A 253,629-nucleotide genomic window follows, 5' to 3' on the forward strand; every position below is an offset into this window, starting at 1 on the left:
TTAGCAGGATGAAGGGAAAGGATGATCTGCAACAGACATGGTCATCCATAGTGATCGGCAGATCTAACACACATGAACAGTTCAAATGTGTGCTAAGTTACCATATTGGGCAGAGCATACTAGAAATAGAGTTGGGTGAATGGTTCGACCCGAGCATAAGTTCGGACCAAACATTGGCTGTTCACCCGTTCGATGAACACCCGAATTGTCGGGGAGTTTGACCGTTTGTTCAGCCAGCCGAATAACCTAAATGCACTGCACTGCCGCACAGTGCATTGGAAGCCCTGATTGGCTGAAGCAGTAAAAGCTTTGCCCAATCAGGGCACAGCACACTGTCAGAGCAGAGATTGGAGAAAGTAATGATAACTGTGCCCAATCATAGCTCATTGCTCTTAGTCCCACCCAACACTATATAAATATTCTCCCCAAAGTGGCCATTTCCAGTGTGATATTGGTGTGACGAGTGATAGACCAGGGCTCTGTTAAGTGCTATAAGCGAGATAGTGTGCTATGTTGCGCTATTGTCCACCAGGAGCCCATCGTGACTGTTATAGCTGCATGGATTTCAGCTTGGAAAACTATATTCAAAAATTCCCTTGTAAAGCCACGTATGTCCCTCACATCACATCACACAGATAAACTATCTGGGGTCGCTTTGTATTCTTTCCAATCACATATAGTGGACGTACTATAGCAGTCAATAGGCAATTTACATTTAAAAGCAGAGTCAGTTGGGTTGAGTCACCTCTTGGCTTCTGATATGTCTTGGGAAACTTAGTAGAGCTATCTTTGCTATAGTTCTTGGATCTGCTCCCAGTCATCTTGAAGTTCTAGCTGTTTCCACTCATATTGGCCATGTCAGGTGTGCAGACCTGGAAATTAAATTGCATAGCTCTAACCACAGGAAAATAATACATTTATAAGAAACCTTCCAGCGTTCGAGCAATAAAAGTCCCTTCAAATTATCCAGTGGAACTGTCAATAACATTTTCAATGGTCTCAGCCTTGCAGCTCCCTTGACTGGGAAATCTTAAAACAACATTAAAAACGCAAAGTGAGTGCAATGGCCTTGTGCAAATTTTCATCAAAAACTTTAAATCGTTTTTCCTGACCACTCCATGTCAGCCTATCACTGGATATGCCTCACTCATTCTCCCACCTACAGGACCTAACTCATAAATTTGACTCCCATCCCCAGGCTGGCTCTTGGCTGCTCCTTTTTTGACATGGGTACAGCCTTCGTTTTGGATTATTGGGCTCTTAGGGCAAAAACTTAAAGTGATTGTAAAGTCTTGTTTTATTTACTATAAAAATAATGAACATGCTATACTTACCTGCTCTGTTTCAGAGGTTTTACACAGAGCAGCCCAGATCCTCCTCTTCTCGGGTCCCTCTTCTGTGATCCTGGCCCCTCCCTCCTGTTCAGTGCCTCCACAGCAAGCAGCTTGCTATGAGGGGACCTGAGCCGAGTTACAGTTCCCTGTGTTCATTCAGACACGGAGCCCCGACCTGGCCCCGCTCCTCTCTCTCCCGATTGGCTAGCTGACTTTGATTGACAGCAGCGGCAGCCAATGGCGCTGCTGCGTCTCAGCCAATCAGGCAGGAGAATCTTGGACGGCTGGGACAGCTAAGCAGAGGTACTCTCAATACACCGGATACAAATGAACAACTATAAGACCTGTTCAGCATTACCCTGTGGCTTCTTTAATTGTTGATATCGATGACATTTTTTGAGGGAAAGAACTTTTTCCTCTGGGCTTTCAGGAAAACACCAGATTGTGACGTAGTCTACAGTTTCCCATGTAACTTGTTTGATCCTCTTTAACATTCCTTTTTCCTAGGCTGCATCTTTTTAAATAGGAAGCAGATAAGTACATATAAAGAAAAGTTTTTAACTGCCATAGAATGTACATTTCTGTCTATCCATCCCTGTTTTTTTTATAGCCCTGCCAGAAAGCTGAGCCACCATGTTGACCTACCTTTTCACTAATGCAAGTCTCTGATTGGATAATAAAGGCCTGATAAGCTCATTTCTCTGCACTCTTCTCCATGTGAATGCAGCTCACATATATAGGTCATATATATATATATACATATATATACAGTATATATACTGTATATATATAGTATATACATGTATTAAAGGCTGTTAGGGTGTGTCTGTACCACATCCAGCAAAGCAAATCAGTCAACCATTTAGATCCATTTGTAACTAGCAAAGGTGCACCTTTACTTTTGCTACTTATATCCACTCACTCGCACTTTATTAGGCACACCTGTTCAATTGCTTGGTAACACAAATTGCTAATCAGCCAATTACATGGCAGCAACTCCATGCATTTAGGCATCTAGATGTGGTCAAGACAGCTTGCTGAAGTTCAAACAGAGCATCAGAATGGGGAAGAAAGGGAATTTAAGTGAATTTGAACGTGGCATGGTTGTTGGTGCCAGATGGGCTGGTCTGAGTGTTTCAAAAACTGCTGATCCACTGGGATTTTCACACACAACCATCTCTCGGGTTTACAAAGAATGGTCCGAAAAAGAGAAAATATCCAGTTAGCGGCAGTTGTGTGGAAGAAAATGCCTTGTTGATGCCAGAGGTCAGAGGAGAATGGGCAGACTGGTTTGAGATGATAGAAAGGCAACAGAAACTCAAAAAAACACTTGTTACAACCAAGGTATGCAGAATACCATCTCTGAATGCACAATTCATCAAACCTTGAAGTGGATGGACTACAGCAACAGAAGACCACACTGTCAGCTAAGAACAGAAAACTGAGGCTACAATTCGCACAGGCTCACCAAAATTGGACAATAGAAAATTGGAAAAACGTTGCCTGGTCTGATGAGTCTCGATTTCAGCCTGCGACATTCAGATGGTAGGGTCAGAATTTGGTGTAAACAACATGAAAGCATGGATCCATCCTGCCTTGTATCAAAGGTTCAGGCTGGTGGTGGTGATGTAATGGTGCGGGGGATATTTTCTTGGTACACTTTGGGCCCCCTAGTACAGTTTACTAGCATCGTTTTACAGAGCATCGTTTAAACACCACAGCCCCCCCCCCCCCCTGATGACGCAGTTGCCTGCGAAACATGTAGGCGGAGTATCAGCGAGCGTCGACGTCACAAGCTGGAACGAATTTACCACTGCAGAGCGGTTTCTATATATGAAGTTTTATCAAAGGTCCTTTATGCATATATACTCGGTGAGTGTATTCTATTCTTAATAAACTTACACATGTTGAAACGTACTTCACTATGGCCTTCCCCCGTTTTTATATCCTAATACTCGGGAGTGGTGTTGCCTGACTGTTGTTGGATTCGATACCTGGATCCCTGGGGAGTTCCTATTGGCGTTTTCCTGGGTTGATTGTCCAGATTTGAGACATAAGGCATTTGATGACCATTGTGAGAGCGGTGGTCATATCTATCCGGTAAGAGGCCAATCGGCTATTCTGTGTGTGGTGGAGGTTTCTCACTGGTCTAGTCACCAAATTTGCGGACTTTCACACATCAAGGTGTTGCTGGTGGATTGGACAACTCCATATATCATCTTGAAGTGGACTTTACTTATTGTTACATATACACATGTAAGTTAATTTTAGCGCTGCATTTTTATTATATATCTTTTGAAACACCACGGCCTACCTGAGTATTGTTGCTGACCATGTCCATCCCTTTATGACTACAGTGTACCCATCTTCTGATGGCTCCTTCCAGCAGGATAATGCACCATGTCACAAAGCTCCAATCATCTCACCACTGGTTTCTTCACCATGACAATGAGGTCACTGTACTCCAATGGCCTCCACAGTCACCAGATCTCAATCCAGAAAAGCACCTTTGGGATGTGGAGGAATGGGAGATTCACGTCATGGATGTGCAGCCGACAAATCTGCAGCAACTGTGTGATGCCATCATGTCACTATGGACCAAAATCTCTGAGGAATGTTTCCAACACCTTGTTGAATCTATGCCACAAAGAATTAAGGCAGTTCTGAAGGCAAAAGGGGGTCCAACCCGGTACTAGCAAGGTGTACCTAGTAAAGGGGCCAGTGAGTGTATTTACAGTATCTGAGCAGTTGCCATATTTGCTTCTGGATCTGCATGCCTGAGTCGAGAAAAAAAGGCTCAGTTCCCATGATACAATAGGAGCGTTCCCTATTCTGCTCTAAATTAGCTTTGCTTTCAATAGACATGATGTGCGGAGGTGGTGGCCAAAGACAAACATTTTAAGTGTTTCAGGATGAAGCATTGGTTACATTTCCATTTCAAGAAGCATAAAAACTAGTGTAAATTTGATATCATTCAGTGATTTTACCATCTCCTTATCTTAAAACAATATCCTGCTTTAGCATTAGATAGGATAACTACTTTACAGGAAACATTTTGTTTACTCAGTGAGATCTTTATTCACGTGGAAAGGCTTCAATTGCCATTGACCGTGATTTTTCCATGTTTAAGGTGCCTTCCACCTTAAAGAAATGCGTAGTGTTTTCCATATTTTTTTTATTCATGTATTATGTCCTGATGTTATAAATATACTTTTTGAAAATATATGTTATTTCTTTAAAAACAGGTGACTATAGAACTATGTAGTTATGACTATAAAACAGTGGCGGCTGGTGCATTGGGGGCGCAGGAGCGCCGCCCCCCCCCCCTATCAAAGCGTCCGACCCCCTAATCTACATGCAGGGCGCCGGATGCATGGATTCCAATGGGTTTTTTTTTTTTTGAAGCACGTGATTAGAGCCAGAGGCACTAATAGGCTTCAAAAAAGGGTGGGCCCACTCAGTTGTGTGACAATAATGAATGAATATTCGCTATTGCCACACTGATTCTCCTCTTGGCCAATCAGGAAGCGGATTCTGAGACCCGTTTCCCAATTTGCCGAAAGGAAAAGGCATGCTTTTGGCCAAGGAGTGGAGGAGGAGGAGGAGGGAGGAGACTGAGGGGGAAGCCGTCGCCGCTGTCTGCCCCGGGTGAGTGAGCCAGCGATTGGGGGGTGGGCAGTGCGGGCTGGAGCTAGTGGGGGACAGTGCGGGCTGGAGCTGGTGGGGGACCGGCGACCGGGGAGGGGTGACAGTGCGGGCTGGAGCTTGCCTGGTCAGGGGGGGTATGGTGTGGTCCGTCTTTCGCCCCCCCCCCCCCCGGCCCATAGAGCACCAGCCGCCACTGCTATAAAATATAACAAAATGCTTCATATTTACCACTTTCAGCCAGCTGGGGGTGGGTGTTAGACTGATACTCCAGGATTTAGGATAGCTGTCTTACTTCTGTGTTCTGTTTAATAGCAGTATCTCAGATTACACACATACAGTAGCTGAATGGTCAGAAGAGGGACTATTCTTTTAGTAGGCTCAGCACCCCCTAGATCAGGGATGTCCAACCTTTTGACCTTCCTGGGCCACACTGGAAGAAGAGGAATTGTCTTGGGCCACACGTAAAATACACTAACAATAAGAAGCATTTTAGAGAATGCATTAAGAGCATAAAGAGTCGGGTAGATGGCAAGTTAACAATCGCCGATATAGGTAATGAACCTATCTGAGTAATAAAACGTGATCTGTTTTGTAATATTTTTTATTATAAAAGTCAAAGATGGCAACAGAAAACATGAGTGATATTTGACAATGTTTATGATAAACTAATACATCAATATCTGGTTGGATGGATGAAGTAGCAATTCTCAATGAATTCTCAGGGTGCTCATCACATATTTTGGTTCTAATTTTGCCCTTGGTGTGCTTCGTCCCTGAAAATAGTTGCTCACAAATATAGGTGCCAGATGACATGAATAAGGCGTGATTGTAAAGAGTGGGAGATTTTTCACTGGGAAGATACAACTTAAAAAGTCCAGTAAAGAGGTACTGCCAAATTTTTATTCGGCCGCATGAGTTTGCTAAGTGTAAACGCATTTTACAAAGAAATTCTCCCCAAAAAATGTAAATTATTAAGTAAGTTTCCAATTTTATGTTGGGCCACATTCATAGCTGTCTTGGGCTTTGGGCCACAGGTTGTAAATCCCTGCTCTAGATCTTCAGACAGCAGAAGTTAGTCATTATGACGGACTGTCCGGCGCTTAGCTTGGATGCTCCTGTCAGTAAACAGCTTCCTCCAAGTTTGGAAGAAGGAACCAGGTATTATAGCTGAATATTGCACCCAAGAGCTAGAGGACACTAGCTTAGGTGCAAACTGGAACTGACTTTATTTTAAATCACAGAGAATATATACCACAAAAAAATCAGGTAAGAGCTTGCTCACATTATGCAAACTGTAATCAGTAAGATAATTAACAAAGCTAGGGAACAGCCAACTACCATTTTTCTTTATACATTATAAATAGTGAGGAATAAGTAAAAATAGTTTTTAAAAATGTGTTAAAAAGAATTTAAATTTACATAAGAACATTGGAGGTTGTAAATCCCTGCTCTAGATCTTCAGACAGCAGAAGTTAGTCATTATGACGGACTGTCCGGCGCTTAGCTTGGATGCTCCTGTCAGTAAACAGCTTCCTCCAAGTTTGGAAGAAGGAACCAGGTATTATAGCTGAATATTGCACCCAAGAGCTAGAGGACACTAGCTTAGGTGCAAACTGGAACTGACTTTATTTTAAATCACAGAGAATATATACCACAAAAAAATCAGGTAAGAGCTTGCTCACATTATGCAAACTGTAATCAGTAAGATAATTAACAAAGCTAGGGAACAGCCAACTACCATTTTTCTTTATACATTATAAATAGTGAGGAATAAGTAAAAATAGTTTTTAAAAATGTGTTAAAAAGAATTTAAATTTACATAAGAACATTGGAGTTCAGATAGAAGTGATAGAAGGTATAGATATATAGGGCAGCAGCACCCCCTTACCCTATTACATCCCCTTGAGAGAGTTTCTTAAGCTCAATTCCAGGTCCATCCTCCAGGTCCCCAGTTAAGCCCCCTGCCCTTTTCCCCCTGAAGTATTCATGCATATATTTTCCTTTTTCTTTGGTGTAGATATGCAGGATCCTCTTCTCCTTTGGGTCATCTCTCAGCGGTGGCTGATCCTCAAAGATGGGAGAATGACGCTAATTTAAATTATGTCAATAACACACCCTTTATTGCAATTGTATACAGGGCACCGTGGTGAGGGCACATCAGTGGATGAGTCCATGATACCCTACACTCAGAGGATGCCCTCTGTCTTCTGGGTTGAATGAAGCTGAGGGACGTTCCACCTGGAAGACTGGCGACATCTATTGATGGAAAGCAGTTACTGTAGGAGACAGTGCCAGTGAAGAGGTGAATATTGCAGGCAGAACTTCTTTTTTATTTTTACACCTCCAGGGGAACTTTTAAAAAAAATGAAATTTGTCCCAGAGTTAGGATTTTAACCACTTGCCGACCGCCGCACGACTATTTATGGCCAGCCGCTCCTGGGCAAACCGACGTAGGACTACGTCGCTCGCCCAGGAGCCTGCAGGAGGCGAACGCGCCCGCCCCGCCCGCTCGTTCACAGGGATCCCCGCGCGTGTGACTGGCGGCTCCGATGTCCGCCGGCCACTCGCGATCTCCCGCAGGAGAGGGAGAAAGGCAGGCGGCTGATGTAAACACAGCCGTCTGTCATTCTCCCTGAAGTAACTGCAGAGACTATACGATCCCGCTATGTAGGATCGTATGTCTCTGTGGTTACATCACAAGCCACGCCACCCCACAGCTAGAATCACGCCCCTAGGGATACATTTAACCCACTGATCACCAATAAAGTTAACCCCTTCCCTGCCAGTGTCATTATTACAGTAACAGTGCATATTTATAGCACTCATTACTGTAGTAATGTCACTGGTACTCCCAAAAGTGTCAAAAATGTCAGTCAGGGGTCCAATATTTCCGCCGCAATGTCGCAGTCCCGCAAAAAAAATCACAGATCGCCGCTATTACTAGTTAAAAAAAAAAACAATAAAAATGACATAAATCTTTCCCGTAGTTACTAAACGCTATAACTTTTGCGCAAACCAATCAAAATACGCTTATTGTGATTTTTTTTACCAAAAATATGTAGCAGAAAACAAATTGGCCTAAAATGTTAAAAAATTTAGATTTTTACATTTTTTTTTAGAATTTTATATAAAAAAATGTGAAAAATATTGTTATTTTTTCAAAATTGTCGCTCTTTTTTTCTTTATAGCGCAAAAAATAAAAATCGCACAGGTGGTCAAATACCACCAAAAGAAAGCTCTGTTTGTGGGAAAAAAAGGATGTCAATTTCATTTGGGTACAGTGTCGCACGACTGCGCAATTGTCCGTTAAAGTCATGCAGTGCCGAATCACAAAATAGGGCCTCGTCTTTGAGCAGCCAAATCCTCCAGGGCTTAAGTGGTTAAGGCTTATAATCATGTGAGGAGGAAAGAGGGACAGAGGGACATTGTTCCAAATCTGGGACAGTCCCTCAAACTCAGGAACAGTTGGGAGCTATGCTTAAAACCCTTGTCAGTTGTTTAGTTTTTTTTGCTATCTGTGTCCCATTGGGGATATTTATCTTCACTTCCTGTCCCAAAACCAAAATAGAAATTCAGAGGAAATCCCTCCAAAGTGAGAGAATTCCTGGAAAAGTGTCCCCCATCGTCAAGTTTCTATTGTACTCCTGTTTTGGTGACAACCCAAAATCTGGGGTGACAACTGTCAACAAGAGCTTTCTGATTCTTGCTGGTGGCCACTGCTAAACCGCCATGTCACTGTAGTCTAAAGCTTACTCCAAGCATTTTTTTAGGCAGATTTTAATTTCTGTGTATGACTTCACTGGAGATTTTCCCTCACTTCCTGTCTCAGCGATATCTGGACAAAAAATCCAGGGGCTTTAAACATATTGTCAGGCGTTGCATTAAAAGAGTGTCACTCACATATACAGTACATATACTATACATAAATATAGTATATATATATATATATATATATATATATATATATATATATATATATCTCCTATTAGGTGGATTTGTGTAGAAATGTATCACAAACAGATTCTTCTTCTGGAAAAACCTCAGCTTCCCTATGATCTCTGTAATGATTCTATAATAAATCCATCCATTGCATGTAAAATGATTGCTCTCATTACATCGGCCCTTCTGGTATAATTTGATTTCCAAATCAGAAAACCTCTGAGAATTACATTGCAGCAGAGGCTCATTAATTAGAAGAAATGGAATGAATCTGTAATATAAGACACTCACCACTTAATTATTATTGTATGTAGTTAATTACTGATGTTCAAATTTAGACTGGGCTTCTAAATCAATAAAAAAATCTCCCCCACTCTCACAGTAAAAGAAATAGCCCCAAAATGGTAATTTCTCCACTCAAACAATAGAGGGGGGCATTTTCTTAACCCACCATTTACAAATATGCACAGTACAGCAAAAGGAACCTAGGCTCAAATCCCACCAAGGACAAGATCTGCATGGAGTTTGTTCTTCCTGCATTTGCTTAGGTTTGTTCAAGTCTCCTCCCACTGTCACCAAACATGCTGCACTGGTGTTGGCTTCAGCGGTACTGGACTACGGAGGATGAGAGCAGCTCTTGTTAACCTTCATTTTTCAAAATGCATTGCTATCCTTTATGGTCAGTGTGACAAACTCACTCAGGACAGGGGCTTTTGGAGGGGACTGCAGGCAAGCCTCCTGTCTACTGACTATTGGCACTGGCTTGTGAGGGAACACTGCTCTTTGTGGGGTGTATGCTGGGCGGACGTTACTTTGGATTCAAGTTCTCATCTCCCTAAGACTCACAGACTCTGGGATTCTGGGCTTAGGATCCATGTTAAAGGCCTAGCTGCCTATTGCAAATAGGGGACTGCTCCGCACAGTCAGACTCATGGCAGATGCTAATGTCATCAGCCCAACCAACTGTCTTCCACACATTGTTGATTGTTGTGATTAACTCACCTATTGTCTACTGTGAGGATGTGCTTACACTTATAATAATGTGTATTGTACTTCATGAGCTCGTCTGCTAGTTAATTAGCTCAAGTTAATTAAATCACTGTCATCTATTAGTTGCTAGTGGGAAAGTAGAATACTGTTTGTGTTGGTTGTTCCTTAGATATGTTAATTATATTTCTGTATACAATTTCATCTGCATATGATAATGTAATCAGGCACCTGACCTGGTGTGGTGTATATTCGGTGTGAGTTTGTTTAATAAATGTTCCAGATCTTATACAAGCTTTCTCGGCTAGTTTTGTATGGGGCAGCTAGAATATCTGATATCTATGTTCAAAACTGAAGGAAGCAGTATTCTGATGGAAGCACACAAGCGCATTGTGGGGTTGTGGTTTATTACAACCAGTTCACACAAGAATTGCACAGGAACGCGGTTGCGCATTCCTGTGCAATTCCCGTGCATTCCTTGCAGTGCAATTTTCAGGCCATTCATTTGAATGTGCTGAAATGGCACCGGATTGCTCAAAAAGTAGTGCATGCACTACTTTTGAAAAACACACCGCACCAAATCGCTTGGTACTGTGGTACCATGCAATCTAGTGCCCGCAAATGCACTGCATTTGTGATCTGTGTTTGGGTGCCAATAACAATGTATTGGTACCCACAGCAGATTGCAAAGACAGTACATTTTAAAAGCAGTATGGGAAACCGCACAAAATGAACCTTTCCTGCACAGCGTTCTTGTGTGAACCAGCCCTTAAAAACAAAGCTTAAATTATATTTAAAGCTTTTCCTGTAAAAATCCAGCTTAGCTTTCCACTTGTAAAGTCTTCCTATTGGTCAAAGAAGGATGTTATCACATTCAATAACCAATGAAAAGACTTGGGTGGGCCAGAGCCAAACTTGAATTTTACAGGAAAAAAGGGTATTTACATTTAAAGCAACCCAGTCACTAAAGGGTCTAAGCAGAAGTAATGATTACGTGCAAAAGAAGAGACTCTATACTTTCCTTTCCAGCGGCCGTGTGTTGAAATGCCGCCACAATGCTCCTTCTCGGCTACAGCAAATATTCAACTGTTTGTGTGGGTTTTAAAGATTATTTACTGCTTGCTGAGAACATAAACATGTTTAAAGCTGAAGATTTGTGCCATACCAGTGGCACTGCTATGTATGTGTCCCATGGAAGCTGGAAATCACTGTAGTAGGCACTGCTACTACACTCCCAGTCCCCACTAGCTACCAGGTCCTGTGCCCAGCGGCTGCCCTGCGACATTGTGTGGAGGTTTTTCATTTGGCATGGGACCATTCAGGAAATACGTTGCATTTTCTCAATGAATGCAAAGCATTCTCTGATTAGATGAGGTCTCTCCCTCTCCCTCTCTCTCTCCCCCTCTCTCTCTCTCCCCCCTCTCGCTCTCTCCCCCCTCTCTCTCCCCCTCTCTCTCTCCCCCCCTCTCTCTCCCCCTCTCTCTCTCTCCCCCTCTCTCGCTCTCTCCCCCCTCTCTCTCTCCCCCTCTCTCTCTCCCTCTCTCTCTCCCCCCTCTCTCTCTCTCCCCCTCTCTCTCTCTCTCCCCCCCTCTCTCTCCCCCTCTCTCTCTCTCCCCCTCTCTCGCTCTCTCCCCCCCTCTCTCTCTCCCCCCCTCTCTCTCCCCCTCTCTCTCTCCCCCCTCTCTCTCTCTCCCCCTCCTCTCTCTCTCTCTCCCCCTCTCTCACTCTCCCTCTCTCTCTCCCCTCTCTCTCTCCCTCTCCCTCTCTCTCTCTCCCTCTCTCCCCACGAGTCGCCGTACCTGTACAGCTGTACAGTGGTTTGCGGGAGCGATTCTGGGGGCGCGTGCCCACTTGCAATTGGGGAAGCTGATCCACGGGCCTGGAGGCCACGATTGTCGCCGGGCACCTGCGATTGCTCCCCGTGAAGAGAGAACAGCGGTCTGCTGTTATAAACACGGCGGTCCATTGTTCTCTCAGGAATCAATGCAGAGCTCCTGTGATCCCCCTATTTAGGAACACAGGTCTCTGTATTGATTTCACAAGCCCACCCCCCCCCCCACACAGTTAGAAAACACCTCCTCACATTTCACTCTTTAATCGCCCCTGGGTTAATCCCTTCCTTGCCAGTGTCATAAGTACAGTGAATATTTTTAGCACTGATTACTGTAGTAATGTCACTGGTCCCCCCAAAAGTGTCAAAAAAGTCAGTTAGGGGTCCAATCTGTCTGCCGCAATGTCGCAGTCCCGCTGAAAATCCCAGATAGCCGCCATTACTAGTAAAAAAAATAAATAAAATAAAAATGATATAAATCTTTCCCCTAGTTTGTAGACGCGATAACTTTTGCGCAAACCAATCAAAATACGCTTATTGAGATTTTTTTTACCAAAATATGTGGCAGAAATTGGCCTAAAATGATGAAAAATTTTGATTTTTAAATTGTTTTTTTTTTGGGAATGTTATATAGCAGAATGTGAATAATATTGTTTTTTTTTTTTTTTTCAGAATTGTCGCTCTTTTTTTGTTTATAGCACAAAAAATAAAAATGAGAGGTGATGAAATACCACCAAAAGAAAGCTCTATTTGTGGGGGAAATAAAGGACATAAATGTTATTTAGGTACAGCGCTGCACAACCGCGCAATTGTCCGTTAAAGTAACGCAGTGCCGAATTGCAGAAAATGGCCTGGTCATTAAAGCGGTGTTCTGGCCTCGGGGGTGAAATTTAGATAAAAATACCCCCGGGACAGTCAGGGCTAGTACATTCCACAATGGATAGCCTCTGTACTGTCCCGGGTCGCACTTACCTTTTAGAAGAAATACTTACCTTGAAAATTTCTTCTCCAGCGCTGCCATCTCAGGTGTGGGCAGCTGAAGCCAGCGCGTCCTCTTCTGCGTCCTCTTCCGTGTCATCGTCTCCCAGAATGCACCTGCACCGGCCCCATTCGTCACTTCCGGTGCAGGCGCGTCATCCCTGTACAGCTTCTGGGCATGCCCAGAAGCTGTTTAGCAGGGAATGACGCGCCCGTACCGGAACTGATGAGCGAGGCTGGTGCAGGCGCATTGACTCCTGGGAGCGATGACGTTCAGCTCCCAGGAATCAATGCAAGGAGGAAGTGACGGCGCGGGCCGCGGCTGCAGAGGGAGGAAGTAGAAGAAAGGTGAGTATATTTTTTTTCAATATCAAGGTAAGTTGATGTTCTAGTGCTATACCTTCTAGCTTTTATGATCTAACAATGTTCTCTGTTTTTGAGTATATCTCAGTTTATCTCTCCTGTTCTGGTAGTCTTGCACGCGACACCAATGTTGTATGCTCATGTGATCACTCCTTGTTTATTCTGTTAAAACCAATAAACACATTGAAACAATAAAAAAAAAAAAAATATCAGGGTAAGTAAACAAAAAAAAATCGTAAATATCCATTTTTTTTTTTTCAGGTGACCCATAGCAAGCAGATGGCCCAAAATCGATTTTGAGGCCGGAACTTGGCTTTAAGGGGGAAAATCCTTCCGATCCAGAAGTGGTAAATCCTTGAAATGCACAGTAGATCACCCAGGAGGGAATGTTTTTTTTCTCAACAAAAGTGGAGTTACCCTTTAAGTTCTAACCAACATGGCTGCCAGGTGCAGATGGACATCAGGAGAAATATTGGAAGATCAAGCTGGTCTTTAAATGTACCATGGTTGAGTGTGAAATACCTTTAAATGAAGTCTTGAAGCTGACACTGGTCACATCCCGGAACGGCTGGGCACAGTACTGACTTGAAAGTTCTATTCAGCATGAATTAGTGAAATGTGCAGTGACGCCTGGTATGACTTTGATCTTAATTATTCTGGCTGCAAAGTACCAAAGCCCCGAGAATCCTAAGTGTGCTCGCTAATTGTGACTTAATCTTATTTGTGGAGAAGGCCAGAAGCTTGCCAGATTCTGCCCGAGAGCTCACAGCAGGGTGAAACTGCAATCACAGATACAATGTCCTTTTTTCGCCGCTACAGGAATCTGTAGGCATTCCCCAGTCATCATCTTCCTGGTGACTCCAAATTTGTTATATTTCTTGAAGATCGGATAATGTCTAACAATGTGCATCTTTAGAAATATTGACCTGGCCAATCAAAGTTGACACATAATGATTAACCACTTAAGGACCACCCCACGTATATTTACTGCGCCCCTACTACATTTACATTTACATACAAACACTGTAGCTGCTGACATTTAATATAAGGACACTTACCTGTCCAGGGATCCAGCTATGTTGGCACCCTGAGCTGATTTCTTTATGGGCTTCAGGTGCAGGCGCTGGCATCTTCACTAAGGGAAACCAGCAGTTTCCTACTGCACATGCGCGAGTCACGCTGCACTTTCTGAATAGTCCTGCCATCTTCTGCGACCTGTGTGTGCCCCAGAGGGCTGTGGGGGGGGGGTGGGGAGGGGTGGAGGGGCCGCACATACTTAAAGATCGCTGCAGAAATCTTACCTGGAAGTGGGAGCTGTCAAAACCAAATACCTGCTCCCCCCTGCTCCCAAAAAGTACCAAACGTGGCAGTGGAGGGTGCAGACAAGCAGGGCTTCCCCTGTTGGGTGGAGCTCCGCTTTAAGGAAACTTTGAGTACTTACCCTAGCTGCATCATAAAATATTTTTTTTAATATTTAATACTTGATGTTTTAGCTGGTGATATTGATGTATGGAGCCCATATAAAATATTATGTGTAGCTAAAGCCCTGTAGTGTTGGGCCTGTGATTAATTAACTTTTAGGGGTCTATCATAAAAAAATCTATTGGATTTAGGTCAGAGGAGCATGGGGGCCATTCAATGGTATCAATTCCTTCATCCTCCAGGAACTGGCTGCATACTCTCGTCACATAAGGCTGGGCATTGTCGTGCACCAGGAGGAACTCAGGACCCCCTGCACCAGTGTAGGGTCTGACAATCGGTCCAAGGATTTCATCCCAATACCTAGTGGCAGTCAGGGTGCCATTGTCTAGCCTGTAGAGGTCTGTGCGTCCCTCCATGGATATGCCTTCCCAGACCATCACTGACCCACCACCAAACCGGTCATGCTGAACGATGTTACAGGCAGTATAACATTCTCCACCCCTTCTCCTGACCCTTTCACGTCTGTCACATGCTCAGGGTGAACCTGCTCTCATCTGTGAAAAGCACAGGGCCTCAGTGGCGGACCTCAAAATTGTGGTGTTCAATGGCAAATGCCAATCAAGCTCCATGGTGTTGGGCAGTGAGCACAGGGCCCATTAGAGGTCGTCAGGCCACCCTCATGAAGTCTGTTTCTGATTGTTTGGTCAAAAACATTTACACCAGTGGCAGGGCCGTCTTTAATATTGATTGGGCCCTGGGCAAACCTCCACCTCCGTTCTTGGGACATACATAAAAATAGCAGGTAGACTCAAAATCAGTTTACTGCAGCAGATAATGCAGTGATTACATTTGGTTGCCAGAGGTTACAGTCTATCCTTACTGCTCACAGACTGGTTGCTAGAGGTTACAATACATAATTTCTGCTTGCCAATTGGTTGCTAAAGATTACTGCACATTATTGCTGCTCACTGATTGGTTGCTAGAGATTACAGCAGATCACTACTGTCCACTGATTATTGATTGCTACAGCTAATTGCACAATATAACCACTGACTGAGCAGTGGAGCAATCCCAAATAATTGCGCAAGTAAAGCGGCACATTAATACACATATTACAGGAGAAGGTCAGAGATTGCAAACGTACTATAGGAGAGCCTCAGAGACTGCAGACATACTACAGAAGATGGTCAGAGACTGCAGACATAATACAGAAGATGGTCAGAGACTGCAGATATGGTTAAAGCGACGGTCAGAGACTGCGGACATGGTATAGGAGAGGGTCGGAGGCTGCGGACATGGTACAGGAGAGGGTCAGAGACTGCGGACATGGTACAGGAGAGGGTCAGAGGCTGCGGACATGGTACAGGAGAGGGTCAGAGACTGCGGACATGGTACAGGAGAGGGTCAGAGGCTGCGGACATGGTACAGGAGGGGGGTCAGGGGCTGCGGACATGGTACAAGAGGGGGGTCAGAGGCTGCGGACATGGTACAGGAGGGGGGTCAGAGGCTGCGGACATGGTACAGGAGGGGGTCAGAGGCTGCGGACATGGTACAGGAGGGGGGTCAGAGGCTATGGACATGATACAGAAGATGGTCAAAGATTGCAGACATGGTTGATTCAAGAGATGGTCAGGGACTGTGTTTACAGCTGAACCCGGTGTAAAAGTGTATAGTATCGCTGGGCTGCTCCACTCTATTTAAACCAGCTGTGCAGGATCAAGTCAGTAAAAGTGACAGAAGACAGCAGCACATCCAATTTCCAAAATAAAAATTGTCTTACAAACAGTTACCTGCTCAAGATTAGTGGAGTTCAGTAAACATGTAATGGGTTTGTGAAGCTTCTGAACCAACAGTAAATGCTCCAAAAATAAAATAAAAACCCATGCAGCACACACACAGCTCAAACTAGCTGAATGGAAGCTGAAATGGTTAACAGCCATGTGTTCCTGGTGTTTCTGCAGCATCTTCTTATCAGTGTATCAGGCAATGTACAGCTCAGGGAGATAAAACATAAGGAGTGAGGGGAGAGGAGGCTGATCGATAACCTGCACAATGCCTGAATACACAGATATCCGGAACACACTGCAGCCCACCAGCATTACATGTCACATTGCTCTAACTGTAGCCATACCTTCTTGTTCTTGCATCTATCTCCCTGGTGCTCCCAGTCAAATGTGGCAGGCTGGAGAGGGGCGGGGGAGGAGTGTGATACTGCCTGCTGACTGGCTGTGGATGGAAGGGAGGAGGAGCTCCACATCTAGCCCGCCCATCCCCAACATCAGAGCTCTGATCTGACAGCTCTGCTCTCTCACTCTCACTGACACTGTGCTGGAGGCTGGTCACACTGAATGTAGAGCTAGACTGTCAGTACACTGCCCCTGAATCCGGAGACATGCAGGGAGGTTCTGAAGGAGCAGCGCCCTGTCACTTGTGCTTCTGTGCTACAAGTGACAGAAAATAGCGGTGATAGTGGACCTGCTTTGGGCCCCTCAATAAAGATTGGGCCCTGGGCAGTTGCCCCGGTTTGCCCCTTGGTAAAGACGGCCCTGACCAGTGGCCTGCTGGAGGTCATTTTGTAGGGTTCTGGCAGTGCTCATCATGTACCTCCTTCTACAAAAGAGCAGATACCGGTCCTGCTGATGGGTTAATGACCTTCTACGGCCCTTTCCAGCTCTCCTAGAGTAACTGCCTGTCTCCTGGAATCTCCTCCATGCTCTTGAGAACCTTCTAGCAATGGTATGTATTGATGTGCCATCCTGGAGGAGTTGGACTGCCTGTGCAAGCTCTATATGGTCCAGGTATCACCTCATGCTACCAGTAGTGACACTGACCCTAGCCTAATGCAAAACTAGTAAAAAAAAAAGTCAGAAAAGATGAGTAGAGAAAAAAGTGTCAGTGCCCCCCACCTGTAAAATCATTCCTTGCCCATCTTGTGCACCTGTTGTTAAATTCATTAACACCAAAGCAGCTGAAACTGATTAACAACCCCCTCTGCTACTTAACTGACCAGATCAATATCCCTGGAGTTTCATTGACTTGATGCTATACTCTGATTAAATAGTGTTCCTTTCATTTTTTGAGCAGTGTTTATAGACCCCCTAACCCAATCTGCCAAAGAATGAATACGCAGCATACAGATACGGGTCAAAGACACCTCACATTTAAGAAAAAAAAAATCACTGGGGGTCATATATGACATTTATTAACCATCAGCAAACTACCAAAGCGCACAGGATGACATGGTGCCAATCCAATTATATGGAGCAGGCTGCTCAGGGCACAGAAAGCCGCATTGTGGGATGGCAATGTGTAATTGTGCCCCGTACCCAGAAGATTTTCAGCGATCTGGATGGATAGGACCAGGAGCAGTGAGTATAGGCACCGATGGGTACTCACTGTACAGAGGGGCACACGGGTATTGTTTTGGTACAGGTGGGTACATTGTAAGTATAAATGTACAGATTTTTATCTTCTTACACCATGGGCCATTTTCCTTTCGAGCTTCTCACACTTTCCATGACCCAGGATAGCACCCTGGATCACAACCAGAGTGCAGAGGTAGGTAGTCACAGATAGGTCATTGCATTGTTGTGGCGAGCAGCTCTGGCAGTTTTTGTCTCAGCAGTAACGTCACTTCTATAGTTCATCCAGAAGAGTAGCGCAGCTGCAACACATGTGCATCCAGTGCAGCCAGCAGCCAACCAGTAAGAGTATCCCAGTTCATATGTGATCCCAGGAACTGTCAGCACCACCTGGAAACCAAAATATCATATTAGGAGGGAGATGTAAATCCTATCACTAAAATCTCATATAAGCATCAACAAGTCATCTTCAATAGTTTTAAATGTGTAACTTTTATTAAAATGATATGTGGTGATCCTGCCATGAAGATTTGTTTTAAGGCACTTCCTGTTATAAGGTGACAACGCTTTGTCCCTATCTCCTAATTCTACTCCTCTGTTGTCACCCTGTCACACAGACGTCTGATAATGACTACAAGCAACTTTGCTGCATATTTACTACAGTCACTATCAGGAAACCCGCCCCAGGAAATGTCAAATATTTAAAGCAGTTTGGATCATCAATCCCAAGCCTGGCTTCACGGGAAGCAATTGAATACAAAGCCAAAACTTTTTTTTATTTTTTATTTTGTTTCGGATAGAGGTTGGAATGGTTTTAACCCCCTTCAGATTTCATGACTCTCTTTATCCTGTTAAGCATTATTTTCAGTAAGGAGAATAAAGGAAGTCAAAAATATTACATCTTTTACCAAAACTAGAGGTGGGGATAATTGTCCAATGAGGACCTTTGTTCCAGTGAAAAGTGTCCAAGAGAGGAATCTCTTCACTTTATGGAGATTTCCTTTTACTTCTTATTTTGTCTCCAGGACCGGAAGTGAAGGAAATCCCCCTATTTGGACACAAACAGCAAATAATAGACTGGCAGGGGTTTATTTATCCTCCCCTACTACTGAGGGAAAATCTTCCCAAGTGGACACTTTTTTGGTGACAACTGTCTAAAGTTGACGTATAAACTGTTTATATTCCCCCTTTACTGACACCATTCATGGGGCACCATTCCCCCCATTGACACCAATGGTGGGGCACTATTCCTCCCACTGACACCAAAGGTGGGGCACTATTTCTCCCACTGACACCAATGGTGGGGCACTATTTCTCCCACTGACACCAATGGTGGGGCACTATTCCTCCCTCTGACACCATCAATGGGGCACTATTCCTCCTACTGACACCAATGATGGGGCACTATTCCTCCTACTGACACCAATGATGGGGCACTATTCCTCCTACTGACACCAATGATGGGGCACTATTCCTCCCACTGATACCAATGATGGGGCACTATTCCTTCCGCTAACACAATCAATGGGGCACTATTCCTCCTACTGACACCAATGATGGGGCACTATTCCTTCCGCTAACACAATCAATGGGGCACTATTCCTCCTACTGACACCAATGATGGGGCACTATTCCTTCCACTGACACCAATGATGGGGCACTATTCCTTCTGCTAACACAATCAATGGGGTACCATTCCTCCCACTGACACCACTAAGGGGGCACTATTCCTCCCATTGATACCATCAATGGGGCACCATTCCTCCAACTGACATCAATAGTGGGGCACTATTCCACCCACTGGCACCATCAATGGAGCACTATTCCTTCCACTGACACCAATGATAGGCACTATACCTCCCACTGGCACCATCAATGGGGCACCATTCCTCCCACAGACACCAATGATGGGGCACTTTTCCTTCCATTGATACAATGCATAGGGCACCATTCCTCCCACTGACACCAATGAGGGGGCTCTATTCCTCCCATTGATACCCTCAAAGGGGCACCATTCCTCCCACTGGCACCAATGAGGGGGCACTATTCTTCCCATTGATACCATCAATAGGGCACCATTCCTCCCATTGATAACATCAATGGGGCACCATTCCTTTCACTAACACCATCAATGGGACACCATTTCTCCCATTGACTCCAGCAATGGAGTATGATTCCTCCCAATAAAACAATGATGGGACATTGTTTACTGCAACTGGCAACTCTCTGGCCCCCCTAAAGTCTGAAGAAAAGTAAACTGCCCCTTTGTTTAGAACACTTGAAGACCCCTGCCTTAAAGGAAACCTACACTGAGAGTCTGGAGATGTCCATTGCTGACCTCTCCTTGTGAAAATGTCTTTTGCCTAGTCATCATGGTGATCCGATGTCTTCAATGTTTCCTGGTCCCACAGGACTTACAGAAGTATTTAGGTAATGAGTTGATTTTCTAATCTGCATGTTTGTTCTGGGAAAGTACTTAATGACCTATATCAATGTGACAGCCAGGCACCTAGCATTTTCAGAAGGGTCTCATTAATAGCAACCTCCATATTTTTCTCTTGACAGCTTTTATGATTCAGGTAAGCCCATACACAAACCTATCACAATATTCCTTTAGAACCAGCATGTCCATATAAGGTAGTGTGGCCGAGCGGTCTAAGGCGCTGGATTTAGGCTCCAGTCTCTCTGGAGGCGTGGGTTCGAATCCCACCACTGCCAACTTTTTAAAGCCTAAATTCAGCAGTTCCTTTTTTATCATTAACATTTCTGCACAATTTTATTTCTGTCTGTGACCCCCTAGGAAGGATTTCCCCTCACTTCCTGCCCTTGTAACACCGGTTCGGTCTTCAACATAAGAATGCACAGACAGCAAACAATTTATCATTGTGAGTCCTTTTCCTTCTCCACTCTACTAAAATGTGTTTTATTCTGCATCCCCATTGGAGAGATTCCTCATCACTTCCTGTCTTGGCAAGTTTCCTTATAAGAGTGGCAGATTAGGATGAATACAATGTACTTACCTCCATCCTGTATTTCAGTACTGTATCAACAGCATACCAGAACAATGCGACACCTCCACATACACCTGCCAAGAGAGAGAACAACAAGGCATGGCTTTTAAAATTGTTTTTAAAATTGACATTCATGTTATGTATTAAGTTGCAACTGAGCAGGAGTTGATATTTTCTCAATTTATTAAAGTGTCTCAAAGCTTGGGGCTCAAAACTTTCATTTAAATAAACACAGTACCTTAATAGCCACAAATGATATAAATTCACTTTCCGTGCACCAAATTTTGTTTACAACTCCAGATATTACCTCGTAAAAGTAGCAGTGACATTATCACCGAGCTGTATGGTGAGGAGAGCGGTGGGAGGGGCCTAGCAGCTCTACCCACAACAGGTGCCTGCAGAAAACTACAGGAGGGGGCGGAGACAAGACCAGTCATCCTGCACAATGAGAGAGCAGCAGTGAGTGGTCTGTATTACAGGAAGCTCCTGTACAGGGAAAGTCTCACACTGGATTACTGCACAGATCTGGAAGAAATGCACAAAGCACATATACAGTGCATTGCGAAAGTATTTGGCCCCCTTGAACTTTTCGACCTTTTGCCACATTTCAGGCTTCAAACATAAAGATATAAAACTGTAATTTTTTGTGAAGAATCAACAACATGTGGGACACAATCATGAAGTGGAATGAAATTTATTGGATATTTCAAACTTTGTTAACAAATAAAAAACTGAAAAAGTGGGCGTGCAAAATTATTCAGCCCCTTTACTTTCAGTGCAGCAAACTCTCTCCAGAAGTTCAGTGAGGATCTCTGAATGATCCAATGTTGACCTAAATGACTAATGATGATAAATAGAATCCACCTGTGTGTAATCAAGTCTCCGTATAAATGCACCTGCACTGTGATAGTCTCAGAGGTCCGTTTAAAGTGCAGAGAGCATCATGAAGAACAAGGAACACACCAGGCAAGTCCGAGATACTGTTGTGAAAGTTTAAAGCCGGATTTGGATACAAAAAGATTTCCCAAGCTTTAAACATCCCAAGGAGCACTGTGAAAAGCGATAATATTGAAATGGAAGGAGTATCAGACCACTGCAAATCTACGAAGACCTGGCCGTCCCTCTAAACTTTCAGCTCATACAAGGAGAAGACTGATCAGAGATGCAGCCAAGAGGCCCATGATCACTCTGGATGAACTGCAGAGATCTACAGCTGAGGTGGGAGACTCTGTCCATAGGACAACAATCAGTGGTATACTGCACAAATCTGGCCTTTATGGAAGAGTGGCAAGAAGAAAGCCATTTCTTAAAGATATCCATAAAAAGTGTAGTTTAAAGTTTGCCACAAGCCACCTGGGAGACACCAAACATGTGGAAGAAGGTGCTCTGGTCAGATGAAACCAAAATCAAACTTTTTGGCAACAATGCAAAACGTTATGTTTGACGTAAAAGCAACACAGCTCATCACCCTGAACACACCATCCCCACTGTCAAACATGGTGGTGGCAGCATCATGGTTTGGGCCTGCTTTTCTTCAGCCGGGACAGGGAAGATGGTTAAAATTGATGGGAAGGTGGATGGAGCCAAATACAGGACCATTCTGGAAGAAAACCTGATGGAGTCTGCAAAAGACCTGAGACTGGGACGGAGATTTGTCTTCCAACAAGACAATTATTCAAAACAAAGCAAAATCTTCAATGGAATGGTTCACAAATAAACATATCCAGGTGTTAGAATGGCCAAGTCAAAGTCCAGACCTGAATCCAATCGAGAATCTGTGGAAAGAACTGAAAACTGCTGTTCACAAACGCTCTCCATCCAACCTCACTGAGCTCGAGCTGTTTTGCAAGGAGGAATGGGCAAAAATTTCAGTCTCTCGATGTGCAAAACTGATAGAGACATACCCCAAGCGACTTACAGCTGTAATCGCAGCTAAAGGTGGTGCTACAAAGTATTAACTTAACCACTTAAGCCCCGGAGGATTTGGCTGCTAAACGACCAGGGGGTATTTTGCGATTCGGCACTGCGTGACTTTAACGGACAATTGCGCGGTTGTGCGACGCTGTACCTAAACGAATTTGGCGTCCTTTTTTTCCCACAAACAGAGCTTTCTTTTGGCGGTATTTGATCACCTGTGCGATTTTTTGATCACGCGCTATAAACAAAAAAAGAGCGTCAATTTTGCAAAAATAGCAATATTTTTCCCTTTTTTTTATATGAAATTCCCCCCCCAAAAAAGTGTAAAAATCAAAATTTTTTAACATTTTCAGCCAATTTGTTTTATGCTACCTATGTTTGGTAAAAAAAAATCGCAAAAAGCGTATTTTGATTGGTTTGCGCAAAAGTTATTGCGTTTACTGACTAAGGGAAAGATTTTTGTCATTTTTGTTGTTTTTTTTTTTAACGCGTAATGGCGGCGATCTTCGATTTTTTTTGCGGTACTGCGACATTGGGGCGGACAGATCGGACCCTTGACTGACATTTTTGACACTTTTGGGGTTACCAGTGACATTTCTACAGTAATCAGTGCTATATATATGCACTGTTACTGTAAAAATACACTGGTAGTGAAGGGGTTAACTTTATTTGAGAGGGAGGGGCTGTGTGTGTCCCTAGGGGCGTGATTCTTACTGTGATTGGCTGTGGCTTCAGCTGTATGCAGAGTGATCAACGGATCTACATAGTAGATCCATATGATCAGCTCTCATACAGAGGGGAGAATGACAGGCAGCTTGTTTACACAAGCTGCCTGACTTTCTCCCTCTACCCCGCCGATCGAAGAGTGGCCGGCGGACATCGGGTCCGCCGGTCACACGCGCGGGGGGCTCCGTGACCACGCGGGAGCGGGAGCACGCCTCCGGCGGCGCGCGCTCGCTCCCTAGACCCTCACAAGCTAGTGACAAAGTAGCCCTACGTCACTTTGCCTGTGAGGGGCTGACCGCCGACGTAGATCGGCGTGCGGCGGTCGGCAAGTGGTTAAGGGGGCTGAATAATATTGCACGCCCAATTTTACAGTTTTTTATTTGTTAAAAAAGTTTGAAATATCCAATAAATTTCCTTCCACTTCATGATTGTGTCCCACTTGTTGTTGATTCTTCACAAAAAATTACAGTTATATATCTTTATGTTTGAAGCCTGAAATGTGGCAAAAGGTCGTAAAGTTCAAGGGGGCCGAATACTTTCGCAATGAACTGTAGATACAAGGAAGAACACACATGATGAATGTATTTGGATAATATTTGCAAACAAAGAAATGGAATGCAAAGCAAGTGAATGCAGCCCCTGAACGGTAATCTGTACTACTTCAGTGAAGTCAAAGGGAATCTGCTGACTTTTTTTTTTTTATATGAATTTCAAATGCAGAAAAACACGGGTGTACATGAGCTTTAGGCTCTGTTCACATCTAGGTGTTCTGGATCGCGGGCAGAATCACATCCTAAATCACGGCAATTCGCTGGACGCCTGTCACCGAAAAGAAGGACAATCTCAGTATTTGCGGATGATACTAAACTAAGCATGCCAATATCTTCTATACAGGATGTGGAAACCTTACAAGCGGACCTGAACAAAATAACGGGGTGGGCAACTACATGGCAGATGAGGTTTAATGTTGAAAAATGTAAAGTAATGCACTTGGGGGCCAGAAACCAGAAAGCAAGCTACTCACTAGGGGGGGAACCTCTGGGTGAGTCTAGGATGGAAAAGGACTTGGGGGTACTGGTAGACAACAGGCTTGGCAGTGGCATGCAATGCCAAGCCGCTGCAAGGAAAGCCAACAGAATACTGGGTTGTATAAAAAAGGGGATTCACTCCAGAAATAAAGAGATTATTCTCCCGCTCTACAAGACTCTGGTCTGGCCACATCTGGAGTATGCTGTCCAGTTCTGGGCACCGGTCCTCAGGAAGGATGTGCTGGAACTGGAGAGAGTCCAGAGAAGGGCAACAAAAATAATTAGGGGAATGGAGGACATCAGCTATGAGGAAAGACTACAAGCACTGAACCTATTCTCTCTGGAGAAGAGACGATTGAGGGGGGATATGATATCAATGTACAAATACTGTACTGGTGACCCTAGCATAAGGAACAAACTATTCAGAGAAAGGAGATACAATAAGACACGTGGCCACTCAATAAACTAGAGGAAAGGCGGTTTAACCTTAAAGTACATAGGGGGTTCTTCACTGTAAGAGCAGTAAGGATGTGGAATTCTCTTCCGCAAACAGTGGTATCAGCAGGGAGCATCGATAGTTTCAAAAAACTATTAGATGGGCACCTTAAAGACCACAACATACAGGGGTATACAATGTACAACATACAGGGGTAGGTTGAACTGGATGGATGGATGTCTTTTTTCAACCTCACTAACTATGCAACTATGTAACTATGACAAGAACTTATTTTGGGCAACAGACATCCCACGATTCTGTTTACACTATTTTACCGCGATTTGTTGGGCGACAATCACGTCAAAATCGCGCCGTGATCAGGGTGCCATTGGAAGTGATGGGGATCACACAGGCGTCCCGCAATTTGCCATGATTTGGGATCATGGGCAGAATCACAGTGATTCTGCCCATGACCTGGGACGCCTAGATGTGAACGGAACCTTAAACCAGTGTAGAGCGTTTGGCAAACAAAGCCAAAAATACACAGCCACCATAAAAACCAAAGACTGTGTGGCTGCTGGAGTCACCGCAACCAATTATGTAGTTGATTGCTAGGATGCAGGCAGCCATTGTCTTTGATTGCTAGGACGCAGGCAGCCATTGTCTTTGATTGCTAGGACGCAGGCAGCCATTGTCTTTGATTGCTAGGACGCAGGCAGCCATTGTCTTTGATTGCTAGGACGCAGGCAGCCATTGTCTTTGATTGCTAGGACGCAGGCAGCCATTGTCTTTGATTGCTAGAATGCAAGAGGCCAATGGTGAGTTGGGGGAAAGAAGGATGGATGCCTGGCCCCCAGGGGAAAGCTGTAACATTCACTGGAGGTAGTGATATCACCACTAAATGATGCATTTCCTTCATCAAACGTTGGTTTGCTTAGGCAGGCTGGCTATCGTTTGATGGGTGTTTAAAGCATACGTAAAAGCAGGTCTTTAAATTCCCATTTAGATTACTGATGTGGTGTGGATGATAGATCTGAGGCTGCATTAGACTTTCTTTTTGTTTTTGTGGACAAAGCAGACCTTATCGAGATGGGTTTGCATTGACGGCCGAAAACAGTTTTCTAATGCACTTTGTGTTTGATCACGCGTTTGAGTAAGGCAGTGTTGGAATGCAAATGGTAGCATTTGACAAGAGCACCTGTCTACATGAGTCCTTCCACAGCAGGGATCTCCAAACTACGGCCCTACAGCTGTTGCAGAACTACAAGTCCCTTTCGGCAATGTAAAACTCTGACATTCACAGACATGACTAGGCATGGTGAGAATTGTAGTTTCTGAACAACTGGAGGGCCACAGTTTGGAGACCCCTGTTCTAGAGGGACAGTCCCAGCAGAGGGGCGCTGCTTTGGGTACCAAACTTTGTGTGTTCACATGCTTCAACGCTGTAAATCTATGAATTATACCTCCTAGAAGCAGCATTAGGCCAGCAGCTCGTGAAAGATTCATCTTGAGATCTCCTCCGTTGACGATTTTGGTATATTTCATTCCAAGAACCAGAAGTGGTGTTGCAACGAGGCTGAGAATGCCATTCACGATGACCAAGGCCCGTGTGGCCACCATGGGCACTAGCACAGAAGAGGAAAATAAATCACAGCATTGGCAACTGGACTTCCAGCCAAAAATATCTAAGCATCATTATTGGCTCTGTACCCACCTTGATGCTCGCTGAGATAAGAGATAGGGATGTCACAAGTCCAGATATTGGCCATGTGGTCATATATGCACTCACTCCACAGCCCTCGACATCTAGAACTCAAGCCTACGGAGGAGTACGGATCCTTTGCATCTTGCTGGGTCACAAATTAAGCAATGCAGCAAGAGGTTAGAAAGAGATACATATCTGCATATTATCTTTATTTCAGTATAGTAATTTGTTATTGTAGCACTACTCCCATGGGAGCTGCTGTGTGTGGGTTCCCTTGGGTTACCATGAGCAACAGTAGAACATTCAGACATGTTTCCAAGTGATTTTACAAGGACCAGTCCAGTTTCTTTGGGTTTTGTGTTTTTATTTGTAACTTGGATAGGAGAAGGGATGAGTGGGATACTCCAATAACTGAGCTATGCACAAAAAGGCAGGGACTGTATAAAAAATGCTGACTGATGCTGGATAACGCTGACTGACGCTGGTTAACGGTGATTGAGCTAGTCACGGCTAGGCCGCTTACTGTATTTCACTTTTGACTGTGAAAGAGTCCTATTAGCTTCCTAAGGCACTCCTGTCCTGAGGTAACTGTCCTTTATAGAAGACTGCACTGATGAGCAACTTCAGGGCCCTTCCTGGCGCCCCCTTTACCCTCTAATCTTAAGGGTTTAACAACTTGGCACCCCCTTTACTCTGGGTTAGCTGATTTCTGGATCCCCTTGACCCCACTGGAGTGGTCCCCTCTCCATGGCAGACCCCTGGGCAGATGCTTGAGTACTCACGATACTGTTTTTCCAGAAGTATTCTGCCCAGCAGCTCCACTTGGTCAGCAACTGGATCCCTCTGCAGCACAGCTCAACCCCTGGTCCCTAGGCTGACTGCCTGGACCACCTTCCTCAGCAACAGGAGGAGAGACAGCCATCACCCTCCTCCTGGAACCTGGCTTCCCGCCCAAAGACACCCTGCTACATGCTCCCCTCTTATTTATGTCCAATCCCAGGATGCATTGCAGGCATGCCCTCCCACTGGAACTGACATAAAACAGAGTGTGCTACTGGCAAGGTTTCCTCCACTGTCCAATGAGCTCCCTCATTGGCTGCAGTGGGGACACTCCCACAGACCCAGTGAATCACACTTGGAAACATGTGACAGGCTAAACTAACAGATCAGACCCTCCTGATAAGAAGAACAGGGTCACAGAAATGTTTTACCTAGCACCTACCTTGGAGGGTGCTACATTATTATTATTAATATATTACAATATTATTTATTTATGGGGGCCAGCTCTGGAATCCCAGCCCTGTCCTCACAACTCCTTGCCCAAACTCCTCAGTATTCTCTAATGTAACCCACTAGATAGATAGATAGATAGATAGATAGATAGATAGATAGATAGATAGATAGATAGATAGATAGATAGATAGATAGATAGATAGATAGATAGATAGATATATGGGGAGGCCACCACCTAGTGGCCAATGAAGAAATTATACCAACACTCCCTTACATGCAGGCTCCCCGGAAACTTGAATGGGGCTATACTCCCTAGGATTTTAGTTCAGGATACTGGTGGAGACTGCCACTATCAAGGAGGAGTAAGTAAGGTCCTAGGTAGGTGGGTTTGTTCTAGGTTAAATAAGGTTAGGTAGCTAGGTAGGGTGAGGTAACGAGCATTACACTAAAACTGAACTTTTCCTTTCAATATGAGATTATATGTGCACCTAACACAAAGAGGTGGGAATACAGCCTAAGGCCGGCCATAGACGGTTCGAATCTTGGCTGGTTCCTAGTGAATTCAGCTTGATTCAAGTCGTGTATGGGCAAGCTGAATGTACCAAGTTGATTGATTAACTTGGGTACAACCAGCCTGCTGGATTTAGTTTCAAATATCGCTACCAGCTGCTATAGCCACTCCCGGCAGGTGCCATTCACAGGACACCATGCATTTTTCTTGATGAATGCATGCAAAACGTTCTCTGATTGGATGGGGCGGAGATTGTGACATCACCACCTTGCTTCTCCACTTCGTCCAATCAGAGAATGCCTTGTATTCACTGAGAAAAATTAGTTCTGTAAATGGTGCCTGTGCTGAGTGAGCAACCCCTTATGTCCAACTTGCAGCAGCACAGCTGCTCAGCAGAGACCTGTAAGATAGCTGAAATCACTGTAGTAGCAGTGACTACTACAGTGATTCCTTGTATCCCACAGGTATGGCATATGCAAACTTACATTGGCCCGAGTCATACCAGGATTTCAGCTTTAAAGGGTAACTCCACTTTCATAAGGAAAAAAAAATCAGCAAATAACGAAAAAACAATATAGCGTATGTCAAGTCATATTGTAATTGAATATTATTAAAAATGACCTTTCCTTTTTAATCTGCAGCTTTTGTCATATTCTGAAAATGCAATGCAATATGGCTACCTGGAGCTGTTCTGTACACAGAATGTATACTGACCACACCCCCAGAAACATAATTTCCTGCTTGTGTGATTGGCTCACCAATTTTCCCAGAAGTCTGCACTAAGATACAAGTCAGATTTCTGGCATCTCCTGCAACAAAAATGTCATTTTTGGTGAGATATTCCCAATAAGAAAAACGTCTAAAGGGATGCAGACCCAGCAGCTTTCCTCATTAGAGCTCTGCAGCTGCCACAGCTGATAGATAATTATGAAGCCACTCCCATTTGACTCACTCGACACAGAGGAACAAACAATGATTTCTTCAGAATGACAAAAGGTAGGAATCTGCAACAAAGTTTGTTAAAATCCTTGTAATGTACAGAGATCACCCAGAGGGGAATGCTTTTTTCTCAACACTTTAAAGTGCTTCTGTCCTTTTCAGAAATATATAGAATGCCATTGCTGCCCATGTTATAAAAATGCTAGTTGCCTGGCTGTGTTTGCCCATATTGCTTTTGAGTCACAACCCGGAAAAAGCATGAAGCAAATGAAAGTCAGAAAAAAGTCGGAATCATTTATCAGAATACTTGTTCAGGTTAAGTGACAAAGAAAATAAAAGTTATAGCGTCACTAGTATTCTCAGGAGAGGTCAGCAATGGCACCCATAATTTCTCCCATAACAGGTTTCCTTGAACCTGTATCTAACCTCCACCTTGTAGGGGTCCGGGAGACATGGGAAGTGCCGTATTGCTGAAACCACCTTCAGAAAGTGCCCCCTCCTGCCCCCTGCACTTCACTACCAGCAATCTGACCATTACTAGCATCATAGAGCAACAATGTCTTGCACTGATCACTGCAGAGGCTACCTACAAAGCCTGATGCTCCATTTAAATATGTGTTTGCATCATCAATGCATTATTGACACATATGTACCTCAAAATCCCATTCCTCTACCATCATCAAGAGATGATGCCTGATGAAGACAGCAAACAAGCAAACAAAATCATATGTGATTTAACCACAAGGTGGCAGCAAAACTCCACAAAAATTCCTTAAAGTGACTCTTTCCATTCCATGAGCACACTGATGCAGATTATTTATCAGATACTCATATCTGGAAGTGGTTTCTGTAAGTACATTTAAGGGTATGTAAAGGGAAGGTATATTCTATTGTCAGCAAAAGCATATTTAGAGTTGTAATCTTTATCTTAAAGCCAACCTGTGGCTTATCACTGCAGAAATTATTCAATGAGCCAAGAAAAAGAGGGGAACCAGTGGACTGGTCTGGACATATGGGCAGCTGAGCCTGAAGTCAGTTTTTGACTTTGATCAATTAAAAGAGAACTCCAGCCTTTCACCCATCTCCTCCCACCTCCATTCCCTGTAACTGTTTTTGGTAGCTTGAGGAAGGGTTAGATCCTCTGTCAAGTTTTAATTGTTGTCTGTGTCCCCATTAGGGAGAACCCTTTAATTTGTATTGGGGACCATTGTCACCAAGAAGAAAGCAAAAGAGATATCCAAAATACGGGGACACCTGCTTAAGGGATACAGTGAGGGAAAAAAGTATTTTGTACATTTGCCTACTGACAAAGAAATTATCAATCCATAATTTTAATGGTAGGTTTGATTTAACATTGAGAGACAGAATAACAACAGAAATAACCAGAAAAATGCATTTCAAAAAAGTTATAAATTGATTTGCATTTTAGGGAGTGAAATAAGTATTTGACCCCTTTGCAAAACATGACTTAGTACTTGGTGGAAAAACCCTTGTTGGCAATCACAGAGTTCAGACGTTTCTTTTAGTTTGCAACCAGGTTTGCAGACATCTCAGGAGGGATTTTGTCCCACTTCTCTTTGCAGATCCTCTCCAAGTCATTAAGATTCCGAGGCTGAGGTTTGGTAACTCGAACCTTCGGCTCCCTCCACGTATTTTCTATGGGATTAAGGTCTGGAGACTGGCTAGGCCACTCCAGGATCTTAATGTGCTTCTTCTTGAGTCACTCATTTGTTGCCTTGGCCATGTGTTTTGGGTCATTGTCATGCTGGAATATCCATCCACGACCCATTTTCAATGCCCTGGCTAAGGGAAAGAGATTCTCGCCCAAGATTTGACAGTACATGGCCCCCTCCATCATCCTATTGATGTGGTGAAGTTGTCCTGTCCCCTTAGCAAAAAAACAAACACCCCCAAAGCATATTGTTTCCACCTCCATGCTTGACGGCGGGGATGGTGTTCTTGGTGTCATAAAGAGCTTGATTTTGGTCTCATCTTCCCCCAACACTTTCACCCAGTTCTCCTCTGAATTGATCAGAGGATCAGATTCTTCTGTGTAGTTCTGGGCTGATTACTCACCATTCTCATGATCATTGAAACTCCACAAGGTGAGAATTTGCATGGAGCCCCAGACCAAGGGAGACTGACAGTTATTTTGTGTTTCTTCCATTTGCAAATAATCACACCACCTGTTGTCACCCTATCACTAAGCTGCTTGGTAATGGTCTTGTAGCCCCATTCCAGCCTTGTTTAGGTCTACAATCTTGTCACTGACATCATTGGACAGCACTTTGGTGTTGGCCATGGTGGAGAGATTGGAATCTGATTGACTGATTGCTTGGTCAGGTGTCTTTTATACAGGTAACAAGCTGAGATTAGGAGCATTCCCTTTAAGAGAGTGCTCCTAATCTCAGCTCGTTACCTGTATAGAAGACACCTGGGAGCCAGAAACCTTGCTGATTGATAGAGGAACTAATACTTATTTCACTCAATTTATAACTTTTTTGAAATGTGTTTTCTGGATATTTTTGTTGTAATTCTGTCTCTCACTGTTAAAATAAACCCACCATTAAAATTATAGATTGATCATTTCTTTGTCAGTGGGCAAATGTACAACATCAGCAGATGATCAAATACTACTTTCCCTCACTGTAACTGTTCAAAGTGGCAGAAAACTAACGTCGTTTATTGTTCCCTATGGGTAAGCCTATAATAAGGCTTAAATATAGGTATAGTAAATATCTTCTAAACGTGCACCATTTAGGAGATATTTACTTTAGCAGCAGCCAGTAACCTCACTAGTACATGCGCCCTGGGCTCTGAATGGACTGTGCCATCCATTCAGAACTCTGTGCCGTGGGAGTAACGTCATCGTGGCTCGTCATTTGTAGTTGCGTAGTTACATAATTAGTCAGGTTGAAAAAAGACACAAGTGCATCTGACTCAACCAATAAAAAACAAAACAACAAAAAAGAAAACACAACCATACAATCCCATATACACAATCATCATACCAAAGCATGATTCAATTTGCTACAGCAGTTAAAAAACTTTCTTCCTGATCTCCCGAGAGGCAATCGAATATTCCCTGGATCAACTTTACCTATAAATATTAGTACCCAGTTATATTATGTAGACCTAGGAAATAATCCAGGCCTTTTTTTAAAGCAGTCTACTTAGCTGGCCAGAACCACCTCTGGAGGGCCGAAGGTTGCGAACCCGTAAGGAAGACCAGATGAAGATGGAAGCGCCTACAGCAGGGACACTGTGCCACTGGAGGGCTTTGTTTCCAGGTAAGTCTTTTATAATGTGCTAGTATGCACATCATGACTTAAACCAGGGCTCAACAATTCCCGGGCGCCAGGTCGCATTGGCGACTAGAAACTGAGTCCGGGCGCCTAGGATTTCAGCCATCTGCTGTCAGGCATCGGGACGCCGCTCTGTGATGCAGACTTGCAGAGATTTGAAATCCCCGTGGCTCCTATCCATAATTCTCTGTGTCCCTGACAAGGCATTTTAATTGGTCAGCACCGTCACATGGACGGCGCTGACCAATCAGAACCGGCTGCCTCTTCTCCACTTTCAGCACATCCATAGGACGCACTGCTCGACTTCACAGCACAGCAAGCTTCGGCCCCGCCTTTGAGGGCGGGCCCGGGACTGTCTTCACTCGGCAATTGGCCAAAGTGGAGGAGAGGTGGAACGCACGCCTGCCTCCTAGATTGTGCGTTCCACCCGATAGCAACATACAGCACGCTGACTTCCTTATCGTGCACCCCCCACATCCACCCTCAGATGTGGCCCCCCTCGCTGAAAACTGCAATGAATATCTGCAATCTGCTAATTGCCAGGGACTTAAGACAAGGTACTGGATTCTCCTCTGAAACAAATACTGGGTAGTCTCTCCAAACCCCCCCCCTATGATCTGTGACAAGACTCTATAGGGGGGGGGGGGGGAATGTCACTAGCACACATGCATGTGTCCATAAAAATACTGGATTATGGCTAACATATCTGTTCTCTCTGTGTGGTATCCAGGCAGCAAGTACACTGTATACTGGTTAGCCACTCAGGTACAATGTCCATGTTTGGCAACTTTGATCTATGGACCTAGAAACAGCCTGCCTGTGTGTCACTGCTTCCTCAGCCCCTGGGGGAGGTGGGAATGGAGACTGAGCCCATCCTGCCGTGGCTAAGGGAAGGGAACCACCTACAATTAGTTGGGGGGCACAGTTTACCTTTTATTGGCCAGGTGTGGGAGCCCCCCCCCCCCATAGACACATGTGTGGGGGAGCAGAGCAGGCCATTTTCTGAGTGTATAGGAGGAAGGTGGAGGTGTGGGATTTCCACACTTCTGGAGAATTCTTCTGTACACACCATAGAGCTGAGGGGACCTCACTGTACATATACACATCTGCCTGAGACTTTCATTCTCTCCCACCCTCTATCTCCCTCCCTCTCTCCCCCTCCCCCTCCCCTCTTTCATTCTCTCTCTCTCACCCCAACCCCCCTCCGCTTCCCCTAACCCCCCCCCCCACATTTTCCCTTCTCTACCTCCCTCTCCTCTTTTTTTCTTTTCTCTTCTTTCCATTTCTTTCTTTCTTTTTATTTTTTTTTCTGGGGGCGGGGCAGCTTTTTTTAAAAACTGGCTCCTAACTTTTTTAGCTGGCTCCTAGATTCAAAGAAAATTTGTCAACCCCTGACTTAAACTGTCTAAAGCCCAATTTGTTTTTGGTGCGGTTTATACCGCTTTAAGAGGGGAATTCCCTAAGTTTTCCTATAGCAGAGTCTTTGGCCCTTCAGAAATGTGACTATCAGTAACCTTGTTTATTTTGAATGCGAAACGAGAGCTCCAGCCGCCAAATTCTACAGCTTTTTTGAGCATGGAGAGGGAGATGTAGAATTACCTCCACCCAATCAAAGAGTTTAAGGGGTGTGATAAAGGTATGCTGGAGTATTTTAATATTTTCACACACCCTTAATGTCCACTATCTGGACACTTCTATATTTCAACATGACAAGGTTTGACAAATGTGACAAGCAGCATATTATTGAGCAGAATGAAATAACAATTTGTTAGATATCAAATATGATATACAGTACATAGATCTGCTGTAAACTTCTCTTAGGAGGTTGAATGTGTCTTTTTAGTGTTCTGGTGTGTTTGGTGTCTAACTGATTGATATCTTCTATTATATTAGGGCAGGCACTTTTTAAAAAGGTAATGTCATTGCAGTAAGAATTTTGGAGATTGTACGAAGCTTATCTGCAGTTTTGGGGTACGTCAGTATAAAAATTCTTTCCTCTAACTTTTCTGCTTTTTGTCAGTCTGTCTTAAGCATGACTTTTTAAACACAGTATGAGTTTTAACTCTGACCGAGAAAGAAAATGTGGACTAGATAAATCAGGTCCAATAAAAAGACAACTAGATTTTACTGGCTAAGCATGGGAGACAAAACATATTTATAAAATTTAACCAACTTTATTATACATAATAAAAAAAAAAAACAGATAAAAAGGGATAAAAGGAAATACCCTAAATGACCAAAAGGCCTCACAGGGTTAAGGGTACAATACTCTGCTGGAAAATAACCAGGAGACCAAGATATATCACATATGCTCAAATATATCCATAATGATGACAATAAATGTAAATACAGTATTGTAGATTTCCAGTAGGAAGGTCAAGGTCAATGCGTTTCACCAACTATAGGCTTCTTCAGGACCCAATAGGAAAAGGTAGTAGCAATGAATGCAACAGGTCAAGAGGTATCCAAAAATAGGGACAGGCACAGGGGCATCAGAGCCACAAAACCATCAAACATTACATGCGTAGGATGGCATAGCAGTAGAAATAATTAGGTTAGTAGAGCGGGTGAAAGAGCTTAGAATACAAGGAGACCAAAAAGGGCAGTCTGGCGGCATGGTATGACATCAGGATGATACTCCTAGTTTAATGATTTCTTGACTCAGTGTGGGAAGATCCCTAAAATTTTTGGTATTCGAGTACCTTTCCTCTTTGGGTTGAATGTCGTGGTACTGGTAGATGCTGGGCATAAATATGTGCTCCATATATTGTGTGAATCTGGCAACACTGGTACTTCTTGGCTACCTTTTTGGTCTCCATATATGCCAAGCCCTTTCACCTGCTCTAGTTGGCGAAACACGTTGACCTTGACCATCTTACCAGAGATCTACAATACTGTATTCAGATTTATTGTCATCATTATGGATATATTTAAGCATATGTGATATATCTTGGTCTCCTGGTTATTTTGCAGCAGGACATTGTACCCTTTACCCTGAGAGGCCTTTTGGTCAATGGGGTTAGTCCCCTTTTATCCCTTTTTATCTTTTTTTGTAATAAGTATAATAAAGTTGGTTATATTTTATAATTGTGTGTTGTCTTCTGTGCTGAGCTAGTAAAGTCCGGTTGTTTTTTTGCTGGACCTGATTTATCTAGTCCACATTTTCTTTCTAAGTATTTTGGATGTGGCTTGTGAGAGTCAAACTCATTTTTTTTGATCTGACTATTTTTGTTACGAAAGTTTGGGGGAAAATGAGGGTGGCACAGTCTTCAGTACTGCTCCACCATTCTTTCCATAAAGTTTGTGCCTCGTCAGACCTCATTATAGCATAAGATGCTGAGCAGAGCTGGGTAACCTTTGCCTGTTAGCAGCAACAGGCCCCTTTCAACCCCCTGGACCTAAACAGTGCATTGTAAAGTGGCATGTGCTTTCTTTCAAACAGTGGCATTACTTTACACTTCGAAAATCAGTGGTTCTGTCTTAACGCAGATTGTGACGGTGTTCACCATCACTGGAGTGCATCCGTCAATGGAGGTACCCAGTCAGGGTGCCGGTTGATCCGTTACACAGATGTTCCATCACCAAGACACATCTGGGTGCCAGCAGCCAGGGAGATCCTGGAGTTTATAACAGTTACGTGCTACACAACTTTTTTTAGCAGTTTAACCACTTAAGCCCCGGAGGATTTGGCTGCTCAAAGACCAGGGCCTATTTTGCGATTCGGCACTGCGTGATTTTAACGGACAATTGCGCGGTCGTGCGACGCTGTACCCAAATGAAATTAACATCCTTTTTTCCCCATAAACAGAGCTTTCTTTTGGTGGTATTTGATCACCTGTGCGATTTTTACTTTATGCGCTATAAACAAAAAAAAGCGACAATTTTGAAAAAATAACAATATTTTTATCATTTTTTTTTTTATGAAATCCCCCCCCCCAAAAAAATGTAAAAATCAAACTTTTTTAACATTTTAGGCCAATTTGTTTTCCGCTACATATTTTTGATGAAAAAAATCAGAATAAGCATATTTTGATTGGTTTGTGCAAAAATGATTGCGTTTACTAACTACGGGAAAGATTTATGTCATTTTTATTGTTTTTTTTTTTTAACTAGTAATGGCGGCGATCTGCGATTTTTTTTTGCAGGAATGCGACTTTGCGGCGGACAGGTCGGACCCTTGACTGACATTTTTTACACTTTTGGGGGGGACCAGTGACATTACTACAGTAATCAGTTCTATACATATGCACTGTTACTGTAAAAATTACACTGGCAGGGAAGGGGGTTAACTTTATTAGAGAGAAAGGGGTTAAGTGTGTCCCTAGGGGCGTGCTTCTAACTGTAAAGGGGCGTGGCTTTTGATGTAACCACAGAGACATACGATCCTACATAGCAGGATCGTATGATCTCTGCTGTTACATCAGGGAGAATGACAGGCGGCTTTGTTTACATCAGCTGCCTGCCTTTTTCCCTCTCCAGCGGGAGATCGCGAGTGACCGGCGGACATTGGAGCCGCCGGTCACTCGCGCGGGGATGCCCGTGAACGAGCGGGGGTGGGAGCGCGCCTCAGGCGGCGCACGCTCGCCCCCTATTGGCTCGCGGGCGAGTGACGTACCCATACGTCACTTTGCCTGCACGGGGGGCTGACCGCCGCAGTATATGTACTTGCGGCGGTCGGCAAGTGGTTAAGGTATAATACAATGAAGAACGGGTTAGCCACAGAACATGGTTTAGGTCCACTTTAAACAGCATGAACTCAGAGACAGAGAAATAGCAGCTTGGAAGACTAAAGGGACAAGATGGATGACTCATACTTGGCCTTTTCCCACACTAGACCCAAGTAAAAGATGAATAATGTGCACTTAGAACCAGTAGACGCATAGTATAGATGTGATCACTGGACAGTAGGCCAAGTTACACATCCCCCTATGATATGTTGATCTAATAAACTCTTCTTTGCAACCAGACTCATATATTTGTATAAATAGATCAGTTTTTAACATTGCCAGACATTTCTCCAGCTACGTATGTAGGAAATTTAAAAAGTGTCATAGATGCTGAAAATAAAACTAGAGCATTGGGGTCATAAATTCCCATTTCAACAAACAGATATCATCCAGAGAGAAACATTCCATGTAACTATCAATATAATCTTTAGTATAAGATATAGACGACTCCAATTGTATTATAAGCTAGGTAAGTACGTGAACTGTCCTTTTCATAGGTCTTTCTGCAGCAGACAGCTCCAACCCTTCCTCTGTATATACAGTTGTGCACATGCGATTGGGTTACCCCAGATTTCTCCTTCCTGGTGATGGCCAGCCCAACTTGTAATAAATTTGAGCATCCATTGCAAAGGACAAATCTTATACAAGTACATATGGGTTGTTCAGGTGGGTCCAAGCAACTAAATACTACATGTACACTATATTGTCAAAAGTATTGGGACGCCTGCCTTTAAAAACACATGAACTTTAATGGCATCCCATTCTTAGTCCGTAGGGTTCAATATTGAGTTGGCCCACCCTTTGCAGCTATAACAGCTTCAACTCTTCTGGGAAGGCTGTCCACAAGGTTTATAAGTGGGAATGTTTGACCGTTCTTCCAGAAGTGCATTTGTGAGGTCAGGCACTGATGTTGGACAAGAAGGCCTGGCTCGAAGTCTCCACTCTAATTCATCTCAAATGTGTTCTATCAGGTTGAGGTCAGGACTCTGTGCAGGTCAGTCAAGTTCCCCCCCCCCCCCCAAACTCGTTAATCCATGGATCTTGCTTTGTGCACTGGTGCGCAGTCATGTTGGAAGAACAGGAAGGGGCCACTCCCCCCAAAACTGTTCTCACAAAGTTGGGAGCATGAAATTGTCCAAAATGTTTTGGTATGCTGACGCCTTAAAAGTTCCCTTCACTGGAACTAAGCGGCCAAGTCCAACCCCTGAAAAACAACCCCACACCATGATTCCCCCTCCACCAAAAAATTTGGTCCAGTGCACATAGCCAGGTCCATAAAGACATGGATGAGCAAGTTTGGGGTGGAGGAACTTGACTGGTCTGCATAGAGTCCTGACCCCAACCTGATAGAACACCTTTGGAATGAATTTGAGTGCAGACTGCGAGCCAGGCCTTCTCTCCAACATCAGTGCTTGACCTTACAAATGCACTTCTGGAAGAATGGTCAAACATTCCCATAGACACACTCCTAAACTTTGTGGACAGCCTTCCCAGAAGAGTTGAAGCTGTTATAGCTACAAAGGGTGGGCCAACTCAATATTGAACCCTACGAACTAAGACTGGGATGCCATTAAAGTTCACGTGCGTGTAAAGGCAGGCGTCCCAATACTTTTGACAATATAGTGTTTGCGAACTGTTCCACCTGCCAAAGGCTTTGTAGTTCCCGTCAGTAAATCTTCTTTTTATGCCCCCTAGGTTTAACCGCTTGCCTGCGGCGGTCAGCCCCTCACAGGCAAAGCAACGTAGGTCTACGTCGCTAGCCTGTGAGGCTCTAGGGAGCGAGCGCGCGCCGCCGGAGGCGCGCTCCTGCTCCCGCGCGGTCACGGACCCCGCCCCCCCGCGCGCGTGTACCCGGGGGACCCAATGTCCGCCGGGCACTCACGATCGCCCATTACACCGGAAGAAAGGCTGGCGGCTAATGTAAACAAAGCCGCCTGTCATTCTTCCCTGTGTAAGAATGGAGATCACACGGTTCTACTATGTAGGACCGTTGATCTCTGTTCTTACACATGTAGCCACATCCAATCACAGTTAGAAACACGCCCCTAGGGACACACTTAACCCCTCCCTCTCCAATAAAGTTAACCCCTTCCCTGCCAGTGTCATTTTTACAGTAACAGTGCATATGTATAGCACTGATTACTGCAGTAATGTCACTGGTACCCCCAAAAGTGTCAAAAATGTCAGTCAAGGGTCCGATCTGTCCGCCGCAATATCGCAGTCCCGCAAAAAAAATCGCAGATCGCCGCCATTACGCGTTAAAAAAAAAAACAACAAAAATGACAAAAATCTTTCCCTTAGTTAGTAAACGCAAAAACTTTTGCGCAAACAAATCAAAATATACTTTTTGAGATTTTTTTTACCAAAAATATGTAGCATAAAACAAATTGGCCTCTAATGTTAAAAAATTTTGATTTTTAAATTTTTTTGGGGGGAATTTCATATAAAAAAATGTGAAAAATATTGTTATTTTTGCAAAATTGACGCTCTTTTTTTGTTTATAGCGCATGATCAAAAAAATCGCACAGGTGATCAAATACCACCAAAAGAAAGCTCTGTTTGTGGGGAAAAAAAGGACGTCAAATTCGTTAAGGTGCAGCGTCGCACGACCGCGCAATTGTCTGTTAAAGTCACGCAGTGCCGAATCGCAAAATAGGCCCTGGTCAGGAAGGGGGTAAAATCTTCCAGGGCTTAAGTGGTTAAAAGACAAGTACAGGCTCAGCCCCACTGCAAGGGACATTCAAATTTCCCTGAGATCAGCTTTAAGAAACGGAAATAAAATGTTTAATAGATTATATTTGGAAATCTTAACAACTCTGACTCCAGAAGCTAAGAAACATACTGATTATGCTCCAGTTCCTTGTTATTTCTATGTTGCACCAACAGTTGTAGGAAAAGAATTAGCCGCACATCCAAGGATTCCAATAGGTTTCAAATACCTTTATTTCCAAAAAGTTGCAAGTGATGACACCAAAGACACCAGCATAAAGTCTCGTAGACGCGTTTCACACATACATCTTGTGCTTAATCATTACGATCATTAATCACCAACAGCATTTAATATGCACCAAGAAGTCTTAGAAGTGGACCAGAACCTTTCCATCTATTCCTACAAATGTTGCTTTTGTATGAAATGTAAAGTGATTTTACTACTCGCACTTACAACTATTTTTATAATAATTCACCACTGAACCTGCTGTGTATATTTCAGTTTTCAGAACTTTGTTCAAACAAGAGATTAGTGCCCCGCTGGAAGCCTGACATTTACATTGCACCAAGAAAACCATTTCCAATGCAGAATGTGACACTACAGTCCAAGTTCAGCTTACAGAACAGGGCGGCACGGTGACAAATACAAGACAATGACAAAAAAAAAAGTCCATCAAGATTGATTATTAATAGAAAAAAGCAATGAGCAAAATGCAAAAGCCCCCAACCATCATTGGTCTGATGCAAAACCGATTGCCAAGTGTTGGTGAATTATCACATTATTAAAGACATGACTTGATAATATTTAACACATATTTATGTAGTAGATTGTATAAGTGAGCTTTTACATTTCCAGGAAGAGTGACAAGGGTTTCTTACCCTCCAGCAGTCTGTTGTGTTAGAGGCAATGAAGAACAGAAAAGATAGGATCCCTAAGACAAGACTCGTGACCTCCACCAATGCGCTGCCCATCCTACATCGACCGCGTCAGTCTCAGCAAAAACCCTTTTTTTGGAAATGACGTGGAAGGACTGGAGAATGGAGCTCGGTGGCAGGGGCTGCATGCTGTGCCTGGCTGCAATCATTAGAACTTCACAGAAAATGATTTTAGAATTGAGCCTCAGACATGCTGAGGACCTGCTGCGATACTGGAGTTCATTGGGGAATTAGAACTATCACTGAGCGAAGAAATGTTTTATATTTACAATAACCGCCATGGTCCCAGGGAATGAAGTACAGAAAAAAAAAAGCACGGATTTCTAAAAAAAAAAAAAAAATGATATAACACAGAAAATGGGGCATGACCTAGTCTTTTTATGGAGATGCCATAATTAAATTGGAACTCCAGCTGCACAGTTTTAGCAGTTAGGGGGGGGGGTCTGTTTTTTAACCACTTTACCACCGGAGGATTTTGCTGTCTTACGTCCAGGCCACTTTTTGCGATTCGGCACTGTGCAATTTTAACTGACAATTGCGCGGTCATGCAACGCCATACCCAAACGAAATTTACGTTCTTTTTTTCCCACAAACAGAGCTTTCTTTTGGTGGTATTTGATCACCTGTGCGATTTTTATTTTTTGCGATAGTAATAAAAAAATGCGGCAATTTTGAAAAAAATAACAATATTTTTCTACTTTGACAGTTAAAAAATATCCAATATATTCAATTTTTGTCATATATTTAGGCCAAAATGTATTTAGCTACATGTCTTTGACAAAAAAATTCTCAATGAGCGTATTTTTAACCGCTTTAAGACCGGAAGATTTTACCCCATTCCTGACCAGGCCATATTTTGCGATTCGGCACTGCATTATTTTAACAGACAATTGCACGTTTGTGCGATGCTGTACCCAAATTAAATTGATGTCCTTTTTTTCCCCACAAACAGAGCTTTCTTTTGGTGGTATTTGATCACCTGTGCGATTTTTACTTTTTGCGCTATAAACAAAAAAAAGAGCGACAATTTTGAAAAAATAACAATATTTCTCACATTTTTTTTATATGAAATTCCCCCCCCAAAAAAAATTTAAAAATCAAATTTTTTTATCATTTTTGGCCAATTTGTTTTCTGCTACATATTTTTGGTAAAAAAAATTGCAATAAGCGTATTTTGATTGGTTTGCGCAAAAGTTATTGCGTTTACTAACTAAGGGAAAGATTTCTGTCATTTTTGGTGTTTTTTTTTTTTTACGAGTAATGGCGGCGATCTGCAATTTTTTTTGCGGGACTGCGACATTGCGGCGGACAGATCGGACCCTTGACTGACATTTTTGACACTTTTGGGGGTACCAGTGACATTACTACAGTAATCAGTGCTATAAATATGCACTGTTAATGTAAAAATGACACTGGCGGGGAAGGGGATCATTTTTATTGGAGAGGGAGGGGTTAATGTATGCCTGGTGCTTACTGACGTGTGTGGGGGGAGGGGACTGAGTGACACAGGCACAGATCGCAGGTTCAGCTATGCTGAATCCTGTAATCTGACCCTGCCTGTCACTTAGGAGATCCGGCCGCTTTGTTTACACAAGCGGGCGGATTTCCACACTAGATCCCCGACGATCGGGGAAGAGCAGCGGCGATCGCCGAGAGAGGGGAATGTCTGGTGACGTAGGTCTACGTCGCCAGACGATAACGAGCCACTGTGCCGCAGTAGCAGCACAGTGAGCAGTGGCCAAGTAGTTAAAAAAACAATTGACTTTGCAATCGTCTTAAGCATTCACACAGCCGTCACAAATAATCACCATTTTGTTTACAGTATGTTTATTTCATAAGTACGTCAGCTTCTTCTAGTAGCCCTAATACAGCACTTTCCTGAATTACAGTGCCTTGAAGAAGTATTCATACCCCTTGAAATTCTCCACATTTTGTCAATGGCCCTGTATTTAGCTCCATCCATCTTCCCATCAACTCTGACCAGCTTCCTTGTCCCAGTTGAAGAAAAGCCTCCCTACATGATGCGGCCACCACCATGTTTCACAGTTGGGATGGTGTGTTCAGGGTAATGTGCAATGTTAGTTTTCCGCCACACACAGTGTTTTGTTTTTAGGCCAAAGAGTTCAATTTTGGTCTCATCTGACCAGAACGCCTTCTTCCACATGTTTGCTGTGTCCCCACATAGCTTCTTGCAAACCGCAAATGGGGCTTCTTATGGCTTTCTTCCAACAATGGCTTTTTTTTTGCCACTCTTACATAAAGACCAGATTTGTGGAGTGCACGACTAATAGTTGTCCTGTGGACAGATTCTCCCACCTGAGCTGTGGATCTCTGCAGCTCCTCCAGAGTTACCATGGGCCTCTTGGCTGCTTCCCTGATTAATGCTCTCCTTGCCCGGCCTGGCAGTTTAGGTGGACGGCCATGTCTTGGTAGGTTTGCAGCTGTGTCATACTCTTTGCATTTTCGGATAATTGATTGAACAGCACTCGTGATATGTTCAAAGCTTGGGATATTTTTATATAACCTAACCCTGCTTTATACTTCTCCACAACGTTATCCCTGACCTGTCTGGTGGGTTCCTTGGCATTCATGATGCTGTTTGTTCACTAAGGTTCTCTAACAAACCTCAGAATGCTTCACAGAACAGCTGTATTTATACTGAGATTGAGTTTCACACAGGTAGACTCTATTTACAAATTAAGTGACTTCTGAGGGCAATTAGTTAGGGGTATCAGAGTAAAGGGGGCTGAATACAAATGCACGCCACACTTTTCAGATTTTTATTTGTAAAAAAATTTGAAAACCATTTATCATTTTCCTTCCACTTCACAATTATGTGCCACTTTGTGTTGGTCTATCACATAAAACCCCAATAAAATATATTTACATTTTTGGTTGTAACATGACAAAATGTGGAAAATGTCAAGGGGTACGAATACTTTTTCAAGGCACTGTGACTCAATCAGGAAAATAACCCATTACATCCACTAGATGGAGCTGTCGATCATAGGAAATACACATGCACAATAAAGTGATTTTTGTGATAGCTGTGCAAATGCTTGATACAATTTTTCTATAAGGTGGCTCTAAAGCTAAAACATTGTTTTGCCTAATGTGTTCTCTGCATTAAGATAAAAAACATTTTGCCACTTGCTGTGCTCCCACACCCCAAAAACTTACCTGAGTCCTGTATCAGTCGAGTGCTGTGCCTGGCTGCTGTTCTTTTCCTCTCTATTTCTCTTTTCACGGCAGGATCAGGCAGCTGGGGTGGGTGGGGTTGGCCCACGTCGTGTGGGTCTATTGAAACACACATAGCCCACCTTGCGAATAAGCATGTCTGCCCCTATAGAAAGCCAACTGATATGGGGGCAGACATGTATGCTCTCCTCCTCTTCTGAGTCCCCCCCCCCCCCCATAGAGGATGGCTTGCTGTGGGGGCAGATAAAGAAGAAGAGGAGCAGGGGACCCCAGAAGAGGAAGTTAAGGACCGCTTCATGCAATACCATTGCACAGTTCAGGTGAGTATAACATCTTTATTATTTTACCTTTAAAAAATTGCCTTCAGAGACATGTGCCCAAAGACAATACTTTAGACAAAACACTATTCAATACAGAGAATGCATTAAGGTTTACTGGTAGCACTTGAGGGGTCCCGGTGTGTCTGGGGGTGGGGGAGGGGCACAGGGTTGGGTCCACTTCTTTTTTCTCTTACTCCTACTCTCTCTTTTACTTGCCTTCTTGGTGAGTGTCTTCGTAAGGTACTCCTAGTGGTCGCACATTGGTGCACATAAATTTTCACAATTGTGGCACGGAACTTTCGCAGAAGGCTATACGGCTAATTGTCTGCCGCCGGCCTTAGCAATCGCAACAGGGCCACGTTCAGCCCCATCTCATTTTTTTTTCCTTAGTTACTTATTGCATTTTACTCTCTTTCTTAATTGCAGTTTTCTACTGGCTGCTGCCCTCCATTGTATGGAGGCCTTCAGTCATGAGCACTTTGTGATCTATCCTATGATATGCTGTACTTTGGTGTATTGTTTTTTAATTTTATGCTATTATGACAGACTATTGGGATTGTTGTACCACTGTTTAATGTCTTTGTTACTTACTTTTGTACTTTACTGTAATTTTTTTCCAATAAAAACCATTAAAAAGAGAATGCATTAAGGTAAAAAAACCTTCTGCCTTTAGAGCCACTTTAATACAAACATTTTTGAACGAAAATCTACTAGTGTATACCCAGCTTTAGGATGCATGTGGCCTGTTGGGAAATCCAGTCCTGAGTGACCTACTGAGGCACTTGTATATCTAAGGCAGTGGTTCCCAACTCCGGTCCTCATGACCCACGAACAGGCCAGATTTTAAGTATTAACTTGGGAAGATGCAGACTAGAATACTGCAATCACTAAGAAGCAACCTCATGCACACTGCTGCTGTTAAACTCACGTTTTTATGAGTTTAGGCGTTTGTTTTTTTTTTTTTTTTCTGCCCTTAAAGCTTAACTCCACTTTTGTTGGAAAAAACATTCCCCTCTGGGTGATCTCTGTACATTACAAGGATTTTAACAAACTTTGTTGCAGATTCCTACCTTTTGTTATTCTGAAGAAATCCCTGTTTGCTCCTCTGTGCTGAGTGGGTCTAATGGGAGTGGTTTAATAGTTATCTATCAGCTGTGGCAGCTAATGAGGAAATCTGCTGGGTCTGCATCCCTTTAGAGGTGTTCCCATTGGGAGTATCTCACCAAAAATAACATTTTTGTTGCAGGGGATGCCAAAAATCTGACTTGTATCTTAGTGCAGACTTCTGGGAAAATTGGTGAGCCAATCACACAAGCAGGAAATGATGTTTCTGGGGTGTGGTTTGTATAAATTCTGTGTACAGAACAACTCCAGGTAGCCATATTGCATTGTATTTTCAGAAAATTACAATAGCTGCAGATTGAAAAGGAAAGGTAATTTTTAATAACATTCAAATACAATATGATTTTTGTCACAATTGTATACGCTGTATTGTTTTTTCTTTTTCTTGCTATTTTCTTTCCCCACAAAAGTGGAGTTACCCTTTAAAGTGGTTGTAACCCTTAAAGAAAAAACTAAGATCCTGTTCCTTTAAGGCATGCTGTATAGCACAGTGTTTGTGGTATGTAATCTTTCCCTTCCGATCTTGTAAAAAATTTGTGTCCCCTTGTCTGTGCTGACCACGGTAATCATGGCTGCTGATCCATGATTCCTGTGGTTGGTTTATGTTCTCCCAGCTCTGTTCTCGCAGTCTCTCCCCCTCCCTCCCTGTCAGCATGAGAGCGGCTCTCCTCCCTGCCCCTCTCGCTGCTATTCTCGCTGCATTCAGCTGCATAATGTCCTGCCATTAACTGCTGTGTATTTATTTTTTGTTAAATGAAAAGGCTAAATACCTTTTCTCACACCGTTGCTGTGCAGTCACATGATCCTTCTCTGCTGGCTAGCCCCAATCTATAGAAAAAAGCGGTAGGGGCTGAGAGTGGTGGCTGGCTGAAGTCACAGGGCAATCTTGGCCTTTCCCGCAGCCCCGCTTCTCTCCATAGATCGGGGCCGGCCACCAGAGGGGGATCACGTGACCGCACAGCAGCAGTGTGAGAAAAGGTATTTAGCCTTTTCATTTTAAAAAACAAATACACTGTGGTTAATGGCAGGATAGCCGGAGGGGATACATGTAAAATCAACTAGTGACTTTACAACCACTTTAACCTCCCCTCTATGTTACCCTATGTGTCCATGCACACATTGACGTTTTTATCAGTTTAGTAGCAGGGGAGTTTAGAGTATGTTTTCTGAACACTCTAAAATCATGTTCAGGAAAAGCAATTTTGACCACAAAAAAATGCTGAGCGCTGTTAAACACGCATAAACGCTAAATGCTAGGCTTGTTTAGTACTTCAGAGTTTTATTTAAATAAAATAAAATAAATAAATGCCCAAATTCCAAACTCTGTTAAACTCTGCTGGTGGAGTATATAACGCTGATTTTCTCCTGCCAGAATAGCACATGAGGCCTTACAATGGGAACACAAATAAGTATAATTTCAAATTATAATGGAAAAGCTTTGGGCACGGCCATACACTATACAGCATATATTAACCCACACGCATGCATAGTACTTGAACAATAATGTTTTGTTCTCCCATATGGTACATCAACTGTCCTAGATAATAATGTAATTGTTCACATTCCTAAAGACATCAACAAAGACAGGGGAGGACCTAACCATATTCAGCATTCATTGGCACAACATGGGTACAGATTATACATGTGTATGAAATGGTAATAGTCAGAAAAATATACAATCCTTATCTTCCAGTCTACTTTAACCTTTAAAGGTCATCAAAAGAGAGATGCCAAGACAAAATTCAGCAGCGCCAGTATGTGCCAGCTGACTTTTGTTTGACATGAAGGTAGCATTGATAGCATCCCACCATTTTCATTAGACTTGTGGTTGGACACAAATAGCTTTATACATCCTTTTTTTTTTTTTTAAAAGCAAATCCGTGTTTTGTCTATTTAAGGCAAAAACAACAGGTATGTTTGATGCCCCTGAAAGATCTCAGCGATAGATACCTAGTGACTCATTCTATCAAGAGTTTATTGGCTCTACCACATAGATGATGTGTTCATGATTTGGCAAGGACCTCCTCAATACGTGCCACTCATCTGCTCACCAAACCTATGAACTATGGGCTACTACTATATTGTTATCTTATTCAAAATTATGTCAAACAGTTGATAATTGCCCTAATAGAGTTGGTGCCACACGCCTTAAAGATATAGAACAATTACATTGTTGGTGGGATTTTTTTAGGCACCAAGACAAATAAAATAACCATTTAAAATATGAAAAGTTTATTGTACATTAGGTAAAAAAAGAGATAAAGACTTAAAATCATATATCTCTTGTACAATTTCAATCACATATGTGAATACAGAATACCCCAAGAATCACATAACAGATGCTGGATGGGGGAATGTGTGTGTACCCCAGAACGTTCTATGACGCATTTCAACATTCATTGTCTTCTTCAGGGAGTGATACAAAGGGAGCAGATTCTACAAGAGATCAATGTGTTAACACAATGATATACAAATATAATTACAAAACTGTACAAAAAATGTGTGTGTGTGTATATATATATATATATATTTATATATTCTTATGTATCAGTTTAGTGTGAATCTAGTGATAGTTGGGTCAGTGTGAGTGTAGTGATCATATTTATTGTAGTGTCACTTTAGTGTTAATCTAGTGATAGTTTAGTCAGTGAGAGTGTAGTCAAACCATTCATTTTTACTTTAGTGTCAGTTTAACATGAATCTAGTGATGGTGCAGTGTGAGTGTAGTGCCACCATTCATTTTTACTTTAGTGTCAGTTTATTTTGTCAGGGCAGGTCTCCTGCAGTATATTTTAGTTCGTTACTGCACGTTTAAAGCAGTATATTTCAGAGCGTTAGTGTAAGTTTAATGCCAAATAATTCAGTGCGTTAGTATAATTTTAACGCCATATATTGCAGTGCGTATTTAACGCAGTATATTTAAGTGCGTAAGTGCACGTTTAACGCAGTATATTTTACGGCGTTATTGCACTTTTACTGCAGTATATTGCAGTGCATTAGTACATGTTTAAAGCAGGACATTTCAGTGCATTGGTGCGCGTTAACTGCAGTATATTGCAGTGTGTTAGTGCACGTTTAACGCAGTATCTTTCAGTGCGCTAGTGCACGTTTAACGCAGTATCTTTCAGTGCGTTATTGTAAGTTTAATGCAGCATATTTCAGTGTGTAGGTGTACGTTTACCGCAGTATATTTCAGTGCGTTAGTGCATGTGTGTCTGTGTAGTGAGTACTGAAGTTAAAGTGTACCAAACACCATTTTCCATTGATTGAAGTGCATCAATGTACACATTTTCCCATCTTTATTGCATTTTGTTATTAAGCCCCCCTCTCCCCATTTTATCTGGGAGGCTAACAAGGGGAGACAGACGTTCCCATGGCACTGTGAGGGGGCCAGCAGCGTATGTGCCCACAGGCGAAGGTGGGATTGGTCCATCCTCAGGCAGGGCATAATTTCTGCTGTTTAGTGATGTTGCCCGTGCTATCCAGCCACAGCATACAGAGGAGATGGTGGACTGGCTTACTAAGCCATCCTCATCGCCCATCACCCAAGCAGAGACTAGTGTGCCGTCCCCCGCAGCTGCCAGAGTGGCTTATTCTACCGCCTTGTTCACAGCTACTCCTGCCATAGCCTCAGCATCAGGCATGAAGAAGTCAGCTGAGTTATTTTAACAGAGCGTCAGCCACTTGCTCCTTGCTCAATCATTACTTGATTCAGATCTTGGTTCTGAGGTTGAGGAAGGTAGGAACATGAGCCTACAGAGAGGGGAGAACAATGGTAAACAACAAATTAGAAGTGATGTTCCCCTAGCTGCAGCCTATTGACAAGTTGTCTCCACTGATGATGAGGATGAAGGGGATGATGATGATGATGAGGTTACTGATGTGACTTGGGAGCCGGATAGAGCAAAGGAGGAAAGTGAGGGTAAGGCAGAATCCCAAAAGTGAGGGTGAGGCAGAATCCCAAAAGTGAGGGTGAGGCAGAATCCCAAAGAGGAAGTCATCATAGAAGAGTAGAGAGCAGCCACCCTATTCCACCAGATTGTGGAGCTGTTATCTCTTGGCCCACTTCCCACAGCTCAGCTGTTTGGGCCTTTTTTAGCAAATGTGCAGCTGATCGCACTGTTGCAATTTGCAAACTTTGCCTCGAGCATATCAAGTGTGGTAAAAACACCAGCCATTTGGGTACCACATGCTTAACAAGGAATTTAATCTCCCAGCACCCGTTGGCAAGAGCACCTGAAAGCCACACAAAAGGGATGCAATTTTGCCCCTCCTCATTCCTCACCTTTCCAGTTCACCCCCGCTATACCTCATGACCTCTCAGCAGCCTCCCCTGACAGGGATGATGGTATAGTGAAGGATATCCCTGTTCCCTGCAGTAGCACACCACCAGCTGTAGTCAATAGCAGGCAAATTTCTCTGCCCCATCTGCTGCAGCGAAAAAAAAAATACAGTTACTGCCACCCACATGCCCAGCGTCTAAATTCAAGCTTGTCAAAGCTGCTGGCTTTACAACTCTTTCCTTTCTGTCTGGTGGATTTTGCCCTCTTCTGCAAATTTGCAGAATGTGCTGTACCCACAATGGCAGGTTCCAAGTCACTATTTCTTTTCACGTAAGGCCCTTTCAGCTCTGTACTATCACCTGGAAGCGGTGAGGTCCACGTTACTGTTGACACGTGGTCTAGCAAGCATGGTTAGGGACGATATATTTATTTCACAGCACACTGGGTAACCCTGCTTGCAACTCGGAAGTATGCAGAACAGGGCTCAGTGCTGCAGCTTGTTGTGCCGCCATGTCTCCATACAGCTAGTACTAATGATGCAATATTTGTCAGCTCCATTCCCTCCTCTTTCATGTCCTCCTCTGCTGAATTGTCCTATGAACCACTTGTACCCCCTAAGCGTTCAAGGGGCTATTCAATGAGTCAGGGTAAAAGGTGCCATGCAGTACTTCAGCTGGTCTGTCTAGGGGACAGGAGCAAAGATTCAGTGGGAATTCCACCTGCCCATAAACTGCCTGATTTTTGACATGCCCACCATGTAGAACTCAACTTTGGCAATGCTGCAAAAGCTACACATGCAGCAGAGGACCATCAACGAGAACCTGTGTGAGTATGGCACAAGAGGCTTAGGCTGGCTATGATTTTTTTTTTCCCCCACGCTAATGGCTGCTGATATGCACTGTGCTGTCACCATTTGAGGAGGCAACAAGGATGGTGAGCCATGACAATGCATGCATCAGTGACACAATCCATGTTGTGTTCCTACAGTAGCAGAAGAGGAGGAATTTTCAAGGTCCACTTTATGCAGATACCATTCTTGCCACGCCACAAAACACACAAGAGGGGAGGGAGGAGGAAGACTCTGGCAGTCTTGAAGGCATTGAAGCAGAGCAAGATGTCAACCCTTAACAGATGGTTTTCCATTCCCAGAACCCTTGGGATTAGTACGTGGCTGGAAGGAGGCAGTTCCAGATACTGTACTCCATAGTGACGCCGAAGAATCTGCTTCTCAAGCCTCCGCAAACTTGGGATGCATGGGCTCCCTCATCCTTTAAAGCCTGCGAAAGGACCTGAAAATTTGTGGCATCAAGGAGAAGGATCACTATTGGTTGGCAACCCTCCTTGACCACCATTACAAGGGGAAAGTCTCGGAACTCATCCCGTCCTGTCTTTTGAGGACACCTTAAAGAGGAGTTTATGTAACACCTTTCCCAACTCTGTTAGGTTACAGTCTGGTGGAAAATATAGTTTTGAGGCTTCTGTTGGTGAAGAGAGGAGCAGTGGAGAAGGGGGCCGATGAACACCATTCAGTGATGCATTTCAAATTTTTTTTAGCCCTCCACACCCAGGGCTGTCAGCTTCCACATCCCATTGGCAGCATCTGCATCATACGGTGGGAGATTATCTAGAGGCGTAAAACAGACATGGAGAACTTGCCCAGTATGCAATTGAGCTGCTGGTCTGCCCTGCATCCAGCGTGCTTTCCGAATGGGCATTCGGTGCTGCCGGAGGTTTTGTGACAAGAGGGTTTGTCTGTCCACAGATTTCGTGGACGGGCTGACATTTATCAAAATTAATCAGTCCTGGATTAGCAGCAGCTATCAATCCCCTGATGCTGATGTCACAGATTAGGTACTTTCTGGATTTCAAATCTTTGGAAGACTATCTAGGCTGCCTAGCTTTGTGGGTGTTGATTAGATATGGAAGACCTTTTTTGGTGTAGGTTTTATGGGCACAATTAACACACAAAGACCAATTATTCCACCCCTGTTTGCCAGGTTTATATCATTTAAACTTTTGACAGCAAGGCCAATTTTTGCTTTCATCAAGAGTACCTCTATAGGGTTATGGTGTGAAGGCACCACTGACACCCAAAGATCCATTTTTCAGCACCTGTTTGCCAGGTTTATATCATTTCAATTTTGGACAGCATAGCCAGTTCTTGCTTTTATCAAGAGTACCTCTATAGGGTTACAGTGCGAAGGCACCACCCAGACCCAAAGGCTAATGGTTCTGCACCTGTTACTTCTATCTAAAGCCACTTTACAGGAAGACTAAGGGGACCCCCCTGGCACTATATTTAAAGGAATTTTTCATTTTTATTGTAATTCCCCAATTTTTATGGTTTCACTTTAGGCATCAATAAATCACTGCTCATTTAAAAATTATGTTTTTTACTAACTTTTTTTCATTGATACATGTCCCCCAGGGCAGTACCCAAACTATTGTATGCCCAATTACTTGCATATGAGCCTTCAAATGGGCACTTTTGATTTTTCCAGTTCGGGTCCCATTGACTTCAATAAGGTTTATTATTCAGTTCTGAACTTTTGCGATGTTCTGCCGTGAACTGAACAGGGGGTCGTTCGGCCCATCTCTACTGTTGACAAGAGGATAAAGATTGTAAGGCTTAGTCAAATACTGTACCTAACTCATTGTTTGATGTCCTCCTGTAGCCCCTGTGGTTCTCCCCTTGGCCCAGGATGCATGGGCCGGCTTGCACAGGAATGGCACAATTGATGATATTTTGTGTGTGGCGGATTCCAATAGTATTGGTTTTACATACGTTTTCTAAAACTGTGTTTACACTTAGCGGACGCATGCGGCCAAAGAAAAATTTGACAGTGTTTTTTTACTGGACTTTTATAAGTTTTATCTTCCCAAAGAAAAATCTCCCATTCTCCACAATCACTGCTTATTCTTGTCACCTGTTTTCGACAGCATCAAAATCTGTGAGCAAATATTTTCAAGGCTGAAACATACAAAGGGCAAAATTAGAGCCAAAATATCTGATGAGCACCTTGAGAATTCATTGAGAATTGTTACTCCATCCAACCAGATATCGATGTGTTCGTTTATCATAAACAGTGTCAAATATCGCACCAGTTTGTGTCACCCTCTTTTACTTTTATAATAAAAAATATTACAAAAAATAAAGTTTTATTACTCAGATAGGTACATTATTTACATCAGCGATCATTAACTTGTGATCTGCTCAACTTTTTCTGCTCATCAGCTATTCTAACTGTTAGTGTATTTTATGTGTGGCCCAAGACAGTTCCTCTTCTCCTTATGTGGCCCAGAAAGTGTTCTACATGCTTATTGTAAGTCAATGACTTGATATGTAAGGAAGGCAGAAGCAGGATGGCAGTCCTGGGGCCTTCACCCATTAAGCAGCTCCCATATTTGTCTTCTCAGGTCCCCTTTTAATAGGCCACCAGATGACCTTTTATAGAGGTTTGTGTACCCCGTACTGATAGCCATAACTTTGTAAGAATTTGTATTGATTTCTTATAATCTGGTGCATACATCGTTGTCTGAATACGTCCTGATGAAAGGGGATTTCTCTGCTGAAAGTGCTCAATCATCACCTTGCTTCAAAATTACAGATGATGTTTTTTCTATAAATTCCAGATGTGTGCCATTAGCCTGGATACGCACGTTATTAGACAGAAATCAGCGAACCTATTATAGGGACAGCTGTTGGTTTTTATCAAGCCAAACCGTACTTACATTTCAGTTTACATCGGCTGCATGGAGAAACAATGCCACCTTGAGGTTCCCTTGGGAGATACAGACCTGACCCCTCCTGTTATGATACATTGTGATTCACAGTCTCTACTTGGGTATCAACATTACCTATAGCAATTCTCTGGGAAATAAAACATTGCCACCATGCTAATTGCCAAATTTTACCTTTAATTAAACCTTTCACTAAAATTGTGCCCACGTACAAGTAGAGGAGTTACAAATATTGCACCTGTCGGCAGCACCATCTTTGCTTCTTCCTGATTGCACAAAAGGCAGGGGTCTACTCCTTTGGATACCCTACTCATGTTCCTTATATTTCAATCAGCTGTTCTGATCAATAGTATGAGTGAAAGTTGTAACACAGCACAGGCAAAGGAAAGCACTACATTCTCAGCTTGCATATTAGTAGCGTGAACATCTTCTATAGATGCACGAAGTGGATATTACATTAAAAGGGGATCTGGACCTTAAAAGAGGAGTATGGGCTTCTTCAAAACAAAAAAAATGTTATACTCACATAGGTGGATGCAGCATCAATATGATGCTGCATCTGTCCCCCCGCACACTGAGAACTGAGCAATCAAACACTGCTGATCGCTCTGTTTTTCCTTTTACTCTGAGCAGAGAGCCCTGCCTGTCAGCTCTCTGCTCTGCCTTCCCTGCCCCTCATTGGCGCACTGGGCTGTGGAAGGGGCGGGAGTGGCTGGCTTAGTCTCCCAGCTCGCTGGGTGGATCCCGACTGCAGTAAGGATCGATCCAGCACGTGGACCGACTGAGTCATATCAGCCGACAGCAGCCTTTAGCCTGCTGCCGGCAAAAAATGGGTCACAGGAGTGCAGAAGGGTCTGCACTCCTGTGATCCATAAGTGAAGATTTGGCCCTACTTCTCCTTCAAATATTACCCCACCAACCAACAGGGATCAGCTCTAACATGAGGAAGCAAAGCTCTGGCCGTACCAAGATGTTTACCTCCACACAGAGACACACTGCAGAACAAGGCATGGTAGGTCTGTAATAAGGAATAGATCATCTGCTAAAAGCCATATGGTAGACTAGTCATTTGTTCTTTGCCTGACATTTTTTGGCACAACTTTTGCAGTTCAGTTCCTCTTTAACCACTTTAGCCCCGCCTAGCGTAGATTTACTGTGGCACTCTGCCGCTTACAGGCAATGTGACGTAGACCTACGTCGCTTGCCAACGAGATTGTAGGGGTCGAGCGCGCGCCACCGCGCTCCCGCACGTTTCTTTGGGGAGCCAGCGTGTGTGACCGGCGGCTCCGATAGCCCCCGGCCACTCGCGATCTCCCGCAGGAGAGGGAGAAAGACAGACGGCTGATGTAAATTGAGCAGCCAAATCCTCCGGAGCTAAAGTGGTTAATGTAACACCCCAGGGCTCCAGGGCTGCAATCCACAACCCAACTAGTAAAGTATAATTCAGGGAAAGCAACTGTAATGAGCAGCTATGTCTGTTACATGCACACACAATATCAGAAATGTATTCAGAAGCTTTTTTTAGACATTAGCTCATGGTAGAATATATATCAAGCTGTCAAGGGCAGAAAACATGGTATGGAGTAGTTTTTGGGGGTAAAAAGCCTGTGTTAACACCAGGCGAAATATAGTTTCTAGGTACGGTAGAAAATATTTAGCTTTTTCTGGCTCTAAGTAGGGTGGGAATGAGAGAAACAGAGATACCCTTATCTTTCAAGAATATAGTTCCCCATGTGGTTTCTATCACACCCCTGAAGAAGTATAAGAGAAATTGTTCTCGAAACACGCTGGGTGTTGACCTTTTTGGCAGTACCCAAATGGTGATACATATTTTATGGGAATAGCCTGCATCTATCATGCTGCAATATAAGGAATATACATGAGTAGCCTTCACACAATCTCTGTAAAATGTTTTTACTCTGTCTCTCTGTGTTATAAATAATGTTTTGTATACATTTTGTATACTATTTGGCATTTTCGAAGAGTGATTTTATTGCATCGATTTGTGTTGCCACTAAAGTCCCATTATTGTGAGTTACTCTATCTCCATATGTAAAAGGATAAACGGTAACCCAGGTGTCTACCATGTTGTAGTAAAGTCCTTGTGGCAAAAGGGAAGGAGAAAGTGCCTGAGTACCTTAAGTACTCAGTGGTGGTAACACAGGATCAGTGTGTGAAGAGGAGATTGTGGTAACAGCTAGTTACCAATCACAGTGCACCCCAAAACACAATGATTTCCCCCCCCCCCCAATAAAGAGTACCTGTCACTAGCCCATCAAGGTACCTGTCACCAGCCCATCAGGTACTCTGATGGGCTGGTGATAGGTACTCTGATGGGCTGGTGACAGGTACTTGGGTACTTTGAGTACCTGTCTTTAGAGTACCCGAGTACCTGTCATTCGAGTACCCGAGTACCCGTCATCAGAGTACCCGAGTACCTGTCACCAGCCCATCAGAGTACCTGAGTACCTGTTTCCAGCCCATCAGAGTACCCGAGTACCTGTCTCCAGCCCAGAGTACCCGAGTACCTGTCTCCAGCCCAGAGTACCCGAGTACCTCTCTGCAGCCCATCAGAGTACCCAAGTACCTCTCTGCAGCCCATCAGAGTACCCGAGAACATGTCATCAGCGTACCCAAGTACCTGTCACCATCCCATCAGAGTACCTGTCATCAGAGTGCCCGAGTACCTGTCTCCAGCCCTTCAGAGTACCTATCTGCAGCCCATCAGAATATTTGTATTGCAGATACCTATACTTTTGCTGGGGCTCATATGAAATATTTAGAAGTTTTGCCCTACTTTACAATGACCTTCTCCCCCAATGGCTCAGATATGCTAAATACTTTTAAATGCCACCAGCCGACAAGGCTTTCCAAAGAGATGACTCTTTTACAACCTCCTCTTTCTTTGGAGCACTTGAAATTGTATTCCATTTAAAATCCAACCCCACCTTTGCCAGCCTTTCCCCCACCACTACTAGCCCCTGTTTACACCTAATTTGGAAAAATTTACAGCCCACAAACCTTAACGCCGATGACATTATGAGCAGGGAGCTACTACCCCTCCAACAGTGGCACTGAGTGGTCCTGCATGCTGTAGTGAACAATATTTTTTCCCAACAAACAGGTGAGTAGCCAAGGTGGAGTAGACTTCAAAGTGTAACCAAACCCCAAAAAATGCAATATATTTTAGCTTACCAACCAGTGAATGCAGTGGCTGCATTTTTTTTTCTTCTTTTTTCAAACTTGTATTCCTTTTTTTTTTTTTTTTTACATGGTGATCAACAAGTAACACTTCCTGTCTTAGGGAGGCTACAAACATTTTATCCCTTGGGTAGCAGCACTGTCAATCAGTGTAGAGGGTAGTGTTAGACGGACTGTACATATGTAACTAACAACTGAAAGCCTAATTGTGGGCCAACTTTTCAAAGGTAAAGAAGCTGGAGGTTTATTCAATTTAAAGTGTTTTTTTTAAGGTACCCAGGTTTGGCATAAGAAAAATTAAAGGATAAGTGCACTTTCAAAGATAGTGTGCTTATCCTTCCTATCTAGCACATCTCTTCCTTAACCCCTTCAGGACCAAGCCTGTTTCTGACACATGTTGTTTACAATTTAAAATCAGTATTTTTTGCTAGAAAATGACTTAGAACCCCCTCCCCCAAACACTATATATATATTTTTTTTTTTTTTAGCAAAGACCCTGCAGAATAAAATGGCGATCGTTGCAATATTTTTTTGTCACGCAGTATTTGGGTATGCGTCTTTCAAATGCATTTTTTTTTTTTAAATTGGATTTATGACTTGATTCTAGGACAATATCCCCCCGGACAATATGCCCCCTGGACAATATCCCCTAGACAATATCCCCCCTCTAACCCTATGTCCAGGGGGATGTTTTCCGGGGGGATATTGCCCGGGGGGATATTATCCGGGGGATGTTGTCCCGGGGGGATTATGTCCAGGGGGATGTTTTCCGGGGGGATTATGTCCAGGGGGATGTTTTCCGGGGGGATTATGTCCAGGGGGATGTTTTCCGGGGGGATATTGCCCAGGGGGGTGTTGTCCGGGGGGAATATTGTCCTGATACCTTATGACTTATCGTAAAATCCATTTCTCTGATGTTCATTGTTGGACACAGCTGCTGGTATTCATAATCGTTGGGTTATACTTTGCCCTACAGGAGGACACTAGGCAGAAAGAAATTTTTGCTACACCCATGGGCAGTCCCAGGGGGTATACTCCCTCTCTCTGCTATAGCCACTTAGTTTTGTAACAAGCAGTGTCAGGAGAATAATAACTTCACATAGGAGTGGGTGCTGTGTCCGCCAATGAACATCAGAGAAATGGATTTTACGGTAAGTCAAAAATCCCATTTTCTCTTTCGTTCATTGACGGACACAGTTCCTGGTATTCATAACCATTGGCACGTCACAAAGCAGTGTTAAACATGAGGGGTGGGAACAACCAAAAAATTCCCAAGACTAAACATTAGCCAACCAGGCAACTGGGGCTTAACCACTTAAGCCCCGGAGGATTTTCCTGCTCAAAGACAAGGGCCTATTTTGCGATTCGGCACTGGGTGACTTTAACAGACAATTGTGCGGTCGTGCGACGCTGTACCCAAATGAAATTGACGTCCTTTTTTTCCCACCAACAGAGCTTTCTTTTGGTGGTATTTGATCACCTGTGCGATTTTTACTTTTTGCGCTATAAATAAAAAAAGAGCGACAATTTTGAAAAAAATAACAATATTTTTCACATTTTTTATATGAAATTCCCCCAAAAAAATATGTAAAAATCAACATTTTTTAACATTTTAGGCCAATTTGTTTTCTGCTACATATGTTTGGTAAAAAAAAAATCACAATAAGCGTATTTTGATTGGTTTGCGCAAAAGTTATTGCATTTACTAAGGGAAAGATTTATGTCATTTTTAGTTTTTTTTTAACTAGTAATGGCAACGATCTGCGATTTTTTTTTGCGGGACTGCGACATTGCGGCGGACAGATCGGACCCCTGACTAACATTTTTGACACTTTTGGGGGTACCAGTGACATTACTACAGTAATCAGTGCTATACATATGCACTGTTACTGTAAAAATGACACTGGCAGGGAAGGGGTTAACTTTATTAGTGATCAAGGGGTTAAGTGTATCCCTAGGGGCGTGATTCTAACTGTAAAGGGGCGTAGCTAGTGATGTAACCACAGAGACATACGATCCTACATAGCAGGAGCGTGTAGTCTCTGCAGTTAGATCAGGGAGAATGCCTTTCTCCCTCTCCACCTTTTTCGCGCGGACATGTCAGGGAATGAGCGGGAGCGGGAGCTCGCTCCCTAGAGGCTCGTAGGCGACCGACGTAGCCCTACGTCAGTTTGCCTGTATGGGGCTGATTGCCGCAGTAAATAGTCATGCGGCGGTCGGCAAGTGGTTAACCAAACAACTGGAGCCCACCTGAAAAAAACAATACACCCTCAAAGAGGATCAGGTCCTCTTAAACAGCAGCCTGCAAAAGCTTGCGGGCAAAGGAAGCATCCGCAGATGCCAACACATCCACTTTACAAAACTTTGTAAAAGTGTGCACTGACGACCAGGTAGTCGCCTTACAAACCTGCATCACTGACACCTGATAGCCCGGAAGGCCCAGGAGGCACTAAGCACCCTAGTAGTAGAGTGTGCCTTGACAGGGAAAGGAGGAACCTGACCGCTGATGGAATAGGCCTGAACCACCATCTGTCTGATCCATGAAATGGTCACAGCAGAAGCAGACAACCCCTTTCGAGGTCCATCCATGAGCACAAATAGAGACTCTGACTTCCTGAAAGACTCCGTAGCTGCCAGGTACACCCTAATTGCCTGGACCACATCCAAGGCATGCAAGGCAATTTCCTTCGGATGTTTAAGCATGGGACACAGGGAAGGCAACACAATGTCTTAATTCAAATGAAAATCAGAGACAACCTTAGGAAGGAACAACAGACAGGGGCGAAGAACCACCTTATCCCTGTGAATCACCAGGTAACGTGAATGACAGGATAACGCTGCCAGTTTCCGACACCCTGAACGCAGAAGTGATAGCCACTGAAAAGGTCACCTTCTGGGACAACGTAGGCAGGGGAATCTCCTGAATGCTTTCAAAAGGAGGCTTCTGCAGAGCTGAAAGCATCAAATTAAGATCCTATGGCGGCAATGGAGCCCGCACTGGGGGAACCAAATTTTGGACACCCTGAAGAAAGGTACACACCAGGGAGTGTGTGGCCAAAGGTCATTGGAAAAAGACTGCCAAGGCTGACACCTGACCCTTGATGATACTCAAGGCCAAACTCTGTTCAACCCACCCATTAAAGGAAGGTTAAGATCCAAGCCACCGAGAAGAAGCGAGGAGGAACCCCAAGAGACTCACACCACGCAATGTACGTCTTCCTCTTACGATGGTAGATCTTCCTAGAAGTAGATTTCCTAGCTTTCAACAAGGTAGGAATCACAGACTCAGATAAACCCCTATCCTTCAGCACCTGGCGTTCAACAGCCAAGCCCTCAAAGCCAGCGACTGTAAAGCAGGATGGTAGATCGGCCCTCGGCACATAAGATCCTCCCTGAGGGGAAGCTTCTAAGGAACGTCGGCAACCAGCCGCACCAGATAGGCGTATCAAGCCCGGCGAGGCCAGTCCGGAGCCACTAAGCTGACCAGAATCCCTTCTGCCTTGATCCTGCGTGGAAGTCTGGGCAGAAGCTTGAGAGGAGGGATGGTGTAAATCAGCCAATACTGACCCCATAGGGCCACTAGTGCGTCTGTGGCGTCCACCAGAGGATCCCTTGACCAAGCTACAAACCTTTGCACCGTTCTGTTGAGCCGAAACGCGAACAGATCAACCTTGGGGGTGCCCCAATGGAGACACAGCTGAGAAAAACACCTCCAGATGAAGGGATCACTCCCCGTGGTCCAACGCCTGTCGACTGAGATAATTTGCCTACCAATTTTCCACCCCGGGAATGTGTACAGCAGGAAGGGCTGGAACAAACTGTTCTGCCCAACTTAGAATGCCGGCTACCTCCAGAGCCACCAGGACACTTCTTGTGCCCCCTTGATGATTGACATAAGCCACGGCCATGGAATTGTCCAATTGAATGCGCACTGGAGCACCCTGAAGATGATCTGTCCAGTGATCCAGACACAGTCTGATCGTTGGGAGTTCCAAGACATTGATCAATAGTCTGGACTCTTCCAGCGTCCAGATCAGCTGAGCAGAATGCTTGCCAAGGACGCCTCCCCAGCCGGATCTGATTTTCCAGAGACTGGGAAATCTTTTCCCATTTGGTCAGAATCTCCCTTTGCAGGGACCTCGTATGGAACTGTGCAAACGGAACCACCTCAAAGATAGACACCATCAGGCCCAGCACCCGCAGGAAAGTCTGGAGAAAGGACCATCTGTTGGACAGCAGGAGGCGAATTGCAGCCTGCAATTTTTGGAGTTTGTCCAGGGGAAGGAGCACTCTAGCTAAGGCCGAGTCCACAGTCAGACACAGATAGTCCAGCTTCGTGGAGGGAACCAGAGCAGACTTCTGAAAGTTCAGAATCCAGCATAACTCCTGCAGAGTTCGTATTTAGATCTCCGGGTTGTCCACCAGAGCAGAGAGAGACTCCACTCGCAGAAGGAGATCGTTCCAAGTAGCCCAGTACCGCAATCCATTGGCGTAGCAAGGCTAGTACCGGGGCTAACACTTTTGTGAAGACCCGAGGAGCAGAGGCGAGACCAAAGGGTAACGTCACAAACTGATAATATTCCTCTCCCACAGCAAAGCGGAGAAAAATGCTGGTGACTGGCACATATTGGAATGTGAAGGTAGGCATCCTTGATATTGATAGAGGCGATGAAATCCCCCTGACGCAGGGATGCCACCACCATTCTAATGGACTCCATTCTGAACTTCTGTACCCACACAAAGCAGTTTAGCGCCTTGAGGTCCAGGGATTGGACGCACTTTGCCTTCCTTCCTGGGGACTGTGAACAGGTTTGAGTAAAAACCCTGAAAACATTCCGAAAGTCAGAAACCGGGACAATCACCCCTTGAAGGAACAGGTCTTGTACTGCCCCAAATAGGCCCTGTAAGCGGTCTGGGGACAGGCGCAAGTTCGAAGCAAACAACCTTGCCGGGGGACAAGAGCGAAACTCGACAGAATGACTTTGTGGACCTACTTGTCTTGCACTAGGGAAGTTCACGGGTCCGGAAACCAGGAATATGTCCCCTCACCCCCCAATATGGTTGAGGGCGCACCTTCATGCTGAAGTAGCCTTGTCCATGGGTCTGGAGAAGCCCGATCTTGGCTTGCCAGACCAGGTTCATTTGAATCCTCCTGAAGAGGCCCTGAAAGGCTTTGAGCCCTTGTCAGTCGACCCTGAGGGATGAAAAAACTGGATTTTTGACTTACCGTAAAATCCTTTTCTCTTAAGTTCATTGATGGACGCAGTTCTCTCTGATCCATATCAGTAGGGTTATACTGCCTCCTACAGGAGTAGGACACTAGGCAGAAAAAAGTTCTGGCTACGCCTATGGGCAGGGTACACCCTCTCTATTCCTGCATAGGATGTCAGTTTTGTATCAAAGCAGTGTCAGAAAGTAACACCAACCCAACTCAAAATAGAGGGGCGGGTACTGCATCAGTCAATGATCTAAAGAGAAAAGTATTTTACGGTAAATCAAAAATCCAGTTTTATCTATCGTTCAATATCAGTAGGGACGTCCTAAAGCAGTGCCATAAAATGAGAGGTGGGAACAGCAGAAAATAACAAGTCCCCAAGGCTAAACATAGCCAACCAGGCAACATAGGACTCAGCAGAACAAAAGATGAGACGCACCTGAAACAAACAGTAAACACCCTCAAGGAAAGCCAAAACCCTCCAGACAGCAGCCAGCAAAAAAACTTTGCGGCCAAAAGAGGCATCTGCAGATGCCAGCACATCCACCTTAAAACATTTGGCAAAGGTGTGAACAGACTACCAGGTAGCCGTCTTGCAACCTGGAGCACAGATGCCTACAAGGCGAAAAGCCCAGAAAGCACTAGCCAACCGAGTAGAACGTACCGAAACAGGGAAAGGTAGGACCTGACCCTTAATTGAATAAACCTGCACCACCGTCTGTCCGATCCATCCGGGAATAGACACAGCAGACGCAGGCAGTCCCGTTCACGGGAAATCTGTAAGTACAGAAAGTGAGCCTGACTTACGAAAAGACTCAGTAGGCGCCAAGTACACCTTGAGTGCCCGCACTGTAAACAGTGCACATTCCTTAGGATGTGAGGGCTCAGGACACAAGATGGGAATACAATTTCTCTGTGCAAGTCAACACCAGGAACCACCTTCGGAGGTAAGGATGGGTCCGGATGAAGTACAACTTGACCCCATGATTAACATATAGGGAGAACGACAGGACAATGTTGCCAGTGCCAACACCTGCGTGCAGAGTGACAGCAACCAAGAAGGCCACCTTCTGTAATAAGGTAGACAGGGGATACCCTCGAAAACTCACAAACAGAGGTTCTTGAAGAACCGACTGCACCAAAATCAAGGTCCCCAGTTGGTGACTGAGGTCACACCGGAAGTACCAAGTGTCGCACCCCCTGGAAGAAGTCACGCACCAGGGCATAGGCGGCTAACGGCCTGTGGAAGAAATTTGCCAAGGCTGAAACCTGTACTCAAGGCCAACTTTAGATCAAGTTGGCGGAAGCCAAAGTTGAAGGAAGACAAGATCCGGGCCACCAAGTAAGAGCGAAGGGAAGCCCGTTCAATATACGACTGTCTCGTATGATGAACAAAAATCACCCTAGAAGTCGCTTCCTACGCTTCAAGCAGGGTGGGAACCACTGAAGCAGCCAAACCCCTGTCCTTCAGCACCTGGCTTTCAACAGCCAAGTCGTCAAAGTCAGCGACCGTAAAGTCGGATGGGAGATGGGCCTGGAGACAATAACTCCTCCCTGAGAGGAATTCTCCAAGGAGCGTCTGCGACTAGCCTGACCATGCCAGCGTACCAAGCTCGGCGAGGCCAATTCGGAGCCACGAGAAAAACCAAAATCCCTTCCGCCTTAATCCTGCGAAAAATTCTTGGCAGCAACTTGGGAGGAGGAAAGGCAGACTGCAGCTGATACTGACCTTGACCTATACATGAGCACGCACACATGACCATGCCGGCGGCAGCCGTGCGCAGGTGACCATGCTAAACTCCACGGCATCATTCAAGTTGAACTTAGCGAATGTTCTTGCCCATGACAGAACCCATGGTGCCACCATCGCACCCGCCAGAGGGTCCCGGGAGCGGGCCACAAACCGCAGCATTATCCTGTAGATGCAACGCCAACAGGTCCACGTCTGGAGTGCCCCCAATGAAGGAACAACTGCTGAAACATCTCCGGCTGAAGGGACCATTCCCCTGCATCCAAGGCCTGTCGACTGAGGCAATCCGCCCGCCAAGGTTTCCACACCTGGAAAGGGAACAGCGGAAGAGCTGGAACAAGGCGTACTGCCCAACGAAGAATTGACACTTCCAAGGCCGCAAGGACACCCTTGGTGCCCCCTTGGTGAATGACATAAGCCACGGTCGAGGCGTAGTCGACTGAACTTGCACCGGCCAGCTGCAGGTGCCCGATCCAGTGAATCATGCAAAGCCGGATCGCTCTCAGCCCCAGTACATTGATCGGTAACCTGGATCCTCCAGGGACCAGACTCCCGAAGCAGAAAACCTGCCGTGGACTCCTACCCACCAGGACAGGCTTGCATCCGCAGTGATAATTGTTCAGGAAAAAGGGGAGGAAGGATTCCAGATCAAGACTCCCTGGTCAGCCAGCTCAGCCGGATCTGAAAGTCCAGAGAGTTTGGATTCTAGTCCCATTTGAGGATACCCTTCTGGGGGATCCCCGAGAGGGATTGAGCGAAAGGGACCGTCTTAAAAGACGGCACCATCAGTCCCAGAACTCCCATGCAGGTCCGAAGGGACAACCATGTGCGGGACAGTAACAGTTGAACTGCAGCCTGAAGTTCCAAGAATTTTTTCCCCGTGGGAGAAAACACCCCGAGGGGGAGTCCAAAGTCAGGCCCAGATAGTCCAGTCTTATGGAAGGGACCAGGGATGACTTCTGAAGGTTCAGATCCCCCCTGAACTCCTCCAGAGTTCTCGTGGCGACTTCAAAATTCATTTGTCAGCACCGTAGAGGACTACACACGGAGAAGCAGATTGGCAAGGAACCTCGGACCAATACGCCCTGCTGCCACAACAGCGCCAGAGCTAACACTATTGTTAAGACCCGAGTAGCAGAAGCGAGAACAAAGGAAACGCCACAAACCGATAGAGATTCTTCCCCACGGTAAAAACCTGTTGGTGTCCTGAACACAACGGATGAGAAGATAGGCATCTAGATGGCTATGGAGGCCAGGAATCCCCCTGATGCAGGGAAGCCACCATTGTGCGAACCGATACCACCTTGAATGTGTGATCCGCACAGAACCATCAAGGGCCAGAAGGTCCAGCTTGTTGAACCAGAGCCTGAACTGTCCCACAGAGTGCCTGCAAGCGATACGGGGGCAGCCGTACATTGAAAGAGAAAAACTCACCGGAACAAACGGATCGAAACCCGATCTTGCAACTGGAATGCATGACCCCCTGAACCCAGCTGCCTGGGATCCGGGCAAGCCGTAGGTCGGAGAACCGGGAAGGGCGACCCCCCACCCCATAGGTGGGTGAGGACGCACCTTCAGGCCAAGTTTTAATGGAGGTGGTGAGGTAATTGGCGCTGCCTAATGTGTGTATGGTGTATTGAATGTTAAATATCAAATAATACACTTATATGCAGAAATATTAGACCATATATAAAATGAATATATATAAATAGTATAAATATAAAGTGCAATAGTGTAAACCGTAAATAAATAAATAAATAAATATATATAAAGTGCTAGGTGAACTAGGTGACCAAATAAGGTGAAAGCGGTGTCCAATGGACTATATGATGGTCACAAGGAAGTAACGGCTAGATAATAGTGAAGGAAGATACAACTGTATCAACAAGAGCTGGTGAAGTAAACTAGGAAGTGATTCCAATATAAATATGGAATATATGACAAAGAAAAGTGATCAAGTGTAGAGAGGTCCTAAATGGACCAGTGAAACGAAAAGGTGATTAGGTGCAATAGGTCCTTCCCAACATGACTCGTTAGGGGGACCCGTGAACGAATGTGGCAAACTGGGCCAAAGATTAATTGTATACATAAATCATAAAAAAATATATAGAAAAATATAAACAAGGGAGTCCATAAAGTTCATAATTAATTGAAGTGCCAAAAACAATAGGTGACTCTTGGGGTGATCCAGGTGCTTGGGTGACAGGTGAGGAAACAGTGCTCCCCCTTACAATCTCTCCCGCACTCACCAGAAGTCAGCACCCCTACAGGGGTAACCAGCGTATCTGTAGCCAGGTATGCCCTCAATAGGGAGCAATCCTACGTGCCGATTCTTTCAATGGTGAATCCTGAATCCTCTTTCCCATGTATATCATATATTCAAATGGGTCTCAAATACAATGCATATCCATTAGCAATAATTCCGGGGTCATATGTAGGAGAAAAGGAGCCTCATATAGTGAAGTACTATTAAAATATATTCCTTTATTAAGCAATAGAAACAGTACTCACATTTCATATGGGTAAACAAACGGCATAGATGCTAGGGACCGCAAGACCCTCTTTCGCGGTGACTTCCGGGATGCTATGCGAGCCAACTGCCGGATCTGCGTTCCAGTAATGCGGAAATTATGTAGTTACGCTTGACGCGTTTCGTCATCAATTACGTCTTCTGAGGTAGGCTGCAGCCATCCCACCCCCTTTTTTTCCTCCATAAGCGCAGATACCACCACACACACACTTTCAGGCCGAGTTTGCCTCGTCCACAGGTCTCGAGAAAAACCGAACTCTTGTCCAGACTAGGGTAGTTTGGAACCACCAGAAGAAGTCTTAAAGGACTTCACCACATCAACTGTCCCAGAGGGACGAAAAAACTTTGGTGAGCCAAAAGGGAGGGACCTCGTCCCCGATGAAGGCCCTTACCCTTGGTAGCCTGTGGGAGAAAGCACTCTTCCCCCCGCAAGACCCTTGTATAATGACCCCCAGGGCAGCGCCAAACAGGCGATCCCCCTGAAAGGGGAGATTCGTTAAGGTTTTCCTAGAAGTTTGATCCGCAGACCAACACTTCAGTCAAGTATACGCCGGATAACCACCCAAGAAAAGGAGTCCAGCATGGCATCGCAAACAAATCGCAGCCCCTGCGCCAGCTGGTCCAATAGCTTCCCCAGGGCAGGAGGGACTTGCCCCTCACCAGGTCACGGCGTTGGACCTCCCCCCATCAGGCAGAGTCTGCGTGGCAGGGACAACCATGAACACTGTGCCCAGTGCAGACCCGCCAGGGAGTACAGATCGCGAGCCACAGCCCGCGCCATGCTATCCCCCCCAAGTCCTGAAAGGACGGGGATTCCTTCACCGGAACAACGGTAGGCCAATGCACCCTAAAGACCGCACGTCCACCATAGGTGGAACAGCCCACAGTCTCCACAAAGGGATAACGTCTAGCAGGCGCTTAGACACCCCAGGGGAACGTCTCAGACGGTCCCATCCTACATGAGCCTGCTAGCAAAACAAGCTGCTCCGGATGGCATGTGAGTTCCAGACGCTACCTGCGCCCCAGGCGCAGCCGCCACTGCGTCCTTCAAATCGCAGGGTGTCACGCACCGAAACAACCAGTGCAGCCACCAACGCCTGTATCATGCGAGGCAGGGGAGGTGAAATGTCGTCCTCATCACCCAAGGAGACAGGGTGTGAGGTACCAGATCCGCCAGGGAGGCCCGCGTCTGCGGCGGCAGAATCAGACTCAGAATCCGAGACATCGGAGGAGGCAGGGGTAGGAGGGGAAATGTTTCAGCGCACCTCCAACCTCCACCCGGGCCCAAAAGCTTCCCGAACCACCGAAAATGCATTGATGGACAGTGGAGATCCGGAAGGCCCTCCAGGTCCGTGAGGGGGTCAGGTGGGAATACATAGCCTGCAGGGTCCATACGGAACCTGCCAGCAAAATTTGCAAAAAAAATGACAAAATTTTTTTTTTTTAATTTTAAAGATGCGGCCCCACATCGCTACAGTGCCCCCTGAAAGTCAGGCATGCGCTAACTAACCCCCCCAAAGAGAGAGAGAGACTACCCTCAGTAACTCACTGTACCCAGATAGCAATCGGATTCGGAGGGTCTCAGCCATGGCTCAGATAAAATAATGAGCCAGGAAGCAGTCTGGGATGAAGGGAGGGGTTCCTTCCAGCAAAAGAATGCCTCCAGGCACTCCCACCGGCTTTTAGAGTAGAAAATCCACCGCAAAATGGCTGAAAACCACCCCCCTCCAAGATGGCCACCGCCATAACTGCAGACAAGGCTACAATAAAATGGCAGCCCCGCGCTGCATTAGGACCCCCTGCCAGCCCTACCTCATCCACCATCGACCGAGCGCAGAGCCCCCCATGTGGCCTGCACACCAGGCCCCAGCCTCAGGTAGGCCCAAAACAGTCCCCCCTGCGGGAGGGGGGTAACAACAGGACAGAGGGAAATCCAGGAGTGTGAGGGTTCAACTATCCCAGCGAGGGCCTGCGTCCACCCCAAAATCCGCCAGGGAAGGGGAGGGACTTTTACTCACCATACCGGGAACACAGGCGGGTGCCATCTCATGAAAGGACCCTACGCCACCGGAGTAGGGGGGCTGTAGGCCAAATAGGAACGCTGCGACATAAGCCTAGACCCTGTCATGTGCGTCCTGGCAAGACATTTAACTCACGGGGCCAGTCCCCTGTCCAATGGGACTATGTCGTGGCCAACCCATTGAGGAGCTAAGGCCTGCACACGCTCGCTGGCCAGACTGGGGTGACCACTGGATATGGGGTCCAGTCTATCTCCCAGCCCGGCATAATTGCTTGAAGATCTCACAGGAAAAACGTTCCGGAGAAAAAAGACCAACTAAAAAAAAATCTATATAAAAAAAATGACTTCCATGCCAGGACCAACGATCCCAGCAAGGAACTAGGTCCTTACTCCTGACTAGGCAGATTAAAACTGACATCCTATGCAGGAAGAGAGAGGGTGTACCCTCCGGGACTGCCCATAGGCGTAGCCAGAACTTTTTTCTGCCTAGTGTCCTACTCCTGTAGGGGGCAGTATAACCCTACTGATAGGGATCAGAGAGAACTGCGTCCGTCAATGAACGATAGAGAAAACTTTTTATGAGCTGAGGAGCACCCACCTCTACGACGAGGTTCCTTGCCCTTAGCAGCCTGCGGAAGAAAAGTACTCTCCCCCAGGGTAGCTCCAAACAGGCAATCTCCTTGGAAAGGAAGATCCAATGCTTCAAGGCTTTATTGAAGTCTGATCCACAGACCAGCACTTAAGCCAAAAGGATTGAAGCCAAAACAGAGAGGCGAGCCACATCCAAAGAGGCATCACAGATAACCTGCAGACCCTGAACCAGCTGGTCTGCCAGCTCAGCAAAGGCAGGGGGGAGCTGCTCCTCCTCCAGGTCACGGCATAAGAGCTGAGCACACTCGGTCAGAGTTTGCGACACTAGGGTAATGGTGAATACTGGCCTCCTTGCCGAACCAGCCAGAGTGTACATATGGCGGGCCACAGCCTCTGACTTCCGTTCAGCCCGGATCCTTAAAGGTCTGAGACTCTTCAACCGGAATCATGGTTGCCTTGTTTAATCTGGAAACCAGAGGGTTCACCACCGGCGGCACAGTCCACTTCTTAAGAAGGGACTCCTCATAAGGGTAACTCCTAGTAAAGTGCTTAAGGACCCCACAGGGACGCTTTAGTCATCCCCACTCTTTAGCGGCAATTCTGTCAAAATAGTCAGGGAAAAGAAACACCTTTGCCGCTCTGGATGGCTTGTGAGTGCCAAAGGGTACCTGCGCCTCCGTCGCAGCTTCAGCCGCATCCTCCATCTTCAGGGTCCCACGCACAAATACAATCAGTGCATCCACCAGTGCTTTCTCATGCGAGGTCGCAGACGTGGAGGAATCATCCTCACTATCAGAGGATTCCAGGCACGTGGTTGCAGCGTCCAAATCACATGAGAACCTGATGAGACAGGGGAAGGCGGGGGCGCTTTTTGCTAGCCCGTCGTCTGTAAGCCACCTCCACCCGGGACACTGAAGAAAGGAAATACACTGCTCCAGGTGTATAGTGTGTGGTGATTGCCAGGAGATAGGATATCCAGTAGAGTGCTGGCCCTGGCCCGCCTCCGTGGAACACTTGTAGGAAAAGAATTAGCCGCACATCCAGGGATTCCAATAGGTTTCAAATACCTTTATTTCCAAAAGTTGCAAATGATGACACCAAAGACACCAGCATGAAGTCTTGTAGACGCGTTTCACACATACATCTTGTGCTTAATCATTACCATCCATCATTAATCATTATCCACCCGGGACACAAGGGACTCCATGAGCGCATTCAGTGCATGGATGGATAGTGGAGACCCGGAGGGCCCCGTAGCCACAGAGAGGGGACCAGGTGGAGGAAACGTGCTCCAAAAACTCCATGAGTAACCAAGTAGACCCCACAAAAAAGTGTAAAACATTGCTAAGGGACAACCCCCACGGTGCTGGCAGCACCACCAGGTCGCCATGCACAAAGCATCAGCGATCCTCAGCAGATGGGAAGAGGACCCCCACCAGACTCACCACCCGCAGAGACAAGCACCTGCAGCCACCAGGATAATCTGCACTATACATGCGGCGTTCAGGAAGTAAAATGATCCAGGAGTCAGCACCAGGGGATGAGGGGGGGCTCCCACAACCTATAAATAGCCTCCCACAGGGCTCCACTGTCATGGCCGCCACTATTTTCAATAGCAAATCACAGCAAAATGGCCACTGGACTACACAAACATGGCTGCCGTGTTTAGAACACACAAGCTACAACAAAAAGGTGGCACCACGAGGCATACAGGACCAGGCCTCAAGGACAGATCCAGGCAGGCCAGGGGGCCTGAGCAGGAGCCCCCACCAGGTACCCCCCCTGCACAGTTGTCTGGTCGCCGGCTGCGCACCACCCCCCCAGGCCCCCACCCCAGGAAAGTGGCAATGGGGGGTGCCTGCAGGAAAGAGGGGAACCCGGGGGTCCGACTGTCCAAAGGAGGGGCCCATGTCCACACCAAAACCTTCCAGTGGGAGAGGGGGACAGCTACTCACCATACTAGAAACCAGGCTGGCATCGCTCCAGGCAGAATCATTCTCGCCATCGAAATGGGAGGGCTGTCGCACCCAGGAGGAAAGCTGCAACTCGGGCCAAGACCCAGTCACATGCGAACTCGCAAGGCGTTTAACTCGCAAGCCAGGCCCTGTCCAATAGGGCTATGTAGCGGCTGACCTAGAGCGGAGCTAAGGTCTGCGCGTGCTCCCTGGACAGACAGGGGTGACCACTGGATCTAGATTATCCATCCCATCACCCAATCCTGCAGTTGATTCTAGATCTCACATGAAAAATTCAGGAGAAAAAATTCTAAAAAGAAAAAGATTTCCCAGGACCGAAGATCCCAGCGAGGAACTAGGTCCTTACTCCTGACTAGGCACCTTGGGACTGCCCATGGGTGTAGCCAGGATTTTTTTCTGCCTAGTGTCCTACTCCTTTGGGGGCAGTATAAACCAATGGTTATGAATACCAGGAGCTGTGTCTGTCAATGAACGAAAGAGAAAAAACATTTCAATGAATTAAAAAAAAAAAACTAAACAGTAAAGTTAGCCCAATTTTTTTTGTATGTTGTAAAAGATAATGTAACGTCGAGTAAATAGATACCTAACATTTTACGGTTTAAAATTGCGCACACTAGTGGAATGGCAACAAACTACGGTACTTAGATAATCTCCAAAGGCAACGCTTTAAAAAAATGTAATGGAGTTACAGAGGTGGTCTTTTTCTAGAATTATTGCTCTCACTCTGACAATCGCGATAACCACCACATGTGATTTAAACACCATTTTCATTTGGGGGAGCGACTTACGTATGCGTTTTCTTTTGCGCGCGAACTCACAGGGATGCTTTAAAAAAATATTTTTCTATTTATTTAATTTTTTTTTAAAAATCTCATCAAATAAACATCCCTTGTGACAGTAATAGGCAGTGACAGGACCCAAACCCCTCCACTGCACTTCAAAGTATTCAAAACGCCGAAATCTGTATTTTTCAATACTGACACTTTTTTTTTTAAATTGGCCACATTGGCAGCCAAGTAAACAGGGTTACATCAGCTGGGGGACGTGCCGGCTGGTTGCTCGGGTCTCCCGGTGGAACAGGAGACCTGGCCAGAGCCGCGGAGGGCGACAAGGGGTGAACGTCCCCTTCCGCTCGAAGGGATAACAGCTGAGCGGCTAACTGAACCGCATCAGTTGTTATATCCTGAAAGCCGACCGCTGGCTCTAAAAAATGGTATCGGTTTAATGCCTGCAGCTGCAGGCATCATCCCGGTACAACCACTTCTTCAAGCCGACGTACAGGTACGTCAGTTTGCGGGAAGTGGTTAAAGTAAAACTATGCTACCCTGCTCGGCATGTATACTTTCCTTAAAGTGTTTGTTACCCCCACATTTTATATTCCTGATATATGCCTGCTGTATCATGTACGTGTATGAAAAAAATATCCTGTTGTCTTTGTATTGCTTGTGTAGAATCCCTGGTGTTCCTGCAAGTCCCTCTGCTTTCCTATTAATAACTGACCACACTAAGCAGGAGAGCACAGCATGGTCAGTTCTTTAGCTGTGCTGGGAACACAGTGTCCCCTCCCCCCCCCCCCCCCACCCCCACTGTTGAGCCTTTCACTGAGAAGATCAGTGTGCTGCTGCTTCTCCTCCCCCCAGCTCTTAAGCAGTTGAGAACAGAAGGAATGTGATAACTTATATAAAAGGGGAAAACATGTATTTATGTTTTTTTTTTTTATATCTATACACAAATGTTTTGCCTTTCATTTCTGTTTTAAAAATGAATAGATTGTTTTACAATGTGATCATTTACAATTACTTGTAAAAGGCAGTAGATCTCGTCAATACATGCACATTACCCCATGTTTTACCACTTTTAAAGATTCTTCAAGTACAGAAAACACCTGTGATCTACCAAAATTGTACCCCACTTCTCTTTTCTGTTTTAGGCTGAAAACACATTGAATTTTTGTGGACTTACTGGTGTCATCCCTGCCCAGTGTATTTTGCTAGACTACTTAACTGCTCTCCATTCTCTACAACATGAAGGCTAATCATTCTCAAGTCCAAGAAAAGAACTAGAAAAGGGGCTCTTTGAGGCAACACAGGAAGAGTGCAAAGGACACAAGGCAGCTCTGAATTTATCAGGTTTTTTTGCACTTCTGGAAAAAAAAAAAAAAAAAAAAAAAAAAAGCTTCCAGCTGTTTAACAGACCAAAAGAGAACACAAAAATGTTACATTAGCTACCATTTGTGGGAAGATATATTTTAGGGTTCAGAGAACATTTGTAATCCCCCGTAGACTATTTAATTTGGTATTAAGTTCCATAGTTCATTTAAACTCTGGTGTGCTTGCTGCAAAATTTTGAGTTCCAAGACATTGAAGATGTCCCCTCCATGAGAAAGGATCTGTAAAATTGCAGTATTGTTGAGATGGAAAAACAAATTTACATCTCCCGAGAAAAACTCTAGATTTACAGCTCCTTGGGCATGCTAGTAGACCTACTTCCAGACAACCAGGGCCTATCAAACCCCTTTTGTCTCACTATTGACTTGATTCCTGTACCTTGTATGCAATATCTAGATGACTGATTTCCGTCCTTCTAAACATCACTACTACTGGAAGGAGAGTATGGGGATGTGGATGCCTATTTGGAGTCCTATGTATAAGCTTGTTGTCCCAGCAGATCAGGGCATCCTTCCCCTGGGGGTTTCTTCAGTCCCCCAACTCTTTTTTTTTTTTTTTTAATAATCTTTGCATGTTTAGATCATGCCTATTGTAATGATCTTTTTTTTTTTGCAAGGCCTTCACATCCTATCAAGTCCCTTGGTGATTTAAAGCATCAGGATCATCATAACTCTCCAAACTGCTTCTTTATCATTTTCCTGTATTTTCTTTTATTTGATGGCCCATTCATTTTCAGGGACGGGTGTTTCTTCATCTTCTTTATAGCTTCTATGATCTCCTGTGTACTAAATTTCTCTTACATCTTTCCATTCGTGTGTACAATTACTATAATAGAAAAACTTTGACTGGACATATACATAGAGTCATACCATTCTTAAGAGGGAGCAGAAGTTTATGCATTTGTAAGGAAGGACTAATATGTATCGGAGTAATGTGATTATCTTCTTTGAGAACGTAAGCAGGGATCCAAGATCAGCATAATACAGCACATGCTTCAGACTGTCTATTGACAGCTATTCGTGGACCAATTTAAGCAGATTTTAAATGGGAACTTGTGTCTAGCACCACAGATTTTACAGCTAACAAGCCAGTAAGAATTTTGCAATGATACACCAGATTCAGTCTAATATGATTTTGCAGACATGTTTTTGATAAGAATCAAAACATAAAGTACACATATTTGAAAACCAGGAGAGAGAAAGGCAATTTGCTTCTCACTACTTTTGCTCTTTTCACCTAAAGTGAAAAAAAAAAAATTCAAAATTTGTGGTTAGCCGCAAACATAGGAACAGTAGGGATATCTTCCAATGGGGACACATTATGGCGACAACCAGGAATTAAATCACTTTAGAGGGTTTTTCCCCCCTTGCTTCCTATTTTGGTTACTGGACAAAGTGAAGGGAAATCCCCCTTATAGGACACAGATGGCAAAAGTAAACTTTACAGGGGTTATAACCCTCCCTTATTCTAATCAAAATAAAAAAAATAAAAGTTTTGCCTTTAGTTGAAGCAAAGAACTACTGGCCAAACCAGGGACCATACTGTTCCATGTCCATTACAAAGAGCAGTGTACTTACTGCGATCACAAAAGATCTTAAAGCAGAGTTCCACCCAAAAGTGGAACTTCTGCTCTTTTTTGTTCATATCCCCCCCCCCGGTGCCACATTTAGCGCCTTTTGGGGAGGGGGAATACCCGTTTTTGACATGTACCCTTCCCAACTTCTGGGATAAGGCGCCGTCCCTCGGAAGCTCGGCCCCCTCCTCCAAGCCAGTAGGAATGCGCAGCGCACTTCGCGCAGTAAGGACCTGCCCATAAAGCCGCAAGGCTTCACTGCCGGGTTCCCTTACCGGCAAAGGTGGCGGCAGCAGCACCCGACAGCCGATGGAAACATCGCCTGCGGTGCCGACATCGCTGGACTCCAGGACAGATAAGTGTCCTAATATTAAGTCAGCAGCTACAGTATGTATAGCTGCTGACTTAATTTTTGGAGGGGGAGGCGGAACTCCGCTTTAAGTCCTCAAGGAACAGCTCAGTTTACCCATTCCTAACAAGGTTGAATAAAGACAACGATCGACCCAGTTCAACCTGAGAATGTGTGCACGGCCACTGTTTTCCACACCCCTGTACATTGTGCTTGTTAAGAAGTTGTTTTGAACCTATCTCCACTCTTTGCTGACACCACCAACTGTGGAAGGGAATTCCACATCCTCACCGCTCTAAGTGTAAAGAGCCCATTATGCAGTTTAACCATTTAAAGACTAAGCCTATTTCTAACACATGTTGTTTACAAGTTAAAATCAGTACTTTTTGCTAGAAAATTATTTTAGAACCCCCAAGCAGAGAACTTAGAGAATAAAACGGAGATTGTTGCAATACTTTATCTCACACCGTATTTACGCAGCAGTCTTACAAATGCAATTTTTTTGGAAAAAATACACTTTTTTGAATGAAAAAATAAGAAAACTGTAAAGTTAGCCCAATTTTTTCTAAAATGTGAAAGAATGTTACGCAGAGTAAATAGATACCCAACATGTCATGCTTCAAAATTGTGCACGCTCGTGGAATGCCGACAAACATTGGTACTTACAAATCTCCATAGGCGAAGCTTTAAGAATTTCTACAGGTTACTAGTTTAGAGTTAGAGAAGATCTAGGCCTATAATGATTGCTCTCGCTCTAATGATCGCAGCGATACCCCACATGTGTGATTTGAACAGCGTTTTCATATGTGGGCGCTACTTGCGTATGCGTTCGCTTCTGCACGCGAGCTCGGAGGGACGGGAGCGCTTTAAATTTTTATTTTTTTTTCCACCTTTTATTTTTAGACTGTCCCTTAAAAAAAAAAAAAAAAAAATGTGGTCACTTTTATTCCTATTACAAGGAATGTAAAAATCCCTTGTAATAGAAATAAGCATGACAGGACCATAAAAGTGATCCCACAGCAAATCCGCCGCTGGGACCACTTTTATGTGAAAGAGGACCACCGCCTGCGTATAGAAGTACCGGGGTTATGGCAGCTAACTGCTGCCATAACCCCGGTATCTACCGTCAAAGTAGCGACGTAAATACACGACGGCGGTCCGGAAGTGGTTTGTTGTGTGTGTAAAATAAAAAATGGCTACACAAGATTAAACAGTTTCCTCCCAATGCTACCATTAATTCACTATTTAAGGATTTGTATGTCACTGTCACATCCCCTTTTAAAAAGGGAAGTGCAGATTTAACCCATTTATCCCTAAGCCTTTTTCTGACATTTGTTGCTTATAAGTTAAAATCAGTATTTTCTTGCTAGAAAATTACTTAGAACCCACAAACATTATATATTTTTTTTTTAACAGCAACCCTAGAGATTAAAAAGGCGAGCGGTGCAATATTTTGTCACACGGTACTTGCGGGAAGGGCCACCGGCCGGCAATCAAATCTACCATCCCTCCCTCCTGCTCCTTCCACGAGCGGCTGCGAGTCTCCTCCCTCTTCCTGGCCAGTAAAATCGCTTCTTTTCAGCCAATCAGGAAAGGAGTCTCACGACCCCCTTCCTGATTGGCTGGGAGGAGAATTAGTGTGATAATGGCGAATATTCATTCGCTATTGTCAAACAACTGGGTGGGCTCAGTGCCCCAAGCCCCCCCTTTTTTGAAGCCTATTAGAGACTCTGACTCTAATCACGTGCTTCAATAAAAAAAAAAAAATCCCCTATTGGAATCCATTAGCTCAGCCCTCTGCATGTAGATTAGGGGCCCGAACGCATGGATGGGGGGGGGGGGGAACGGCACCCCTGTGCCCCCAATGGACGGGCCGCCACTGATGTGAAAGATGTTATGCCGAGCAAATAGATAATCAACATGTTACGCTTTAAAAATGCGCACACTCGTGAAATTATGACAAACTACAGCACTTAAAAATCTCCATAGGCAACTCTTTAAAAATTTTAATTGTTACTGATTTAGAGATAGAGGAGGTCTTGTCTAAGGATCACAGTGATACCTTGTGTGCTTTGAACACCATTTTCATATGCGGCCACAATTTATGTATGCATTCACTTCTGCGCACGAGCACGGAGGGACGGGGCGCTTTAAATTCCCCTCCCCCGTTTTATTTTTACACTGTCCCTTTAAATTTTTTTGGGATCATTTTTGCTGTCAAAAGGAATGTAAACATCCCTTGTGACAGGTACTCTTTATGGAGGGATCTGGGTTTTTTTTTTTTTTTTTTAATCTGGCGCCTTAAAGGCTCCAATAAACGGAAGTGATGTCATGACATCGCTTTTGGATTTCTACATCGGAGAGCCGATCTAAGCCAAATCCAGTTTTAGAGGGGGGACACGTCCCCTTCTGCCGCCTGTAATAGCCTGAGTGTCTGCTTACCTACATCAGTTGGTAAAATAAGAAATCCTACCATGGGCTCTAAAAAAAAAAAAAAAAAACTGTACCGGGTGATGCATCTTAGCTGCAGGCATCATTCCGGTAAAACCCCTTGCGTTGTCAGCAGGAAGGGGTTAAAAAAACCCAGACCTTGACAGGTTGTAGCATTGTTCTGATGTCCCTCATCGGCTCTACACCCCAGGACTGAGCAATCAATGACCGCTGATCGCTCAGTTCAAGGGTCTGCTCTGCGTCCTGCCCTTCATAGTATTGAGTCTGATCTACTAGGACCCCCTGATCCTTTTCCCATCCTTGATTGCCCCAAAAGTTTCATCCTCTCCCAAGTAATTTGCACTCATATGTTTAGCTTGCAAGTGCATTACTTTACATTTTTCTACATAAAACCTCATCTGCCCATCTCTATTTTACTAGGTCTACTTGTAAAGTTGCCATTTCCTCTTGTGAAGTTATTGCCATGCTTTGTTTTGTATCATCAAAATACTGATATTCCAACTTCCTAATTTTTTTTATTAACAAGTTAAAACTGGTTGCAGGGTAGCGCCCTGGTCACAACTCAAGACATACATACACACTTTATATATATATATATATATATATATATATATATATATATATATATATATATATATATAGCCATTAAAAGAGTAACTTCACTTTCGTGGGGAAAAAAAAAATAGCAAAGAAAGTTTTTGTAAGAACTTACTGTAAAACTATTTTCTGAGGGACAGTCACAGCCTCTCATACAGCCTTCACGAGTGGGTAATGGCACCCTCTGCAGGAGCAAGCTAGGCAGTTTTAAATGTTAATAAAAAAAACTTTCTACACTTAAGCACACCTCCAGGGGGGCATCCTTCAGCCATTATCCTGATCCAGTTACGGCTGTCCTTCAGTTTTGTAGCAAGCAGTACAGAAAGGCAATAACCCCAATATCCAAAAAACCAGAGGGGTGGGGGGCTGCGACTGTCAGAGGACTCAGAGAAGAGTTTTACGGTAAGTTCTTGCACTCTTTCTCTCTCTCACACACTATTTTCTCTTATGTCCTCCGACAGTCACAGCCCCTCATACAGCCTTCAGGAGTGGGACGTCCCAAAGCAGTGCGGGTGGGAAGATGCAACCTACCGAAAAGGCAATTATATAGGCCAGCAAAAACAACTAAGCCAACAAAGCTCAAACAGGACCTAACCCAGAACAAGAAAAACACCCTAGGAAGAGACAGAAAAAACACGTCTCTTCAAACAACCGCCGTACTCAAAACCTTGCGGCCAAAGGAAGCATCCAAGGATGCCATCACATCAATTTTGTGAAAGTGTGCACGGATGACCAGGTCGCCGCTTTGCACACCTGAGCCACAGAAGCCTAACGAAACGCCCAAGAGGCACTGACAGCTCTAGTAGAATGTGCCTTTACAGAAAAAAAAGGAACCTGACCCTCGTTCGAATAGGCCTGAACAATCTGTCTGATCCATTTAGAAATGGTTGCCGCGGATGCAGCCGAACCCTTCCGAGGTCCCTCAGGAAAGACAAACAGGGAACCAGACTTTCTAAAAGACTCCGTGGCAGATAGGTAAACCCTTACCGCCCGAACCATATCCAAGGAATGCAATGCAAATTCCTTGGGATGCTTGGGCTTCGCACAAAGCGAAGGCAACACATCTTCATTGAGGTGGATGCTGCACCCCTTGAATAAAAGGTGCGAATCAAGGAATTAGTCGCCAAGGGACACTAGAAAATGGCTAAGGCCAACAACTAAACTTTTATCGTGGTCAGCGCCAAACGCTGATCCACACCTTCCTCCAGGAAGACCAAAATCCTCGTCACCGAAAAGGAGCGGGGAGGAAACCCTTGCGACTCACACCAGGCAAAATACACCTTCCAGGTGCAATGATAAATTTTTCAAGAGGTAGCTTTCAGAGCCTTGAGTAAGGTAGGAGTGACAGCATTCGGGAGACCCTTGTCTCTCAAGACTTCGCTTTTAACAATTTCCTTAGGATGTTTAGGCCTGGGACATGAACGGCAACACATGGATTTCCATTTGAATGAAGATAGACGACAATTGGAAGGAACCACTGACAGGGACCAAGAGCCACCTTATTAGCTCTGCAAACCAAGAGTTAAGGTGATCTAGACAAAGCTACCAGCTCCGACACCCTGCACGCAGAAGTAATCGCAATCAAAAAGACCATCTTCTGGGAACGTAAGCAGGAGAACCTTTCAGATATTTTCAAAGGGAGATTCATGGATAACTGACACCAATTGAAGGACCCACAGCGGTAATGGGAGACCACACTGGAGGAACCAAGTGTCTAGCTCCCTGGATAAAGGCACGCACCAAGGAAAGTGTGGTGTGGCAAATGGACGATGAAATAACCACCAGGACCAAAACCTAGTCCTTGATGGTACTCAAGGCCAGGCGCTGCACCACCAACAATTAGAGGAACCGAAAAGGAGTGAGGGAGAACCCCAAAAGACTCACCACGCAACATACGTCTTCTAAATACAATGGTAGATTTTCTTTAACAGCGTAGGAATCACCGATTTAGACAAACCTCTTTCCTTCAGCACCTGGCTTTCAACAGCCAAGCCGTTAAAACCAGCGACTGCAAGGCAGGATGGAAGATTGGTCATTGAGACCGCAGATCTTTAGTCTCCAAGGAGCATCGGTGACCAGTCGTACCAGATCGGCGTGGCCAGTCTGGAGCCACCAGAAAGACCAAAATCCCTTTGCTGCCTTGATCCTGCACAGAGTATTCTGTTGAAGTGCCAGGGAATGAAGCCACCTCTAGACTGGATTCTTGTCCCATTTCACCAGAATCTTTGCAGAGATCTCATGTGGAACTGTGTAAACGGAAATGTCTTGAAGGTAGACACCTTTAGGCCCAATACCCGCATGCAAGCCCGGAGGGATAACCATCTGCTGGCCAACAGAAGTTGAATTGCCTCCTGCAATTTCTGGAGTTTTTCCCAGAGGAAGCAACACTGGCTAAGGCCGAATCCACCCAGATTTTGTGAACCAGAGCAGACTTCTGAAGGTTCAGAATCCAACTGAACTCCCTCAAAGATCATAGACTCTGCTTGCAGAAGATCGTGCAGGTACCTCAGTACCACAATCCTCCGGCTGACACAACAATGCTAGCACCGGGACCAACACTTTGTGAAGACCCGAGGAGCAGAAAAAGGTAAACGCCACAAACTGATAATGGTCCTCGCCCATGGCAAAGCAGAGGAAGCGCTAGTGACCGGCGCATATTGGAATGTAAAGGTAAGCTTCCTTAAAGGCCATAGAAGCGAGAAAAACCCCCAGATGTAGGGACACCACTACCGTGCAGAATGGACTCCCATTCGGAACTTCTGTACCCGCACAAAGCAGTTTAGCATCTTGAGGTCTAGAATTGAAAATAAAACAGTTCCCTGGAAGGAAGAAAAGGTAAAAGGTTTGAGTAAAACCCCTGAAAACACTCCAAAACCAGGATGCTCACCCCATGAAGTAACAAGTCTTGCACTGCCCCAAAGTGACCCCTAAGAGATCTGGGCACAAGTGCAGGTTACAAGGGAAGAACCTTTCCGGAGGAAAAGATCAAAACTCGACCTTGTAGCCAGACCAAAATTACTTTGAGGACCCACTTAACCAGCGAGAGGTCAAAGAAATCAGGGAAGATTACCCCCCACCCCAGATACAGATGTGGGAGCCCCTTTATGCAGAGAAAGCTTTGTCCGCAGCCTAACCCCTCGTGGCTTGCCAGACCAGGTCCTCTTGGGAGGCCCTGAAGGACTTTTATCTCTTGGGGAACAAAAAAAGCCTCTGGAGCCAAGAATTGCCCACATCTATGCGGCTTTGATCGGGTCTTCTCTACAGCGGCCATGCAGAACGTCCCCTCCTGCTCCTTGTAATGACAGCCGAGCAGCTTCTCAGCTGCATCGGTTGTCTTTAAAAGATGCCAACCGTTGATTATGAACGCCGGTACTGGGGTGGTGATGCCTCTAGCTGCAGGCATCACTACAGCACTTTCCCGAAATAAAAAAGTTGATCCCTAATACTAAGGTCACCCAGAAAACATCAGGGGAGAGCCTCAGACTGCGATCTGCAAAAAAAAAAACGAACAAAACAAACTTCTTAAGAGGGTCACCCGCAGGCAAGGGTATCCCGATTGTCTTGCAGCACTAAAAGGGGTAGGTGCCCTCCATAATGGCACCATGGTTGCCATCAAAAATAAAACCGCCCCCACGCCAACCCTCCAAGGGAGATGCAAAGCTGGCCGGGGGCCTCCATTTGTGTGGACATCCAGCCGCAAGTGCACTCATCCCAGCCAGGCTCACTGGGGCTGCCCGCCCTGATGACCCACAGTGACCACTAAATTTTTTAAGGGTGGGAGACTTGGGGGGGGGGGGGGTCCCACATCCACCCCAAAAACCCTCCAGGGGTAGAGGGGGGACAGCTACTTACCAGAACAGGGTGGGCACCACTCCCATCAGGATGTGGGTGGTTGTCGGCCAGGAGGAATGCTGTAACTAAGGCCGTATGTGCCCTCGCCAGACGTTTGACTCAGACCAGCCCCCGTTCAGTGGGGCTAGGTCACAGTTGACCTAGCACAGAACGGAAGCCTGTGCATGCTCAATAGCCAGACAGGGGGGACCCTCGGGATCTGAATAATCCAGTCCATCGCCTAGCAGTTGATTGTTTTGTTCCCGTGAGGATCTACAAAGATAGGAAAACCCCATTTAATTTAAAAAATTGAAAAATTGCCAGGACCAGGGATCCCAGCAACACTTGGCTGCCTATAGCTGTGTGGATGTATACCCCCAGGGACTGCCCACAGGTGTACAAGCTTTTTCCTGCCGTGTCCTACCTGTAGGGGGCAGTATAACTCAATGGTTAAGAATCAGGAGTTGAGTCAATCATTGAACAAAAGAAAAACTACAGCTAATCAGTGCAGCCCAAACCGTGTCAACCAGGGCTGCCTCAGTGCAGCAGCATCGTAAGCCAAGGAGATTACCTTTGTAAAAAAAAAAAAAAAAAAAGTTCAACAGCCCTGAGAATTGGCCTGGGCAGGAAGAGGGGTGAGTGCCCAGTAAGCAAGTGGTTAACCACCCGACACTTCTGCAACCATTTACTATCCAGTTACATACCATGTCATCAATGCCAAAGGGCCTTAATTTGTAGATCGTGGGGTACGGTATTAAAAGCCTTAACAAAATCCACACACACATCCCTCTAGCCAAACTACAGCTCACCTCAGAAGGGTTTCTCACCAAGTAGAGAACATTCCCATTTGTCAACACATGTATTTGCAAATGTGTGCAACCAGACCCCTGTTTTTAAAACGCATACTGTTAGACAGGTCAATTCGGTTGGTCACTGGCTGGTTGGTAAGTTGTGACTGGAAATCTCTGCATTTGTTTGATTTGTCAACACATGCAGCAGGGAAGTGGCTGTTTGCTGTGGTACACTGTTCCCCCACCAGCCCCTCCTGTCCATTCAAGGTGCTTGTATGATAACCTAGGATGGACTGTCAGGGAACACTGATAGAAGTGTACCATCACAGCTGCTTCCCTGCCATGTACTGAATATGAAGGAACCCTCTGCTAATGTAATGTGCCCACCTGAACCCCTTGTACCTTGTTTTGCTGACCCACTATACACTGCTCATCTCAAGTTGGACACAGAATTTAGCATCTGTACAGAAGATATAAAAAAAAAAAAAAAAAAAGGTTTGCGGGTCTTATTTTAAACAGGTAGGTTTTAATATTGGTTCAATTTGGTTTGCAATAAAGTTAGAACAGCTTGCTGATCACATCAATGTTTGGCAGGCTGTAGGTGTGAACATTTTAGAGTTCCCCAATATCTAAATCTTTGCCATTGGGTTCCGCCAAAGATCTGAGGGGGAAAAACCCCCCACACAAATGACTGGATATGGAAGTTTTCCCCCCTTTGCAATGGTTTAAAATTGTATTAATTAGGCCGACTGATCTGTAGCTTCAAGAATACACAAACACCTTGGCTTTGTGACTATTGATGTCACTTGATTATTGCCAACCTAAGGCTACCATTCAATAGGCTGTCCTTAAAATTCAGACTAATACAGCCAGCCGCCCCCCGGGCAGATAAATTTACTTCTGTTTTACCCCCCACCTCTCCAAGCCCCTTTTTCACGAGAAGAGATCGTGACCACCACAAACTCAATTCTCTCCACATACATTGTCTTTCATTTAAATTTTAAACTGAGCGGGTTATACAAGGTAATGTTTCATATACTTTAAAGCAGCCAAAAGCAGAATTTATGCCTTAAGCTGGATACACACTATCCAACTTTTGTGGTTAGATTTCCTTCAGATTTACCTTTTCTATGTAGTGCAAAGGGCCTGCCAGATTGCATACAAATTGAAAGTGTTTAGGTTTGACCTCATATATGGTTTTGGTAAGTCTAAAGGAAAAAGTCTTCAGAAAATCTTATAGTGTGTATGGCCCATTAGGCTGTAACCTTGTAATAAGTCTTAATACTCATGACTACTCCTGTTTAGCATTGCAACAGGTTTGATAAGGTCCCCCCTACCGTTTCGTCTTTTCAGGTGAGCTGAGCAGTTTTGCAGGTATAATGTGTGAAAACTAGAATGCTGCCAGAGGATTAGCACTTTGAATTTAACAAAACAAAGTTTTAGCCGATGTATAAAACTGTGCTCAATTAGAAACGCCTACACAAACAACCAGTGACACAAGGCTATGTTCAGACCTTTATTAACAGATGCTTGCAATTTGTTGACGTTTGAAAAAAATCAGGTGTACGTTTATTACAAATTAAAAATGAGGTTCTTAAAAATCCTTGGTTTGACCAGATAAGAAACAATTTAAAAACCTTTTACAGGTAGATTGCGAAAAAATATGTTTTTAAAAAATTCTCATTCCCAAAAGGAGACTTTAGATAAAAAATAAAACCCCGTCCCTGCAAGAAATCATGCAGGAGGACATTATCTGGTCAACAGCAAAAAGCAAGCACTTAAGGTCTTCAGTTCCGATTCTTTGTTCAATTTCTTATTGCTGGAATTTTCAATCTTGACTTTATGATGACAAAACTGCAAGAAAAACACAAGTTGCTTAAAATCCAAGCAAATTTTAAAAAAGTGTAACCTTAAAAACTTTCAAGAGGTTGGAAAAAATTAAAATGGCATGGAACATTTGTGATAAGTTCAAGTTTTACCAAGCATTTGTCAAATAGCCCTGAAAACAAGCTAGGTTTATCACCACCTGCCATGCTAAGCTCTGAAAAAGAAAAAAAGTCCCTATTCAACAATTTAATTTATTAAAGTCTTAAAAACTCTAGTTTCCTGTATACAAAGTGGCAACTGCATTCATCTGGACACTAACCCGGATGGTGGTAGAGGTGGTAAGCCGGTATTTTACTCAGCCCCGCCCTGCTCAGCCTCGGGAGCGGACGTGTTTTCTGCTGATGTTTCGGCTGCCTTGGTCTCTTTACCATCTTGTGGTTTATTAGGGTTTTCTGGGCGTCTGCGTCTGTAGTTGAAATTACGGCGGTACCGGCGTTGAGGTGGTTGCTGACTCTGGGTTCCTTCACCCTGATTTTCTTTGTCTTCCTCATTTTCATCTTCCCTGGGCTGTCGCTGACGAGGTGGTCCCCTGAACAAGATAGTAAACTCAAGAATCAAAACTAGCTCACCAACAGTCTTTCTGCAATGGAAAATGTGCTCTGTGGGGCCATTAAAGCTGTGCCCCCCCCCCCCCCCCAAAAAATGCAACACTTTGTACATTAAATTAAACATGCTACAAAAACTAGACACCAAGTCAACATAAAACAAGTTAGTTACCACATGTGATCTATGGAAGATAGAACAAGGTAACTGCATAGAATTACCTGCGGAATCTTGGTCTAAATCCTCTGTACATATTATTCTGCTGTCGCACTGGTCTGGCTTGGTCCCCATTACCTTGGTCTGATCCCTGTGGGGGTAAATAAGAAAATGGGTTTAGGTCTACAGAAACCAATGCCACACTACATATAGCCAGAATGACAGCGCTCTCCATTAGTTTTGCATCCAATGTTAAAGGCGATATTCATTCTTCTGTAAGCCTGTCTCTGATTTACAGACATTACTATGAAGTTCATTGAGCCAAATTGCTAAGCCTGCTGTCTTTCTAACTACTGTGCAGCAGATTACAGAAAGCGAAGTCCATTTCTGCCACAAATATTTTCACTTCGTCAGATAGCAAAACCATAATGAAAGTCTGCTAGCGACACCATAAAAGTGTGAAAACTGCACCTAGTAGGTGAAGTACAAATCTTACCTCTGCACCTTCCCCCTGCGGTGGTGGGGGGTTTGAATACTGTGGTCTTCGCCCATACGGTCTCCTGTAGTAGTATGGTGGGTATCGACGCCTCCGGAAAGGGCGTTGTTGATTAGCACCCTCTCCCTCTGGTGCTCCTTCAGTTACTTCTGGCTTTTCTCCTCCCTCATTTTGGTAGTTTTGCTGGTAATTGCGTGGAGGACCTCTACGACGTGGAAAGCGCCTGTAATTGCGATCTGCTGCATATTTGCTGCCTTGGACTGGAACTCCACCAGGACCAGTTACATTAGCTGCCTCTGCACCCTGTAGAGAAAAAAAAAGCCCATATGCATTTACAGGAATACAATATTCCATCTAAAAAGCATGTCTAGGTTTCGCAAGAAACAATTCTCATTTCGAGCAACCTGGATACACAAAGCATAATCTTGTGTCATACAGTGTGCTGACTGTATTCTTAGTAAAGGCTCATTTTCTCCAACATACATGTTACTTACCTGCTCTATGCATTGTTTTGCACAAAGCAGCCCTGATCCTCCCTCTTCAGCAAGTGCCCCCATGGAAAGCCGCTTTCCACTGGTGCACCTGTGCGTGCTTGCTCCCAAGCCATCCTGTCTGCATCAGTTGACGGAGCAAGCAGCTTGGCCCTCTGCAAATGATAATCTTGTGAAACCATGTGCATAACTGGGTGGGAGAGGCAGCAACACTGAGCATGGCAGTGAAAGGCTGTACAAAGGGGAGGGGGCATGCCAGGACAAGACTGATCATTGGAAGAGTAGCATAGCTAGAGAACAGACTACGCTGGAAGCATGCGTTTCTAGTGGTGGTCAAATAAAGGAAAGCGGGGGGCCTTGGCAGTACACAAGGGATTTCACACACAAAGAAGCAATACACATACAAGTACATTGTTCAGCAGCAACATCAGGAATATGAAATGTTTGTTACCCTAACGCTTTAAAACCCAACTACATCTAAATGCTTAGATGGGTACAAACTTGACAGTATATAAACATATCTGATCCGCACTTTGATCATTAAAAAAAAAAAAAAAAAAAAAAAAAAATTATATTGTTTCTAAAATCAGATAGCCCTCAAATCTTAGTTTTCAGGTACAGATTTACAAGCCTAGAAGAAATCTGACAAACAAAACCATCTCATTACTTTTACCAAAGATTGAAAAAAATTTAAATGGTTGGAAATATCTGCTCATTCGACATAGAGAAGGGAGGGGAAACAGCAGTCACTAAAAAAAGAAGGGAGACAAGATGCTTCCAAGTGCAGTATTGCATAAAACTGGTAAACTTACACTATTGATCAAACAAGCATGCTGATAGTATCCCGATATATATCCTACACCTCTAGGGTAGAGCCAACCAGCAAGATGGCCACCCCGGCTTCAAGAACCACACTGGTTGTAATAGTTTCACAGCATGTGCAGATCCCACCTTTGTCAGACTGGGTCTGACTAATGCTGGCCATACACTAAACGAAAAAACGAATACAGAGAGCAAATGATCGAGCCATAATGTAATGATGAATAAGTGTTCAATGGACATAAATCCCGTTTTTTCGTTTCTTTAACATACCTAGTGCCAAGTTTGGATGAAAAAAGCATTAACCTTTCAATTTATCGTTGGGCAGAAAGTTTCCAAACGTGTCGTTTTTTTTGGCTCAAAAACCTCGCAACCGATTAGTCATGCCCATTAACTGGCTGAAAAACAAAGCCTGTCCAAGTGACCGAATTTTAGCCGATTTTTTGTATCGTGTATGGCCACCAAACAGAGCAATCCACGCATTCTCCGAAATGCATTAATCCCCACTTCTGGTCCAGCGTGGTTCCAGAAGCCAGGTGGCATCTTGCCCCCTCACTTCTGTCACAGCTGCTGGTCAGCTCTACCCCTAGAGGTGTAGGACAGAATATCACCATGCCGGTTTCAAAGATCTTGGAAGTATTAACCGAATACATACTGCACTTAGAAGCACCTTCTGGAACAGGGAAAACACAGTTCCAACCTCTCCAAAAAACAAATAAAAACCACCACAGCGCAAGATAGTAGCTTAGAATGCCCATATATACTTTCGAGGTCAGCAAAAAAACTACTGGTTGACGTGACGGTCAGGCAACAAGCACTTAGAAAAAAAGTCAGCAATGACTGTGCAAGCTTTCTAGAGTGCTCCAGTTCTCTTTTGCAGACATATGGGCATTACCCGTGGCCATGCCATAGCTACCGGCACATATAAATCAGTGTTGAGCTATAAAATGTGCTATACTGCTCACTTCAGGATTCCAAAGTGAGGCCCAGTCTAACAATTGCAGGGAGGAGAAAATGAGCGAAAATGGCAAAGGTCATGCGACAGGGCTTTATTCAGAGAAGACTTCATAGGACACTGCAAGTCTACACCTCGCAATTTATAAATTTATAGCAATACACTCACATGCGGTAAATACTGGATCCTCTGTACAGAGCAGCATCGACTGTTTTAAGCCTCATGGAGGCTGCCAGTCAACCTGATTGCCATACTTTGATGAAAAGGTTTAAAGTTGTGGGACCCAATTAGAAAAATTATACAATACTAGTATTGCAGCAAAACAAGTTTGAAGACTAACCTTTTCTCCCTCCACTACATCAAATTCTACTGTTTCTCCATCTCCCACACTGCGAAGATACTTCCTTGGATTGTTCTTCTTAATGGCAGTCTGAAAAGACACAAATTAGTCAACACACACACTTGCTTGTTAAGAGTTAAGGCATTTGTATGGTTAAAGTGCTGACGTGGTAGCCAAATGGCACTCGTACAGCTCTTGGGTGAAATAAGACAAACACTAATGCCCCGTACACACGTGCAGATTGTCGGCCGACGACCGATTGTAGGCTTGTTAGTATGATGCTTCCAACAGCGCACTTTCGGCCGAACAGAATCTGTCGTGCAAGCATTAAAATTTTTGTATGCCGACACCAGAACGGCCGATTGTTCCTCAGTCAGTACAGAATTCGGCCGACAGACAGCAGATTTGCAAGACTGGGCATGCTCAGAAAAGAAAAAAAAAAAAAAAGACAAGGAAAGTTAACCATCACATGACATCACTTCTGCAGTCGGCTGTTGGCCAACAATATTCGTGTGCAGTCTGGCAGTTTTCAACAGACACGACAGCACTGGACAAAAGACGGCCAATCGTTCGGCCGACAATCTGCACGTGTTTACGAGGCATAACCCTAAAAGTTTAATACTGCTGTGTATGCATCTGGTTTAAACATTTGTGTGCAGGTTCTGAAAGCTCAGACAGATTGGGGGAGGGGGGGGGGGGGGGAGTTAGAAGAGGGAAAAACCCCCACACCACACATTTCTACCAACACCTGCAAATATTTGCCAGTTTTGTAATGTTTAAACGCAAGCTAGTTTTTTTTTTTTTTTTTTTTTTTTTTTTTTTTTAAGTAGTGACAACTACAGTACCAACCACTAACCTACAGGCACTAAGACTGTCATGAATAATGGCACATATGATGATATTCTCTTTTCAACACATCCTATTAATGCTGGCAATGTTACCTTACATACCCAGTCGAAGTGCAAAACAAACAAAAACCCACACAACTAGAGGCATGTATATTTTAGTATAATCAGATCACCAATTTAAAATTTTGGCAGCAGGCAAGGAAAACATACTAAGCAAAGTCATCTTACCTGGTGTACAAAGACATCTTCCTTGGTGTCATTCCTAGAATGTAAAGATTCACAGATCAGTTTTACAGACAGTTAATTTATGGTTTTATCCTAGTGTTACCCAATTTGTTAGATTAAGAAAATGCTGCAGCAAATATCAAACTTTAGAATAAAATGTAAATCTTAACATTAAATCTACTCATTCACAGCAGGGTTTGTTTACTAAAACTGGAATGCACAAAATCTGATGCAGTTCGGCACAGAAACCAGCCAGCTTGTAGGGTGTATGTATTCAATAAGCTAAAATTGGAAACAGATCTGGTGCAGTTGTGTATGGTAGCCAATCAGTTTTCAACTTAGCTTGTTGAAATTTAAGTTCTGACAAACGTATACCTGGAATCTGATTGGTTTCTGCGCAGAGCTGCACCAGATTTTACCCATGCCAGTTTTAGCAAATCAACCCCAGTGAAAAAACCTGGTGCAGTTATGCAAGGCAACCAAACAGCTTCTTTCATATTTAAAGTAGTAGTAAACTGCCAGAAACAATGGCTCTACCTGCAGGTTTAGGTCAGAATTTACTAGTATGCACCACTTACTAGCACATTATAACAGACTAACCTGTACCCCAAACAATCCAGTGCTGCACTGTCACAGCTTTCCAGGCTCCAAATGTATGAATGGTCGGGCTACGTTATGTCATACATGCAGGAGCCCTCTGCTCCAGCGCAGTATACTGTCTCTTCAGAGCGTATGCACCAGTGACGTCACTGTGTCAATATCTCCTAATCAGTGCAAGTTTTAAGGGATATTCACTACCTACAGGTAAACCTTATAGGAATACCTGTAGATACAAGTTCAAAAGTTGGAGTTTATTACAACTTTAAAGGTTTAAACAAGCTGAAAATAGAAAGGGATTGGCTGACATTTGAGTTTTAATACTCAAAAATGTTAGAAGGCCTTGCCTTTCTACATTCTCAGGCCATGTGTTTCTTGGTGATCACATGCCCAGCCATTTCCAGAACAGAGACATACTAACAGCAAACCATACTACAGTGAGAAGAGATACTAACCCCAATACACTCAACTTCCCTGGAACAAAGTCCTCATGTAACATTTTGGTGCCACTCCTTATTTGTAACATTTCTCAGCAACATGAAAATGAAAAAAGCTTCCATGTGTCTAATCCCACTTCCATAGAGGAAAACTTGAAGCCATTCCAAAACATTTACAAACTGTTAGAGTGAAATTAAAGCATCCCCACTGCAGTACTAACAGCTTTGTTTCAAAGTGCATGTCCACTTCTGCAGACAACTGGGCCACCACCTACGTTTTATTGGTTACATGCACTTATTCACAAAGCAAAATTTAAAAAATATTGTTGCCTATTTTTTTTTAAACTTTAGTGATGTTTTTCTCTGCTATGAAAAGTGTAAGAAAGGGCTGGAGAGTTCTGCGTACCACAATTAAGCCTCTGCATGGTGCTGGCACATCTCTGTCAGTTGTAGACTAGAACAGTCTGTCCTTACAAACAATTTGTTACAGAGGGAAGCTCAGTGCACCCCCCATATTATTACTGTACTCATTTGTTCAGAGTAGTCTGCAGTCCACCCAAAGGCCTGCTCTATGCTCTAAAGACAGAGGTAAAAGCTTTTGTAGACTGAAATTGAACATTAGTGGGTTTTTTTTTTTTAAAGAAAATGTGACCAAAATCCAGGAATTGAACAGACCCCCCCCCAACAGTTTACCATATTTATACAAGACACTGAGCAGTATAAAGCAGCTACATCACTCAGTAACAGATTAGATTTTGGACACCAGCCATCACTCAATATAAATCTTTACCTTTAAAGCAGTATTATTAACCTATTGCAGCTTACCAATTCTTAGATGTGATGGCTGCATTGGTTCTCTTTAGACCAATTTTCTTCTGATCTAGCCATTATTTTCCCCATCCCAAACTGCTCTGCAGCTGTAGCAGTTAGGCCTCATTCACACTTATGCATCTTGTCCTGCGACTTGGGACTGTTAAGTCACATGACAAGATTTCCAATGAGTACCATTCATATCTGTGCGACCGATGCGTTTTGAGGTCCATAGACCAAGACTATACAAGCATTGCTTCAAGTCCAGACAAAATTGTGCGACTTGGGTTGCACCAGTGTGAAAGGGGTCTGAGAGGATTGAAATACCCCAGAGTGCCCATTGATAGTGGTACTTACAATGGTCAGCTTTTGTCATGAATAATCTTCATACCAAAATGTAGAGTTTGCTGTAACTGCAGGGCGAGTTAGCATAACTAAATCTGCTAGTCCATATACCACCCCCCCCCCCCCCCCCCCGATTGATTGGCACACTTCCACTCTGGATAAAGGAGCACAGATTTGGACAGCAGTTGTCCAAAGCTGCCCCCTGTGGTCCTCCATCCAGAGTGAAGGTGTGCCAGATCACACGGAAAAATAAAAGCCTAAGCAGTTCACACTATGAACTGCATGTAGTTCATTGTACAGGAACCAGAACACATTCCTGTGCAACGCACGTGATTCAAGGTGGCGAGATTTGAGCCCATCCATTTTGAAAGGGCTCAAATCGCACCAAAGGTATGCATGTACTTTTTTTTTTAGGGGACACCCAGCAACTATTGCGTTGTTGCACACTGTGCAATGCAGACACCGTTTGAGGTGTTTAATATGTATTGAGACCTGCAAAGGAACGCAAGGGCAGGGCGACTGGAACAAGAGGGGGGGGGGACATGCAGCAGATTCCCACACATTAAAACAGGGGGGAGCAAGGGCAGTGCGATTGGAACAAGAGATGGGGGGAGAAATCCAGATTCCCACACCACATTAAAATGAAAGGGGGAGCAGCCACATCTAAATGATTAAGACGCAACATGTTGCATCCAAAAATTTTGATTTTTACATTTTTTTTTTTGGGGGGGGGGGGGGGGGATTTCATATAAAAAAATTGAAAAATATTTTTTCAAAATTGACACTTTTTTTTGTTTATAGCGCAAAAAGTAAAAAATATCGCACAGGTGATCAAATACCACCAAAAGAAAGCTTTGTTTGTGGGAAAGAAAAAAAAAAAAAAGACGTAAATTTAGTTTGGGTACGGCGTCGCACGACCGTGCAATTGTCAGTTAAAGTCGCACAGTGCCGAATCACAAAAAGTGGCCTGGACGTAAGACAGCAAAATCCTCCGGTGGTAAAGTGGTTAGTATCGCTTTCTAAAACCTGGTAGTCAGAAATTGTACATCAGAACAGACAAGAGATGGAGGGGACATGCAGATTCCCACACCACATTAAAACGAACAGGGGGGGGAGCAAGGGCAGTGTGATTGGAACAAGAGATGGGGGAAGACATGCAGATTCCCACACCACATTAAAATGAACAGGGGGGGGGGGGCAGCCACCACATCTAAATGATTAAGATACAACACGTTGCATCCAGGATTTTGGATTTAATATCACTTTCTAAAACCTGGTAGCCAGACATTGTACATCAGAACAGAGCTCTATGTAAGGCACTCACCTGTTAATAAACCCATATCCGTTACGCACATTAAACCATTTGACTGTGCCCAAAACCTTGGTTGCTGAAAAGAAAAAAACAAATATAAACAAACTCAGCCACTACATCCGGGTATATTTCCGATCAGCCCATGTGGCCCCGTGACCTTGTGTTTATCGAATCAGGGCTAAAGTCCACCGAGTAAAGCCTTGATTAAATAAGGGAGAGGCAACAAATAAGAGCATGCAGGCGGGTTGAATCGGGGCCTATGGGAGAGGGATGAGCCGATCCCTTCACTAGAAAGCACTACGGAGGCACCACGTGGCTGGAGCCGGTGTTCCGTGAGAATTACCTACCCCGTGAGAATTACCTACCCCTCGTCACTTCCGGCCAGGAACAGCTGAGCAGCGCAGCAGTGCGCATGCTCACAGGGCCGGATACCTAAAGGGACGACAGAGGAGCTGACTAGTGCGCATGCGCACTAGTATGGAAATAGGACGGTGTACCGTGGAAAAAACCTACCCACGCGTCGGTTAAATAAAACAGCGGGGTTGCAATACGAATCATCTCCGCTCATGTGGCTGTCACTTCCCTGCTCTCGGCAAGTAAATATAAAAGCGGCTGGCGTCTCCGTGATTTATGTTTACATACACCCGCCGCCGCTTTTATATTTACTTGCCGAGAGCAGGGAAGTGACAGCCACAGGAGCGGAGATGATTCGTATTGCAGCCCAGTTGTTTTAATGTAACGGCTGCATTCCATACAGTGCCGTGAACCGGAAGTGACGAGGGGTAGGTTTTTCTCACGGGTAGGTAATTCTCACGCTACACCGGGCCAACTACTAGGCTGCTCCTCCGCTCCGCCATCATCCAAGCGGGGCCCTGCAATGAGACGTGCACCCCCCAGACTGCCTCCACGTGTGCGGGCAGAGGACGGCGGCTGGGGGGGGGGGGGGGGGGTGGTGAGCGAGGCGGGGTCTGGGAGGGGACGGGTAGGCCGCGAGGAACGGGCGGACATTTTGAGAGCCCCGATGCTGCGAGGACACAGGAAGCGATGACGTCACGGCCGCGAGGAGGAAAGAAGAGGGGGGGGCGCGCGCCGCTCACTCACAGCGTGCGGCACTCGTAACGGGCCCCGCCATTAACCCCTTCCCTCCCGCCCCGACACACTTACCGATGACCTTCTTCTCCCCCACAGTGGCCGCCGGTTCCGGGCCGGACTTGTCTTCCAAGGCGGCTGGCTGCTGCTGTGTTTCCACGTCGCTGCTCATGGTGGCTTTTAAGGGATTTTGGTTTTATTTTTCTGGTTGCCTATCAGAGATGGTGACTTCGGGCCGGCGGTGTGGCTCGCTGTTCCTTCCCCGGGTGTTGATGGTAACTCAGGCCGGCGGTGGGGGGCTGCTGCCTTCGAGCTCCCTGCTGTCCGCTCTCCGCTCCCGCTACCGATCGAACTGCCCAAGATGACGTGACAGACAGGTTAATCCTCGTAGACTGCCCGCCTCGCGCGCCCGCCCATTGGCTCGCCGTTCAGTCAGTCCGGAAACTCGGCGTCTCATTGGTCGGCGCGCGCCCGGGTGCCGCAGGATTGGCGGGAGGGTTTTCGCGGACGGACGCGATTGGCCGGGACGGGTGTCAGTCAGGAGGATTGGCGGGCATTAGTCTCGACCATGGCCTCAGACGGCTCCAGAGCTGCTCTGAATACTAAAAGGGTGAAGAGAGAGGGGGGCAGGGAGAAGACAACGTGATAAGTTCAAATCCACACTCACCATTTTTATTCCCCTCTATTCCTCAATGGCATGTATTAAATACACCAATAAAAGACACAAATAATAAAGAGAATGACACCATTTTTTATTTTTGATATCTTGTGTTAGTGACGGTCATTATCGTGAGGTGATAACACGATAAGGGGGCGATGCAAGGCATGCGTTTCAGACACGTTGCCAATGAATGGCGTTGGCTTGATTGGCTAACTGCGTCAACGAATGCAAAATGCAGCATGGTGGCATTAACAGACCCCACAGCAAACAAAGGATTTTCTCTTCTCCATGAATCGCGCCTGTGCTAGAAAATACACAGCACCGCAGCCAATGAGAGGCTGGGCTCACACCGCGTTCCTTGCTTTTAGCGCACGGTAAACACACTTGAGTTGATGTGCGCTGACATGCATCTTATCGTGTCGCATCAATACGCAACGTTTTCCACAGCAGAAGGCGAAATACTTTATGTTCTGCTTCAAGCACGCTGCGACACATTCAGGGCCCAGTCACACCGCGTTCCTGGCTTTTAGCGCACGGTAAACGCACTTGAGTTGATGTGCGCTGACATGCATCTTATCGTGTCGCATCAATACGCAACGTTTTCCACAGCAGAAGGCAAAATACTTTTATGTTCTGCTTGAAGCACGCTGCAACACATTCAGGGCCCAGTCACACCGCGTTCCTGGCTTTTAGCGCACGGTAAACGCACTTGAGTTGATGTGCGTTGACATGCATCTTATCGTGTCGCATCCATATGCAACGTTTTCCACAGCAGAAGGCAAAATACTTTTTGTTCTGCTTAACGCACGCTGCAACACATTTGGGGCCCGGTCACACCGCGTGTGTTGCATTTAACGCTCAATAAACACACTTGGGTTGAAATGCGCGGACATGCATCTTCCTATTGAGCCATATCAATGCGCAACTTTTTCCACAGCAAAAGGCAAAATACTATACGTTTTGCTTGACGCACGCTGCAACACATTCAGGGCCCGGTCACACTGCGTGTGTTGCATTTTTAACGCTCATTAAACACACTTGAGTTGACGTGCGCTGACATGCATCTTCCTATTAAGCCACGTCAGTTGATAAATTCAAATCCGCACTCACCATTTTTATTCCCCTCTATTCCTCAATGGCATGTATTAATTACACCAACAAAAGACAGAAATAAAAAAGAGAATGACACCATTTTTTATATTTGATATCTTGTGTTAGTGACGGTCATTATCGTGAGGTGATAACACGATAAGGGGTGACGCAAGGCATGCGTTTCTGATGCGTTGCCAACGAATGGCTTTGGCTTGATTGGCTAACTGCGTCAATGAATGCAAAATGCAGCATGGTGGCATTAACAGACCCCACAGCAAACAAAGTATTTTATGTTCTGCTTCAAGCATGCTGCAACACATTCAGGGCCCAGTCACACCGCGTTCCTGGCTTTTAGCGCACGGTAAACGCACTTGAGTTGATGTGCGTTGACATGCATCTTATCATGTTGCATCAATACTTTTTGTTCTGCTTAACGCACGCTGCGACACATTTGGGGCCCAGTCACAACGGGTGTGTTGCATTTAACGCTCATTAAACACACAAGTTGAAATGCGTGGATATGCATCTTCCTATTGAGCAACATCAATGCGCAACTTTTTCCACAGCAAAAGGCAAAATACTATACGTTTTGCTTAACGCACGCTGCAACACATTCAGGGCCCAGTCACACCGTGTGTGTTGCATTTAAAGCACGTTAAACACATTTGAGTTGGCGTGCGCTGACATGCATCTTCCTATTGAGCCACATCAATGCGCTTATTTTTCCACAGCAGAAGGAAAAATACTATACCTTCTGCTTAATGCACGCTGCAACACATTCAGGGCCCAGTCACACTGCATGTGTTGTATTTAACACACGGTAAACACACTTGAGTTGACGTGCGCTGACATGCATCTTCCTATTGAGCCACATCAATGCGCATCTTTTTCCACAGCAGAAGGCAAAATACTTTATGTTCTGCTTAACGCACACTGCAACACATTCAGGGCCCAGTCACAACGCGTGTGTAGTATTTAGCTCACATTAAACACACTTGAGTTGATGTGCACTGGCATGCATCTTCCTATCCTGTCACATCAATGTGCATCTTTTTCCACGGCAGAAGGCATAATATTTTTTGTTTGGCTTTCCGCACGCTGCAACATATTCAGGGTCCATTCACAGCACATGCATTGGGCTGCATTGTTTAAAGCTGAAATCGTTTGTTTCCAATAGGCCTAGTTTACACCAAAATGCCGCGTTGATGTGCATTAGGTGAAAATGGAATATGCGCCAAGTAAAAGCAGCGCTGCAGGACGTGTTAGGAAAAAATGAAATAAGGCCCATTTCACAGGGACAATCTGATCAGATGTCCCTGTCAATTTTTCAGGTGGATCTGAACTGAAGCACCATGTTATTGTATGCGCAGACAGATGTAAACACAAATATGCAAAAACGCTTTAAATAAGCCAGAAAAACGCCAGTAAATTGCTACGCTCAGGTATGACTGGAGCCTAAACACTGTCACTGTACTTATGACACTGGCTGGGAAGGGGTTTACATCTTGGGGTGATCAAGGGGTTAAATGTGTGCCTAACTCTGTGTAATGTGTGTGTTATGTGGTGCTTTTAGTAAGCAATCTTGCTGTTTTTTTCTCTGCTTTGCGGGGAATAAAAAAAAAAACAGCAAGATCGCCTGTCAGTGTTCAGAGCTCTGTGTTGTTTACAACACAGAGTTTCCTTCCCTGAATGACAAAGCCGATCAGTGGGCGCCGGCGATCATTCCTTGGCTGGCACACGCTGATCAGCTTGTGCTGTGACAAATCACAGCACAGCCGGGGCAACGGCCGCGCGAGCACACCCCCAACTGGAAGTGCTGGATCATGTATCAGATACATGATCCAGCACAGAGCAACCACCCTGATGCAGTATATATGCGTGGGCGGTCGTCAAGTGGTTAAAGCGATTACATTTAAGGCACGGCTCTGGTGATAATGGTCAGGGTACTAGTCTGTTTACATCAGCTCTAATCGGAAATTTCAAGCACTAAATCGGCTGGTTTCATGGCTGGTCATGTGTGCAGCGTCATGGAAACTGCAGATGTAAACAAAGGCCCAAGATGGTGCTCTCCTCAGCTGTAAAGGATAGTGTAGCTTAGTTCCGTTTAAGGCTCAGTTTACATATATGCGAATCGGATGCTTTTGGAACCACATCCAGTTTGCATAACGTGTGAACCGGTGTTTTGCCGAAAATTCCAACTCGCCAAAATCTCCAACCATGTCACTTCCGGTCACTCTACAGGAGGAATAATCAGAGATTTCAACGAGTTGCAGATTTCACAGACCACCGGCAGCCTGTAGACTCCGGTACATGCTATAATGACTGCACATTGTTAGTAACAGCCGCTACTAATCAACAACATGGCTGTCTTCAAGGTGGTGACAACTTTTTTCACCATTACCCGGTGTTCTGTGAAAAGAGGCAACTGCTCGTGTACCGGAATGTTAGTGGGGCAGAATAAATGCCCAACGCCATGGGAATGTGGCTGCTTTAACATGCATTAGGCATAGAGTTAAATTTGCTAATTTATTGTTTCTTTAAGCGGCGGTATTTTGAATTTAGGCTCCATTCACACCTGGGCGTTTTTGAGTGTTTTTCAGCTCCAAAAACGCTAAAAAAAACGTTCCAAAACGCCCAACAAGTAAAACCCCATTCATTTAAATGGCCCCTGTTCACATCTGAGCGTTTTAACGCCTGAAGCAAAACGCCTGTAGCTGAAAAAAGTACATTCTTCTTTTTCTGCTTCTTTTTGGGCTGATTACCAGCGTTTTTGATAGATGTCAAAGCCTGCCTCCAAAAACGCCTGAAAAAAACGCCTGAAAATCGCGGTAAAATACGCGGTTAAAAACTGCTATGCTCAAGTGTGAATGCAGCCTTAAAGTTTAGGCGGGAACTGTAGGAGGTGTTTTGGGCGGGTAGTTTCATAAGGATTCAGGCGGGAAAGTCACGCGGCGGCTGGGCGGGAAACACGTGAGCCGCGTGCGGCTACGTCACGGTCATAGGCCTATATAAAGGGCTGTGTGGCTTCAGTCTCCTCAGTGTCTCGGAGCGGCTTGGCGAGCTCCCCACCCCCCTCCCCTGTCGTGGCACCATTATATGATTTGTCACCCTTGTATCAAGGGGGGACTTATTTAAAAGATTTTATTGGTCATCACTCGAGTTATATGACTAAGTGATATTTGGTTTGCTGGAGTTGAATTCATTATTTATTATTATTTATTGATTATTTATTATATATTTATATTTATACTTATTTATTTGAATGATTAATAAAGTTTGTTTACAACATCTTAAACCAATAAAGGTGCCGCGGCCAATTTTTATCCATCCATGAGTGGTGTATTTTGTTATTTATTTATATTATTACAAATTTTAATTTTGGTTAATTACTAAATAATGCAGTCTACAGTCCCATGTATTGGCTTCCAGTGGTCTGTGAAAACAGCAACTCCTCGAATTCGCCAATTATTCCTGCTGTAGTCACTGGAAGTGAGGTTGTTGGAGATTTTGGCGAGTTGGAGTTTTCGGCAGAACACATGTGCAGTTTTAAAAAAGGGGTCCTGTGCGATTTTGGGTCTGGTTCAGGCGCGATTTCAGGTAAAAATGTTCACCAGAACCGGTGAACAAAACTGCACCGGACTCCAGCACTGAAACAGCAGCCGCATATGTGTGAACCCAGCCTTAAGGCCTCACGGTTGTGTATGAATTTATGCTAAAATTTTTCTGTCAGAAAAAATTCCTCAAATGTGGCCTACGTACGCTCGTTTATGTGCGCATGGCTTTGACCGCAAACACATGGGATTGTAGACTGCACCTCAGCTCAGACTATTCATATATATAAATATAGTAAATAAATACACAAGCAAAAAAGATGGTGTTGAAATGGCCGCGGCACCTTTATTGGTATAAATGAATCCATAAAACTTTATTAAACCATAAATATATATAATAAACTTTAAAAATCCAAGTATTAAAATTCACTCAGTCATAGAAATCGAGTGATGACCAAGAAATCATTCAACAAAGTCCCCCCTTGATACAAGGGTGACAGAACCACATAATGGTGCCACGACAGGGTGAGGGGGAGGGGAGCTCGCCGAGCCGATCCAAGACACTGAGGAGAATTCAGTCACGCAGGGCTTTATAGCCCACAACACGTGACGAACCTTCTAGTGGCTCACGTTTTCCCGCTCTAAATCTACACGTTTTTCCCGCTCTGACTCCTCGTGACCCTCTCCTCAGCCATTAAAGCTACACTTACCACCAAATGAATTCTAATTATGTTAAATGAATTTTAATGAAATTAACTTATGGGGCAGCCACACTCCCATGCCATAAGCGCGCCCCCTTATCATTCTACTAGCCAAAATAATAAGTTATTCTGGCCACTGGAATACATTTACGTGCATACACGCGCGTTTATATGTATAAATGATGCTCATAAGTTGCTCTCTGATTGCAGCTTTGGTGTGCTTTTCGTTTTTGTCCCTAAACGCTGTTCCTAAAATACTGATCTAAACGCCTGATGTGCATGGCCACATAGGCTAACATACAACTGTGTTTAGAGGCATAAAAAAAAAAAAAAAAATATATGCTGTAGGGCTGTATAAGCAGCGTTTTTTTATGCACGTATGCAGGAGGCCTACTGCATGGTTCACGTGTGCATTACGGCGCTCCGAAACAAAAGTATGTTCCAGTGTATTACCTAGGTGAGGCATTTAAAATGAACGTCAACACCTCGGACATAACTCTGTAATGTGTCAGTATGTATGGCCCCTTAGGCTGAATCCACACCTTTCTGTGCACCTATTCACGCTCTGCCATTGCTATTAACCACTTTCCGACCAGCCGCTGTAGTTTTATGGTGGCAGGTCGGCTCTGTCCCGTGAAACGAGATATCTGTACGTCGCTTTGTATGACCACTAGTGGGGACGTGCGCACGCCGATCAGCTACAGGGGGAGCCAATGAGCAGGTCCGGTGGCCACGATGTCCACTGGGCATCCCCCCTCGTGAAGACAGAACGGCGGTCTGCCGTTGTAAACACGGCAGACTGCTGTTCTGTCAGTAAAGAACACAGGGCTCCTGTGTTCCTCCTATTTAGGAACACAGGTCTCTGTGTTCATGCAGCAAGCCCATCCCCACACAGTTAGAAATCACCCCCTAGCGACACATTTAACCCTTTGCTAGCCCCTGATGTTAGCCCTTTCCCTGCCAGTGTCATTAGTACAGTAACAGTGCATATTTTTAGCACTGATTACTGTAGTAATGGCACTGGTCCCCCCCAAAAATGTCAAAAAAGTCAGTTAGGGGTCCGATCTGTTTGCCGCAATGTCACAGTCCCGCTAAAAATCGATGATCCCCGTCATTACTAGTAAATAAATTTTAAAAAAATGACTTAAATCTTTCCCCTAGTTCGTAGACGTAAAAACCTTTGCGCAAACCAATCAATATATACTTGGGATTTATTTTACCAAAAATATGTAGCAGAATACAAATTGGCCTAAAATGATGAAAAAAATTAGATTTTTTTATTTTTTAATTATGAGTGTTATATGGAAGAAAGTGAAAAATATTGTTTTTTTCAGAATTGTCACTTTTTTTTGTTTATAGCGCAAAAAATCGCAGAGGTGATCAAATACCACCAAAAGAAATCTCTATTTGTGTGAAAAAAGGACATCAATTTTCTTTGGGTACAGCATCGCATGACCACGCAATTGTCAGGTAAAGTAACGCAATGCCGTATCAAAACAAATGGCCTGGTAACTAAGGGGGTAAAACCTTCCGGCCCAGAAGTGGTTAATAAACCTGTATTAAGCAGCAACGCATCAAAAAATACAGATAGCCCACGGTAACCGATGCTAGGTAGGAACCTGCCTTAAATATAAAAAATATATATATATTTATATAATAGTGTAATAAATCCCACCACTCAAACTCAATCAAAATAAAAAGTTTTATACATCCGGGATCACCTTCTATTTTTGGAATATGGCGCTGTTAGGGCTCTTTCACACAGTCCGTTCGTCAGGCGGACTCCGTTTATCTCAGCGGGGGATCGATCCGCCGATCCCCCGCTGAGCAGGAGGATGACAGCTGTTTTCCGTGCTGTGTGCGGAGACAGAGCTATCAGTTCCCCATGCATCTCTATGGGGGAATCGGATGAGAACGGATCGTCTGTCCGTTCTCATCCGATCCCATCCGATCCGCTGGATGGATGGAAAATAGGGTTTCCATCCGTCCAGATTTGACGGATCGGATGTCAGCGGACATGTCTCCGCTGACATACAATGCCCCATAGAGATGCATAGGGTGACCGTTCAGATCCGCCAAAAAAACCGACAGGTGAATTTGAACGGTCCGCCTGTGTGAAAGGGGCCTTATGGTGAAAACATGGTGAAACAGAGAGTGCAAAACGTGGTGCAGCTGTGCATGGTAGCCAATCAGCTTCAAACTTCACCTTGTTCAATGAGCCCTGGTTCACATTGATGCTACTTTTTCAATCATTCAATATTTCACATGAAGTAGCACGATTTCAAAGTAGCTTGAAAGACATCTGTACAGCTTTATGTACAGATGTCTATTAAAGTCGCACCTGAAATCGGCAAAAGTAGTGCAGTAACTACTGTTCCAAATCGATGCGGCACCGCAAAGTCGGCATCCCACCGATTGGAATGGTGCCATAATAGGCTGCGACTTGTCATGGATTTGACCTGTCAAATCGCATGACAAATCACTCCAAATGTGAACGAGGACTGAAGGTTTAAAAATAAAACCTGGAAGCTGATTGGTTTCTCTGCAGAGCTGCACCAGATTTTGCACCCTCCAGCTTTAGTAAATCAACCCTACGGCGACTGACAGAAGTGCATTCAAAAGAAAAAATTATTTTGATGGGTCAAGCCAATGAATGGGCAGCAATGTGGTGGTGGTGTCCACAGTCACCCAAAAATGGCAGCTGCCGCTGTTTTGGGCACATTTGCTGAAGCCAACATCAGTGGTTGCTATGGGTTACCGCAAAGATTGTGTTCACTTGTACTAAAGACTGGATTGTGTTATTGATTGCATTCATGGGGGCAATACATGCTTCAATTAGCCCCCGTTTACACTAAATGCAACTTTGAAATTGTGCTACTTCACTTGAAGTAGCACGATTTCAAAGCCACAAGTCCGAGCAATTTCAGGTGCATCTTGCATGACATCTGTGTGACTGTACTGAAAAGATGGCAATTATTGTGATGGGTCAAGCCAATGAATGGGCAGCATTGAGTAGTCGGAGTCCACAGTCACCTAAAACGGCAACTGGCACTGTTTTGGGTAGATTTGCTGAAGATAACATCAGTGGTTGCTATGGGTTACTGCAATGATTGTGTTCACTTGCACTAAAGACTAGATCGTGTTATTGATTGCATTAATGGGGGCAATACATGCTTCCATAAAACGACTGACTTTATTTCGATAGGACTACTGTAGTTGATCAGCAACCATTCAAACAATATGTCACACACAAGGAGATGGATTTATGATCACACATTTCTGTTTCCATCATGTAATCTCATAGTCTGATTGATCGCAAGACGATCGCATTCATAACCAAAGTATTTCAGTGCTGCTGATTGATGCCAAGCAATTGATAATATTCTCCCCTGGCCGATTGACTCAGTTTGATCAGATCCGATCGAATGTGAAAGTTATGGCTCTACAGTTGTTTGCACATTTCATTCTTTTGATAGAATCACACATTGGTCAATTTTAAAAAATAAAAAATGTGTGGCCACCATTAGTGCCGGTTCACCCTGAAGCGGCACGACTTCGGGGGTGACCTGTGAAGTCGCGTGCACCGCGACTTCGGTGCGACTTGCACGGACTTCATATAATGAATGTCTATGCAAGTTGCTCCAGGTCGCCCCGAAGTAGTACAGGAACCTTTTTCTAAGTCGGAGCGACTTGTGTCGCTCCTATTAGAACACAATGGATCGCGACGGACCGCGACTTGTCAGGCTGACAAGTCGTCTGACAAGTCGCGGTAGTGTGAATGGACACTAAGGATTGGATTGTGATAACATTCGACAACCTTGTTTGGGTACATTTGCACAAATATTTTCTATATTTGTATATAGTAGACAGTCATATAGTGAGCACTGTGAAAATCCGCGAAATAGAAATACCCTATTAAAATATACTGTAGGCATGTTTTTATAACTTTCACTGTACTTTTCAAAGCATTTTAAGTTTTTTAAACACACTTTTAAAACAATAGAAACACATTTAGCCCCCATTCACACTGGGGCGACGCTACTTCGCACCGCGACCTCCGAGGTCGCGGTGCGAGCAGCGCGCCGCGACCTCGGAGCGGCCGCCACGGACTTCGTAACATTGAAGTCTATGGCGGTCGCCTCCTGGTCGCCCCAAAGAAGCTCCGGACCCTTTTTCTGAGTCGGAGCGACTTGTGTCGCTCCTATCAGAACGGGTCCGCAGCTTCCCTATGGGAGGAATGTGTGAACCAGTGTGAACGGGGGCTTAAACACATAAAAGATACTGAGAGACAAAAGCAAGAGCTATGGAAAACACAAAAATATTTAATTAACAATGATTTAATTAGTAAAATAATATAAATAGGTCTTACAGAAAAAAACGCAATATAACGGGACCGCAAAAACTGAATTACTGTATAGTAGAAGTAGACAGTCATATAGTGAGCACTGTGTTACAGTACAGAAGTTAACATCCGTGATGTATTGAGAGTGGTGACGAATGATTACATTACAATGTCAGTTTTCTTTTTATTTACCAGAAAAGAAACAGAAATTAAACAAAATGGCAAAAAAATTGTATTTATTTATTTATGTATATTTATTTTTTATTTATTTTTGTATATAGTAGACAGTCATATAGTGAGCACTGTGTTACAGTACAGAAGTTAACATCCGTGATGTATTGACAGTGGTGACGAATGATTACATTACAATGTCAGTTTTTTTTTCTTTATTTACAATAAAAGAAACAAGAATGAAACAAAATGGCAAAACAATTTTTTTTTTTATTTATTCATTTACGTATATTTATTTTTTATTTATTTTTGTATATAGTAAACCCCCCTCCATCGCGAGGGTTACGTTCCGGACCCACCCGCGAAAAGAGAAAATCCGTGAAATAGAAATACCCTATTAAAATACACTGTAGGCATGTTTTTATAACTGTCACTGTACTTTTCAAAGCATTTTAAGGTTTTTAAACACACTTTTAAAACAATAGAAACACATTTAAACACATAAAAGATACAGAGAGACAAAGCAAGAGCAATGGAAAACACAAAAATATTTAATTAACAATGATTTAATTAGTAAAATAATATGAATAGGTCTTACAGAAAAAAACGCAATATACAGAGACCGCAAAAACTGAACCGCGATGGAGCGGGGGTTTACTGTATAGTAGAAGTAGACAGTCATATAGTGAGCACTGTATTACAGTACAGAAGTTAACATCCGCAATGTATTGAGAGTGGTGAGGAATGATTAACATTGCAATGTCAGCTTTTTTATTTACCAGAAAAGAAACAAAAATTAAACAAAATGGCAAAACTATTTTTTTTTATTTATTTATTTATGTATACTTATTTTTTATTTATTTTTGTATATAGTAGAAGTAGACAGTCATATAGTGAGCACTGTGTTACAGTACAGAAGTTAACATCCGTGATGTATTGACAGTGGTGACGAATGATTACATTACAATGTCAGTTTTTTTTTATTTACCATAAAAGAAACAAAAATGAAACAAAATGTCAAAACAATTTATTTGTAAAACTTCGAGGCATAGGAAACGCAAAACCTCTGAATTTAGGTCCCTTGCCGATGGGAAACAGTATACCATAGACAAGTTTATCACGTGTTCATCTACCCATGTAACGTATCTGTTGACGTGCCCATGTGGGCTACAGTACGTGGGTAGAACAACGAGAGAACTCAGAGTAAGATTACGGGAGCATGTGACTAACATCAAAAAGGGATTTCGTCACCACAGCGTATCCAATCATTTCAGATTGGTCCACAATAGTGATCCCAGAGGGCTAGCATTTTGTGGTATAGATAGGGTTGAACCACATTGGAGGGGGGGTAATCTAAAGAGAGCAATCTCAAAAAATGAAACTCAATGGATTCATCGCCTCGGGACCTTACAGCCCCGGGGTCTCAATATAGAATTGGATCTGAACTGTTTTCTGTCTAATTGGTAAAAAAACTTTTCCTCCCCTTCCCCCTTCTCTGTTTTTTTCTTCTAAGGCTGAGGCATAATTTTGATTATTTTGAATCCCATATTGTTGAAGTAAAAATTTTTTATTTTTATTTTTATTTTTATTTTTATTATTTATATTTATTTTTATTTTTATTTTTATTTTTATTTTTATTTTCATTTTTATTTTTATCTTTATTTTTATCTTTATTTTTATTTATTTTTATTTTTATTTTTATTTATTTTTATTTTTATTATTATTTTCACTTTTATTTTATTTTATTTTATTTTATTTTTTATTATTTTTTCTTATTATCATATTTATATTTATTTCTATTTTTATTTTTATTTTTATTTTTATTTTTATTTTTATTTTTATTTTCATTTATATTTATTATTTTTTATTAAATTTTTATTTATTATTATTTTCATTTCTATAATTTTTTTACATTTTTTTAATATATAATTTATATATTTTTTATATTTTTTATATATTTTTTTCGTTTTTTATTCTTTCTCGGGATTTTGTAAATAATAGATATTAATATATATTCTTGTTACAAATATCGACCTTCTCATTTGAATTGTTTTATTTAACAAATAAGATTGTTTGAATAACGCTGATATGTATGATTTGTATTTATGAATTTTATGAAGTGTAATAAATTTTAAAGTTTTTTAACAATATAATAAGTTATCGGCAACAGGAAATGAGGTGGTGATTTTAATATTCGATAGATTTGCATATATTCATCAATTTATTTTATTCACCCAAATAAATATTGCGGATCGAGTTGCTATTTGCACCGTGGGGACACGCTTAATAGTAGACTGTCAACAGGAAGTTGATAGATAGAGTATATGCCACCCCCCTTTTCTCCTTCGATTGGCTGCGAGTAGAGTCAATTAAGTATAAAAACACAAGCCGCCTTACCGGAAGTGATGTCTTTGATAACGCCCATTAAGGCGGGCGAAACGCGTCGACGCACTTCCGGGCAGCGGAGCTTTTGCAGCGTCATTTCCTGTTAACCACCGTGGAACGCACGCCGGCAGCGACACGGAAATTGGAGGATTGACTGTGCTAGGCTGTTTAATGCTGTTCATTGCCGATTTTTTAAAGATACATTGTGAGTACTATTCTTACCATTCTGTTTTAAATAAATATTACGGGCTTCACTATGTACGGCTTCTCTCTTTATATTTGAAACACACATGGGAGAGAGAGAGGAGACGAATTATTAAGGAGCCAGTCTATGAGGTGCTTGTCATCCATCCATCCGTTTGAGGGATATCTCATATGCCAGGGTAGCTGCATTGATCCTGTGATCCGATCAAGGAACATTATACATGTTCAAGGCTCATTTTTACCCAAAATCTGGTGAGTGCATCCCCATTGGGGGCCTTTTTCCTGAAGAGCACTTGGGCACTTTTATGGATTCGAGCACCTGTTTGGCACTTTAGTTTTGTGTTGAAGAAGCATTTTTTGGACTGCACCTTAACAAATCACTTTGCACTTTAATGGTTATATTATGGACACTTAATCTTAGCACTTTAGTATTTATTATATATGTATTGTTTATATATACACTTTTTGGTTGTACCAATTTTTTAGAGCATCAATGTTTTAGGGCACCAATTAATTATTGTAGCACATTTATATATATTTATAATTCATTTACATTTTGTCACCTGTTAGCGCTGTCTATTTATGCTTTTAGTTTTTTCTGGTATTTCACCTAGTGAGCAGCAGCTTCAGGTTTTATACATTGTTTATATTTTATTTTTTCACCAAAATATACATCACAGCGCGGAAAATAAGTTATTGTTTTACACGTTTTATTCCCTCGGGAATTGTACTCTGCGGCTATGGATGTTTTTAATTTTATGAGCCAAAGAAAGCTGGATGCGGATGAATTTTTTTCACAATCTAATGTTGGTTTTAATCTTAACCAAGATTTCAAACATTTGCGAGGTTTTATTGATAAACAAATAAGAGCGTGGTGGGATATTTTTACCCTCAGTAAATACATCAAAGATGGGATGACACCCAGACGTCTAAGATGGGATGTAGCCCCCAATGATGGTCTAACTGATAAGGCGCTGGAAGATGAGTGGTTTGATTTCTTTCGGTATACCGAAAAGAAATTACTTGAACTGCTCATCTCCAGGAAAGAGAAAAAATTAAAAAACCTAGAGGCCAACATTAATGCTATTAAGGCAAAATTTGTAGATCTTGATGACAATGCTGAATATAAAGAAAAAATGAAGCAGTTGCAAGATTTTGCAGATAAAGTAGATAGGGATACACAAAAGAAAAAGATGAAAAAATTCCTTAGAGATACAAATGATTATAAAACAAATAAGGTTTATAAATGGCAAGAGGAAACTATAATACAAGAAGACAACTCCAGAGCATCCTCCATTGAGAGGGAACACCCCTTCCCTAATTTTACCCCATTCCAGACACCCATGAATAATGTGACCCCTGGAAATAATGGGAGAAATAACGGGGGGGATTCCAGATCTGCCCCTCGGGGAAGATCAAGGGGTAGATCACAATCCTATACTCCCCAATACGAGATCCCCACATCCAATAGATTTGAGCCCCTGAGAAACGAACAGGTGCAACAATACCACCAACCTGGATACAACCAGGGATACCATCCCAGGGGCCCACGAGGAGGTGCACGGGGGTATCAAAATGGTGGATACAGAGGTGGAAGAGGACAATATCAAGGCCCACACCAAAATAATTATCCAAGAGGGGATTTTCACAGGAGGGGATCAGGGAGACCCCCTTGGAGAGGAAGAGGAGGATTCAACCCCAGAGGAAGGGGGAATTCCAACAACTATTACCAACAGGAACAGAGGGAAGATTGGAGACCTTGGTTCCCCACCGAACCCCCGTATGCACAAGAGAGAGGGGTTCAAAACGAAAGACCAGAGGATGCAGAGGAGGGAAGAGGAAAAAGGAAAAGAGAAAATTAACAGAAGGAATTTTTAACTTAAGCGATGTCACTTTTACCAACGAGGAATTACAGGTTTTAGCATTAGGTCTTAAATTTGCGCCAGATAAAAATATCAACAAGTTCGACACTTTTATTGACCTCCAAAAATTTATTCGTAAGATCAACATTAAAAAGCATTATGCAAAGAATCCTCCTAAGGGAGACACAAGATCGGAAGAATATGCGCACACGCAATTAAGAAATAATTCTGTTTTTAACCCCAAGCCCAAAAATAATCAGTTTTTAGATGTTTTTAAAGTTTTAGTAGAAAACGACTTGGATAAATTAAAAGCCCGCCCCTCCAGAAGAAAGAGAGATGTAGAGAAAGACCTGAAATTACTTGAGAACAAGAAAAATATAGTAATCAGGCCTGCTGACAAAGGAGGAGGTTTGGTGGTTTTAAATAAACAAGATTATCTAGACGAACTAGATAGGTTGGTTAATGATACAGAAACATATGAAGAGTTAAGAAGGAATCCTAGTAACCTCTACAAAGCCAAATTAACAAAACTGATCAAGAAAGCCACTAAAGATGAGATTTTAAACAAGAGAGAAAGTAGATATTTAATACCAGACGCACCGAGGGTTCCGGTTATTTACCAGCTCCCAAAAATTCACAAAAACAACAAAAAACCCCCTGGGAGACCTATAGTAAGCGGAGTTGACTCCTTGTTCTCCCGGGTAGGTGAATATCTGGATTGTTTTTTCCAACCGTTGGCCCAGCAAGGGAAGGCCTACTTGAGGGACAGCAAACACCTAATGGGGATCCTTAATGGGTTGGAAATTGAAGAAGATGATTTGCTTGTGAGTGTAGACGTGAACTCACTGTACACGAATATACAGCAAACACATGCATTGGAGGCTGCTAAATGGGTCCTTGATACAACCCAGATAAAGAAAAAACAGAAAGAATTCTTGCTTCAGGCCCTTGATTTAGCCATGAGCCACAACTTCTTCTGGCACAATAAGAAATTCTACAGGCAAAAAAGGGGTGTGGCTATGGGGGCAAAGTATGCGCCATCCATAGCCAACATCTTTATGAGGAAGTGGGAAGAAGAGACCATCCTTAAAAGTCAATCAGCTCATCTGAAACTCTACTACAGATATATAGACGATATAATTATGGTGTGGAATGGGAACCATGACTCTCTCAGGGCTTTCTTGGAGTCCATGGGAAGAAATAAATATGGCATTTCCTTCTCTGAAAATATAGGAAACCAATCCATCCACTTTTTAGATCTGGAGATTTTTAAATTTGAAGGAAAACTTTTTACACGGACCTATTTCAAAGATGTTGATAGAAATGGTTATATTCCAACGGGGAGTTGCCATCACCCCAAGTGGCTTAGCTCTGTGCCTAAGAGCCAACTGCTCAGAGTAAGACGGAACTGTGACCGGGAAGAAGACTACGATCAGCAAGCCAATTTGTTAATAAAAAGATTTGAAGAAAAAGGTTACAACTCCAAGGAACTTATCAACACCAAAGAAAGCATCAGGAGGATTGATAGGAAAGAGCTGTTGAAGGATAAAACAAAAGATTCAAATCATTCTAACAACTATGGTTTGGCTTTTATGACAGGTTTCACTAGGCAATATAAACAAGTAGAACACATTATAAAAAAACATTGGCCATTGCTTTTAAAGGACGACATTTTAAAAACGATTTTACCTTCAAGGCCTAAATTCGTCTATACTAAACCAAGCACTTTAAGATTGAAACTGGCGCATAATGTGGTAAACCCTCCAGTTAAAACATGTACATTTTTAGATCAAGTCGGTTATTTTAGCTGTGGAAGATGTGCAATATGTAAAACTTCGAGGCATAGGAAACGCAAAACCTCTGAATTTAGGTCCCTTGCCGATGGGAAACAGTATACCATAGACAAGTTTATCACGTGTTCATCTACCCATGTAACGTATCTGTTGACGTGCCCATGTGGGCTACAGTACGTGGGTAGAACAACGAGAGAACTCAGAGTAAGATTACGGGAGCATGTGACTAACATCAAAAAGGGATTTCGTCACCACAGCGTATCCAATCATTTCAGATTGGTCCACAATAGTGATCCCAGAGGGCTAGCATTTTGTGGTATAGATAGGGTTGAACCACATTGGAGGGGGGGTAATCTAAAGAGAGCAATCTCAAAAAATGAAACTCAATGGATTCATCGCCTCGGGACCTTACAGCCCCGGGGTCTCAATATAGAATTGGATCTGAACTGTTTTCTGTCTAATTGGTAAAAAAACTTTTCCTCCCCTTCCCCCTTCTCTGTTTTTTTTTTTTTCTTCTAAGGCTGAGGCATAATTTTGATTATTTTGAATCCCATATTGTTGAAGTAAAAAATTTTTTATTTTTATTTTTATTTTTATTTTTATTATTTATATTTATTTTTATTTTTATTTTTATTTTTATTTTCATTTTTATTTTTATCTTTATTTTTATCTTTATTTTTATTTATTTTTATTTTTATTTTTATTTATTTTTATTTTTATTATTATTTTCACTTTTATTTTATTTTATTTTATTTTATTTTTTATTATTTTTTCTTATTATCATATTTATATTTATTTCTATTTTTATTTTTATTTTTATTTTTATTTTTATTTTTATTTTTATTTTTATTTTCATTTATATTTATTATTTTTTATTAAATTTTTATTTATTATTATTTTCATTTCTATAATTTTTTTACATTTTTTTAATATATAATTTATATATTTTTTATATTTTTTATATATTTTTTTCGTTTTTTATTCTTTCTCGGGATTTTGTAAATAATAGATATTAATATATATTCTTGTTACAAATATCGACCTTCTCATTTGAATTGTTTTATTTAACAAATAAGATTGTTTGAATAACGCTGATATGTATGATTTGTATTTATGAATTTTATGAAGTGTAATAAATTTTAAAGTTTTTTAACAATATAATAAGTTATCGGCAACAGGAAATGAGGTGGTGATTTTAATATTCGATAGATTTGCATATATTCATCAATTTATTTTATTCACCCAAATAAATATTGCGGATCGAGTTGCTATTTGCACCGTGGGGACACGCTTAATAGTAGACTGTCAACAGGAAGTTGATAGATAGAGTATATGCCACCCCCCTTTTCTCCTTCGATTGGCTGCGAGTAGAGTCAATTAAGTATAAAAACACAAGCCGCCTTACCGGAAGTGATGTCTTTGATAACGCCCATTAAGGCGGGCGAAACGCGTCGACGCACTTCCGGGCAGCGGAGCTTTTGCAGCGTCATTTCCTGTTAACCACCGTGGAACGCACGCCGGCAGCGACACGGAAATTGGAGGATTGACTGTGCTAGGCTGTTTAATGCTGTTCATTGCCGATTTTTTAAAGATACATTGTGAGTACTATTCTTACCATTCTGTTTTAAATAAATATTACGGGCTTCACTATGTACGGCTTCTCTCTTTATATTTGAAACACACATGGGAGAGAGAGAGGAGACGAATTATTAAGGAGCCAGTCTATGAGGTGCTTGTCATCCATCCATCCGTTTGAGGGATATCTCATATGCCAGGGTAGCTGCATTGATCCTGTGATCCGATCAAGGAACATTATACATGTTCAAGGCTCATTTTTACCCAAAATCTGGTGAGTGCATCCCCATTGGGGGCCTTTTTCCTGAAGAGCACTTGGGCACTTTTATGGATTCGAGCACCTGTTTGGCACTTTAGTTTTGTGTTGAAGAAGCATTTTTTGGACTGCACCTTAACAAATCACTTTGCACTTTAATGGTTATATTATGGACACTTAATCTTAGCACTTTAGTATTTATTATATATGTATTGTTTATATATACACTTTTTGGTTGTACCAATTTTTTAGAGCATCAATGTTTTAGGGCACCAATTAATTATTGTAGCACATTTATATATATTTATAATTCATTTACATTTTGTCACCTGTTAGCGCTGTCTATTTATGCTTTTAGTTTTTTCTGGTATTTCACCTAGTGAGCAGCAGCTTCAGGTTTTATACATTGTTTATATTTTATTTTTTCACCAAAATATACATCACAGCGCGGAAAATAAGTTATTGTTTTACACATTATTTTTTTTAATTTGTTTACGTTTGCTCTGAAGGGCTGGAAACAGCAAACAGTGCCAGAGCTGTAACACTGGTGCTGATCTCTGCACTTTCTTATGTTATTGCAGTTTTAGTTGCCTATCATCAAAATAAAAGGTTTGTCATGATCTAGGTTCTAGGATGTCCTTCTGTTTTTAGAATATGGCACTCTTATGGTGAAAAACATGGTGAAACTGAGGCATTTGAAGACTGGTGCTCCGTAGGTTTAAAAAAAAAAAAAAAAAACACATTTACAATATATGGTTCCGGTTCTTTAGATGGGTCAACTCAGAGGGGGGCACAGAACGGGCACAGCTCAGAGTCGCCTAAAATGGCAGCTGGCGCTGTTTTGGGTACATTTGCAGAAGATATCATCAGTGGTTACTATGGGTTACCACAAACATTGTGTTCACATGCACCATAGACTGGATTTTGTGATTGATTGCATTAATTGCGGCAATACATGCTTCAATTTTCTTTCCAATCAACCTCCTCTGATAGCAATATTCATTCTATAGTAGTTCAATTAATATGCCACACCTAGGGAAGTAGATTTTGATCGATAGTAAAGATATGATTGTAAGGCATTGATTTCCACTATGTAATCTCATAATCTGATCTATTGAAATACCATTGTATTCATGAGAAATGGTATCTCAGGGCTGCTGACTGATGCAAAACAATCAATAATATTTCACCCTGGCCAGTCAGCTCAGTTACTGATTGAATTTTAGTCTAATGCCTCAGACACACGATCAGATAATCTGAGGACTTCTCGTTCGCATTTTGTTGAATGATACCAATATCGAATTCAACATTGCGTACTAAACGTAGGATTTATTTTGTACGATTCTGGAAAAGCTTCCTGGTCGCGTAGTTACGTATCGGATAGTGCAAAACAAAAATAATGGCAGCCAGGCTTTTTCCGGGTTATTTTCGTGTTTCTGATCATGCATGATCTTTGTCTATCGATTTTTAGTGAACGCATACTGTACTGATTAAACGATTGTCGCTCGCTAGGCTATCGTACGAAAAAAGTTTTCGTGTTTTGTCCCCTTCGGATTTTGTTGGACGAAATGTGGAGGACATCCATGTACACCCTCCCGGCATTGGAAGCCCGCGTTGTAGCCATCTTTTGGCTATAGCGCGGGCGGCAATTGGTTAAAAGGCATAGTTTACCTTTACCAAAGCTCCTAACTGTCCCTGATTTTGAGGGACTGTCCCTGATTTGGAACACAGTCCCTCTGTTCCTCTTTCTACCCCATTTGTCCCTCATTTTGGTCTGATCTATATGGTTGTATATAAAATGCACTTTTTATCTTTCAAAAAGTGTTTTCCAGTGCTAAACCTTTCATCCAATTTCTAAATTGCTGCATTTGTAGATTTCAAAAGCCAATATAAAAGAATAGTAGTGGTTAAAAAAATGCACTTGTGGGTTTAACTAATCTTTTTTTTGTGCATAATTCTCTTTAAGGCCCCTTTCACACTTGTATGACTCCAAAAATGCACCGACTTTGGAGTGCAACTTTGGAGCAACTTTGGTGCAACTTTGATGCAACTTTGGTGCAACTTTGATGCAACTTTGACGCAACTTTGGACGGGTGCAACATGGATGCAACTTTGGCTTTGACCAGTTTTAATGGACAACTGTTGCACACAAGTTGCATAGTATAACAATTTGGTATGACTTTCATGCAACTTCTGAGGGTTAACATTGAAGTCTATGGCCCTGAAGTTGCATGAGAGTCAGACCAAAGTAGTGCGTGAACTACTTTGAAGTTGCTGCAACTTTAAATTGCGCATATATGAATGGTTATCATTGGAAAACATGGGGAACGACATGTCGTGCAACTCTGATGTCCAAAGTTGCATGACAAGTTGCACAAGTGTGAAAGGGGCCTAAAGGGGGTGTGGCAGGGGGTGTGTCCTATGGATACATAGTTTTGCTAATAGGTGTCCCTCGTTCCCATCTCAAAGAAGTTGGGAGGTAAGCCAACTTTTCATGTGCGCAGAATCATGTTTATCTATGTAATCCTGCGTACAGCTGCCTCCCTGTAGCAGTAAAAAGTAAGGAAAATGGCAAAGAGACCCTCAATGCTAAAACGCAATATATGCACTGCTTCCCCATCTGTTCGGTGAGTGGGGACACAGGTGGGGAGCACGGAGAGATCTGCACAAAATGTGATTTATAGCACGAGCACCTTATCCATTTTTACAAGGACTATCTATTTATTAATTTATTGATTACCATAATATTTGATTTACAGCACTGGCACTCTATTATCACAAGGACTTCATAATAGTTTGCTGATCATTACAAGGGCAATTCTATTTCATTTATTTATTTATCAGGGTCATGAATTGTTTGTTTATTTATTATTGTTGATTGTGAAGAGCCCATTCACATTAGCGCGACTTGTCAGGCGACTTGTCAGCCTGACAAGTCGCGGTATGTCGCGGTCCATTGAGTAGCACAGGACCCGTTCTAATAGGAGTGACACAAGTCGCTCCGACTTAGAAAAAGGGTCCTGTACTACTTTGGGGTGACCTCAGAGCGACTTGCATAAACTTCCATTATGTGAAGTCTCTGCAAGTCACGCCGAAGTCGCGGTGCATGCGACTTCACAGGTCGCCCCCCGAAGTTGTGTCGCCTCAATGTGAATGGGCTCTAACACTTGGCACTTTATCATTATTTTTGTTATCTAGAGCAGCACTGATACATACATTATTCACATAGTTCACCATTACCAAAAAACTGACTATGCAGGTAAGGGGTGTCTGTAAATAAAAATAAGCTGTGACCAAAGTTGAATAATGCCCTTGCTATAGGTGTAGGCCATTTCCGTAACTCATGAAGCCTGCCCAGAAAACTCCTAGAACATTGCTAAGGCATTGTTAAGAGAGGCCTAGCTGTTACTGTTCATCACTCCTGTGATGGTGGAGGTGAACAGTAAGGCTGGGTTCACATATATGCGAATCGGATGCAATTTAAACTGCATCCAATTCGCATAAAAATGCGACACTCCATGGAATGTGACCGGCTTTCAACGGAGGCAGTTCACACATGTGTGGGGCAGCAGCAGTGCAGTTTTGAAAAGAGTCCTGTGCGTTTTTGGGTCCGGTACAGGTGCGAATTCAGGTAAAAATTGCACCTGAATCGCACCTGAAGCAGTGAACAGAAATGCACAGGAGTCTGCAAACCGCAGACGCATATGTGTGAACCCAGCCTGAAAGCTGGGCCTCTCTTTGCAACTAAAAACTTCTGCTTACCTCCACCATCACAGGAGTGAGCTCTTTCTCTGATTCAAACCCCCCCTCACATGCTTTCTCTCCCATGATGCAGTAGCTCTGAGCTCAGCGTTTAAGAGCTCACTCCTGTGATGGTAAAGGTGAGTATTTCATAATGAGCATACTAGCTCATTATGCCTTTCTCCTGCAGGTTTTTTTTTTTTTTTTTTTTTTTACTGAGTATACAACTGCTCTCAGATGGCACTGGCAGGGACAGGTCAAGATTCAATCCATCTATGGGAAGGCTGATTGTACCCAAGTCAATCCATAGATTGTCAGATTTTTTACATGTGATGACTGCTGGTGGCTATAGCCGATAGAAGCAATCATTGTGTTCTACCGGCTGGGAAGGCTATCCTCACTCCTCACCCATAGAACACAATAGCGCTGTGGGTGGGATTTCCTTATCACTGACTGTGTTCTGATGGGGGAATCGAGCTTGGTGGAAGGAAAGAAAATGGAGTCATCTATGGGCTGCTTACGGCTGATGGTGAGGCAGATATTTTAGGATGGGTGCTAAGAGAGAAGAATGAGGAAATAATATCTCTGGCCAGTCCAGCGGTGGACTGTCAGTAAACATTCATTCTACAAGGCAACGTGATGGAGCACAAAGAGAGACCGTGCAAGCTGAGAAAGGAAAATGTAAACATAATGGTTACCCCGAGGGCATCACAAATTGAATTTAAAAAGCTTTATTCAGTTACAGGAGGTGTAAAAGAACCCCCGCTAAGTTCATGCTTGTGTGCTTTGTTCCACCTCAGCCATTGTTCATTGTGTGCCAAATTCTTTACAAAGTTCAGTGAAAAAAACAAAATATATGTGTTCAGACGTAAATATCCCCATTGCAAGAACCCGCATTTAACAAGTGAACGGGTGAAAGTAAGTCTATAATCAAATCCAAGACACTGAATGTATGTATTATGTCCTCATATTTATATAAAAACAGTTGTTTGGTTACCAGTACGGAGATATGTAAGTACATACCGCCTATGCAAAGTACATTTTGTATTAAAAAAAAAACCTGCAATTTTTTTCTTTCAACAGATTAACCACTTCAGCTCCGGAAAGGTTTTACCCTTAAAGCGGAGTTCCAGCCTAACACACTCACCTGCCCAACGGTCCAGCGATGCGGCCGCCCGAAGCCTCGCTTTTCTCCCTCTCTGCTCTCCAGCACAGGCATCACTGATGTGGGCACCCGGCTGTGACAGTTTGCGGCTTCACAGCCGGGTAAGCACTGCGCATGCGCGAGTTGCGCTACGTGTCGTGATTGGCCGGCAATCTTCTGGGACCTCTGACATGTCCCAGAAGATTGCAGGGAGGGAGGGCGAGAGGAGAACTTCCGCTCAGGGCACCGCGGCACTCCGAGCAGAAGTGGGAGCGGGTACCTGTCAAAACTAGGTACCCGCTCCCCCCCCCCCCCCCCCAAAAATGACATGCCAAATGTGGCATGTCAGGGGGTTAGCACTACCTAAAGCGGAAGTTCCACTTTAATGACCAGGGCATTTTTTTTGCGATTTGGGACTGCGTTATTTTAACTAACAATTGCGTGGTCGTGCGACAGCATAACCAAATACAATTGATGTCCTTTTTTTCCCCCCCACAAATAGAGCTTTCTTTTGGTGGTATTTGATCACCTCTGCAGTTTTTAGAGTTTGCGCTTTAAACAAAAAAAGAGCGACAATTTTAAAAAAAAACAATATATTTTACTTTCTGCTATAAAACATTCCCAATTAAAAAATTGAAAAAAATCATTTTTTTTTTTTTTTTTATCAGTTTAGGCCAATTTGTATTCTGCTACATATTTTTGGTAAAAAAAAAAAAAAAAAAAACCCCAAAAAGCGTATTTGAATTGGTTTGCGCAAAAGTTATAGTGTTTACAAACTACGAGATAGATTTTTGGTCTTTTTTAATTTTTTTTTAGCAAAGGCGGCAATCAGCAATTTTTAGCGGGACTGCTACATTGCGACGAACAGATCGGACCCCTAACTGACATTTTTTACACTTTTTGGGGACCAGTGACATTAATATAGTAGTCAGTGAAAAATATTATGTACTGTTACTGTATAAATTACACTGGCAGGGAAGGGGTTAACACTGGGGGTGATCAAGGGGTTAAATGTATGGCTAAAGTGCTTGCCAACTGTGAGGGGGGGGGGGTTCTGTGACAGGCACACAGAGATCGGTGTTTCAGCTAAGCCGGAACACACAATCTCACTGTGCCTGTCTGACAGGAGAGCCGCTTGCTTTGTTTACATAGGCAGGCGGCTCTTCTGTCAGTTTCCCCGAAGATTATGGGAGGCCGGCCGCGATCAAGCCCGCTCCTCCCGCGGTCTGGCTCCAGCTGTGTCTAATCACTGCTTGGTGCGGTCAGCAAGCGGTTAAAGTGTATCTAAAAAAATGCAATATGTTGCAGGGTAAAGCCTCGTAGAATATGGGACGAATGATCATCCATTTTTATTTTTTTTGCATGGTAGTCCCCAGAGGAGTAACTAGAACCTTCAGGGCCCCGGTGCAAGAAACCACAAAGGGCTCCCCGGACCCCTGGCCGGGGCCCTTGCCTTCAAGCCTGGGGCTCTTCCCACTGATCCTGGGGCCCTTTACTCTCGTTGCGGGGCCCTTTATTACGGTCCCGCAGCGAGACCCTTTCACAAGTTCTGCAGTGGGCCCCCCTCCTGTCATCTTGGGGCCTCCCCACAGTGGTGGAATGCCAGGGCCCGGTTGCAAGTGTGACCTTTGCGACCCTGGAAGTTCACCCACTGGTGTCAGTAGTTTTTATTTTTTGTTATTTTAATTGTATTATTTTTTTATCATTTTATTTTCTTTTTTTACAATGTCACTGACTATGACTCTGTCCATTCAGAAAAGAAAGGAGCTGGTAAATTACATATTTACCGACCCCTTCCTGGTTCTCTATTGTGACACATCCCCTACAGCAGCCGGCAGTAGAGGGGAGGGAACACAGTGGGGCGGAGGGAGGACCGGGGGAGCACACAGGGGCCCAGAGACAGCAGAACACAAGTGAACTGGATAGGAGGAGCGGTGGGGGCAGCATATAGAGGAACCAATCTCCTCCATTTTCCTCCTGCAGCTACAGGAGGAGAAAGGAGGACAGTGATTTCTCTACATGCTGCCCCCCCCCCCTCCTATCCAGGTGTACAGGGGAGCTGCACAGGCCCCCTGCAGCATGGAGCCCGGTTGCAATTTCAACCTCTGCAACCCCTGTAGTTACACCCCTGGTATTCTCATATCGAAAACAAAGAGGTTACTCAACTTACGAAAGTTCTGGTATATAACTTCGGAAGTGATGTAATGTATTGTATTGTACTGTAATGTATTCTTTCATTTCTGAGCATGCGTAGTCTTGCTCTTAAGATTTGTTTGTGGTGCGAATGCTGTACTGAATAAATGAAAATCATATGATCTGGCAGGACAACTGGTAGTTTACCATAGATAGCTAGGAAGGAAGTACATGGACATAGCATTTCTGGCAAGATCAACAAGTATTTTTTTTTTTGCTAAAAACATTCTTAGCATAAAAAAGACTGCAGGCTGCAATATACGACTTTTGATTCTTGGGGTTAGTTACTTTTTTATCCTGAATTCACACTATGTGCAATGACCACCGTTTTATTGAGGTGTAAAATGCCGGTCACTGCAAGGAAACGCAGAAAACAATTATTTTCTGTTTGTCCCATTCACACTACAACCGAGCCCGGAACTAGCTGCTGCAGCAGGCTGTAATAAGCAGAGTTGTATAAAGTACTCGAAACCCATACTTGAGTAAAAGTACAAGTGCTCGATCAAAAAGGGACTTGAGTAGAAGTACTAAAGTATTCAACATTTTTTGTACTTAAGTATTGCATTTGCAAGTAGTTTTTTAAAACATTTTGCTACTCAAGTACTGAAAGTAAAAGTACAAGTACTGTGTTATGTAGTTATTAAAGAAAGAAGTCAAAAGTTTGAACATCATATTGTTTTTTATTATTTCAAATGCAGCTTTTATTTATACATACAGTAGCTTTTATTTTCGTATGCGCTGATAATACACATGTTTTGAGCTTCATGAAACCTGCCATCTACTGTTCTGGCAGTGGTCATTTTTATAATAGTAACGAGTAACTATGCAGCACAAAAAAAAAATATCGGAGTAGAAGTATTGAAATCATTGAAAAAATGTAGTGAAGTAAAAGTGGAGTAAGAGAAAAAAATTCTACTCTAGGAAAGTACAGATACCGCCTTTCCGTACTTAAGTACAGTAGTGAAGTAGTTCTACTTAGTTACTATACATCTCTGGCAATAAGATGCAGACATGCTGCATTTTATCACAGCGCAGTGTACATGATCGCATGTCACTGTACAGCAGAATATTGTGCTGCTGTACAGTGACGTGAATTAAAGCGGAGTTCCAGCCATTCACTCACCTGTCCAACGGTCCAGCGATGCGGCCGCCCAAAGCCTCGATCCTCTCCCTCGGCGCCGGCATCACTGCTGTGGGCACCCGGCTGTGACAGTTTGCGGCTTCACAGCCGGGTACCCACTGCGCATTGCGTGAGTCGCGCTGCGCGTCTTGATTGGCCGGCAATCTTCTGGGACCTCTGACGTGTCCCAGAAGATTGCAGGGAGGGAGGGGGAGAGGAGAACTTCCGTTCAGGGCGCCGCGGCGCTCCGAGCGGAAGTGGGAGCGGGTACCTGTCAAAACTAGGTACCTGCTCCCCCCCAAAAAAAATTACATGCCAAATGTGGCATGTCAGGGGGTCAGGACTCCCTAAAGCGGAAGTTCCAATTTTGGGTGGAACTCAGCTTTAAGTGTTCTTTTGTACAGGCATACCCCGTTTTACGTACACTCACTTTACGTACACTCGCGAGCTTGGTCAGCTTGGCATCGCACTACTCATGCTTTTTAACATTGGCATCTATGGGAAATCTTGGTCAGCTTGACATGGCACTACTCCCAAACCATAAGTGACAAGGATACCTTAGGGAGCATTGAGGGGGGACCCAGGACTACAACATATCCTATTTTGTGGTTAGCCAGCTTGCCTAGGTAATCTATCACGTCATAGTCCTAGTTCCCCTTAACATGCTCCCCAAGTTTGGTGTCCTTGTCACTTATGGTTTGGGAGCAGTGCCATGTCAAGCTGACCAATATTTCCAATAGAGCTAGTGTATTTACATGCATTGAGCAGTGATAAAAAGGTATTGCTTCACTTTAAGTACATTTTCGTTTTGCATACATGCTCTGGTCCTATTGTGTACTTAAAAGTGCGGTATGCCTGTACACTTCAAATAAGGTTGAGTGAGGAAAAAAAAAAAAAGGGGGAACCATGTGATGTGCTGAATCGTGCACCATGCCGCCCTCTACCACAGCCAGAACGGACATTTGCTGCAGAGGAAGCCGGAGAGGTAGCCTAAAGCCTACTATACACAATCAGTACACACCACCAGCGAACTAATAAAAAAAAAAACTTAAGAGCTCAGGAGGAGATCCTGTACTAACATTTCAATGTTAGTACAGTAATCTCCCCCACTGAGCTATTGTATTCTGACAGGGGGACGCGGGACTAGTGATCGACCGATATCGGTTTTTCGTTGCCGATACCAATATTTTGGCCATTGCATATCGATATTGGCCAATATTTTCGTACATTTAAAAAAAAATTTTTTTTCATTTTTATCACTTGACAGGTACTCTTGTGGAGGGATCTGGGGGTCTAAAGGACCCCAAACCCCTCCTCTGCACTTAAAAGCATTCAAAATGCCAAGTTTGGCTGTTTTGAATGCTGTCATTTTTTTTAATTTGGCGCCGAGTACCCGGAAGTGATGTCACTTCCGGGTTTTTACATGGAGACCCGATCAGAGCCAAATGCGGCTTTGATTGGGTCTTCGGCGGCCGTGCAGGCTGGTTGTCTGGGTCTCCCAGTGGGACGGGAGACCCTGGCGAGCCGCGGAAGGCAGTGGGAGGGGGGGACGTCCCCTCCTTCTCCTTGTAATAAAAGCTGAGCGTCTTCTCAGCCACATCGGTTGTCATTACAGGACAGCCGACCGTCGGCTTTGGACGCCGGTACCGGGGTGATGCCTCTAGCTGCAGACATCACTCCGGTACAGTACTTTCCCGAAATATTGGCAATATCGGTAACCTTGGGGGCCGAATCCGATATATCAGGGAAAGTGCAGATCGGCCCTCGATATATCGGCTTTGCCGATAATCGGTCGATCACTACGTGGGATGCCCCCCCCCAACCCGCCAGAACACACCGGTCAGCACTCTCAGTCGTCGGATGCCGATCAGCAGACCTTTTTCGGTCATGCCACTTCGACAAAAGCCGGACATTTGGCTGGCTTCTGCGACCCTGGACTGCTTTGGGTGCCGCTCAAGCTTGTGGGAACAGAGTGTGAATCCCAAAAATCCGCCGATGGGAGTACCGACAGGGGAGCAAGCTTGTCCCAGCTCCTACAATCACTGGCAGTAAAGAAAGGACTCCCTGGAGCCGCACATCCGTAATGCCCCTATGCTGGGTGTATGAATTGCAGCTTAAGCCTGGACTCTGACCAGACTATGCCTCCAACGTGTTTCACTCTGCCCCTTGGAGCTTAGTCATGGGGATCCAGGCCAGGCCCAGGTCCTATCAGTTCAAAAGGGGGGCCTGGGCACTTTGCTGAGCAGGAGGACCAAATGTACTGCCCTTTTTCAGACACCGATCCTCTTGTTCCTCCCATTGCAGCACTGCCAGCTTTCCCTCATCTTTCTCCCTCCAGCTGCGCTGCAGGGGGATCAGGGTGAAGGGGGCTTGTAAATGTCACCTACCATCCTCTTCCTTTTGTGAACACCGTGATTGGTACTGATAACCCCTGTGTCCATTCATCACTGAAACATAATAAACTGTGTTTACTATGCTTCAGATTGTGAATGAATAGGAAGCCTGTAAGTGCTTCCTATTTACTGATGGCTTCTCCTCATCTTCCTCCCTCCAGCTGCACTGCAGGGGGATCAGGGGGCAAGGGGCTGGCAAATATGTATTTACTGTCCCCTTTCTGTTCTGAATAACACAGTGAGCGAACGGCACTGATCGCTCCTGTATCCATTCACCACAACTGTGTTTACTATGCTTCACTTTGTAAATTAATAGGAAGTCTGTAAGTGCTTCTTATTCAATCATCTGTGCAGGCTACCGCCTGCTGTGCAGATTATTGCTTTGCTTGAAAGTAGACATACACACTAGAATCCAATACAGTAGAGTCGAATATACAAATCATTGTTGGAAAGTGAGACCTTTTATTTTTATTCGATAAGGCCAAGCATTATCTGTCTATCTACATTCACTTTATGGCCATAGTGGACATCCTATCATGGGCCCATCCAACCATGAGCATTATTATAGAGTTGTTTCGTGCCTATAAAAGCCTCCACCCTTCTGGGAAGGCTTCCCATGAGATTTTGGAGTCTGTCTGTGGGGATGTGCGTCCATTTAGCCAAAATAGCATTGGTCAGGTCAGGTCCTGATGTTGGATGAGAAGGTCTAGATCGCAATCAGTGTTCCAATTCATCTCAAAAGGTGTTCAATAGGGTTAAGGATAGGGCTCTGTGCAGACCACTTGTGCTCCTCTACACAAAACCCGTCAAACCATGTCTTCATGAACTAGCTTTGTAAAAAAGGGCACAGTCACACTGGAACATTGAACATCCTTCAATCTACTACAGCATCTATTGAAGAATGCGGTCTTTGTATGTTTCAGCATTAACAGTACCCTTAACTGGAAATACTTTAACTCAATAATTTAGAGGGTTTTCACATATAAATGGCCATATATGTAGAGGTGTCCATATACATTTGACCATATAGTGTAGGTGTTATGGGGAGGTCCACAAACCCTTGCCCATATAGGTATTCCTATTTTTTTTTTTATACAGTATTGGCAATGTTTTTGAGTCCACCCATTGCCTTCTACATGTACGCCACCCCTATGTTAAAGCAGTTGTATACCGCTGGATGCTTTTTTTTTTCCCTACAAGGTAAAGTCATAATTTGCTAGTATGCATACTAGCACATTGTGTGAAACTTTCCTTAAAATGAAGCTGTTCCAGCGCCACGATGTCAGCGCTGCAGGGGCTTCCATCTTCACCCGTCTTGCTTCCGGGTCGGATTCCCGCTCTGTGGCTGGCCGGAGCGGCGATGACGTCACTCCCGTGCATGCGTGCGGGAGCCGCCGTTCACGGCACAGTGCTGTGAAGGAACGGCACGGGTGGCCATTCCTTCAGAATGCATGTGCCAGTGATATCACGGGCTGCATGTAATGTAAATATCTCCCAAACGGTACAAAGTTAGGAGATATTTACACTACCTATACTATAGGTAAGCCTTATTATAAGCTTACCTAGAGGTAAAAATCATGCATGGAAGTTTACTTCCTCTTTAAGGTATATATTGTTATTATTATCACACAGGATTTATATAGCACCAACAGTTTGCGCAGAGCTTTACAACATAAGAGCAGACAGTACAGTTAAGCCCCGTACACACGTACCGAATGTCGGCCGAACGATCGGCCGTCTTTTGTCCAGGGCTGTCCTGTCGGTTGAAAAGTGCTAAAGACTGCACACGAATTTTGTCGGCCAACAACAGCCGACTGCAGAAGTGATGTCATGTGATGGTTAACTTTCCGTGTGTTTTTTCTTCTCTGAGCATGCCCAGTCTTGCTTATCTCCTGTTAGTCGGCCGAATTCTGTACTGACTGGCGAACAATCGGCCGTTCTGGTGACGGCCAACAAAAATTTTATAGCCTGCACACCCGATTCTGTTCGGCCGAAAAGTCACAGTCGGTTGTCGGAAGCATCATACTAACAAGCCGACAATCGGCCAATCGTTCGGCGGCTGAATATTTACGGCCGACAATCGCTACGCGTGTACGGGCCTTTACACATTCTATTTTGTTTCAATACCGAAGGAGCTTACAATCTAAAAAGGAGGGTCAAGTGATACACAAGGTAATACCTGTGCGGGATGGGCTGATGAAGAAAAAAAAAAAATACAGTTGTTAGGTGAAGGCAGAATAGGCTTTTCCAAACAGAAGGGTTTTAAGGCATTGCCTAAAAGTGGACAGAGTAGGAGATAGTTGGCAGAGATGTATAGTAACGAAGTAGAACTACTTAAGTACTGTACTTAAGTACCGAAATGCGGTATCTGTACTTTCCTAGAGTAGAATTTTTTCTCCTACTTCTACTTTTACTTCACTACATTTTTTCGATGATTTCGATACTTCTACTCCGATATTTTTTTTTTGTGCTGCATAGTTACTCGTTACAATTATAAAAAATTACCACTGCCAGAACAGTAGATGGCAGGTTTCATGAAGCTCATAACATGTGTATTATCAGCGCATACGAAAATAAATGCTACTGTATGTATAAATAAAAGCTGCATTTGAAATAATAAAAAACAATATGATGTTCAAACTTTTGACTTCTTTCTTTAATAACTACATAACACAGTACTTCTACTTCTACTTTCAGTACTTGAGTAGAATTTTTTTTTCAAAACTACTGGTACTTTTTACTTTTAGTACTTAAGTAGCAATTTTTTTAAAAAAACTACTTGCAATACTTAAGTAAAAAAAATGTTGAATACTTTAGTACTTCCACTTAAAGCGGAGTTCCACCCTGGATTTTTTTTTTTTTCTTTAATACCCCCGGGACAGTCAGGGCTAGTGCATTCCACAATGGCTAGCCTCTGATCTGTCCCGGGTTGCACTTACCTGTTAGGACAAATACTTACCTTGCAAACGTCTTGTCCAGCGCTGCCATCTCAGGTGTGGGCAGCTTGAAGCCAGCGCGTCCTCTTCGGCGTCTTCTTCCGCCTTCTTTGGTCCCACGATGCTCTGCGCCGGCCCCGACGTCACTTCCGGGTCGCGCGCGTCATCCCTCCACAGCTTCTGGGCATGCCCAGAAGCTGTTTAGAAGGGGATGACGCGCGCGACCCGGAACTGACGTCGGGGCCGGTGCAGGCGCAATGATTCCTGGGAGCTATGACGTCCAGCTCCCAGGAATCATTGCAGAGCCAGGAAGTGACGACGGGCCGCGGCCGAGGAAGGAGGAAGAAGGAAGTAAGGTAAGTATATTTTCTTCGCTACAAGGTAAGTAAAAAAAAAAAAAATATGCGATTATCCATTTCTTTTTCAGGTGACCCGGAGCGAGAAGGTGGAGGTAAGTATAAAAATAGGGTGGAACTCCACTTTAAGTAACTTTTTCTGCGAGCACTTCCACTTCTACTTAAGTCACTTTTTGATTGAGCACTTGTACTTTTACTCAAGTAGAAATTTCGAGTACTTTATACAAGTCTGATAGTTGGACTGATTGGGGTAGGGAGTTCAAGAGGATAGGAAAGGCTTTGGAGAAGTCCTGGAGGCGAGCATGAGAGGAGGTGACAAGGGAGCTAGAGAGCAGGAGTTCTTGGGAGGAACAAAGAGAACGATTTGGTTGGTATTTTGAAACTGGGTTGATTTACTAAAACTGGAGAGCGCAAAATCTGGTGCAGCTGTGCATGGTAACTAAGCATGGTGCATGCCTCTAACGTCATATTGTTCAATTAAGCTTTGACATTAAAAAATGGAAGCTGATTGGTTTCTATGCAGAGATGCACCAGATTTTGCCCTCTACAATTTTAGTAAATCAACCCCTAGGTTAGTGATGTAGTTGGGGGCCCAAGTTGTGGGTGGCTTTGTAAGTTGTCATTGGTATTTAAATTTAAGTCCTTGGGTAAGTATATGTATATCTATATCCATATATATATATACACATAGATATTCACACACACCTAAAATGCTCTGTATTTCCTTGTCTTTTGTAGGTTTTCTTAGTTTGCATTTGAACCATAAAAGTTTCACCTAATTTACATGATCCTATTGGTTATCTGTTGCCACTACAGAAACACACCCTGAAACTGGACACCATTTTTCCTTTGCTGGACAGGCTTTAAATACACATATACTATAGACTGTATAAACATAAATGGGTCACACACATGAATGTATTTGTATGGACCAGTCTGTAGCCCCAAGAAGGCAATCATTTCCTATTATGTTCTCTTTTACACATAAAACATAAAAAGCAATTTGGTTGCAATAGGCTGGACCAACCCTTCTTGCAGGTTTCAGGGAAAGCCTGCTAAATGTCATATCTACAACTCAGCGTGAACAAAAAGTTGAAATACACGAATGAATAAATGAAAAAGGAATGTGGCATGCCTTGGGTATCACACCTATTCTATATGACAAATAATTTAAGTAATAGTAATCAAATTAAATAAACGATAATAAAGGCTCAAAAGAAATTTAAACATTGAAATAGTGGTGTTTATATAAATGGTCAGTAAAGAGCCCTCTTATACTGATGGTCAGTAAGATATTTCTTTAGATTGGTGGTGAGTGGAGAAAGCCCCCCTTAGATTGGTGGCCAGTAAGAGAAGGACCACCTTTCATTGGTGGTCATTGAAATATAAGCCCCTTAGATTGATGGTCAGTAAAAGAAGGACCACTTTTCATTGGTGGCCAGTGAAGTACAGCCCCCTTAGATTGATGGTCAGTAAGAGAAGGACCACTTTTCAGTGGTGGTCAGTGAAGTACGGGTACCCTTAGAGTTATAGTCAGTAAGAGCACCACCTTTTATTGGTGGTCAGGGAAGTACAGGCCCCCTTAGATTGATGGTCAGTAAGAGAAGGACCACTTTTAATTGTTGGTGAGTGAGGTATGGCCCCCTTAGATTGGTTGTCAGTAAGAGAAGGACCAATTTTCATTGGTGATCAGGGAAGTACAGGATCCTTAGATTGATCGTCAGTAAGAGGACCACTTTTCATTGGTGGTCAGTGAAGTATGGGCCCCCTTAGATTGATGGTCAGTAAGAAAAGGACTACTTTTCATTGTTGGTCATTGAAGTACAGCCCCTTAGATTAATTGTCAGTAAGAGAAGAACCACTTTTCATTGGTGGTCAGTGAAGTACGGGCCCCCTTAGATTGATGGTCAGTAAGAAAAGGACTACTTTTCATTGGTGGTCAGTTAAGTACGGGCCCCTTAGATTGATTGTCAGTAAGAGAAGGACCACTTTTCATTGGTGGTCATTGAAGTACGGGCCCCCTTAGATTGATCGTCAGTAAGAGGACTACTTTTTATTTGTGGTCAGTGAAGAAGGGCCCCCTTAGATTGATGCTCAGTAAGAGGAGCACTTTTGATTGGTGATCAGTGAAGTACGGGCCCCTTTAGATTGATGGTCAGTAAAAGGACCACTTTTCATTGGTGGTCAGTGAGGTACGGGCCCCCTTAGACTGATGGTCAGTAAGAGGACCACTTTTCATTGGTGGTCAGTGAAGTACGGGCCCCCTTAGACTGATGGTCAGTAAAAGGACCACTTTTCATTGGTGGTCAGTGAGGTATGGGCCCCCTTAGATTGATGGTCAGTAAGAAAAGGACTACTTTTCATTGGTGGTCAGTGAAGTATGGGCCCCCTTAGATTGATGGTCAGTAAGAGAAGGACCACTTTTCATTGGTGGTCAGTGAGGTATGGGCCCCCTTAGATTGATGGTCAGTAAGAAAAGGACTACTTTTCATTGGTGGTCAGTGAAGTACGTGCCCCCTTAGACTGATGGTCAGTAAAAGGACCACTTTTCATTGGTGGTCAGTGAGGTACAGGCCCCCTTAGATTGATCATTAGTAAGAGAAGGACTACTTTTTATTTGTGGTCAGTGAAGAAGGGCCCCCTTAGATTGATGCTCAGTAGGAGGAGCACTTTTCATTGGTGGTCAGTAAAGAAGGGCCCCCCTTATATTGGTTGTCAGTAGAAGGGCCTAATGGCCATATTAATCTATATGCGTTCTTATAATCACATTTTCTGTTTAGACCAGGGTTTTCCAACCTTTCTGGGCCACATTGGAAGAAGAGGGATTGTCTTGGGCCACACATAAAGTACACTAACAATAAGGAAAGTTGAGCAAAAAGTCAGGCAGAGGACAATCACTGATATAGATAATGAACTGGAGTAATAAAACTTTTTTTTTTTGTGATATTTTTTATTATAAAAATAAGAAGAGGGCAGCATAAAACTAGTTGGATATTTGACAATGTTTTTAATTAAAATAATAGATCAATATCCGGTATCGTAATATTTAACTCAAATCTATACAATCACATTGGCAAAATCTATACAATCACATTGGCAAAATCTATACAATCCCATTGGTACCTATGGTGATCCTCGAGAATTGCCATAGGTCCCAATCTGTCCTATTAAAATGATAATGTAATAAAAGGTGTCCTGAATGGCCGAGGCTTATGAGTATTGCTCTATATAGAGTCCCCCCCTGCTTAACCCCCCTTTTTGTATGCATTGCTAATCCATACATATATGGCCTTACATTGGGGGCTATGTGCTAACATTCTGATGAGACATGCATTGGGGACTGTAATCGCATATCTCTGCAATTTCTGGATCTATCAGTACTGAAGTGAGTATATAGCAACGATTTTGCCAATGTGATTGTATAGATTTGAGTTAAATATTACGATTGATGATGTATGTATTGATACTCATACTTTATATTCTATAGACACAAGTACCTTGCTCTTATTCATCCCTTGAAGAAGGAATTTTGTATGTTCCTAAACATGTTGGATATGGATATGTCTATGGATACTCTATCCCAGATACCAGTTTGTTCACTCTGATTTAACCCATGGTACATTGTACTCTAACAGCTGACCCCATGTTTTTAGAATTTTACCTTATCTAGCGATATTGTCACTTTTACTATGTGGAATAAACAAATGTTTTTACTATATTGATACTTTATTCTCTGTCTGCCTACAAAGTCCCACCTGGGGATTTTCTGTCCTTCTTCTTGTGTCATTGTTCTAATGACACTGACTGGAAAGGGGTTAAACATCTAGGGCAATCAAAAGGGTTAAATGTGTGCCTAACCAGTGTTTTTGTGTACTATGTGTGCTGCTTTCACTAAGGGATGTGATGGATTTTATTCCCTGCTTTGCAGGAAAAGAGTATCCATCACATCCCTGCTGTCAGGACGGAGCTATGCATTGTTTACATATGTAGAGCACTGTCCTGTGTCTCCCCTCGACAATCAGCAAGTGCCAATGGACATCCATTGGCCGGTGTTCCGTGAGAATTACCTACACCGTGAGAAATGCCTACCCTCGTCACTTCCTGCCAGGAACAGCTGAGCAGCGCAGCAGTGCGCATGCTCACAGCCCCGGTGACGTAATTGAACAGCTGAGGAGCTGAGAAGTGCGCATGCTCGGACGATATGACATTTTGATGGTAGTGTGTGTAAAGTTAGACGGCATGAGCTGTTGCGGTGGTTACATTAAAACAGCTCGGCCGCAACATGAGTCATCTCCGCTCCTACCACTGTCACTTCCCTGATCACGGCTAATAAATGTAAAAGCGGCGGCGGATGTATGACATGTAAATCACGGAGATCTCGGCTCCGTGATCCACTTTTACATTTAGTAGCCGACATCAGGGAAGTGACAAGGATAGGAGCGGAGATGACTCATATTGCAGCCGAGCTGTTTTACTGTAAACGCCGCAACAGCTGAGGCGGTGTAACGTTAGACACACTGCCGTGAAAAATCCATACCCTCCGAGCATGCGCACTAGTCAGCTCCTCAGCTGTTCAATGACGTAGTGCTGACGTAGGTGCACCGGAAGTGACGAGGGTAGGCATTTCTCACGGGTAGGTTTTTCTACCGGAACCCCGGCGACTGCTGATCGGCTTCTGCTGTGACAAACCAGGAAATGCAGAACCCCATATATATACGGGATCCTGCACAGAACAGCCGCCCTGTAGCAGTAAATCTGCTATTGGGTGGTCGTTAAATGGTTAATACCGCTTTAGGATGCAAAGACAGCTAGATGGGGTTGTGCACATGCCACGGCTGCCATACTTCGCCTCTCTGACGCATCATTACCACGCTCAACCATGGATTGTTTTTCAGAGAGGAATGCAGGGGTAAACTTAGGGCTCATTCAGATGGGCAAGGAAGCCTGTCCTTCGCTGGCAGAGGCACTGCGATCAAATCTGTGCTCCGGCTCCTGCCCGCATTTCAAACTTTGACAGGCAATTGTATCCATGACGGCGCTGAGTGTGCATCCACTTCTATGGGCTGCCTACACACAACTCCGAGGTGAAGGCGCACACATCTGCCAGCCGCTCTGCACAGACAACGGACTTAATTGCCTGTCTGAATGAGCCCTTAGAGGAGAAAAAGCACCAGTTGTAGGTTTCAGTAGAGGTATATGTACTGTCACACAACCCTAGAAAAGAAGCAATACCAGTTCATTTTTCTGGAAGCAGTATATGTACATACTGTCATAATACTACAGAAATAACAAAGTGATTAGTTGAGCAGCAGCTGTATATAGTACAGGATGGGTATCTCAGTTTATGAATCACCACCACGCCTCTTGCAATCACGCAGAGACAGCTCCCACTCCTGACTTACCCCGTATCTTCTCATGGAGTCACCAAACCGGTATTATTGTATGAGAAGAGAGGTGGCACCTGGGAACTATGAGCTCCCCCCTGGAAAACAGACAGTCTGTGCACAGCTTGTCGCACACATACTGTTCCTGCAATAATCGTGGTGGAAGCGTGCAAAGCCGAGAACAGACATGAACAATACATACAGATTAAGCATCTTGACATCTTGCAGGATATCAAACTGTGTGTTAAAAGGATTGAAGAGGCACTTCAGGCCACACAACAAAAAAAAAGTAGAGACAACCGAAACTGTTAGCACATAACATTTTGTCTTTTCTTTGTAACCAGTATTTGAGTGTATCCCACATCCTGCTGATTGCTCCTAGAGGAGAAATCTTTTATGCAGCGATCACAGGTCCACTTCACAGTGATGATTTTCTTGCTTTGTATGGGTTAATTGCCTGAGGTCTAAATTGCAGTACATTGAAAATGTCCTGATGGCTTCTAACCCTTTCTGTCCTCTCATCCATTTCTAAAAGTCCTTGTATTGTTTTCACAAAATTCAACAGGTTCTGTGAACGGGGAAGGGGGCGAATGAATGACAGGATCCTATCCATACATTGCATTCAAGTAAAACAATGCAAATGGGCGTGCGGCGTCCATCAGGACATCTTCAATGTACTCGTTATACAATGTACTCGTTATGTGCAATGTTACAGATGTAGAATTAGCAAGCGGGGAGCAAGGTAAACGGGGACATTAGCGGTAGGATGTCCAGAGATCCTAAACCCAGGGTGGGTAGGCGGACAAATCGCAAGTGCAGCCTCAAAACATCGAACGAGGATGTAGTATGCAACTAAAAACTAAGAGGGTTGTATGCCAATGCTAAAAGCCTGGCCAACAAGATGGGAGAACTGGAGCTGCTAATGTATGAGGAGGATTTTGATTTTTGTGGGAATTTCAGAGACTTGGTTTGACAGCTCTTATAATTGGCTTCCTCTGAGGAAGGGGGGACACCCCCGAAACGTGTAAGCTTATTTAGAGGTTTACTATCCCATCACGGTCTGTATCAGGGAACTATGCTCAGTGGACCTCCTTGGTGGACTTATCACTGTACTTTGTGCCTATTCTTTATCCATTTTTGTGAGTATGATGTTTATACGATTTTATACAATAAACAGTTTTAAAAGGTAATGCGCTAGGCTGGTGCACCATCTGCATTTTTTCTTTTCAGTTTCCTTTGAGGTTTACCCGACCCTTTATGAGTGGCAGCACAGCGGAGCGACGACAACGCCAGCTAAGGTCGTTCTCCAGCTATCTTATGCCCCGTACACACGCAACGATTATCGGCCGACCGATCGTCCGAATTTTGTCCAGAGGGGTGTTTTGTTGGTTGGAATGTGCCTAGACTGCGCACGATTTTTCTTGGCCAACAAAAATCTACTTCAGAAGTGATGTCATGTGATGGTTTACTTTCCGTGTGTTTTTTCATCTCTGAGCATGCCCAGTCTTGCTGATCATATTTTTGTCTGGCGAAATCTGTACTGACTGACGGAAAATCGGCCGTTGTGGTGACGGCCAACACAAATTTTATAGTCTGCACACCAGATTTTTTTCGGCCGAAAAGTCAGAGTCGGTTGTCGGAAGCATCATACTAACAAGCCGAAAAACGGCCGATCGGATGTTGGCCGAAAATTCACGGCCAATAATCGTTGCGTGTGTACGAGGCATTAGTCGCATAAATAACCCCGCAAGCGCAGGAGCATTTGTTTTCTTTTATATACACACACATCATAGATTGAACTGGATGGACTGACGTCTGTTTTCAACCTCACTAACTATGTAACTATGTAATGTTAGACCTGAGACTAATAACCTATACAGCTCTAGAAGTTCAGTGCTATGAAGAGGACCTGTCATCACTGGATACATTTTTACACTAAGAAGTAGACATGTGCAAAATATTTGTTTAGTTTCATTTTGATTCGTTAGGGCTCTTTCACACGGAGCGGACCGCATTGCGATCCGCTCCGACACTTTTTTTTTTTTTTCACGGAGCGGATGACACTTGTGTCATCCGCTCCGTATGTCCGCATATCATCCCATCCGTTTGCGGATGATATACGGACATAATGTAAGTCTATGGGCATTGCGGATGTCAGCGGATGACACCGCTGACATCCGATTTTCCTTCCTTTCCTTTTTTTGAACGGAGGAAAAATAGGGTTCTGTTCCATTCCAAAAAACGGAACAGAACTGAAAGGAAGAAAATCGGGTTTGTCAGCGGATGGTATTCCGCTGACATCCGCAATGCCATTGACATACATTATGTCCGTAAATCATCCGCAAAAAAATAGGATGATTTGCAGACATACGGAGCGCCCGTGTGAAAGGGCCCTTAATCTGCAAGGGGTGGCCAATAAATTCTTAGCCTCTCCATGATCTGGATGCACTAGGGGTCTGAAATGTAGGTTTATAGGTGGATATCTTAGTAATATGCATGACAATTTTTGTTTCTGTAGGTCGTGGTGAATTATAGTTAGAGCCAAGAGAAATGGGTTCCCAGGTTACTGACACCTTTCCAAAAACCGCAACGAGTAGAATGTGCACAAAGCATTTTGAAACTGTACAACAAAGATGAGGCAGACTTTTTAAACAGATTAGTGACCATGGATGAAAGCTGGGTATATATATTTGATCCTGAGACTAAAGTAATTAATAAACATGAAAAAATGCTTCCTCACCCACCCCCCAAAAAGGCTAAGGTGCAACATTAATCCAGCAAGGTCATGTTGTCAACTGGTTTTCCTCCAAATCTGCATACTTCTAGGCAGATGGTATTAAAGGTCTGTTCCACAGATGTGAGAAGTGTGTAACCATAGGAGGTGGATATGTAGAGAAGGAAGAGTCAGTGGAGTAAATTTCAGATCCCTAGCACATCTGGATCTTGGTGAGGGTAAGAACCTATTGGTCTCCCCTTATAGTTATTGAGTTTTGTTAAATTTGGTTAATTCGTTCGATTCGTATTCCGGATTCGTATTCGGAATTCGTTTCTATGTATTTTTCGAATTTTCTTCAAATTTAGCGATTTCTTTTCTCGATTCGAAACATTCAAATCGATAAACTTCGAATCGGTCATATTGAAAATGTAAAAAAAAAATTGATTTGAATGCGGCAGCTCAGTAACCAAACATCTAATTTTTATTTATACACATTGACCTTGTTTGTATTAATAATACGTTTATTCAAAATATGCAGTGTTCTAAGTATCTTACTTTCAACATTTAATGTACAATACTACTCATAAGTTTTAGACCCCGTTCACACAGGGGAGACGCTACTTGCTGGGGCGACCTGTGAAGTCGCGGTGCACAGCGTGCACCGCAACCTCGGCACGACATGCACGGACTTCATATCATTGAAGTCAATGCAGGTCGCCTCCAGGTCGCCCCAAAGTAGTACAGGACCCTTTTTCTAAGTCGGAGCGACTTGTGTGGCTCCTATTAGAACGGGTCCTGTACTATTCAATGGCAGGCGACTTGTGTCGCTCCTATTAGAACGGGTCCTGTGCTAATCAATGGCAGGCGACCCACCGCGACTTGTCAGGCGACCAAGTCGCCTGACAAGTCGCGCTAGTGTGAATGGGGACTTAGCCAACTGAGAAAAAAAAATCAAGTACAAATGCTTTTATTTATATTCTACTGGTTTATTTTTATGAATTTTACACTTGCAAAGTGTACGAACAAAAGAAAAATCTTCAAATGAGAACAATGACTCTTTAACCACCTCCCACCCGGCCACTGTACATATAAAAGGCCGGGTGGGAGTCTCGTCCTTCTGATCGGACGTTCCGGAACGTCCTTCAGAAGGAACGATATCGCGCCGCGATCTCAATGTGCCTGTGTCCCTCGGACACAGAGCAACAAATTTTGGCAGGAGGGCCCTGTGATTGGCCCTCCTGATCACATGATGGCTGTGTCCAATCACAGCCATCATGTAATGTTAATACAGCCGTTGTACTGGCTTTGATCTCTTCTTCTCCTCACACAGATCCTGTCAGTGAGGAGAAGAAGACGATCTGTGCTTGCAGCCAGGGGATCAGTGAGTTTTACTAATTACTCACTGATCACAGGGGGGGTCTGTGCTGGTAATCAGAACATTGATTACCAGTGCAGCCCTGGGGGGGGGGGGTGCCACTAGAGCCACCGGGGATGCCCACCCATGACCACAAGGGATGCCCACCATGGCCACCAGGGATGGCAATCAGGGCTCAGAGAGCCTGCCAGTGGTGCCCTCCCTATCAGTGCCGCCGACCAGTGCCCATTATTGCCCACCAGTGCTGCCCATCAGTGCCACCTATAAGTGCCCATCAGTGCCGCCGATCAGTGCCCATCAGTGCTGCCTATCAGTGCCCATCAGCGCTGCCTATCAGTGCCCACCAATGCTGCATATCAGTGCTACCTATCAGTGCTGCATATCAGTGCCACCCCATCAGTGCCTCCTCATCAGTGCTCATCAGTGCAGGAAAAAACGTATCTATTTACAAAATTGTATAACTTTTTTTCAAACTTTTCTGTCTTTTTTTATTTGTGCACCAAAACAGAAAAAACCTTGTGGTGATCAAATACCACCAAAAGAAAGCTCTATTTGTGGGGAAAAAATGACACAAATTTGGTTTAGGTACAGTGTTGCATGACCGCGCAATTGTCATTTAAAATGCAACAGTGCTAAAAGCTGAAAATTGTTCTGGGAAGGAAGGGGGTTTAAGTGCCCACTATTGAGGTAGTTAAATCACCTTTGACTTAACAGAAACAGCATTATTTCGAAATGGTACACTAATAACACGCACAGTCTTTGATTTCAGCAATATGTTTACAGTTCGAATTCAAATAGATTTAGATGTAAAATTTGAGTCTAATTTAAATTCGAATTTTGTTTCGTTATTCCGAGAGGTCAGTAAAATTAGTCTTCAAGGATTCGGATATATCTGAATAATGAAAAATTAGTCTGAATATTTTTTCAGAACAAAATGAACCGCGCATGTCCACTAAGAAGCACTCAGCAAGACGTGGGACACTTCAATACAGGTACGTTTTTTATGGTTGCTAAAGCTATTGTCAAATAAATAAACTTCAGCTTTAATGAAACTCAGCTTAACCACTCCAATACCGGGCACTTTCCCCCTCTTCCTGCCCAGACCAATCTTCAGCTTTCAGCGCTGTCACACTTTGAATGACAATTACTCAGTCATGCAACGCTGTACCCAATCAAATTTTTTATTATTTTTTAACACAAATAGAGCTTTCTTTTGGTGGTATTAAATCACCACTGGGTTTTTTATTTTTTGGCGATGAAAAAAGAGCGAACACTTTTTTTTAGTTTCTATTATAAAATTTTGCAAATAAGTAATTTCTTTCCATAAATTTGGGCCAAAATTTACACAGCTACATATCTTTGGTTAAAATAACCCAAATTAGTGTATATTATTTAGTCTGTGTAAAAGTTATAGAGTCTTCAAGCTATGGTGCCAATCATTGAAAATGTATCACACCTGATGTACCGACGGCCTATCTCATTTCTTGAGGCCCTGAAATGTCAGGACAGTACAAATACCCCCCAAATGACCCCTTTTTGGAAAGTAGATATTCCAGGGTATTTATTAAGAGGCATGGTGAGTTTTTTTACGTCATTTTTTCCCAAAATTCTTGGGAAAAATTAAGAAACACATTATCTTTTTTTTTTTTTTTTTTACACAAAATTGTCATAATAACAAGTTATTTCTCACACACAGTATATGCATACTTGCAATTACACCCCAAAATACATTCTGCTACTCCTGAGTATGGCAATACCACATGTGTGAGACTTTTACACAGCCTGGCCACATACAGAGGCCCAAAATCCAAGTAGCACCTTCAGGCTTTCTAGGAGAATAAATTACGCATCTAATTTCATTACAACCTATCACAATTTTGAAGGCTCTGGAGCACCAGGACATTGGAAACGACCACAAAATGACCCCATTTTGGAAAGCAAACACCATAATGTATAATCTATGAGGCATGGGCTGCAGATAAGTACTCTGGTGCTCTGATGGGCTTCAGATAGGTACTGGGGTACACTGACGGGTCTGCAGACAGGTACTTAGGTCCACTGATCGGCTGCCGACAGGTACATGGGTACTCTGATGGGCTTCAGAAAGGTAGTCAGGTACTCTGATGGGCTGCAAAGAGGTACTCTGATGGGCTGCAAAGAGGTACTCTGATGGGCTGGAGACAGGTACTTAGGTACCCTAATGGGCTGCAGATAGGTACTCTGGCAGGTACTCGGGTACTCTGATGGGCTACGTGACCGGTACTCGGGTACTCTGATGGGCTGGTGATAGGTACTCGGGTACTCTGATGGGCTGGTGAAAGGTACTCCAATGACAGGTACTCGGATACCCTGATGGGCCGATGACAGGTACTCTGATGGGCTGATGACAGGTACTCGGGTAATTTGATGGGCTGGTGACAGGTACTTTGATGGGTTGGTGACAGGTCCTCTTTATTAGTGGGAAATCAGTGTGATTTACTTTGTACTGTAGGTGGTAACTAGCTGTTACCGCATTCTCCTCTTCACACAGGATCAGTGTGTGAGGAGGAGAGCCCGGTAACAGCTAGTTACCGCGGTTAGTTTACATTCTGTGACCGGCTGTGATTGTACAGTCGGTCACGTGGTAAAGAGCCGATTCACTCTGATCGGGGATGGGCTGTGTCAGAGTGCCACTCTCCATCCCCGATCGCCGCTCTGCGCGCCCCTGGGAGCGCGCACGAGCGGTGTGCACAAGGACAGTGCATGTGCCTGGCCGTGACTGGACACAGCCAGTCACATGGTAAAGAGCCATTTTTATTAGCTGTTTACACTGATCGGGATGGGCTGTGTCCCGGGGGACACGCCTCATCCTCGATCACCGCTCTGCCCGCCCCATGGGGGCGCGAAAGTGCGACGAGAATGGGCGGACGTCATATGATATCCGCCTGGAGGGAGGGAGCATTCCTGCTGGCTTCATTTTACAATGCGCAGGAAGGGAAGTGGTTAAACACACAACTTTTTATAGTCTCTAACGGCAAAGCCCATCATATCTCCAGATAGAATCCATTTACAGCCCTATTGCAATTTCTGCAGCTGGCAGTAGGAATGACCTCATAAACCAAACTCTCATTACATTATTAATATCATTAGAAGCAGAGCTGTATTTATATACCATGCTGCCTTAGGCAAACGTAACACCCTTTTGCCTTTGCTCCACCCCATTTTGCAAAAAACAAGAATGTCCTGTTAGAGGAAGCATGCTGTTTTGTTTATATGTCAAATTACTATTTACATGCACAGACCACAATACATGCACAGACTTTTCCATATTGCCTGAGCTGCAGAAAGTCTTTCAACTCCTCTAGACTAAACACCCACCACTTCTGTGTTTTCCCCTTTTAAAATTTAATTTAATGAGCATAATACTAGTTAAAAAAATAAAAAAACAAAGGAATATTGCACTTGTGTAAAAAAAACTAGATGTGAAAAAAGCTGAAAACACAATAGTGAGATATTTACCACCAAAAACCAATAATGTGTATAAACGTGTTGTGCTTCAAAAAGTAATCAGTGAATAATTAACAAAAATAAGAATGTCCAACAGTTCCATATAAATGATGATGAAAGTTAAGTGGATTCAACAGCCAAGATTGAAGATAGATGGAACTCCTTCCCTCCTTTTTCTTTCCTGGTGGTGCAAAATCCTGAAACTAAAAAAAAAAAACTCTTAAGTTAACACAAAAAATGTGCATGTGAACACACACACACACAAAAAGTGCACTTAGGGATGTGCTTTGTAAACCGCCCCCCCCGAAAGGGTAGTACCTCTAGCCCAGTGATGGCGAACCTTGGCACCCCAGATGTTTTGGAACTACAATTGCCATGATGCTCATGCACTCTACAGTATAGTTGAGCATTATGGGAAATGTAGTTCCAAAACATCTGGGGTGCCAAGGTTCGCCATCACTGCTCTAGCCTGATCCCCCTGAAGCGTAAGGCTCCTGACAGGGACAAAGGGTTTCCAATGGTCTGCTTAGCCAGAAGGCCTGGCAGACCCCATTCTTCTAGGTCAGCCGAATACTTGGTTGAGGGGCTCTCCCGAAGAAAGACCTCCCAGGAGCAGAGGAGGAAGGAGTTTGAGGGCCACACATCCTCCCCCCAGACTTCAGGACAAGCCCGAGGACTCACACCCTCTATCTTAGTGAGTAAAAAACATACACATAAGTGAAAGTGACAAAATGAGGGAGAGAAAATAAATGTCTGTGCATGGTGCACTGAAAGGCGCCCTGAGGCCTGGTAACAAAAACTGCCCCGGACTTTAGCCAAAGGGCCCAGCCCTAAAAGGTGCAGTGCAGAAAATTGTTTGGAGCTGTGACCATGTGGCGGTTCACACACTGGGATCCCAGAAACACGTGTTACTAAGAGCACCTCTGGGTGACCACTCCCAGAAGGCACGGATACCCCGGACTCTCTGCCTTCCTAGCCCATGGCCAGACAAGGTAGACTTTTCAAACCAGGAGGTAATGGATGCTTCCAGCTTTCTCCGGGAGAATTTACTCCCCGCCCTCAATTACCTATGGGCACTCCAGTTTTAATTTCTGCCAGTACTAACCTTTCAGGTCCCCATCACTCCAGTGGGTTTGCATAGCCACCACCCAACCTAGGTCAGGTCAGATGATAGCATAGCGCCCCCACTGGATCACTGATAAGAACAGGGGCAGACTGGGCTCTCTCCTTGTCTTCAACCCGCATTCAGTAGGTCAGCGGCAGGGACTTTTTACTTCTCTTCACCAGGAATCCTTTAGGCATGTCTGTAGCAGAAGCGGTTTAGCCTTTTTACAGGGCATCAGAGCAGCCCAGGGGCAATTGCCCCCCTGCCCCCTGGCCCAGTCCTCCCCTGGATAAGAACAGATACTACACTTGATGTTAGCAAATCTTATCAGAACTTAAAGACCCCTGAGACTAGGTAGGTCAAACAGGCTTTTGGAGACCTTCCCCCTGTAACAATGCTCCAGTTGAATTTCAGCAGCCATGGGAACAATGCATCAGCAAGATCCCAGTATGGATACGACCAACTTCCACAAGTGTAGTACATATATAGACAGAAAGACACTAAATAGTGTAAAACCTTAAAACAGATCCTTTATTTAAAACAAGTGCTACTCACAATGTATAAAAAAAATCCTGTGCATATCTCAGTTAAACAATCCCGGGCAAGAAAGATAGAGTCCACTTTCACTTCCAGCTGACATGATGAGGTGACCAAGCCACTCTGTGGCTAATACTAGCTGCCTGTCTTTCCTGACCTGATATAAGCATGCAGATTAGAAGATTAGCACCCCTAAATCTTTTTCTTTTTCATTGGATGAGCATGGAGTGCTGAACCAAGGAAGGCAAAATGTTAGCAGATAAAAACTTCAAAAGCAACATTAACAATGTCTCCATAAAGTGACTCTAAAATTGCTAAAATGGAAAACAATGAAAGATGTGCCCACTGTAAGGAAGAAATGTAATACTCACCTCTTCTGCTGCCTGCACCATCAAAATGTACTTTAAAAATTCATTAGAATCTTATGCTTACGGGAGCGTCAAACTCTTGGTCACAACACTGTGGTTCCTCCCGCCGACCCCTAATATTTCCTGATTTCCTGGCGTGTGCTGTTCCTTCCATTGACCCCCATGTTTCTACAAGACACGGTAATGACATAATGCTCAGTGGGAACTAAAGTGTGTGGCAGGGGACCAATAGATCATGACTCCTGAAATTGCCAGTTTCTGAAGAATCTGAAAAGGGATATAGCAGAGATCAGCAGCACAGGCAGAAGGCGAGGTGAGTTTTAAATTTCTTTATTAGATTGAGCCCACTTTTCATTGTTTTTGTTTTAGCGACAGATTTACTTTTAAGCTGCCCATAAACTTTAGACGGGGAAAACAAAATCTAATGGGTGTTGCCATATGACAGGGAGGTGAGCGCCAAAAGCAGGTGCTGCTGGTACTATTTAGCACACAGAGAACAGATGTAATGGGGATGTGTTTTCCAGCTGATTCATTATCTTCAAACAAACAGTGCTGGTGTCTAAATAAAGAAGAATATAACTTACCTGTAAATTCCATATCTTGGGGTACAGTACAAGACACAGGCAAGGTATGCATAAACCTTGGGATAAAAACTTGCACCCTAATGTGAATGGACATTGGCAAAGCTTTGAGGGCATGCCCACTAGACGCCTCTCCTATAAGCCTACCCCACTCCCGTAAATCCTCTGTTTTGTAGTCAGCAATGCAGAGTAACCAAGGAATGGAAGAGAGGGTGATTTGTGTCCTGTAGTGTACTGCAAGATATGGAATTTATAAGTAGGTCAAAATTTATTTTCTCTCAGTCGTACAGTAAAGGACACAGGCAAAATATTCAAAGACCCTGGGACCTCCCGAAACAATGAATGAGACAGGTGGGCAACAACTAGGCAAACAGAACTCTGCAAACAGGCCCAACAACAATAGTGAAAATGACTCAATTTCAGGGGGCCACTATAAGAACTTCTACAGCCAAAAGCTTCATTTGCAGAAGATTGGAAGTTCAGCTGGTAGGACTTTGAAAAAGTGTCCAGAGAGGACCGGTGGCAGCCTTACATAGCTGGGCTCCAGAGGTCTGGTGCCAAATGCCCAGGATACACCCACCGTTCTGGTGGAATCGGGTTGTAAAAGCAGAAGTGGAGATTAGTCCTTGAGAGTGTAAGCTCTAGCAATCAGATTTCTTGCTCATCAGGCAATGGTTGACTTGGAAGCATTGTGTCCCTTGCAAGGTCTTGAAGACAGGACAAATAGGGAATACAGCTATCTGATCAAAGCTGTAGCATTGAGATAGACTCTAATGGCTCTGACTGCATCCAGGCAATGAAGGAAGATTTCTTTCAGATAACTTGGAACAAAGCATAAGGATGGTAGGACTATTTCCTTATTGAGGTGTAAGACAATATTGTCTTTGTGATGTATGAGGAATAGCTGCTTACAAGAAAAATACACCAATTCAAACACGTCTGATAAATGTGATAGCAACCAAATGGGTTAGTTTGTAGGGGAGGTCATCTACAGAAATATCCCTGAGAGGTTTCAAGGGTGGTTTCTGTGGGGCAAAGAGAACCAAGTTAAGATCCCAAAGAAGCACAGGCTGCTGCAATGGAGGCTTAATCGGAGACAACTTTTCATTTGTCGACAAACATCCACAGGACAATTCATATGCTCCAGGCTTTTGGATAGCTTTTGAACTCTATTCTGTACCTTCTTGAGGCAACTAATTGAACCCATAGTTTTGGGACATCTGTGACCCAGAGAGAGGCAAACCATAAACTGATCACTATACTGGCCAGCTACCAGTACCATGTGATCACTGTGACCAATCACAGCAGATCACATGACAATTGTGCACAGACGACCAGATGGTCGCTTTGCAAACCTGCATTACGGATACCTGATGACAGAAGGCTCAGGAGGCACTAAGTGCCTGAGTAGCGTGCGCCTTAACAGGAAAAGGAGGAACCTGACCCCTAACTGAATAGGCCTGAATGACTGTCTGATCCATCTGGAAATGGTCGCAGCAGAAGCGGCCAACCCTTTTCAAGGCTTAACCGTGAGTACAAATAGTGAGTCTGATTCCCTAAAAGAATCCGTAGTTGCTAGGTACACCCTGATTGCCTGAATCACATCCAAAGAATGCAGAGCATTGTTGTTTAGGTTGTTTAGGGCTGAGACATAGGGAAAGCAACACAATGAATGTCTTCATCCAAAATCCACGTCTATCAGTCCATGATGCTTGTCATTTTGGAATAATCTTCATTAAAATAAATCGATTGATTTTTTTCATGTTGGAGTGCGGTCTAATTTCTTTTGTGAATGGTCCTTGCTCGGACCGCGGACCGGACGTGCACCCATCTCGGATGGTTTAATCATTTACACCTGAGTGGTTATCTCTCCATTGTATTCAAGCGGACCTGTAGATGCCAAACCATCCGCTCCCCCAGCCCAACAACTGCAGCAGGGAGCCCAGAGGACATCCCTGCACTAGTCACCAACTCCCAGGGTAGCAGGGGAACCTTGCTCAACCCCCCATTGTGCACCAGGAAAAACCCAGTCTGCAGCAACTCCAAACAAGCCTCCCTTAGGAGCATGTGGCAAAAGCCAGCTTATAAACTCACCCAGGGAGGGGGGCCTGAAGACCCACAGTGACCACCAAATTTTTAGAGGGCTGGAGGGGGGAGGGAGGGGAACTTGGGGGTCCCACCATCCCAGGGAGGGGCCCACATCCCCCTCAAAACCTTCCAGGAACAGGGTGGCTGCTCCTGACAGACCACCGCTCCATCAGGATGTGGGTGGCTGTCAGCCAGGAGGAACGCTGCGACTCAGGCCGAGGTCGTATCTGCCCTCGTGAGACTTTTAACTCGCAGGCCAGCCCCTGTCCAGTGGGGCCATGTCGCAGGCAGCCTAGCGCGGAGCTGAGGCCTGTGCGCGCTGGCTGGCCAGACTGAGGGACCATCTGGATTTAGATTATCCAGTCCACCACCCAGTCCGGCAGTTGATAGTAGATTCTCACAGGAACAATATAACAAAGATAGGAAAAAATCTATTTTAAAAGGAAAAAAATTGCCACCACCAGAGATCCCAGCAAGGAACTAGGTCCTTACTCCTGACTAGGCAGAAAAAAGTGCCTATAGCGGAGTGTGGGTGTATACCCTCTGGGAATGCCCCATAGGCGTCATCATGCTTTTTCCTGACTAGAGTCCTACTCCTGTACGGGGCAGTATAACCCAATGGTTAAGAAGATTTGGGAGCTGTGTCCGTCAATGAACGAAAGAGAAAAAGCATTTTTAATTGCACATGACTGGATGATAGAAATCAGAAGACCTTTACCACATTTAATAAGCTCTGGGGGAAAAAATTGGAAGTGTACTTTTAAAGTGTAGTATATTTACAGTCTATCCTTTAGTAAATCAACCCTACAGTCTCTTCGTAGGAAATATTTGGGGGCTACCATTGCGCCCCCCCTACTGAAGATGCTACCTATCTAGCTGTGTCTGAAGTACTTTAAAGTCAAAAACTCTGAACAACATGATGTAATGAGTGTCAGAAAACCTTATGCCTATACTGGTTTCAGGTCAGCTACTAATACATACCTCCCAACTTTTTTTTTTTTAACCTTCCCTTACTTCATCCAAAATGAAAAAATAAACATTTTGCCTTTAGTGCTCATGCATACAGATACAATAGAGTATATAGTACCTGTATTAATCTAGGCCACATTCCTCCACCACTCTGATGACTCTTCTGCTGGGAGAAGTCAGGTAATTTTATGGCCCGGGGCTATTCAGCTTGGTGCAATCTTTCAAACCCAGTGTTTAGTGGTGATGGTTGCTGGGTGGGTATCAGAAATGTTCACCAAGCGCCCCCTTTAGTCTGTACTTTCTTGTACTGGTGACAGCCGACTCTCCCTTTTCAGGTATGGGTGTCACAGGGACATGAAGCAAGGGAAACTCTCACTTTATAGTCTGCATGAATGAGGCCTTGATATTCAATAAGAGAAAATACACAATGATTGTACTGTTCCATTACATAGATCTTTTAGTAACACACAGTGAGGATTTCTTTTCTTGTTTTATTAGAAAATAAAATGTAAAAACAAAAGTTTCACATGTTGTCAAGAAAATTCCATTTGTCAGGAGAGGAAACCTGCACTGAGAAACTATGGCAGGCCGACACTGCTGAATGCTGCGTCTGAAAATGGTAGATGTCTGGCTGTTCTACCAATCCACTGGTTTCAATGTTTTCTGAGTCTCTGATCAAGAATGATAGAGTTCTGTCAGTAGGAATTCTGATTTTACAGGCTGCATGCTTATCCTGGTCAGCAACATAGAAGGTATCAAAGGCAAACAGGTTTTTGACTTTTGCCTTTTTTAGGCTGCGTCTTAGCCTGCACATTCTTCTTTGCTTCTATAGCATAAGGTATTGAGGCTGCCAGGCAATTAGCATTTTCAGCAAGAGGGCAGCCAGAGTTTCTCACAATACAGGTTTCCTTACCTAGAACGCTCATTTCTAACAGTCTGCTGGTCCTGCTCCTTAATCCATAGTCCAATTTACAATGTCTCTGCAGAAAATAGGACCCCATTATGTACAACTGCATCATACATGTGAACGTACACCGGCTCTCCCCATCTTTCTGCAAAGGTGGTATGTGGAATACTTGGTGAAGGACATCTGTAAAACAAAATGACATGGTGAACAATTGCTGCGATTAAACTTGTGATAGAGCATGAATCATTTTAATAAAGTGAGCCTGTAACCTAACCTCCAGGTGATGTATAACCAAATTTCAGTATGTATAATGCACAGCAAGTGAGGGTTTTAGTAACAAGTTACAATCACAACTGGAAGGTTTAAAGTTGAACTCTGGGCAGCTATAAAAATTTCATTGGGGTAATCTCCCTCCACTGTGTATATATGATTTACTAACACCAGCTTGCACGCATTTAGGCATTGTGATTCCATTTATTTTACATAGGCTGCTTAACGCATTGGGTTGCGAGTGTGCCCTGCTGCCAATGGGCTCTTTATGCATGTATGGTCTAGGAAGGATGTAATGCATTAGTCCCCATCAACTGCCTTTGTATTACGCCATGTCCTCGTCACCCAACTGCATTTCCTTTTTTTTTTTTAATATATATATATATATATATATATATATATATTTTTTTTTTTTTTTAATTAATTTTAAACTGCTGTTAACAATAAAAAAAGAAGAGAAAAGCAAACATCTCACATAACATTGCCAGTACAAATTAGACCCTTAAACCTAGCTCCCAACTCTCCCCCTTCTGCCTCTATCCCACCCCTAATCATCCAACTCAACAATCAATTTCCAAATTTGATGTTATTCTCTATTCTCAAACCTTAACAGTGTTTTAAATTCTATTATAAGTTCACTATCAAAATTTCAAGATATTTACAGAATTTTTAAAGTCTTCCCATTTTCCCAACAAATGATTTTGTTGTTCCTCTTCCCTACTGCCTAAATACTCTATATTATAGATATGGTCTACTCTGTTACACCATTCCTTCAGGGTAGGGCTCTTTACTTCTAAACATTTTTTCGGAATAACTCCTTTAGCTGCATTCAATAAAATTGGAACCAATGTGATTTTGTATTGTTTTAATGGTATTATTGTTCTATGAAATAGACACCACCAAGGGTCATCTGAGATATCTACTCCTGTAATCTCCATAGTAATTTGCCGAACTTTCGACCAGTTATCTCGGATCTTGGCACAGTCCCATCAAATGTGGAACATCGTCCCCTTATCCCCACAACCTCTCCAACATCAGTCCGTTTTTTTCTGGTTGGTACTTATGTCTTATTACTGGTGTTATGTCATAAGTCACAACTGCATTTCTGACATCTTCCATATGAGCAGTGTAAACTTGAAATGTTAATTTCCTAGCTGTGTTTTTTTAAAGGTGCATTTTTTCTCCTTTTTACTGGCTCCCACCAGCTCTTTACAGAGTTCTTTATGCTGGAGGCAGGTAGGTGGCCTCCCGACGAGACCACTGTGGTTGACTGCCACAATGGTCACCTGATCAGGAGCCCATCCCACTGGCTTCCAATTGAAAACAATGACCGAGAGCTGTCAGCAACAGCCCGGTCACCTTGCTAGGTACACCAGGTGACTTCACTCCCCAGCACAGAACAAATTACACCAGCTGTATGCATATATGTGGCAGCACATTGTTAAAGCCCACTGCATTGCTGTCACATACACTATATTACCAAAAGTATTGGGACCCCTGCCTTTACACACACACATGAATTGAATGGCATCCCAGTCTTAGTCCATAGGGTTCAATAGAGTTGGCCCACCCTTTGCAGTTATAACAGCTTCAACTCTTCTGGGAAGGCTGTTCACAAGGTTTAGGAGTGTGTCTATGGGAATGTTTGACCATTCTTCCAAAAGCGCATTTGTGAAGTCAGGCACTGATGTTGGACGAGAAGGCCTGGCTCGCAGTCTCCGCTCTAATTCATCCCAAAGGTGTTCTATCAGGTAGAGGTCAGGACTCTGTGCAGGCCAAAGTCAAGTTCCTCCTCCCCAAACTCGCTCATCCATGTCTTTATGAACCTTGCTTTGTGCACTGGTCCAAATCATTTGGTGGAGAGGGATTATGGCGTGGGGTTGTTTTTCAGGGGTTGGGCTTGGCCCCTTAGTTCCAGTGAAAGGAACTTTTAAGGCGTCAGCATACCAAGACATTTTGGACAATTTCATGCTCCCAAAATTGTGGGAACAGTTTGGGGATGGCCCCTTCCTGTTCCAACATGACTGCGCACCAGTGCACAAAGCAAGGTCCATAAAGACATGGATGAGCAAGTTTGGGGTGGTTTGCGGCAACAGGTTTAAGGACACAAGCTCACATTAAAATGATTTTTCTAACAAATAGGTTTATACTTACCTGCTCTGTGCAAACCGATTGCAGAGAGCGACCCCGAGCCTCCTTTTCTCCCCCACCAGCACTCCTGGCTCCCTCTCTCCATCGAGTGTCTCCATAGGAAGCTGCTTCCTATGGGGGCACTCGTGCGGGCTTGCTCCTGAACCCAGCTTCCTGCCTCTATAGACACAGACGGTGGGACTCAACCCCACCCCAAATCCCTCGTCACCGGCTTTGATCAACAGGAACGGGAGCCAATGACTAGATGGGCACAGCTCTGGATCAAATAAGGGCTCAGTGGGGAAGAGGGGGATGCTGATGCCTAAACATTTTTTTACCTTAATGCAAGGAATGCATTAAGGTAAAAAATGTTTCGGCTTTATAACAATTGTAAAGTTGAACTCCAGCCTTCCCTCCAGTCTTGCATGGTTGTACAGGCTCCTCTCCTGTACTGAAAGTGCTTACTCTGATTTCACTGCACACTGTAAGCTCCTCAAAGTGTGCATTAGAATCAGCAACAAGTCAGATAGAGCTCACTTGTCCAGCACTATCTACCCCTTTTCACTCACTAGACTTCAGATTTTTCTATAAATAAGGGTTAGCATCACACATGGGCTTTACCTAGGACAGTGTACCTATGAATACCCACTCCTTTAGACTGACATTCACCCATCAAAGCATATTAATATCTCCACAACTCTTCTCAAGATCCAGCCCACTGCTTGCACCAGGACTAGGGGCTATAGAGGAGGACTGAGGCAGGGTGCTGGGAAGTTTTCAGGAAGCACCCTGCCAAACCCACCAACCAGTCAGTTTGCCCGTGTTGCGTAGAGAAGCGCACTGACCCAGTGATGATATCACTGGGTGTAAATTAAAGTATGTAATAATAACAGAAAGATCGGTTTTAAAAAAGTTATTAGCATGATGTTGAGGGGGTGGGGAGGAAGAACCAGAGATGGCAAAGTATAAACAGATTAAACTTCAGCTTTAATGCTTTGGTGGGTCAGGGGGCTGGCAGATGTCTTGCTGCCTGGCACTTCTGGTGGGAAGTCTGTCCATCTACTGCTGGCCTGGGAGTGATGCTTAATAAAGGCTTATGAGGGTGGGCAGCTGCTAGTATAACAAAACAGAGCCCTTAACCACTTTAAGACCGGAAGGATTTGCCCCCTTAATGACCAGGCCCTATTCTGCGATTCCACACTGCGTTACTTTAACGGACAATTGCGACGCTGTATCCAAATATAATTGACATCCTTTTTTTTCCACAAACAGAGCTTTCTTTTGGTGGTATTTGATCACCTGTGCGATTGTTATTTTTTGCGCTATAAACAAAAAAAGATCAACAATTTTGAAAAAAAAAAAACAATATTTTTCACACTCTGCTATATGACATTCTCAAAAACAAAAATTAAAAATCTAAAATTTTTAACATTTTAGGTCAATTTGTTTTCTGCTACATATTTTTGGTTAAAAAAAAAAAAAAAATCGCAATAGGCGTATTTTGATTGGTTTGTGCAAAGTTATCATGTCTACTAACTACGGGAAAGATTTGTCATTTTTGTTTTTTTACCAGTAATGGCAGCGATCTGCGATTTTTTGCGGGACTGCGACATTGCGACGGACAGATCGGACCCCTAACTGATATTTTTTACACTTTTGGGGGTACCAGTGGCATTACTACAGTAATCAGTGCTAAAAATATGCACTGCTATTATAATAATGACACTGGCAGGGAAGGGGTAAACAGTATAGGTGATCAAGGGGTTAAATGTGACCCTAGGGGAGTGATTCTAACTGTGGGGGGTGTGGCTTCTGAGATGACCACAGAGACATGTGATCCTATATAGAAGGATCATATGAGCTCTGATCATTTCAGGGAGAAGGACGGTCAGCTGTGTTTACAACAGCTGACCGGCCTTCTCTCTCTGCGGGTAACGATCGCGGGTGTCAGGTGGAAATCGGATCCGCCTGACACCCGCATCAGCTTCCCAGCTGACGCCCCCTAGCTCCTCCCAGGCAAGCAACGTAGATCTATGTTATTTTGCCTGTACGAGCCAGCCTGCCGCAGTAAATATACAGGAGCTGGTCGGCAACTGGTTAAAATGTATCCGAATCCAAGAACAAATATTTGCATATAGTGCAGCATACCAGTCAATAGATCTGATGGTGCACCGAATGGAAATTTCGGTGCCAAAACTGAAAATGCAAGATGCATTTGTCCGAAAACCGAAAGTTTTTAAAAATATATACATAATTGTATTATATTTGACTTTTTAATTAATATAATGAATTTAAATTAATATGAATTTCTTGTCAGCCATTATTTGCACCTTTAGAGCAAGAAAAATGCATCCCTTTAAATGCTATGTATGAATTCACACTGGTCTATTGCGCTTCTGTTGTTGTGTTAAAAATCCTGTTTGCTGAATTTTTGGTCAGTAAAAAAAACGCATAAAACGCATAAAAAATACTGCTGGTATTCCTGGGGTGATGTAGTATTGCCTCTGTAAATATTACTTTTTTCCTTTTCTGTACTGGGAGCTGCATTGTTCACTGGTGCGGATGCGTTGTAATGCTGAATGTTGAAATCTGTCTTTATTTTTGTAACTTTATTGTGAAAATTTAAATAAAGCGTTTTTATAAAAACAAACAATTAAATGCACCAAAAACGCACCTTCCTATTGAAATGAATTGAAAACGCAGCAAAAACGCATCAATAGCGCACCAGTGTTACATTTTTGCTGCAGTTTTTGAGTCTCATGACCTAAAATCATGGTAAAATCGTAGAAAAATCGTGTGCGTTTTTGGTGCCATTATAGCCACCCTTTTCAAGCAAGATAACACTATTTTTAGCTAATATGTTTCAGCACATCTCTACTTTAACCCTTTTATTTTCATTTAGTAATTCTGACAGTTACACCTTTCCTGTCCTAGGGTGGCATCACTGTTCTGCATTTATTGAGAAGCAGCGTTGCCACCCTCGGAAAGAAAGGGTGTATGGAATACAGAACACCTATTCCTCTCCTAATTGCCATAACATAGAAGGAGGTGTTCTGTAGTCCACAAAGTGAATTGCAAAGAGTGCAATGTTATAAGAACACAGTAAGTTATCAGTTCACAACCTTTCTGGCAGGATCACCAGGCATTATTGGACTTCCAAAAAACAAAACCTATACCACATTTTTTAAAAATATTTAACAGACCGAAAAGGGTTCAAATAAGAGATGTTCTTTGTTAGGGCTTACATATTCCAGCACTCACCTGTAATTACATCTCTCCACACTGTGCGATAACCACTGGTAGTTTGGGTTTATTGTTGGGGCCGGTTGGTACATTCTAGAAAGGAAGAGGAGACGATTACAGGTGAACTATAGTCCGATGTATACACTCAGCTGACTCATACACCTCCACCAGTCTCATTCTTCACATGTCCATAAAAGAGAGTTCCTTATCACTCTTAGTGTTCATAGGTGGTAAGGAAGTGCTGAATCCTCAACACTTCTATGAATCAAAGTCTACAAACTGACAACACAAATGATCTACAGGAATTTAACTCCAAACATTCTTATGCTAAAAAATGGGATTTTTGATTCATAGTAAAATCCATTTCTCAGATGTTCATTGACACACACAGGTCCTGATATTCTTAACCATTGGGTTATACTGCCCCTTACAGGAGTAGGACACTAGGCAGAAAAAAAGTCTGGCTATGCCCATGGGCAGTACCAGAGAGTATACTCCCTCTCTCTGTTATAGGCATCCAGTTTAGTTATAAGCAGTGTCAGGAGAATTACAACTCCACAGAGGGGTGGGTGCTGTGTCCGTCAATGAAAATCAGAGAAATTGATTTTTCGGTAAGTCGAAAATCCCATTTCCTCTTTCCTTCTTTGAAGGACACAGCTCCTGATATTCTTAACCATTGGGACGTCCCAAAGCAGTGTAAAACATGAGGGGTGGGAACAGCAAAAAAAAAAAATTCCCAAGGCTAAACATTAGCCAACAAGGCAACAGGAGCTCAACCAAAACAACTGGAGCTCACCTGAAAAAAACAATACACCCTCAAAGAAGATCAAGTCCTCTTAAACAGCAGCCTGACAAACCTTGTGGCCAAAAAAAAAAAAATCCGCAGATGCCAACACATCCACTTAATAGAACTTTGTGAAGGTGTGCACCGACGACCAGGTGGCCGCCTTGCAAACCTGCGTCACTGATGCCTGATGACGGAAAGCCCAGGAGGCACTAAGCGCCCGAGTAGAGTGCGCCTTGACAGGGAAAGGAGGAACCTGACCCCTGATGGAATAGGCCTGAATCTCAGTCTATCTGATCTATCTGGAAATGGTCAAAGAAAAAGCGGACAACCCTTTACGAGGTCCATCTGTGAGCACAAATAGAGTCTGACTTCCTCCTTTCCTTCCAGTTACACCCGAATTTCCCAGACCACATCCAAGGCAATTTCCTTCGGATGTTTAGGCCTGGGCGACAGGGAAGGCAACAAAATGTCTTCATTCAAATGAAAATCAGAGACAACCTTTGGAAGAAACGAATGATAGGGGCGAAGAACCACCTTATCCCTGTGAATCACCAGGTAAGGTGAACGACAGGATAACGCCGCCCGTTCCAACACCCTAGAAGCAGAGGTGATAGCCACCAAAAAGGCCACCTTCTGGGACAGCGAAAGCAGGGGAATCTCCCAAAGATTCTCAAAGGGAGGTGTCTGGAGAACCGAAAGCACCAAATTGAGATCCCAAGGCGGCAACGGAACCCGCACTGGAGGAACCAAATATCCGACACCCTGAAGAAAGGTATGCACCAAGGAGTGGCCAAAAGGTCAATTTTTTATTTGTCAGTGACTGTAAAGCAGGATGAAAGATCGGTCCTTGGGACAGGAGATCTTCCCTGAGAGGAAGCTTCGAAGGACGTCAGCGACCAGCCGCACCAGATCGGCATACCAAACTTGGCAAGGCCAGTCCGGAGCCACTGAGATAACCGGAATGACTTCTGCTTCGTACCTGCGGAGAAGACTTGGCAGAAGCTTTAGAGGAGAGAAGGCGTAAATCAGGCGATACTGACCCCACGGGGCTACCAACGCGTCTGTGGCATCCGCCAGAGAATCCCTTGACCAAGCCACCTCTGCACCTTTCTGTTGAGCCAAGATGCCAACAGATCCACCTAGAGGGTGCCCCACCGGAGACAGCTGATGAAATCCTTCCAGTGAAGGGACCACTCCCTTGGTCCAACACCTGCCAACTGAGGTAATCCGCCTGTCAATTTTCTACCCCGGGAATGTGTACGGAGGAGAGGGCTGGAACGAACCGATCTGCCCACCTTAGAATGCCGGCTACCTGCAGAGCCGCCAGGACACTTGTGCCTCCCTGGTAACTGACATAAACCACGCCTGTGGCATTGTCCGACTGAATACGCACTGGAAATCCCTGAAGACGATCCATCCAATGGTCCAGACACAGTCTGATCACTTTGTAGACCCACTTGGCTTGTACCAGGGAAGTCCACGGGTCCGGAAACCAACGAAGACGTCCCCCCACCCCCAATACGAGTGAGAGCACACCTTTATGCTGAATGAGCCTCGTCCACGGGTCTGGAGAAGCACACTCTTGGCATGCCAGACCAGGTTCATCAGAGGAGGCCCTGAAAGGCTTCGAGCCCTTGTCAGTAAACCCTGAGGAACAAAAAAATGTATGAGCCGAGAAGGAGGGCCCACGTCTATGACGAGGTTCCTTGCCTTTAGCAGCCTGTGTAAGAAAAGTACTCTTTCCCCATGTGAGACCCTTAATGATGTTATCCAGGGTAGCCTCAAACAGACAATCTACTTGAAAGGGAAGATCAGTCAAGGCCTTTTTTAGAAGTCTGGTCCGCAGACCAGCATTTGAGCCAAAAAACATGCTGAAGGACTACTGCCAAAACAGAAACCAGAGCCACTAGGGGAGCCGCATCCAAAGAGGCATCACAGATAAACTGCAGCCCCTGGACCAGCTGTTCTCCCTCCAGGTCACGGCGTAAAAGCTTAGCCCACTTGGTCAGAGTTTGCGACACCAGGGCAATGGTGAATGTAGATATTGCGGGCCCCAGCCTCTGCCTTCCTGTCAGCCGGATCCTTAAAGTCCGGGAACTCTTCAACCGGAATCATGGGTGTCTTGTTAAATCTGGAAGCCCAAGGGTCCACCACCGGTGGAACAGTCCACTTCTTAATAAGGGACTCCTCATAGGGGTAACGCCTAGAAAATAGCTTAGGGACCCCAAGGGGGCACTTTGGTCATCCCCACTCATTAGCAACAATTTTGTCAAAATATGCGGGGAAAGGAAACACCTTTGCCGCTCTGGATGGCTTGAGTGCCAAACAGAATCTGCCCCTTCATCGTAGCTGCATTCTCCATCTTCAAGGTCTCATGCACAGATACAATCAGTGCTTCCACCAGCGCCTTTTTCGTGTGCAGTTGTGGAAGGATTTATCCACACTATCAGAGGAATCCGGGCGGGTGGTTGCAGACCCAGCAGGCTGACCCATGTCCGCGGTGGCCGAATCAGATTCAGAATCTGATGAGACAGATGGGACAGGGGAAGGTGGGGGGCGCTTTTTGCTAGCCCATCGTCCGAAAGACACCTCCACCTGGGACCCTAAGGACTGCCGTCGTCAGTGCATCAATGGATGGATGGAACCCGGAGGGCCCCGCAGCCTCAGAGAGGGGATCAGGTGGGGAGATGTGCTCCAAAGACTCCATGAGTCACCAGGAGGACCCCAAAAAAGTGTACAACACTGCAGAGGGACAACCCCACAGCGCCACCCGTTCGCCAGGCACAAAGCACCAAGTGATCCCCAGCAGCGAGGGAGAGAACAGCACCAGACTCACCACCCAGCAGAAACAGGCATCTGCAGTCACCAGCATAATCTGCACCCCACGTGCGGCGTTTAGGAAGTGAAAGGATCCAAGAGTCAGCACCAGGGGATGAGGAGGGGCTCCCACCACTGAAATTGCCTCCCACAGGGCTCCACTGTCATGGCCGCCTCTATTTTCAATGGCAAACCACCGCAAAATGGCTGCCAGACTACACAAATATGGCCACCGTGCATAGAAACTCACGCTACAGCATAATGGCGGCACCATAAGGCTTCCAGGAACCCAGGAGGGATCCCTAGGCCACAAGGACAGGCTCAGGCAGGACAGGGGGCCCTGGCAGGAGCCCCCACCAGGTAAAAAACCCCTCTGCCCCGCCGATCATCCAGTCACCGGCGGCGCACCCCCGACCCCAGCTACTCACCATATCAGGAAGCAGGCAGGCAGTGCTCCAGACAGAACCCCTCTCCATCGAAATGGGGGGCTGTCGGCCAGGAGGAACGGTGCTGAGACCCGGTCGCATGCAACCTCGCGAGGCGTTTTTATCTCGCAGGCCAGCCCCGCATCCAGTGGGGCTATGTCGCAGTCAACCTAGCGCGGAGCTGAGGTCTGTGCGCGCTCGCTGGCCAGACTGGGGTGTCCACTTGACCTAGATTATCCAGCCCGTGGCCGGCAGTTGATTGTAGATCTCACCGGAAAAACCAGGAGAAAGAAAAAAGAAAACATTTTTTGCCAGGACCAAAGATCCCAGCAAGGAGGTAGGTCCTTACTTCTGACAAGGCAAAAACTGAATACCTATAGCAGAGAGAGGGAGTATACACCCTGGGACTGCCCATAGGCAAAGCCAGATTCTTTTTCTGTCTAGTCTCCTACTCCTATAGAGGGCAGTATAACCCAATGGTTATGAAGATCAGGAGCTGTGTCCATCTATTAACGAAAGAGAAAATTACATTTCACTGAATTTTAAAAAACGAAACAGTTAAGTTAGCCTAATTTTTGTATATTGTAAAAGATGATATCAAGCCAAGTAAATAGATACCTAATATGTTACGGTTTAAAATTGCGTACACTCGTGGACTGACGATAAACTTCGGTACCTTAAAATCTCCATAGGCAAGGCTTTAAACATTTTTAATGGTTACCAGTTTAGAGTTACAGAGGAGGTCTTTTCCTAGAATTATTGCTTTCACTGGGAGGATCACGGCGATACTTCACATGTGTGATTTGAACGCAGTTTTCATTTTTTGGGGGCGTGACTTATGCATTTTCTTTCGTGCGCGAGCTCACAGAAACGGGGGTGCTTTAATTTTTTTTTTTTTTACCCCTTTATATTTTATAATTTTTTTGTAACTGGTTTTTATTTTTTAAATCTGATCACTTTTATTGTGGTCACAAGGAATGTAAACATCCCTTGTGAGAGTAATAGGCAGTGACAGGTACTCTTTATGGAGTGTCCTGGGGTCTAAAAGACCCCAGACCCCTCCACTGCACCTAAAAGTATTCAAAACGCCAAAATCTGCATTTTTTAATATTGATACTTTTTTGAAAATGGTGCCATTGGCAGCCGAGTAAACCGGAAGGGATGTCACTTCCAGGTTACATGATTGGAGACCCGATCGAAGCCGATTCCGGCTTCCAACCGGACGCCAACCAGCTGGCGGACCTGCCGGCTGGTTGCTCGAGTCTCCCGGTGGGACAAGAGACCCTGCAGAGCCGCGGAAGGTGGCAGGAGGGGGGGCGCCCCCTCCTGCTCGCTGGAAAAGCGGCCAAGTGGCTGCATCGGCTGTTGTCTCCTGAAAGCCGACCGCCAGCTCTAAAAAACGATACTGGTACAATCACTTCTTCAAGCCAACATATAGGTACGTCGGTTTGCAGGAAGTGCTTAAAGTGGTTGTAAAGGCTGAAGGTTTTTTTTGCATTAAGGTAAGAAACCTTCTATTGTCAGCCCCCCCCCCCCCATTCCTAAATACTTCCCGGAGCCTGATTTCAATTATGTGCTGCTCTCTCCTCTACCGCCTTACTGGACTCCGTGAGCGCAGCAGGAGCCATTGGCTCCTGCTGCTGTCAATGGACTCCAGTAATGAAGAAGCGGGGGACAGGGCTGAGCCACAGTGCATGTGTCTGTAGGCACACACACACCTGCTCAGGACCAAGCCCACATGTGTGCCATCATAGTGGAAGCAGAAGAGACAGAGGAAGAGGAGGAGCCAGGAGTGCTGGCGGGGGACCCGAAAATAGGACAATCAGGGCTGCTCTGTGCAAAGAGCAGGCAAATATGACGTTTCTTATTTAAAAAAAAGAAAAAAGAATAACTTTACAATCACTTTAAGGGCTGGTTCAAAGTAGAACATGTGTTCTGGTTTTGACAGCCCCGTTCATTTCAATGGTGTGCCAAACGTAGCAGAACATGGAAAAAAAATGGCACTACTTTTGCAAACCATGCTGCACCCAACAGCATGGTACTGCATTTGTGAGATGTATTTCAGGTGCCATTACTGATTAATAGCCACCATCAGCGTCTTGCAAGGGCAGCGCATTTGTGTGCAAGACATGTGCATTGAATCTGGCCCCATAGCTGAACTCTGGCCATTGCACAAGAACTATCCTTGAGGTGGGCCACCCAGTAATTCTGTCCAGCCAGTCTTTTGATTCCTCCCCCCTCCTGCCAAGCTGCATAGACAGGAGTGTGGAACTATTCACTACTGCAGCTCTGCAACATTCTGTGTCATATACCAGCTCTATGAACTATGGAGGAGCATCACACCCAGTTGAGCTTGTCCCTTCCTTTTCTAGATGCACACAGGTCACGTGAATCGACAGAGCACATGCCATGATTGATAACTCACAGTATTTTTTACATAAACAAGTACAATAAAAAATACACAAAAAACAAAACTACCTGCCCTAAAGTCCCCTTAGGTGTCTTAAAACCTAGGCAAAAAAATTACATGGTCTCTGGCTGCCAGCAGCATTGCACATCCCTGCAGACTCATTTTTTCAGGCAGACTTAAGGCTCATTTTATTAAGCTATAACAATCCTTATTTGCTATAACAACATTTATTTTTTAGCAATGAAAGCCAATAAACACTGAAAAGAACACTCATTTGCCCTTAGCGGAAAAAAAACAAAACCAGAATTACAGAAAATAACACATACTTTGCAGCGTAATGAAATAAGCCTCCTGTCAGGGCAGTAAGAGAAAAGGGTCTACAAGGCACAACCATTGTGCAACACTACTAAGTATACTAAAGCAGTGGTCCTTAACTCCGGTCCTCAGGGTCATCTAACAGGCCAGATTTGAAGTATTACCTTGGGGTGATGCAGACTAGAGTACTGCAATCACTGAGCAGCAAATTATATCACCTGGGATGTATTTCAGTTATCTTGAAAACCTGGCCTGTTAGTGGGCCCTGAGGACCAGGGTTGAGGACCACTGCACCAAAGTGTCTGCATACCTTACAAACAAATATGGTCATTTTCTGTTCAGATAAAAATACAAATTTTGCACAAAAAACAATGTTGGTAATGCATTCACTCACACCAACAGCAGGCATGGCTGTCAGAATACAATGTCCAGGTGGGGGGGATTCCTCCATCCACCTTGTTTGTATGTATGGCCAGCTGTATGTCTGACATGTATTAGATGCTAGAATTGTACACTGCGCTGTGAATGTGAGTGCCTGTGTAGTGTACTAATCGTAGGAAAAAGAAAAGAAAAAACGCTAAGACCCCGTTCACACTGGGTCGACCTGTCAGGCGACCTGGTCGCCTGACAGGTCGCCTGCCATAGAGTAGCTGTGGATCCGTTCTAATAGGAGCGACACAAGACGCTCCGACGTAGAAAAAGGGTCCGGAGCTTCTTTGGGGCGACCTGGAGCGACCTGCATTGACTTCAATGATATGAAGTCCGTGCCGGCCGCTCCGAGGTCGCGGTGCGAGCTGCGCACCGCGACTTCACAGGTCGCCACCGAAAGTCGGGTCGCCCCAGTGTGAACGGGGTCTTACAGTAAGGGGAGAAAACTTTTATTGCAGAAGAGACATAGGGGTTGATTTACTAAAGGCAAATAGACTGTGCATTCTGCAAGTGCAGTTGCTTCAGGGCTTAGGAAATTTAAAGATTCACTTTGTAAAGAATACCCAATCATGGGCAAGGAAAATAAAAAAAAAACAGCATTTTTGCTTGCACATAATTGGATGATGGAAGTCAGCAGAGCGTCTGCTCATTTAGTAAGCACTGGAGCAACTCCTCTTAAAGAGTGCAACTGCACTTTGCAAAGTGCACCGTCTATTTGCCTTCAGTAAATCAATCCCATAGATTCTTCTCTACCATAAATATGTTTTTACAATTCAGATCTAATTTTGCTTTAGGCTTAGCCTCTAAACGTACCTAAAAATTTTTTTTACGAAGCTGCCCTTTAATAAATTCCTAATTTAATAAGGGGTGTTTTCCAATTTTTGCATGCAATTCTGCTTTAATTCATCTATCCATCCTTAGCCATTATCTTTGTCAGTTACAGATACCCAACAAGCATATTCCAATGTGCCGGTTACCATGATACAAGGACGAAGCAAGATGCATGCACTCGCCACTTAAGCTAAATCTATCGCTCTTTTACAGCTAAGCTATCATTAGTGAGGGAGATGGATGCTTGCCAGAGAGCAGGTGACCTGTACGTTCACAAAAACATGTTGATAATTTTTAAAGCCCAGTGGAAATGGATTATGTGCTGCACATTGCACTGTATTTTCGCATTAAAAGAAAACCTAAACGCATTAAAGGTGGCTTAAACAAAAAATAATGGGGGATAAGACCTTGCCACCATTAGCCCATTCCTCAGCTGCCAATTTTGCTGAAAAACCAACCCTTCCACAGGTCCACCAAATACATTGCAAGGATTTTTGCAAACTTTACGGCACATTACTGCCAGTTTCAGGTTTGTAGATACTACAACAGCTTGATGCCGAACGGCTAAGTGATAAGTGGGGTGCTGTGGTTTTTATTATGATCAGAGGATGACCTCAGTGCTGGGATCAAACCCTGTGTTCGCCCAGTATGTCTTTTGTTGTGTAGCACCCCTGCCTAGTGTCTAAAGTGGGGTACACACTAGTAGAAAATCTGCTGAAAATTCCCGTCCGAGGTAAAATCGTATGATTTTCGGCTAGTGGGTACACAACTTTCAGCAGCCGATGCCGACATTTTCAACGAAAAAAAAAGGAGGGACAAATATCAAAATTTTTATCGTCCGTCCCCAGAAGACCAATTTTCGTTTAATGTGTATGCAGTAAGTCCGTGAAAAATTGGATACGAAAGACCACACATGATCTGAAGTTACTGGCGACCCGAAAGTCTAGGAACAAATGTCCTAAAAAAAAAATAAATAAATAAATCGGACGAGAAATTTTGTGAACATTATGCACTGTTAACTAAAAACGGCTATGACCGCTGAGAATGAGAGAGAAAAATCTGAGGATATTTAGTCCGATTTCCATCAAGTGTGTACGGGCCTTAACCAAAGATGAAAGGGACACCCCAGGAAACTGAAAAATGGTGCTACTAATGGGCAGAGGTTTAACTCTTCTGGCTTCTGGGAAATACAGTGAGCAAATTACACAAACAAGGGGAAGAGACTTCTGTGATGTTTCATCCACAGAATACCATGGTTACACAGAAGTAAAAACATTATGGCAATATTTAACCGCTTGCCGACCGCCGCATGACTATTTACTGCGGCGGTCAGCCCCTCTCAGGCAACGCGACGTAGGGCTACGTCGCTAGCCTGTGAGGCTCTAGGGAGCGAGCGCGCCTGCCAGAGGCGCGCTTCCGCGCGGTCACAGACCCCCCCCCGCGCATGTGGGTCCACCGGGCACTCGAGATTGTCCGTTACACCGGAAGAAAGGCAGGCGGCTAATGTAAACAAAGCCGCCTGTCATTCTTCCCTGTGTAAGAATGGAGATCACATGGTTCTACTATGTAGGACCGTTGATCTCTGTTCTTACACTAGTAGCCACAGCCAATCACAGTTAGAAACACGCCCCTAGGGACACACTTAACCCCTCCCTCTCCAATAAAGTTAACTCCTTCACTGCCAGTGTCATTTTTACAGTAACAGTGCATATGTATAGCACTGATTACTGTAGTAATGTCACTGGTAACCCCAAAAGTGTCAAAAATGTCAGTTAAGGGTCCGATCTGTCCGCCACAATGTCGCAGTCCTGCAAAAAAAAAAAAATAGCAGATCGCCGCCATTACGCGTTAAAAAAAAAAAAAACAACAAAAATCTTTCCCTTTGTTAGTAAACGCAATAACTTTTGCGCAAACCAATCAAAATACGCTTTTTGCGATTTTTTTTACCAAACATATGGTAAAAAAAAAATTGGCCTAAAATGTTAAAAAATTTTGATCTTTACATTTTGTTTTTTGGAATTTCATATAAAAAATGTGAAAAATATTATTTTTGCAAAATTGACGCTCTTTTTTTGTTTATAGCGCATGATCAAAAAAATCGCACAGGTGATCAAATACCACCAAAAGAAAGCTCTGTTTGTGAGAAAAAAAGGACGTCAAATTCGTTTAGGTACAGCGTCGCACGACCGTGCAATTGTCCGTTAAAGTCACGCAGTGCCGAATCGCAAAATAGGCCCTGGTCAGGAAGAGGGTAAAATCTTCCGGGGTTTAAGTGGTTAAAAAAAAAAAATTATAGTTGGCTACAAAATAAAAAGGGACATTAAAAAAAAAAAAATCACATCACCATTTTTATAAAACTGGAATTTTTATTGCGAAATTCTGGGCAACAAGTGAAAACGTATAGTGAGCTATTAAACTGTGCTAAAGTCTGTAAGTGCATCCTACTGACCTTAATCTGAGTTCTTTGTAATTCCTTGCAGAATCGGCATGCACAGCTCCACACAGCGTCAGTCGGAGAGTATTTCCAGGAGCTTGTGCTATGAAATTCCCCTCCCCCTCCCTTCCTCTCTCTCTCTCTCTCTCTGCTTCCTGTATCAACAACCAGATTCAATCCTCCCTTGGAAGCTTCTGCTTTTTCTGATCCTTTGCGCTGTGTTGGCAGCCCACTTATAATCAATGGGCTGCCTTAATATTAATGCACAGCAAGAGACTGCAAAAAAGTAAGGCCTCATTCACAACGGCGCACTATAGGGCTTGCCCATGAGAGGACCAGGTTGTTAAAGGAGTGGGATCCAAGACAAACAGCTGAAATGTGCAGGATCTCAAAGAGCCCATTTAGGGCCCATTTACACGGGTACACGGAACACAGAAAGTGTACTACACACGTGTAAATGGGCCCTAAATTGGCTCTTTGAGATCCCTGCACATTTCAGCAGTTTGTCTTGGATCCCACTCCTCTAACATCTTCCGAATCACCAGCTGATTTAACTAGACTATGCCATTCCCATAGTATAGGATGCAGGCAAACTCCCCTTGTAAAGTTGGAGGAAGAGCTAGAAACTCAGAAGCAGATGTCTTGTCTTCAGACTGGCTGAGATATATGAGAAGCTATAAGGTGGTCCCACTGCAATATTAGAAGATCAGCTTTGGGTAGAGTAAACCTGGCCATATTGGCTTGAAAAAAAAAAACAAGCATATTCCTCAATCCACACAAGGAAGGTGGATGAAGGAATCCCCCCCCACTGAGACATGGTATTCTGACAACGGGACTCTCCACTGTCAGAATACACTGCTTAGCGGCTGCAACCACGGATCATGAAAAGTTTTCTAACATTCCCGTTTGACAAAGCTCAATCTAACAATCGACTTCTGTCAAACATAGGTGCCCACGGACCATCTGATACAATTTAAAATTCTCCATAGAATTTATTACTCTAGCTAAACTTTTCCCACATACTCTTTGAACTGTTGGAGGTGTGCTGCCCCTGGAGTGGATTTTATGCACATTTTCTGCCACTGCATACACATTCAGCTGTTCTGGTCGGAGGTTATGGATTTTTGTAAAGTCGATCATGATGATTACCATTAGACCTTCTATAGAAGTTTGTTTATTGGGCCTGGTAAATCTGGAAGCACCCAAAAAGGTAATCCATACACTACTTACCCTGATTCTGTTCTATGCATGAAAAATAATAATTCGGTCATGGAAGAAACCAGTGGCCCCTACCATCATGGCCTGGAAGGCATCAGTAGCCTTACTGTTGTACAAAGCTACAGTACATATCTCAGTAGAGGGGTACCGTCTAAATTTGAAAATGTGTTGCGTGGTTGGATTAATGACAATTCTAAGGCTTTAGATTGAGTGATTGTAGGTTAAGGCCCCTTTCACACATGGAGTCCGTTCAGATCCGCCTGTTAGTTTTTTTGGCGGGTCTGAACGGACGCCCCATGCATCCCTATGGGGCATCGGATGTCAGCGGAGACATCCGATCCGTCAAAACCGGACAGATGGAAACCCTATTTTCCATCGTCTGGCGGATCGGATGAGAACGGACAGACAGTCCGTTCCCATCTGATTCCCCCATAGAGATGAATGGGGACCCGACAGCTGTGCCTCCGCACGCAGCGCGGAGACACAGCTGTCATCTGCCTGCTCAGCGGGGGATTGGCGAATTGATCCCCCGCTGAGAAAAACGGAGTCCGCCTGGCGGACTTCGTGTGTGAAAGAGCCCTAGGGGTATATGTAGTGGGCTGGGCCTTGGTGAACACCTGGTACAATCACTATTGGTATTCTTGGGGTGTTAAGATTTGAAACGTTAAGTTCTTGATTATGTGACTTATGTTCACTTCTTTAGATGAAACTGGTCACAAATTATTGTATGTTGCATTGTTCACTGGTGCTGATGCATTGTAGTGCTGAATGTTTATACATCTGTAACTTTACTATAAAAAAAAAAAAATAGGATATAGGTGCCCACATATACTGTAGGTCAAAACTCAGCCAGTCCCCACTGAGCCAAATTTTAATCCATTCTTTGGCCAGATTAAAGTCTGGTACACAATGAGAATATCAGACGAATGATCGTCCGTTTTTTTTTTTTTTTTTGCATGCTAGTCTCATATCGAAAATGAGGAGTTCACTAAAGTTCTGAAAATTCTCGTACAACAGAATTAAAAATTGGAAGTGATTTAATGTGTTGTATTGTATTCGTAATGTATTTTTGAATGACAATTATTAATTTTACGAAAATCGTACAATCTGGTATCGTATGATAAAAATTTTCGCGCTTGTCCCATCGGATAGTTTAGCATGAACTGTTGTGATCGGCTCTCGAAGGCTGTGTACTAATGATCAGATTATCATACAATTGCTTTGAAAGCTGTATTTTTTGTATGATTTTCTGATTGTGTGTATGGGCCTTAACACTTTTAATATCCAGGTGTTCAACAAGGTAATTAAGTAATTAGTTGTGGTTAATGTATGGGTTACTTTAGGTGCATAAGGGTCCTTTCACACGGGCTTTCTGCCCGGTGGACTCGGTTTTGTTCAGCGGGGATCAATCCACCAATCCTCACTGAGCAGGCGGACGACAGGTCCGTCTCTCCGCTTACTTTGCAGAGACAGACCTGTCAGAACCCGCTCTCCTCTATGGGAGATCGGACGAAAACTTACAGCCTGTCTGTTTTCATCCGATCCTTTCCTATCTGGATCCTCCAGATGGATGGAAAAACTGGATTTTTGACCTACCGTAAAATCCTTTTCTCTGAAGTTCTGCGTTTTCACCCCTCATGCAAATACTGCTTTGGGACGTTCCAATGGTCAAGAAGAATATGGAGCTGCGTCTGTCAATGAACGATAGAGAAAACTGGATTTCTGACTTACCTTAAAATCCTTTTCTCTGAAGTTCATTGACAGATGCAGCACCCGCCCCTATATTTCTGAGTCTGATGGGGTTTTTTCTTCTAAACACTGCTTGCAACAAAATGGAATCCTATAGCAAAGTGTGTGTATGCCTGCAGGGACTGCCCCATAGGTGTGGTAAAGATTTTTTCTGCCTATAGTCCTAACCCTTTAGGGGGAGCATAACCCAATGGTCAAGAAGAATATGGAGCTGTGTCTGTCAATTAACAATAGAGAAATAGGTTTACCATCCATCTGGATTTCAAGGACAGGATCGGATCGGATAGCAGCGGGTGTCAGCGGGCATGTCAGCGCTGACATCCGCTGCTCTATAGGGGTGCATGGAGCCTCCGATCAGGTTCACCTGAAAAAACTGACAGGCAGACCTGATCGAAAGCCCGTGTGAAAGGACCCTAAACAATTATTTTTTGTGCACTTATCTGTCAGTGTATACAGATTAGTAAAAGAAAAAAACGGGCAAAGAAAGAGGTCCGATTTTATACCAACTACTACTTCTTGCGGTTCAGTGACTCAGTATTAAAACCAGGAACAGCCTGGCATCCATCATATTCAGAAGACCAGCCATCATATTTAAATACACTACATACTTTTTTATTATCATCACAGAGAAAACCCTTTGTGTTGAAAACTGAACTGACTAAAATAGAAATTCATGCAAATAAAAAAACACACCTCTCAGTCAAGGTATTAAAAAAAAAAAAAGAAGTAAAAAAAGGAACCTATATAATATAATCCCTGTTAATATAACTGTCTGAAATATATCAGAGGTTATGCACTGTGAGACAACCATTGCTGTCTTTCTCTGTTTCAATGTTTTTATTAAAGTTTTAAAGGAGGATAACAACACAGTGGTAAACCTTTGATAGCAAATTGAAGTAAAATCCTGCAACGTAGACGGGACGCTTCAAAGAGATATATACAATAAAGGCACAGGTGGTAGATGCAATAAACATGTATAGGTTGAAATCTACAAGCATGTATCAACCAAAGATAGCCACATATATAAATGGGGAGTGAGTGTTCTGGAACAACGAAGAATGTCAAGCAGGCTGGAGCCAGGCACCCTCAGCAATTCACACAGAAAAGTATAGTAGGCATGGCCATTATAACACAATATGACCCGTTGTGATCAATAAGATACCATTATACTATCAAAGGAGGAGACGAAAAGAAAAGGAAGGAAGAGAGAAGGAATACAACCCGCCCGAGAGCCAGACCAAGCCGCCACAGCATAAGCTATCAAGAGGGGGATTGTATATAAATTTATCCATGAGTTCCAGACTCTCAAACCTCGAAGTGGTTTGTAAAATGCTAACCATCTTTTTGTTGATAATTATCCACATTAGTTTCCGTTTCATCAGTGGCGGCTGGTGCTCAAAATTTTTGGGGGGGCGCAAAAAGAAAAATGTAATAGGTATTGCTTCGCTTCAAAAAACGCAGTAAAAAATTGCGTGACTTTGAAGTCATGGTACAGGCATGGCACAGGTGATGGTATAGGCATGGCATACGTGATGGTACAGGCATGGCACAGGTGATGGTACAGGCATGGCATAGGTGATGGTACAGGCATGGCACAGGTGATGGTACAGGCATGGCACAGGTGATGGTATAGGCATGGCACAGATATGGTATAGGCATGGCACAGATATGGTATAGGCATGGCACAGATATGGTATAGGCATGTCACAGGTCATGGTACAGGAGATGGTATATGCCCCCTTTCAATGCAGAGACCAGTGTACATGCCCCCTTCAATACAGAGTTCAGCGTGCGTGCCCCCTTCAATGCAATGAACATTGTGCTGTGCCCCCTTCAATGCAATGAACATTGTGGTGTGCCCCCTTCAATGCAATAAACACTGTGCTATGCCCCCTTCAATGCAATGAACACTGTGCTGTGCCCCCACAATGCAGAGTTCAGCGTGCATGCCCCCTTCAATGCAACTGTTCCGTGCCCCCATCAATGCAGAGTTCAGCGTGCGAGCCCCTTTCAATGCAGAGCGCCACAGCATTGTCCCCAATCACTGCAGAGCGCCACAGCATTGTCCCCAATCACTGCAGAGCGCCACAGCATTGTCCCCCAATGATTGCAGAGTGCCACAGCATTGTCCCCCAATGATTGCAGAGCGCCACAGAATTGTACCCCAATGATTGCAGAGCGCCACAGCATTGTACCCCAATGATTGCAGAGTGCCCACAGCATTGTACCCCAATAATTGCAGAGCGCCACAGCATTGTACCCCAATGATTGCAGAGCACCACAGCATTGTCCCCCAATGATTGCAGAGTGCCCACAGCATTGTACCCCAATAATTGCAGAGCGCCACAGCATTGTCCCCCAATGATTGCAGAGCGCCACAGCATTGTACCCCAATGATTGCAGAGTGCCACAGAATTGTACCCCAATGATTGCAGAGCGCCACAGCATTGTCCCCCAATGATTGCAGAGTGCCACAGCATTGTCCCCCAATGATTGCAGAGCGCCACAGCATTGTCCCCCAATAATTGCAGAGCGCCACAGCATTGTACCCCAATGATTGCAGAGCGCCACAGCATTGTCCCCCAATGATTGCAGAGCACCACAGCATTGTCCCCCAATGATTGCAGAGCGCCACAGCATTGTCCCCCAATAATTGCAGAGCGCCACAGCATTGTCCCCCAATGATTGCAGAGCGCCACAGCATTGTCCCCCAATGATTGCAGAGCGCCACAGCATTGTACCCCAATGATTGCAGAGTGCCACAGAATTGTACCCCAATGATTGCAGAGCGCCACAGCATTGTCCCCCAATGATTGCAGAGCGCCACAGCATTGTCCCCCAATAATTGCAGAGCGCCACAGCATTGTCCCCCAATGATTGCAGAGTGCCACAGCATTGTCCCCCAATGATTGCAGAGCGCCACAGCATTGTCCCCCAATGATTGCAGAGTGTCAGCGTGCGTGCTCCGTTCAAACTTACCTGGCGGCGGCGCGGCTCAGCTTCTTCCTCCTCTTCTGCGGCGGGTCCTTCTCCCTCGTCGTCTCGGCGGCGGGAACCGGCGGGCGGCCTCTCCTCTTCTCTGAGCGGCGGTGACGGTGAGTGATTGACGCACGCACCGGCACCGGCACCGCCCCCATTGCGACGTCAGCGATATCCTGGATGATGATTGGTCCAGGCTGTAGACTGGACCAATCACAGCCAGGATATCAGAAAGTGGGGGTGTCCAACCGCAAAGACTTGCGCCCAGGATACCCCCCTACCTCCCCAGAAGGCAGCCAATCGGCGCCTCTTCTGGGAGGTAACCCCACCCCCCCCCAGCCACCAGTTCCTTGGGTTCAGGCCGGCGAACCCAATTTTTTTTTTGAACAACTTTATTTGTTCGTTTTGTTTTTTTTTTTCTTTTTTTTTTTAGGGGTAGGGGGGGCGGCGCCCTGGCGCCCCCTATGCACGGGCCGCCACTGCGTTTCATCACTACTAAATCTACGACTGGACTCTTCAAAGCAGTCACAATTGCAACTCTAGCCACTAAAAACATATTTTTTCATATCAAGGTTTGAGTAGGTCTGGGCACCCCTTCAATGGGTTCTTTAGGTAGTGCAACCCTGGGGTTTTTAATGACATTTATCATGGTCACCGAGTAGATCAGGCCATGAACTTTCTTATCCAGTGGCATCTGACCTTTGGACATGTCCACCACCTATGGTACATCCTTCTTGCCTGCCAAAACCCCCCTGAAAATAGAGAGAGGAGGAATCAGGGTTTTCAAAAGGCAATCAGGTACCAAGTATCATTGAGATAGTACCGTATAACTAGCCTCTATAAGTGAAATATTCATGATACCTTTATGAATTCTGATGGATCAGTCCCTCCAGTCCTTCTCCTCTATTTCTGATATATTCTATATCTTGTACTGGTTATGCTTACAAATAACTTATACAACTCCGAAATGCCTCTCTTTAGGACTTCGCCATGACAGCATCGGCTTTCAAAAGCTGTCCATGTGGTGTAAATAGTAGAGATCAGTGTTTGGCATCTCGAATTGTTGGGTGAAGTAGGTCTAGAAAATGACCTATGCGATAAAAGTCCCTTATTCAGAGTCGTTATTAAAATTTTTGTGGGCAAAGACCAGGTGGGAATTGTGGATTATTAAATATCGGTGCTACTGGAAAGTGAGGGGAGTGGAGCGAACCAGTTTACGGGAGGAGTCTCACAAAGTGTAAAGAGTAGGATAGAATAGGGCAGAGAATTGCTTTCTGATGTTTGAGGAAGACCCACATTAAAAGGTCTATAGGTAAAGAGGCACAACCCTGTGCCTCTAAGGCTATCCAATCTGGTTTGTAAGATTTAGAATACAGTTGGGACAGTTTATTAAACTTAGCGGCCCTATAGTATTCCTTAAGATCTGGGACCCCCAACCAACCAGATTCCTGAGGCATGTAGAACGTGCGACTTGTCACTCTCTGACCTCTGGGCCCCCAAAATATATATTCTGTTCTGAAACCTGTGAAGGTCAGTAGCAGGTACAGCCACTAGCAAGCTTTGGAAATAATAAAAGATTTTAGGTAGCAACGCCATTTTGACAGCTGTAATCCTGCCCATCTAGGACAACGAAACAAAGGAAGACCACATCTCCACATCCCTTAACAGATGAGCAAAAAGATACAAATAATTTGCCATATAGAGCGTTGCTACGGTAACGGTTAGCTTGATCCCTGAATATGGTAAGGAACCCATCTGCCAGATAAAGCTATATTGGCTAGTTAAACTGCGCAGGGCATCCTCCTATATTGAGAGCCTCTGACTTTTCCCAGTTCACTGCTAAACCTGAAATAAGTCGAAATCTTACAAGAAGGTCTGAAAGAGACAGAAGGGAGGTATGCAGGGAGATGAAAAAGAGGAGTAGATCATTGGCAAACAAAGCACATTTATGCCGTTTGTCACCGCTCTCCATGCCCAAAATATCAGGATGAGCCCAGATGGCTACAGCCAAGGTCTCAATAACAGTCATAACCAGGAGACAGGAAAGAGGGCAGCCCTGTTGAGTCCCTGACTCAATGATAATAGGATCAGACATCTAGCCACTCATCTGCGCAGAGGGATTACTATAGGAGTGTTGAAAAAAGCCAGAAAATTTGGGGCCGAAGCACCATCTCAATAGAATCCTAAAGAGACTAAGGCCAAGAGATAGTGTCAAATGCTTTCTTGATATCCAATGAAAGCAACATTCTTTTTTATAACCCGCCTAGGTCCCAAGAAGAGTGGAGCAAGGAGATTAGATCAATAGCCCTCCAAAAGGGCAGTCTTTCTCATATATATAGTCAGGCACCAGAGTTTTTTTTTAGGATGAGGTGGCACAGGGAGGACCCATCATCAATCTGATGATACAGTATATTGAGCAAAACTAGCAGGTAGTACCGATGTAATACATTTAATCCCACTGTTTGCCTAGAGTTTTAAGTGACAGATCTCTCCGTTAGCTTGTCTACTGCAGTCTTAAAGCCCAACTCCAAGCCTAGCAAGAGGTACAAAAAAAAAAAAAATTTGCAGCTCAGGCTCCATTAATCATTTCCTTCTCAGTGCTGTCCCCTGCTGTAATTCCCTTGTGGCACTAGATTCCATCTCCTGAGTTGAATGATGTGAAGGCAGGGTGTCGTGAACATTCAATAGGAAGACTGAGGACATCATGTCAGTGCAGGACCCAACATTTACTTTTATGGTATGGACTGGATGAGGATCTGCATGGATCGCATCAACACTGCTATTTGGTCATTGAGGCAGAACTAAACTCTCTCGATCAACATTAATGATTTTAAATCCTTATGCCATAGATATGAAGGTATATTATATTTACTTATTTAACTTTTTTTCTTTTACATTTCTTCAGCTTCCTGGTTTTTGGCCTAGGCCAGACATTTCAGGAGTCTTCACATGCAGTATTTTCATTTGGAGGAGGGGAGGAGTGGTTTTGTTAGCTAAGCACAACCTCCAGCCTGTATGCCTGAGCTAAGGGCTGGTGGATTTCAGGAAGTAAATGCTACACGAATCAGCTGCCGTTGCTCAAGATGGCCACAGCTAGAAATGCTAGGGCGTTTTTCAAAACAATTTCTCAACGAAATAAAGCATGAAGGGATGGGTGAGTTTGCTTTGAATATTAAAAGTGAATATAACGGAATTTTTGTAAAATCTTACCTGTAAAATTCCTTTCTCTGAGTCCTCCGACAGTCGCCGCCACCTCTAAGTCATCACTGTTGGGTATTGACTTCCGCTCCGTAGGAGTAGCTAGGCATATAGACTTAGTCAAAAGACAAAAGGCATTAGCATATACACACCCATGGGGGCTGTCCCATCTGGTCAATACCCCCCCGCATGACCACTCCCAACTCAGTTTGGTAGCATAGCAGTAGGTAATAAGAACCCCAAAAGAGGCGCGGGGGCAGCGACTGTCGGAGGACTCAGAGAAAGGAATTTTCTCTTACGTCCTCCGACAGTCGCCGCCACCTCTAAGTCATCACTGTTGGGATGTCCCAAAGCAGTATAGACATGAGAGGTGGGAGACGCAACCGTAGAAAAGGAAATGCAGTACCCACATCAGAGAAAGGAATCTTACATGCACCGTAAGAGAACCAACTGGGCAACAGAAACAAACAATGCTCAACAGGAGCAACAGCCCAGGAAAGCAAATGCCAACAGCCAGGGACCCAGAAAAAAACACAAGGGTCTATTATGGCACAGCCGCACTGAGAACTTTGCGGCCAAAGGAGGCATCAGCTGATGCCAGAACGTCTACTTTGTAGAATTTTGAAAAAGTGTGCACCGACGACCAAATCGCAGCATGCACACCTGGGCCACCGAGGCCCTATGCCAACAGGCCCAGGATGTACTCACAGATCTGGTAGTGTGCGCCTTAATAGGGAAGGGTGGAACCCGTTCCTTCAAAGCGTAAGCCTGTTCAATGGTCTGTTTGATCCATTTGGCGATAGTCGCTGCAGATGCAGCCATGCCCTTCCGAGGTCCCTCAGGAAGGACAAAGAGGGAATCCATTTTACGAAAGGATTCCGTGGACGACAGGTAAACCCTGATCGCCCTGACCACATCCAAGGAGTGCAGAGCAACCTCCTTAGGATGCTTAGGGCTTCGTACAAAGTGAAGGCAGAACAATGTCCTCATTAATGTGGAACTCAGAGACCACCTTAGGAAGAAAGGAGGGCTGCGTACGCAAAACCATCTTATCCCGGTGAATCACCAAGTATGGAGAACGGCAAGATAATGCTGCCAGTTCCGACACTCTGCGAGCCGATGTAATCGCCACCAAAAAGGCAACCTTCTTAGACAGCAGAGGCAACGATATCTCCCGAATGTTTTCAAAGGGAGCACGTTGTAATGCGGACAGAACTAAGTTCAAGTCCCACGGAGGTAAGGGCTGCTTCCTGGGAGGAGCCAAATGTCTCGCACCTTGAATGACGGTGCGAACCAGAGAATGAGACGCCACGGGGCGTTGGAAAAGAATAGCCAGGGCGGACACCTGGCCCTTGATCGTGGCCAACGCCAGACGCTGGTCCACTCCCGCCTGGAGAAAGGCCAACACTCTCGACACAGAGTACGAGCGAGGGGAGAACCCCCTGGACTCGCACCAGGCGAAGTAAGCCTTCCCGGTGCGGTAATAGCTCTTTCCAGAGGAGGTCTTCCTGGCCTTGACAAGAGTAGGGATGACCTCAGAGGAGAGACCCCTGTCCCTCAGGACCTGGGTCTCAACAGACAGGCCGTTAAAGCCAGCGACTGTAAAGAAGGATGGAAGATCGGACCCTGAGACAGGAGATCTTCCCGCATGGGCAGCCGCCACGGAGGCGCCACCGCCAGGTGAACGTCGGCGTACCAGGACCAGCGTGGCCAGTCTGGAGCCACCAGAATCACCAGGTGCGGTTCCGAGGCTAACCTGCGGAGGAACCTGGAGAGCAACTGAATCGGGGGAAAGGCGTACATCAGACGATACTGATGCCAAGGGGCCACCAACGCATCCGAGGCGACTGCCAGCGGATCGCGTGTTCTTGCCACGAACCTTTCCACCTTTTGGTTTAGCCGAGATGCGAACAGATCCACGTCCGGGGATCCCCACCTCGCACACAGCATTTGAAAGACCTCCGGGTGCAGGGACCATTCCCCCTGGTCCAGGGTCTGGCGGCTCAGATAGTCGGCCTGCCAATTCTCCACACCCGGAATGTGAACTGCTGAGATCGCCGGGACATGAGTCTCGGCCCACGATAGAATGTCGGTCACCTCCCGGGCCGCCACCGACGGGGACTGGAGCCACCACAGAAGAGCCAATCTGGTCTGACGACTCAAGGAGACACTCAGATCCAGGGACTGAGGCAGTCTGTCCCACCTGGCCAGGATCTCCGTCTGGAGAGCCCGCGTGTGAAACTGAGCAAAGGGGATCGCCTCGAAGGCTGACACCATCAACCCCAGAGACCTCATACAGGTTCTGAGTGACAAGGACGGGTTGTCCCTGAGGGACATGATCTCGTCCTGCAAGGTCCGGAGCTTGTCCTCCGGCAAGAACACCTTTGCCTGAGTATAGTCCAGAATCATTCCCAGATAGGGAAGACGAACCGATGGAGACAACGCTGTATTTTGAACGTTGATGGTCTATCCGAACTCCTGAAGCGTCTGTACCGTGGTGGACAGATCGCGCACTAGGTCCTGGCTGGCACGTGCCCTCAGAAGGAGATCGTCCAGATGGCCCAAGACCGCAATGCCCTGTGCCCTCAGTAGGCCCAGAACCGGCGCCAGCACTATGGTAAAAACCCCGGGTGCCGAAGCGAGACTGAAAGGTAACGCCACAAACTGGTAGTGGTCCTCTGCGATAGCAAACCGAAGGTACCGCTGATGACCTTTGAAAATGGGGATGTGTAGATACGCATCCTTCAGATCTATCGAGGCCAGGAATTCTCTGGACTCAGGGAGGCCACCACCGAACGGAGAGACTCCATACGGAACTTCCGAACACGCACGAAGCGGTTCAGCGATTTCAGATCCAGAATAGGACGCACTTTGCCCTCCTTTCTGGGCACCGTGAACAGATTTAAATAAAACCCCTGAAACTGGTCCCGATGAGGCACCTGGACAATCACCCCCTGAGACAGAAGGTCCTGCACCGCTTGGTGCAGGTCCTGCAGACGCCCTGGGGACAAGTGAAGATTTGAGGGAAAAAATCTGTCCGCCGGCCTGGAAAGGAATTCGATCTTGTACTCCGATAAAATGATTTCCTGAACCCACCTGTCCGATATCCGGAGCAGCCAAGGTTGGAGGAAACCGTGCAAACGTCCCCCCACCCCTGAAATGGGTGAGGGCGCCCCTTCAGGCAGAGGAGGACTGACCCGCCGAGCCGGCATTGCCGGACTTCTGCTTACCCGCCCAGGGCTTCTTCTGGTTGCCCTGGGCCTTTAAGGGCTTGTCCTTGGATTGGTTCCTAAAGGCACGAAAGGACCCCTGACCGGATCGAGACGCCGAACCCCGCTTGCCCCGAAAGGACTTGATCTTTGGGTTCTGGGGCAGCATAGTGCTCTTGCCCCCCGTGACGCCTTTCACCAGGGTATCCAACGCCTCGCCAAAAAGGCGAGAGCCAGCATAGGGAAAATCAGCAACAGTTTTCCGTGAGGACTGGTCGGCCGACCAGCTCTTCAGCCATATCAGTCGCCGGTTAAGCACCGCGACACTAGAGAGGCGGGCCACCAAAGGGGCATCATTTAAGGCCGCATCACACAAATACATGACTCCTTGGTGGATCTGATCCACCATTTCCAGCCGGGCAGGCGGAACACCATCAGACACGAGATTGCTCCTAAGCATCTTAGTCCAATCAGCCACCGCCTGAGCCACCAAAACGGACACGAAAACGGGCTTGAGCAACGAACCCGCCACCGTATAGGAATGGCGGGCTAGAGACTCCAACCGCCGGTCCATGGGGTCCCGGAACACCGGAGTATCCTCGGAAGGAACCAAGGTAGCCTTGTTCAACACGGCCACAGTGTGATCCACCTGTGGAGGCACACACAATCGTGATTCCGTAGCCGGTGCAAAAGGATAAAGCAATTTGAACCGACTAGGTACCAGGAATGGACGTTTTAACGTGCGCCACATTTCATTAACCGTGTAATGAAACTCAGTGGGACAGGGAAAAACCTGCGCTGACTTGCGGGTCCTGTGCGTCCCAAATGAGGACACAACGCCCGGAGGACTGGGCTCATCCTCTAAATGTAAAGTTTCCTTAACAGAAACAATTAGCTCATCCATGGTCGCCCGTTCTTCAGGTGACCCCGGGGAGGAGGTATCAACCCCCCCCCCACCTCAGCCTCCCCCTCAGACCCCGGGGGGTCCAAGGATGAGCGGGACCCTGAAAAGGGCATGCTTGCAGCAGCAGCCATATCACCATCTGAATCAGAAGAGATAGATAATCTAGCCCTCTTTTTTGCAGCACGTTCAGCCATCAGCATTTCCATATTAGACACCAAAGTCGCCACTACAGCGGCCAAATCGGGTCTCAGCGGGGCCACATGAGAACTGGGAGCCCCCACCAGAGCTGGGGGGAATTTGCTATCCTGAGAATCCATTGCTCAAAGTTCCCAGAAAAAACAGTGCAATAAAATGTGTACTGCCCCTTTAAGATCGCTGCGGAATGCACAGCCCACCGCTACAGTGACAAAGACCCCCAAAAGGAGAAGAGAAAACTGAGCCAGAAGCGATAATACAGAGGAATATGGAGAGTGATAACCTGCAGAGCCTGCAGAGTGTTGCTACCGAAGTCCTGCTGCATATGGAAAGGAAGTGCTGCTGAAGTAGGCTGAACTTAAGGACTTTCAGACTCAGGGAAAATGGCTGCCCCATAGGATTGCATTGGAGGCTTCACAAAAATGGCCGCCGAACATGCAGTCGGACCGATCGTTCTACACCCACAAAAATGGCGGCGGATGGCGCCAAAAACAGCATGCAGTATCGCCCACAGAGAAGCTTACCATGCCTGCCCACATCAAAGGTGGCGGACCGCGCGAGTGCCCTCCGCAGCGATGGCCACACAACTTCTGCACCCCCAACAATGCACCGAAGTGACACAGGGAAGGGGACCCCCACACAGACAGAAACTGCACAAGCGATCCCCGCAGGGGCCGCATCAGGGAGTCACACAGGCACAGACATGGGGGACACACAGCAACACAGACTGCCACCCCAGACAGAGGCCCCACACAGAAGTACTTACCTGTACCAGATGGCGTGGGGTGCCTCTATACACGGAAAACCGCTGTCCTCATCTGACAGGGAGTGCCGAGAGCCAGGGACATGACACTGCAGCATCGCAGATGTGTCCTGTGAGATAGCCACCTCACGGCTGCATCCCTGCAGCGAGTAGGGATGGGTCGTTCATAATGCCAGGGTGAACCATAGCTGAACGCTCGATGGCGGGCTGGGGGTCCATCTGACCCTTCTGCCCTGGAGAACCAGGGCGATCAGTCCGAATCCCAGCACCGCATGATCCGTCTTCATCCGAAGAAACGACTAACACTAAAAGCTGACAAAATAAACAGGTAGTAAAATCAGAAAAAACTGACAGTTTTAAAAGAAAATCAAATAAAAGATAAGAAAGGTTGAGACAGTGCCCCAGCACAGGGAAGCCTGCCACTCCTGACGCTAGGCAGATTAAAACTGAGTTGGGAGTGGTCATGCAGGGGGGTATTGACCAGATGGGACAGCCCCCATGGGTGTGTATATGCTAATGCCTTTTGTCTTTTGACTAAGTCTATATGCCTAGCTACTCCTACGGAGCGGAAGTCAATACCCAACAGTGATGACTTAGAGGTGGCGGCGACTGTCGGAGGACTTAAGAGAAAATATTGTTTTTCACCTTCCCCTTACCCCTCCCCAGCATCTCCCCCTCCCCTTCTCTTGCACCTTTCTACAAGTTTGTCCCTCGTCTTCCCCACTGCTTTCTAGTCTCTATCCGTCCTATTCTACCCCTGAAGCCTCCCTACCCTGGCTTAAGCTCCTAGCTAGGCATTCCCCTTAGTATATCCCACTGCCCTTCCCGACCTACAGTTTCCCAGTACTCTTGTGCTCGTTGGTATTGTCCCTCATTGGGGTGCCAAACAGTAGTCTCTGTTAATTACTGGGGCATGGTTCGGAGCTCTGTGGAAATGCTCTCCTCCCTATCACCCCCCCCCCCCCTCCCTCCCCTGTCATTTTTTCCCTGACTGTTAATATGTTGTTTACACCTAGAATTTCAGCCTATCTTTGTGTAGCATTATGGAGGATTATCCTACCCTTGATGTTTGCCATGTACCCTCTTTTGACCCGGCATGGTCTTTTCCATGCTTTAGCTTTTGTTACATTATACTCACTATACAAATGTACCTCTTGCACTCTTACTTGTACCTTTGTACCTTTTGTTTCTTTTAAAAAAAATTTTTAACAAAAAATATAGTTTTCCAGTTTGTGATGTTCAGATACAGTTATGATTTAAGCATTGCCCAGAGCCACAGAAGAGGCAATGATAACCCTATGGGGGAGATTTACTAAAACTGGAGCACTTAGAATCTGGTGCAGCTCTGCATGGTAGCCAATCAGCCTCAAACTTCAGCTTGTTAAATTAAGCTTTGACAATAAGCACGGCTTTGAAATCCCGCAAGTTCATCTGAACTAGCATCATTTCAAAGCCGCATTTCAGTCCAATTTCAGGGGCGTCCTAAAAGACATTTGTGTGGATTCATACACAGATGTCTATTGAAATCGCCCCCAAAGTCACCAAAAGTAGTGCAGAAACGACTTCTGGAAATTAGTGCAACGCTGCAAAGTCGCACCCATTGGGACGCTCCTATTACCAGCAATAGGCTCTGATTTGAGATACGATTTGACTTGTCAAATTGCCTGTCAAATCGCGCTGATGTGAACGAGGGCTAAAACCTAGAAGCGAGCTGCACCAGATTTTGCCCTAGGCGTCAAGTGACTGGTTTAAAAACATCTGGAAAAAAAAGAAGTATTAAAAAAAAATATATATATAGAATAAATGCTTTGAGAGAGAGCCCCATTTGGGCTTCAAAAGAGTTCAGCTGACATTCTGCTGTCTACTGCACTCTATTTGCATAAACATGACAATACTTGTTCAAAGAATGGATACACTTTCCTAGTTCAAACTGACAGAACAATGCAATTTATACACTTTTTATCTGTCACAAGTGAGTGTATATATTTCTAAATATAGTATCAGATCTACATAACATCCAGAGCTAAAACAAAAAAAGTCCATTCTGTGTACTTCTAACCTGAGGTTTACATAACCCCCTGCAGAAATGGTCTGCTAGGAGGGACAGCAGCCTCTTGTTACATGTCTGTGCAGTACAGCCTTAGTATGTTCCAGTGAGCCGAACATAGTCCATGAACCAGTGAGGCCATCATTTTCTCATGCTGAATAACTGAATTTATTCTCTCTTGAGAAAATGAGATTGAGGGGGAATATGATTAACATGTATAAACATGTATAAATACATAAGGGTCCATATAGTGAACTTGGTGCGGAGTTATTCACTTTAAGGTCAACACAGAGGACAAGGGGGCACTCTTTACTTCTAGAGGAAAACAGATTTAGTCTCCAAATACGGAAAGGTTTCTTCACCGTAAGAGCTGTGAAAATGTGGAATAGAGTCCCCCCAGAGGTGGTTCTGGCTAGCTCACTAGATTGCTTTAAAAAAGGCCTGGATTCTTTCCTGGGTGTATAAGAAGAAATTGGTCGCACACCACCACGGGATCCAATGAAGAAAATTTCTTTATTCACTTGAATGGTACAAGGTACAGCAGGGTAGGACAGTAGATGCGTTTCACACTAATGCTACGTGCTTGTTCACTACTAGTACAAGAACAAGCACGTAGCATTCGTGTGAAACGCATCTACTTTCCTACCCTGCTGTACCTTGTACCATTCAAGTGAACAAAGACATTTTCTTCATTGGATCCCGTGGTGGTGTGCGACCAATTTCTTCTTATACGTTTCTCCCGGTGGCGAGCCGAGGTTCAGCACCTACTTTTGAATTGTGGACTTTGACTGGCCTGAGCGGTGTCATCCCCTCTTACCTTTCTTTCCTAGATGTACATAATATAAATGGGTACTAATATTTATAGGTAAAGTTGATCCAGGGAATATCCGATTGCCTCTCTGGGGATCAGGAAGGATTTTTTTTCCCCTGCTGTAGCAAACTGGATCATGCTTTGCTGGGGTTTTTTTTGCCTTCCTCTGGATCAACTGCGGGTATAGGATTGTGTATATGGGATTGTATGGTTGGGTTTTCTTTACTGTTTTTTGTTTTTTATTGGTGGACTTATGTCTTTTTCAACCTGACTAACTATGTAACTATAAGCCCAGACTTAGGCTTTTCCAAAGTCAAGGATACCAGCAACTATAGCAGTGTTTCTCAACCAGGGTTCCATGGAACCCTAGGGTCCCTCTTCTGAGGTTGCTGGGGGTGGGGGGCCTTTCATCAATGGTGGATTGATCTCCAACCATAACTGATCACCAATGCAAGGGGGTCATTTCCACTACTAAACCAACCATTAATGTTAGCATTAGGGATCGACCGATTATCGGCAACGCCGATATATCAGGGGCCGACATGCACTTTCCCAGATATATATCGGAATCGGCCCCTGAAGGATAACGATATTGACGATATTTAGGGAAAGTGCATATCCTGGGGTGATGCATGCAGCTAGAGGCATCACCTCGGTACGGGTGTCCATAGCCGACGGTCGGCTGATTTGTAATGACAACCGATGCGGCTCGCCCGGGCCTCCCGTCCCACTGGGAGACCCGGGCATCCTACCTCCACCTCCGCCACCGAAGAGAAGACCCGGGTCTCCATGTAAAAAACCTAGAAGTGATGTCATGACATCACTTCTGGGTACTCGGCGCCAAATTAAATAAACTGACAGCATTCAAAACAGCCAAACTTGGCATTTTGAATGCTTTTCGGTGCCGAGGAGGGGTTTGGGGTATTTTAGACCCCCAGATCCCTCCACAAGAAGTACCTTTTAAAAAAAAAAAGAAAATTAAAAAAAACTATTTTTTTTACATGTCCGAAAATATCGGCAGATATCGGCCGATACCGATATCCGATGACCAAAATTAAAAAACGGATATCGGTCGATCACTAGTTAGCATGGAAACGAACTATGCCACATTACATTTTCTGATATTTAAAACCTTCTTTGATGCTAAAGTACCATGAGCTGTAGGCAAATTGATTTTTTAGCAGGGGTTCACTAAGAACCTAAAAATTATTTCAAGGGTTCCTCGGGGGTAAAAAGGTTGAGAAAGGCTTAACTATAGGGATTTAGGTAAAGCCAGCTGCACAATATGAATGCCATAATGGAAATGAGATCACTTTGGCAGTGGGCTGGTTAGGTTTAATGAAAAATGCTGACATTTGACTGGGATGTCAGTTTATGTAAAACTGTTCAGAGTAAAAATGGCACATATTCAAATCAAACAAAATTTAAATTTGCTTTTTAAGTAAAATAAACAAATTCCCTCCTTCTGTACACGTATCAGCCCAGCCGGAAATACTCCAGAGAGATCACTTTATGTTGCCTCGTATATTTATGACAGTCATTACACATTTACTCTGCCCAGCAAGTGAAACTGCTAAAGATCAGCAGAAAGGGCTTGGAATGTGATAACTAATAATAACTTTATTATCATAAGTCGTAAACAATTTTCTTTTATGAACAAGGTGATCATTTCATGAGTTTATTAAGGGTATTATTTAAAGGGAAACTATTGATTTTGGTAAATTTTTTTGTTTTGTTTGCAAGTTTGTAACATTTTGTGTTCATTACTTGCATAAAATCAAACAAACATTTAGGCCTATTGCTCATGATACTCGTGTTTGAGCATCTACTTTTTCAGACTTTTTATTTTTGTATGTATTTTCACATATATGCGTTTGCGGAATTTTGTGCGCACATGTGCAAAATGTAATCTCACGTTCTTGTTCTGCACAATATTTAAAGGGGCATTTGCGCACATTTGCATGAATTTGCGCGCACAAGGCATAAATTACAGACCAAAAAAGCTGATTTTTCTATATATTTTTTTTTATTACAGAAGATTGGACAGCGCTTGTTTACGCACTTGTGTAGATAGGCACATTACAATTAATGGGCTGTATTTTAGCTCAGTAAAAAAAAAAAAAGTTGTACTGAGCATTTTCAAGCTGCAGTGTTCAAGAGGCCTAAAGGGTTAGCCCACCAATATTAAGGTAACCACCATGTACTCTGCCTACCTCCTGGGTCCCTGCTGTACTTACCCCCGTGGATGATGGGCAGTCAAGTGCCCATTCAGTCGGTGCACCTGTCTGGAGATTTAAAATCCACGCTTTTCTCCGCCTCCTTTCTGCAGCACTTTCAGGACAGATCAAAGAGACTCTCTGTGCTGGTGATGCCCAATCAGAATAGCTGTGATCCGCCCTGGACACGCTGCAGAAAGAAGGAAGAGGAGCGCAGATTTTAAAATCCCTGGACTGGTGAACCAGCTGTGTGGTCACTGACAGCTCTTCACTCACGAAGAGTAGAGCAGGGACTTTTTCTGTAAAGTCAATAGGAGCAGGGGGGTTTGGGAGACAAGCCATGCTGTGTGTGCTAAAAGACACACAGAGGGCGGCTTGGGAGCAAGCCGGAAAGAGTGCCCCCATAGCAAGTGGCTTGCAATGGTGGGCACTCAGCAGGGTGGGAGGAGCCCGGCGTGCCAGTGGGGGACCCCAGAGGAGGAGGATCAAGGCTGCTCAGTGCAAAACCATTGTACAAAGCAGGTAAGTATAACATGTTTCTTGTTTTAAAAAATATATACATGGGTTTACAATCACTTTAATTAAGGGTGATTTATGATGCTGTGAATACATTGTATACTGAAACTTCATATTACAGACATATGAACTGGGAAAGGTATCCGTCCAATGAGTTATTCAGCTGTGCAAAAAGCAGATCAATGAGTTATTCAGCTGTGCGAATAGCAGATCCAAGTATACCTACTCACAGCACAGTAGTAAAATTAAAAAGGGGGAAATTATAAAGCAGAGTGGACATTACATTTGCAGTCCTGAAGCCAGTGGAGTACTAAGCACATCTAAACAAAATAAATAGCTAAGCTTTACAAATGTGTAGTATTTTTTTTTTAGCAGCCATGTGTCCTAGTAAGGGCTCATTCAAACCATGACTGTTAAGCTGCTAGTTCAACGCAGGCTCAAGGCGAGGTCACTTAGAAAACAATTTAAAGCGGAGTTCCGGCCTCAAAATTGACTTTGGGCCATCCGCTTGGTGAGTGCCACCTGAAAATGAAATGGATAATCACAATTTTTTTTTTTGTTTACTTACCTTGATGTTGAAGAAAATATACTCACCTTTCTTCCACTTCGCCCCTCTGCGGCCGCGGCCCGCACCGTCACTTCCTTTTTGCATTGATTCCTGGGAGCTGAACGTCATCGCTCCCAGGAATTAATGCGCCTGCACCGGCCCCGCTCGTCACTTCCGGTGAAGGCGCGTCATTCCCTGCTAAACAGCTTCTGGGCATGCCCAGAAGCTGTGCAGGAATGACGCGCCTGCCCCGGAAGTGACGGCAGGGCCGGTGCAGTGCATTGTGGGACAGAAGAGGACACGGAAGAGGACGCGCTGTCTTCAGCTGCCCACACCTGAGATGGCAGCGATGGAGAATAAATTTTCAAGGTAAGTATTTCTTCTAAAAGGTAAGTGAGACTTGGGACAGTTCAGAGGCTATCCATTGTGGAATGTACTAGCCCTGACTGTCCCGGGGGTATTTTTATTAACCACTTAAGCCCCGGAAGATTTTACCCCCTTCCTGACCAGGGGGTATTTTGCGATTCGGCACTGCGTGACTTTAACAGACAATTGCGCGGTCGTGCGACGCTGTACCTAAACGAATTTGGCGTCCTTTTTTTCCCACAGACAGAGATTTCTTTTGGTGGTATTCAATCACCTGTGCGATTTTTTGATCACGCGCTATAAACAAAAAAATAGCGTAAATTTTGCAAAAATAGCAATATTTTTCACATTTTTTTTTATGAAACCCCCCCCCCCCCCCAAATAATGTAAAAATCTAAATTTTTTAACATTTTCGGCCAATTTGTTTTATGCGACCTATGTTTGGTAAAAAAAAAAAATCGCAAAAAGCGTATTTTGATTGGTTTGCGCAAAAGTTATTGCGTTTACTAACAAAGGGAAAGATTTTTGTCATTTTTGTTGTTTTTTTTTAACACTTAATGGCGGCGATCTGCGATTTTTTTTGCGGTACTGCGACATTGCGGCAGACAGATCGGACCCTTGACTGACATTTTTGACACTTTTGGGGTTACCAGTGACATTTCTACAGTAATCAGTGCTATATATATGCACTGTTACTGTAAAAATACACTGGCAGTGAAGGGGTTAACTTTATTTGAAAGGGAGGGGCTATGTGTGTCCCTAGGGGCGTGCTTTCTACTGTGATTGGCTGTGGCTTCAGATGTATGAAGAGTGATCAACGGTTCTACATAGTAGAACCGTATGATCATCCTTCATACACAGGGGAGAATGACAGGCAGCTTGTTTACACAAGCTGCCTGACTTTCTCCCTCTCCTCCGGCGGCGCACGCTCGCTCCCTAGACCCTCACAAGCTAGTGACGTAGCCCTACGTCACTTTGCCTGTGAGGGGCTGACCGCCGACGTAGATAGTCGTGCGGCGGTCGGCAAGTGGTTAAAAAATCATGTCCGAGGCCGGAACTCCGCTTTAAGGTGACAGGTGTGCTTTTAAAAAGTCAGATGTGCAAATATTTTACTGCTCCGGCCAACACCTCTTCTCTGAACCCAATGTGAGACAAAGAGAGATTTTACAGCATAGAGTCATGTAAAAAGAGGCTGCAGATCTTTTTTTAGGTTGCAGTAGAAAGACCAGTGCAATGTTTTACCTCAATTTTCCTCATTACAAGAAGTCCGTCAATAACTTTACCTGGAAACAGAAAAAAAAGATATATTCTTAAAAAGTACATTATCTTATACAGGGTACAACATTTGCACATAGTGACACAAAGCACTATCGTATCACTGGAAACTGATCAAGGTAACTGTAGGCATGTTTTGTTTTCACAAACAGCAATGTCCCTGATTGATGGCCCAACATGACACTTGGGTAAGGTTAGAGCTGTGCATCCTTCCCTAGGGGAGATAATGAACGCATCCAATGCTGTAAAAATGTATTAATGCACATATTGCAATGGGACTTCCTGGGCACCAATTTTGTCAGGAAAATCGCAAAATAAATGAAGACCGGCACAGTCAAAAGTAGACTTTCCAACCTGCTATTTTCAAGGGGACATCTGTCCATCTATGGCCAACCTAAGCACAAGCTGGCTAACGTAGCAAATGCCCCTTAAAGCAGTTTTAAACCCAAAAATGTTATTATTGCAAACATCAATTCTTCGATGTAATAACATTAGTTTCCTTTTTTAGGCTTTTTTCCCCCCCATTTTTCATCTGATGATCTGGCTAGTAAGGGTTCATTTACACTTGCAAATGGGGAGTGGTAAAACCCAGTGGTCAAGGAGGGGTTTTACTACTCCTCAACTTCACCTTTTGCTGCTGAGGCAGTGGCTGTACACATGCTGCAACCGCTATAGCACTTGATGGGCAGCACCACCTAACACCACCCAATCAACTGCCCTGCAGCTGAGAACAACGCATGGTTGCCTGGTATTTAGGGGGTTAAAACAGGAGGTAAGAGAATACAATGCCTCCTCACCGCCTGTCTATTGCTCTCTGAAGAGCGTCTAGAACACGGATTGCGCTTCAAACAGCAAAGCACGTGTAAACAAGGCTTAAAGTGGTATGAAACCCAAAACCAAAAATGTATTGTATTGCAGCTTACGGATCATTAGATGTGGTGGCTGCATTAGTTTTCTTTTCTTTGGCTTTTTCCCCTCTGTTTTTACCTGGTGATCTGGCCAATCACACGCCTCCTGTATTAGAAAGCCTCCACTCTGGATGCAGGGGCACATGGGGGGGACAGCAGACAGTAACATTGTCAATCTGGGGGGGGGGGGGGGTGTTAGATGTATTACCAGATTGAGACAATAACAAATTGAAGCCAAACTCCAGCTAACATTTTATAATCAGTTACAGCAAACTTTTTTTTACCTTTTGCATGAATATAAGAAAAGTAAAAGCTGGTAATTTTAGACACCTCTGTCAATGGTAAAGTATAACTAAAGGCAAAACTTATTTTTTTTTTTTTTTTTGGCTTTTGTTGGAGTGGAGAAGGATTAGAAGAAGGATTAGAACCCGTCAGTTTTTATTGCTGTCTGTGCTCCTATTAAGCAGATTCTCTATCTCTCTATTTGTCCTGTTTACCATTATCATCGAAAGTGAAAGTAAAAGAAAATCCCAAATTTTGGGTTGCCCCCAGAAAAGTAATAGAGGGTAAATCTTCCAATGTGGACACTAGTTCTGGTGACCTGGGGTATCGTGGACACTAGTTCTGGTGACCTGGGGTATCGTGGACACTAGTTCTGGTAACCTGGGGTATCGTGGACACTAGTTCTGGTGACCTGGGGTATCGTGGACACTAGTTCTGGTGACCTGGGGTATCGTGGACACTAGTTCTGGTGACCTGGGGTATCGTGGACACTAGTTCTGGTGACCTGGGGTATCGTGGACACTAGTTCTGGTGACCTGGGGTATCGTGGACACTAGTTCTGGTGACCTGGGGTATCGTGGACACTAGTTCTGGTGACCTGGGGTATCGTGGACACTAGTTCTGGTGACCTGGGGTATCGTGGACACTAGTTCTGGTGACCTGGGGTATCGTGGACACTAGTTCTGGTGACCTGGGGTATCGTGGACACTAGTTCTGGTGACCTGGGGTGTCCTCAAGGAATTCCCTTAATTTGCAGGGATTTCCTCTCACTTCCTTTTTGGCTATGGGACAGGAAGTGAAGGGGAATCCCTGCAATGGGACACAGATGGTAAAAAAAAAAAAAAAAAACTTGACAGGGGTTATAATCCTCCTTTGCTCTATCCAAAATAGAAAAAATAAAAAAGGTTTTGGCCATAGTTCTACTTTAGTTGGTTTGTCTCATCCATATAAACTGACACATTCTGCTAGAGAGTTTGTGCTTTTTAAAAACAACAGACTTGCTGGTTGGATCAGCAGATAAAAATAGAAGAAAGAAAACCTAAAAAAGAAAACTAATGCAGCCATCACATCTAAGAATTGGTAAGCTGCAATACAATAAATGTTTGCTTTTGGGTTTACTACAGCTTTAAGTCTGTTAGTTTTCAACAGACCAAGCCAAGAAGTAAACGTGGCAGTTAGGCTCTGTTAACATATGCTGCAGCCGTGGGTCACAGGAGGGGGTCTGGTGTGTCCTTGTTCCCAATTCAGGTTCAAATCAGGTCTGAATTTTTGCCTAAGGGCTCTTTCACACGGTCCGCCTCCGTAGGCGGATCCGTGCTGCTCAGCGGGGATCGATCCGCGATCCCCGCTGAGCCGGCGGATGACAGCTCCGTCTCCGCTTGCAGTGCGGAGAGGGAGGTGTCACAGCCCCCGCTGCTCTCTATGGGGAATCGAATGAGAGCGGACCGCCTGTCCACTCTCATCCGATCCCATCCGATCCGATCCCCAGGACGGATGGAAAATAGGGTTTCCATCCGTCCGGATTTCACGGACAGGATCGGATGTGGATGGCAGCAGGTGTCAGCGGACATGTCACCGCTGACATCCGCTGCTCCATAGGGCTGAATGGGCATCCGATCAGATCCGCCTAAAAAACTGACAGGCGGATCTGATCGGACCGCCCGTGTGAAAGAGCCGTAAATCGGAACCAAAGACCCTTTTTACTGTAAATGCGGACCGCATTTAGAGCCGGTCACACTCTGCTGTCATGCTAATCAGATGCAGGGAAACCTGCATCCAGTTCACTTGAACCCAGCCTAAGAGGATTGAGACAAACCATTTCCTACTGACAGGGGTGCTTATAATGATCAGCTTTGATTCATCTATTTAAAACCTTTATCCGAAAAAGAATAAGGCCTCATGGACACAGGGCAATTTTACAGCGGCTGTTTTTGGCTTCAGATGTTTTTTTCCAGCCAGTAAACTCCCCAGCATGTTATTCGATGTGTCCATGCACACACAGGCTGTTATCAGCAGTTTTTGGAAGGTGCGTTTTCTGGCTGGAAAAAACACCCCAGAACTAGTGCAGAGAGGAGTTTTTCAGCTAGAACTGATAAAAGCTGAAAAACGGTAAAAAACGCAGCTATTCAGCGCTTATCAGCTTTTTTGAGCCATAAGCTTTTATGGGAGTATAGCATTGCAAAAAAAAAAAAAAAAAGCTAAAAAATGCTACAGCTAAAAAAGCCTGAAAAACTCCACTGCAAAAAACACTGAAAACTCAGTCTACAGCAACAGCTTTCTAGAGCTAATGCTAGTACCATTTTTATAAAGTCCAGTGTGCATGAGGCCTAAAGATTGCTGTAACTGCTTAAAATTGAAGGTAAAAGGAAAAAGATTGCTGTAACTGCTAAAATGTTGCTGTAATGGTTTAAGGCCCCGTTTCCACTAGTGCGACTTGTTGTGCGTCTTGACACATGTCAAGTCGCAAGACAAGTCAAAACCTATTACAGTATTTTCAATTAGGCCCGTTCTAACTGCTGCCACTCAAGACGCAGCGACTTGATAAAAGGTTTTTGCACTACTTTTGGATGACTTCAGTGCGACTTGTCCCTCATAGAAGGTAGTCGCACTGAAGTCCCCAGAAGAAGCCGCAAACAAGTCACACTACAAAGTCGCGCTTGAAATCGCACGACTTTGTAGGCGCAATAGTGGAAACGTAGCCTAAAAGTATATTAGTTGGAGTTCAGCTTTAATTTGTCAGTCAAGTCTACCTAAATCTGCTAGTGCATCCATTACCCTTCCCCCAGATTGACATTGATGCTGTCCAATGGTGTCTTTGCCGCTTCTCCTTCCAAAGTGGAGGCACCCACCCTAAGGGCTTGTTCACACTTGACTACATTTCTAAGGCTTAAAGAGGAAGTAAACCCACCCAAAAAAAAAAAAATGAAAAAAAAAAACCCTGTATGACAAAGGCATAATGAGCAAGTATGAATCGCATATTAGCTTATTATGAAATACTTACCTTAGAATGAAGCCCCGCAGTGCTGCCCGCTCAGTGACAGGACGGCCGACATGTTCCTCCGGCCATCTGATTTGCCGGAGGCGCAATGACATCACTCCTGGGCATGCGCGCGGGAGCCGCCATTCACAGCACAGGGCTCAGAAGGAACGGCACGGGTGGCCGTTCCTTCAGAGCGCATGCACCGATTACATCATCCGGCTGCATTAAAAGTAAATATCTCCTAAACGGTGCAAGTTTAGGAGATATTTACAGTACCTATAGGTAAGCCTTATTAAAGACTTACCTATAGGTACAAGTTATAAGAGTGGTTTACAACCTTTTTACCAAATACTCCTGAAACGTTAGCATGGAGTTGGAGACTCGCGTTAAAAAGCTTTAATCTGGGAGTTAGATTGGCGTTTTACAGGGGTATAATGATGAGTTAAACGCACTCCCCAAACACCCTATATGCAGTTTTAAAGCGCTTGATGAGCGTTAAGACGAATTAAAACTGCTCCACAATGGAAAGTGACATTACAGGAAATAAGCTAATTTTAACGCGCCGCAAAGCATTACCATGGACTTGTCATGAGGCTTCAATCTTGAAGCTAAGCGACGCTAACGCTTCATGTTTTGATAATGTGAACAGCACTGTGTGTTCATTGTATCATTTGCATAGGCATTTGAGGGGTGTTATGCCCCCCCCCCCCAAACGCATGCTTTTAACCACTTGAGCCCCGGAAGATTTTACCCCCTTCTTGACCAGGGCCTATTTTGCGATTCGGCACTTCGTGACTTTAACGGACAATTGCACGGTCGTGCGACGCTCTACCTAAACTAATTTGACATCCTTTTTTTCCCACAAACAGAGCTTTCTTTTGGTGGTATTTGATCACCTGTGCGATTTATTGATCATGCGCTATAAACAAAAAAAGAGCGTACATTTTGCAAAAATAACAATATTTTTCACTTTTTTTATATGAAATTCCCCCCCAAAAAAAATGTAAAAATCCAATTTTTTTAACATTATTGGCCAATTTGTTTTATGCTACATATGTTTGGTAAAAAAAATCGCAATAAAGCGTATTTTGATTGGTTTGCACAAAAGTTATCGTGTTTACTAACAAAGGGAAAGATTTTTGTCATTTTTGTTGTTTTTTTTTTTTAAGCGTAATGGCGGCGATCTGCGATTTTTTTTGCGGTACTGCGACATTGCGGCGGACAGATCGGACACTTGACTGACATTTTTGATACTTTTGGGGTTACCAGTGACATTTCTACAGTAATCAGTGCTATACATATGCACTGTTACTGTAAAATTACACTGGCAGTGAAGGGGTTAACTTTTTTTGAGAGGGAGGGGTTGTGTGTGTCCCTAGGGGCGTGATTCTAACTGTGATTGGCTGTGGTTACTGGTATAGGAACAGTGATCAACGGTTCTGCATAGTAGAACCGTATAATCACTATTTTTACACCAGGGAGAATGACAGGCGGCTTGTTTACATTATCCGCCTGCCTTTCTCCCTCTCCACCGACGATCGCCGAGTTACCGGCGGACATCGGGTCCGCCGGTCACACGCGCTCACTCCCCAGAGCCTCACAGGCTAGCGACGTAGACCTACGTCGCTCTGCCTGTGAGGGGCTGACTGCCGCAGTAAATATACTGTGAGCAGTCAGCAAGCGGTTAATGCCAGTATGAACTAAGCTTAAGACAGGAAGTGTGTTACTGGCAGGATCACCAGTTGAACATAAAAGAAAGGAAGCTTAAAAGATTAAACTAATGCAGCCAATACATTTAAAGTGTTACTAAACCCAGGACTCTGAATTCACTATATCTGGTCTCCCACAATATACAGAACATGGAAATGCAATTATTTTAGTAAATATAAACTGCTAAATACCTTTTCCCATCAGCAGTATATAGCAGTCCTGTGACTTTTATCAGTGCCTGGCTGAGCACTGGTTAAAGCTTGTAAGAGGAGTTTTCATTCTCCCGACTGTCACATGACCCCGGCATGACCCCTGACACACGTCCTGGACAGTGCTGATTGGCCCTGTGCTGTTCACATGCACCCTCCCAAAAAACAAAGAGAAAACTCTCTAGCAATACACAGCAAACTGAGCATGTGCAGTTGACCCCAAGGCTCTGTACTATCAGGCGATGGTTTGGGGACTGTGTAAGAAGGGGAGGATCAGACAAGATAGGATCAAACAGCCTTTTTACACAATGCAGAGGATTAACCCCTTAGGTTCCACAGTAAGTATAACAAGCATGCTTTACTGCACATACACCCAGATTTTACGGTTGCGGGTTTAGTAACACTTTGAGGATTGGTTACCTGTAATAGAATACATCCTTGTTTTTTGGGTTTAATAGGCCTTTATAATTCAACACAAGCACTCCTAATAGCCAGTGCAGCAATAACACTCACTGGTCCTATAGAGCCCGAATATTGCTTTCTCCACTCAGCCAATCGCTGTGACTACAACAGTTGTTTTGTAGTATGTGCACTACAAGAAGATGCTTTGTTCCAAGTCTCTGGAGAACGTAATGTGTTTGTGTGGCCTGAGCTATTGTGTAACCCAACACTCACCAAAAACCACATGTTTTCCATCCAGCCAATCACACTTTGAGCAAGTGATAAAAAATTGGCAGCCGTTTGTTCCAGGGCCGCTGTTGGCCTGCAGAGGAGAATAGAGGACATGATTTCATATACAGTCAGAGCAGACACATTATAAACAGAACTGCAGCTGAAGTTTGGATGGTTATAAAGAAGTCCAAGTTCAGTTACAGGTTTTTGCTGGAAAATTACTTCGAACCCCCAAACTTTATAAATTTATTTTTTCAGCGGAGACCCTAGAGAATAAAATGGAGATCGTTGCAATACTTTATGTCACACAGTATTTGGGCACCGGTCTTACAAACGCAATTTCTTTGTAAAAAATACACTTTTTTAAATTAAAAAATAAGAAAACAGTAAAGTTAGCCCAATTTGTCTTTCTTTTTTTTTTTTTTTTTTTTTTTAATAATGTGAAAGATAATGTTATGCCAAGTAAACTGATACCTAACATGTCAGGCTTCAAAATTGCACACGCTCGTGGAATGGCGACAAACTTTGGTACTTAAAACTCTCCATGTGTACAGGTTACCAATTTAGAGTTACAGAGGAGGTCTAGTGCTAGAATTATTGCTCTCGCTCTAATGATCGCGGCGATACCTCACATGTGTGGTTTAAACACCATTTACATATGTGGGCGCTTCTGTGCGCGGGTTTGGAGGGACAGGGCGTTTTAAAAAAAATTTTCGTATTTATTTTACCTTTTACTTTTACACTGCCCCTTTAAAAAAAAACATTTTTTGATCGCTTTTATTCCTATTACAAGGAATGGAAACATCCCTTGTAAAAGAAATTAGCATGACAGGTCCTCTTTAAAGAGGAAGTAAACCCTCCTCTGCAAGTTGTACCTATAGGTAAGCCTATGATAAAGCTCACCTATAGGTACTGTAAATATCTCCTAAACATGTACCGTTTAGGAGATATTTACCTTACATGCAGCCAGTGACATCACTGGAGCATGCGCTCTGAAGGAACGGCCGCTGGTGCCGTTCCTTCAGAGCCCCGTGCCGTGACCATTGGCTCCTGCACGCATGAGCGGGAGTGACGTAATCGCGGGTCCAAGCAAATCAGATGGCCGGATGCCGCGAACCCGGAAGAAGGGTGACAGAACATGTCACCCATGGGAGAGGTGAGCAGTCAGCGCTTCGGGGCTTCGTTCTAAGGCAAGTGTATCATAATGAGTTAGTATGCAATGCATACTAGCTCATTATGTGTTTGTCTTTCAGGTGTACTTTTTTAACCACTTTGCCGCTGCTCACTAGAGCTCTACTGCGGCAAAGTGGTTCATTATCGTCGATGTAGACCTACGTCGCAGACACTCCCCCTTCTTCTTCAGTCACAGCGGGAGTCGGGCCAGGGGAAAAGAGGCAGTGATCGCCGCTGCTCTTCCCAGATTGTCGGGGAATCGAGTCTGGAGATCCGCCCGCTTGTGTAAACAAAGCGGGCGGATCTCCTAAGTGACAGGCAGGGACAGATTGCAGGGTTCAGCATAGCTGAACCTGCGATCTGTCCCTGTGTCACACAGTCCCCTCCCCCCACACATGTCAGTAAGCATCAGGCATACATTAACCCCTCCCTCTCCAATAAAATTTCCCCTTCCCTGCCAGTGTCATTTTTACAGTAACAGTGCATATATATAGCACTGATTACCGTAGTAATGTCACTGGTACCCCCAAAAGTGTCAAAAATGTCAGTCAAGGGTCCGATCTGTCCGCCGCAATGTCGCAGTCCCGCAAAAATAATCGCAGATCGCCGCCATTACTCGTTAAAAAAAAAAAAACACCAAAAACGACAGAAATCTTTCCCTTAGTAAAACGCAATAACTTTTGTGCAAACCAATCAAAATACGCTTATCGCGATTTTTTTTACCAAAAATATGTAGCAGAAAACAAATTGGCCTAAAATGATAAAAAATTTTGATTTTTACATTTTTTTTGGGGGGGGGGGGGGATTTCATATAAAAAAATTTGAAAAATTATTATTTTTCAAAATTTTTCAGAATTGTCGCTATTTTTTTGTTTATAGCGCAAAAAGTAAAAAAGCGCAGAGGTGATCAAATACCACCAAAAGAAAGCTCTGTTTGTGGGAAAAAAAGGACGTAAATTTCGTTTGGGTACGGCGTTGCATGACCGAGCAATTGTCAGTTAAAGTCGCACAGTGCCGAATCGCAAAAAGTGGCCCAGACGTAAGACAGCAAAATCCTCCGGTGGTAAAGTGGTTAAAAAAAAATTCTGAGGTTTACAACCTCTTTAATGTGAGATCTGGAGTCAAAAAATCTCAGATCTCACATCTACCCTTAAAAGCAAAAAAAAAAAAAAAGTAATTTTTTTTAAGCATGGAAAAAAAAAATGGGCCTTTTAAGGTCATTGGGAGGAAGCTACTTCGCTCTGGTCCTCCAAGGCCATAGAGTCGAGTGGGGGCCATCTTGCCCTCAATCAACTTCTTGCCTGGGACATGGATGGATCAGATCATTTTCCCTGCTACCGACGGCTCTGGTGAGCGGAGAAAACGACCGGGAAGCGGCGGGGGGGCACCTCTCCTGCCATCCATAAAAGTGATCCCGCGGCAAACTGCGGGGACCACTTTTATGTGAAAGAGGACCGTCGGCCCTGTAAGAAAATACCGGGGTTATGGCAGCTATTAAAGACAATCTCCAGATCACACTTTATAATCAGTTACAGAAAACAGTTTTTTCCCCCATTTGGGATAAAGGTTTTGCGTGAATAAATAAAAGCTGATAATTTTTATCACCAATGTCAGTGGTAAATGGTAGAACGGATACGTTCTGCTGGAGAACTTGGGCTTTAGAAAAACAGACTTGCTTGCTGGATCACCAGATGAAAATAGAAGAAAGAAAGCCTACAAAAGGAAACGAATGCAGTCACATCTAAGAATTGGTAAGCTGCATTCTTTTGGGTTTCTTACCACTTTAATTACCCTGTAAGTACTGAAGAAACCTGTTGATCAGTGAGAGATGAACTCAGCTCCTCAGCCCTGTTGTGACCTGACAACACACATCATATTTGTGGACTATGTGGTATCAAGCCCTATCCAATGTTTTTAAAGTGGTTGTGAAAGCTCCAGTATTTTTACCTTCATGCATTCTAAAAAACCTTCTCTGTGCAGCAGCCCCCATAATACTTACCTGAGCCTCCTTGTGATCCAGCGACCTGCATAATAGCTTCAGCTCTTCGGGGACTCTCCCTCCTCATTGGCTGGGACAGCAGCAGGAGCCTTTGGCTTTTGCTGTCAATAACAGCTAGTAAGCCAATGAGAAGAGAGGGGAGCGGGGGTCGAGCTGCGGCTCTGTGTGTGAATGGACACGCAGAGCCGAGGCTCAGAAACAAGCCTGCTTGAGTGCCCCTATTGCAAGCTGCTTGCTTTGGGGCAGGAAGGAGGGGCCAGAAGAGCCGGTGGAGGAACGAAGAAGGGGAGGATCAGGGTTGCTTTGTGCAAAACCGCTGCATATAGTAGGAAAGTATGACATTTTTGTTATTATAAAAAAAATTGCCTTTAATGTCACTTTAACTAAACTACTTAACCTCTCCCCCTCTCAGATCTGTTCAATGTAAAATAATCATTTACAATGATTCTGTAATTAAGGATTGCAACTAGGAGAGGTAAACAGATTCTCAGAAATAACACAGAAGTGTAAAGAGGATTTTTCGACAAGATCAACTAGTTTATTGAACAGATATAACAGAATGCGCTCAACTGCATATTTATCAGCGATAATCGGACTGACTTACTGCGCTCAACCCAAGACATCCCATTCAGACTATAAGAGAGATTGGTGCTGCGGTTGTGGCTCCTGTATGCCCAAAAAGTCAGCACTCGACCAAATACTGGTGGTAAACATGTATCTTTATTTGCAACCAGGGTAAGAATCCATAGGTATACCGCCGCTAATGCATTTAAGCCTAAAGCAGCTTTAGTAATAGCCTAAGGCCCCTTTCACACTGGCGGAGTCTGCCTGCTCAGCACGGGATCTCTCCGCCAAGCAGGCCGATGACAGGTCTGTGTCTGCTCCACTGATGAAGAGCGGACACAGTCCGCTGTCCTCTATGGGCTGTTGGATGGAAACAGACCACCTGTCTGTTTCCATCCAACTGTCATCTGATCCACCAGACACCATGAATCTGTTTTTAGCGGATTCGACATCCGCCGCTCCGTAAAGAGCAATGGATGGTCTGATCAGGTCCGCCTGAAAAACTGACAGGCGGACCCGATCGATCTGTCTGTGAAGGGGGCCTGAGGCTGCTTTAGGCTGAAACATGTTAGCGGTGCTACACTCATGGATTTTTACCCTGGTTGCAAATTAAGATATATTTTACCATGAGTTTTTGTTGAGTGCAGTTACAATATATAAATACATGCATATTAAACAGACCAAAAGGGAGCAAACAACAGAAGATCATTGTTGGGGCTTTCATATACTGTAAATAATTCTCTAAGATCTAATGATCTTTTAGATTGTATGCTCTAACGAGCATGGCCCTCTGATCCTTCTTGTATTGAATTATATTGTAACTGTACCGTCGACCTCCATTTTGTAAAGTGCTGTGCAAACTGTTGGCACGTATGTAAATCATATATAATAATTCCCCATCCTCCTTAGTGAAGCCCTCCTGGACAAATACTTACCCTCCTTTTGTTTCAGCAATCTTTGCTGTACAGCCCTGCCCGATGCTGCATAGCCTTTGCAGCGAAAACGTCCAGATTGGTTCCTCTTCTTACTGAGCATGTGTGCTGCATGTCCTATTCATTTCTATGGGTGAGTGATTCTTATGACAGCCTCAAGCTGTACAATGTTGTCCAACTCACCCACAGGGAGGTGGTGGAAAAAATTCTCCAATGGAGACAAATCCCAGGTGCAACAGTTGAGAAGCTCGCTACGCTATTCTGCAGAGACTGATATGAATATCACCTAAGATACTAGAAGAAAAACTGAAATCCTGGCTAACGGGAAGGGGGTTATACTTAGGGGTGGGGGGGGGTTCCTGTCTTTTTCTGCCAGTGTCCAATCACCTGAAGGTGGCAGCATAACCCTATCGTAATGGAGATGAAGATACCCTGGAACAGCTTCAATATACATATGCATCTCATAAAATAAGAATATCATCAAAAAGTACATTTACTTCAGTAATTCAATTCAAAATGTGAAACTCATATTTTATATAGATGCGTTATACACAGAGTGATATATTTTATGCATTTCTGTCTTTTCATTTTGAGGATTATGGCTTACAGCTAGTGAAAACCCAAAATTCAGTACCAAGTCTAAAGTCAGTGCAGCCCTCTACCAGGAAATTCTAGAGCACTTCATGCTTTCCTCTGCTGACCAGCTTTATGGAGATGCTGATTTCATTTTCCAGCAGGACTTGACACCTGCACACACTGCCAAAAGTACCAATACCTGGTTTAATGATCATGGTATCACAGTGCTTGATTGGCCAGCAAACTCACCTGACCTAAACCCCATAGAGAATCTGTGGGGTATTGTCAAGAGGAAGAGAAGAGACACCAGACCCAACAATGCATATGAGCTGAAAGCCGCTATCAAAGCAAACTGGGCTTCCATAACACCTCAGCAGTGCCACAGGCTGATCACCTCCATGCCACGGCGCATTGATGCAGTAATTCATGCAAAAGGAGCCCCGACCAAGTACTGAGTGAATACTATACTGTACATGGACATACTTTTCAGGAAGCCAATATTTATGTATTAAAAATCCATTTTTTTTTTATTGGTCTTATGTAATATTTTAATTTTCCGAGATTTGGGAATTTTGGGTTTCTCTATCTGTAAGCCATAATCATCAAAATTACAAATGCTTGTAATATATCACTCTGTGTGTAATACATCTAAATAAAATATATGGATTTCACTTTTTGAATTGAATTACTGAAATAAATTACTTTTTCATGATATTCTAATTTTTTGAGATGCACCTGTATGTATTTAAACAATGGTTTTAAGAGTTCTGGTGTCTAGCTTTAAAGCTCATATTATGTTTTGTCTTTCCCTTGCAATGCCCAATTTCCGAGCTTTGGCTTTCTTAATGTTTACACATGCAGGGTCCTTTCAGTGATTCAGTCAGTTGCAAGCTTAGCAAACAATTTTACGCTCCAATGCCTCCAATTCATGCTAGAAATTTTCATCACTATGAATTTGTACGTGCCCTGAAAGGCAAAACAGATATAAAGAGCACAGCTACTCAGGTTGAGAAAAAAAAAAAGAAAACGACATGTCCATTGAGGTTATCCATGCATATGATCAAAAGAAAGGGGGAAAAAAAAAGCCCTTATAAAGCATGGTCTAATTTGCTCTAACAGGAAAAAAATGTTTTGAAATATTTTTTCCAATTTTTATTTAAATTATTATTAAAACTGTAATTGTATTTGATTATTACAATATGAAACCCATAAACACTGTCACCTTCAGTTTGCATTGGCATCCCATTAGATTGTAAGCTCTTCTGAGCAGGGCCCTCTTAATCCTCTTGTATTTTATTGTAACTGTATTGTCTCCCTCTAACATTGTAAAGCGCTGCGTAAACTGCTGGCGCTATAGAAATCCTGAATAATAATAATAATAATCCTAGAAAAAAGCTAAATAAATGGTTTAAACACCTATAAATAGAAATACATTATAATCTTGTGACCAGTCAATCCACAACTGCAAAGGTGAGTGATATAATTTTACCAAGCATGCAGTTATAACAAAACAGACTATATAGAGATAACCCTCTAGAGTTGGGACTATGTCGGCACTAATCAAGAATAATAGATATCAGTTCGAAATTAGGTCATTTGCTAATGCAAAAAAATTAAAAATTATATTTATACAAATTTAGCGGCAAATATCGCAGTGTTTTTTTTTTTTTAACTAAAGGCATAACAGTGAAATTGTGAGAAAATACATAACAAATAATACATGACACCTAACGTGTTTCGAGGACTCTTCTTCAGAGGTGTCGGAGGATGGCAAATTTTATATGTATAGAATTATACATATAATGGTGCTCTTAAGACGCCATGAATGTCAGGATCCACCTGCACTAAGCGTCACAGATTACCGACTATAGGAGACTTTCCCTTCCCTATTTATTTCTGTCCACTTGTTTGATTGTTAGTAAAATTTGCTATCCTCAGACACCTCTGAAGAAGAGTCCTCCAAACTTTATTATAAAAAACCAGCTGATTAACTCACTTGCTGTATAATCAAAGCAAACCTATAATCCACGAGCATCGAGCTCTTCCTCCCACATCACTTCCGGTCTGCCTATCGCTCAGTCCCGACGCATTTGGATCCCCTGATGAAGTCACGTGGGTGTGACGTTACCTGTCGGGATTGAGCAACAGGCAGACCGGAAGTAACATGGGAGGAAGAGCTCAATGCTCGTGGATTATAGGTTTGCTTTGATTGAGTTAATCAAACTTTTTTATATAATAAAGTTTGGGAAACAATACCACACTATTTGGAACTTTTTTTTCCCCCACACATTTTAGTAATTCGGAGGACATATCTGGAGAGACCACCCGATCACCATTGAAGAGATGTGACCCACCATAGAGAGCCATCAGCCGAGCCAGCCTTAGGAGGATGCCTAGAGGCAGCTGAAAGTATAGGACCACTCAGGGAAAGATATCCACTTATGCTGTTACCTTACAGCTGTAAGGTGAGAGGCTAGCGCACACTAATGCCTCGTACACACGCAACGATTATCGGCCGACCGATCGTCCGACTTTTGTCCAGAGTTGTATTTTGTTGGTTGGAATGTGCCTAGACTGCACACGAATTTTCTCGGCCAACAAAAATCTACTTCAGAAGTGATGTCATGTGCTGGTTTACTTTCCGTGTGTTCTTTCTTCTCTGAGCATGCTCAGTCTTGCTCATCAGATTTTTGTCTGCCAAAATCTGTACTGACTGACGGAAAATCGGCCGTTGTGTTGACGGCCAGCAAAAATTTTATAGCCTGCACACCAGATTTTATTTGGCCGAAAAGTCGGAGTCGGTTGTCGAAAGCATCATACTAACAAGCCGAAAATCGGCCGATCGGACGTTGGCCGAAAATTCCCGGCCAATAATCGATGCGTGTGTACGAGGCATTAGGTGTCACTGCACTGGACTGAAAAGACACCAGTCACTTACCCTTAATTCCGCATGATGAAGGGACCTTACACCGATTCATATATCTGTGCACTGAATGTTATTTATGGACTTATATTGATTACATGTTTTCTGTTATTTTCTTCACTTATCAGTCACCATTTATGTTTGACTTTTCCCATCAGGTTTATTAATTAAGTGCAAACAGTCACTCTAAAAAATGTTCTGACCAATTAGCCTAATGATGGTTTGACATTTATGTCGCTTCAAGTTATTGATATTTACATTTGAATTTGTTAAAGTAATTTCTTCATTCACATTTGGTTTGCACAGTGGATTCACCACTTATTTTGTTGTATGAATAGCTATCATAGGATATACATCCCCTTTTTTCTTTCACCTATTAATTATTAGTTGGTATCTGACAGCGCAGCACCAACATTGTATGCATTCGATTATTTTCAGCCACGGATTAGCTGATCGGTGCCTGCGGCAGTCAGCCATTAGACCATCTTTAAATTGATAGCGCGGGAGTACCAACTTATATTATGCAGACTGAGAATTGCCAGTATATGTCATATAAATATAAAAAAACGATTATGTATTAAACAAAAAAATAAATAAAACTAAACAACACCTTTAAGCATATCTTCATTTTTTTTTAGTTCTAGACAGAGAAGAAGTAGTAAAAGCCTCTTAAGTTTTTGCTGCTCTCAGGTGCTCTGTTGGGAAGACCTCCCTTTACTTTCAGTCGCAGTGAGAATGTAGTCAAAAAGGGAAGGGGAATCCTACATTTTACTGCTCTAATCAACCCAAACAGAGGGAAATTTTCCCAAAAGAGCCACATGCTGACAATGGTTAAATGGAGGACTTCCCCCTTAATTTGGTGATATTTTCTCTCACATTTTGGGCCGCCTGCAAGCAGCACCGGGTGGCTCAAGCCACATAAGCATACGGCCAATTCATGGTCTAGGGGCCTCAGCTCTGTGAAAGTGGCCTAAATCTGGCTCTCTATATACACTATATTGTCAAAAGTATTGGGACGCCTGCCTTTACACGCACATAAACTTTAATGGCATCCCAGTCTTAGTCTGTAAGGTTCAGTATGGAGTTGGCCCTCCCTTTGCAGCTATAACAGCTTCAATAATAATTCCCCCATCCTCCTTAGTGCAGCCCTCCTGGACAAATACTTACCCTCCTTTTGTTTCAGCAATCTTTGCTGTACAGCCCTACCCGATGCTGTATTGCCTTTTTATCGAAAATGTCCAGATTGGTTCCTCTTCTTACTGAGCATGTGTGCTGCATGTCCTATTCATTTCTATGGGTGAGTGATTCTCATGACCGCCTCAAGCTGTACAATGTTGTCCAACTCACCCACAGGGAGGTGGAAGAAACAATTCTGCTGTAAACAACCCAAACAGAGGGAAATTTCCCCAAAAGATCTACTTGCTGACAATGGTCAAATGGAGGACTTCCCCCTCAATTTGGAGATATTTTCTCTCGCATCTGGGGCTGCCTGCAAGCAGCACCGGGTGGCTCAAGCCACATAAGCATATAGCCAATTCTTGGTCTATAGACACACTCCTAAACCTTGTGGACAGCCTTCCCAGAAGAGTTAAAGCTGTTATAGCTGCAAAGAGTGGTCAATATTGAACCCTACGGACTAAGACTGGGATGCCACTAAAGTTCATGTGCGTGTAAAGGCAGGCGTCACAATACTTTTGACAATATAGTTTATATGACTGTTGTAGCTCTAAGATGAGAAGATATTTGAGATAAAGCTGATTGCAGAAAGGCAGTTACTCACAAAAATTTCAGTACACATTAGCAGTCTTGGCTCTGTAGTATAGTATAAAGTCTGCTAGCTAATTCAGGATACAAAGAGAGGCTACTCGCATACATACCATGGACAGCAGGCCAGGAGCCGAATGTTTTAGTTTAAAGTTCTCATCTGCAAATGGTCCTCTGTATATACTAGCCACTCCAGTGCCATCACCCTGTGGGAAGTTCAGTACAAGACTAAATGAACAGGAGGCAGTTTACAGTCAATCTTTCAAAAGCTTTACAACTGCCCATAGAATACCCAAAAGCCTCTTCCAACAAACAAAACTGCTTATATCTCAACATTTTTTCTCTAGCAGACAAAATATAAATGAACACTGTGACCACGCTGTGATGGGAGTCACTATGGTTGGGGGGGCCCGTGGAACCCAGCTTACCTTAGAGAGGTTGAGAAATCCCCCTCTCAGCTCCCTAAGCCCCTCTTATGTGTAATTCACCCTGTGTCTATTAGGGGCATAGGGTGACCAAGGAAATGATGGACAGCTACTTAATGGACACTGAGAATATGGTTCAGATTACTTCAAATGGGACAGTAATATTCATCAACCATATATCTTAAGAAATATATGGGGACTATTCCTGGCCTGTTTGATTCTAAACATGTTCATTGTAAGAGTCGGTCACATTGGCCTCTGTTCCATGTCCTTCAATGTAAATGACGGACAGTCTTGTTACTGGTGGCCTCCTGCTATTGTCTGTGTATTAAGGTGTGATGTGTATTCTGTTAAGCATGTCTGTCCCATTGTTAATTAACTCACCTTTTGTTTCTGTCTAGATAGCTAGATACATAGCTCAGGTTAATTATATTTCTGTACACAATTTCATCTGCATACTATAATGTAATCAGGAACCTGACCTGTGTGTGGTATATATTGTGTGCAAGTCTGTTCAATAAATGTTCCAGATCTAAACAAGCTCCAGCTAGTTTTGTATGGGGGCGGCTGGAATATCTGGTGTCTATGTTCAGAGTGGAGGAAGCAGTATTTTGACAGAAGCCCACAAACACAGTGTGGGTCACGGTTCCGTTACACACGCCATCACCAACAACTCCCAGTCACAGAGTGACAATCAGGAGTTGGTAGACGGGCTCCTGCTCATGTGATCACCGACAGCCAATCAGTATAGGTTAGGATTGTCAGCCGGAAGGCAAAATCTGCACTATTGTTTCTGGTCCCTACTATGGGTACCAATAAATAATGCATACAAGGTAGAAGGGGATTTTATTCTGGGTTGTTCTTAGGTGACGCAACACTCGGGAACCTTGTTCCATAATATATATATATATATATATATATATATATATATATATATATATATATGTATATGTATATGTATATGTATATATATATATATATATTGGACTTGCCCAAAAGTAAGTTCATTATAGTTAGAAGTCAAAGCCTTTTTACACACTCTCTTGTAAATACCCCTGGTCCTCGATCTGGCCATGTTTTTGCTTGGTCTTCTACCACCCAATACACCCAAGTATGCTAAAAGACTGGATTTAGATGTTCGAACTGCTGTGAGATGTCTGATTGCCCAACACTGGCATCAGGTCCAAGGACAGTCCATGTTTGGTAACCATGGACCCTAAGCTAGGACTGCACCTTACAGAAGGGCTTTGATGGAGCAGTACTGTTTTTATATGTCAAAAATCATATAGGATATCCACGCTAAAACATATAAAATTACAGCTTTAGTAAATGTCCCCCAGTGTGTGGAACATGAAAATATCATAATGCCAGCAATTGGGAGATATATAGGATCCCCTGCTTTGCACAAAAGTGACACTGGGTGATATTTATTATTATTTTTATCTATTTTTTTGTGTGGCTGTGCAAGGGTCAACTTTATTTATACAGTACTGTTTAATGAAAAAATTGCAACAACCACCATTTTATTCTCCAGGGCCTCTGCTTTCAGGAAATATATATATATATATATATATATATATATATATATATATATATATATATATATATATATATATATATATATATAATGTTTGGGGTTTCTAAGTAATTTTCTAGCAATACAATGCTGATTTTAACCTGTACTGTATGTGAGAAATGTCATAATTGGCCCGAACAGCAAGTGGTTAAGGAGTTAAAATGCTAACTGCCCAGAAATATTGAAATAAACAAAAAATATAAACTAGCTAAAAGAATACATTTCATATTTATCTTTGTATACTTATCCATCCGCAGGACTAATCGGATCCACAACACTCTCATCTCCCCCAGACACTCCTTGTTAAACTACCACATTCTAAACAATTTCAATGATGCCGAGTTGTCATGGAAACTCACATTGACAAAGTCTCCTCCTTGTATCATGAAGTCTTTTATTACCCTGCGGGGAACAATAAATAGAGGATGTCGTAAAAGTATCAGCTGGCACAATTGTCCATAAATGCTGACTACATTGTAGGTCAGAAATCAATGCCATCACAACCCAGCAGAAGCCGTACAAAGGGATCCCGCTCTGCCGCTCCACACGTGAGATCTTTGCACGTTCTCTACAATGCATGTGACCTATTTAATGCCCAGGCTTGCTTCTGCAATTTAAAATATACATTAAAAATGTATATGTTTTGAAAAAGGTTCCCCCCATTCCCTACAATGGTTGTCAAAACACGCCATAACACATTATAAAATAACAAAACAAAATGTGCTTATAATTGTTGTTAATCGGACAGCTGTTTGGGGACGTTTTCCTATGAATCATACGCTGACATGGATCTAATTTAAAGTAATTGTAAAATCTTTTTTTTTTTTTTTAAATAACAAACATGTTCTACTTATCTCCTCTGTGTAGTTGGTTTTGCATAGAGCGGCCCAGATCCTCCTCTTCTCGGGTCCCTCGTTCCTGATCCTGGCCCCTCCCTCCTATCGAGTGCCCCAACAGCAAGCAGCTGCTATGGGGGGCAGCGCAGCCGAGTTGCAGCTCCCTTTGTCCATTCAGACACGGAGCTGCCGTACGGCCCACCCCATCTCTCTCTTGATTGGCTCACTGACTTTGATTGACAGCCACGGGAACAAATGGCGCCACAGCTGTATCTCAGCTAATCAGGAGGGAGAGTACCAGGACTGCCGAGGGACTTGTGGACATCGCTGGACAGAGAGGGTGCACAGATAAGTATTAGGGGTACTTGGGGGGGGGGGGGGGGGGCTGCTACACACAGAAGGCTTATCTTAATGCATAGAATGCATTAATATAAAAAAAACTTTCTGACTGTTCATATTTCATGTCTGAGGTTTACCTTAACCACTTGCCGACCGCCGCAAGTACATATACTGCGGCGGTCAGTCCCGGCCAGGCAAAGTGACGTACCGGTACGTCACTAGCCGGTCACTGGCTTGTGAGCCAATAGCGGGCGAGCGCACGCCCGCTGAGGTGCGCACCCGCCCCGGCTCGTTCCCTAACAAGTCGTGTGACCTGCGGACCCGATGTCCGCCGGTCACTTGCGATCGTTCGCCGTGAAGGGAGAAAGGCAGGCGGCTAATGTAAACAAGCCGCCTGTCATTCTCCCCTGTGTAAAAATGGAGATCAGACGGTTCTACTATGTAGGACCGTTGATCTCTGTTTTTACACTAGTAGCCATGTCCCATCACAGTTAGAATCACGCGCCTAGGACACACTTAACCCCTCCCTCTCCAATACAGTTAACCCCTTCCCTGCCAGTGTCATTTTTACAGTAACAGTGCATATGTATAGCACTGATTACTGCAGTAATGTCACTGGTACTCCCAAAAGTGTCAAAAATGTCAGTCAAGTATCCGATCTGACAAAATCTTTCCCTTTGTTAGTAAACGCGATAACTTTTGCGCAAACCAATCAAAATACACTTTTTGCGATTTTTTTTACCAAACATATGTAGCATAAAACAAATTGGCTGAAAATGTTAAAAAATTTTGATTTTTAAATTTTTTTGGGGGGAATTTCATATAAAAAAATGGGAAAAATATTGTTATTTTTGCAAAATTGACGCTCTTTTTTTGTTTATAGCGCATGATCAAAAAATCGCACAGGTGATCAAATACCACCAAAAGAAAGCTCTGTTTGTGGGAAAAAAAAGGACGTCAAATTTGTTTAGGTACAGCGTCGCACGACCGCGCAATTGTCCGTTAAAGTCACGCAGTAAAAAAAAATCGCAAAAAACCCCCTGGTCAGGAAGGGGGTAAAATCTTCCGGGGCTTAAGTGGTTAAGCAAATCCTTCTATAGTGTGTACTATAGTGTGTCTCAATTAGGAGCACTAAGTGGCATTTCCTTCCTCTGCTGTCTGCATGAAACACTTTGGCAGGTTTTCCTGAGACCAGGAGAAAAAAAGGTAATGGGAGTAAGCTCCAGCACATAGCCTGTGATTGACAGCCTCAGTTCTGTTCTTGTGTGAAGGGAGTATGTCCCCCTTTCCTCCAAACAGCTATCAGAGCTCTCCTGAGTAAGGAAAGAGATGGTCGGCACTCAGGATGACATCCAAAAAATGATATTCCTTTATTGAAAAGACATGTGCAATGATATAAAAACAGCATACACATTTTGGTTGTTAGTCCTCAGTCATGGCTAAGGACTGACGTCCAAAAAGCATAGGCTGTTTTTAGAGAATTTTACACACTGAGCTCTGCAGTGTGTAATTTCAGCTCCCCCCCCTTTTTTTTTTCCTGACAGCTCAGATAAGCTTTATAAATTCTGCACTTTGAATGGCTGTAGAGAAGAGAAGACTGAAGATAAAAAGGTACAACTTGTGTAGGAGGATTTCTTTAATCTCTGTGCATCACATGAGGCCAGTCTCTTTACTTGGTATATGTAGGGGGTTAAAACCATTTTAAAGTGGAATTTCGGTCTAGATATAACTAGGCCTAAACCAGCTCCCACCACTCACCTAACTCCCATACTGACTGCCGTGTAGAAGGAAGATGCCTTATGCTTACCTATTCTCAGGGTGCTCTAGTCCGGTGACATGAACTCCCTAGCCCCGGCTTCAGGGAAGAGGAGAGATCACTGACAACCGATGGAATGCCTGGGCAGAGATGTCACCCATAGCCTTACTATGGGGCAACCGTTGTTCGCACTTTCCCTTGAAGCCGCCACTGGGAGCTAATCATGTGACCGGACCACCCTGAGAATAGGTAAATATATGCATTTTCCTTCTAGGTAGCTAGAATAGGAGTTAGAGCCGGTTCACACTATAGCGAAGTCAGACATTGCATGTGAGTCGCACCGCACTGCTATGCAAATCACATGCGATGTCTGCGCAATGCGAATTCAGCTATACAGATTGTTTGGCTGAATTTGCATCACATTCGGACCAAAGTGGTGCAGGACCCTTTTTTTGGTCCACACCAGAATCGGATCGCATGGGTGTTCACACCTATGCAATCCTATTCCTGTCCGAATTGACAGTTTGCACTGCGATATGCGAACTAATCTGGGGGTGTCATTAACTTTGTAATGACACTGCCAGCAGTTTGCATATGACAGTGTAAACTGCCTGCGAGTCGGGTGCGATGCGGGAAGCCGCAGTGGATTCGCAGGGTTCCCGCATCGCACCAATGTGAACCGGCACTTAGGAGGGGTGTGAACAGTTCAAAAGTGATTGTAAAGTCTTTTTATTTTTTTTAAATAACAAACATGTTATACTTACCTCTTCTGTGCAGTTGGTTTTGCACAGAGTGGCCCAGATCCTTCTCTTCTCTGTCCCCTCTTCGGTGCTCCTGGCCCCTCCCTCCTGTTGAGTGCCCCCACAGCAAGCAGCTTGCTATGGGGGCACCCGAGCTTAGCTGCAGCTCCCTGTATCCATTCAGACACGAAGCTGCCTTTCGGCCCAGCCCCCTCTATATCCTGATTGGCTAACTGACGTTGATTGACAGCCACAGGAGCCAATGATGTTGCGGCTGTGTCTCAGCCAATCAGGAGGGAGAGTCCCAGAAGGCCAAGGGACTCGTGGACATCGCTGGGCAGAGATGGAACTCCGGTAAGTAATAGGGGGGCTGCTGCACACTGAAGGCTTTTTATTCCCCAGTTATTCTTACCTGAACCCGCTCGCCGCTGGAACGTTCACAAGCCCAACAGGCTCCAGCCGCTGTCTCGGGTCCTCATTGGATAGATTGATAGCAGCAGGAGCCATTTGCTCCCGCTGCTGTCAATCACATCCAGTGACACAAAAGTGGAGGGCCGGGCCGAGTTCCACTATGTCAATGGACACAGCAGCGGGACTCATAAGCGCGCCTGAATGGGTGCTCCCATGGAAAGCGGCTCTCTGTGGGGGCACCCAATGAAGAGGAGGAGCCAGAAGCGACGCCAGAGGACCCCAGAAAAGGAGGATTGGGGCTGCTCAGTACAAAACCCTTACACAGAGCAGGTAAGTATAAAAGGTTGTTATTTATAAAGAAAAAAAAAACAAAACCTTTACAATCACTTTAAGGGTAAGGAATGTAGGATAGAAATCCATGAAACTTTCCCCTTTTTTTAGCTCAATTTGGGCACTTACTTTGTATTATCTTTTCTTTTTCTTATTAGTGATACCTTGCACTATGATGCTCCAATTGCTCTACAGCCATAGCAGGGAGCCTCTATATGTAAACTATTCATGTGTATCTTGTGATGCATATACTATTGGCCTCCGTTGAGGCACCATCTCATGCCCTAGGCCATGGGTGTCCAACCTTTTGGCTTCTCTGGGCCACATTGAGTGTAGAGAAATGTTCTCAGGCCGCATATAAAATATATACTATTAGTTAACCACTTGCCGACTGCCTAACGCCGATCTACGTCGGCAGTCAGCCCCTCACAGGCAAAGTGACGTAGGGCTACGTCACTAGCTTGTGAGGGTCTAGGGAGCGAGCGCGCGCCCCCGGAGGCGCGCTCCCGCGTGGTCACGGACCCCCCCGTGCGTGTGACCAGCGGACCCGATGTCCGCCGGTCACTCGGCGATCGGCGGGGGAGAGGGAGAATGTCAGGCAGCTTGTGTAAACAAGCTGCCTGTCATTCTCCTCGCTGTAAAGACACTGATAAAACGGATCTAGTATGTAGATCCGTTGATCAGTGTCCTTACAGCTCAAGCCACAGCCAATCACAGTAGAAAGCACACCCCTAGGGATACACACAGCCCCTCCCTTCCAAATAAAGTTAACCCCTTCACAACCAGTGTATTTTTACAGTAACAGTGCATATGTATAGCACTGATTACTGTAGAAATGTCACTGGTAACCCCAAAAGTGTCACAAATGTCAGTCAAGGGTCCGATCTGTCCGCCCCAATGTCGCAGTACCGCAAAAAAAAAAAATCGCAGATCGCCGCCATTACGCGTTAAAAAAAAAACAACAAAAATGACAAAAATCTTTCCCTTTGTTAGTAAACGCGATAACTTTTGCGCAAACCAATTAAAATACGCTTTTTGCGATTTTTTTTACCAAACATATGTAGCATAAAACAAATTGGCCGAAAATTTTAAAAAAATTTTGATTTTTACTTTTTTTTTGGGGGAATTTCATATAAAAAAATGTGAAAAATATTGTTATTTTTGCAAAATTGACGCTCTTTTTTTGTTTATAGCGCGTGATCAAAAAATCGCACAGGTGATCAAATACCACCAAAACAAAGCTCTGTTTGTGGGAAAAAAAGGACGTCAAATTCGTTTAGGTACAGCGTCGCACGACCGCGCAATTGTCCGTTAAAGTCACGCAGTGCCGAATCACAAAATACCCCCTGGTCAGGAAGGGGGTAAAATCTTCCGGGGCTTAAGTGGTTAAAGTATATAAGTAATAAAACGCCACTGCGCCCTTCCCGTGCTGCCGCATCCCCCCCCCAGCACTAATATTACACAACTAGTGGATGACCCCCTCCGGGGCTGCCTCTGTGGCCGTGCCCCCGACTCGACTTCCTTCCTACCCAGCAAAAAAATAAATAAAATTGTCCCAGGGGGGCAGTGGGCCGCATTGCCTGCGGTTTCCGGGTAATCCAGTATACATATAATGAACCCAATATTGGTGAGATCCGAAAGATAGCATATATATGCCTAAGGATCGACGCGTTTCACCCTATATAGGCATATATATGCTATCTTTCGAATCTCACCAATATCGGGTTCATTATATGTATACTGGGGATAGTGCCAAGAATTTTTTGCTCTAGCACTCCCCCTCCTTTCCCTCTCACACCACATTTTTAGGATTAGTTATGTGTCGGCTGGAATTGCACTTTAAATTTTACTCATTACCTTGAATCAAACTGCTGTTATTGCAAAATGTACAGGAAACATGGAAATTCAAGAGCAGAACTTGAAGATCGGCTTTAATAGGTCATACTATGACATCACAGGTCAGATGATAATTGTCTTCATTGTTAAACAATAATAAAAAGAAGGAAAGCTGATGCCAACAAGACAGGAAGTGAGGGAAAATCTCTCCGCAGGAAGACAGTAAACCCCTGACCGAGGTATTTACCATTTAGTCCTGGTTCACACTGATGCGATGCAGGGAAACCCAGTGATTTGGTGGCGGTTCCCACATCGCGCCTGAATCGCACAGTGGTTCACACTGGGATCTGCGAACTGCTGGGGGTGTCGATGTAAAGTAAAAAAACACCCCCTGATCGGTTCGCAGGTCGCAGTGCGAACTGTGAAATGGAGCAGGAATCCGGGCGCATAGGTGTGAACACCCATGCGATCCGATTCCAGTGCAGACCAAAAAAATGATCCTGCACCATTTTGGTGCAATTGTGATGCAATTTCAGCCATACAAATAGCATCACACATACATGGCATGTGATCTGCAGAGCAATGCGGTGCAAATCACATGAAATGTCTGGCATTGTACTAGTGTGAACCGGCCCTCAAAAGCTCAATCCAAAAGAAAAAAAAGATTATTATATAAAATCATCGGTACCAACCTGTGGAAAGTGCTTCCTTTGTATCCTATAGGAACACCATCTTTTCTACAGACATACAGAAAATCGATATTAGTCAAAAAGTCTTTACAGAGCTCATGAAGCTTATTAAACAGCAGGTGATAGATAATAAACCCCTTCATAACTAGTTGTGCTGAGATTATATCAAACAAATTGGTGAGTAATCACTTCTAACATTTTAGGATCCATGCATTCATTATCAGTGGGAATTTTTATTTGCCAAAATATACACACATTAAAGGATAAGTTCACCTTTTTAAAAAAAAAAAAAAATAATAATAATAATAATAAATGTACATATTTTTGAAGGTAAAAAAAATGTGCATTTATTATTTTTTTTATTTGGAGCCTGTAAAACATTGCACCCATGATCAGCAGATAGCGGGTGCCATGCAGGACTCCTGGAGACTTGTCAGTGTATCTGTCTGCTCCTACCTCGTACGGGCAGGCAGATACACACTGATGCAGATGATGGCGATGCAGGGGCTGCGGGCATGGTGCAGGAGATGCAGGGGCTGCGGGCATGGTGCAGGAGATGCAGTGGCTGAGGGCATGGTGCAGGAGATGCAGGGGCTGCGGGCATGGTGCAGGGGCTGTGGACATGGTGCAGGGGATGCAGGGCTGTGGGCATGGTACAGGAGATGCAGGGCTGCGGGCATGGTGCAGGAGATGCAGGGCTGCGCGCATGGTGCAGGAGATGCAGGGCTGCGCGCATGGTGCAGGAGATGCAGGGGCTGTGCGCATGGTGCAGGAGATGCAGGGGCTGTGCGCATGGTGCAGGAGATGCCCAGCGCCAACACGTCACCTGCATGCGCCGTCTGTCCAGGAATAGCCGAACGTGTGCGGGCTTTCCTATGTGGTGGCGGCGCACTGCACAATGCGCATGTCGGGCCGGCCATTTTTTTACAGGTATCAGCAGCCCCAGGGCAGGGGGACTTGCCCACGTACTAGGAAATTTTCTGGTATCCCGGTAGGATAGTCCGGCCCTGGTAACGTTTGGCTGAAGGAGACCACTTGTATAAAATGTTGCTGTACAAATGCTCTTTGTAGAAATGTTTCTGTGCCATGATTACTATAAGGTGTACTAACATGATCTATGATACATACCTGAACTCCCCAGTGCAAAACTGCCTGAAAGGTAGGAAAGGATACATATGTTACATTATGATAAAAATAGATGTTACAGTATGGTAGAGCTGCTCAATGAAATTAAAATGACAAACTTGATTCAACCCCCCTTCACGATCTTATTCCGGCATTTCCACGATTCATTTAACCGTGTAGAGCCGTTCTCTGCTCAGAGCAGTCAAAGAAAAAAAGAAACAGCCGGCAAAGTTTCACAACATCTCAGCGCTAAGAGATAAAACAGAAACATTGTATCATTTGGTTCTTTTAAATCAAAGTGATGAACATCGGTCTGTAAATGAGGGCAGTTTTACCACTTAAAGACTAAGCCTTTTTCTGACACTTTTTGCTTACAAGTTAACCACTTGCTGACCAGCCATGGCAGTTATACGGCAGCAGGCCCCCACGACCGCCGCACCTGTGGGCAGGCGCACGTCAGCGCCCACTCGCCAGCGGGAAAGCCGAGGCGCGGGGCTGGCAGCCGCGACTACCGCCGGGCACCCACGATCGCTCCCTGTGAAGAGAGAACGGCAGTCTGTTGTTGTAAAAACAGCAGACCGTTTTTCTCTCTGGTATCAACACAGAGCCCTTGTGTTCCTCCCATTTAGGATCACAGGTCTTTGTGTTGATATTACAAGCCAATCCCCCCCACAGTTAGAAAACATCCCCCTAGGCTCACACTTAACCCTTTGATCGCCCCAGGGTTAACCCCTTCCCTGCCAGTGTCATTAGTACAGTAACAGTGCATATTTTTAGCACTGATTACTGTAGTAATGTCACTGGTCCCCCCAAAAGTGTCAAAAATGTCAGTTAGGTGTACGATCTGTCCGCCGCAATGTCGCAGTCCCGCTAAAAATCGCAGATCACCGCCATTACTAGAAAAAAAAAAGTAAAAAAAAAATAAAAATGACAAATTTTTCCCCTAGTTTGTAGATGCGATAAATTTTGCGCAAACCAAATCTAAATACGCTTATTGGGATTTTTTTTTTTTACCAAAAATATGTAGCAGAATACAAATTGGCCTAAAATGATGAAAACATTTTATTTTAAAATTTTATTTTTGGGGAATGTTATATAGCAGAAAGTAAAAAAATATTGTTTTTTTTTTCAAAATTGTCGCTCTTTTTTTGTTTATATCGCAAAAAATAAAAAAAATAAAAAATTGCAAAGGTGATAAAATACCGCCAAAAGAAAGCTCTTTGTGGGGAAAAAAAAGACATCAATTTTATTTGGGTACAGCGTCGCACAACCGCGCAATTGTCCGTTAAAGTAATGCAGTGCCGAATTGCAAAAAATGGCCTGGTCATTAAGAGGGAAACTCTTCCCCGGAAGTGGTTAAAATCAGTATTTTTTTGCTAGAAAATGACTTTGAACCCCCACATTTTATATATATATATATATTCTTTTTTAGCAGAGACCCTAGAGAATAAAATAGCGTTCATTGCAATATTTTATATCACACTTTATTTGCGCAGCGGTCTTTCAAACGCAATTTTTTGGGAAAAAATACACTTCAATGAATAAAAAAACAAAACAAAACAGTAAAGTAGCCCAACTTTTTGTATAATGTGAAAGATGATGTTGATTTTTTTTATTGCAGAGGGGACATACTTGGAGGGGCATTTATTGAGCAAATTAGCGACACAGTAAGTTGCAAATCAAGACAACTCTTATTCAAAAAAGTCTCTGCCACAGGTTTACAGTGGGAGACATTTATTAATGCTGTCGCACAACAAAGTGAGGCTACACAGGAGCAATGGTACATAATCTGCGACAGATTTACTACAAAGGTTACATCTTTAGCCATAAATTCCTTCCTTAACTGCTTTATTGCAGCACTGTGACAGAAGAACACCTAACCACTTAATTGTGAATCTCAGAGTGGAAATCGGTAATAGTTCAGTCACAGTTGGCTACTCAGGAATACAGCCAGAGGGGTCACAAATACACTGGAAAACTGTTGCAAACATTTTGCTAAAATGGAGGCACACTGATTTGTGTCTAATTGTGATGCTAATTTGCTAGATAAATGTCCCCCAGTGTATTTGCAACCAGTGCGTCTATATTCCTGGGCAGCCAAGTGCTAAAGCCTGAGAGTCATTTATTACTGTAGTGAGACAGATTTTCACTCTAAACCCCTGGCACGCAACCTGCTGACCTTTGACACTTTTTGTGCAGCCTTTAGGGATCCAGCAGACACTAATCTGTTTCCTTTTTGCCCTACTATAGTAGTGATTTCTAACAGCCTTATGTAAAATGACTGTCTCCTGAGGAATGTTTCCAGTTTCCTACAACTCCTATAGCATGTTCACAGTCTCTGACTATCTCTTGAATCATGTTTGTCGTCTTTGACCCTCCCATGTCTGCAGTCTCTGACCATCCCTTGTGTCGTGTCCGCAGTCTCTGACCATCCCTTGTGTCGTGTCCGCAGTCTCTGACCATCCCTTGTGTCCTGTCCGCAGTCTCTGACCATCCCTTGTGTCCTGTCCGCAGTCTCTGACCATCCCTTGTGTCGTGTCCGCAGTCTCTGACCATCCCTTGTGTCGTGTCCGCAGTCTCTGACCATCCCTTGTGTCGTGTCCGCAGTCTCTGACCATCCCTTGTGTCGTGTCCGCAGTCTCTGACCATCCCTTGTGTCGTGTCCGCAGTCTCTGACCATCCCTTGTGTCGTGTCCGCAGTCTCTGACAATCCCTTGTGTCGTGTCTTCAGTCTATGACAATCCCTTGTGTCGTATCCCCAGTCTCTGACCATCCCTTGTGTCGTGTCCCCAGTCTCTGACCATCCCTTGTGTCGTGTCCCCAGTCTCTGACCATCCCTTGTGTCGTGTCCCCAGTCTCTGACCATCCCTTGTGTCGTGTCCGCAGTCTCTGACCATCCCTTGTGTCGTGTCCGCAGTCTCTGACCATCCCTTGTGTCATGTCCGCAGTCTCTGACCATTCCCTTGTGTCATGTCCGCAGTCTCTGACCATCCCTTGTGTCGTGTCCGCAGTCTCTGACCATTCCTTGTGTCGTGTCCGCAGTCTCTGACCATCCCTTGTATCGTGTCCGCAGGCTCTGACCATCTCTTGTATCGTGTCCGCAGTCTCTGACCATCTCTTGTATCGTATCTGCAGTCTCTGACCATCTCTTGTATCATGTTTGTCATCTCTGACCATCTTTTGTATAATACCCATTGTCTTTGACTATATCCTGTTGCGCCTGCCATCTCAGAGTATAATTATTCACTCAATTTTAGAAGTATTCCACTGGTAATGTCGGGGACCGCACTTGAGGCCTCCTATATCAAAAATGTTGACCACACTGCTCTAAACAGAAGCATAACAAATAAGTGATCAGGGTCAGGTTTCAGTCTGACAGTGTGACTGTCACACAATCTATCTCATTGCTCCTGTTAATCCTTGCTGTGCTATAGAATTGTCCCCTTAAGCTTCTTCTGCCAAAAAGATTGCATAGAGAGTAACATCGTCCTTGGTTGGCCAAACAAGATGGCCAAAGACGTTAAACCCACAAAAGTCTAGGTATAAGTTGTCAGCGCCGGTTAGGCAGCTCAAGAACGTTGCAACAATGGAGCAGTATAGTATAGGTCTGCTTTAGTTTCCCACAGGTTTACATAAGAACTATCTCCAAATTTCTTCTTCCAAAAAAAAAAATACACAGCAGGTGAAAAGTTTTTCACTCTGGATACAATGTCTTGGCTTGAGTTCTCTTTGAAGTTTCCAGCCCACAACAGCTTATAGACTAAACAAAAGTCAGAACTGGGACTAAAGAGTCATTTCTGGTGTTTTACCTGAAATTTTCAGCTGTTTTGGGAATGACATCTGCAAAAAGCTCAATCTTCATTCGTCCAACTTCCTGTAAGTGAAAAACATTACCAGTGCATTACAAGATGTCCAGGGGCTCTAAATATACCTCCACAGATCAACAGGAACCAGTAACCTTAAAGTGTGTAAAGACAAAACATAAATACTTCAATAAAAGTGAATAATATCCTAGCTACACTCAGGCTGGGTTTACACTATTGCGATGTCAGACATTGCATGTGATTTGCAATGCATTGCTGTGCAGATCACATGCAATGTCTGTGCTATACAAATTCAGCCATACAGACTTTATGGCTGAATTTGCATCGCATTCGGACAAAACGGTGCAGGATCATTTTTTTGGTCCGCACTGGAATCGGATCGCAGGAGTGTTCACACCTATGCGATCCGATTCCTGCACCATTTGACAGTTCATACTGCGATCTGTAAATCGATCTGGGGGTGTCATTAACTTTGTATTGACACCTGCAGCGGTTCGCATAGGGCAATGTGAACTGCCTGCGAGAGACATGTGATGCAGGAACCTGCACTGGAATCTCACTGGTTCCCGCATCGCTTATGTGTGAACCTAGCCTTAAAGCAGGGGTCTTGCTGGATATGTATACTGATAAGGACTGGGTAATGTGTTAGGATCTATACTGGTATGGACTGGGTAATGTGTTACGAACGAAAGGATGCCACATCGTTTTGATGGAAATAAAAATGATCAACCTACAGAGGGCTGAATTCAAAGACACCCCAAAAATCAAAGTGAAAAAATGATGCAGCAGGCTAGTCCATTTTGCTCAAATTTCATTGCAGCAACTCAAAATGGTACTCTGTAGTTTGTATGGCCCCCACGTACTTGCATATATGCCCGACAACATCGGGGCATGCACCTAATGAGACGACGTATGGTGTCCTGGGGTGTTTCCTCCCAGATCTGGACCCGGGCATCACTGAGCTCCTGGAGAGACTGAGGTGCAACCTGGCGGCGTCGGATGGACCGAAACATAATGTCCCAGAGGTGTTCTATTGGATTTAGGTCAGGCGAGCGTGGGGGCCATTTATTGGTAATAATTCCTTCATCCTCCAGGAACTGGCTGCATACTTTTGCTACATGAGGCTGGGTGTTGCCGTGCACCAGGAGGAACCCAGGACACACTGCACCAGTGTGGGGTCTGACTATGGGTCCATGGATTTCATCCCAACACCTAATGGCAGTTAGGGTGCCATTGTCTAGCCTGTAGAGATCTGGGTGCCCCTCCATGGATATGCCTCCCCAGACCTTCACTGACCCCCACCACCAAACCAGTCATGCTGAATGATGTTACAGGCAGCATAACCTTCTCCACGGCTTCTCCAGACCCTTTTACATCTGTCACATGTGCTCGGGGTGAACCTGCTCTCATCTGTGAAAAGCACAGGGTGCCAGTGGCGGACCTGCCAATTCTGGTGTTAAATGGCAAATGCCAATCAAGCTCAATGGTGCTGGGAAGTGAGCACAGGGCCCACTAGAGGATGTTGGGCCCTCAGGTCACCATCCTAAAGTCTGTTTCTGATTGTTTGGTCAGAGACATTCACATCAGTGGCCTGCTGGAGGTCATTTTGTAGGGCTCTGGCAGTGTTCATCCTGTTCCTCCTTGCACAAAGATACCGGTCCTGCTGATGGGTTAAGGACCTTCTACGACCCTGTCCAGCTCTCCTAAAGTAACTGCCTGTCTCCTGGAATCTCCTCCATGCTCTTTAGACTGTGCTGGGAGACACAGCAAACCTTCTGGCAATGGCACATATTGATGTGTCATCCTGGAGGAGTTGAAATGCCTGTGCAACCTCAGGGTCCAGGTATCAGCTCATGATACCAGTAGTGACACTGACCCTAGCCAAATGCAAAACTAGTGAAAAACAGTCAGAAAAGATGAGTAGGGGAAAAAAAAAAAAAAATCAGTGGCCTCCACCTGTAAAACTATTCTGGAGGTTGTCTCATTGTTGCCCATCTAGTGCCCCTGTTAATTTCATTAACATCAAAGCAGCTGAAACTAGTTAACAATCCCCTCTGCTATTTAAATAACCAGATCAATATCCCAGGAGATTCATTGACTTGATGCTATACTCTATTTAAAAAGTGTTCCTTTGAGCAGTGTATTTTGTAGTGGTAAAACACATTTTTGTGTTGCGCAGAGAGCTCAAGTCACCAGTATAAATAGGAACCATGGGAAGATGCAGTGCACTTATGGCGCTTTTCCACTGCATGGAACCGTACCGGTTCGGCACGCTTTTGTGCTTTTCCACTGCTGGTACCGCATGGTATAGGGTCGGAACGGTTCGGTACGGTACGGTATAGGTTTGCTTTTCCACTGCATGGAACCGAACGGTACGGTACGGCTCTGAAAAAACAGTACCTACTCGATTGTGGTTCCAACAGGTACCAAACTGGTACCGTATCCCACAATCCTTTGCATGCAGTCACTACTAGCCACTGATTGGTCAGAGAATCCCACCCACTTAACTTTAGTACTACTTTAGTGGAAAAGCAAACCTATACCGTACCGTACCGAACCGCTCCGACACTATACCATGCGGTACCAGCAGTGGAAAAGCAAACCGGGCCAAGCGGGGCCGAGTAGAGCCGAGCCGGTACTTGCAGTGGAAAAGTGCCATTAGTTATCAGCTCCCAGTAACTGGACTGATTAGACACGCCTCCTCTCTATGCCGTAAGAGTTTGTGTGAGGCTATTGGTTCCTATTAATGCTACTGATAAGTGGATAAATTCACCCAATCTGTAATTCAACCTGGGTCAGCCTGAATAATTGCTGAAGATCATCCTATAAACATGGCAAATTTTGCGCTGAGTCAGTTCAATGCTAAAATGGTCTTTTGGAATTTGAGGCTTGCTCATGGCCTGGACTCTCTGGGACTGTTCCCGAAAACCTTCCTATCAAATACCTCCAAAATCGCCACATGGAACCCAGAGATGGTACAGCTCTCGCAGGAGAGAGTAACTGGAAGAACCATAAGCACCATTCCTGAACGGAGTCAGACCCCTGCAGAAAGGCCACTGCTTCCACACAAAGATCAAGGGTCCTTCTCTGCAACATGCTGGCAGGGAAAAGGCTTTTTCTGCTCAGGACATGGCTGCTTAAAAGGTATCAGGACAATATCCCCCTGGACATTATCCCCCGGGACAATATCCCCCCGGAAAACATCCCCCTGGACATAGGGTTAGAGGGGGGATATTGTCTAGGGGGATATTGTCCAGGGAGGATATTGTCCGGGGGGGGGATATTGTCCGGGGGGGGGGGGATGTTGTCCGGGGGGATATTGTCCTAGAATCGCTTAAAAACAGAACTGGGGGGATTTGTTTAGAAGATTGCGAACAAGCAGGCTATTTATTGTGGAAGGGACATGCAATGTCTCTTTTGCAATAAAATACACCTACCTGCCTACTTGCAGACTTCACGCATCACTGGCACAGTTTGTTTGTGCTGGCATGACTGACTCCTGCACATGTGCAGACGTTACATCAACCCATGCCACCCAATCATCAAGGACTGTGGAAAATGTTGCATTTAATTTGGAAATGAAGGTCCCAGAGTCTGTAGGAAGAGTGGAGGGGCACAGAATCCAAGTTGCATGAGGTCCAGTGTGAAGTTTCCACAGTCAGTGATGATTTGGGGAGCCATGTCATCTGCTGGTGTTGGTCCACTGTGTTTTATCAAGTCCAAAGTCAGCGCAGCCCTCTACCAGGAAATTCTAGAGCACTTCATGCTTCCCTCTGCTGTCCAGCTTTATGGAGATGCTGATTTCATTTTTCAGAAGGATTTGGAACCTGCCCACACTGCCTAAAATACCAATACCTGGTTTAAGGATCATGGTATTACTGTGCTTGATTGGCCAGCAAATTCGCCTGACCTAAACCCCATAGAGAATCTGTGGGATATTGTCAAGAAAAAGATGAGAGACACCAGACCCAACAATGCAGATGAGCTGAAGGCCGCTATCAAAGCAACCTGGGCTTCCATAACACCTCAGCAGTGCCACAGGCTGATCACCTCCATGCCACACCGCATTAATGCAGTAATTCATGTAAAAGGAGCCCCGACCAAGTATTGAGTGCAAACAATACTGTTCATGGACATACTTTTTAGTAAGCTATCATTTCTGTATTAAAAACTTTTTTTTTTTATTGGTAATTTTCTGAGATACTGAAGTTTGGGTTTTTGAAATATATCACTCTGTGTGTAAGGCATCTATATAAAATATATGAGTTTCAGTTTTTGAATTGAATTACTGAAATAAATCAACTTAATTATGATATTCAAATTTTTTGAGATGCCCCTGTATATAGATAAAGAAAGTATTAGAAAGTAAAGTTACACCCAAGCACTAAAAGCGAATGTTCACCCTCAAAGCAAACTTCCCTCCTCTCCACAAACATTGCTTTTTTTTTCCTTTGTTTATTTACAGTACCTTCTTCTTTTAATTAAAGGTCCTGTCCCCCAATGCTCGTCACTCACATAGGCGAATAACGTGCACTGTGCTGTCTGTGCCTCCTGGGATATGCACGTCACATTTTCCAGAAAGCATAGCTTTTCATTCAGAAAAGGATCAGGGGGCATGCCTAGTGGCACGTCATGGGGAGGCCCTTTGGCTGAACCCATAACAGCTGGCAGCGTCCTGATGATGTCACACTAAAACATGGCGGTGCAGGACCGGAGTGGCGGCAGAAGAGGGTCTCAGCAAGACAATGCTGGATCCGCTGGGTGGGTATCTACACAGTGTAGAACCCACAACCCAGTAAGCAGGGGTTAACAAAATGGAGGGGGGGGGGGGAAGGTAAAGATCCACTATAACCACTTGACCTCTGGAACATTTTCCCCCCTTTCATGACCATTATGGCTATTTTTTGCCATACGGCACTGCAGCACAATAACCACTTAAGCCCCGGAAGATTTTACCCCCTTCCTGACCAGGGGGTTTTTTGCGATTTTTTACATGCTCGAATTTAACGGACAATTGCGTGGGTGTGCGACGCTGTGCCTAAACAAATTTCACGTCCTTTTTTTCCCACAAACAGAGCTTTCTTTTGGTGGTATTTGATCACCTGTGCAATTTTTTGATCACGCGCTATAAACAAAAAAAGAGCGTCAATTTTTGCAAAAATAACAATATTTTTCACTTTTTTTTATATGAAATTCCCCCCAAAAAAAATGTAAAAATCAAAATTTTTTAACATTTTCGGCCAAATTGTTTTATGCTACATATGTTTGGTAAAAAAAAAAAAAAAATCGCAAAAAGCGTATTTTGATTGGTTTGCGCAAAAGTTATCGCGTTTACTAACAAAGGGAAAGATTTTTGTCATTTTTGGTGTTTTTTTTTTTAACGAGTAATGGCGGAGATCTGCGATTTTTTTGCGGTACTGCGACATTGCGGCGGACAGATCGGACCCTTGACTGACATTTTTGACACTTTTGGGGTTACCAGTGACATTACTGCAGTAATCAGTGCTATATATATGCACTGTTACTGCAAAAATGACACTGGCAGGGAAGGGGTTAACTGTATTGGACAGGGAGGGGTTAAGTGTGTCCTAGGGGCGTGTTTCTAACTGTAGTGGGACAATGCTATTGGTGTAAAAACAAAGATCAACGGTTCTACATAGTAGAACCGTCTGATCTCCATTTTTACACAGGGGAGAATGACAGGCGGCTTGCTTACATAAGCCGCTCTGCCTTTCTCCCGCTGTACCGACGATCGGCGAGTGACCGGCGGACATCGGGTCCGCCGGTCACACGCCCGCACTCCTCCCTGAACGAGCCTCAGCGGGCGCGCGCTCGCCCGCTATTGGCTCTAATAGCAGTGACAGGCGAGCGATGTAGACCTACGTCACTCTGCCTGGCCGGGGCTGACTGCCGCAGTAAATATACTGTGCGTAGTTGGCAACCGGTTAACTAAAAAACGTGTGTCCGTGTGACACTGTACCCAAATAAAATTGATGTCCTTTCACCCCAAAAACAGAGCTTTCCTTTGGTGGTATTTGATCACCTCTGCGGTGATTATTTTTTGTGCTATAAACAAAAAAAGACCGACAATTTTGAAAAAAAACAAAACAATATTTTTTTACTTTTTGCTATAAAACATATCCAATAAAAACATGTAAAAAAAACAAATTTCTTTTATAAATTTTAGCCAATATATAGTATGCTACATATTTTTGGTAAACAAATCCCAAAAAGAGTATATAGATTGGTTTGCGCAAAAGTTATCGCATGGACAAACTATGATATATATACTGGAATGTTTTTTTTTTTTTTTTTTTACTACGAATGGCGGCAATCGGCGACTAACTAACACTTTGTGGGAACCAGTGAAACTATAACAGTGATAAAAATATGCACTGTCACTGTACTAATGACACTGGCTGGTAAGGGGTTAAACATCTAGGGCGATCAAAGGGTTAACTGTGTGCCTAGCCAGTGTTTTTGTTTAAACTGTGTGGTGATTTACTAAGGGAAGTGATGGATTTTATTTCCTACTTTGCAAGGACACAAAATCCATCGCTTTCCACCCAGTCAGAACGGAGCTCTGCCTTGTTTACAGAGTGTCATTCTGTGTCTCTGCCCCACGATCGGCGGGTGCCGGGGGACTAGTGTCTCATCATTGGTGTCAGTGGGAGGAATAGTGCCTCATCATTGGTGTCAGTGGGAGGAATGGTGCCTCATCATTGGTGTCAGTGGGAGGAATAGTGCCTCATCATTGGTGTCAGTGGGAGGAATAGTGCCTCATCATTGGTGTCAGTGGGAGGAATAGTGCCTCATCATTGGTGTCAGTGGGAGGAATAGTGCCTCATCATTGGTGTCAGTGGGAGGAATAGTGCCTCATCATTGGTGTCAGTGGGAGGAATAGTGCCTCATCATTGGTGTCAGTGGGAGGAATAGTGCCTCATCATTGGTGTCAGTGGGAGGAATAGTGCCTCATCATTGGTGTCAGTGAGAGGAATATTGCCCCATCATTGGTGTCAGTGAGAGGAATAGTGCCCCATCATTGGTGTCAGTGGGAGGAATAGTGCCCCATCATTGATGTCAGTTAGAGGAATAGTGCCCCATCATTGGTGTCAGTGGGAGGAATAGTGCCCCATCATTGGTGTCAGTGAGAGGAATAGTGCCCCATCATTGGTGTCAGTGGGAGGAATAGTGCCCTATCATTGGTGTCAGTGAGAGGAATAGTGCCCCATCATTGGTGTCAGTGAGAGGAATAGTGCCATATCATTGGTGTCAGTGGGAGGAATAGTGTCCCATCATTGGGTGTCAGTGAGAGGAATAGTGCCCCGTCATTGGTGTCAGTGGGAGGAATAGTGCCCCGTCATTGGTGTCAATGGGAGGAATAGTGCCCCATCATTGGGGTAAGTGGGAGGAATAGTGCCACGTCATTGGTGTCGGTGGGAGGAATAGTGCCCCGTCATTGGTGTCGGTGGGAGGAATAGTGCCCCGTCATTGGTGTCGGTGGGAGGAATAGTGCCCCGTCATTGGTGTCGGTGGGAGGAATAGTGCCCCGTCATTGGTGTCGGTGGGAGGAATAGTGCCCCGTCATTGGTGTCGGTGGGAGGAATAGTGCCCCGTCATTGGTGTCGGTGGGAGGAATAGTGCCCCATCATTGATGTCAGTGAGAGGAATAGTGCCCCATCATTGGTGTCAGTGAGAGGAATAGTGCCCTATCATTGGTGTCAGTGAGAGGAATAGTGCCCCATCATTGGTGTCAGTGAAAGGAATAGTGCCATATCATTGGTGTCAGTGGGAGGAATAGTGTCCCGTCATTGGCTGTCAGTGAGAGGAATAGTGCCCCGTCATTGGTGTCAGTGAGAGGAATAGTGCCCCGTCATTGGTGTCAGTGGGAGGAATAGTGCCCCGTCATTGGTGTCGGTGGAAGGAATAGTGCCCCGTCATTGGTGTTGGTGGGAGGAATAGTGCCCCGTCATTGGTGTCGGTGGGAGGAATAGTGCCCCGTCATTGGTGTTGGTGGGAGGAATAGTGCCCCGTCATTGGTGTCGGTGGGAGGAATAGTGCCCCGTCATTGGGGTCAGTGGGAGGAATAGTGCCACGTCATTGGTGTCAGTGGGAGGAATAGTAACCCATTATTGATGTCAGTGGGAGGAATAGGGCCATATCATTGGTGTTGGTGGAAGTAATAGGGCCCCATCATTGGTGTCAGTGGGTAAAATACTGCTCCGCTGTTGGTGACCGAGGAAAGAATGGTGCTTCATGGTTGGTGTCAGTAGGAACAATAGTTACTTGTACCATGGAAGGAAATAGTGCCCCGAGGACTGGGCGTAGGCAAGCAATTGGCCATATCTGGGCCGCGAGCCGCAATTTGGAGACCTCTAATCTACGGTGTCTGCTTTCAGAAAATGTATGTTTTGGGGGTTTTATGTAATCTTCAGACCTAAAATAATGTATTAAACATGTGCAAAAACAACTCTGACATGGAAAGGGTTATTATATAAACTGCTGCAAATCACATCAAAGTAAATAAACTGTCCCCCTCTGTGCCTGTATCCCCCTGTGCACCCCTCTGTGCCTGTATCCCCCTGTGCCCCTCTGTGCCTGTATCCCCCTGTGTACCCCCTCTGTGCCTGTATCCCCCTGTGCACCCCTCTGTGCCTGTATCCCCCTGTGCCCCTCTGTGCCTGTATCCCCCTGTGCACCCCTCTGTGCCTGCATCCCCCTGTGCACCCCTCTGTGCCTGTATCCCCCTGTGTACACCTCTGTGCCTGTATCCCCCTGTGTACACCTCTGTGCCTGTATCCCCCTGTGCCTGCATCCCCCTGTGTACACCTCTGTGCCTTTATCCCCTGTGTACCCCTCTATGCCTGTATCCCCCTGTGCACCCCTCTGTGCCTGTATCCCCCTCTGTACCCCTCTGTGCCTGTATCCCCCTGTGCACCCCTCTGTGCCTGTATCCCCCTCTGTACCCCTCTGTGCCTGTATCCCCCTGTGTACACCTCTGTGCCTGTATCCCCCTCTGTACCTGTATCCCCCTCTGTGCCTGTATCCCCCTGTGTACACCTCTGTGCCTTTATCCCCTGTGTACCCCTCTATGCCTGTATCTCCCTGTGTACACCTCTGTGCCTGTATCCCCCTCTGTACCCCTCTGTGCCTGTATCCCCCTCTGTACCCCTCTGTGCCTGTATCCCCCTGGGTACCCCTCTGTGCCTGTATCCCCCTCTGTACCCCTCTGTGCCTGTATCCCCCTCTGTACCCCTCTGTGCCTGTATCCCCCTGTGCACCCCTCTGTGCCTGTATCCCCCTCTGTACCCCTCTGTGCCTGTATCCCCCTGTGTACACCTCTGTGCCTGTATCCCCCTCTGTACCTGTATCCCCCTCTGTGCCTGTATCCCCCTGTGTACACCTCTGTGCCTTTATCCCCTGTGTACCCCTCTATGCCTGTATCTCCCTGTGTACACCTCTGTGCCTGTATCCCCCTCTGTACCCCTCTGTGCCTGTATCCCCCTCTGTACCCCTCTGTGCCTGTATCCCCCTCTGTACCCCTCTGTGCCTGTATCCCCCTGGGTACCCCTCTGTGCCTGTATCCCCCTGTGCCTGCATCCCCCTGTGTACACCTCTGTGCCTTTATCCCCTGGGTACCCCTCTGTGCCTGTATCCCTCTCTGTGCCTGTATCCCCCTGTGTACCTGCATCCCCCTGTGTACCCCTCTGTGCCTGTATCCCCCTGTGCCTGCATCCCCCTGTGTACACCTCTGTGCCTTTATCCCCTGTGTACCCCTCTATGCCTGTATCCCTCTGTGCCTGTATCCCCCTCTGTACCCCTCTGTGCCTGTATCCCCCTCTGTGCCTGTATCCCCCTGTGCACCCCTCTGTGCCTGTATCCCCCTGTGCACCCCTCTGTGCCTGTATCCCCCTGTGTACACCTCTGTGCCTTTATCCCCCTGTGTACATCTCTGTGCCTGTATCCCCCTCTGTGCCTGTATCCCCCTGGGTACCCCTCTGTGCCTGTATCCCCTGTGTACCCCTCTGTGTCTGTATCCCCTGTGCCCCCCTCTGTGTCTGTATCCCCCTGTGTATCCCCTCTGCGCCCCCAGCACACTATAAGGATGGTACGTGACTGCGGGGCGCCAGCACAGAGAAGGGGATTTGTAGAATACATGACAGGAAGCGAGGACCGGGCACGGGTGGAGAAGGAGCCTCAGCCCGGTATACCGCACATTACCTGCCCCCCGATACTAATATCGAAGAATACGATGGGGTTGTTAGGGTTAGAAGCCGGGACCGCCATTTCTGTCGCTGGCAGAGAGGAAGAAACCCACGCTGTAAACGTCACTTCCTGGAGAACAAGAAGCCCCCAGTGCGCGTGTGCTTGGCTCATGTTGGCCTCATGTGTAGCTCAGGATGACCCCATGTGGCCGGATAGGGTCATAGCGCCAACCCTGAGATAGAATTTTGCTACACATGATCTGAGAGTCATGTCATAATTATTCAGGGCTTCAGATTTGAAAAGCATTCAAGCCTGGGGATCAGGGTGGCAGCAAGAGGAACTGTTATATTTGGATAATGTTCATCACTACGTATTCCTTTATATTGGTGGTCTGTGCAAGAGTGCACCTTGCATTGGTGATGAAAGGGCCCTGTTACATTGGTGGTCAGTGGGAGAAGGGCCCCCTTATATTGTTGACTGGTAGTGAAGGACCCCCTTATATTGATGGTTAGTGGTGATGGGCCACCTTTCCTCGGTGCTGAAGGGCCTCCTAACATTGGTGGTCAGTAGTGAAGGGCCCCTTACATTTGTGGTCAGTAGTGAAGGGCCCCTTACATTTGTGGTCAGTAGTGAAGGGCCCTCTAACATTGGAGGTAAGTGGTGAAGGGCCCCTTAACATTGGTAGTCAGTGGGTGTAGGGTCCCTTATGTAGCCCTGCCCCCGAGGGAGTGGCTTGTTGGTAGTGAAGGACCCAATAACATTGGTGGTCAGTGGGAGAAGGGCCCCCTTATATTGTTTGCTGGTAGTAAAGGACCCCCTTAAATTGGCAGTTGGTAGTGAAGGACCACCTTACCTCAGTGGTGATGGGCCCCCTAACATTGGTGATCAGTGGTGAAGTGCCCCCTAACATTGGTGATCAGTGGTGAAGTGCCCCTTACATTGGTGGTCAGTAGTGAAAGGATCCCTTAGATTAGATGTTAGTGGTCAACAGATCCCTTACAGTAGCAGCTGTAGAAGGTAGTGTGGCTGAGCAGTCTAAGGCGCTGGATTAAGGCTCCAGTCTCTCTGGAGGCGTGGGTTCAAACCCTTACTTATAATGTTCACTGGTAGCTAAGGACCAGTGGGCAGTGGGAGAAGTGGGTTTGACTACATTGGTGGTCAGGGCTGATGGGATTCTTTACAGTAGTGGTCCATAGAAGAACAGGCCCCCTTTTATTGTTCGCTGGTAGTGAAGGACGACCTTACGTTGGTGGTCAGTGGGAGAAGGGCCCCCTTATATGGTTGGCTGGTAGTAAAGGACCCCCTTATATTGGTGGTTGGTTGTGAAGGGCCACCTTACTTCAGTGGCGAAGGGCCCCCTAAAATTGGTGATTGTGGTGAAGGGCCCCCTTACATCTGTGGTCAGTAGTGAAGGACCCTCTAACATTGGAGGTAAGTGGTGAACGGCCCCCTAACTTTGGTAGTCAGTGGGTGTAGGGTCCCTTATGTAGCCCTGCCCCCGAAGGAGTGGCTTGTTGCATGGGTATCCTCTTCACTTCTTGCGCTCTGAGCCTGCTCCAACCCATCTGACACCATTAATTCTGTCATTGTGAATAATTGAGACCACAAGTATTGCAGTAAACAATCAATTTACTGCTTTCGACTTTTTATATAAAACAAGAATATGCAAACAGAATCAGAAAGAACACAGATGTTGCTAAGAAGATAGATCCTGAATTCCCAACCAAGGATTTAGGCCTTTTAGTTCAGCACTCCGGATCCAGAACACAGGCCACACATACATCTACACAAACAAATGTGTATGTATGCTAGAGGATTGCGTTCATCAACAATAAACAATACTTTAAATAATCTGATGTAATTAGAGAGTGACCAGAGATAAGAGTGACTACACTTGGTAACTTGAATGCAACCTAAGCAATATATCAATATAATACCCTTATACTGGTCGTCAGTGGTGAATGGCCCCCTTACATTTGTGGTCAGTGGGTGAAGGGTACCTATATTGTTGACTGATAGCGACAGACCCTCTTACATTGGTGGCAGTTGGTGGATCTGGTAGTGTGGCCTAGCGGTCTAAGGCGCTGGATTAAGGCTCCAGTCTCTCTGGAGGCGTGGGTTCGAATCCCACCACTGCCAAACCTTTACTTACAGTCTTCGCTGGTAGCGAAGAGTGAGTTGGAGAAGGGCCTCCTTACATTGGTGGTCAGGGCTCATGGGATTCTTTACATTAGTGGTCCATAGAAGAACAGGCCCTCTTTTATTGTTCGCTGGTAGTGAAGGACCCCCTTACGTTGGTGGTCAGTGGGAGAAGGGCCCCTTATATTGTCGGCTGGTAGTAAAGGACCCCCTTATATTGGTGGTTGGGGGTGAAGGGCCACCTTCCCTCAGTGGAGAAGGGCCCCCTAAAATTGGTGATCGGTGGTGAAGGGCCTCCTTAAATTTGTGGTCAGTAGTGAAGGACCCTCTAACATTGGAGGTAAGTAGTGAACGGCCCCCTAACTTTGGTAGTCAGTGGGTGTAGGGTCCCTTATGTAGCCCTGCCCCCGAGGGAGTGGATTGTTGCATGGGTATCCTCTTCACTTCTTGCGCTCTGAGCCTTCTCCAACCCATCTGACACCATTAATTCTGTCATTGTGAATAATTGAGACCACAAGTATTGCAGTAAACAATCAATTTACTGCTTTTGACTTTTTATGTAAAACAAGAATATGCAAACAGAATCAGAAACAACACAGATGTTGCTAAGAAGATAGATCCTGAATTCCCAAAAAGTTTTTAGGCCTTTTAGTTCAGCACTCAGGATCCAGAACACAGGCCACACATACATCTACACAAACAAATGTGTATGTATGCTAGAGGATTGCGTTCATCAACAATAAACAATACTTTAAATAATCTGATGTAATTAGAGAGTGACCAGAGATAAGAGTGACTACACTTGGTAACTTGAATGCAACCTAAGCAATATATCAATATAATACCCTTATATTGGTGGTCAGTGGTGAATGGCCCCCTTACATTTGTGGTCAGTAGTGAAGGACCTCCTTACATTGGTGGTCAGTGGGTGAAGGGTACCTATATTATTGGCTGATAGTGAAAGACCCTATTACATTGGTAGCATTGGGTAGTGTGGCCGAGCAGTCTAAGCCGCTGGCTTAAGGCTCCAGTCTCTGTTTCGGCGTGGGTACAAATCCCACCGCTGCCAAACCTTTACTTACAGTGTTCACTGGTAGCGAAGAGTGAGTTGGAGAAGGGCCTCCTTACATTGGTGGTCAGGGCTGATGGGATTCTTTACATTAGTGGTCCGTGGAAGAACAGGCCCCCTTTTATTGTTCGCTGGTAGTGAAGGACCCCCTTACGTTGGTGGTCAGTGGGAGAAGGCCCCCCTTATATTGTTGGCTGGTAGTAAAGGACCCCCTTATATTAGTGGTTGGTGGTGAAGGGCCACCTTACCTCAGTGGCGATGGGGCCCCTAAAATTGGTGATCGGTGGTGAAGGGCCCCCTTACATTTGTGGTCAGTAGTGAAGGACCCCCTTACATTGGTGGTCAGTGGGTGAAGGATACCTATATTGTTGACTGATAGTGACAGACCCTCTTACATTGGTAGAAGTTGGTGTATCTGGTAGTGTGGCCGAGCGGTCTAAGGCGCTGGATTTAGGCTCCAGTCTCTCTGGAGGCGTGGGTTCAAATCCCACCACTGCCAAACCTTTTACTTACAGTGTTCACTGGTAGCGAAGAGTGAGTTGGAGAAGGGCCTCCTTACATTGGTGGTCAGGGCTGATGGGATTCTTTACATTAGTGGTCCGTAGAAGAACAGGCCCCCTTTTATTGTTCGCTGGTAGCGAAGGACCCCCTTACGTTGGTGGTCAGTGGGAGAAGGGCCCCCTTATATGGTTGGCTGGTAGTAAAGGACCCCCTTATATTAGTGGTTGGTGGTGAAGGGCCACCTTACTTCAGTGGCGAAAGGCCCCCTAAAATTGGTGATCGTGGTGAAGGGCCCCCTTACATTTGTGGTCAGTAGTGAAGGACCCTCTAACATTGGATGTAAGTGGTGAACGGCCCCCTAACTTTGGAAGTCAGTGGGTGTAGGGTCCCTTATGTAGCCCTGCCCCCGAGGGAGTGGCTTGTTGCATGGGTATCCTCTTCACTTCTTGCGCTCTGAGCCTGCTCCAACCCATCTGACACCATTAATTCTGTCATTGTGAATAATTGAGACCACAAGTATTGCAGTAAACAATCAATTTTCTGCTTTTGACTTTTTATGTAAAACAAGAATATGCAAACAGAATCAGAAATAACACAGATGTTGCTAAGAAGATAGATCCTGAATTCCCAACCAAGGATTTAGGCCTTTTAGTTCCGCACTCAGGATCCAGAACACAGGCCACACATACATCTACACAAACAAATGTGTATGTATGCTAGAGGATTGCGTTCATCAACAATAAACAATACTTTAAATAATCTGATGTAATTAGAGAGTGACCAGAGATAAGAGTGACTACACTTGGTAACTTGAATGCAACCTAAGCAATATATCAATATAATACCCTTATATTGGTGGTCAGTGGTGAATGGCCCCCTTACATTTGTGGTTAGTAGTGAAGGACCCCCTTACATTGGTGGTCAGTTGGTGAAGGGTACCTATATTGTTGACTGATAGCGACAGACCCTCTTACATTGGTGGCAGTTGGTCGATCTGGTAGTGTGGCCGAGCGGTCTAAGGCGCTGGATTAAGGCTCCAGTCTCTCTGGAGGCGTGGGTTCAAATCCCACCCCTGCCAATCCTTTACTTACAGTCTTCGCTGGTAGCGAAGAGTGAGTTGGAGAAGGGCCTCCTTACATTGGTGGTCCATAGAAGAACGGGCCCTCTTTTATTGTTCGCTGGTAGTGAAGGACCCCCTTACGTTGGGGGTCAGTGGGAGAAGGGCCCACTTATATTGTTGGCTGGTAGTAAAGGACCCCCTTATATTGGTGGTTGGCGGTGAAGGGCCACCTTACCTCAGTGGAGAAGGGCCCCCTAAAATTGGTGATCGGTGGTGAAGGGCCTCCTTAAATTTGTGGTCAGTAGTGAAGGACCCTCTAACATTGGAGGTAAGTAGTGAACGGCCCCCTAACTTTGGTAGTCAGTGGGTGTAGGGTCCCTTATGTAGCCCTGCCCCCGAGGGAGTGGCTTGTTGCATGGGTATCCTCTTCACTTCTTGCGCTCTGAGCCTGCTCCAACCCATCTGACACCATTAATTCTGTCATTGTGAATAATTGAGACCACAAGTATTGCAGTAAACAATCAATTTACTGCTTTCGACTTTTTATGTAAAACAAGAATATGCAAACAGAATCAGAAATAACACAGATGTTGCTAAGAAGATAGATCCTGAATTCCCAACCAAGGATTTAGGCCTTTTAGTTCAGCACTCCGGATCCAGAACACAGGCCACACATACATCTACACAAACAAATGTGTATGTATGCTAGAGGATTGCGTTCATCAACAATAAACAATACTTTAAATAATCTGATGTAATTAGAGAGTGACCAGAGATAAGAGTGACTACACTTGGTAACTTGAATGGAACCTAAGCAATATATCAATATAATACCCTTATATTGGTGGTCAGTGGTGAATGGCCCCCTTACATTTTTGGTCAGTAGTGAAGGACCCCCTTACATTGGTGGTCAGTTGGTGAAGGGTACCTATATTGTTGACTGATAGCGGCAGACCCTCTTACATTGGTGGCAGTTGGTGTATCTGGTAGTGTGGCCGAGCGGATTAAGGCTCCAGTCTCTCTGGAGGTGCAGGTTCAAATCCCACCACTGCCAAACCTTTACATACAGTCTTTGCTGGTAGCGAAGAGTGAGTTGGAGAAGGGCCTCCTAACATTGGTGGTCAGGGCTCATGGGATTCTTTACATTAGTGGTCCGTAGAAGAACTGGCCACCTTTTATTGTTCGCTGGTAGTGAAGGACCCCCTTACGGTGGTGGTCAGTTGGAGAAGGGCCCCTTATATTGTCGGCTGGTAGTAAAGGACCCCCTTATATTGGTGGTTGGTGGTGAAGGGCCACCTTACCTCAGTGGCGAAGGGCCCCCTAAAATTGGTGATCGTGGTGAAGGGCCCCCTTACATTTGTGGTCAGTAGTGAAGGACCCTCTAACATTGGAGGTAAGTAGTGAATGGCCCCCTAACTTTGGTAGTCAGTAGGTGTAGGGTCCCTTATGTATCCCTGCCCCCGAGGGAGTGGATTGTTGCATGGGTATCCTCTTCACTTCTTGCGCTCTGAGCCTGCTCCAACCCATCTGACACCATTAATTCTGTCATTGTGAATAATTGAGACCACAAGTATTGCACTAAACAATCAATTTACTGCTTTCGACTTTTTATGTAAAACAAGAATATGCAAACAGAATCAGAAATAACACAGATGTTGCTAAGAAGATAGATCCTGAATTCCCAACCAAGGATTTAGGCCTTTTAGTTCAGCACTCCGGATCCAGAACACAGGCCACACATACATCTACACAAACAAATGTGTATGTATGCTAGAGGATTGCGTTCATCAACAATAAACAATACTTTAAATAATCTGATGTAATTAGAGAGTGACCAGAGATAAGTGTGACTACACTTGGTAACTTGAATGCAACCTAAGCAATATAATCAATATAATACCCTTATATTGGACGTCAGTGGTGAATGGCCCCCTTACATTTGTGGTCAGTAGTGAAGGACCCCCTTACATTGGTGGTCAGTGGGTGAAGGGTACCTATATTGTTGGATGATAGTGGAAGACCTTACATTGGTGGCAGTGGGTGTATCTGGTAGTGTGGCCGAGCAGTCTAAGGCGCTTGATTAAGGCTCCAGTCTCTCTGGAGGTGCGGGTTAAAATCCCACCACTGCCAAACCTTTACTTACAGTCTTCGCTGGTAGCGAAGAGTGAGTTGGAGAAGGGCCTCCTTACATTGGTGGTCAGGGCTCATGGGATTCTTTACATTAGTGGTCCGTAGAAGAACGGGCCCTCTTTTATTGTTCACTGGTAGTGAAGGACCCCCTTACGTTGGTGGTTGGTGGTGAAGGGCCACCTTACTTCAGTGGCGAAAAGGACCCCTAAAATTGGTGATCGTGGTGAAGGGCCCCCTTACATCTGTGGTCAGTAGTGAAGGACCCTCTAACATTGGAGGTAAGTGGTGAACGGCCCCCTAACTTTGGTAGTCAGTGGGTGTAGGGTCCCTTATGTAGCCCTGCCCCCGAGGGAGTGGATTGTTGCATGGGTATCCTCTTCACTTCTTGCGCTCTGAGCCTGCTCCAACCCATCTGACACCATTAATTCTGTCATTGTGAATAATTGAGACCACAAGTATTGCAGTAAACAATCAATTTACTGCTTTCGACTTTTTATGTAAAACAAGAATATGCAAACAGAATCAGAAATAACACAGATGTTGCTAAGAAGATAGATCCTGAATTCCCAAACAAGGATTTAGGCCTTTTAGTTCAGCACTCAGGATCCAGAACACAGGCCACACATACATCTACACAAACAAATGTGTATGTATGCTAGAGGATTGCGTTCATCAACACTAAACAATACTTTAAATAATCTGATGTAATTAGAGAGTGACCAGAGATAAGAGTGACTACACTTGGTAACTTGAATGCAACCTAAGCAATATATCAATATAATACCCTTATATTGGTGGTCAGTGGTGAATGGCCCCCTTACATTTTTGGTCAGTAGTGAAGGACCCCCTTACATTGGTGGTCAGTTGGTGAAGGGTACCTATATTGTTGGCTGATAGCGACAGACCCTCTTACATTGGTGGCAGTTGGCGTATCTGGTAGTGTGGCCGAGCAGTCTAAGGCGCTGGATTAAGGCTCCAGTCTCTCTGGAGGCGTGGGTTCAAATCCCACCACTGCCAAACCTTTACTTACAGTCTTCGCTGGTAGCGAAGAGTGAGTTGGAGAAGGGCCTCCTTACATTGGTGGTCAGGGCTCATGGGATTCTTTACATTAGTGGTCCGTAGAAGAACAGGCCACCTTTTATTGTTCGCTGGTAGTGAAGGACCCCCTACGGTGGTGGTCAGTGGGAGAAGGGCCCCTTATATTGTCGGCTGGTAGTAAAGGACCCCTTTATATTGGTGGTTGGTGGTGAAGGGCCACCTTACCTCAGTGGCGAAGGGCCCCCTAAAATTGGTGATCGTGGTGAAGGGCCCCCTTACATTTGTGGTCAGTAGTGAAGGACCCTCTAACATTGGAGGTAAGTGGTGAACGGCCCCCTAACTTTGGTAGTCAGTGGGTGTAGGATCCCTTATGTAGCCCTGCCCCCGAGGGAGTGGCTTGTTGCATGGGTATTCTCTTCACTTCTTGCGCTCTGAGCCTGCTCCAACCCATCTGACACCATTAATTCTGTCATTGTTGATAATTGAGACCACAAGTATTGCAGTAAACAATCAATTTACTGCTTTTGACTTTTTATGTAAAACAAGAATATGCAAACAGAATCAGAAATAAAACAGAAGTTGCTAAAAAGATAGATCCTGAATTCCCAACCAAGGATTTAGGCCTTTTAGTTCAGCACTCCGGATCCAGAACACAGGCCACACATACATCTACACAAACAAATGTGTATGTATGCTAGAGGATTGCGTTCATCAACAATAAACAATACTTTAAATAATCTGATGTAATTAGAGAGTGACCAGAGATAAGAGTGACTACACTTGGTAACTTGAATGCAACCTAAGCAATATATCAATATAATACCCTTATATTGGTGGTCATTGGTGAAGGGCCCCCTTACATTTGTGGTCAGTAGTGAACAGTTTGAATCCAGAATTTCTCAGAACTCCAAACACATCAACAGGACATTCTAAGTAAATGTTTCTAAGTTGTATGCATTTCTGATGGTCTGGGAGCTATGAAGGCTGTAATACCAATTTTGTCCACTAGAGGGAAAAAAACACATTATTTTCTACAAATAAAAACTAACCTCTGTTGCAATAACTTTATGGGTTGCTGGTTCAAACAAGCACCGCCTCTTCGGTTGAGAACCACCTTCACTCAGTTCACCAACCAGGGAATGCAGAGAATCTCTGAAAAATGTAGAAGTAGTAATAATAATTAAAACTACAACAAAACAACAACATGGAAAGGGATGAATACAGCTGCTACCTGATCTTCTGTATGCCCTGCTGGAACTGCTTGATGACAGCACGGCTGTGGAAGTTCCATCTGACACTGCTTGCTGTTGGTAGTCTACGGGCAACTATTTTATCAAGAACATCCGTGCGCTTTGGCGATCTTGAAAAAAAGCTGGCAAACCTCCAAGGTTAGAAAAAAAAATTCTTACTTTGGATATGCGAGAAGTGGCCTGCTGCATTATTAGATTAAGCTGATGTACATAGCAGTGGATGTAATGGGCATTTGGGTAAACATCCTGGATCTTCCTTTGCACACCTGCAGTGGCACCCCTCATTACACTAGCTCCATCATAGGCTTGGGAGATGAGTTTATTCTTCTGATCCTCTGGAAGGATGACAGCAAGACGCTCTTGTAGTGCTGTAGCGATGAAATCAGCTGTAGTTGTATGCAGAGGAATAAACTGAAAAAACCTCTCTTGGATGTTGCTTTTGCCATCAATGTAGCGCAGCACAAGCACAAGTTGGCACTGTGTGGCAATATCAGTCGTCTCGTCAGCCTGGATGGACAGAAAATCACTGTTTCGTGCTTCTTGGATCATTTGTTCTTTAACAACAGACAACATACAGTCCAATAGCTCGTTCTGCACAGTTTTTGAAGTTCCCTTAAAGACAGTGGCGTTCTCGAGGTGCTCTTTCAAAACTCCATCAAGAGAAGCTACAAAATTGACCAAGCCACGGAATATCCCGGGATTATCTGAAGTCTCACTCTCGTCATGGCCACGCAAAGCCAGTTCAAATGCACCACAGAATTTCACACAGTCTATAATTCTAGACAGGATGTGTCGATTTTTGGTGACTTCGTCATTGTGCTTTCTAATGCCACTCCGGTAGCTTTCATGTAGCTTTTCAGCAATGCTATGCCTCCCAAAAAGCTGGAGCCTCATAGCGTTGTCCAGATGACTTCGGCTAGTTTCATGCCGCTTGCACTTTTCAGTGAGATGTTTCAAGTCACAAACCCCTGTTGTTGTCCACAACGTGTCAGTTCCATGCAGGGCCGGCCTTTGGGGTGTGCGAGCTGTGCGGCCGCACAGGGCGCCATGGGCAACAAGGGCGCCGTGCGGCCATCACAGCTCGCAGAGGATCAGGCGATTCAGGCCGCACAGCGGGAGGTGAGCGACGACTGCGGCCTGGACAGGGTTAACACAGGCCGCGGCCGCCGCTTACCTCCCGCTGTGCAGCCGTGCCTCGATCACCTATTGTTGCAGTGAGGCGAGCTGTGTATCTCTCACACAGCTCAGCCTCCGATCCTTCCACGGAATCCACGCTGACTTCCTGCCCACACATCCTCGGGAGTGTGGGCGGGTGGGTGGAGGAGAAGGGGCGGGGCGAGGAGAAGCTGACGATCTCTCCTCTGGCGTCAGTGCAGGGAGGGAGGAGAGATCGTCAGCTCCTCCTCGTCCCGCCCCTTCTCCTCCTCCTCCCGCCCACCCACACTCCCGGGGATGTGTGGGCGGGAAGTTTAAAGAGAAAAAAAAAGCTGCAGACAACGTAAAGTAAGTGACATCTCTCTCCTTCAAAAAATGTAAGGGGGGGGGGTCTGTGATGTAAGGGGGGGCTCTATGTGTGGGGGGGGCTCTGTGTGGGGGTCTGTGATGTAAGGGGGGCTCTCTGATGTGGGGGGCTCTGTGTGGGGGGCTCTGTGTGGGGGGGGGCTTTGTGTGGGGGGTCTGTAATGTAAGGGGGGGCTCTCTGATGTGGTGGGCTCCGTGGGGAGGGAGGGTCTGATGTAAGGGAGGCTTTTTATGGGGGGGTCTCTGATGTGAGGATGTGAGGGGGGCTTTGTGTGTGTGTGTGTGTAGGGGGTCTCTGATGTTAGGGGGGCTTTGTGTGTGTGTGTAGGGGGTCTCTGATGTTAGGGGGGCTTTGTGTGGGAGGTCTCTGATGTGCGGGGGGCTCTCTGATGTGGGGGGCTCCGTGGGGAGGGGGGGTCTGATGTAAGGGGGCTTTGTGTGGGGGTCTCTGATGTGAGGGGGGCTTTGTGTCGGGGGTCTCTGATGTGAGGGGGGCTCTGTGTGTGGGGTCTCTGATGTGACGGGGGGCTCTGAGTGGGGGGGTCTTTGTGTGGGGGGTCTCTGATGTAAAGGGGGCTCTGTGTGGGGGGTCTCTGATGTAAGGGGGGCTCTGATGTAAGGGGGGCTAAGTTATTAGTGATCATAAAAAAGAAAAGTCAAATAAAGTGCAAAAAAGGTACAAGAAAATGCGCGTGGGGGGGGGGGGGCGCCACGGGATTAGCTCGCACAGGACGCCTGATCACCTAAGGCCGGCCCTGGTTCCATGACCTTGAAACAGCAAACAGGGAAAACAATAGAAGGCATTACTAACATCGCATCCAGCTAGCCAACTCCGTCTCTCTTAGCAAGTGGTGGAAAAGCTCCGAGTGTAAGCTCGACCACGATCACTTGACTGCTGCTTAAGTTCCAAGTTGGGACGATCTGGTCCAAGCTCCTTTATCCTCTTTTTCTCTGCATCTTAACGCCTTGTGAAGGGGTTTTGTTTTAAAGCTACAACAGAATTATCTCTCATCATGGCTGACAAATGTACCTCACTTTCAAAATGATCAGTACCTAGGAGTCAAATGACAATATGGGAATGTTTAAAAGAGAGATCCGTATGGCACTGCTATATGCAAGTGTCTATTTAATCAAGAGTTATGATACATTACTTACTACCCATTGTACCAAGGGTGCCATGAACTTTACTAACCACTGTGCCAAGGGTGCCATAAACATCACTACTCACTGTGCCAAGGGTCCCACAAGCATTCCTACCCACTGTGCCAAGGGTCCCACAAGCATTGCTACCCACTGTGCCAAGGGTCCCACAAGCATTCCTACCCACTGTAACAATGGTACTACCAAGCATTACTACCGGTATTCACTGTGCCAAAGGTGCCATTGGCTTGGCATTTACTTTACAGTATTGAAACTCAATATTACTGTTTTTCCAACTGAATGATTTGCAATTTACACACATTGATTACCATCATCACTGAACAGCCAAAATTAATTTCACTGTTTCGAAAAAAAATCACCTTCCCTTGTCATATCTCTGCCTCCAACCTCCTCAGACGAACATCAACACCTCTGTCTAGTGTGCTTCATGCATTTTTTTGTATGAGGAGAACTCACTTACCGGGCTGCTGCTGCCTGCTGTGCTGGACTCGTCTCTGTGGTGGAGTGACCGTCACCTCACCTCACGCTGCGGCCAGCGGACTTTCTGCGTGGCTGCGCCTGCGGCCTGGCTCCGATGATGCGGTCTCTGGAGTGACTCACTCTGGGTGTCGCTGACTCGCTGTCGCACCGAAGTAGATCCAACAAGAAGGCCCGAACCTGATCCGACTCCGAGTCCTGGACGTCACTCACGCGGCTCTCTCTCTGAGCTCCGACTCCGTCCTCCTCTGTCTTCTGCTGCTGTGACACTCCTCGGGCCGCGGGCAGGAACGGAAGCCGGAAGTGGTGATTGTGACACCGGGGCGGTGCACCGCCCCCACGCATCACTTCACCAGATGATGTCCTACTGTGATTGGTCCAGGCTGGAGTCCAGACCAATCACAGCCCGGACATCAGAAAAGTGGGGAGTGTCGGGGCGCATTGCTCTGCGCCCCGATGACCCCCTGAAGAGCGCCAATCGGCGCCTCTGCTGGCCGAGGGTGGGGTCAAAACCCCCCCATACCCAGCACTAAGTCCGGCGCCCCTAGTGGGCGAAAAATAGACAATTTTTTTTTAAATTCTTCTTCTTCTTTTTTGGGGGGGGGGGGGGCGCCCATTATCGACCGGCCGCCACTGTTACCCAGTCCATATCAGTATAGATATGCAGCATGAGATTTTTCCCTATTAAGATTTGATGCGTTTTCAAAGGGCTTCTTTAATTTTTTTGAGCAGTGTATAACCTCCCCCAGTACAGCAGGCTCCTAATTTTTTGTCAGTTTTATTAGGAGATGGACCCTAGTCGTGTCTTCCTCTCCATTCTCTTGGATTGGCAGTTTATAAGCCTTGTGTCCTGTGATATACAATAAAGAAAATACTTTAAATGTTTATATACTGTATTTTTTAAAATTAAAAGTAACTTTCCTGACACAAGCAGTGGCAGCTGGTCAATAAGGGGCGCAGGGGCACCGCCCCCCCACAAGGCTAGTTACAGTAAAATTAGCATAAAAAAAACTTAAAGTGTACCTTTAGTGTACCTTTATTATTGCAGCGGGGCGCCGAACACATTGCTGGCTATGGGAGGGGTGGGGGTTTAGGCATCATGTGCCTCTTTTCTTTTGATGTGATTGGCCGTCCTTTAGAGTGTCCTCGGGGCGCAGAGCGATGCGCCCCGGACACTCCCATTCATGATTCATGACAGCCTGGACGAATCAGGACGTCCAACGTCATAGGGGCGGTGCTTGGGCCGGGCTTCACAGCCTCTCATCCAGCCTCTCTATGGATTCAGCGTGACCATAAAGGGGAGAGGAGCTAGAGGAGGCAGCTGCTGCAGGCACCACAGATCCTGGATTAGAGAGAACCGTGAGTGTGGCCGCCGCCCCCTTGTGAGCCTGGGTAGGAGGAATGATGAGGTGGCTGCATTTAGAAGAATCAAGCTCTACATTTCCTTCTGCATCCTCTGAAAGCCTGTAGGAGGGGGAGGAGGAGAAGCAGGCATTCTGAGGCTGCAGAAGGAAATGCAGAGCTTGATTCTTCAAAATGCAGCCGCCTCTACTGCTCCTCTTATCCAGTGTCTTTCTACTGACCCCCAGTGCTCTCTGACCAGCCCCAGGGCTCTTCAACCCAACTGCTCTCCAACATCCCCCAGTGCTCTCTACCCCCCCCCCCAAGGGCTCTCCTACACCCCCCAGGGGTCTCCTACACCCCCAGGGCTCTCCAACATCCCCCAGTGCTCTCCTACACCCCCCAGTGCTCTCCTATACCCCCCAGGGCTCTCCTACACCCCTACACCCCCAGGGCTCTCCCACACCCCCCCAGTGCTCTCCTACACCCCCCAGGGCTCTCCTACACCCCCAGTGCTCTCCTACACCCCCCAGAGATATCCTACAACCCCCAGGGCTCTTCTACACCCCCCAGGGCTCTCCAACATCCCCAGTGCTCTCCAACACCCCTCAGTGCTCTCCTACACCCCCCAGGGCTCTCCTACACCCCCCGGGCTCTCCTACAACCCCAGTGCTATCCTACACCCCCCAGGGCTTTGCTGTAGGGTATATTGATGCTGGCTACTGGGAGATCTATTATTGTTGTTTGGGTGGTGCTATTGTTTCTGGAGGGGGGAGGTATTTTGTGGCAAGTAGTCTATCTTTGCTGTGGGATCTATTGTTGCTCAGGCCTATTGTTCTGGGGGATCTATTGTTGCTTCAAGGCACTGTACCTTGATTACTGAAGGCCCCTTTCACACTAGTGTGACCTCAAAGTCACGCAATTTTTTGCCGTGTTTTTTGCCGCGAAGCAATGCCTATTACATTTTTTTGTTTGCGCCCCCCCCCCCAAAAATTTGGAGCATCAGCCGCCACTGGACACAAGCATGACAGCATACACGTATGGGTATAGGCTCCGCCCCTCACTCAATCAGGACTGGTTATACTATATAAATAAGTTGCCTCCTCCAAGTCGGCATTTTTTTTTGTTCCTCAAATGCTTAACTAGTTATTACTATGAAAAGAAGATTTTTTTTTTTTTTTTGCCCTCACCTTGCCGGGTTCATCAGGCCAGCCACACAGGTTCAGCCTCTCCTGGTTTGAGAAGACGTATCCCTTCGAAGGAAGAAGAGGTCCCTGCACTGGAGGTGCCCCCACTAGTGAATGCAGCTGTCATTAGATTGGCCAGACTTGTTATATCACCTGTGGATGATGCAGTTTCCTTCAAGGATGTCTCAGAAAGGAAGATAGATATAAAGTTAAAGAAAATAAATGCATCCGCAGGAAATGCCTGCAAGCCATCATTGGAACTGACATCAGTAGCCAAGGCAACAACAACATGGGCAGAGAGGGCAGAGAGCGCAGGAGCGGAGTTATCCACAGAGACCGGAAGTGCCTCAGTACTGAAAATACTGAACTAAATCAACCTGGCGTGCGATTTTGTAGGTGAAGCGGCAATCGACACACTGTGGTGTACAGCCAGAGTAATGCTACAATCAGTGATGGAGAGAAGAGCATTATGGCTCAAGCCATGGATGGTAGATGGATTGTCAAAATCCAACTGGTGCCGTATCCCCTTTGATCGAGTAGCATTGTTTGGCAGCAAATTGGAAACTGCTACTTTGTAGATGACAGTGGGCAAGTTAGGGTTGATTCCCCAAGATTTGAGACCCAGATACCAGCACCAGCCAGAAAGGAGACAATTTTTTGGAGTAAGATAAGGACACAAGATCTTTTAGAACAAACAAAGATACCAAGAGAGGGTGGAAGAACCCCCAAACATCGGTGGCTCGGTTGAACAAATCAAGACAGAGCACGACGCAGAAACCCTTTTGAAGGTCCCTCCGGCCAGACTGGTCCGGTTGGTACCAGACTACGCCAATTTGCACCGGTCTGGGCGGAGCAAGTTATGGGCCCTTGGGCCATAAAGACAATCCGGGAAGGCCATAACTGGGAGTTTGTGGCTCCCCCGGAGGTTCCCCACTTTACCTGCACAAAGCTCCCTCAGTGTTGACAGAAGATGCAGATAATCTTTGAATATGTTCAATCACTCCTAAAAAAGAGCCATAGAACCAGTCCCTATGAGAGAAAGACATCAAGGATTCTATTCTCCTCTTTTCTTAATAAAAAAAAAACACTAAGGTCCTAGATCCCCTGAGTTAAACAAGTACATCCAAGTGCAAAGCTTTCGAATGGAGTCGCTGCAGTCAGTCATACAAATCATCAGACAGGGGGAGTGTATGTTATGTTTAGATTTGAAAGATGCCTACTTACAGGTCCCAGTTCATCAACAATGTCACAAATATGTACGCTTTGCGATAATGGAATCCCATTTTCAATTCATCTGCTTACCATTTGGCCTGTCAACATCAGAGGATATTCTCCAAGGTGCTACTTCCGGTCATAGCCATGTTACGCCGGGTCTACATGCGTTCCACTATTTGGACGATGTCCTCCCAGTAGCCCAAAACCCGCAATTCCTGACAGAACATCAGGAGATTCTGGTCCAAACCACACTGAGCCTAAGATGGATAATCAACGGGGGGGCGTGGCCGACCGGGCATGTGAGTAGAAGCGACTCACGGAGCTCCCTCCATTAACCTGGACTAATTGCCCTTTTCCCCGGCCGGGATACCCTGTTCTGGACCCTAATCCTCTTCGGGGGGTCCCCCTGAGGCTAGCGTGGTGTACTGCTCCCGGATAGGTGCCTGGATCGGGGCTGCTGCGGGCCGCGAGGAGGGGACCGCACCGCCGGATCACTATCCCCCGCTATCCTCCGTTATCCTTGCAGACCTGGGTCCTGGATCACCTCCCCTGGCACTGCATCACCATCTGCTGTGCGGGCCTGGCCCTAGTTTTCGTGGCGGAGCGTTACCAGCTGAGCTCCGGATTGCGGCCTAGTTGGAGGCCGAAGCCGCGGACTTTCCTGCTGCGGGCGCCCGCTCCGGGCGGCGCGGATGCGGTGAGCGGCGGTTCTCCTCTACCGGCCCACTGACCACTGGGGACTGTTCCGCAATCTGGGCCCTACCTCCTGGCACCTTGCATGTCACGCGCAGGGGCTGCTATGACCCGCGGGAGCAAACTGAAGGATGGCTCTGTCCCTGGCCCGGCCGGCCAAGATGGCGCCGGCGTAGGGACACCGCAGCCCACCTCAAGGGGCCTTGACAAGCTGAAGGACACTGGGACTAAACCAAAAACAGGGCGCCCGGGGGGAAAGGATAGTGCTGGCGATATCCTCCTGTATGCCAAGAAACTGTGTGACATCCCCAGCGCAGTGGAGACTGCACCTCAGCCAGGTGCACAGGCATTGGGGGACACTCAGCTGGACACGGGGGCTCTGGAACCACCTGAGCAGCTTGATTTTGGGACTGAGCTGGAGGGAGTTGTGCTGGAGGGGACTCAGCCCACCTTGGGACATATCCTACTGGCTGTGCAGAAGTGCACGGCTTCCGTGAATGTTGTCAAGGACAGACTGGGGGGTCTCACGGAGGAGGTGGCCCTTTTGCGGCAGGATTTACAAAAAATGCGGGAACGCACCACTGCTGCTGAAAGTCGCATCTGCGACCTGGAGGATCAGATGCCCACATTACTCTCGGAATCCAGGGAAACGACCAGGCTGGCGCAGGCTAATAGGAATAAGACGGACGATATTGAGAACCGCCTGCGCAGGAATAATGTCCGCATAGTGGGGCTCCCGGAGAAGGTGGAGGGACGGGATCCTACTGACTTTGTTGAGACTTGGCTGTGCGATACTTTTGACCGGGCCTCCTTCTCCCCCCTGTTCGCTGTGGAGAGGGCACACCGGGTCCCCACTAGAGCCCTGCCTGGCAATGCCCCCAGGCCAATGCTTGCAAAAATACTCCACTACCGTGACAGGGAGAAGATCCTGCGACTGGCCAGAGAAAAGGCAGACATACGTTTCAATGGGGTCAGAGTGTCATTCTACCCTGATTTTTCTGCCGAGGTGCAGAAGCAAAGAGCAAAGTTTATTGACGTGAAGCAGCGACTTCGCCGCCTGGGTCTGGTGTACGCCATGCTGTATCCCGCCCGTCTCCGGGTCACGGCTGAGGGGCGAGCACACTTTTTTGATACGGCCACAGACGCGGTGACTTGGCTGGACGTGAACGAGCCCGCCCTCCGCCGCTGACGTCCTGAAGATCCGGGAGACTGAGTTGGAGTGGTGGCGTGACGGGTTCCTGCTGGGTTTCGGGGTTTGCTCCCTTCTACAAGTGCTTTTACATTTGGATTATAATTTGGCCCGGCCGGGGACGTTTACAGTTTACCGTTTGGATGATGAAGCTCTACGCAAGGTATGCATATCTGGGCTTTGCTGTATCTATCCACACTGCGGGTGTGGCATGTTATGACCTTTTTGCACGGTTGTGCGTTTTTGGGCGGGTGGACACCACTGGATTGTCCGGACAATGTCGGGTTTACCGATATTGGGCTGCCTGCCCGTTCTCAGTTTTGTGACGAGGCACCGTTGTGCCTTGCTGGACTGGTTCTTTTCCTTCTGTTTTCTATTCTTGTTTTTGAGAGAACTTCACCCACACCGGATTTTTTGGATTCTCTGTATCTTCACAGCTTACCCCCTTCGCCCTTGTTGCTGGATGTTGCTCCCTGCTCTGTTGCATGGCGGCGGAGCGGGGGGGCCGAGGCCCCACGCTGTTTTTCTTTTTTGACATGGCTGGAGTACCTGTAATTTCATGGAATGTCCGTGGCCTTGGGTGCCCAGTAAAACGGGCCATGATTGCTGCACAGTTGAAGAAACACCACCCGGCCATCATAGGCCTGCAAGAGACACACCTGCAGGGGGACACTGTGAGCTGTTTGAGATATTCTTGGGTGGGTTGGGGGTACCACTCCACCCACTCCACGTATTCCAGGGGAGTCAGCGTTCTGGTCCACGGGGCGCTGGCTTTCCGGGAGCTGGGGGTGCAGGTGGACCCCGAGGGGAGATTCGTTTTTTTGCACTGTGTTCTGTTTCAATTTACATGTGTGTTGGCGGTGGTTTACATACCGCCCCCGTTTTCCTCTTTAGTTCTTAGAGAATTGCTTAACTTTATGCTAGACAAAGCGGACACCCCGCTGATAGTTGTGGGGGATTTTAATGGTGTCTTGGACCCTGTCCTGGATAGGCATCCACCATCCCCCTCTTCGGTGGCTGGCAGGGGCACTGCCCTTTCGCGCTTCCTGGAGGAGGTGGATTGGTCAGAGGCCTGGCGTTTGAAGCATCCTGGAGTGGTTCAGTTTTCTTGTTTTTCTAAAACGCACTCCTCCCTTTCTAGGATTGATCTCTGTGTGTGTAACAGGGCCGCCCTCCCCGTGGTGGAGGAAACGGAATATGCCCTTAGGGGACTCTCTGATCACTCTCCGCTGGTGGTTCAGCTGGCGGTGCGCCCCCGGGTGGCCTTAACTAGGGCCCCCTGGAGGTTCAACGCGTTTTGGTTGAAACTGTTCCCACAAGACAACGGCATTGCGGCCGCCATCGGGGAGTTCTTCGAGATCCACGGCCATCACGGGGATGTGCTGGCGAGATGGGATGCCTTCAAATGCTACCTCCGAGGGGTGTTGATTACACATATCCGGAAGGTTCAGACGGGATCTAAGCAATTTGAGGAACAATTGGCTGGTAGTGCGCAGAGGTTGGAGGAGGATTATATTGTTGACCCTACTGAGGAGAAGAGGGCGGCCTGGCTCTCGGCTCAATCGGTATGGTTGGGGGAAGTCCGATCTAAAGTAGACAAGAAACGCTTTTTCTCCAAGACCACATTTTATGAAGAGGGGGAGCGGACGGGCCGCTTGCTGTCTCGTTTGGTGGGGGCGCGCCCCTCAGTTCCCCCCATAGGGGCACTTCAGCTGCCGTCAGGGCAGCTGGTGAATCGGCAGGAGGAGATCATGGCGGAACTTGCTAGGTTCTACGCTGACATTTATTCTACAAGGGTGGAGTACACTTCGGAGGAGTTGCAGGAGTATTTGAGTACCATACCATTCACGAGACTCACGGCCGAACAACGGGAGGGACTAGAGGCACCCATTACGGAGGAGGAGTTGATGGAGGCACTGGCTCTCTTTCCGGGAGCCAAGGCACCCGGGGATGATGGCCTCCCAGTGGAGGTTTATCAAACCTTCTCGGGGCTGCTGCTGCCGCAGTTGCTGGAAGTGTTCCGGGTGGCTAGAGAGGCTGGGACACTTCCGGAGTCCATGTCTAGGGCAAGCATTGTGCTTCTGCTCAAACCCGGGAAGTCGCCCACGGACCCGGGATCATACAGGCCCATTTCACTGCTCCAGGCGGACGTCAAATTGCTGGCTAAGGTTTTGGCGCGGCGGGTGAATTCGGTGATCACTCATATTATTCATGAAGATCAGGCGGGCTTCATGCCCAATAGGTCCACGGCCCTTAATCTTAGACGACTGTTCGTTGCGATTCAAACGCCTGCGGATAACGTAGGTGAAAGAGCGCTATTATCCTTGGACGCCAACAAGGCGTTTGACAGTGTGGAATGGGGATATCTGTGGGCGGTGATGGAGGCGTTTGGGTTCGGCCCAGTGTTTCTGTCTTGGGTGAGATTGCTATACCATCAACCACGGGCATCGATACGAGAGGGAGGCAGGACATCTGAGAGCTTCAGCCTAGGTAGGGGAACGCGGCAGGGCTGCCCGATTTCCCCTCTGTTATTCGCACTTGCAATTGAGCCCCTTGCGACGCGTATCAGACACAGGGATTCCATAGTGGGTTTTAAATACGGCCCTCTCCAGGACAAAATACTTCTATACGCGGACGATATGCTTCTGACACTGGGGGACACGGGTGGCTCCCTGCGGGCGGTTATGTCTGAGATCACTGAGTTTGGGAGGTTTTCGGGCCTTACCATAAACTGGTCCAAATCGGCGCTACTGTATCTTGATGCGAACGCCACTCGGCCACTGGACTCTCACTGTCCGGTCCCAGTGGTGGATAAGTTTAAGTATCTGGGGGTAGTGGTATCGGCGGACCCGAATCAATATAGTGTGCTCAACATTGGCCCTCTTCTAACGCGGTTCCGGGATAAGATTAAGATCTGGACTAAGCTCTGGCTCTCGCTAGCGGGACGGGTAAACCTTATCAAAATGATCTTGATGCCTCAGTTGTTGTACTTCCTGCACAATTCCCCGATTGTTATTACCCTGAAAACTTTCCGCATTGTGAATACCCTCTTCCGGTCCCTGTTGTGGAAAGGAAAGGCGGCTAGGATCCGTTTGGAGCAACTGCAGAAGCCCAGAGATGGGGGGGGTCTTGCCCTACCCAACCCCTGGCTGTACTATCTGGCGTCCCAGCTGCAGCACCTGGTGGGAGCGCTGTCGGGGGCTCCGGCTGGTGCTGCGTTGACAGTTATGCGGGAATTTACAGGGGCAATTGGGGTGCCGGAGGGACTGGAGGCTCAGCTGTTCACCAAACCCAATCGGCGATACCCGACGTATCGCCTCCTACAGAAGGTGTGGGATAAGACAAAACAAATGCAACAAGTGACGGGATATACCAAATTTAGTCCGATCTGGGGTAACCGTGCTTATCCGGAACTATGCAAATTAGATCAGGCGGATAGGTGGCGGGCTTTGGGGGTGACTCATTTGCGGCACATCCTCCATGGAGGGGTCATGCTACCTTTTGCGCAGTTACAGGAACGATTCTCCCTACCTGACCACATGAAATTCTACTACATACAGTTACAACATGCGCTGCGGGCTCAGGCTGCCAAAGGACAGTTCCACCTGTCACCTGCTCCTGTATTCTATCTTATGGAGCAGTTTACTGACACCAAGGGGTTCATATCGAGTTGCTATAACGCCCTGCTGAGCAAGTACTTGGACAAATACCCTAGTAAAGCCTGTGACCACTGGAGCACAGATGTGGGGGAGATCCCGGGTGAGCAGTGGGAAGAGGCTCTAGAGTCAGTTCGCACGTGTTCTTTGAATGTCTCGCATCAGGTGTCTCAATTATACATCTTACTTAGAGTCCACCATACTCCTCTGAAGCTGTACTCCATGGGTGTCCGTGACGACGATATATGCGGTCGTTGCCAAAGGGAGGTGGGTGACTTAATTCACCTGTTGTGGCGCTGTCCGAAGCTGCACAGGTACTGGACTGAGGTGCGCTCAGCTATTAATAGTACCCTGGGAATAGATGTACCCGGGGACCCTAAACACTGCCTTCTGGGTATCTTAGACCAACAAGTGGAGGACCGGTATCTGCGGGAGGCGGCCTCCCGCGCCCTGTTCCAGGCTCGCTTGCTTATATTACGCATGTGGACGGCACCTGAGCCTCCGACTTTTCGGATGTGGCTAGAGCAGATAGGGGGCACACTCAGAATGGAAAAGGTTATATACCAACATAGGGGATCTCCACAAAAATTCTCTAAAATATGGGGTGTATGGCTGAGCTGCCCGGGAATGGCCCCTACTGACCTCATCATGGACCGTTTATTATCCTGAGTATGCAAATATGGGTTGGGGCTGATGGGGGATGATTGCATGAGGCCCTGGGGTGGAATGGAGGGACGTGATAATGATATTGTACCAGTTGCCGCTGCTTGGGGCTGTCTGCTTTAAGGGCGACTGTGGTGTAATTGTTTTGCATTCTATTTTCTATGGTGATGTTGTTTTCATGTTACTATGCTTGTACCGTGTATTGCTGTTTCATTGTGGTTCTGTGAATTTCTCTCAATAAAGATGTTTTCTGATTTAAAAAAAAAAAAAAAAGATGGATAATCAACTGGCAAAAGAGTCATCCAGTGCCCACACAGAGAATGCCCTTTCTGGGGGCAATCCTAGATACCTGCAGGAACACAGTAGAACTCCCTTCAGAGAAGGCAATGGTGCTTGTCTTTCAACTAAAACAGATATCGACACTCTCATACCTCATGGCCTCCAAATGTCTCAGTCTGTTAGGATCGCTAGGGGCTACAATACCCAAAAAGTGGGCCCACTGGCGAATGAGGACCTTCCAGGTGGAATTCCTGGGACAATGGAAGAGCAGCTCCACATGTCAATGGATCAGACTGTCACCAGAGATGAAGCGTTCCCTCGATTGGTGGCAGAAACCAGCCAATTTGTCAAAGTGCCACAAACTCAACCCGCCGACACCAGTAGTGATCACATCGGATGCATCAGCGGTAGGTTGGGGAGCGTTCTCAAACCATCCCACTGAAGGAGTTTGTTTGACAACGCAACGTGTCTAGAGGCAGCAGCTGACATTTGGCTATACCCACGACCATTACCAATTTTTATGGCTGAAAGCCAGTGGATGTATACTAGGAGCATATTACAGCTTGCACGGCTTAGTGCTACATTATGTGAGTAACCTCTTTTTATTTGTGTGATAATAAAAGTTTTTACAGAGAACACTAGATATATTGTTTTTGTTCCCTATGGTGGACCATTATATATGAGGAAAAACTGGTATCCTGATACATCCAGAGACATCCATTCACAGTTTGACCATCCCTAATGGGGAACACCGTTCTGTGACTCTCTGATGAAACAGGAGTCCAAGCAGGAGGAAAAACTGGGATCCTGATACATTTAGAGACATCCATCCATTCCGACATCCATTCAGAGTTTGACCAACCCTAATGGAGAACAGCGTTCTTTGACTCTCTGGTGAAACAGGAGTCAAAACTGGAGGTGAGCTGCTAGGAATCACTGTTGGTGAAGTCTTTTTGAGCACCTGTTTTTGAGTTGATTATGTCACATAGAGGTGGTAGGATTATCCGTTGATCCTTTGGATTAATTCAATTTATTATTCCTCACAGAGTTGTCAGGATTCATTTGTTTATTTATTTTTTGGAATAATTGAATATCACTGGAGACTTTTTTCCTTTGAACATGTTGTAATAGATACATTGTATGCTTATTTCACTTGGAGTTTTTTGTGTTTACTCACTTTGTATCGATCCTTACTTACGATACTTAAAGCGGAGTTCCACCCAAAAGTGGAACTTCCGCTTTAAATAGTCCTAACCCCCTGACATGCCACATTTGGCATGTCATTTTTGGGGGGGGGGGGGGGGGAGCGGGTACCTAGATTTGACATGTACCCGCTCCCACTTCCGCTCGGAGCGCCGCGGCCCCTGAGCGGATGTTCTCCTCTCTCCCTCCCTCCCTGCAATCTTCTGGGACATGTCAGAGGTCCCAGAAGATTGCCGGCCAATCATGACGCATAGCGCAACTCGCGCATGCGCAGTGCGTACCCGGCTGTGAAGCCGCAAACTGTCACAGCCGGGTGCCCACATCAGTGATGCCGGCGCCGGGAAGCAGAGAGGGAGAAGACGGCGCATCGCTGGACCGTGGTGAGTGTGCGGTTAGGCTGAAACTCCGCTTTAAAGATCTTTTTATGTAGTTACAATGTTGGTTATTTTTATTAGTTATATGCTATATCTTTGCTAAAATCCTGTTTTGAACGACGTGGGGTTTTATTATTATTATTATTTTAACAAGTACTTAATCATAGATAAACATAGTTATAGAGATACAATTCACAAACAAAGAAATCCTCTTTAGTGATAGGCTGCAAAAGTAGCTTATTTAACTTGATATATCAATGAGTATTGTACTTTCATATACATTCAGTTTGTATATAGGTTTTCTTTTTGGTTTTTAGTGGATGTGGAAACCGCCATTGGGAATGGGACATGCGGGGGGCACATCGGGGTGGCCATGTATGTATGGACAGGTTCTATGGTGCGGGCATTTGGTCAACGGTATCAGATTCGGAGTCCATTGGGGAATTTTTTTCCCCTTCCATCAGCTTCCCCGGGTCCACCTTTTGGAATGGAGGAAGCTAGGACCTGGACACTGGTCTGCGCTCAAGAGCCCCGCCCCGTTAATTCGTTCATTTGACCGATGATGTGGGCGGTGACCTTGGGCGGCATGTGGCCAATGGCGTCCAGTAATGTGGACCGCTCTGCCTGGGTTCTCTGTGCGTGACGTAATCACGTTGGCGCGTGGAGATGAGGCGATGGGGGCGTATCCTCGTCTGAAGGAGGCCGTTTTTGCGATGCATCCAGTTGGACGCTTATTAATGGGCAGATGGGGGCATATAATGTTAAACGGTGGTTCCCTCTCACATTCAACCAGGGAGAATGGCAAGTGCACACAGGGACAGCATATACACAAGGTAGGTGATCTTTATTATGGCTTATGAAACATGTTAATGCGGTAGCGATACTGGCCTGAGTGGAGGCTTACAGCTATGCTCATTATGTTTACTACTAGATTACCTAAATCATTACATGCTGGCTTGCATGCTGACCCGATTGGTTGTTAAGACTCTTCCAGTGCTCCATACTATCAAGACCAGTTATAGGTGGGGGAGGTGACCATTTTTTGTATTATCGTTCATAATTATATTGGCCAGGCAACGCACTGACACCTTTTCTGCCATTGCGCAATGTGCTGGGTGTTACGTGTGACCCTGCGCCTTTAAGGAGAGGTGGACTCCCTCCAGTCATCTGTCCTCCATCTATCCATTAGAATGCATGTGCTCTCATTGTGGAGACTCTTTAAAGGTAGAATTAGGGTCTGCAGATATCAGGGTGCCTTGCTATGGCCTGCAGCTTACACATGTATTTGCAAATGTATGCAACTAAATCCCTGTTTTTAAAGCATACTGTTAGACAGGTCAATTTGGTTGGTCGCTGGCTGGCTGGTTGGTAAGTAGTGACTGGAAATCCCCTTGCTTTTTTGAGATGGTTGTTAGGGCTACCTTGGTGGACCTGGGCATATCTCAGGATCCACACTATTGAGTCATAGCAATTTTTTATATAGAAATGTTAGGTACAGATGACATAATAGAACCTCAGATATATACATGGTCTTCAGGTGAAGCCAGGAGCTAGGTATCATCTAGACAGGGCCATCTCTCCTATCTACTGCATATGCGGGGTTACACACAGATTTAAAGGTAAATCTAATTGAATATAGGAATAGAATATAGCCCTTATAAACAGAAACATAAATATCTATTACAGGCTACATACCTTTATTTTTATATCTTTAAAGCGGAGCTCCGGCCTCTGATACGTTTTTTCACTAAAAGTACCCCCGGGACAGTCAGGGCTAGTACATTCCACAATGGAGAGCCTCTGAACTGTCCCAGGTCGCACTTACCTTTTAGAAGAAATACTTACCTTGAAAATTTCTTCTCCAGCGCTGCCATCTCAGGTGTGGGCAGCTGAAGCCAGCGCGTCCTCTTCTGCGTCCTCTTTGGTGACGTCGGAGTCCCAGAATGCCCTGCTCGTCACTTGCGATGCAGGTGCGTCATCCCTGCACAGCTTCTGGGCATACCCAGAAGCTGTTTAGCAGGGAATGACGCGCCTGCACCGGAACTGACGAGCGGGGCCGGTGCAGGCGCATTGACTCCTGGGAGCGATGACGTTCAGCTCCCAGGAGTCATCGCAAGCTGGAAGAGACGGCGCGGGCCGCGGCCGCAGAGGGAGGAAGTGGAAGGAAGGTAAGTAAACAAAAAAAAAAAAGTCGGGAGTATCCATTTGTTTTTTAGGTGACACTCAGCAAGTGGATGGCCCAAAGTGGATTTTGAGACCGGAACTCCACTTTAAGGTATAGTGTAGGATCCAAATCCACTAGTTTGTGCACAACATCCACAAGCTATACACCGATTCCTACACTATTGATTCAGTAGGACAATTTGGTGGAATTCTGTACAGATCTAGATCCAGATCCAGATCCAAACACTCACTTGGGGGAGTGGTCTCACAGTAAGTGCTCTATTTGTCAGTTTCACTGATTTGCAGATATAGTGGGAACACATGGACTACCATGTATAGATAGCTACTATCATTCTAAAAACATTTTAGGGCAACTTTTCTCTGATGGAAATTACCTTGTTGCCCTGGCACCTGCCCAGGGGGTTTGTGTGCGGATGTAGTCTGCTGCTGACGTGGGACTCACAGCCATATGTTAGGGCTCTTTCACACGGCTGCTCAGTTTTTTATCTCCGCTGCGGCACTTTTTTTTTTTTTCACGGACACGGATGACACTTGTGTCTTCCGCTCTATATGTCTGCATATCATCCCATCCGTTTGCGGATGATATACGGACATAATGTATGTCTATGGGAATTGCGGATGTCAGCGGATGACACCGCTGACATCCGATTTTGCATCAGTTCCGTTTTTTTAACAGAGGAAAAATAGTGTTCTGTTCCGTTCCAAAAAACAGAACAGAACTGAAAGGACACAAATCGGATGGTCATCCGCTGACATCCGCAATCCCATAGACATGCATTATGTCCGTATATCACCCGCAAACGGATGGGGTGATTTACGGACATACGGAACGTCCGTGTGAAAGAGCACTTAGACATGTAATAAACAATATCGCTGTTGTAAATATTGAAAAAATGATTTATGTACTTAAATATTATTGTAAATGGTATTGTTCTTTCTCATAGAAGAGTACTGAGTGGTCTTCATAGGCCCTGATGAAGCTTTGGTGAAAGGTGTCGGTACGGGAGAACCTAACACAGGAGTGCTCATTTCTCTTGCTATTTAACCACATGCAGAAAACTGGTTCATGTAGTTTCTGTATTTTTAATGAAGATAGATGCATTGGCATCAATGTTTTTTAATGTTTGATATTTAAATAAAATATGTAACTTTTTAATAATTGAGTTGATGCTCCTCTCCCTGGCCTGTACATCTCTTCCCCTATTTTCTTAGTTGGAAAATTCTTGATTTCTGGTCTACTCTGACTCTTGCTATTCAACAATCCAGTGTGTGCAGAGAGCCTCATCAGCTAATAGAGGTGCCTGCATTTCATCATTTTATGGAGAGATATCCAGTTTAGCTCTAAGTCCGATTAGAAGTCAATGCCCCTGTAAAGCATATACTAGGAATTGAAGGGAGAAACACAACAATTTGGGGTTAATAAAAAAGTAATTGTGAGGGCTACAAGAGGTTTCTCTTGAAGCAGAATTAAGCTTTTGCATTCAACACGAACTCTTATTTATCCTTGTGCTGCTATCCTTAGTAAATAGGTATACTTACCTGTTTTAAATTCTTTTTTTTTTTTTTACATTTCGTCAGTTTCTTCCTGGTTTCTGGCCTCGGCCAAAATGACACCATACAATCCCAGGGTTCTTCATGGACATTTTTTTCTCTTTCATCTGTAGGCAGAGTTTACTCAACTAAGCACACCCTCCTGCCTGCAGGCCAGACCTAAGGGCAGATGGATTCCATCAAGTAAATGCTACATGAATCATCTGCCTTCACTCAAAATGGCCACAGCTAGAAATGCTAGGGGGGGGGGTGTTTTTCAAATTGATTTCAACAAAATAAAGCATGGAGACATGGATGGTTGGGTAGGGGTGTTTGCTGTGATTATTAAAAATGAATGAAATAGCATCTTCACGCTTCTGATGACGAAACGTGTAAAGCGCCATTACGTCACTTCCACTTACCGGAACGCTGTTTTATCGCACTTGATGTCTTCTAATGTTATGGGAGTACCACTACTTGTTTATTAATAAACTTATAACGACGGATTTACACTATATGGTCCTTCCCCGTTTGTGTTCGTTTGGGGACTATACCACAGTCTGAGGATCCTTGGTATGTTTGATTTAGCCGGGCTCAAGGATATCCTATCCAGGATTAGGGGTGTTCCACCCATAGGAGGACCCGAGACGGATCTTTTACCATAGCCATCTACCCATTGGGAGGGGTTAGTTGTTCTGGTGAGTGCATATTAGAGCAAGAAGGAGCACGAGCACTTCTATCTCACCATCCCATCCAGTGTTGCCTGGGATCAGCACATAGACAGACTTCTCACTTGATTGCACT

The 253,629-nt window shown here is 44.8% G+C and overlaps 3 protein-coding genes across 3 annotated transcripts; all 3 read right to left on the minus strand.

The window, feature by feature from the left end:
* Positions 1 to 18,068: 18,068 nt before the first annotated feature.
* Positions 18,069 to 132,049, minus strand: LOC309568843 (claudin-16-like; the record flags this gene model as incomplete). The annotated part of the gene is made up of 5 exons (XM_082274628.1): positions 131,983 to 132,049; positions 26,697 to 26,832; positions 26,446 to 26,607; positions 20,885 to 20,949; positions 18,069 to 18,254 (listed from the first exon to the last, which is right to left on the minus strand). Exons 1-5 carry the CDS (start codon positions 131,995 to 131,997, stop codon positions 18,069 to 18,071), a joined length of 564 nt encoding a protein of 187 aa, XP_082130754.1. The 5' UTR covers positions 131,998 to 132,049.
* YBX1 (Y-box binding protein 1) lies at positions 84,258 to 94,291 on the minus strand. Its single transcript, XM_082273646.1, has 8 exons — positions 94,180 to 94,291; positions 93,028 to 93,091; positions 89,518 to 89,551; positions 88,442 to 88,531; positions 85,837 to 86,139; positions 85,406 to 85,491; positions 84,901 to 85,170; positions 84,258 to 84,608 (listed from the first exon to the last, which is right to left on the minus strand). Exons 1-7 carry the CDS (start codon positions 94,274 to 94,276, stop codon positions 84,933 to 84,935), a joined length of 912 nt encoding a protein of 303 aa, XP_082129772.1. The 5' UTR covers positions 94,277 to 94,291; the 3' UTR covers positions 84,258 to 84,608; positions 84,901 to 84,932.
* Positions 132,050 to 145,670: 13,621 nt separating the features above from the next.
* PPIH (peptidylprolyl isomerase H) lies at positions 145,671 to 225,089 on the minus strand. Its single transcript, XM_082273364.1, has 10 exons — positions 224,981 to 225,089; positions 214,745 to 214,809; positions 210,939 to 210,962; positions 209,814 to 209,858; positions 203,233 to 203,275; positions 200,986 to 201,078; positions 190,945 to 191,032; positions 184,148 to 184,188; positions 151,758 to 151,832; positions 145,671 to 146,279 (listed from the first exon to the last, which is right to left on the minus strand). The coding sequence occupies exons 1-9, from the start codon at positions 225,044 to 225,046 to the stop codon at positions 151,764 to 151,766; spliced, it is 534 nt and encodes a 177-aa protein (XP_082129490.1). The 5' UTR covers positions 225,047 to 225,089; the 3' UTR covers positions 145,671 to 146,279; positions 151,758 to 151,763.
* Positions 225,090 to 253,629: the final 28,540 nt, after the last annotated feature.

The sequence above is a fragment of the Pelophylax lessonae genome (assembly GCF_965119305.1).
Source record: "Pelophylax lessonae genome assembly, chromosome: 12".
Classification (NCBI taxonomy): Eukaryota; Metazoa; Chordata; class Amphibia; order Anura; family Ranidae; genus Pelophylax; species Pelophylax lessonae.

What these genes read in the sequence shown, in the direction of transcription:
- YBX1 (XM_082273646.1), bottom strand. Translation starts at nt 94,276, where the DNA reads ATGAGCAGCGACGTGGAAACACAGCAGCAGCCAGCCGCCTTGGAAGAC. An exon ending in GGGGGAGAAGAAGGTCATCG is followed by an intron (nt 93,092 to 94,179) that starts GTAAGTGTGTCG and finishes TTTTCTTTTCAG; the next exon opens with CAACCAAGGTTTTGGGCACA. An exon ending in CGCAGGGGGAAGGTGCAGAG is followed by an intron (nt 85,492 to 85,836) that starts GTAAGATTTGTA and finishes TTACCCCCACAG; the next exon opens with GGATCAGACCAAGGTAATGG.
- PPIH (XM_082273364.1), bottom strand. Translation starts at nt 225,046, where the DNA reads ATGGCGGTCCCGGCTTCTAACCCTAACAACCCCATCGTATTCTTCGAT. An exon ending in TTTTGCACTGGGGAGTTCAG is followed by an intron (nt 209,859 to 210,938) that starts GTATGTATCATA and finishes GTATGTCTGTAG; the next exon opens with AAAAGATGGTGTTCCTATAG. An exon ending in CTCCTGGCCTGCTGTCCATG is followed by an intron (nt 191,033 to 200,985) that starts GTATGTATGCGA and finishes TCTCCTCTGCAG; the next exon opens with GCCAACAGCGGCCCTGGAAC.